Genomic DNA, 288,358 nt, shown 5'->3' with positions numbered 1-288,358 from the left:
GCACGATGACAGCAAAATGTAACATTGTGCATCGGTTGAATTTTTAATGTAAACTGCATCCAGAATAGTACACAAAATTTTGAAAAATATTTTAAATATTGAAGCGTTATAGAAAATCAGTTCACCCTGACATTTTTCTAATGAAATGTTTCATGATAATAAAATCGGGAGAAAAATGTGATAAAATCGGGGGCAGATAAAATCGGGTACAGATATAATCGGGTGATTACTGTATATATTGATTAATCGATCACGAGGCAATTTTTGGTTGAAAACAGATCGGTTTTATACGGTTACACGACCAAGCCTGTATTGGTCAGATCTGGCATACAACGCTATATAAATGGTGCAAATGCATCGTCGGAATATATATAATTTCGTAAGCTGTTAGTGGTCACACACACGCCAAACGCAAGTTACTCAAATTGCCTTTTTCCTAGCAAACTATGAGCCTGAAGTACAACAAAGTTTGTTTTTTTTTGTGTGTAGCAACGCGAACACTACTGTCGTAACTACAAGTTACCATTGATTGCATTTAGTCCTCTACACAACTCCTCTCGTCTGATACGGACCCATTGAAGCGTGAGGAAATCAGAGTGAACTGAGTCTTAACTTTATTAGGCCCACTTGTTCTTATTCGCACATGCCTAATGTTCTGATCCACTAGCATCGACAAAAACCGCCAATAATATAATGTTTCGCTAAAGACAGAGGAAGATGATTTCGGGATGTGAAAGGAACGTAGTGTCATAAATATTCAGCATGTCACAGAGATTTGAAATTAACCAAACCACTATTTGTTGATTATGAACGGCAATCTATAGTTACATATCCAATTAGTCTTGTAACATCATACAGCTTCATCAAAATTAGGTTATTAAGTGACGACACAAGACAGTACCCGACTATTGAAAAGTCAAGTACATCATGGGTTATTTAGAACAAAACCAAAATACTGTACATATTGTGCTCCAACGTAATCCTTCAACTATACTCCGACGTTTAAACTGTACGGTTAAAGTGATAATTCACTTGCCGATATATGAAAATATCACCAGTCAACAACGACATTAAATCATAAGATATTATGTCATTGCTTTAAAAATACAGATACAGAATAAGATTACACTATTTGTCATTAGGGTTTGCAAATCGATTCCCGGGAGACGGGAATGAAAAATCTCATTTCCCGGGAATTCCCGGGAATCGGGAACGGAAAAATTTTGAGGAAAAATGAGATTTTGAATAATGTTTATCAGTAAAAGGTAACAAAAAACTGTTTACAATTTCGTTTTCAATTCGCATTAAAAACAAATTATTATTATTTTCATGTTAACTTCAAAAATTCGTGATCGATTTTGTAGCAGAAGAAGAGGATCAAGGGTCTTCATGTCGTCAAACAATCGCTTCAGATGTGCTGACAGATGACCTATTCGCTTTTTGTTATTAAATACCTATATTCGCTATGCCATTACACGATGCGATTTTTTTGAATAAACCGCGTCTTGAATCTAGTTCTAATTGACATAACAACATTTCAATCCCTTTTGGAGTTTATATCACCAAGAAAAATTTTGGTTGATTAACTACCTTATTTCGTTTTTTTTGGCCATTCGGTGGTTTTTGTGCAAGACCGAGACAAACCGGAAGGAAACAATAAAATACTAATTATTCAGTTCTATATGACTTAAAATAAGTCAGTCTTAAAGCATTTGGATGCCTAGTAATTAACATGCAAAGATGATTTTTACGATGAAATACTATACTGACTTTGAGTTTTGTTAAATGATTTATTCCAGGTCGCACCAGTTTGATGACGATGGTTTCGCGTTTTGATAGGGTATTTTATTTTATTGCACTATTGCATATGAAACTATAGTAAATCTTACAAAATTTTTCGCGGAACACGGGAATCCCGGGATCCCGGGAATCGATATTCCTGTCCCCGGAATCCGGGAATCCCGGGAATAGCTATTTCACGGGAAATCGTTCCCGGGATTGCAAACCCTATTTGTCATTATTTTGAAACATGATGTCAAATTTGATAGGAATGGGTGCTGTCCTACAAATTCGCTGAATATATTCAACAGTAGGCAAACCCTTTCATTAACCATGCATTTCTTGATAGAAGAGAGAAGAACAAAACAAATTTCGAAATCGGCGTAAGAAACTGCGTAAATTCCGAAATTCGCGTTGTAAAATTAACCATTTTTACTAAAAAATTAAATCGAAAAAGAATGAACAGCGCTGTTATTTCCACCTACGAATCGAGCTGAATATCAAGGAAAAATATAAAACGATTAGCCCAAATCAGTAAATGTTCAGTAGTTAGATTAGGTAAACTTATCGGACACTCTATATAAGCGATTTGAAAATGAAAAAATATTAAAAACATACCGCGAAAAAAGACTTTTCTGAAAAATCTGCGTTTAAACCCACGTAAAATCTAAAATCCGCGTAAAAGAACGCGTAAGTTCCAAAATCTGCGTAAAAAAGTTCTTAGTGTGTTACCCGTTGACACCCTTATACACATTCAAGGCTTGCACCACACATTTCAGGTTTAACACCAGGAACAAGGTTTCTATGATGGAACGCGAGGGACAGACACTATATGCGCGAAATTGATCATATGTGAGGTTATACCGGAGTACTCTCAGAGTGATAAGAGTGATTAATAATGATTAGGAGACGTCAGTATCCAATTAATCTAGGCTTCGGTATGACTATCAAAAAGTACGGAGGCAAACTTTTGCACGTGTGAATGTTTTCTGGAGTAGTTCGGTATTTTCTCATGGGCAACTATTTTGCAAACTGTTACTTTTTTCTCAATTACATTTGTTTTTATTAGTTTTGTAAGTTTTACTTGAAACGTAACATGATACAATTAAAAAATTGTACCCCTATCATAGGTTATACAGTCTAAATGAAAAATTTATAATTTATTAGAAAACAATTTTTCGAAAATGGTTGAATAAAGGAAAAAAATGTTCTGTGCAGGGGCTCCGTATGAGAGGGAAGATGTTGATTGTTGATGATGATATACTGGAAGAAAGATGTTTCTCACAGTTAAGGTTAACAGTTGAGTTAAAATCGAAATGTCGAATTGTTATAGTTGAATCTTGATTCCAAGCTAAATTTTATGAAGAAGGTTAATCATTTTTGTATAAATTCCAGCATTTATAGTAAGTTTATTAGTCCTACATGTTTTTTAAAAGTGGCTAGACGGGCCAACTAGTTGTAAATAAATACCAATTTTTTTTCTTATTTTTAAATAGAGCACTGAATATCGATGTTTTTTTTTCGTTCTCTTAGTGTCACATTTGCAAGACTGATTCATTTACTTATCCATCCAATTATTAAGTGCTGGGTTTTCATCTCATTTTGCCACTTTTATAATCTATTCAATAAATAAAGCATAAAAAGTTCATTATTAAATGATTCTTGTGTTTGCGTTTCATGTCTTCAGAAATGTTTGCGTTTCATGTCTTCAGAAAAGTTTTTCAACCATTTTAAGCCAAATTTACTGCTATTTTCAAGCAAATTCCAGTTTAGCTTTAACTTATGCCTTTACTTACGGTCAGAAGCGTTTATCAACAATTTGAGGAATTTTAGAATTATTTATTTATTAAATGAATTTACTGACTAATAATCGTTTTTAAGCTACTTCAAATTTTTCTTGAGATTATTTTCAAGTTTATCTTTTCTGGCGTTTAGGGGGTGTTTTAATGAAATCAAGCCTAATCTCGCATCGTTTTATATATCGAGCAATTCTGTCAGTTTTTTTTTTATTCTTTTTTTTTTGGTATTTTTCGTCTTTGACTTTTAAAAGACGTTACATAGCTTTAATTTGAATCGTTTCTAAGTTGCTTTTCATTATAATTATTTCGTGCGTTTTCAGTAATTTTGAACCTTATTTAAAATCACGTCCTTGTGTATATTCTGGTCTACTTTGCATTTTTGAAGTTAATTTGGTATTATTTTAACTAATAATGGCGTTACGGATCCTTCAAAATATTTATCAGCGCTTTTGAATCTAATTAATAGGGCTTTTTTATCTTGGCCTTATGAAATTTTTTTTTATTTTCCGCGAAATTCGGTTCGATTTATTGGCTAATGTTTTTATTTCTAACCTTTTCTCTTCTCTTTAACCAATCTTTTAATAATTTTCTGGCTTACCGAAGCATTTTCTAACAACATAATGTCTAATTTGAGATCATTTGTAATTTTTGTTAATTAGATTCAAACCATATTCAGAACATTACTGAAAGTAATTTTTCTGGTAAATTTATTATAAAATGTGCTTTAATAAAACGTAAATCTGGTACTGTCATCCCAGTATTATGGGCCAATACTCTTTGTATTTGTTTTTAGCGTATGTCAATAACTTGTTATAGTCAAATTTTAGTTTGCCGAACGTTGTTCACGTTCACTAAATTTAAATTGGACTATTAAAAGTTATTGAAATATGTTAGAAACCAATACAAAGTGTACAATGACCCATAATACTGATTGGACCATAATACTGGGATGACTGTTTAACGAAACGATTTAAATAAAAGTCACGATAAAACGACGAACACTTATATCGACTTGTTTTGGCCTCTGAGAAGTGTCCTTCACGGCACGTTTCAATGATATCGAGAATGATTTAGTTTATTTTATAACAGTTGCAAGCCTGAATTAAAGGTATTTCCTCTATGCCAATTTAATCTTTTTTGCAGCCATGATCAATGTGATGTTATATCGAAAACATTTTAATCAACCATACAAATTAAAGGTGAACTTTTATCAAATTTGCTGTGAAAAGATTGTTCTAATTTTAAGTGAGATTTATTGCTATACTTGTTATTGAGTGAATCGAATCTATAAAATCGAAGTTGCGTAGTAATGACCTTGTTATTACCGAAAAAATACAAAGAAACCAGATCATTTGAAAGCCAAAATTTCGTCCTGTTTACACGACAAATGCTAGATCCTTGGAGGGTCAAGTGGAGAAGACAACACCACAAAACTGTCCGTTTGAAGATTTCGCAAAATATCCGAGAGTTCTGTACTGGTTAGCTAAAAGTTCAAGATCCCCCGGCCGATCCACAGTATAACGAACCATATCCGGGTGTCTGCATTGAAAAGCATCAGAACAACGCAACTACCCAAATTGATCAACAAGGCTTTGTTCCGACTGCATACAGCCGCATTCAAAACCCATCCTTCACAGAGAATAGAACAACAAAAAGTCTCACCCATCTCAGAGCTGGGACCCCTTCTACTTGCCTGTCTGCCTGCTTGCACATCTACCTTCCGGGATTAAATTTCGTCACACAGCGCCGGCAAAACCGGCGGCGAGGAGACTCGATTTGCATGTCGAAAAGCTGCGTCGCTCGCAACTCGGTCAATAGAGAAAGGGTTGATCCTCGCCTTTCGAGTTTCGGCTGAGGTAAATAAATAATTATTTATGCAAACGACCACCGAAACCCAGGCTGCCGGAGGTTGGTTTACGGCGCGGGACGGCGGTGGTACGAGGGAAAAAAACCGGTAACGCGTCGAGATTTCGTTGCCGGTGTGCTTTTTTTTGTTGCTCCTCTCACGGACTTTGTTCCCGGGATTCGTTCCGAGGAATATAATTTTTTGTCCCCGCGAACCCGGAGCCATATGTGAGAATCCTAATTTATATTCAAATTTCCTCGGTTTGTTTCTAGCACATAATGCTAACGGAGACGTTGTATTATTATTTTTTTCTTTGTACCTTTCGTGCGCTGGGAACTCGGTAGCCGAGAAAGGGTTGAAGAGGCAACGTCCGCCTGGTCCATGGATATCAGAGTGAGGTCTCACCGTGGTGCTGCCAAATCTCGGCCGGCAATCGACGCGGAAAAGTTGAACGAAACGGCTGCTGAAAGTGAAAGGTGCTGTTGCTGCTGCTGCTGCTGCTGCTGTCAAGGATCGAGTTGATGATCGCAGCGCTGGTTGGCGTCAGGATACGACTCTGTGTGATAAAGTTACTGGAAAGTTGAATAGTGATGATGTCTGAGCAGAAAGAAAGTTTGATGAGCATCAGAATTGTTGTGAAAGTGTTGTGTCATCATCGTGTGGCGGGTCAAATGTTTAGTTTGTTACTTTCGATCGAGTGAGAATTGATCAGCTCTCACGAAATGTGATAAAATGCTTCACCAGAAAATACCTTATATAAAGAGAAACAGATCCAACTGATTTACCCAAATATATGCATAAAAATTGTTCGCTATCATTAAGATTTGGATTGTCGGTATCCTACATCAATTACCGGAAAAAGTGTCTGCCAATTTAGCATGATGTAGATATCATCTGTCCAAAAACTAGAGGACGCATAGAAATTGGTATTGTTGGCAGATAAAAAACCAAGTTTTTTGAAAAATATTAATTTTCTTGATAAAAATCTCTTGCCAACTTCGTCAACTTTATGTAAAAATGATTTGGATGCTTTATTATGCTATCCGCGTTCAATTTTATATGCTTCTGATATTGATTTCAGTTTTCATGAATATTGTACAACTATAGTTTAGTTTGAGTCGTGAAATAAAAAATTATTATCAAACTAAGTTATCAGTTTACAAATAATCGCCGTGTATTTTGTTACCTAATATGTTATGCTTTGCTATGCTATCAGTTTTCAATTAGGTACTGATATCGAAAATGCAATTTGAAATTTTGAAGGCTCGACAAAGTTACGGTAAAAGCACATTTTAATTCTAAAATTATTCTGATTAACACTCGAGCAATATTAGAAATATTCAACTGCTTATGATTTGTCCATTATATTCTTTTTTCTTCGCAACACTAAAAAAATACCAAATTTCTCAAAAATTCGGGTTCATAAATTTTAACATTTTTTTTAATGAGGGGGATGTTTTGTAATGAATCATTTACTAATATGTATTCAGAATTTTTATTGTGTGTTCTGCCACAAACGGTGACATATCAACACTATTACATGTTTATGTCATTAAAAGATTGTAATTGCTTCCACAGCTGAGTGAATATAATTGTAGGAAAATTGTAAACCTACTTGTAATTTTAACATTTTTGTATGTTAATCAAATCAATCATTAATGAAGTTTTAAGTTGCGGCAAACATTTGCTCTGATCTAACGTATCTGACTGTTACCGTACCAATGATGTTTTAAAGTTTCTACCGAATTTAAAGTGTCCGAAATTTTTCATAGTTTGGCATTAAAAGTCCTAATAATTTCAAATAATTTATGAATTATAACTCTCGATTTTGCCACATAAGATCAAATTTGTGGTCGCAGTGGAAGATGTACCCAACAGAAAAATAAACTCTCGATTTCTTTTTTATTGTATTAAAAGCTATATTTTAAAATCTTCCTAATGCTCTGATATTTGTTTTGTATTCTAGTCGAGAAAAATCATAAAAAAATGACACCAATTGTAAGATACCAAGACAAGACAGTAACCGTCGGTGGCAAACTTTCGAGCTAGCCGTTTCGGATACCGGCGGTAAAACTACATGGCAGATAAAAATCGCTCTCACCAAATTAATTTTCTACTTGTTTGATTGTTTTCATACTGCTTCTCGACTGTAGCTTGAGAACCATTTAAAAGCTTGATCACCGCACCCAGAAGCAGTTTTGAATGTGGTTAATTGAATTCAAAGCCAACAATGCGGCTCGTAAATTACCTTTATAAATTGTTCATAAATAGAGCACTTATGCGTTTATGATAAGTTCCATGGAAGCCGTTTCGATAATGGCTCATGAAAAATTAATTTACATTCCAACGCTGTGTTCTTTTATTCTCTTCGCCGTCTAATTTATATACATATATTCATGAGCTGGCCAATTTTTTTTTTGTTCTCATCAAACGGGTTGCCTATGGCTCCGCAAAAGATGACATTAAAGCAACTGGACAGGAAAAATTATCATAAAACAACTAATGTGGGTTATTTCATCCCAGGTGACCGAGAAGAGAAGAATCCGATTTAAACCAAAACTTGTTTTGCTCTCAGGTATGCAAACCACCAAATTGCTTGTAAAATGCATCTGCGCTAAAATTTTCGATGCGTAATCGAGCTTTTTGAGGTTTTGCCATCTTGGAAAATTCCATATCACTCCCAATATTTCTAAAATACTCATAAGATTTTAGATAAAAATCCCACTTTAGGAAGAATTTTGAGAAATTCGTTATAGAACTTTTAACGATTGTGGATTTTTATGTGATTTTATAGATGAGAAAAAAATACAGCTAAGAGTTATTCTAGTTTTTTATTTCAATACCAAAATAGCACACTTACAGTGACAGAGTACTCACAAGTAGAAATACAAATAATTAATCAAAACGCTAAGAAGAAGACAATGACAAGAAAAAATGTAACATTGAAGAGTTTACAAAACTTATCATAGCAAATTTATCATGATACTTTATCACTAAACTTTTTTTTCTGAGCATTCAACGCGCTTAAGAGAATCTATGCATTTTTATTCTAGAGAAATGCGGAAACTTCAAATATACTTTAACCGTCTAGTGACCAATGCCGCCATTTGGCGGGCTTCAGTCGAAGTTCCGAAAAGCTTTAATAAATACTTAAAAAGTGTTCATAATGGTTTATAATGATTTTATCGAAGTCCGTTTAGAAATTAATTTGGGCACTAGAGGGTTAACAGTATAGGTTTTTATCAAGAAAAAAAAATTGGTGTACATAAAAATATCAATTATTAGTTAAGTTATGGCCGTTTCTCTTTTATTGTAAGAGGCCTGCGTTGGTCACGATGAATACCGGGCAGAGCAACCGAAGTCATCCAATTTCATTTTTATAAGCATTTCGTTTCAACTCATTTTTCGACAATCGTGAAGACGGCAAAGTTATTTAACGAAAACGATATTCGCCTATGAAGTTTTAAATTTAACTGACGACGACTTTTGAAATTTACGAAAATTTTGTCAAGAAGTTGTACCTAAAAAACGCCATCACTGTGCTAACCGTCCGATTTTTTTAAAATTGGGCACTGAAAATCAATTTTTATATAACAAATAAAAATATGTCTAAACTGACCATTGAAAATGATCAAATCAAATGCACTGATGAATAATTTTGTTTTATTTTGCCTTGTTTGAACAGAAATTGAGGAAATTGATCGCTCGTATACAACTGTAGTCTTAACTGAGTAACTGAGTAATCGCTTAAACTAGGAAACCATTGCAGAAAGTTTTCCCCTGACGCAGTTGCATTTTCTGTAATGGTTTTATCGAGATTTGTAAATCAATAAAATTTCTAAGAATCCTTTTGCCCAGAGCACTTTTTATCAAGACTTTCATCCATCATTACAACAAGTACAGTCAAAATGAGACAGTGAAGTCTCAGAAGTAAGCTGTTCTGATCATGATAGGGGAACTGCTTCATTATTCATCTCAGCCCGTATATTCATCTCAATCAACATGAAAACACAAATGAAAACAGGAAAAACGCATACTTTCTTCTTAAACCAATCTGCTAATCCATGGAATGAATTCTTCTTAGTTCACTCTAGATTCCTCATGAAGTATAATCCTCAAAAACTCACTTAAAAGCACTGAATTTGATATTATAGTCGGGCATCTGCACTCGAAAACTCGTTTAATTCAATCACCTACCTCACAAAATAAAATCCGCACATTGTTCTACACGGCTACAACGGGACTCGTTCAGCAGCCAACCAAAGTTTTCTTCATCACTAGCGGCCCACTTTTTATTTTTAACACTAAACAAAATCACTCACTACACTAAGAATACTTTAATCTTCGAAATGTTTACCTCAAATTTCCTAAAACAAGCTTGAATTAGCAGAAATATATGAGATGAATTTTTACAATTCCTAAATTCCAACTGTATGTATTCTCATCTGTTTTCACTGCGTTGAAGAAAGTCAATAGTTGCCAAATCAGTTTCTGTTAATATGAAAAAATCATACTGAAGATATTGAACTATTCCGACATAAGTGACATAAATCTACAGCACTGTAGTGGTTACCTAGGTTACCTATTTTGCACGCAAACAACTGCAGCGGATATCTAGGTAACTACTATGGAATACAATGCTAAACGATTCCATAAGAGTACGTAAGCATATTTAGCTTATTTGTTCAATGATTTCGTCAAAATTTGGTGTTTAATCCGTGCATTCTTCGTGAATATCGGCTTAATGAGATGAATAATGGAGCAGTTACCCTACAGAACAGGTATTCGCATACCACCAATATTTCAATTTTTTTCAGGGATAATGCGAACGTAACTGAACGTCTCTATATATAAAAATATATTTTTATTATCTTGATTAAATTCTCCCCATATTTCTTTATTGCATTACACGAAGTTCTCAAAATTTCCCAACGATTAAAAATCGAGTTAAAATTTTAACGCAAAAACGAACCATTTACTACCCTTGCAATAGTATTTGTAGTGGCTCCTCAAATTTACCAACATTTATTTTCAACCCAGGAGACGTAGAACTTCGTTTCTCAGGAAGTTCCGTTACATAGGATTGTAAAATGGAATTCTAAAACCGGAACATGGGAAAAATATGTCCAATTTAAAGTGCTTATGAGTCGGATAGTTGTCAACCAATTTCCTCCGTTACCAAACGCAGGAAGTTGTAGTTTGATTATGCCAATCAGTACAATTTTAAAATTGTCAAGCCTTTTTGTAAGAAAAATTTCAACCAATCAGGCTCAATGGCTGCATTTCTTAACACGATCGACAGAATATTATACCTAGTGAAGCAGGAATCCACTCCTTGAGCTATATAATTTCCTAATTCTGCTAAAAAAAAAACATTTTACTATTAGATGGTGAGATCGTCAGATATAATTCAGCAGCTGCAGTGCTTCCTTTGGTGCAGAAAGTTTTCCCCTGTGTGCCTTATATCCCCTCAAAGTGCCTTATATCCAATTGAAAATTGAACAACAAATTGTTCTTTTCAAGAGAAATCAAATAAATGATTAAAAATAATAAAAATCCTTTTTTGCACTAAAACAAAGGTGAAATGTTATTTGATTTGAATGCATTCTGACAAATTAAAATTCGACATCATTTAACTTTCTCGTTTACGAAAAATTTTAAAAACTTCCTCACACTTCATATGTTGTCCTCCAGCCGCATAGCTGCAATATGCAACACGCAACAGCGTAACCAACTGTTACGCAACTGAGAGTACACGGCATCTTTTACCATCTGCTTCTATCCGCCAGGAAAAGAAATCACGAGTTCGCTCTCTGTTTCGATGTTGTGAGTGGCTCCACCTATTTTTTCATGTCAGTTCATTCCAGCAAAATTCTCAAAATTCATCGTTTTTTTTAGAGCATCTTGATATAAAAGATGATGTAAAGAAAATTCGTTTTTTTTTTCGACATGAGAGCGTAACATTTTCAACGTTGTCGCAGGATGACATTCACTGATACCGGTACAACACAATCGATTGAGATACAAGGCTTCGGAGTAGAGATCACTGTGCTCCCACATACCGTTATTATAAAATAAAATGCACCAAAGAATCTGAGTACACCATTTGATTCGTTATGACGTCCAGAATCTCTGGTCGAAATTTCAAAATCATCGTACGGTACATTTTTAAGTGATGCCCTTTTGAAAGTCGTAAAGTACAAAAAAGTGATATAAAAACGACGAAATACTTATTGTAAAGCACGTTTTCAACCACCAATTCATGAAATAACATTCAAAGGGTTATATTTCAAGACATTAACAATTGGTGAAAAGATTTCTTTGAAAATCCCACAGTGCACAGTGGTCTAAACTCGGAAAATCGTGATCATCTAGATTTGACTGTGAAAAATTGATTTTATGTACTCAATGTCTTCAGCAAAATTGTTTCATAGAACAAAGCCTTACTTTTGGCGTTTTTAGTTTTTCGATCAATCCACCTAACAGTTAGATAAAAAAAAATATTTTTAATACTGAATGCTAATACTGCTTTAATACTGAATACTGCGATGTCTTATCTGTACGTTGGACACTACGAAATAGAGTTTTTTGTAGAAAACTTCTCTTTGAAATCAGTTTTTTGTCTATAACTTTTTCTATTATTGTCAAATTTTGTATTTGTATTTGTATTTGAAATTTTGGCCAGAGATTCTGGACGTCATAACGAATCGAATGGTGTACACAGATTTTTTGGTGCATTTTATTTTATAATAACGGTCTGTGGGAGCACCGTAAGAGAGCTAATATTCGAACAAATTATAGAGCACCGGATGGACGATTAATATCGCTAAAACATATTTCCAATTCTAAAAAAGTTTATCTGAGTCTCAGACCAAGGGTCATAAATCAAATTTGACGTAGAATTACGTCTTACGGCAGACATTTATAGAAGTATAAATTGAAAAGTGGGAAATAACGAAAACGGATTTCCTCGAATCAGCAATCGATGGGAAAATTAGCTATGCGTCCATGAAAATGCGAAAAATTGTGCTTTTGTGATGCTACCCATTGTACTGTTGAAAAAATGTAGAGCCTGGTCGAATGCATGTTTCGACCAATCAGAGCTGAAACAAGGACTTTTTCGCCAGCGCAGCCGACGCTGAAGTATATAAGCAATTTGACTTTATAACCAATATTTTTTTTGTTCTGCTGGCTATAGTCCACAAAGATTCACCTACCGGAAGTTTAACTCTCAGTAGTCACGTGAAAAGTCACGTATATCATGCTGATATTGAATCTTCATTGTACAACCGATTACTGCAGCAAGAAATCGGTTGACGCTTAATAAAATCAACTTGACCCTCATCCGGCAGAGCAGCAACTGATTTCAGTGCAGCAAGGTTGAACAGGCGAGTCATTCGGTCGTGACGTTCCACAGCAGCCGGACCAACCGTCGGATCGCAGCACTGCACAGCATTGCTGAACATGTCCGGACCTGTTACTTTTTTTCGTCCGGATCTGTCGTGCCGTGTACCGGTAGCGTGCGTGTATGATCATAATGTTTTATCTTGCTTGCAGTGTGTACGGAACGGAGAATAACAAGAAAACTAGAATCATCGGTGAATGGCAATCCAAATTCAACGCGTCTCTTCAAGGTTACCAATCAATTACTAAAAAAAGTTTTAAAGAATTATTAGTGAAATTTAACGCTTCACACCATTAAATTCATTAACCGCGATTGAGTATATTAACAGACCTATCGCAAAAAAATACATTGACATAAGACAGGTCGTCGGAATTCTCCGTCAACCTTGCGGTCGTGTTTTTTTTTTAAAACAACTTCTTCAACTGTTTGTTCATGTTTCGTGGTACGCATATTAGAAAATCAGTTGGGTTTTAGTCAATTAAGAACAATCACAATATTGCCGGTAGACGTTCATTCCCTAGAAAAAATTTTCAATTCAAAACAGAATCTTCTGAGTACCATGATTTGAACAATATAACAAGAGGATTGTGTGCAAAGCCACGGTAACAAAGTTGTTGAACTTGAGAGAGATGACAATTACTAAAGACTATCTTATATCAATGTAAATTACTTTTATCCAGCGCTAATAAAATAACTTTCTGGAACTAATGGGTAAGCTAGAAAAAGATTCATAAAGGTAGCTGAGATCGATTTACGGCTTTTGTGCATCATCTCGGTTCCGAAAATTACCATATTGAGCGGTATTTGGCCATCTCTGGGTATTTTACAGGAATCTGATATAAACATCGACCCCATTTGAATCTTTCCAGTGTCACCACCAGGGTATGGAAAAGTGATCGATTTTCTTTTTTTTTATTCTACTTGAAGCCTTTAGCAATCCTAAACTTACCGGTTTTGTCTCCGCTCGGCGCATTACATTTCAAATTTGTATGGAAAAACCTACTTTTTCGCATTTCCCTTTCTAAATGCTCAGTAATGCTCTATGAAATTCTAAAGAGCTCAGTAATGCTTCAATAGTAATTTAGATGCCTAACAAATTTGCCGAAGACACTGAAAAGCTAGGATGTTGCTAAAAAATGTTATGTCTGTTCAAAGTTGAGTTTGTCGAATTAAATGCAGAAAATCAATTTTTCTGCAAACACTACTAGTGTACTTGCGCTAGTAGGATTACCATCAAAAGTAGTTAGTATCCTGTTGTATTCGGTTTATATTCAGTTTATACACTCAGCTGAATCAAGTAAACAAATGTAAGTTAATATTCTAGGCGCAGATAGGATCTACAACATGTAGCAGAGGTTACCTTTTATGGAAATCTGACAGAGGCCGGTACACTGGTAGTGTTGGCAGAAAAAAATAATTTTCAACATTTAATTCGACAAACTTATCTTTGAACAGCCCCAACTTTTTTCAGGGACATCCTAGCTTTTCAATTTCTTCGGTTGTTAAGCATGGAAAGACTACATTTTAAAGTCATAAAACGTATGATTTAAACCATTCATAAGTCTCTAGAATGAAAAACACAAAAAGTAGGTTTTCCCATGCAAATTTTCATACAAATTTGAAATGAATTGCTTCAGCGGAGCCAAACAAATCGACTTCTGATAAATTTAGGATCGTTTGGGGCTCCAAATAGAACAGAAAAAACTTGTTTCTGGGTTAGTGCTATCAAGTCCCATTTTTGCCATATAACAACACCCCACTCTAGTCACCACATTCCTTCCAGAGAGGCATTTTATAAATTTTGGATGAAAGTTATTGTTATTGGTAACTATCGAATGCAACAATGGAAGTAATGTAGCGCAATCTGGCACGCTTACACTTGTTTTTTTTTTTTTTATTTTTTTCATGGTCAAAAGTAAGAAAATTCCATACAATTTATAAAATCCATTACACTTACATTTTTAGGACACTAGTAAAGCTCCGATTGGTATGTAAACATACCTTAACAGCTCTAGTAGAACTTCATGTATTTCATAATATTCAGAAGGTCTATATTTCTACATTTCTAAAAGAAATAACTTTGGCCGTGTTTTGTTTTTTACCTGATCAGTTTTACGGGCGTAATCAACCCTACTCATTCAGTCTTTTTGACAATAACCTAAGCCTTTTTACGCGGATTTCGGGATTTAAGCGAATTTCTCAGGAAAGTCGTTTTTTACGCGGCTTGTTTTCAATAATTTTACATTTTCAGAAACCTTTTTTAGAGTGCCCGATCAGTTTACTTAATTCTATTACTGAATATTCACAGATTTGGCCTAAGTTTTTCATATTTTTCCTTGATTTTCAGCTCGATCTGCAGGTGGTGATAACACTGATATTGATTCCTTTTCGAACGTATTTACCAAAAATGATTAAAACCCTTTTACAAATGAAAATTATTTTACGCAGTTTTCAGAATTTGCGCGGATTTCGGGATTTACGCGGTTAGTGTATTCAACAGACATGACTGAAAACTTCTTAGAAGTGAAGTTTTTACTTACGCGGATTTCGGAATTTTCGCATTTTCATGCGATTTTCAAAGTTTATGCAAAAACAAACGAATTTACAATTTACATGCTAACATGCCGTCGCGGCTGGATTGTTACAGAAATTACAAAATTTTTGATTATTGTATACAAGATTCTGTTCAAGTTGTTCATTGATCTTAGCTTGATTTTGACTTAGCTTAGCTTGACCAAGGATGTGTTAATTCCTTTCGAATATTTATCTATCATTTCGTGAACCATCATCGAATTTTTTGCTTTTCCTTTTGCTCTACGAGTTCAAATTAAATGTTTTTGTTATAAACTAAATCGATTCTAATCAAATAGACAACAATAAACAAATATGACACCAATAAAATGAAAAATAGATAATCATGATTGCAGACTGGCAAGCATCAGGCAAACAAAACGTCGCTCATCCGTAGTAACAGTTATTAACTATGTAAAAGCATTAAATCACTCTGATCAAACAATTCTATTAGAGAAAATAATGTAGGTACACATAGGAAATAATTGATTGTATGAACCTAGTCCGCCATTTGCCTAGCACAAACAAACAAAATTACAAAAAAACGTCCCGTCACCGATGAATGAATTATTCTATCGAATCAAGCGACAATCAATCGACAAAAGCTCATCAAACCCCATTCCCGTGTTACCAGTCGACTGATGGACAAAATCAATACAGAAAAAAATATAATCCTGACAGTCAGTCTAATTATTCCCACCCCGAACTGTGTGCGTTTCATTATTTCCGCTATCCGAACTTCTCGTGAGCTCACGACAAAACAAAACCTCCGCACCTCCGCTTCGGGCCTTCTTTGTCTGCCACCAATGTCGAGCAACTTTTCTCCAATCTGGGTCAAGTTCATCGTCGTCTAATTAACATCCTCGCAGCAGACAGTTAATTAACATAAAATTTCATTCACCCGCACACCCCCGGCCAAGGCCAGTTGAGTGAAACTTTTGCGAAAAACTGGAACAAATTTTCCCATTCATGGCTCTGTGCGCTCCTTCCGGTGGACGCTTCGCCGCTGCTGCATCCTCAGCCGGGCGGTCCACTCATTAGTTGATGAGAGCAGCCGAGAAACACAAGCGTAATTATTGTACCAACACAGCGAGACGCTGCAGGGATCGTACCGCCGAAGGAAAGTGAAAATTACTCGCTATTTGCCACCTGTCTTATAATCCCAGCTGACGTAGACAATACCGGGCTTGTTCCAGTAAATTAGAACTGAGGCGAACTATTGCTAACAAGTTTCGTTGTTAAGTCATTAGCAGGGCGACATTTTCTAAAAAACCAAACGAGCCGTGATGAAGCAGCGATCACGAGTTTTCCATCCAGCATCCATTTGCCGCCGAAAAAAAAAGAGGGAAGCCATCATCGTCGGCTACCAACACCGCGGTACAGCTTTTCTCTGCTACCACCAACACCACCACCGAAGGCACTGCGGGCCAAGATTAAGATGCGAACGGCGTCTCCAACACCACTACCACCCACTGACTACCACACCGAGGAAAATCACCACGACATCACCGTTCACCACCAACACCACAGCAGGAGGGAAAATCTACCAATACTTTCAAGGAAATTCGTTTTTCCCCGCAACCACTACCAGCTGCGCTCCTGCTGCTGCTACCCCTTCGGAAAGCAACGACGGAAACCAACACCAGCTTGCCCTTCTTGATTGAACCCCCGGAGCCGCGCGTATGCAGGATTATTGGGGTTTTCATCCTGCCTTGCGAGCATTGTTGTGGAAGATGCAATATTTTTGCGGAATTTACGCGGTCTTTCGGTCAGAGGCACGTCTTATGCTCTTATGCTCGATGCGAAAGGCCAGTAGCCAGTAACTTTCCGCTGGGGTGTTCTCCCTTGTTTACGGGCAAAATGGCAGATATGAACGGGAATCGGCGGGTTGTCGTCCGCTCGCTGGAAATTGATTACAAAAATCGTCGTTTCAATGTGTGTTCCAATCAACTTTCGAATTTAGAAGGTAGGTATCACGATTGGGTAAAGGAAAATGAATATTTGATAATTTCAATCGAATTAATTGGTTTAGCATTATTTCAAGATATGTTTCACCATTCAGATCTCAACGAGCCTTTCGCTGGCGATTATAATACCGATTGAGTTTTATTATATTTGCGATTTCGAGGGTAATTTCAAACTTTTCTGGTCCTTCACAGCTCAGCATAGGTTCTTTTCTTGTTTGGGCCATTTTCAAACCATGGAAACCTTTTTTTGTAAGTGTGTGGATTTGGTTTTATTCTTTTGAAAGGTTTGATTTGATTTCATATCGTATGCAATTTTCAAATAAAACAGAGTAAATTTGAATTATGAAGACAAGTCAAACACTTTGTGCCAGATTTGGAATTGTTATACGAATTCTGTGTATATTTCAAGACACTTTTTAATTTTCTGTTTTTTTTTTAAAGAGTTTTAGTGTGATTATAAACTTATATTGACTTAAGATATTATTCCCTATGTTAAAGTTTATTTTTTGTTCGCTTATTTGTGTAAGAGTGTTGTTTTTATGAAAAGGTTTTTGTGAAAGAGGAATTGCTTGTATTTATAATACGAGTTAATCATAATTCTACAAAATAGAGCTTGTTTATTTTTCAGGACTATCTAAAATTAATTTCATTTTAGTAAAACAGTAGTTGCAGTTAGAAGATTTTATTACTAGACTTTGAAATTTTGTTACCAAACAAACTTCAATTTAAAACTTCATTTAAATAGTTTTATCGACTAATTTATCACTTAGTAAAACCAAATTGCTTCACCCATGACACTGGAATATTCATATCAATATTATAAAAATAATGACATTGATTGAAAAGAATGTGTGATAGAATATTTGAATTTTGCCACCTTTTAAATACAATTCCTTCTCACGCTTTATTTATTTATATATTTTCCTTTTTTTTTTGCAAAATATGTTAAGCAAAAGCATTGAATAATCAGAAACTTTTTCAGCGAAGCCCTACTAATAAAAAAACACCAGTCACAACCGCGGTTTATAACTGGCAAATCACAAAATCACCATACTAAATTATATTAACTTTAAAGCCACATCACGCAACTTAATTCGGCAATGAACAAAATTTTCACTTTCTTACCATCGTCTCTCTCTACCTCTCGCTTCTGAAGCACTCATAGCAAAGATCTGTTGCAGTGAACCTCAGCCAGCCAGGACTCGACTGGTGTCCCGGTGTTATTTATTTAACCTAGTTAGTTATGAGGCTTGCCACTCAAGAAGAAGACTCCCTCAGCTTTCTTGGCTGACTATCACCGGACGGACGGAAAACCCCGAGCAGCGGCTGTTGGCTGCTTGCGGGCCCGGCATCAAGAATTCAAACGCGCGGAAGATGCCCATGATGGGCTAATTTAATTTTCTCTCACTTTTCTCCATTAACTTGGTTGAGCTTTGGTGACGACCATCAGCTTTCCGGTCGGTTGGTTTCGGTCAGCAAATGATGATGCTGATGGCGGTGACAGCGACTCCGATCTATGCGGCGCCAAGGACACTGGTTTCAATTTTCAGCACCTTCTTCTGTGTGGTTCTGGGCTGGGCTGCCGCTCGATGGTTGATGTGCAGTTTTTTTGTACGATAGACAAATTAAAACAATTTATCGTGCCTTTTCTTCATTCTCGCTCCTGTCTGGGGTATGAAAGAAGCTCAACTTATTCTTCGCTGTCCAAACGGTTCTAGTTTCTCTTGACGTCCTTGATAGCCGTGGGCCACTCGAAGCAAGGGAGCTGTAAGTGAACCAGAAACTTTACTCTTCACTGTCCGGACGTCTTTCTTCCGTCGAAGGATGCTGGTAATGATAGTAGTTTACTACTAACCCGGAAGCAACGTCACCTCTCCGGCAGCTGGGAAGCTAGCAAAGGCAATTAATTTGTTGATCCTGAAAGGCGCATCACTTTCACTGCCCGGCTATAAAGTGAAAGCAGCACACTAAGTGACAAGTGGAAAGTTGACCTATACACTAAATCCTTGAGGGAGAAAACTTTACACAGTGACCCGACTGACAGATTTTTTCTATGCTTTCTCTAGTCGTTTCGAGTGCAAAAAGTTGCAATCAGTTCTACAACTGAAAAACTGTTGAAAATGAAGGTCGAAATGGAGCGTCGTTCCATTTTGGAGGGTGGAAGTTTTTACTACTGTTTATACAGTGTTGAACAATACAGTTTATACTCTAGTATTTTATTTCATACGATTCCACAATCCAGTCAATATGAAAGATAAACATTGAATAAATACAAAATTTTATTTGAAGCACGTTTTGTACCTTGTAAACGAAGAGTCAACAAAGCAGTTGAAACTATTGATCACGATAAATTTATAGTTTATTTCGAAAGTACAACGCAGTCAGAAGTGCAGAATAAATTTTCTTGACAATTCATTTCAAGTAGTTTGGCAAGAAAATCAATAACAAAGATTTTTCCTACCACGTTTTCTTTTTTTTTTTCTTCATAAATAAACCACGTTCTCTTGCTAGCATTTATAAACACGTTTTGAGCTAGATTCGAGTTTGTTGAACCTCTAGTGCTTCTGATTACCTTTCAAAACTTTAATTCAAACTGTCCAGACAAAAGAAATAAATTATTATTGTGCATCCTGGAGGCAAATCAGGAAGATCTGAAGTAACATGTTGTACAGGACTGGAGCCAAGACTGAACTTTGAGGCACACCTGCTCTGGCAGGAAATCTATAAGATTTTGAATACAGGGCTTTTTAAATGTCATCAACATTCGTTTTCATCACTACACGCCAAACTCACGATCGATTTTCTCACGATTTCTATTTTGATTGTACCCATCACTCTCCTTCAAAAGAATTCTAAATGAGCAAGATCGCGCCAAATCACCGTAGGTCGAATATCGACCCTTTTTGATTTGAATGAAACTTTGCACACGTATTTGGCTCAGCAAACTGAGCATTTTCCACAGATGGAGCGATTTTTTACCCCCATGAGTTACATTCTAAAAGGGCGTATGCCTTTTGGCATAGGTTTTATTCGAAGCATGGTAGCCCAGAAACCGTTGGTTGTATAGAAAAACTGTCTGAGTATGAGTTGCAGGGAATTAAAACTTCATCATAAAAAAAATATACACTGTACTAAAAAAATTTTTTTTGACCAAAAAAAATTAAAAATAAACATTTAATTACAATTTAAAACAAAAGAGTTGAATTTTTTTTTAATTTTTTTTTAAAGAAACTTGACGTTAATACGCAATTTTAAAAAAAAAGTCCAGGATGGGGAAATCAAAAATAATTTTTTTATGGTAGATTAATTTTTTTATGAAAATTCTAATTCAAACATTTTTCAAAATATTTCTATTCTGATGATTTTAAAAGATGCAGAGAGTCATTTTAAATTAAAAAGCTCTTGGTAGTTAACATTCTAAAGACATTGGTTTTCGAGTTATTTCTAATTTAAGCTCGAACAATTATTAAAATTTAGTAAAATACACGTTTTTCTTAATATGTCCATGGTTCTCCAGCAAAAACCATACGTTCATTGGAGTGCTTGATCAAAAATATACAATTCATTCTTTGACAGCAAAACGATTGGGCGAACGGTTCTCAAGAAAAGAGTTAAATGTTCCAAGTGATATAAATATATGTAAGAATCAAATATTTATTTTCGAGTTTTATTATCTAAGGAATATATTTTTTATGACATAGATACATTACAGAACTAGTTTCACCTTATATTTTATATACATCATAAGTAAATGATTTGTCATCTTTGGAAAACAGCTTCGTTTGTATCTTATTTTCTGAAATCGGAACAAACGAGTGATACTTTTGTGTGCCAGCTATTATTTTAGATTTTTTGAAAATATTGCTCCATTCGACTGAACAGTCGACTTACATGAGAGAAGCAAAAAATAATTTGAAAGATGGTGAAGTTTTTATAGTGTGTGATTTCTCAGAAAACTATTCATTTGTTCTTCAAGATGCCGCTCAAAGTAGTTATTGGAATAATAGTCAAGCCCCCATTCATCCCTTCGTTGTTTACTATTCAGAATCTGGAACACTTAAGAATATCAGCTTCATCATAATATCGGAAGAACTCCATCATGATACTGTTGCGGTTCAGGTGTTCTTTGCCAAATTAATGAGTTTTTTGAAAACAAAACTACAGTTGAAAAAAGCGATATTTATGTCTGATGGAGCTGCCTCACAATACAAAAATAGAAAAAACTTTGCAAGTCTTTGCATGTCAAAACAAGATATAACGTCGATGCAGAGTGGCATTTTTTTGCGACTTCTTATGGTAAAGGCCCATGCGATGCAATTGGTGGCACATTAAAACGAACGCAAGAAATGCAAGTTTAGCTAAAGAACATGAATATCCCATTACAAGCGCAAAAGAATTGTATGATTGGGCTAGTCAGAAAAGTAATGAAAATTCATCAAAAATGTCATTTAGTTGGGTATCATATAAAGAATATGAACAAGGAGCAGAATGGAGCAATATTTTCTAAAAATCTAAAATAATAGCTGGCACACAAAAGTATCACTCGTTTGTTCCGATTTCAGAAAATAAGATACAAACGAAGCTGTTTTCAAAAGATGACGAATTATTTACTTATGATGTATATAAAATATAAGGTTCTGTGAAGTATCTATGTCATAAAAAAATATGTTCCTAAGATAATAAAACTCGAAAATAAATATTTGATTCTTATATATATTTATATCACTTAGAACATTTAACTCTTTCCTTGAGAACCGTTCGCCCAATCGTTTTGTTGTCAAAGAATGAATTGTATATTTTTGATCAAGCATTCCAATGAACGTATGTTTTTTGCTGGACATATTAAGAAAAACGTGTATTTTCCTAAATTTTAATAATTGTTTGAGCTGAAATTAGAAATAACTCGAAAACCAATGCCTTTAGAATGTTTACTACCAAGAGCTTTTTGGTTTAAAATGACTCTCTGCATCTTTTAAAATCATCAGAATAGAAATATTTTGAAAAATGTTTGAATTAGAATTTTCATAAAAAAATTAGTCTACCATAAAAAAAATATTTTTCATTTCTCCATCCTGGACTTTTTTTTTAAAGTTGCGTATTAACGTCAGGTTTCTTAAAAAAAAAAATCAAAAAAAAATTCAACTCTTTTTTTTATTTGAAATTTAATTTTTATTTTTTATTTTTTTTGGTCAAAAAATTTTTTTTGTACAGTGTATATTTTTTTTATGATGCATTTTTAATTCCCTACAACTCATACTCAGACAGTTTTTCTATACAACCAACGGTTTCTGGGCTACAATGCTTCGAATAAAACCTATGCCAATAGGCATACGCCCTTTTAGAATGTAACTCATGGGTGTAAAAAATCACTCCATCTGTGGAAAATGCTCAGTTTGCTGAGCCAAATACGTGTGCAACGTTTCATTCAAATAAAAAATGATCGATTAAATTTTCGCTTATTTCCAGGCGATTTGAAATGATTTTGCTCAAATCAAGAATAATGGAGTTTCAGTTACAGTAAGTGCATTGAAAACAGAATTCTCATATGTGCCTTTCTTGAATTCTATTTATTTTCTCATTTTTCTGGATAGGGCACTGTTACAATTTATTTGTGTCATTTTGTTGGGAAAAATGAATCTAAAAAAGCGTTTTTGATGACTTTGGAGCAAAAATTACGTATCATTCGAGCATTTGAGAGAGATCTATTCAAAGCTCAAATTGCCGAGCAGTTTGGTATTCGTAGAACGTCGATTTGAAAACAATAAAATCTAGTGGTTCCACAGTTTCACATAAACAAATATTAGTCTCCCTTAAGGGGTTATATACCTTCTTGGTCGAGAATGAAGGAAGTTTGAATTTATTTTTCAGTGCATAGCACCATTTTTATTGTATCAAAGTGGTATTTTTCTGAAAGTACAGTTTATTAACAACAACAAAATACGTTTGATTTTTAAATATACCAATTATTACTGGAGTAATGGCCGTTTCCCCGAAACACTATTCTTTTGCAGAGGCTTGCGGTGATCCTGATAGAGACTCAGCGAGTTAACCGAAATAAAAAAACTCATATTATTTCATTAGTTTAGAAGTGTGCCGGGTCCTTGAACGATCGCTTTTATGAGTATTTTGTTTTCAGTGCAAACGGGAACGTTTTTCCCAAAAAAATGCACGTTTTGAGCGCTAAAAATTGCATTAAAAATTTTTTTGCTGCAAAATGTAACTGTGTGTTTCAAAAAGCGATCGTTCAAGGACCGGCGAATTTTATAACGAAAATTAAAAAAAAAAAGATGAAGGAAATCGGTTCAGTAGTTTTCCCGCAATCAGTATCACGGCAAAGTCATTTTTCGGAAAACACTATTCCGAGATAATCGCGTGTTAAGTTTCAAGTTTAGCTATATTCAAAAACAATCCCACAAAAATAAAAAAATATATGGAAAAATTTAGGAATCGAACCGAATTGAAAAAAGTGCAAAAGACTGGGTTTGCAGCTTAAAAAAGTCATTTTTTCATAAATCACGTTTGGACAACCTGGAAACAATTTTTCAGAACGTCGAAATGTTCTTCAAAAATGCTATAAATAACATTATGTTTCAATTTAGGGCTGAGCACCTTGACTTTTTCAACATCGATTTTTTCTGGGACAATCGCCTTGAGGAAATTCGCCCAATCGGTATGGAGAAAAATAAAATAAGCTAACTTTATATCGTTTATCAATTTTGAACTCAGTTTTTTGCATTATTTTACACAAAATGTCATTAACCTAAATTATATTCAACAAAAAAATACGATTTTTACCATTTCGCCAAATTCACGGTGATTTTTTTTGACCGTGATAAAATCAAAAAATCACTGTACTTTCAGATTTTCTAGCAAATACATGAGTTCCATTGCACAATAGTTGAACTTCTTCGACATATTGGAAAAAAGTGTTTTTCTTCAAAGACTAAAAAGTAAACTCACTCTGTTCCAAACCTTGAAAAAAGCATAGCCATGGTGCTACTTCCGATTCGGAACTCGACCTTCTGTTTTTTTATACACAGACTTCGCAGCCAACTGTTTAGTGTACAGAACAATTGCGGTGCTAGCGCTACGATCCTACTGACACTAACAGTCTCTCCCGAGCCGAGACTCGAACCTACGATGACTGGCTTATTAGGCCAGCATCGTACCTCGAGACCATCTAGGAGACCTTTTTTCCCTTGTAGAAGACTGAACCACTGCGACCATTATTTGATCTATTGTGGTGTCTCTAGGAGACCTTACTCTAGTCTTTATTCAGCAAGAGGGTTTATTCGAATGTGACTAATAAATAAAATCCAATCTCTTAACTCGTCAAAGTTCAAGATAACAAAATTGATTAATTGAATAAAAGAGTCACCATAACATTCATCAGTACAATAAATAATATTTCGAATACACACAATTACAAAACATATTCAAAAAATAATAGTGAAATAATTTGAAAACAAAAAATCAATAGCATTAACAGCATCGCTGAAAATTCGAGAATAAAAGTGTTCCTACTTTCATATTATCGTTAATTTTTTAGAGCTTTTACCGCATGATTTGAACTTTGTAATGATTTGACAGTACACACAAGTCCCGGATTCAGAGGGGAGAGGGCAAAGGAAGCCAATTCCCCGGACCTTCCGACACGAGAGGTGCTCCTAGTCCTGGGCCAGACGTGAAGACAGAGTGGAGACCTTTTTTTTGCTCGTCTCCTTCCAGCGAAGCGTTAGTCATTTCAAAATTTAGAATTACATTGAGATGAGTAGAAGCATCATGCAAAAAATTAGCTAAGTAGGTTGTTCCTTACCCCTGAGATTTTATTTCAATCACTGCCGAAAATACCATCCTTTACCCAATCTATCTATACAAAAAACAATTTTTATATGTATGTTTGCATGTATGTTCCAGTATAACTCTAGAATTCTTGAAAAGATTTCCACCAAACATGTCATGCGAGTTCCTTTTACAAAGCAGGTGGTCATAAATGAATTGAAAAGGAGTAATCGTCTGCCTTAATCTATGAAAAAGTCAAGATTATTCGTGCATTATGGGAATATATTGAAAAAAATATCGTAAAATGTTATATCTCGAGATTGGCTTATATTACCTCGGGATGATAGTTGTTTTTTATGTGAAATTTTTCAAGGAACACGATGAAATTATCAAATTTAAAATAAAAATGGATGCATTTGCCGGAAAATGTAAATTTAGTTTACAAATACAAAAATAATTTATCTGGCAACACTTCCGGTCAATACTTATATTTTTTCTGGATTCCTTGGTTTATTTCCTTCAAAAATCATCTATCAGTATTTTTCGGACATCTTACGTCTATGAATTTTGAGAAAAAGAAAAAAGAGATTTTGAACGAAAAATGCGTGACTTTGCAATAAACAGGGGGGTCCCACAGAGGGGTATTCCAATCGACACCAAATTTGAGATTTTTCCAAAGTGACAGTAGATGAATAATTCTCCCAACTTTGAGCAAAATCTTTGATGGTCGTGTCCAAGTTTGTGCTTTTTCGTGGTCACTTTGTATGGAATTACCCTTATGATGATTTTTCAACTTGCACACCCGTAATTTTGTCGTAAGAAGTATTCTACGCCAAAAATTACTAAAAACATCGATCGGACAAGATAAAGCTTCTAAAATCTATCTATATAAAAGTGGAAGTGTGTTTGAGTGCTTATTCCATCGTCACTCCGCAAGTGCTAGATCTGTCACTATTAAACTTGGCACAGGTATTTCGTGACAAAAGAGAATATCAACTTTCGAGCTCTACCAATCTGATCTCAGTCACCAAAATGACAATATTGAATCCCTAGTAAGATCGGGTACTCAATTAGTTTTCAATAAAACAACAACAATGACAAAAATCGCAGTTGGATTAAAAAAAATATTTTCCTGCTTGTCTATTTTTTTGTAAGATTTGGACCACTGCGACTATTATTTTGATCTTTTGTGGTATACCTCTTTAATTTCCGACTTCCAAAACATCTAATGCTATCTCCGGAAATTCCATTACATTCCATGAATTCAACAGTTTTGCATGCATTTGACGTTCTTCTATTCATATGAGAGTAAATATTTGTGTGTATGTTCCACCATAACTCTGGAACAGGGATGTTACGGATGTGATTTTTCAGACATCTGCAGATGCGGATGCGGATGCGGATATGTGATTACGGATGCAGATGTTGATGCGGATGTCAATTTCCATGCGGATGTTCCGCATTCACGGATGCGGATGCGAATATCCGTAGCATCCCTTGTGTTTTATTTTGCTTATTTCACATAACCATGCCCCTCTCCAGTGCAAAAGTTATTTGGGCGAGCAGTAAATACACCAAGGAAAACTTTTCTGCAATATTTTATGAAGCGATATTTTTTTTCAATATCGGCATGGTATAATGCGGATGCGGATGTCAATTTTCATGCGGATGTTCCGCATTTGCGGATGCGGATGCGGATATCCGTTACATCCCTACTCTGGCATACCTGAGCTGATTCTCACCAAACTTAGCTTACGAGTTTCTCATACAAAGAAGAAACTCATAGATAAACCAGAAAAAAGAGGAGGCAGCCTATTCTGAAAGGTAAGATCTTCATTGATAAGGAAGTCACTTCTTCTGTGTATCATGGAAACTTTCTGAATGGAATCAACGAATATATTTTCAAGCGTTTGGTCATGTCCAAAGGCTGGAAACAAGGACGACATATTTAATTTGTGAAATATTAAATTAATATCTAATTTTTTATGTCAAAGGTGTCAGAAATATATGTAACGTTGAGATATTATTTTTTTAAGATTGACTTGACGTTTTATGCATTTCTAAGATAAAAATTATGAACTCTTCTTCTAAACGGAACTCTATCGTCAACTAAGTAGAAGAGAGTGAGATATTGAGAAAACAAGCGAACATAAGAGAGAAAGCAAGAAAAAAAGCAAAAAGGAAGAGAACTTAAACTGGAAAAAACACGAATTAATCCCCCTAGTGGTGATACCCAGCCTTTCTCATTCGCATTTTATTATCTGTTGGAACAAATTTGCCAAAAAGCTTTAAATTTTCGAAAAATAATTACATCTCGATAATTTCTACTGAGTTCGTAGTTTATTGTAAATAATAAAATTTGGTAGCCAACTGCACAATACATCCTAGGATTACCAAACCAACGACCTCATTTTCTGCTCGTTAAACATTGACACTTGTGCTGATGTACAATTTAATGCTGATACTTACCGCGACTATGTCAATTTTGATCCAATTTCACTGCGAGATAGTATCAATAGTGTTCCTTGGAATGTTTTCCGCGATATTGATGACGTTAATGAACTCACTGAATATTTCAATGATAAAATTATGGCTGTTCACGACTCATTTATTCCTTTACGAACTGTGAAACGTCGCCAGCACTACAACACCTTGTTCAATAGCGATATACGCAAAGCTATCATAGAGAGAGACATGGCGTTCATTGACTGGAGGAACGCTACCATAGAAAACAAGGATCAGAAGAAACAAGTTTATACGCAACTGAGAAACAGGACAAATACTCTTGTTCGACGTTTCAAGTCGGAGTACATCGAGAGAAATTTTACGGTTATTGGCTCAACTACGAATTTATGGAAGATGGTGAGAGGTCTGGGAGTTGGGAAACCTCAGCATCAAGAAGAATGCCCCTTCGATCCAAATTTAATAAATCAACATTTTGCTAGTCACTTCACTATCGACAACAATGTCAATAGTTTCGAAAACTATGGGAGACAGCATGTTGGTAGTTTCTTTTTTCGGCAAATTGATGCGTATGAGGTGATTAATCCGTTCACTGGAATCAAGTCAAATGCAATTGGTCCTGACAAGATCCCCACTAAGTTTCTTAAGATAATTTTCCCGCTCATCATCGATTATATTGTGCAACTCTTCAACAAGATTATTGTGGCATCGACTTTTCCGGAGGTCTGGAAGTGCGCGAAAATAATTCCTTTACGAAAGAAGAAACGTTTAAACTCTATAGAGAACCTTCGACCAATCAGTTTGCTCAGTGTCTTGTCTAAGGTTTTGGAAAAAGTGTTGAAGAAACAAATCAGTAGCTTTCTCTCATCGATGAGTCTACTAAATGAGAACCAAGCAGGTTTTCGACGCGGTCACAGTGTAAAAACTGCGTTGATTCGTGTCTATGACGATATTGTTGTACTGGTTGACAAAAAAGATAAGGTGGCTCTACTGTTGATTGATTTTAGCAAGGCGTTTGACACGATATCTCATCGACGTCTCTTGCATAAGCTTCGTGTACGCTTCTGCTTCTCGTCATCTGCTGTCAGTCTCATGAAGTCGTATTTTACTGGTAGAACTCAAGTGGTATACTGTAAAGATGTATCGTCAGCAGCAGTCTACGTCACCTCTGGTGTCCCGCAAGGCTCAGTACTTGGGTCCTTGCTATTCTCTACATATATCGATGACCTACCCGGAATACTAAAACATTGTAGCGTTTAAATGTTCGCAGATGACGTGCAACTCTACTGCTCTCACCCTGACGCTTCAACTGCAGTGGCACGTCTAAATGAAGATCTTCAAAGAGTAGTAGATTGGGCCTCAAGAAATGCGCTACGGATAAACCACACAAAAACCAAAGCAATTCTCTTCGGAACCAATCAGTATCTAAATCCAGCTCTCCCACCTCTTGCCGTTGAAGGAAATCACATCCAGTTCGTAGATTACGTGAACAACTTGGGCATTATCTTCCAAAATAACCTCAGCTGGGATAAAGCTATATCCACTCAATGCGGTAAAGTATATGCTGGCCTTCGCACTTTACGCGCAACTACGTCAGATCTACCTCCCCAAGCAGCAAAATTTGTTACGATTACGAACTTTGTGCATCACAGCAACAAATTCTTATGCGAAATTAAGTTGCAGTTACATCTCAGTTTCTTATACAATGACAAAAAAACGCAGGAGGTGGAGCCAATTGCAACATTTTTGTTGTTTCAACACAAGTTTCAAGAATGAAACCGCAATGTGTATGAACTAATGCTTGGAATTTGATAACAACATGGTAAATGCTGCATGGTAAAATTTCGGCTACGAAGATGCATCGTAGCAGCAACTAGGGCGCAATAGAAACTTAATGGCGTTATGTTAGGATTGTAAAACGGCAAATGGCCAGAATGGAAAGAGATTGTGTGTATAGCGATTTACCTTTGATTATTTCCAGAAATTTGAGGATTCAACTCAAGTTATCAATTTCTATTCAGTACCTGAGCGTGATAATGAAATTCAAAGCAATTTATCACATTTCGTTTTAGAGACCCACACTGTTTGGACGACTTCTTGTCCAAGTACCCAAAAGTTGCAACGCAGTAAATAACCTCATCTCAAAAACAAATATAAGGCGAACGATCTAGCAAAAGTTGCTGTTACATGGCTTCAGAACATGACAGCAACTTTCAGAAGTATTTTTGTGTGTTTGTTTTTTGTATCTCGCAAGAATCACGTTGGCAACCTATATGCTCCACCCACTAGATCTATTCAGTGAAGGTTAGATTTTCAAATGCCGTTTACACGTTTCAACAACAAATCCAACCTCGCGAATTACGATGTTGGTGTGGAGATTTTTGAAGCAGCGATGCAACTTTAGTTGTTGCTTATTTCTTACCAATTTCATCGTAGTAACAAAAAATGTTTCTTAAAACCTCGGAATTTCATTAGTGCAACAAATGATCACAATTTATTTTTTTATTATGTTTCAATTGTTGCTTGGGATCAGCACATTAAACTCCAGTTGTTCAAATCTTTGATATTGCCGCACTTCATCTTTGGTGACGTCATCCACCTTGGAATGAGCATGGCTATGATGTCAAAATGGAAGTTGCCCTAAATGATTGTTGCCGCTACGTGTATAATCTCAATCGCTTCACATCGGTCCGGTATCTTCAAAGAAATCTTCTCGGGTGTCCCTTCCGTCGTTTTTATGAGATGAGAGCATGTCTGCAGTTGTGGAGAGTTATTCATCGAATTGAACCCTTAAGTCTTGTCCGGAAGATAAGGCTGCTCCAAGGACGTCGTTCACTCAACTTTGTGGTTCCATCACATCGTTCCTGTTTGTATGGCGAATCATTTTTTGTGAGAGGAGTGGTTTATTGGAACGCGCAACCCATGGAGCTTAAACGAATACAGTCGGAAACATTGTACAAAAAGGCTGCACTAGATTACTTCATATTTAAGTTTAGAATGAGCATTGTTTGCTAGAATTTATATACCTGCATTGTAAAAATCTATAATGGCACAAAAAAAGACATTGTCTTACGTCATGTGAAATAAATGAATAATAATAATAATAATAATAAATACGATCCAATAAAGGAATTTCCACTCTTTGCGTTCCAAGAATAGCGACGTTGTATTTCAGGTAAATGAATTTCATAATGATAAAAGTAAAATGTATGATATTTGACGTAATATGTTTGAAATGAGTTATGCTAAAGAGGTAGTGAAATGAAAGAAATGATTATCAACTTCGAACAATTTAATCTAGCAACGCAACGCCGAGAACATTTAACTTAAATAAAAATAATGTTGAGGCCACATATTTTATTCTAAGCAGATGATTTTGAACAGTCTTTAGGTTACGTTTCTTTCGAAATTTTTTTAACCACATTATAAATTAATATGTAAAAATTTTTTTGTTAGAGACAACCCGTTCGTGTGACACCTGTTTTGTTCAAATAAGTTTTATAATCTTCGAGATAAGAGACTTCCGTTATTTTTGTAGATGTACTAAACTAATGGTTAAAGTAAAAATGTCTGACTGTGACAAAATAGTTTAGAATCTTTAGGACAACTAGACCTTTCATTCGACTCTTGGAAGGCCGAAGTCGATCCAGCCATCTCCAAGGAAAGTAATAGAATTTAAAAACTATTCGAAGTTAATAACTTTTCATAACTTTTGAACCACATGTACAATCATTATGAAATTAATTGGTTAAGGATTTTCAAGGTGGCCGTTCATTTTCGGTTGCTTGTGGACTGGTCTTTGACTGCCTATAGCTTCAAAGTTTGTGTTTTGTCAGTGTGTCTTTTAAAGACTACCTGAAAGTTATTTCCCATCAGTCTTTCTCAAGACTACCTACTTTTGAATTTAACATTTGTTTTAACTTTTTTCGTATCACCTGAATGGCTGGACGGAAAAAGAAACCTCGCATCGCTGCGGGGAGGAAAAGAGAGGCATCTCTTTCTGACACTTCGAGTGTCTGTAGTGACAATCCTTTTGATATTTTGCCTGAGCAAGAAGCTGGTGAAATGGAAGTTATGAGTAATGAAACTATACAAAATGTCAATTCTTTAAAAAAGAAAAAAGTTCCACCTATTGTGGTAACTATTTCCTCTGAATTCAATATTTTCAAAAAGGAACTTTCAACGTTTGTTTCTGACGTTAAAGTTACCTATCAAATTGGTCGTAGAGGCGAATGCCGCTTATTAGCCGACTCTATAAAGGGTCGTAATCGTCTTATTCAGTATCTAACTGAAAAGATGTATAATTTTTTTACATATGACACGAAGAGCGCCAAGCCGTTCAAGGTCGTATTGAAAGGTCTCACCAACGATCAAACCGTTGATGAGATCAAACTTACTTTAACAGAATTACTTGGCATAGCCCCTACCCAAGTAATTCTAATGAAACAAAAATCACGAGGTGATAACAGTCAGAGAACTGGAATTTCCCTTGTTAATTATTTAATTCATTTTAACCGCAATGAGGTTAACAACTTAAAATTTTTTGAAAAAGCACATGCTTTGTATAATGTGCGTGTAAAGTGGGAAATTTATAGGAAGTATGGCGGAGGTGAAAAGCATATCACCCAATGCCGTACTTGCCAACGTTATGGCCATGGTTCCAAATTCTGTAACATGGACCAAAAATGTCTTAATCGTGGAGACTCTTCTCACAAAAAGGAGACATGTCCTGTGAAAGAGAGTAAAAATTTTCGCTGTGCGAATTGTAACGGCAACCATATGTCAAATTTTTATCAATGCCCAGTCCGTTTAGCAATTGTTAAGGCAAGACAAGGTAAACAAAATTCAATTTCTCAATTAAAACCAACTTCAAAACAAAATTCTCCAAGCGTACCAGTGACGCATAGTTTACCTACTCCTTTGCATACCCGTTTAACTTATGCACAGGTTACAGGTAGTTCGAACATTATACCGCCTAGTGTTGGTAGTTCGAAAATGACCGTTAATATGGGTAAGCAAAACAGGCTAGAAAATAATTGTACACCTATCACTCCAGCTAATATTGCTGCCGAAAATATTTTTTTTAATGTCAACTGCCTGCGGCCTATTACGGCAGGTAAATTTTCTTTTTTGCAACAGGCAATGTTCGATCTTATGAACGCCATGTTACAGGCAAAATCAATGTTTGAAGCCATTCAAATAGGCACAAATTTTACTATTAAAATTGTTTCTAATTTAAAATTTAGCAATGATTTTAAATAAAACAATTAAAATATTAAATTGGAATGCTCGCTCATTGAAGGCCAATGAGAATGAGTTTTTTAATTTTTTTAACAGTAAATAATGTGCATATTGCAATTATTACTGAAACATTTTTTAAATCTAACATAAAATTAAAATATGATCCCAATTACGTGGTTCATAGATTTGATAGGATTCAGGGTTCCGGTGGTGGAGTTGCAATTGTTATTCATCGCCGAATCAAACATCGTGCTCTTCCCCATCTTGAGACGAAAGTTATTGAAACTTTGGGAATTGAAGTTCAAACTGAACTTGGGATTTTATTTATTGCCGCAGCATATTTACCATTTCAATGCAGACGCGAGCACAAAAATTATTTTAAAGGTGATTTACAAAAACTCACCAGAAATCGTTCGAATTTTTTTATAATCGGCGATTTTAACGCTAAACATCGTTCATGGAATAAATCTCAAAGTAATTCCAATGGCAAAATTTTATTCAATGATTGTTAAATCTAGAAAATCTATAACGAGCGTCTTAGCAGAGTGATTGAGATCAATCAAAGAAATAGTTATCGGTTTCCGTTATACTCTACTAAATTTTTTGGAAATAAATATTGAAATTCAGTCCGCAAATATATATTTCGACTGTGACGTACAGTCTTCCTCAGTGCTTATGTGGACCAGTCCACATAAGCACTGAGGAAGACTGTACGTCACAGTCGAAATATATATTTGCGGACTGAATTTCAATATTTATTTCCAAAAAATTTAGTAGAGTATAACGGAAACCGATAACTATTTCTTTGATTGATCTCAATGATTGTTCTTCAGGATATTATTCTATTTTGTCTCCGAATAGTCCTACATGCTTTTCTTCTGTAAGAAACCCTTCAACAATTGATTTGGTGCTAACAGATCAAAGTCATGTATGTAGTGATTTGATCACACATGCTGACTTTGATTCTGACCTTCTTCCAATAACTTTTTCTTTATCACATGAATCAGTTTTAAACCCTGTGAGCTCTGTTTTTAATTATAACAAGGCTAATTGGGAAAGATACAAAACTCATATTGAGAGAAATTTCAATAATGAGCTTGATTTGCAAAACGAGGTGAATATTGATTCCGCTTTGGAAGCATTAAAATGTGCAATTGTTGATGCCAGGAATTATTCTGTTTCAAAGGCTCAAGTGAAATTTGATTCGCCAATAATTGACGAAAATCTTCAACTTCTAATTCGTTTGAAAAATGTCCGCAGACGTCAATATCAACGTTCTCGTGACCCTGTTTTCAAAACTATTTGTAAAGATTTACAGAAAGAGATTAAGCATAGATTTACTCTTCTGAGAAATCAAAATTTTGAGACTAAAGTTGAAAAATTGAAACCATATTCAAAACCATTTTGGAAGCTGTCGAAGATTCTTAAGAAACCTTCAAAGCCTATTCCAGTTTTAAAAGATGGTGAACGTTTTCTTGTATCCAATGAACAAAAGGCTCAAAGACTTGCTCAGCAGTTTGAGAGTGTTCATAACTCAAATTTGAATTTTGTGAGTCCAATTGAAAATGAAGTCACACGTCAATTTGATTTAATTTCTTCCCAGAATTTTTTACCTGCAGAAATAATTGAAACTAACTTGAATGAGATTAAATCAATTATTAAAAATTTCAAAAATATGAAAGCGCCTGGTGACGATGGAATCTTTAATATACTAATCAAACATCTCCCTGAGAGCACAATGGAATTTTTAGTGAAAATTTTCAATTGCTGCTTCAAAATTGCATATTTTCCCAAATTATGGAAAAATGGAAAAATTACTCCCATTTTAAAACCGGATAAGAACCCAGCTGAAGTTTCAAGTTATCGACCAATCAGTTTGCTTTCTTCGATAAGTAAACTGTTTGAGAGAATTATTCTTAACAGAATGATGTCACACATCAACGAAAATTCAATTTTTGCAAATGAACAGTCTGGATTTCGCCATGGGCATTCCACAACTCATCAATTGCTCAGAGTTACTAATATGATACGAGCTAACAAATCTGAAGGTTATTCCACTGGAGCTGCTCTTTTAGACATAGAAAAAGCATTCGACAGTGTTTGGCATAAGGGTTTGATTGCGAAATTGCAAACTTTTAGTTTTTCAATTTTCCTAATCAAAATTTTAAAAAATTATCTTACTGATCGAACTTTGCAGGTTGTCTATCATAATTCAAAATCTGATAGATTTCCTGTCAGAGCAGGTGTGCTTCAAGGTTCAGTCTTGGGTCCAGTCCTGTACAACATATTCACTTCAGATCTTTCTGATATGCCTCCAGGATGCACAAAGTCATTGTTCTGCGATGACACAAGCATTTCCGTAAAAGGAAAAAGTCTTCGTGTCATATGCAGTCGATTGCAGAAAAGTTTAGATATTTTTTCTTCCTACTTGCCAAAGTGGAAAATCTCTCCTAATGCTTCTAAAACTTAAATGATAATTTTTCCGCATAAGCCTAGGGCTTCTTTCCTCAAGCAAAACATTAATCACGTTGTCAAGATGAATGGGGTTATTTTACGTTGGTCTGACAAGGTTAAGTACTTGGGACTAATTTATGATAAAAAACTTATTTTCAAAGAGCACATTGAGAGTATACAAGCCAAGTGCATCAAATATACGAGATGTTTATATCCTCTCATCAACAGGAATTCTAAACTTTGTTTAAAGAACAAACTTTTGATTTACAAACAAAATTTTAGACCAGCAATGCTTTATGCTGTACCGATCTGGTCAAGTTGCTGTTCAACAAGGAAGAAAACGCTCCAAAGGATTCAGAATAAAATTCTGAAAATGATTTTGAAGCGTCCTCCTTGGTTTGGTACACTCGAATTACATAGACTTACTGGTGTTGAACCATTAGAAACTATGTCAAATAAAATTATTAACAATTTTCGACAAAAATCGTTGCAATCCTCAATTGCTACGATAAGCTCTCTTTATAGCCAATAAGTAAGCAATTAAGTTAGTTGTAAGTTTACTTCCCCTTTTCTGACAAGTAGGTTTAAATCCCTACGAACAATAAGTCCTTATTGCGAAAGCAAACAAATCCTAACAATTAAAATTACAAATTTCTAACAGTTTTGAGAAGTCACCATTTGTGATTGGACACACATACTCATTATTTACTGATATTTATCATAAATACTTAAGCTACTAACGAATCCCCCCTTAAAAAAAAACAAAAAAAAAACGAACAACGTTACAGTGACTTCAGGCAGTCTTCGGAATATGTTTCTTTTCAGAACGCGATTTCACATTTTTAAACATACGGACAAAGTTACAGTCTGATTACTATAATCGGTCCAGTCGTCTCTAAAAAAAATGGGAGAGTTTTCACAGCCTCCGGAACACGTTTCTTTTAATACCATTTGAACCACATGTTCAATCATTAAAAAAATCATTAGTTAAGGATTTTCAAGAAAGTCTTTTTATTTGAAACCAGTTTTGTATAAATTGGTTGCGTAGTATAGGATATAACGAAGGTTAGTGTTTTTCTCATTTTGAAATACAGTGCCCCTTATAGAGAAATGTGTTCAAACTCGGGGAAATTTGTTTTACTTCAAAATGCATGAAAAAATAGTATATAGAACCCAGGATAGAAAAAAAGTAAATTTTTGTTGCACTCTGTAATCCAATCCATATCATACAAAAATTTTCACCCAGTTGTCATTAGATTACCAGTTTTAATTTATAAACTCTCAATAAATTTAAAACCAATAAAAAAATAAGTGAAATGTGTGATAACCAAATTATCTGAAATGTTTTATTTGGGCCACAGACTGTCACCATTCTACTTGTTTGCTTTCAGCATAGACATTTTGTTTATTATTATTATTATTATTATTATTTATTTCTACAATTTATCTGACCAATGTCTTAATAAATCGGAATATATATAGTTTGCTTGTCTTTCAGTCACGCGCACGACAAACGAAAGTTACTCAAATTGCCTTTTTCCCAAGCAAACACTGAAGCTGAGGTACACTAAAGTTTGTTATTTTTTTGTGGGTAGCAACGCAAACACTCCTGTTCTGACTACAAGTTACCTTTGCTTCTATTCCTCCACTCACCTCCTTTTGCCTGGTATGAAGCCAGTCGTAAGGAAATCAAAGCTAACTGCGTCTTAACTAATATTCGGTACACGTGTTAAATTAGCACATGGCTATACTGCCCATAACCGCATAATTGTAACATTTGCAAAATTGGTTGTTCGAGCAATTGACACTTTTATATTTTGACCTTAAATGCATTGTTCCCAATATATTTTTGCAAATAGACAGTTCAACTAAACTAAGTATCACGAAGAAAGCACTACTTTACACTATGTAAACGTTGAACACTACTTTTGAAGTCAAATTGGTTGAAATTTTTGCAATGATACTTTTATGCCGTTACTTTCAAGCTACTTTTGGAATATATTACAGTGGAAATGAAGTTTTTCTTGTATTCAACAAGCATGAGCTGAACATCAGAAACGGATCACCGGTAGTTGGCTACCGGACCAGAATAACTTCCGAGTTTCAAAGGATGCCGAAGTGGATTTGGATGGAAGCTTTTATGACAAAAAAGTTATGCAGTTATGCGATCACAGGCAGTATAGGTCTTGATGCAGGTGCATCAGCAAAAACCGCCAAAAACGTAATAAAGGGCGGAAGTTAGTTTTAAGATGTAAGAAAGACATAGTATCAAAGATATCAAGCATGTAAATGATATTTTAAGTTAGCCAAACCACTGTCAGTTGATTATGAACGTTACTTTATAGTTACATGTCCAATAAGTTCTGTAATGTCATGGCATTACCATCAAAATTAGGTTGTCAAGTGATGAAATAAGGCAGTACCTGTTGTAGTTCATTGAGGCTAGTCTATGAAAAAGTCAAGAAAATAATGGGGATTATAAACCTTTTTGCTCGAGAAAATAAGCAGTTTGGTTTTTTTTAAGTGTGTAGTAATTATTTGATGCATTGAAATTGTAATTTTTCAATAGTACACTTATTCGATAGCAAAAAGTTGTTTGTTTATTTAAAATATCAATTATGACCGAAGATTAACGAACATTTATAAAAAATTTGAAGAAAACCGGCTGTCACTCGACAAAGCCCTTTTATGCAAAATACCATATCGAGTTTACGTGAAAATTTTAGCTGTTTCAAAAAAAGAGTATAAGATAAACCCATTTCCGACGAGTGACATTAAAACTTTGATTCAAGTTCAACAATTATACTTCAACATTCTGTGCCGAACACGCATCAGTACTGGACGTGTTTGGTGATCGGTCCGATAGAGTATAAAACAAAAGACGTGTGAACAAGTGTTGGCATTGTTTGCCTGGTCGAGTGAAATAAATCCGGGTTTAAGGTCGTTCCTTTGTGCAACTGTTTCGCATCGTGACTGCCAGCTGGTGCGTAAGCCGATTTGGCTGCTGGCTGGATTGTGCTACAGCAGTGGACGAGACACAAACGAGGAAAAAGAAGAAGCCATCAGTGTCAGCGAGTCGTATCGCTGTGTGGAGTGATCTCACACCTGGCTCGCTGCTGGTGGCTGTTTGGTGCTGCTGTATTGGTGCTGCTGGCTGTAACGGCTGCTACTTCGAACGATCGGACAACCAACCTTACTGGAAGGGAGAAATAAAAAGGTACGTGTTCTTGTCAGCGCTAGTGCGCTAAACATAGCGCGATGGATGTAGATCCCTCGCCTCCCGCGCCACCATCCCCGAACCCCTCTGACCCTGACCCTTCTGTTACCCCCTCCCCTGTTCATTCTTCAGTCCCCCCTCGCCCCAGGCTTTACCCAGACGGAGCCCAGGGCAGCTATACTGTTTATTTTCGGCCAAAGGCAGGACCGAAATCGAAAAAGTTGAACCTCTTGCAGATTTCTAAAGACCTGACGAAGGAGTACAAGGGCGTGACCGAAATTTCCAAGGTCCGGCCTAACAAGCTCCGTGTCGTGGTCGGTAACCTGAAAGAGGCCAACGATATAGCTTGCTCTGAGCTCTTCACACGCGAGTATCGCGTTTACATACCCGCACGAGACGTGGAGATCGACGGTGTCATAACCGATTCGAGTCTGTCCGTCGAGTGTATACTGCAAAGTGCCAAAGGGTGCTTTAAGAACAAAACGTGTCCCGAAGTAAAGGTGCTCGACTGCAAGCAATTGCGGTCAGCATCGATCATCGGTGGCAAAACAGTATACACTCCGTCAGACTCGTTTCGAGTTACGTTCGCCGGGTCTGCACTACCAAGCCACGTCTCGATCCACCGGGTTCGTCTCCCTGTGAGGCTCTACGTGCCCCGCGTCATGAACTGCCTGAATTGCAAGCAGTTAGGCCATACAGCCGCCTACTGCTGCAATAAGGCACGTTGTGGCAAGTGTGGGGAGTCTCATGCGGAAGATTCTTGCAGTGTTAACGCTGAAAAGTGTATTCACTGCGGAGAAAATCTGCATGAGCTCTCGACATGTGCGGTGTACATGCAGCGCAGGGATAAAATAAAACGGTCTCTCAAAGAGCGTTCAAAGCGTTCCTACGCTGACATGCTGAAGAAGACCGTTACCACTTCTCCCGTTACTTCGAACCCCTTCGATCTGTTGCCCTCTGAGGAAACCGATTCTGACGATTCACCAGCGGGAGCATCTTACGCCAATCCTGGGGAGTCTAGAAAGAGGAAAAGTGTTTCCTCTCCTAAACTTCCCAGAAAAGGTCCTAAGATTTCTCAAAGTGAAATGAAGGTTACAAACAAACCAAACAGTGCTGCGGAAAAACCGAAGCAAACTCCTCCTGGGCTGGCAAATTTAAAGTCCCAGAAGGAGTTCCCAGCACTGCCAGGAACATCTAAAACCCCAGTTGCTCCTTTTACACTCCCAGTTGATGAAACAAACTCTGGATTAGTGAAATTTTCTGACATTGTGGACTGGATTTTTGAAACTTTCAATGTACCCGATCCAATTAAAATTTTTCTTACAGCATTCCTCCCAACAGTTAGATCATTTTTGAAGCAGTTGACTGCCCAATGGCCTCTCCTTGCAGCGATTGTATCCTTCGATGCCTAATTCAACTGCGTATATGAAGGATTCTATCTCTGTCTTACAGTGGAATTGTAGAAGTATTTTACCAAAAATTGATTCGTTTAAAGTTTTGATAAATAAAAACAAATGCGATGCATTTTCCCTTTGTGAAACTTGGCTTACTTCAAATATTGATCTCAACTTCCATGATTTTAATATTATTCGCCTTGATCGAGACACCCCATATGGAGGAGTACTTTTAGGGATTAAAAAGTGCTATTCTTTCTATCGTATTAACCTCCCCTCGATTCCAGGCATCGAAGTTGTCGCATGTCAAATGACAATACAAGGTAAAGAGCTTTGTATTGCCTCAATATATATTCCCCCCAGAGCACAGGTTGGGCAACGGCTGCTCTTTGATTTAATAGAACTTCTTCCCTCGCCACGTTTGATTTTGGGAGACTTCAACTCTCATGGCGTGGCTTGGGGTTCCCCATACAATGATAACCGCTCCTCTTTAATCTATAACCTTTGCGATGACTTCGACATGACTATTTTAAACAACGGTGAAATGACACGTATCCCGAAACCTCCAGCGCGCCCAAGCGCTTTGGATCTATCCTTATGTTCGACGTCGCTACGGTTGGATTGCACATGGAAGGTAATCCTCGATCCTCACGGTAGCGACCATCTGCCTATTCTTATTTCAATTACTAACGGGTCAACTCGCATGCGACCAATTGACATTCCGTATGACCTCACACGAAATGTCGATTGGAAGTTATACGAGGAAATGATTTCAAAAGCGGTCGAGTCGATTCAACATCATTCACCACTTGAAGAATACAACCTCCTCGCGGGCTTGATTCTCGACGCCGCGTTGCAAGCCCAAACGAAGAAATATCCCGGCGTAACGATCAAAGAACGGCCTCCCACTCCGTGGTGGGACCAAGAGTGCTCCGATGTCTACACGCAAAGATCCGACGCGTTTAAGGCCTACCAGACGGGAGGTATACCTGGCGACTATTTACGGTATTCGGAGCTTGATACCAAGCTTAAAAGCTTGGCTAAAGCAAAGAAACGTGGATATTGGCGTCGGTTCGTGAACGAGACGTCGAGGGAGACATCGATGAGCACTCTTTGGAACACAGCCCGAAGAATGCGGAATCGCGTAACGGTCAACGAAAGCGAGGAGTCTTCAAGTAGGTGGATATTTGATTTTGCCAGGAAAGTATGTCCGGACTCTGTTCCTGAGCAAAATATTGTTCGCGATGCGTCTCCGGGCCACGACGCGATAGAATCACCTTTTACGATGGCAGAACTTTCAGTTGCCCTCCTGTCCTGTAACAATAACGCGCCTGGATTAGATAGAATCAAATTCAACTTGTTGAAGAATCTACCCGGCAATGCCAAGAGGCGCTTGTTGAACTTGTTCAATAAGTTCCTGGAGCAAAATATTGTACCGCAGGATTGGAGGCAAGTGAAGGTGATCGCCATCCAAAAACCAGGGAAACCAGCTTCTGATCACAACTCTTATAGGCCGATTGCAATGCTATCCTGTATCCGGAAATTGATGGAAAAAATGATACTCCGTCGTTTAGACCATTGGGTCGAATCAAATGGTCTACTATCAGATACTCAATTTGGCTTCCGCCGTGCCAAAGGGACGAATGATTGTCTTGCGTTGCTTTCAACAGATATTCAGCTGGCGTATGCTCGTAAAGAACAAATGGCGTCTGCGTTCTTGGACATTAAGGGGGCTTTTGATTCCGTTTCTATTGACATTCTTTCGGGTAAACTTCACCGACAAGGATTTTCTCCAATTTTGAACAATTTTTTGCACAACTTGTTGTCCGAAAAGCACATGCATTTTACGCATGGCGATTTGGCAACTTTTCGCATTAGCTACATGGGTCTTCCCCAGGGCTCATGTTTAAGCCCCCTTCTTTACAACTTTTATGTAAATGACATCGACGAATGTCTGGCAAATTCATGCACGATAAGACAACTTGCAGACGACAGTGTAATCTCTGTTACAGGAGCCAAAGCTGCCGATTTGCAAGGACCATTGCAAGATACCTTGGACAATTTGTCTGCTTGGGCTTTACAGCTAGGTATCGAATTCTCTCCGGAGAAGACTGAGATAGTAGTTTTTTCTAGGAAGCATGAACCTGCTCAGCTTCAAACACAATTAATGGGTAAAACGATTTCTCAGGTTTTGGTACACAAATATCTTGGTGTCTGGTTCGACTCTAAAGGCACCTGGGGTTGTCACGTGAGGTATCTGATGAAAAAATGTCAACAAAGAGTGAATTTTCTTCGTACAATAACCGGACAATGGTGGGGAGCCCACCCAGGAGACCTTATAAGGCTTTACCAAAAAACGATATTGTCTGTTATTGAGTACGGGTGTTTCTGCTTCCGCTCCGCAGCAAACACACATCTGATCAAACTGGAGTGAATACAATATCGTTGTTTGCGTATCGCCTTAGGTTGCATGCAGTCGACCCAAACGATGAGTTTGGAGGTCTTAGCTGTTGTTCTACTAATGAAAAACCGCTTCTGGAGTCTGTCTTCTTATCAAATGTGAGGTCTTGAACCGTCCTGTGATTGAAAATTTTGAAAGGTTAATCGAACCTAATTCTCAAACCCGTTTCATGACATTGTATTTCAATCACATGTCCCAAAATGTTAACCCTTCTTCGAATATTCCAAATCGTGTCGACTTATTAAATACTTCTTATTCTACTGTGTTTTTCGATACATCCATGATAGAAGAAACTCGTGGAATCCCGGATCATTTACGCGTGCAGCAGATCTCCAAAATTTTTTCCAATAAATATCGAAACATCAACTGCGACAATATGTACTACACTGACGGATCACTTCTTGATGGGTCCACTGGCTTCGGTATCTTCAATAACAATTTAACCGTCTCCCATAAGCTCGATAATCCTGCTTCTGTTTACGTCGCAGAATTAGCTGCAATTGAGTACACCCTAGGGATTATCGATAAAATGCCCACGGACCATTATTTCATCCTAACGGACAGTCTCAGTTCCATTGAGGCTCTCCGATCGATGAAAGATGTTAAGCACTCTCCGTATTTCCTGGGGAAAATACGGGAACATCTGAGTGCTTTATCCGAAAAATCTACTCAGATTACCTTAGCGTGGGTCCCTTCTCACTGCTCGATACCGGGTAATGAGAAAGCGGACTCTTTGGCTAAGGTGGGCGCAACAAACGGTGATATTTATGAAAGACCAATTGCCTTTAATGAATTTTTCGCATTTGTACGTCAGAATACGATCATCAGTTGGCAAAATGCTTGGACCAGAGGGGAATTGGGAAGGTGGTTACATTCCATAATCCCCAAAGTATCGATGAACCCGTGGTTCAAGGGGTTGGATGTAGGTCGGGATTTCATTTGCGTGATGTCCCGGCTTATGTCCAATCACTATAGATTTGACGCGCTCCTCCGTCGTGTTGGGCTCGGGGAAAGTGGTATCTGTGCCTGTGGTGAAGGTTATCACGACATAGAGCATGTGGTTTGGTCATGCCCTGTACACCGTGACGCCAGGTCTAAATTAATAGCTTCCCTGCAGGCCGAGGGTAGACAGCCGGCTGTTCCTGTTCGTGATGTCTTGGCGAGCCGTGACCTATCCTACATGTCCCTTATATACGTTTTCCTGAAATCCATCCACGCCCCAGTCTAGTCCCGTTCCCCTCCGTCTACACCCAACAAAACGACAAGAACACGTTTGAACCTTAAGCACAAAACCAGCAACCAGACCCCGCACAACAGAACCAGGACCCAAGGACTACGAGCCTCTGTCCCAACCCACGACATCGTGGCTCAGCAGAACGAATCCATACATGCCATTCGACGATTATCAGACGACCATTGAACAACAAAACACTGATTGGAAATCCCATGCTAGTTTTAAGTTAGACTTAATTTCAGCTCGTAGTCGGCAGCGAGGATAAAAAATTTGCTTTAGTTTTTAAGTCATCAGATATAATTGGCGCCGTTAAACATTAAATTGTATTTGTGCCGTGTCAAATAAATGTTATGTGAAGAAAAAAAAAAAAAAAATTATACTTCAAAATTTTTACGATGAAATCTTTGATTGATCTTTAATTTGCAATACAGTTTGTGTTAATTATGTTAAAGTTGATGAGTAATAAGAGTTTGAAGTTCATTTTTTGAGGTAAAAACTGATTTCTCTGCGCCGGGATCGCCGGGCTAAGCTTTTAGCCATTATTTTTGAACATTATGTAAAATCTGATCAACAGTTTTGATTTAAGATATTTTGATATATCGACATAAAATTTTCAAAGTTTTAAAAATTAAACGTAGGTTTATCTACTATCCTGCAAATGCGTACAGTAAGCCAACTTTTATTATTTTTTATCAAATAATATTTGTTTGCTTATGTAGAAGAAAACGAAAACAAAGAAGTAGACAAAGGTGGTGGTGATGGGATGAAGATTGTTATGTTGTTACGCAACACTATAAAAGGTTTCTGTGATGGAACGCAGATGACAGATGTTTCATGCGCGTCATTTATCATGTGTGAAGTTATATCGGAGTATTAGAGAGGGATTTGAACTACCCATCAATGATTAAAAGAGGGCAGTACTTCGTTATTCCAAGCTTTGTTATTGTTAATAACAAATTTCAGAGACAAACTTTTGCATGTGTGAATATTTTTTGAGCAAACCAGTATTTTTTCATGAGCAATGGTTTTTGTAAATTGTTTTTTTTTTCAATCACATTCATTTCTAGATATTTTGTAAGTTTAGTTGAATATAACGTATGTAACATCAAACAATTGAGAAAATGAACTATTATTCAAGTTATGTAATTTAAAAAAAAATTAAATCGTTAGAAAACAATTTTTCGAAAATAATCAAATAATGGAGAAAAAGTCTTTAGATATTGAAGAAAACAGCTGTGCAGTGGATACGTATAAGAAGCGAGATGCAGATTCGTTTTCGAGTAAGCAATCAATCCACGATGTACTGAACGAAGGATTTATCGCAGTTTAGATAATTATTTAAGTTTTGAACCAGCGCTGGCCATCTGCATCGAATTATCGATAGTGTCATAGTTACATCTTGAACTTCAACTCGATATTTCACAAAAATAAAATTTATTTTAGATTAAAAACCAACTTTTATTAGTTCAAAACGCATGTGAAAGTGGCCACTACGGGCCAACTAGTATTACAATATTAGAGTTAAGTTCATAAAATGTTCAATCTTTTAATCTTCTGCACGACTTCATTCACGGATTCGTTGAAGTCAAACAAGTGCTCAACACATGCAAAAGCTTTATGATGACATCATGTTGAATAGTAACGATTTCAAGCTGCTTTCTTGCGTGGCACATCAAAATCATATGATGCTGTAGAGGATAACTGGGAATGTAATACTTTATTATCTTTAGCGAAGCAATAAATTAAAGTTTATCTCAGTTATACCTCTATATAAGGCAACTCGATATAACGTAACTTTTACCTCGATATAACGTAACTTTTTTTAATTTCCTAAAATTAAAGTACAACAGTTATCTTTGGGGTGTATAATGTTCCGAATAAATGTTTTGAGTAAGTTTTGAAACCAATAAGTACCGTAAAACGGGGTAAAGTTGGCAATTTTTTTCAATCTTTTGTGACTGGTTATGTTTGTCTACGAAAATTTTCTTAAAGGAAATAAGACAGGTTTATATATACTTTTAGGTGAAATGAAATAAGTATTTGCGCACTTTTTATTAACCAACAAGAATTTTGCATCAATGAAAAAATAATTTTTTTCGTGCTTCGCTATAACGTAACGAAAATTAAAAAAATATTGTCTTCTATCGAGGTATGACTGTATTTGTTGAAAATGTTCGAAATTATTTTACTTTTTGGGTTTTTAATTATTAATAAATTATGAGCTTTCGTAGAACCTAAAACAGTTATAAACAAGTTATAGCTGAAATGAATAAAGTTAATGGCATAAAAGAATGATTTGGTCTTTCGACCTCTCCCACGATGTCTTCCAGCGTCCAATACAATTAGTCTCGGTTTCTTTTCGGGAATTTTTGTGATTTAATTACAAAAATTGCAATGGCACCAAAGCGCAATGCACATTTGCCACTGGAGCAGCTGATTAAAATTCGTCCATCAAGCGAGGAAAATCCAAAATAACAACCAGCCGCCAGTTCGGCAATTTGTAATTTAATTCGCTTTTCGTGCTACCGGTGGCGTTGTTGCTGATGATGCCTTTCAAGTGGAGCATGCTTCCCGTCGTTCCGTCGCTCAGGTCGAAGCGACTATCTTTGCTTTTTCGTACGGGCGCCATTTATTACTTGCTAAAAGGTGACCAGCGGCAGATCATTTTTTATTTCAGCTGACAAACAGCGATCGATACACACACGCAAAAAAATGAAAAGGCCATGTCACACTGATGACCGGTTTATTTTCGGTTCTTTTTTGGTGGTTCCTTTGCTAAGTAATACACTCGTAATTGAAAGATGTCATCTGTAATTAAATTATCATAAAAAACTAATAAATCAGGAGCAAAAAAATGTGTAACACGTTCGGCTGCTTGGTTGAAAAATCACCTGTTGCACCCGCGGATATGTTAACGTTAGGGTGGTTGACATTTTTGAAAAAAAAAAATATCATTTATTTTATTCGAGTAATAGGATTTTGAAATTAAAATTAAAGTTTTTCTTTATTCACAATTTCAATCACCCTAACAAGCAACAAGATAGAAGGAGGTTTTCAATAGAGGACTATAGCCGTTTGATAAGAACTCCGAGTTCGAATAGGCCCAAACTGACGGAGATAAATGCATTCACCTGCAATCAATGTAAATTGCCTCAATTGCCCCAAACCGGGGATGGTCTCGTGTCTCAAGAAACCGGTCCGACCGGAGTCAAGGGACACGAGACACAAAACAACTACAAAATCTACTCCGCCGGGGAAAAAAGTGAAACCCATCAGACCATAGCTGGGCGCTGCGGGTCCGTTCCCGAATGCCAAATTTATTATCACCCTTGTGGAATGGAATTTATAAAATTGCTAATGCGCCAAATTATGGCTTCGCAGATGATAGTGAAATGGTTTTACAGGTGCTTTGCAGAAGTTATGGCCTCCGATTATAAATTCAACTCGGCGATAAGCGCTAGCAAGAGATTTCTCGGTTCAAAAAAATGGTGCCTCGCGTCATTCCGGAACAATTATACTTTCTACACCGATGTTGTGTTCGACGGTGTACTCAATCGCATATATAAAATCGGTTGATGATGTTGATAAAAAATATTAACTTCCAAACCTCCGGTCCTCCGGTCGTTCAACCTTTCCGGAAATTACTGTCTTGGTTGCTGCTCCGTAGTCAACAAAAGTGAGCTCATTTTTGTTTAACATTCAATGGCGCTGCAGGTGTTGATTTGGGTATTCAATCAGCAGTACAAAAATCTCAATTTGTATCTTCGCCAATTTTGTCACAATGCTTTATCTATTGCTTCACATTTCCTTCCCCACAACCGTCGGTATTTCGATCCTCTTCATTAGTCTCATCGTTTTTATCTCCCATAATTCCATATTGCAGGAAAATTACTTTCTCTAAATCATCTTAAGAGCTTTTCCGTCTTATGTCGCGCTCTGCTCGAAGGAGCTCCGTTCTGCCTCAGAATGACCACCGAGTTCTCATCGACAGACGAAGCAGTTCAGTGCTGACTTAAAGCTTTCTTTTCTTCATACACTTTCCATTCCCAATACCGGTATGGTGGGCAAATAAATTTAGAAAAATATCTACACATTTTCCAAACAATAAATATTCCTATTCCGTGGCGAGGAATTATTTTCTGTGTCTGCCTTCTTTTCTTCCGCACCAGCAATCGCTTCGGTGTACCAAGACAGAAGTTTTGTTGTACACTTATACACACGCACAGGCCAAAAGCGGAAGATTCCACCTAGCGCAACAAAGATATACTAGAGTACTACCAGCTAGTACTACGTTAGAATGGTTTGAGTTGGCGGTATGGCAGATGGAAGGCCTACACCCACCCGTCGTCGTCGTCGTCTTTGGTTGGCCCCTATTGTGCGAGAGAAAGTTCAATCCAGAACAAACAAGGATTTATGATTAAATTTCATATACACATAAATCCTCCTTATTTCTTTCAATATATAATAACACGGCTGGGCACGAGTCCTGGCGGAGGCCACGGGCCGTCCGTTCTTCGCCCGGAACCGACTACCGACTGAAACGAAACGGAATATTATCTCCTTACAAAACTTCTTGTGCAATTTTCCTGTCCACCCTCCTCGCGACTGTTGTGCGTTCGGAGGCCCATTTTAATCCAGCAAGAATCGATTCTCCAAGTCGTCCGAGGGTTCAGTCTGTGGCACTTGGCGGAACACATTCATCATCCGCAAACCCAGCCGCTGCTACGGAGCGCGTGTTTTTCCGGACATTTTCATGGTCCAGCCCAGGATTGAAGAATATTCGCACTCGTATAGGTGGGTATGCAATGCACTCTTGTGGCAATTGATTGCTATTTTCTCATTTGTTCCGCTTCCGGGCTGTTTGGGGCTTGCCCGTCAGAACCAAACGGACGACTGTTCCTTTGATGTTTTCTCCGAAAGCAATGTAAGAAAGCTAATCCCCCGAGGATGTATCTTCTCGGAGGATGAAACAGACTTTCGAATGTTTGTAAGGAAACATGCTTCCATCGAAGGAATAATCAAAAATATTTCAATTTTCATTCCGTCAGTAAGATTCCTGTTTTTTGTTTGTTTGGATGAAGTTTGAGAGGTAGATCCCAGATTGCAAAAAAAATCTCTAAAGAAACGATCCCAATGGTATTGTCACCATTCACTGTGCAAAACTTCCCCCAATAATCCTCTTCCTTCCAAACTAGTTGCGCACTTGAGGGAACGTAATTTTGGCGCACAAAACGTTTTCCTGGTTGTTGCAAAACTTCATTTCAACTCTTGCCGAACGATACTGAACGAATATAACGATTCTAGTTTTTCTTATATTTTTACTTTACCATTTCCATTCTTTTATTGACTAGTTTTCATAGACTCCGACCCCGGCGGAAAGTTCCTGTATTGGACTGCATAAACCACTTACAGTTCACCGGTTGGATCCGCAGGCAGGGCAAGCGTTTGGCATTCCAGTTTCGCGGATATTGCCTTAACAAGCAGTGTTTTTTTTTTGTTCATTGCAGATTCGGGCCGAAGCATTTAGTATTTGCTTACCGGTGAGGCATACGCTGTGGTAGAAGAAGTTTAAATTGGGAAATAAAGGAGGAAGAGGTACTCAATTTGATGATACTGAACGAACGAAAATCATAATTTTTCATCCAAAATCAATTCGATTGTTTACGATAAAAAGAATTTCCACGAAGATAGGAGTAAATCCAAGATGCTGCACTGCGATTACGGAATTTGAGCTCTTGTTTACTCGTCAGAATTCGCATTTCTGCTCATTTCAACAGCCTATTCTAACTAGCTAATACTCGACCATACAATCACTTTATTTAAATATTCCTTTAAAATGCCGTATGGTTCCTCAATTTTTCGTAATAATTATTGACGTTCATTCAAATAGTACGCAAAAAAAAACTTTGCTTAAGATGACATTACATTGGTTTTTCGATTATATCACTGGTCAGTTATTTCACAATTCGTTAAATTCTCACTAATTTTTTTTTTTTTTGACACAGTAATAAAACTATCAACATTAGGTACCTTTGATATAGGTATGTTTATACCGTATGCCATATTAGGGAATTTATAAACATTAACATTAATGTACCACAAAAAAATACTAAAACAACAAATGCATCAACATATAGCACGGAATTACATATTGCAGTAGAATCAGGAAAAGACAAACTGCGTTTTGCTTTAATGTTTTAAAGAAATTGAATAGATTATAACAAATTAGGAAAATTTTAAAGCATCACTGGTGAAAAATGAAAAAATGGCAGTTGAACAATACCTTAATTCAAAGACGAAGAATGAATGTGACAAACGAATATAAAACAATGGGAAACAGAAAATACAGAGCAGAAATAAACAAAAAATATACTTTTTGTAATGTTTATAGCAGCGAGTAACAACAACATCGCTAGAGACCATAAGCTGAGCCTCTTCCTACTTCGGGTCTGCATCGATAAGGCTAAAAAGTTAAACACCGAACTCTTGGTACGAGCGGTGGCTGCCCAAAAGAGGTGAGTGCAAAGAAGTCTCTAGTCTGCAGCGGTCTGCTCTAAGGGGCAGGCTGCTAAACGAATGAGGGAGAATCCGGGGAAAATGGCCACGAGAACACCAAAAAACGTCTGGCTTGCGCACCGACGAAATCAAGATCCATCGAGAAATCGAAAAGAAAGGCAGATACCGGTAATCCCTAGATTACTGTAGCAGACACAAGGTGCCTAATAAACGAAGCAGCCAAACGACCAAACGGCTAAGTACGCAAGTATAAGAGCGCTATCTACAAATCGATAGCTGAGAAGTTTTTGGGAAGGTTGAGCAAATTTGGGCACTCACCTCAGAAGTGACATGCCAGCGTAAAAACCAGGATTAAATCACCTATCCCTACCGCCCCGTGGTGCCGATTGTTGTACGAGTAGCATCAGAAAAAATTGGGTAACCAGGGGAGCTAATTCGAGCGTCTTTCATGTTAGGAGCGGCAGAACTACCGTCTTGTTAATGCACACAAGATTGTAAACACGGCGGAGACGGATGCAGCAAAACTCGGTGGCGAACAGGCTAACACGCCAGTTTCCACACCGGATATAACGGTGGATGGTTCCTTGCTAGTCAAGGCCATAGAAAAGAGAGGGGACAAGCGGCCTAGGGTGGCAGCGCTTTCCGAACAGCTCGATGCTATCATCGAGTTCGCGGCGAATAGGAGCAATATGTCCAGGGATCTGAAGCAGGGCCTCCTCCTGCTTCGGGCTACCATCGACGAAGCTCAAAAGGAGTACGCCGAACTTGTGGCTCGAGTTGAAGCCTCCGAAAAGGGGGCGAGGACTAGGAGGGCAACTGAATCTAAGCAGGTTAAGACTGATTCGCAGGGATCTGCTCTACGGGGCAGTCTCCCGGGAAAGCGGCCCCCGATAACGTGAAGAAGCGATTGGTGGAGCTAGCCTCGCGAGCTAGTACACCAACAGGGTCACAGGCCGGAACATCAACCGGAGCGGCGACTGCGGGAAACCCATGGATTACCGTAATAGGAAAAGGGCGCATGGAGGGTAAAAAGCGGACAAAACATCTGCCAAATGTGAAAAAGGCGAGGAGCAGGGGTGACGCCCTCGTACACAAGACTGACGGGTCCAAGTACTCAGAAGTCTTGAAGAAAATGAGAGGTGACACCCAGCTCAAGAATTTAGGGGCGGATGTGCGGAGCATCCGTCGATCTCGCACTGGCGAGATGATTCATGAGCTCCGAAAGGTTGCGAAGAACAAGGGCGCTTCCTACAAGGTGCAAGCTGAGCAGGTGTTTGGCAAAGAGGGGCAAGCTCGGGCACTCACCTCGGAGGTGACTCTCCAGCTTTAAAACCTGGATGAAATCACCGAGGGGTGCAGCGTTGGACAAGCCCTCAAAGAGAAGTGCGGGATGGAGGCTGCCACTGAGTCAATCCGCCTCCGAAAGGGTCCAGCGGAGACCTAGGTGGCTACCTTCCGATTAGCATCGGCAGGTGCGAGCCTGGCCTCAAAGGGTTGGCTGGTCAGTATTCCCCTCTGAGTATACTCCTACAACCGGACGTATGCTTTCAGTGCTTCGAGGGAGGACATAAGTCCTGGAAGTGCATGGCATGTTACGGAAAACGGGACGCCAAACACTTTATGGGAGGTCCCAGGTGCCCAGCCGGTAAGCGGGCTGTAAAACCACGGGCATAAGGGTACCGCAACTAAATCTGAACCACTGCTATGCGGCTCAGCAGCTACTATACCAAGCAGTCATTGAGTCGCTGTCGGAAATCGCCATCATATCGAACTCCTCCCGCATCCCTCCAGGCAACGGTAACTGGGTTGCCGATAAATCCAGTATGACGGCTGTATGAACGACGAGCAGGTTCCCGGTTCAGGAGGTTTTTTCAACCGAAGGGTGCGCGGTTGCCAAGGTGAACGAAGTGTTCTACTGCAATTGCTATACCCCGCCACGTTAGTCTACCGAAAGGTTCCCCCAGATGGTCGACCAGTTATCCATGGAGCTAACGGGCCTAACGCCGTTGGTGTTGGAGGGTGACTTCATCGCTAGGGCTGTTGAGTGGAAAAGTCGCTCTACAAACCAGAGGGGTCTCATCCAGTTGGAGGCTTTGGCAAAGCTCAGATCTGGTCAATTCTAATTAATAGTAAAAATACCAAGGCCCAATCGCAGAGAGCATTACGGGGCCGAAATAATTGTTGGAGTGGGGAAAAGCCTGCTTGAGTAAAATCAATTAATATTTCTCCTCAAACAGGCATAAAAATCCTCTCATCTTTTCATATATAAGAATACAATTACAAATGAATTACAAATCACAAAACTTGAAACTAGAAAATCTTGAAAAATAAATCATGCAGCCTCAAGAGTCAAAAATAATTTCTGGAGAGTCTTATTTCTAGTTGAGCACGTAAATAGAATCTGAAAAGAAAACAAAAATGAGATCTGGCCAATGTTGGTACCAAATGTACATTTAGCAGAGATGGTGCGGAGTCGATCATCGATGTGACGTTCTGCAGCCCAAGACTGATCAAGAACTGAAGGATAGACGATGCCTACATCAAAAGCGACCACCAGTCGGTTTGCTATAGTGTAGAAAACAACGCGAGGCAGCATGTGACGGGTAGAGCTCACACTCCGACCGTCCGCGGCTGGAAGACAACGCATTTCGATGCCGAGGTATTCGAAGAGGCAGTGAGAAGAGAGTGCGATGGAAGCAGTTGGCTCCGCCCGACTGCTGACCAACTAGTTGCCATACTATCGCAGGCGTGCGACGCCACCATGTGGGAAGCCACCGGCTTACTGGTGGACTGATGCGATAGCGGACCTCCGCAGTGCGTGCCTCCGTGCAAGACAGAGGATGCAGGACTAAGCGCCGCGCAGCATTCGGTACTGCAAGATCGGCGCTAAGGAGTGCGATTAAGGCAAGCAAGAGGGCCTGCTTCGATAGGCTATGCGCAAGTGCCAATACGAACCCGTGGGGTTCGTATTGGCACTGCTGGCGCCTGCAGAGCGATCACCAGGGATGCTGGAGCGTATCATCGGGGGACTTTTTCCACGCCACGAGCCTAGTCCTTGACCTCCGGCAGTCGAGTCTCACGTCCGACGTTCCAGTATCTCAGACACAGACCAGAGATGGTCGGCCAACCTGCCGAACATCCAATCTGTGAGCGACGGCAGCCGTGTCGAGATCGAGGGAGAGGTTAGGGTTACGAATGAGGAACTTATCGTGATCGCCAACTCCCTAAAGGTGAGCAAGGCACCGGGACCGGATGGAATCCCTAACCTGGCAATCAAGCTGGCGATTAAAATGGTCCCCGGCCTGTTTCGGGCAGTTATGCAGAGGTGCCTGGATGACTGCCTCTTCCCGGACAGGTGGAAGTGGCAGAGTTCGGTCTTACTGCCGAAAGTTGGCTACCGCGAGGGGAACCAGTGGCATACAGGCCTATCTGCCTGCTGGACATTGCGGGCAAGGTGCTTGAGAGGTTTATCCTCAACAGACTGGTGAGGTACACGGAGGGTGTAACCAGTTCGGTTTCCGGAAGGGCAGGTTCACGCTGTTTGCTATCCTCTCCGTCACCAAGACGGCGGAGATCGCACTCCAGCGCAAAAGAAGGGGAATACGCTATTGCGCAATCGTCACGCTTGACGTGAAGAGTGCGTTCAATAGCGCTTACCGGTGTCGCTGTACAAGATTCTGGAAAATTACTTCCAGAACCGAGTACTTGTTTACAACACGAAGGAGGGTCAGAAGTGCGTCTCAATTACCGCAGGAGTTCCGCAAGGTTCTATCCCGGGACCGATGTTGTTGTCCTGGAAACTGGAGTTGGCGCACCATAAGACGGAGGTCACGGTTGTGAATAATCGCAAATCAGAGCAACAGGCGGCGGTCAGAGCCGGAGACTGCACCATCACCTCAAATCGATCTTCAAAGCTCATGGGGGTCCTGGTTGACGATGATCTCACATTCAAGAGCCACGTCAACTATGTTTGCAAGAGGGTTTCAACGGCTATTGCAGCACTATCTCGAATGATGTCGAATAGCTCAGCGGTGAATGGCAGCAAGCGTAAACTTCTTGCCAGTGTGGTTTCGTCCTTACTCAGGTATGCACAGTGGGGCAACTCCATACAAATGCTGGCCAAGCAAAAAAATGTCTTCAAATCATGGAAAATATATAGTTTTTATGTAATTTTGGGATGCTGAGTCCGAATTTGATATCATATTTGCATGAAAATGCATATTTTTGACGCCAGGGAAATTTTTATGTTTCTTATATTTATATTATATGAGGGAAATTTTACGTCGGTTTCAATCTTTTGGAAAATAAAATGCATGATGCTTGAAAGACTTTCATATGCCATGAAAAAAACATAAAATATTGATCAGTTATTAAGAAAATGAAAAAAATATCATTAAAAAAATATGCTTTGTGTTCAAAATCACTCATGACTTGTTTTAATCAAATTGACTATTTTACATTGCTTCTATTTATCGCATTCTTCTTTTTATTCACTTCAACCTTCATCTTCATTTTTGCGTCTATTTTTAATACAGTTTTAATATCTTAAAGGAAGGTTTTCAAAAAGCAGTTTCTAACGTCAAAATAATAATTCACTATTTGCTCTGTAGAAATTAGCAGGCGATGTATTATATCATGGTTTATGCTTACACGATTGTTTTTACATGTGACTGGTATGATATAAACTTCAAACATGATTTTGGTACTCAGTGCTGGTGATCCAAAACACAAACAATGATTAGTTTTTGATACTTCGTTAATTATCGGAATATGGATGAGTTTAACTTGTAAATATGAAAATAGTCTGATTAATTATATTGAAACATGTTTGAAAACGTTGTTATTATCAAACTAATACGAGCTATTTTTTATTCTGTTGACGGTTTGCAGTGTGCAATTTAAATTTAAATTTTTAAAGTCCGATATGTGCCGAACGCTCGTTGTATCTCTTCGAAAGAAGGGTACTCTGCGCAACTCTGCGCAGGATCGGACTGTATGCATTTTAAAGCATTTTTTCCAAGCTATCTTTTAAAACTAGTGCCAATAGTGCCAAACCCTGCCGTATAAACTTTAAACGCTGTTTTATGCAAAAAATACGTAATTTTTTTATTCCGCTTAAATTTTTTGAGTATTACAATGAGATTATACATTGTCCAATGATGAGGATTTATTCTCCACTATATTATATACAACTTTTCCTTAGACGTCATCAAGATTCAAGTTACCCTTGAGTTTCAAGTTTACCCCAAGTTTCGCAAAATTGCATTTTTCCAAGAAAAACGCTAAAAAGCGCTGACTCAGTACACTTTGAAAAATCATAGAAAATTCAAATTTTGTCGTAATGCTTAAAAATTTTGGATTCTAACACTTCAATAGTAAACAACTATAGGAAAAATAAAATTTAAATTAAAATCGCATTTTCAATTTTGGGTCGATGGCCAGCGATTCCCCACTGTGGTATGGGTGGTCCCAGTGTGGTCCAAAGCGCTAAGTACTAACAGTTATCGTGGTGAACTAGAAAGTACCTATAGGCTCATGTGCTTGAAAGTTGCGAGTGCGTTTCCTACAGTGTCATACGACGCAATCTACGTCCTGTCCGGCATAATGCCTATCAGCATAGCCATCAGGGAGGACGTAGAATGAATCCGTCAACTTGGCACAAGGGCCATACGAGGTACCAGAAGATCATTATCGATGATTAGATGGCAGCAGTAATGGTCCAATTCCACGAAGGGTAGATGGACGCACCGACTTATTCCGGCGGTATCCGGATGGGTCGGGAGGCGACATGGAGAAATGAACTTCCTTTTGACACAGATCCTGTCAGGTCATGGCTGCTTCAGGCAGTACCTACACAGGTTCGGGCATGCGGGGTCCTCCATGCGCCCCTCGTGCGTGGATGCGGAAGAGACTGCTGAGCATGTCTTCTTCGTATGTCCTCGTTTGACGCGTGCGCGGAGTGACATGAAGGTAGGGAGCGGGCCACACACTACTCCGGACAACCTAGTTCAGAGGATATGTGAAGACCCGAACATCTGGAGGGCGGTTTGTGCAACCGCTCCTTAAATAGTCCTAGAGTTACAAAGCAGGCGGCAGGTTGACTACCGACCCCTTTCGAAGACCCCTCTCTAAAACTGTTAGAACACTGTTAAACAGCCATCAACAGCGAACGTTCTGGAACATGTAGGATGAAACTGACTGAATGAGTGTGAAAAGGTGTTGGACAAGAAAAACACAGCGCAAGTACTAAGGTTGCGTGGAGCAATATAGACAGAAGAAGAGACAGCAAGTCGAATTATTCCTGGAGAGGGAGCGCTGCCAGGAAGACGAGGAGTTCGAGAACAGCTGAATCACTCTTATGAGACGCGAAAGTTTTACCAGAAACTCAACCCACGCCGCACAGGCTTGTTGTTTCGAGTACCGCAATGTTTCGAGTTAAGGAAAGTAGTATGCTGGTAGAAACAGCACTTCAATGAACACTTGAATGACGTTCATCAAGAGGATCAAGACGGCGATTAAATGACAGCGTCGGTGCAGCAGAGGCCGGCGACGTACCACTCCCAAGGATAGGCGAAGTTAAGGATGCCATCGAACGGCTGAAAACAACAAATCGACCGGTAAAAATGGTGTCGGAGCGGAGCTTACCTGGGCCCGGATAAGTTGGCCGAGTGCCTGCATCGACTGATTGTTACGATTTGGGATACCGAATAGCTGTCGGAGGAGTGATGGGATGGGGTTATAATCCCTATCTACAAAAAAGGCGACAAACTGAACTGCGCTGCAAACTTTCACTGTTATGAAAAGGATTTTCAGTTGAAATTGCGTTCTTTGAATTTCAATTTCAACGGACGAGCTGAGAATGAAAGAGACCCTCAGCTCCCATCACTAGACAGTGAGAGCAGCATTTCTGTGATTTCGCACACGCTGTGTTGCTTTAGCGATGTTCAGGCTTTGTTTTGCTCATCTCCATCTTAAAGAGAAAACAGTTTTCTTCCCTCTTAACAACTGTGAGCTTACATTCAATGTGCATCACACCATCTGCTGTAGAGAGAGCGCAGAGTAATAGTTTCTCTGACAAAAAACGCTCCTAAGTTGACTTAGCAAAAATCCAGTGAAACTCTTATAAATTGCTTATCCTCGCAAGCAAGAAAAGTGAAATAAATTGCTCGGCAATCAACTGAGCATTGCGTTACCGTTCTCATCGCTCTGGGGTGCGGCAAAACAGTATAATATCGAACTTTCTGCAGAATACGCACCCATGGTGAGTTGTGAATCTTCCTATAATATTTAATTCGAAAACGGTTAAGATGTGGCTTCAATGTGAACCTAAATGTTTTGGTATTAGGCCAACTTCTCTTCTAGTAAAGGAGAAGCAAACGAAAACTACTCCATCTTAAACTGAGAGAGCAAACAAATGTTTACCCCTAACACGCGATGATTAAGAGTGAAAAGGAACTCTGCAACTGAAATACTTTACGCCCAAATGTGGATAATTACTCACTATGTGTGAGAGAAAGGGTAGTTCTTCAAGGGGTTTGGCAGGTAGAGAAGAAAATTTGACCAAAAATCAAAAGAACGGAAGAAGCCTGGCGATGTTTATGCGTTTGAGAATGTAGATGCTTATATAGTTTATCGACTTCATGCAATGAACTGGTATGTGAATTACTACAAAGTGTTTTCTCAAGTCATCATCCAACATCTGTTACCACTAGTAAACGGATTCGTGGGAAGTTATCCAACTGCTTTCATGGTAGGCTGATCAACAACGGATCAAAAATTCACTTTCCGTAGATCCTTCAAAAGTGCCGTGAGTACAAAGTCCCTACGCACCATCTATCGGTAAACCGGTGGATTACCCGACTCATTCAAAGGTGATGGTCTCGCTTGCCTACTGCTCAACACTGCGCTAGAAGGTGTTATGTGACGATCGTCGTTCAGTATGCGGGGCACGATTTTCAACCGGTCCAGCCAATTTATCTGCTTTACCGATGACGTAGACATTGTGGGCAAAGCATTTGAGACAATGACAGTACACCAGACTAAATGGTTGGGCTGAAGAACAATACGTCCAAAACGAACACGAGTACGACAGGGTCTGCTAAGGCAGTAATATGACGATTGACAGCGATGAGCTCGAAGTAGTCAACGAATTCGTCTATCTCGTTTCGCTAGTAATTTCGAACAACGATACCAGCCATGAGATCTAGAGGCGTATTATCTACGGAAGTCTGCGGTCCAACAGTTTTGTATCCTATACAAAACGCTTTCAAGACCGGTTATCCTCTACACTGCTCGAGGAGGACTTACGAGTATTCGGAGTTTTCGATAGACGGGTACTAAGAACCATCTTTTGCGGCGTGCAGGAGGACGGTGTGTGGCGGCGAAGGATGAATCACGTATCTCGGAGTCAGCTATGCAGGTGTTGTAGTGGTGCAGGCCATATAGTGCAAAAGACTACGCGGAGCCTCTTATGTACTTGGTATGTACCGGAAAACGAGACATAAAACACTTGACGATAGGCTCAAGGTGCCCAGCCGGTAAGCTATGATTTCTAAGCCAGGGTTAGAGTATTTAATCTAGCTCTAGCCAACTTTGAAACCATGAGCACCTACAGCAGAAATGGTGCAAAGTTGATCATTGACATGCAGTCCAGGCTTGATTACGAAATGGAGGGTGACGATATCACCAATAACAACCACAGGTCGGTCCGCTTTAGTGTAAGCCACGTGTGATACCACTTTACCTAGGACATCACAACTTAGCAATGAAAAATCACCAGTACACTGGTGAACGGATGCGGTACCTCAGAACCTTAGGATTTTTTTCATGCCGCAAGCCAAACCGACATTCCAGTATCTTAGACATAGAGCCGGCATTCATATCGTGAGCAACGACAGTCGTGCAGAGGCTAAGGAGGCGATGAGGATTATGAGTTATTACCTTATCGTGATCACCAACTCCCTGAAGGTGAGCAAGGCATTAAGACCGGATGAAATTCCAAACTTGGCTATCAAAATACTAAAAAAGTGACCCCCGGGCTGTTTCAGGCATATTGCAGTACCTTGATAAGAAGCATCCACGTACCACATTCTATGAAAACTTTTTCCAGAGTACGGAACCAGTTTACAACTCAGAGGAGGATTAGAAGCAAAACCTCTCTCCTCCTGCCTGCTTGAGAACGAGGCTTATGCTGCGCTTCTCAAGTCTCCTGAACACACACTTTCGAGATTCTCTTTAATTCTCTTGCACTCACTGGAGTAGCAGTAGCCATTGCACCGCAAAACGCAAAAACTACGCAAAAACTCTTTTGTCTTGCTACTAAGCGACTGTAAAAGAGTACACGAGTTCCTGATTGCAAGTAGAAGTATTCGACTAAAATTGCTCGACAAAGAGTGCTTGAAAAAATGTACTCGAACACGCAAATACTTTCTTCATCTACCTGGTTTCGCCTTGTGCACCGACAGCCGAAGCAAACCGCTGCCGAAGTGGTGCGATACCCTATTCGAAATATTACTTTTGTCCCTCCGCAACCATCTCAATGCATCTTGAAACAACTGTGCCTGGTCGTACTCGCGAGTAGGTGAGTACACCCGAGCAGGAGAGTAGACGCAAATGTGTGCATATGATTTCGGGAGCGAATGCGAACAAGGAAGAAAGCGATAAAGAACGAGGAATAGCTTGAATGGAGAATACTTCAATGTGTAACATCGGTACACCCAGCACAAACGGGGAAGATTTTGTTACTTTTGAGCAACATTTTATTACTTTTTGTGTCTTGAGACCACACCGCACAGTGGTCCAATGAGGCTAAAAGCGGAACTTAATTCCATAGCGCCTTTCACCTTCATCCTAGCTTAATAGTGTCTTGGGAACAATTATTTGTATGAATGACCCGCATAGTCGCAAATCGTCAAAAAATATGAAAAGTTCACTATACCAAAAATAAAAAAAAATTAACTTTTTTGTGTTAAGAGATAGATGAATAGTTTATTCAGTAAAGTTGTGGAAGATTCAAAAATATGAAACTTTGTTGAACAAATGAAAATCCTACCTTTTTCGGTACAAAGTTATGAAGTATATTACATGGAACTTACTTAAAAGTTAGTTTTTTATACTTAACTTTTGTTAGTTGCATTCTACACGAAAGTGTTGTTCGGGTAAATTGTTAGAGCACACAAAACACATATTTTTTGCCAAAGACCATATATCTCCAGGACTTTTCCTTACCAAGTTAAATCATATTTTAGCTTATTTTTTCGATAACTTCAAGAACGATTAGGTTTACAAGGAGCAAGTGGAATCAAGATGTCAATACTTTTCCTTGAAGTTAAGCTGAAGTACTATAAATACCTTAAGGTTACATTTGTCCTAATCCACCCATATTAGAGTACGGCGAACATATATTACAGCAGGTTTTCATATATGAAAAATACTTACTTTTTTGGGTTGAGAGATAGAGGAGCAGTTTATTTGACAAAGTTTTTTTTTTCTTCACCTATCGTTTATTTGACACTGCACAAATACAATTTAATGTTTAACGGCGCCAATTATATCTGATGACTTAAATTCTTTAAGCAAATTTTTTATCCTCGCTGCCGACTACGAGCTGAAATTAAGTCTATCTTAAAACTAGCATATATTTTTCAATCAATGTTTTGTAGTTGAATGGTCGTCTGATGATCGTCGAATGGCCATGGATATGCAGCATGTATGGATTTGTTCTGCTAAGCCACGATGTCATGAGCTGGGACAGGGGCATGTAATCCTGGGGGCCTGGAAGTATTGTGCGGGGTTCAGTTGCTGGTTATGGTTCGTTGTTGTTGTTCGCTGTTGTTCAAGGGTTCTCAGGTCCTAGCGGATTCGTGTGGGGTTCAGTTGCTGATTCCAAAATCGAGGTCTATGACGTGTTCTTGCCGTTTTGTTGAATGTGGATGGGAAGGAATGGGACTAGACTGGGGCGTGGATGGATTTCAGGAAAATGTATTTAAGGGACATGTAGGGTAGGTCACGACTCGCCAAGACATCACGAACAGGAACAGCTGGTCCTCTACCCTCGGCCCGGAGGGAAGTTATTAATTTAGACCTGGCGTCACGGTGTACAGGGCATGACCAAACAACGTGCTCTATGTCGTGATAACCTTCACCACACATCCATGATAGAAGAAACTCGTGGAATCCCGGATCATTTACGCGTGCAGCAGATCCCTAAAATTTTTTCCAATAAATATCAAAACATCAACTGCGACAATATGTTCTACACTGACGGATCACTTTTTGATGGGTCCACTGGCTTCGGTATCTTCAATAACAATTTAACCGTCTCCTATAAGCTCGATAATCCTGCTTCTGTTTACGTCGCAGAATTAGCTGCAATTCAGTACACCCTAGGGATTATCGAAAAAATGCCCACGGACCATTATTTCATCTTTACGGACAGTCTCAGTTCCATTGAGGCTCTCCGATCGATGAAAGATGTTAAGCACTCTCCGTATTTCCTGGGGAAAATACGGGAACATCTGAGTGCTTTATCCGAAAAATCTACTCAGATTACCTTAGCGTGGGTCCCTTCTCACTGCTCGATACCGGGTAATGAGAAAGCGGACTCTTTGGCTAAGGTGGGCGCAACAAACGGTGATATTTATGAAAGACCAATTGCCTTTAATGAATTTTTCGCACTTGTACGTCAGAATACGATCATCAGTTGGCAAAATGCTTGGACCAGAGGGGAATTGGGAAGGTGGTTACATTCCATAATCCCCAAAGTATCGACGAACCCGTGGTTCAAGGGGTTGGATGTAGGTCGGGATTTCATTTGCGTGATGTCCCGGCTTATGTCCAATCACTATAGATTTGACGCGCATCTCCGTCGTGTTGGGCTCGGGGAAAGTGGTATCTGTGCCTGTGGTGAAGGTTATCACGACATAGAGCATGTGGTTTGGTCATGCCCTGTACACCGTGACGCCAGGTCTAAATTAATAGCTTCCCTGCAGGCCGAGGGTAGACAGCCGGCTGTTCCTGTTCGTGATGTCTTGGCGAGCCGTGACCTATCCTACATGTCCCTTATATACGTTTTCCTGAAATCCATCCACGCCCCAGTCTAGTCCCGTTCCCCTCCGTCTACACCCAACAAAACGACAAGAACACGTTTGAACCTTAAGCACAAAACCAGCAACCAGACCCCGCACAATAGAACCAGGACCCAAGGACTACGAGCCTCTGTCCCAACTCACGACATCGTGGCTCAGCAGAACGAATCCATACATGCCATTCGACGATTATCAGACGACCATTGAACAACAAAACACTGATTGGAAATCCCATGCTAGTTTTAAGTTAGACTTAATTTCAGCTCGTAGTCGGCAGCGAGGATAAAAAATTTGCTTTAGTTTTTAAGTCATCAGATATAATTGGCGCCGTTAAACATTAAATTGTATTTGTGCCGTGTCAAATAAATGTTATGTGAAGAAAAAAAAAAAAAAAAAACCTTCACCACAGGCACAGATACCACTTTCCCCGAGCCCAATACGAAGGAGATGCGTATCAAATCTATAGTGATTGGACATAAGCCGCGACATCACGCAAATGAAATCTCGACCTATATCCAACCCCTTGAACCACGGGCTCGTCGATACCTTGGGGATAATGGAATGTAAACACTAGAGTGGCCATATTTTATATGGCCGTTTTTTAAACTATCGATCTTAATGAGCGCCGGGCTGAAAAAGTTTCCTTTTGACCTCTACAATAAGCCACGAAAATTTGAAGTTGATCGGAGTATATTTAATGGACCCACAAAGCGCTTATATTTTAGAAATCGATTTACATGAAAATTGTACGGAGTTTTTTCTTTTTTTAACATATATCTCTTGATAAACGTATTCAAATACACTTGTATTTTTTATAAAACCGTTTTATTATTGTCCTAATTTATGTTTAAAATATTTTAAAACTTTTGATGTTTGTTAAAAAGATCGGATTTTGAATGAGGTGGGTATTTTTACGGTATGAACCAACTACATGCAATATAAACTGAAGTTCGTCTTAATTATGTGTTGGAACACAGTTAGAATTTTTCATGAATTTAACACCATGTTCTCTGGCGTCGTTTAAAGCGAATGATTTTTGAATAAAGTGTGCTATTCCTCACTATTTTTCTATTCGGCTGGGTCACGGTCGAAAAAATCAATATTAAGTTCAAAATTCGAAAAGAAAGCATTGGTTTTGTATAAAACGAGATGGGATTAATAACATACATTCGACATCAGCTATTTAAGGCCAAACGGTATTCAAACCAAAAATGGCCGCCTTCGAGCCACCACTTTGAATTTTCAAAGGCACAAGACTCGGTAAAAAGTAATGCGTCATCTGTGAAAAGGCTGTTTTATCTAGAAAATCTATAACGAGCGTCTTAGCAGAGTGATTGAGATCAATCAAAGAAATAGTTATCGGTTTCCGTTATACTCTACTAAATTTTTTGGAAATAAATATTGAAATTCAGTCCGCAAATATATATTTCGACTGTGACGTACAGTCTTCCTCAGTGCTTATGTGGACTGGTAAAGAGCAAAGCGTAAATCCTGTTTTTTTATTTGTAGTAGGTAGAAATGAAAATTTAGCACCCTTAATTGGAGTTAGGTAGGGAATTATGCGGTCGATTGTTTACCGTACCATGTCTGGGGTTTTTGGGAAGCAGATTGAATAGCCATGAGGGGTGATTACCTGCGTCTTTATTGAGAAGCGTGCATGAGTGTTGTTTATAAATTTCTAAACTTTCAGCTACGTCTAATTTCCATAAATTATTAACGGGGCGGAGGAGGTGAATGTTATCCGAAGTTAGTGGATGTTCCTCGTTAAAAATATGTTCAGCCACTTTTGATTTGAAATGGTGTGGTGGGGCATTTGTTGAAACTTTACTTGCTTTGGTCACTTCTGCGAAATGTTCTTTGAAACGTATCAATAGGTTACGTTTAGTTTGTCCGATGTAAACCATGTCACAGTGACTGCATGCAATTTTATAAATTCCAGCTTTGTTCAGGGTATCAATAGGGTCTTTGGTAGACCCTAATTTTGTTTTGAGTTGGGTATTTCTACTAGTGTAGACAATATCCATCCCAAATTTTCTAAATTTTGAACGAAGTGGGCGTGTCAAGTTAACGTCATATTCAACGGCTACCCTTTTCAGATCTTCTGTTATTGGGGTGAGTGTTGTAAAAGATTTCCGAATTTGAGCACGCTTCTTTTTATCAACAATGGCTTGAATGATACTTTATCAATTTTTTGGGTTATTTGTTCGCCTTTGCATGAAAGAAAACTACTTCACATTTCGTGGTAAATTTTACAAACAGACTAAAGGGGCACCAATGGGGAATCCTCTTTCTCCCTTTCTATGTGAGCTCTTCATGGCAAATATAGAAAGTACATTAGAGAAGAGGAACATCTTACCGATTCGATGGTGGAGGTATGTGGATGATATTTTTTGTATTTTGAAAAGGGCGGATCTTGAAACTTTTTTCATATCCCTTAATAATACCCATAAAAATATAAACTTCACAATTGAAAAAGAACTTAACAACAGACTCCCTTTCTTGGACGTCGTTGTAGTCAGAAAGTCTACGGACTTGGAATTTGAAATTTATCGGAAACCCACGAATACAAAACGGGTAATACCTAACACTTCAAACCATCCCTTCCAGCATAAAATGGCATCCTTCCATCACATGATCCACCGCATGGAAACTTTACCTCTAAGTGAAGTAGCCAAGCAAAAGGAACTGGAATATATTTTCGAAATTGCTAAACTTAATGGCTACAATGAAAGTATCATTCAAGCCATTGTTGATAAAAAGAAGCGTGCTCAAATTCGGAAATCTTTTACAACACTCACCCCAATAACAGAAGATCTGAAAAGGGTAGCCGTTGAATATGACGTTAACTTGACACGCCCACTTCGTTCAAAATTTAGAAAATTTGGGATGGATATTGTCTACACTAGTAGAAATACCCAACTCAAAACAAAATTAGGGTCTACCAAAGACCCTATTGATACCCTGAACAAAGCTGGAATTTATAAAATTGCATGCAGTCACTGTGACATGGTTTACATCGGACAAACTAAACGTAACCTATTGATACGTTTCAAAGAACATTTCGCAGAAGTGACCAAAGCAAGTAAAGTTTCAACAAATGCCCCACCACACCATTTCAAATCAAAAGTGGCTGAACATATTTTTAACGAGGAACATCCACTAACTTCGGATAACATTCACCTCCTCCGCCCCGTTAATAATTTATGGAAATTAGACGTAGCTGAAAGTTTAGAAATTTATAAACAACACTCATGCACGCTTCTCAATAAAGACGCAGGTAATCACCCCTCATGGCTATTCAATCTGCTTCCCAAAAACCCCAGACATGGTACGGTAAACAATCGACCGCATAATTCCCTACCTAACTCCAATTAAGGGTGCTAAATTTTCATTTTTACCTACTACAAATAAAAAAACAGGATTTACGCTTTGCTCTTTACCAGTCCACATAAGCACTGAGGAAGACTGTACGTCACAGTCGAAATATATATTTGCGGACTGAATTTCAATATTTATTTCCAAAAAATTTAGTAGAGTATAACGGAAACCGATAACTATTTCTTTGATTGAGGCTGTTTTATGTTTGCTGTGGTGAAGCAAACATAAAATAGCGTTTTCACAGGGAGTGCATTATTTATTTCCGAGTCCTGTGCTTCTAAAAATACGAAGTGGTGGCTCAAAATTGGCTGTTATTGGCTTCAACACCGTTTCACCTTAAGGACCATTCGCTTTTATTTGCCTGATCATTTTTTGTTTATATTCAAGCTTAAATACCACAAGCGATTCTTCATCTTTTCAGTTACAGCGTCTGAGACGACTATCAATTTCGGCATAAGCGAAAGAATCACGTAGAAAATTCATAACTTGATAAATACATTATCCAGCACTCGTACATCCGAAAAACACTTGAATGTGAAGTTTGACTACCAACAGGGACATGTCTTGAATGCTATTTATGGTCAATGATCAGAACTTTTGGATCATTGAAGCTGTGAGTGACTTGATTGGCTGTGAATGAGTTGATTTCGTTTGATGCTCTTGTAAAACGGTTAAAGACAAGTGTTTGAAGTCCGATGCTCTTGCCATGTAATATATTTTGCATAAAAGTTCATAGAAATGAAGAGGACAAGTAATATTTTTTAATTTTCGAAACTTTTCCGAAATATTTCGATCCACTAGCGTATTATGAACTTCTTAGGCGATATTTTTGCCGTAGCTTGAATCTATTTTGAGCGCACCCAAGAACTTTGCACTTTCATCAAAACTCTGAGAATTGCTATTCGATCAACAGGAGATCTACCGACCGTATTTGATAAAATTCGCCATCGTAGTGCATTCAGATCACTAGTGCTGAACTGTTTCATAGAAAATAATAATAATAATAATATTCAAAATAACATTAAATCCATACAAAAAGTTCTTAATAATTTTAATAATTTTGCTTCACCAATCCGATTGTGGCGGTTCACTTCACGCAGTTGCAGCAATGAAGTACGATTGAGGATATAATCACTGAATGGCAGTTTCAAAACCTCTAACGAATATGAGAGGTCATTCATTCATTACGTACTAAGTAGAAGGGGATATTCAACGAAGAGTTCCATTGCGCGAGGCCCCCATGCAAAATTGCGTTATTTATGGGTGGGAGGTGTTCAGAATTGCTATAATTTAGCGTTACGAAATATGTGAATGTCCCTAACGATATGATTTTATAATTGAAGAGTATTTCGTCGCAAAATATACAACTATTTTAAGAAACTAAGGCGAAAATTCCAAAAAGAGTTAAAAACAACAGTTCTTATGAGAATCTATTATTTTTTAAATATAAGCGTTTTGTGGGTCCATTTAATGAACTCGGATCAACTTCAAATTTTCATGGCTTATTTTTGGAGTAAAAAGGAAACGTTTTCCGCCCGGCGCTCATCGAATTCGCATGATGTTACAAAAATGGCCACTCTAGTAAACACCTTCCCAGTTCCCCTCTAGTCCAAGAATTTTGCCAACTGATGATCGTATTCTGACGTACAAGTGCGAAAAACTCATTAAAAGCAATTGGTCTTTCATAAATTTCACCGTTTGTTGCGCCCACCTTAGCCAAAGAGTCCGCTTTCTCATTACCCGGTATCGAGCAGTGAGAAGGGATCCACGCTAAGGTAATCTGATGCGATTTTTCGGATAAAGCACTCAGATGTTCCCGTATTTTCCCCAGGAAATACGGAGAGTGCTTAACATCTTTCATCGATCGGAGAGCCTCAATGGAGCTGAGACTGTCCGTAAAGATGAAATAATGGTCCGTGGGCATTTTTTCGATAATCCCTAGGGTGTACTGAATTGCAGCTAACTCTGCGACGTAAACAGAAGCAGGATTATCGAGTTTATGGGAAACGGTTAAATTGTTATTGAAGATACCGAAGCCAGTGGACCCATCGAGAAGTGATCCGTCAGTGTAGAACATATTGTCGCAGTTGATGTTTCGATATTTATTGGAAAATATTTTGGGGATCTGCTGCACGCTTAAATGATCCGGGATTCCACGAGTTTCTTCTATCATGGATGTAACGAAAAACACAGTAGAATCAGAAGTATTTGATAAGTCGACACGATTTGGAATATTCGAAGAAGGGTTAATATTTTGGGACATGTGATTGAAATACAATGTCATAAAACGGGTTTGAGAATTAAGTTCGATTAACCTCTCAAAATTTTCAATCACAGGACGGTTCAAGACCTCACATTTGATAAGACTACGAGAAGACAGGCTCCAGAAGCGGTTTTTCAATGGTAGAACTCCAGCTAAGACCTCCAAACTCATCGTATGGGTCGATTGCATGCAACCCAAGGCGATACGCAAACAACGATATTGTATTCGCTCCAGTTTGATCAGATGTGTGTTTGCTGCGGAGCGGAAGCAGAAACACCCGTATTCAATAACAGACAATATCGTTGTTTGGTAACGCCTTATAAGGTCTCCTGGATGGGCTCCCCACCATTGTCCGGTTATTGTACGAAGAAAATTCACTCTTTGTTGACATTTTTTCATCAGATACCTCACGTGACAACCCCAGGTGCCTTTAGAGTCGAACCAGATACCAAGTTATTTGTTTACCAAAACCTGAGAAATCGTTTTACCCATTAATTGTGTTTGAAGCTGAGCAGGTTCATGCTTCCTAGAAAAAACTACTATCTCAGTATTCTCCGGAGAGAATTCGATACCTAGCTGTAAAGCCCAAGCAGACAAATTGTCCAAGGTATCTTGCAATGGTCCTTGTAAATCGGCAGCTTTGGCTCCTGTAACAGAGATTACACTGTCGTCTGCAAGTTGTCTTTTCGTGCATGAATTTGCCAGACATTCGTCGATGTCATTTACATAAAAATTGTAAAGAAGGGGGCTTAAACATGAGCCCTGGGGAAGACCCATGTAGCTAATTCGAAAAGTTGCCAAATCGCCGTGCGTAAAATGCACGTGCTTTTCGGACAACAAATTGTGCAAAAAATTGTTTAAAATTGGCGAAAATCCTTGTCGGTGAAGTTTACCCGAAAGAATGTCAATAGAAACGGAATCAAAAGCCCCCTTAATGTCCTAGAACGCAGACGCCATTTGTTCTTTGCGAGCATACGCCAGCTGAATATCTGTAGAAAGCAACGCAAGACAATCATTCGTCCCTTTGGCACGGCGGAAGCCAAATTGAGTATCCGATAGTAGGCCATTCGATTCGACCCAATGGTCTAAACGACGGAGTATCATTTTTTCCATCAATTTCCGGATACAGGATAGCATTGCAATCGGCCTATAAGAGTTGTGATCAGAAGCTGGTTTCCCTGGTTTTTGGATGGCGATCACCTTCACTTGCCTCCAATCCTGCGGTACAATGTTTTTCTCCAGGAACTTATTGAACAAGTTCAACAAGCGCCTCTTGGCATTGCCGGGTAGATTCTTCAACAAGTTGAATTTGATTCTATCTAACCCAGGCGCGTTATTGTTACAGGACAGGAGGGCAACTGAAAATTCTGCCATCGTAAAAGGTGATTCTATCGCGTCGTGGCCCGGAGACGCATCACGAACAATATTTTGCTCGGGAACGGAGTCCGGACATACTTTCCTGGCAAAATCAAATATCCACCTACTTGTAGACTCCTCGCTTTCGTTGACCGTTACGCGATTCCGCATTTTTCGGGCTGTGTTCCAAAGAGTGCTCATCGATGTATCCCTCGACGACTCGTTCACGAACCGACGCCAATATCTGCGTTTCTTTGCTTTAGCCAAGCTTTTAAGCTTGGTATCAAGCTCCGAATACCGTAAATAGTCGCCAGGTATACCTCCCTTCTGGTAGGCCAAAAACGCGTCGGATCTTTGCGTGTAGACATCGGAGCACTCTTGGTCCCACCACGGAGTGGGAGGCCGTCACTAAAACTTTGAAAGTATATTCAATGACGAATCAAAAACAATAACAATTTCGCACGCTAGCCTGGGGGCTAATGCGGTCTCGATCAACTAGATTAATTGAGAGAATTCGTTATCGATATTGTTTTCGGCACATTTTGCATGTTGTAGGATAAGTACAACGATACACCGTGCCCCAGTGCTGATTCGAGAAAATTTCCAGCTCGAAAAGTTCCTCGACCTGATCGGAAATCGAACCCGATATCACAACCGTGTGGGAGAGCTAGCCGACCGACATCGCTAACCACAGAACCACGGGGACCAAATCGGGGACGAATAAAAAAACAGGTTGCAAATTTCAAGTTAAGTTGAAAAATTACGTGAAAAAGTCTAAAAGTTCAGATTTAAACTCAAATGACTCAACATTTTTTAGTGATATTGGTACAAATCTGTATATGTTTAAGAAAATCTGTTTATTCCCTTTCCAAAACTGCCAAAATATTGAAATTTGTCAAGAAATGACTGAGTTAAAAAAAATTGTATGCGCTTAGGTACAAAAACTTAAAATTTTTGAGGTGTTTGGAAAATTTCTAGTATGAGCGAATGTTACACTCAACAAGACCTACAACCTTTACTAGGTCACTTAAGAAGTTCTTGCTTTTTTTCTCCATTTGTAGCACCGTGAAATAATTGTGCGATAGAAGCCAAAAATCCTGGTTTTCATAAAAAAATACATAACTCAGCTAAATATTCACGGATTTTCACAAAACCACTTTTGGTTGATTCGTCATTGAATATATTTTCAAAATTTTAGTATATTTGTAGTATCTTTCTCACAAAAACAGGTGGGGAATTTCAAGCTAAGTTGGAAAATTGCGTGAAAAGGTCTAAAAATGAGATTTTAACTCAAATAACTCAACATGTTTCAGTGATATTAGTACTACCCTGTATATGCTCTGTTTATCTTATTTCCAAAACTGCTAAAATATAGAAAATCGGGTATAAAATGAGGTCCAAAAAAATCGTATTTTGACCATAACTTCAGATTTTAAGGGTGTTTGGAAAATTTCTAGTATGAGCGAATGTTATACTCAACAAGACCGACAACTTACAGTAGGTCACTTCAGAAGTTCTTGCATATTTTTTTTTTTTTTTTCATTTGTAGCACAGTGTAATTTAATATATAATTCAATAAATTTGAATTCAGTAGGTTGCAGTTAACACATCATAAGACGGAGGTCACGGTTGTAAACAACCGTAAATGAGAGTAAAAGGCGGTTATCATAGTTGAAGATAGTCCAATTACCTCAAAATGATCTTTGGAGTTATGGTCAACGACAAACGTTCGAGAGCCATGTCGAATTAACCTGTAGGAAGGCTATCAGTTCCCTTATAGATTTACGATAAATTCGCCTTGTGTCGGGTACGATCATTTTGATACTTTAAACAAATATATGCAAGGCATGGAAAAAACTTGAAACTTTCAAATTTAGAAACAAATTTTCCCATTCATTTCACTTTTTTATGCCTTATCGTCCAGTTTGATTCTTATACAGATAAAGATGGCAAATATTGTTACACAAAACAAACCAAAAATATCTTATATTATGCGCAACAAAACAGCCAAAGGTTCACAACCAATGGCAAGCTATCAGGAAGCTATACATCGTAAAAATCTGTCCAACGCTCGCTGATAACAGAGACTTAGGAAAACATAACATGAACCAATTTGCAATCGGTACGTCATTCGACGCGTGTCGGTGCTGTATCTGGTCTGCGCCCTATCGGTGCCTCTTGTTAACAGAATCCTATACATTTTAAATTACACTTTAATATTTTATCATAAAGAAAAACACAACGCTTTCAGTGCGCTCTATCTTCTTCGACGGATTCGGGCTTCACTTCAACTTGACTCACGTCCAACATCCGGACCCTGGATGCTTGTCGGTCTGAAGTTCCATTACAAAAAGACAGAGAGAGAGAAAGGTGGAGAAAACCCGACCACATAAGCCAGATGTCGTTATTGATGGTTATGATGATGGTTCAAACCTTTGGTGAAAACACTAAAAAATAAAGTCAGTTTGCACAGGCAGCCATTTTAGTCCGAAATCCCTCCATCCATGGAACTGCCTGCGGGCATTTCTTTCCCATGTATCTCTCGGCCTACGATATATATGTGAGCAAACGTATTTCCACCCACAAGGTATTCCAATTTTCCGTACCTCAGTTTGCCAGCGGAAAGCTACCGCCCTGCTTGGTGAAGTTGGGTGGTTCGGTCGGGCAATATGTGTCTTCATTCGCATCGTCACGTTTCTTTATCGCATTCACGGCGAAGAAATAAGTGCTGCTGCTGCCGGGTCCTTTGGCGATACCGTGTTGTTGCTGCTACGCTGGAAAAAGCAATTTCATAATGTATGAAAAATAAATCCATTATTGCTCCGTGCATGTATTTTATGTACTATACGGAAAACAGTGCTTCTGCTGGCACCCGGCTTCGATGTTGGATTTTCGCCGAATGTGAAACTTTGGCAAAATAGTAACGCTGAAGAAAATTACTCCCCGGTTGAAAAAAAATACACTGACATAATTTTGCTGGCAATTTTCAATAGAGATAATGATTCCAGTGCATATTTTTTCACAAAAAAAAGTTTCTAGATATTTATATTCTAATAGGGTATTTTCAACTAAATATGTCCTCGTTTTTTCCAGTTGCAGGCTTAGGAAGATCGGTTATGACAATGGCTTCATCGAGCAACGTAAAGCGGCACCGTAGAAGGACACGAACAAAAACGCGAATGCACGGTTATAAGATTGCTTTCCACGCAAAGTAATATCTCTTAAACGGGCGAACGACGATAATAACAATAAAAAAAGGAACGCAACTTCATCTTCTCCAGTGGCTTGTGGTTGGTTCCTGCGCGACGTATTGTCAGCAGTAAGCTATTACGGGACAGCAAAGTGGAGCTGACGATAAAATTGAAGCTCTGCTAGTTTAGAAACAAAAAATTGATCGATTTTTCAGTCCGAACTAGCTGCAGGAAAAAACTTTGTCACAAGAACGCTGACCTGACAAATATTAGTAATCAAAAATCTGCAACACAGCATGCAGAAGAGACACGTTCAATTTGCTGATGAATTATAATAACGCCGTACACACATTTTTGGGGCAAATTACAACCGTTTTCTCCAACGATAGCGACGATGTCATTACGATCGTTCTCCGCGCGGTCCTCGATATTCACCTTCACCTCGCAACGAGGCCCACAGCGGAAAAGAATCGAATCGTCAGCGAAGCACGAAATACGAAAAAAAGTTGTTATATAAATTCAAATTCAAAAACATTATTATCATGGAGACTAAATTTGCTTCCTTTTTTCCGCTAGAGGCGGCTTTCACCTGTCGTTCTCCTACGCGGTACCCCGCGGTATCCCTTGCACGATGATCCAGCTCCAGGGCAGCTGGAAAAAAAATTAAGGAAGTTCGTACGACCCGGTCGGAATCTGTACGAATTTCCTCGCTCGAAAAAGTTGATGATTCCCTTTTCATGAGACATCGCGAAATTTCCGAACGGAAGCAAATCGGAAGGAGCACCGCTGCTACCAACACTAGTCTGGTTGGAATAAAAACCGAAAGTCCCCGTCAGGTAGTAGAAACCGGGATATTTCTTCGTCGAGCGAAGCAAGGCTGAAATCCGTCCGCGGTGAACATGAAGGACAGGGCGAACGGTGCTTAAATTGTTGCCGATAATGATGGCAGTATTGTTCGATTCGAGGGAAGAAACTTTTTTTGCGTTTTTTTTTCACAAAATGATCCATGACGGAAACAAGTTTTGGAAAGAAACTGGATGTAAATCCAATAATTGTATGGAACAACAATCGGTCGCAGAATGTCAAATGTAGGTACTATCAATTGCTATTCGAAGCAGTTTCCTTTGATTAGTTGTCAGATGGAAACATTTTGTATTATTTCATCAATAATGATATCATCAACAACATCACCAACAAAAATATTTCTAGATAGTAGCAAAACAAAACAAAAATATAACTATGTACAAAGAGCACATTGAGAGTATACAATCCAAGTGCATCAAATATACGAAATGTTTACATCCTCTCACAAACAGGAATTCTAAACTTTGTTCAAAGAACAAACTTTTGATTTACGAACAAATTTTTAGACCAGCAATGCTTCATGCTGTACCGATCTGGTCAAGTTGTTGTTCAACAAGGAAGAAAACGCTTCAAAGGATTCAGAATAAAATTCTGAAAATGATTTTGAAGCGTCTTCCTTGGTTTGGTACACACGAATTACATAGACTTACTGGTGTTGAACCATTAGAAGCTATGTCAAATAAAATTATTAACAATTTTCGACGAAAATCGTTGCAATCCTCAATTGCTACGATAAGCTCTCTTTATAGCCAATAAGTTAGCAATTAAGTTAGTTGTAAGTTTACTTCCCTTTTTCTGACAAGTAGGTTTAAATCCCTACGAATGATAAGTCCTAATTGCGAAAGCAAACAAATCCTAACAATTAAACTTACAAATTACTAACAGTGTTGAGAAGTCACCATTTGTGATTGAACACACATACTCATTATTTACTAATATTTATCATGAATACTTAAGCTACTAACAAATCTCCCTTAAAAAAAATGTTTCCTCTCTCAGTTTAAGGGGGAGCAATTTTTGTTAGTTTCTTAGTTACTTAAAGAGAAGTTGGCCAAAGAACAAAACATTTAGGTTCATATTGATGCCACATCCTAGCGGATTTCAAATTTAATATTTTAGGAAGATTCAAAACTCACCATGGGTGCGTATTTTTGCAGCAACGGGTTGCCTCTATATTTTCTGCAGTCGAGTCGATGGCACTTCTTCTAGATATGGCAAATGAGGTCTAATCAGTTGTTGGACAGTCGGCATACACAAAAAAAAAAACAGTAGAAAACATCATTCAGAAAAAAAAATCGTTAAGAAAAAAATATTTCCTCAACAGAAATTATCATTAAAACATATCGTTAGCAAGTTATGCCATCTATGAAAAATATTATCAATAGAAATTATCATCGAATAAAGCAAACCAAAGCCTTGCTGCTATATTCAGTATCTGAACTCGACCTTCTGTTTATTATACACAGACTTCGCAGCCAACTGTTAAGTTAACAGGACAATTGCGGGGCTAACACTACGATCCTACTGACCATAACAGTCTCTCCCGAGCCAAGACTCGAACCTATGACAACTGGCTTGTTAGGCCAGCATCGTACCTCTGGGAGAGTATTTATCATCGATAAAATTCAATATTAAGGATGCCATTAGCAGAAAATACAGTGATGGACAAAACAATTAGACCACTTTAAATACTAAATTCAAATACCTCCCTTTAACTGCCATTTCAAAAAGCAGCAAAGCGCCACTACATGTCAAACACTGATACTAGTTTGACGTTTTTATATACCACTTCATCGAAACAAGAGATTGTGTTATAGACACCAGTAATAAACAAAAGTCAAGCATGTTAAAAACCCGTTGGACATAAAAATAGGACCACAATTTCAGATTTCAGTTGATAAAATAAATTTTCAGAGTTTCGTTGCGTAATTCTATTTATTCTCATGGGTAAGTAGCTAAGATATATTAAAGAGGCTTTAGTAATCTTTTTTTTTATTTTTACCTAGAGTCCGATAGAAAATAACCGAGAAATATGGGTCGAGCAGCACATTGTACGGAAGCTGAAAGAAACGTAATCGTAAGACTAAGCAAACAAGACTATTCGCAGCGAGACATTGCTAATGCCATTGGAAAATCGAAAACTATGGTTTTCAATGCTTTAAAAACGCCAAAGCAGCGATTGCCGACCGGAAGACGACGAAAAACAACTAGCAGTGAGGATAGCCAAATCAAGCGGCTTTCGAATGTCGATCCATTCAAATCAGCAGTAAGCATAAAACAGGAGTTGGGTTTGTCAGTCTGCTCGAGAACCGTTCGCCGAAGACTTGTTGAGCGAGATCTTATCGGACGAAGCCCCCGAGAAGTACCATTGCTTAACAAAAGACATCTTCAAAACCGGCTGAAGTTTGCTAGGGACCATTTGGATTTGGTCGGACCCGAAAATGGCAAAAAGTGGAGAAACATACTCTGGTCCGACGAATCCAAGATAAATTTGGTCGGATCTGATGGAAAGAGATGGGTCAGACGTCCAACCGATGCTGCATACAAGCCTCAGTACACATAATGGTTTGGGGATGCTTCTCGTGGTATGGGGTTGATCCTATATTTTAGATTAAGCAAAAAATGGACCAATATCTGTACGCAGAGATATTAGAGACTATCATGCTCCCCTATGCAGAGTGGGACATGCCACTTAAATTAACTTTTATGCAAGACAACGATCCGAAACACACTGCACGCTCAGTGGTTTTGTGATAGGAAAATCGACGTGCTGGAATGGCCCGCTCAATCCCCGGATTTAAAACCAATCGAAAACTTGTGGTCGATTGTTAAAAAGTCGATTGGCCCGTCAAAATCACGAAACAAAGAAGAACTGTGGTCAAAAGTGCAAAAGGCTTGGTATGCCATACCCATTGGTACATGTCGAGCATTGGTCGATTCTATGCCGAAGAGAGTTCGGGAGGTTATCAGAAATAAGGGATATACACAAAATATTAACATTCTATCAAGAACTTTGACCTGAATCATTCCAGAACTTATATTTTGCCAAATGGTCCTATTATTTTGTCACATAAATTGAACCAATAAAAGTTGTTTTTGTTTTTGTTAAACTGAAATAGTAACACTTTTACTTATTTAATAGCACCGATTTGTAGTGCTATTATCCATCAATTAATAACACATACTGTACTGGTTACGAGATTCTTTAGCCGAGTTATTTGATTGATGCAAGAAAACATGTCCAAGTGGTCCTATTGTTTTGTCCGTCACTGTATGATCAAAATAACGTTTGCGATAAAAAATGGATGGAGGTAAAGAAATAACTAAGACAGAGGATTGAGTTTGATAACCTTCCCAATGGAAGGTAATTATGTAAGCTTACTTGCAAAAAAATCTACGCCCTTACGAGCGGCCTTCCGGCAGTTAACCAGAACATTCGCAAAGGTGGACGAAAACATGCGTTAAGGCACGTTTTCGAGTTCTTTCTTCGTTTCATTTTTCAATTCCTCCTCAGTTTTCGCGACAAAACTGTTGGAGTAGGTCTTACGCTTCGGGTTTGCCCAGAAATTCTCGGTGGGAGGCAGCTTGTGGTCGTTGGGGGTTGGGGGTTGTGGGTTCGCCAACTTGGGTATCACATCGATGTGCAGCTGCTCCATCTCCTCCAACGATCGCTTCGGCTAACCAGATCCGGCTAAAACACCGCGTCGTCGGCATTACGGTATTTCTTGATGAACGACGCAACTTCCGACGTAAATTTCCCCGTTCACGGCCAGTCCGGAGTGAAAGAAGAGCTGCTGTGACATCTCCTTCTCACTGATTCTCAGCTACTTCCCTCGTGTGGGAAGTAAAACACGAAGTGCCCTGCCAGTCGTTGCCACCGCCACGTCACGATTCACCGGGAAAATCGACTTGACCATTTTATTCGTTCGTTGCCGCTGCATCATTGCCTGCAACTCCGAGACCAGTGGACGGGACTGCCGCTTACTGATATGTATGTCCATGTTTGCCAGGTACTTTTTCACTGTTTGGCTGGTTGCACTGAGCTCCCGGCCAAGCGCACGCAGCGATGTGGCCGCTTTTCCCTCGGTCTTCCTCTTCAGCATCCTTTGCAGCTTCTTGATCTTACTTTCGGTGCTCTGATTGTTGTCCAATTGTGCCAAGATGTTGTAGATGTCGAAACGGTCGTATCCGGTATCCACGAACTGCCGCACGATGTCCGTTTTCGATGTGACAGGGTACCGTTCTTTGAACGCGCATCGACATCACGGTTAGAGTACAATTGATAGAGCTGATTTTTTGCTGACTCATGTGTTACTATGATTGATGCTACATGAGTAGTTTCGTGTTTCGTCAGTCGGCCATTTTTGACCATTTTTTACCGCAAACGTTATAAACATATTTGGCCATCAGTTTGATTAGATTTGAGTTAAAATAGTTATTTTTGCAAAAATACTGGAAGCGGCAAATTTTTTGTCAGCTATTGTGCAAAGTTATGTTTGTTTGTGTTGACCTGACGAAAGGTCAATAATTTCCGGAAATCTACTATAGTTTCAGATTTACATTCAAACGCCATCTTTTGAAAAGAAATTAAATTTAGTTAGTAATTTAGTAAAATCCATTGTTATATCGTTGTTGGGGGCTACACTTCAGTTTGACTCTTCAGTTTTATCATTTAATTAGCAGTTCACCATTTTGTGGAAACCGATTTCCAAAATCATTCGAAAAATCGAGTTTGTCAGGACACGATTTAACAGATCAGATTCGAGCTCAAATACAGTCGGTGGACTATCTACAACAAGTTTTTCGATTCGCACCAAAGAAAAACAAATAACTCATTTTAAGTAAGTAACTTTTGAAAAGAAATATAATTTAGCTCAAAGGATGTATTTTGTATAGAATCCTATCGATTTCTTAAAATATCCAAGGTAACCTACACCCGGAATCAACAAACACCTTTGAAATAGCTTTAAAAATATTACTTTTATTTCTCAACGACTGTATTCTAAAACATTCATCCAATCATTAAAAAAAGCTCAATTTTAATTTTAAAATGCTCTAAAACGGATGCATTCAGAACGATAGTAAAATTTTACAATTTGCATCATTGAATTTAATAACACTGGTCAACACAGGTGTGGCTCTGAAGCTCAAACTGAAAAAAAGCAAAAATTATAGCTTTTCAACCATTCCTGTGAATTTTGGTGCCACTGACCACCAACATTTTTTCATAGATTTAAATAGGGTTCTCCGCAAACACAACATTGAACCGAAGAACCCGGCGAGCAAGTACTATCAGACACTGAGGCATCATGTTTCACAGAAATGGTTAAAGAGCTGAAAAAATTAAAAAAAATCTCAGAAATGGTTAAAAAGCTATAGGTATTCTTTCGAGGGCTGCATTGTTTTTTTTTTATCTTTTCGACTGGTGTAATTCTTTAAAAAAATATTGAAATGGTCAAAATGCTTGAAAACATAAACAATTGAAATTTTGTTTCTGAATAACGCCAGGCAAACTAATCAAGGAGAGTGACACATATTTTTCTGTTTGGAATGAGGCAGAAAAGTTCAATCTTAGCATAAGTTTATCCAGCAAGCTTAAGAACAAGAAGTAAACCATAATATTGAACAGAATATGATTACCAAGATAGCAAGAAAAAAACATTAAAAGCCCTTTTATGGTTAACCAACGAATAAATTAATAGAAGTTTTACTCACAACCAATTGCACGGTGGCCCAGAAATCCCCCCTCTATTTGTTTTCCTCGCATAATTACCATCAGCAATAATAAACATCCCATTAAAAGCGAATTATCAAATAAACTGCCAAACTTGGCTCAGCTGTTTCCCAAAATTATACGCCAACCATCGAACAGCCGTTTAATTTCAGCCTCACCCAGACGAACACTCGATGTAACCTTCCGTTCCATTTGCGGTTTCCATCGTTCTAAATTACAGCATTTACTCCATCGAACATCAAACAAAAGTCGTCCTCATTTACCCGCGCTTCTCAATTACGGATCTCGTTCCCCTCGACCCTCCGCCCGCCCTCGGGGGCATCCGCTGGAAAAGTCCTTGCGGTAGATCAGTTCAGTTGATGCTGTCGTCATCCGCACTTGCTCGGGGAATCGCGTCCAAGGTCCTGTAATTATACAATCAGGAGGAAAAGTTTTCCACCCCGCCCGATGCCCCCTACCCTACCCTCCTTGGTTCAAACTCAGATTTTACAAAATTACACGACTCCATCGCGTGTCTGGTTTCTAGGTCCTTGCTGGTGTTGGTCTGTTTGAACCGTGCAAATTACGGTAAGGAAAAGCAAAACAAAAAGTATGTAAATGAGCCAGAGTAAAAACCCTTCCCGTTCCGTTCCTGTCTGCCCCGTATCGGGCAACCGGCGGATGTGGCTGATGAAAGGAAAACTCTGACGCTCATTTCCACTTATTAGCGCAACTGCTTGCTCGGTTCTCAGCTGTTTTAATTTTCATTGAGGAAAATTAAAACGGGCGACGAAATGAAATGTCTTCGTTGGTCCAGATCGAATGAAGCGAGAACGGGCAACTACATTCGGCTTAGGTTGTCCCGTTTCCGCCACCGGACTTTTGTAATAGCCAACGAAGATGTTGGAGTGATACGCGGAAAGGTTTCTGGTAGTGTGTGTGAGTGTTCTGGTTCGGATGCTGCGTCTTTGTCTTGCGTCGAGAGTGGGTGGTTTCTTGCTGACTTTGTATTAGTGTCACTACTACTCGAAAAAGGATCCGAAAAATTTTCAACAACCTTGCCTGTACTGGTAGTGGAAATTTCTTATCACCACCACCGACAAAGCGGAAAAACAGCACTTCTTGGAAAACTAATTAAAGCAAGATGCCCGTCTAGTTCAGTGTGCAACTTTAATGAACGGAAGCCCAACTGCAGTCACGGGGTACAATGCACACTCTACGTTGGGAATAAGAAGGAATTGAAAATTAAACACTTTATTCGTCCGACTCAGCCGTACCGTTTTCCCATCACCACCCCCTCCCGCCGAAGGTGACCGGTTGTGAATGAGAGTGAAATTGTTTTTCCCTCCTAGACCGTTTCCCAACGCGAAAGCAGTTTTAATTCTGTACCAACGGCGATGACGACGACGACGACGACAACGGAATGCAGAGAAAGTTTCCTCCCACTTTAGCGAGGACGGGCAGTCGGAAAGTTAGAGGTGACACCACTCTAGACAAGACCGTTCTCCGTTTGCTCTTGGTCCAGTGCTGCTGTTAAATGGCAGACAGAAACGCGGTAGAAGGTGGCAAAAATATAACTTAAAACAAGGTCAATGTTAAAATTTAAATTAGTCTAACCAAGTTTGGGAAAGTTTGACTTTTTGCTGTGCTCGGATTCGAGGCGATGGCTCTGGGTGGAAACCGGGTGAACTATCACTGCGCGTAACAGGGGTTGCAGTTAAAGCATATGTTGCGAAGATTTAATTCCAGCTTCGAAATTATGCAAATTCCGTCGTTGGTTTTTTTTTATTTCCCGTCGGTTCCCACAACCTCTCGAGTGAAGCCCAACCGAATAGACAAAAATAACATAATCACCATTCACACATCATAAATAAGTCCCATAAATAAACAACGCACGAATAATTCGAGCCAACCGAGAAAACATGCAAATTCCCAAATGCACCAATGTATACAAAACGTTAATCGCAGAGTCATTCCGCATGCTTAACCATCTTTGACACAGAAAAAAAACCTTTATGCAGAATTAGAAATTATGCAAATTCCGAACCGTGCAAAACTAATAGAACATCGAAAACAACCCTTGGAAGAACCGTATGGAACCTATCGGTCCCTATTGTAGGAAACCGATTGATTGGCGTCAATATTTGGCACCTTACCTGGCCGTTTGCAATACACGACCGCACCCTCTGCTGCCAGGACAAGCGAGAGAGAGAGAGCGCGCAAAAAAGTGAACAAACGGAAGGGATCACCTCGGAGCTCCTGGTAGCAATCGTCGAGGCGGAACGAATCGAGTGTTTTGCAATAAAATAAAATAAAATACAGACAACGAGAAGAGAACATAACACCGTCGGAGCTACCTTTTCGCGGTGCAGCTTTGCATGACAAAAGAAATCAATAAATTGATCATCTCCTCCTGCATTCCCATGGGGTTTAGACGGTGCGGCAGTTTTCGGAGAGACCTGCAGCAGGAAGCCAGGAACCGTGACAAAGAGCCAGGTACAAACTGTTCAAATTGAAGCTTATTATATTTTCTCGTTTTAGGAAGTTTGCATATTTTTAATAAGGCTTTGGTGAAATGAATGTTGTTTACTTTGGAACATATAAGGCTACTTTCTAGGGAGTTTTCAAGAATTTTAGACCGAAGCCGAAATGGGATTGTGTTTTTAAATGAAATTTTTGTATGAGAGTTATAGAAAGCTTCATTACATAAGATTCGTCTTTTAAAGTTTAAATTTTAGATTATATTCCAACGCAATTGCTATTTTGTAATTAAACCACTTAAAAGCAAGGAACGAATTTCTTTTTTCTCGGGTTTGCAAAATCCACTCAGTTAAATTTTAGAAGAAACAATTTTGTCGAAGACACCGTACTTCTATCTGCCTATTTAAATATGCTTTTGTGAAGTTTTCCATAGAATGCCCCTAAAATAAATTGTTACAATAATGGTTTTCTAGTGCTTTTCTACAACTTTTCAATGTTCTACAATATTGTTTGCTATAACAAAACACACAATTTTACCAGAGAGATTTTACTCTCATCTCTTTTTTTTTTAGTTATTGAAGATTTTTATTAAGTATGGTGTCTTCGATAAAGTTGTTTCTTATAAAATGTGCCACAACTTTTCTGAATAAAATGGAGAAGAGAAATTCATTTGTCACTTTTAGCTGGATTAGTTACCAAAAGACAAATGCGATAAAATGAATAATAATTAATGGAACAACTTTACTGAAAACTATTGTGATGCTCTAAAATTTATTTTTTTAATCAAAATAATTTCGATCATGATTTTGCCGGTTTGGAAAAAGCTACCAGTGTGTGATCAATTGACATCATTAGGTTGTTGAGTCCGTGATAACAACAATAGCTGCCACTGCAAATCAGTATGAAATATTGTGTCTTGAACATAAAAGTACCAGCAAACCATTACTAAATTGAAATCCACTTTACCTCGCTCACTCCACAGAAAGCAACATTCAAACTAAACTAAAACCGCAGACAGACGTCCAAGCTGAGTTCCAAACTTGTGTAAAGTTTTTTGTAGTAGCAATCCGTAACCAGATAGCGCTACCAGTACCGCCAGCCTCGTGCACCAGCGAAAAAAAATGTATTGTAGCGATAAGGTCACCAGGCGGCGCTAGTGTACAAGTGATTTATAACGCAATTTACTTTGAAAATTTACACGGAAATTTTGATCAATGTTGTTCTTGCTTGGACGTCTGTCTGTGCTAAAATCTATAAACCATACAAATAACATACCCGAGCCAATTGGGAGAGTTGAGCCAGTTATAAATATTTTTTTCCTTAGACCATTTTGTGGAAGTTTTCCAGAAGGTAACCCAGTAATATTGCGTAAATCATTTATGGATTATTTTTAAATTTATCAACGAAGCATTACCATAACAGATCCACTACAAATGGTCGCAGTGGTTCTGTCTCCTACAGGAAAAAAAACTTACTCAGAGGTGCAGAATGTTCTCAGGAATCGAGCTCCGTACTTGAGTTTGATGGATAATTCTTCCTCGTAATCTAGCAGGGCACCGTAGCAGTGCTATCAAGACAGCGGAGTGGATTATTTTATTAAAGAGATAAGACCATCCAACCATTTTCAATTCGACCCCATTGAGAAATATTAGGCAATTGTTAAACAGAAGTTAAAGAAGAGTGAAAAGGTGACTCGAGATGCGGCAAAGATGGAGGTATTGAGTGTCTAAGATATGATGAGTGGTATTCAGAGGAAAGTTCGAGTTTTTACCAAAAACGAACCGAAATATTTTCTACGTTATTTCTCCTGGAATGTGCAATGTTATCGAACCAAAATTAAAGTAGAGTATGTACAGAAGAATTTGAAGAATGTTTTCTTGCAAGATTTTAAACGGCAGGTTTCAAAATTTAGGCGGTTTTTACGTTGATATCACAATTCACATGGTTTTCTACACGAACTCGACATTCAGAGTGCCGAGTTATTTTTCCAAAATTAAATTTTTATTCATGATTCTTCGGATTTGTAATTTGTTTTTCCTGATTTTTATGTTGATTCACAGGTTGAAAATGCTTTATTATTTTATTATACTAGATTAAATGTTTTCAGTCTAAGAATGTTTAGCAGCCATCACGAACATCCTTTTGCAAGACCAGGTAAAAGCCTACGAGAATGATATTAATTTGGTCTCCCTACCTCTACTTTGATGGAAGATTCGATGCAAAAGTTTTGTTTTTTATTACTGAGTCATTCCATGCTACTTCGACAATCGATCCTAATGAGCATTTCCGATTTCGCTGAAACTTTTCGCAGTTGTTTTTTTTTTCTGATAAAAAGAACATTTTATGATATCCGCTGTTCATGTTGATTCGCGACTGCTGTTCCAAAAGGGCCTAACCAAAATGGTGACTGATGTATAAAAATTTCCATATCAGAAAACGGCTTGTTTGATTGAAATGGTGTCTTCAGAAAAGTAGTAGGTAATAAAATTGCGGTTCTAGAAAAAATTATACACTGTAAATTTTTTGTTTTACGTATTGTAACATTTTCTCAATAGTCACAAAACACTAAATATCTCAAAAGGTACCTTTTTTTAAATATTTTTAAATTTTTTTACACATTGAAGATGACAATATGTACTACTGTCTGTCAAAATTTGGTGATGGTAAAATGAAAAATAAAAAAGTTATGATCGTTCGAGTTTTTTGATATTTTCACTCTGAACTTTTTTCGAGTGTTTTTTTTTTTTCTAGCTACACATTACAATGTTAAAATTTATTAATGAGAGCATGACTCCAATCCAATGCACTGTTTTTGTACCATAATCGATCGTTTTTACACTGGCCCTGTTGGAATTGAATATGCGTAACTCACCTGTGAACCATGTTACCAGAAGGTTGTAAAAATAAGACGAACACACAAGGTAACCAATTTAGACAGTACGTGCAGGGCCGGCGTCACACTATTTTCCCGGGTGGGTAGTAAGCAATAGGGAAGGTTCCTGGGTGACAAAGGCATGGTCGAAAATCATGGGGAGGAGGGGGGTGTCCTTTGATACCTGAATATAATTTTTCGAAAAATCAACAGAGTATCAACAATAGTGTGGCAATAGAGTGTATGAGATCAATGAGATTTTCGAATTTCATTCAGCAGTAATGTTTGCATTCAAAAATTGCTTTTTTTTCGGATGGTGATAGAAAAAAAATTAAGACAGATAGTTGGGTTTGAAAAATTTTCCATCCATATTCGACGCCCTTACGAGCTGTCTTTCGGCAGTGACCCGGAACATTCGCCATGGCGGGCGAAAACATCTTTCTTCGTCTCATTTATCAATTCCTCCTCAGTTTACGTGACGAAGTTGATGAACGGTGCAAATTCCGGCAGGCACTTCTACACCATGAAATTCCCCGATCACGGCCAGAGCGAAAGAAGAGCGGCTTTGAATCCCTTTTTCACTGATTGTTAGCTACAGCACCACCTTTTCAGGGAAACCTGGTGTGTGAAATTAACTTCACCTCGGTGCTCACTTTCTTCGTGGGGGGAGTAGAATACGAAGTGCCCTGCCAGTCGTTGCCATCCAGGATGAGATAAGGCTCGACGTCCGACACCACCAACAAATCGTGATTGCCAGGCAAATCGATTTATCCATTTTATTCAGCCGCTGCCGCTGCGTCATTGGCTGCATCTGGCTGGACGGAACTGCCGCTTCCTGACATTTATATCCATGTTCGCGAGATAATTTTCACAGTTTGGCCGGTGGCACTGACCTAATTGATGCTGCATGGGTAGTTTCGTCAGTGCGTCTAAATGTATACCCATGAAAAATCGGCAATTTTTGTGCATTTTTTTCTTTAATGGAAACGTGCTTCTAGTAAGGCTTTACTTACAGTAGAGAAAGTCTCACTGTTTTGAAGAAAACTTAAAAAATAACCTCTCACTCAACGATATACATAAAAAAATCGCACATAAGCGCGGCAATTCAAGTTCCGAACATAGGAAAACCTTACATATTTTTGGTTTTGGCCGTTTTTGCATTGGATTGGAACCATGCTCACAGAAATAAATTTTAACATTGTAATGTGTAGCTAGAAAAAAAAAACACTTAAAAAAAGCTCAGAGTGAAAATGTCAAAATACTCAAACGTTCATAACTTCTTTATTTTTCATTTCAATATCACCAAATTTTGGCATATAGTAGTACATATTGTCATCTTCAATATGTAGAAAATGGTCTAAAAAAGGTACTTTTTGTGATATTTCATATTTTGTGACTATTTGGAAAATTTGACACAGAAAAAAATAATTTTTACAGTGTAGGGGAACTGCTCCATTATTCATCTCAGCCCATATATTCATCTCATACAATATGAAAACAGGAAAAAACGCACATTTTCTTCTTGAACCAATTTGATAATCCATGGAATGGATTCTTATTAGTTAACTTTAGATTCCTCATAAAGTATAATCCTCAAAAACTCACTTAAAAGCACTAAATTTGGTTTTATAGTCGGGCATCTGCACTCGAAAACTCATTTAATTAAATCACCTACCTCAGAAAACAAAATGCGCACATTGTTCTATACGACTACAATGGGACTCGTTCAGCAGGCAACCAAAGATTTTTTTATCACTAGAGGACCACTTTTTATTTTAAACACTAAACAAAATCACTCACTACACTAAGAATACATTAATCTTCGGAATGTTCACCTCAAATTCCAAGCATGAATTAGCAGAAATATAAGAGATGAATTTCTACAATTCCTAAATTTCAACTAATTTTTTTTTTTTTTTTTTTTTTTTAAAGGTGGCGGGGAAATCTGCAAACAGACACCTGAGAAGAGAACTCAGGGTGTGGGGATGAGACTAGGGGAGAGATGCTGGGGTAGTTACACTCGCCCAGACACCTACTGATCCCTGTCCCGACCCACTAAAACCCCTCCAGTCTCCAGCCCTGGTCTTCCCGGAACGACGGTTAAGTATTACGTCGGGGAGTGGCTTTTGTGCGTGATGCACCCTCTTTACTCTTATAACCTCCTAGCTAACTACCTTGAGACTGGTAATTAGCTACCACTGGCGTGTTGGTGGTTGACCCGCCACACACGTTGCAGCTCCAGAACAATCTGAGAGGCGGCCGCACAGACCGCGTTCCAGATGTCCGGGTCGTCGCACATCCTCCGGACTAGATTGTCCGGAGTAGTGCCAGGCCCGCTCACAGCCATCATGTTGCTCCTCGCTCTTGCGAAACGGGGGCATACGAAGAAGACATGCTCAGCAGTCTCCTCCTCCTCCACGCACTCGGGACACATGGGGGACACCGCGTGTCCAAACCTGTGCAGATATTGCCTGAAACAACCATGGCCTGACAGGATTTGTGTCAGGTGGAAGTTCACTTCACCATGTCGTCTCCCGACCCAGCCGGATATCTCCGGTATGAGTCGGTGCGTCCATCTGCCCTTTGTGGAGTTGGACCATTCCCGCTGCCAGCGGAGCATCGAGAATGACCTTCTGGTACCTCGTATGCCCCTTGTGTCACGTTGATCGAAACACTCTCTGTCCTCTTTGATGGCGATGCTGATAGGCATCATGCCGGACAAGACACAGATTGCATCGTATGACACCGTACGATACGCACTCGCAACTCTCAGGCACATGAGCCTGTAGGTACTTTCCAGTTTACAACGGTAACTGTTAGTACCTAGCGCTCTGGACCACACTGGCCCACCATACCTAAGTATGGACGAAACCACGCTGGCAAGAAGTCTCCGCTTGCTGCCATAAACCGCTGAGCAATTGGACATCATACGAGATAGTGCTGCAATAGCCGATGAGGCCCTCTTACAGGAATAGTCGACGTGACTCCCGAACGTGAGCTTGTCGTCCACCATAACCCCCAAGAGCTTCAGGGATCGCTTCGAGGTGATGGTGCAGTCTCCGACTCTGACCACCGCCTGTTGCTCCGATTTACGGTTGTTCACAACCGTGACCTCCGTCTTATGATGCGCGAGCTCCAGTTTCCTGGAGCGCATCCAGTCCTCGACCTTGCGTATACAGTGCGCGGCCGTCCACTCGACCTCCTCGATAGACTCGCCGTAAACCTCCAGCGTTATGTCGTCTGCAAAGCCGACGACCACAACCCCTACAGGGATCAGGGAAATTTCAACTGTATATATTTTCATCTGTTTTCACTGCGTTGAAAAAATCAAAAGTTGCCAAATCAGTTTCTGTTAATACGAAAAAATCATACTGAAAATGTTCAATTATTCCGACATAATTGACATAAATCTACAGCACTGCAGTGGTTACCTAGGTAACCAATTTTGCACGTAAACAACTGCAGCGGATATCTAGGTAACTTACTACGACGGGCTGCGGCTACGTTAATTCATTATAATGTGATTCATTCATGATGGATGGAGCAGTTCCCCTATATTTTTTTTCTAAAACCGCAACTTTGCTGAAGACACCATTTCAATCAGACAAGCCGTTTTCCTGATATTGGAATTTTTATGCATCAGTCACCATTTTGGTAAGGCCCTTTCACAACAGCAGTCGCGAATCAACAAAAACAGCGGATATCATAAAATGCCCTTTTTATTAAAAAGGAACAACTGAGAAAAATACACTAATATGAGTTTTCCCGGAATCTAGTTCAATATGGTGACTGTTGGTTCTCACATAAGCAGCATGAGATGACTACCACCTAATATAGGTTTTCAAAGTGCTGTTCAGAGTCCGAAAATAACTTCCGGTTTCTGGAAATCAGCCTAAATTGGCCGATCGCCACCTAAAATGAGAATTTCTGGAGCCGGGTCGATTTTCAGATGCCAAAATCGGCCCAGATGTCGTTTCGAATCTTTTTATGACCACATCATTAAGAAAAGGTCAGTGATTTGTTACGAGATTCACCTCATAGTGACAACAAGGAAAATCTCACGGTAAAAAAATAACGCGTGAACATCTCCACACACACACACACACACACACACACACACACACACACACACACTCACTCACTCACACACACACTCACACACACACTCACACATACACTCACACACACATACATTCACACACACATACACTCACACACACATATATTCACACACACATACACTCACACACACATACACTCACACACACACACACACACACACACACACACACACACACACACACACACACACACACACATACACTCACACACATACACATACAGAAAATGCTCAGCCTGTCGAACTGAGTCGAGTGATATATGCCATTCGGCCCTTTGGAGCTCTTTTCATCTCAAATCTTAATTGGTTTAGAATTATACAAGCGCATTTCGCTTGTATAATTCCACACTAATTTTGTGTTTACTGTGTTTAAATTATATCCACTCAAACTAGACCAAGTATTTTATTCGTGAATTTGTATCAATCCTGCTTTATATTCAATTGATTATAGAGAAATTAATAATATTATTTATTATTTTTGTCTCAATACTACAATTAAATTATCTATAATGACGTATAATACGATCTGTCTCATGTAAATGTATTCCTTGCAAATAAGGGTAAATTTGTTAATTTATAAGCACTAGATTTCAGTAATAATTCTCTTTAAATTCTTTTTATTTTTTGAATGATTAGTAACCCAGAAGAGGAGCGTTGGTTCATTAGCTTGAAGTCTTTCGAAAATATTGTTGAAGGTTTCTGCAGCACAGTTATTGGCAGAGCACCCCTTCACTGTTAATAAAATTGCATGGGTGGAATAAGGTTCTGTCGATGAAAGTATTATGTAAAATTTTGTATGGTAGATCAGCCTCTTGAAAACGGAAGGGTACAGAACATTCACAAACAAACACAGATATAAATGAAAAGCTCCAATTGGCCAATAACATGACATGTGGAGTACAGAAAACCCAACATATCAAATGTCTCTGATCGCAGTGATGAGTCCATACAGAGAAAAGAAACTGTGATAGGTGTTCGCGCCAAAACTCCCGCCTCAGATGGGCATTACTGTCATCCGTGAGTGACCAGCTGAGGCCCAAGCGACGCTGGTTTGCGCGCGATTATTTTAATCTTTGTTCTGGCTCGACAATGCTGCCGTCCGAGAGGCAGCCTATAAAAGCGCTCTTCAGAGCAGCGCCAGTGTTACTCGTTAGTGGTTAGTCGATAATCGTACGGTGGCAGCGCCGTCACGCTGCCCCGTTGTAAATATTGTACGGTATAGAAAAAATGTAGTTAAGTAAAGACTTGCGTTTGCGTTCGCCGGGAAAATAAAACTTGTCCCTGGGCCTTAATTGCCCATCGTGATGCCAGAGGGCGAAAATAACCCACAACGTAGGGCCCTGCGCGATCAATAGGTGTTGCGGCACCACTGGGCGCACTGCCGGATGCCCTAAGCGCTCCCCAGCTGTGATCGAGAGAATCATCCCGACGAATTGGGGTGCTTCGAGCGCTCCCCGGCAGCAATCGACAGTACCAGCACGGTGAGCTGTCATCGACAGATAGACAGATACGGGAGATGGAATTAAGGCAAATCATTTGGACAAAGTGTTATGAACAGTTCAGTGGCCACGTGGCTATTTATCAAAAGGTCATTTAAATAGTTAAAAATCCGGAAATTTATTGTAAAATAATTCAAAGTTAATGCGAGGTTTAGCCGGTCTATTGTTTGAAAAGAGCAAGTTGTGTATGAGAAGAAGTTCGGAAAAAACCATAAAAATGTGAACTACTAATGTGAGTAATTAGAATCTAATATTTTTGCTTAAAATGCCACTAAGGTTTAAATAAAATTAATAGTTTTTAGCTGCTTCTAAACGATACTTGAGCTGCTTAAATATTTGGTTCCGTAAAACGTCCGAACATTCTAAAAAATGAGTATGGAAAACCCGCAACATAACCTCAATGAAGACGCGGATAAGACCAAGTACCATTGTGCGCACTGTGACCAGCCGGAGAATGACGAGTTGCAAATGGCTTTCTGCGATCATTGCCAGAACGGCTACCACTACAGCTGCGTTGACGGTCCCACGACGGAAAATGACGATGAAGAGTGGATGTGCCCCCTGTGTCGAAAATCTGATACCGACAATCCTGATCCGGAAGATGAAGAGATTGCGGCAGCAATAAAAGCAGTAGAGCTGGAGAGGGAACGTCAGAAGAACCGTCAGGCCCAGAAATTGAAACTGGCTCAGATGCAGATGGAACTCGAAAAAGAGAAGCTGGAAATGCAATGGGACACTGAGAAGAAGATTCTTGAGATGAAGATCAAGGCGGAAACTGACTTCAATCAGAATCACAATGCCGAACGTAAGGAGTTACAAAAGGAATTGAAAAAGTTGACCAAACAACGACTGCGGAAGGAGAAAAGTGCGAATAAATCCGGTACCGTCGGGAAGAAAGAGGAAACGTCAAACCCTACAGAGTTCCGCGACGGGAACGTTAGTAATTCAACTCCAATTCTGCAAGCTGGTGCTTCAGAAACGCTGATCAGGAAAAAGAAATTTAAGCAGGGATCGGTAGTCTTCGGGGAAAAAAGTAAAACCTCAGTGGTGGAAAATAGCAGCTTCGAGGCCGAATCTGAAGACGGCAGTAGCGCCGAATTATTAGATAATAGCAACAGTACCGAATCGTCTGAGAACAGCAGTAGCACCGAACCTGAGTCCGAAGAAAAGGGGTCCAAAAAGAAGAAGAGTGTTAGAGTAGGCCCAACAAAGGCGCAGATGACCGCTCGTCAATTCTTGTCTCGAAAGCTTCCCACGTTCACCGGCCGCCCGGAGGAATGGCCCATATTTTTCAGCAGTTATCAAGCATCGACAAAAGCGTGTGGATTTTCGAACTTGGAAAATCTTGCCCGTCTTCAGGAGTGCTTGAAGGGTGCTGCCAAAGATGCGGTCAGCAGTCGCCTCCTGTTGCCGGATGCCGTGCCTCAAGTAATGGAGACGCTGCGTATGTTGTACGGACGTCCCGAGCAGCTTTTAAATACGCTTTTAACGAAAGTGCGGAAGGCTGATCCACCGAAATCGGACAAGCTGTCGACGTTCATCACCTACGGTGTTCTCGTCCAACAGCTCTGCGACCATCTCGTAGCTTCGAAATTTATGGACCACTTAGTGAACCCGATGCTCATTCGGGAATAAGTGGATAAGCTGCCAGCGAACACGAAAATTGACTGGGTACGGTATAAACGGCAAGTGACATCGGTGACGCTGAGGACATTGACAGATTTTCTGTCCGATTTAGTTTCCGCTGCAAGCGAAGTGGTTAACTACTCGGAAACGTCACCACAGGCCAGTGGTGGTAAAACGTGAAAGCACCACAACAAGGGCAAAGAGCAAGAGAGTTACGTTTACACGCATAGTGGGTCTGAAGTTGCTGCTCAAAACAAAAAGCCGGAACGTACACCGTGTGCGATGTGTGGAGAAACCAATCATCGATTGCGGAATTGTGATAACTTTCGCAAACTCAGCGTACCACAACGGTGGGAGGCGGTTATTTTTTTTTTTTTTTGTATGCCTGAAGGGCATTGGGTAGAAAGCGCCACTGCGACAGGAATGTTTGTCTTTTGTGGCTGGTCCCGATTACTTTACACAGATTACAAGATGCTCGAACTCATTGATGGAGTTGAGCTAGTTGGTTGTAAGCCTGTGCCCCAATCCGGAACTACATGGTTGATGAAACCTGTGACCGTTTTGGGATTGGTGCTCCATACCTGGTATGGAGTTGAGAGGTAACTTCCAAAGAAGTTAAACCTCGATGAAGCAAGAGCCCCGCAAAAGCAAAGCAAATGCACTGAGCTCTCAGGTTCAGCGTTGCAAAAGCGACAATAGTCGGTTAGGACTTTGCCGATTTTCTTTAAATGATAAAGAGCAGGACAGTGTCCAGTGAGAAGTCCCGTGATGATGCGTAGTTCACTACGAGTTAAACTAAGTAGCCGTTTGGTAACCGTAGGGTTAGGGTAGATAAACTGTTTAGCTTGCCTGCAACCCTGCGCATGTTGCCATTGAGATGCTATCTTTAGCTTTTCCCATGTACTTAGTTCGCCTTTAATGGCGGATGTGGAAGTACCCAAAAACGGTTCCGGTCCAATGAATTGCTGAGCAGATCCTTGTCTTGCGAGGCTGTCGGCATGTTCATTTCCCTCGATTCCGCAGTGACCGGGTACCCAAAGTACCATAACTTTGTTGAGGCGGGAGAGTTCCCTGAGTGTTGCGATGCACTCCCAGACTAGTCTGGAGACACATGTAGCAGACTTTAATGCCTTTAGTGCCGCCTGACTGTCCGAAAAGATTCCGATTTTCGCATGTCTATATTTGCGATGTAGACATGTTATAGCACAGATATATATTGCGTATACCTCCGCCTGAAAGACGGTTGGCCACTTACCCATTGAGATAGTGGCCTCTATACATGGTCCGTAGATCCCTGAACCAGTCTGGGGTCCGATTTTTGAGCCATCCGTGTAGAAGCGGATTGTGCCCGATGGAAGACTCGGCCCTCCATTGTTCCACATGGAGCGATCTGTGTCGATCACTATATATGGAACGTCCATGTTTGGCTTCGCTTCCATCCAGTCCGAGACTGTTGTTACTAAAGGTGTCAGCTTAAACTCCTTTAGGATGCTTAGGTGACCCGTTAGGTCACCTTCGAGCATCGTTGTATTTCTTTGCAGCCTTAGTGCGCCAAGCTCTGCTTCCTTCTTCACATGGAGATGTAGAGGAAGTAAGCAAAGCAAGGCCTCCAAGGCTGCTGTCAGTGTTGTGCGCAGGGCACTGGTAACTGAGAGACAGGCCAATCGTTGGACTTTGGTAAGTTTCGCCTGAGCTGTCTTTTCATTTACTTTAGGCCACCATGCGAGGGCTGCGTAGGTTATACGTGGCCGAGCAATGGTGATGTAAGACCAGAGCGCTAATTGTGGTTTTAGCCCCCAGGTCTTGCCAAACAGTGTACTGCAAGCCCAGATAGCTGAAGTTGCCTTCTTGATAGCGTAGTCTAGGTGAGCAGTCCAGTTCAGCTTCTTATCCAGAATGATTCCAAGATATTTGGTCTCATTGCTGAAACATAGTCTTACCCCATTCAGTAGCGGAGGAGGGAGGCGGTTAACAAATGGGAGCTGTGTCCAATATGCCTCAATGCTCACGGAAAAACGAAGTGTAAGCTGAATATTCGCTGTACCGCAGAAGGTTGCTCGGAACGCCACAATAGACTACTGCATCCTGCCGAGTTTCAGTCAAGCTGTAACACCCACAGCGCCTTATCCAAGGATTCGATCCTGCTCAGAATGGTGCCGGTTAAGATATTCAACGGGAATAAGAGTGTTTCGACAGTGGCGTTTCTAGACGAGGGGTCTTCGTATTCGTTAGTGGACAGTTATTTGACCAGAAAACTGCAGTGCAACGGTATCACCCAACCGCTCCGTATAACGTGGACCGCAGGAGTTTCTAGACCAGGCGCTTTTTAATTTGCCAGGCGAACCGATTGCCGTGCGCTCTAAACTTGGTTGGACGATCTACGGACCGCAAGACTCAACGCAAGGTGAGGGGTTTCTAGCACAACACTCGTGTGCTGTATTATCGAATGCAGAGCTACACGATCTTCTCAAGTCACAGTACACTGTCGAAGAAAAGGACTTCTCGGCGGATTTGATGCCGGAATCAGACGATGATCGAAAAGCTCGGGAAATGCTGGAGTAGAAAACTGTTCGCGTCGGCGATAGGTTCATGACTGGACTGCTGTTCAAGGAAGACAACCCAACGTTTCCGGACAGCCTACCGATGGCGCTGCGGCGCATGGAGAGCCTAGAGAAGAAAATGTCGAAAAACCCTAAGTTGGAAGCTGCAGTGAAACAACAAATAATCCAGTATCTGGAAAAAGGCTACTGTCATGAAGCAACGGAGGAGGAACTGGCATCTGTAATCCCTGGCAAGGTTTGGTACTTGCCGTTAAACGTTGTTGTCAATCCGAAAAAAAGACAAGATTCGCTTGGTATTGGACGCGGCGGCCGAAGTGAATGGCGTGTCGCTCAACTCCAAGCTCCTGAAAGGGCCGGACTACTTGGCCTCTCTACCATCCGTGATCGCCAAATCTCGGGAGTTTCCCCATCGGATTTGGAAGTGACATCCGTGAGATGTTTCACCAGCTCAAAGTTCGACCGGAGGACAGACTGGCGCAACTGTTTGTATTTGGAAACGAAATCTACGAGATGGATTGTGTCATTTTTGGAGCCACCTGCTCTCCTAGTATGGCAATGTTCGTGAAAGACAAGAATGCTCGGGACTAAGCTGAACAGTTCCCAGAAGCTTATGATGCAATCGTCCACAAGCACTATGTGGACGATTACTCCGACAGCACGGACACTGTCGAAAAGGCTGTCCAGCGGGCAAGCGAGGTAAGATTCGTTCACTCTAAAGGCGGTTTCGAAATCAGAGGCTGGGTGTCAAATTCTCTGGAATTCCTGGAACGCATGGGTGAAACGGAGAAGAAACAAGTAATTCATCTCGACTCGGCTAACCCGGAACGCGTTTTGGGGATAGTGTGGAATGCAAAGGACGACGTCTTCGCATTTACAACCAAGATGCGCGACTCGTTAATGCCATACCTGTACGATGGAAAGGTCCCTTCGAAACGCGTAGTGCTTAGTTGCGTCATGAGTCTTTTTGACCCGCTAGGACTATTGGCGCCGTTCACATTTTTTGCGAAAGTGCTGATCCAGATCCTCTGGAGAAAAGGCTGCGAATGGGACCAAGTCATCGACGGAGAAGGGTTGGAAACGGTGGACGAGCTATTTGGGAGCTGTAGAAGCGGTAAAGATACCGCGGTACTACATCGGCGACGGTCTTGCTCTCGACTACTCAACGCTGCAGCTGCACATTTTCGCAGATGCAAGCGAGAATGCATACGGCTGCGTAGGCTACTTCCGCATCTTAGCTGGGGAGGTCCCTCGATGTGCGTTGGTGCAATCAAAATCAAAAGTCGCACCGATCAAGCAAGCGTCGATCCCGCGGCTGGAATTGATGGCGGCCGTACAAGGAGTTGGTCTTGCGGGAAACATCAAAGACAATCACAGTCTGAATATAGAACAAGTGTTCTACTGGACAGACTCACGCACCGTTCACTCATGGGTTGTTTCCGATCAAAGAAAATATAAGGCTTTCGTTGCATTTCGGATTGGAGAGATTATCAGCCGGTCGCGGCCATCAGAGTGGCGGTGGGTGCCCACTAAACTGAATGTTGCGGACCAACTAACGAAATGGAGCAATGGTCCGCAGCTTGATTCAAACAGTTCTTGGTTGCGAGGTCCGCAGTTTTTGTACAAACCAGAAGCTGAGTGGCCATTACAGCAATTCAAAAAACCGAATGTCGAAGATGAGATGCGAGCAACATTCCTGCTACACGACGTCGAAGTACAAGGTAAGTTGGTGGACATATCCAGATTTTCTAAGTGGAATGTGCTTATCAGAACGCTGGCATGTGTAAATAGGTTCATCAACAATCTGCGAGCGAAGCGACAAGGGAAGGTGATAGAAGTTGTTCCAGCACCGCCGAAAATTAAAACATTAGTACTAAGGAAGCTATCGGCTATCGAGAAGCCGATCGACCGCGAAGAACATCAAGTAGCAGAAAGAGCGTTGTTGAAGTTGGCACAGGTGGAGGCATATCCGGACGAAGTGAGAACTTTGTTGAAGAGTCGTCAAGCAAAATGTTCAACCGGAGTGAATCTGGAAAAAAGCAGTCTTCTCTACAAGCTGTCACCGATACTGGATGAGTTTGATGTAATACGAATGGAAGGACGGTTGGCCACGGCGGACTTCTCACCCTTCGAACTGCGTTACCCGATAGTGTTGCCAAGGGGTCATCAGATCACACGTAAACTTCTGGACCATTATCATCAAAAGTTCGGCCATGCAGGACGGGAGACGGTCACCAACGAAGTGCGACAGAGGTTCTGCATTCCGCATCTTCGAGCCGAAATAAAGAAGGTGATGGACAGTTGCATGTGGTGCAAAATTAAGAAATGCAAACCTGACACACCGAGAATGGCACCGTTACTAATACAGCGTATAACTCCCAATCGTCGTCCGTTCAGTTTTAGTGGAGTCGACTTCTTCGGTCCTCTGGAGGTAACCGTCGGTCGGCATGTGGAGAAACGATGGGTGGCGTTGTTCACATGTCTCGTTACCAGAGCAATCCACCTAGAAGTGGCCCATAGTTTGTCGAGCCAGTCCTGCTTGATGGCCATAAGACGGTTTGCATGTCGACGGGGAATGCCGGGGGTGGAGTTCTTCTCAGACAACGCGACCAATTTCGTAGCAGCGAGTAAAAAGGTGATGAGGAACATCGTGATGAGCTGTAGTGAAGCGTTCACGGACGCATGAACTAAATGGAATTTCATTCCACCAGCGGCCCCCCATATGGGCGGGGCCTGGGAGAGAATGGTTCGATCTGCGAAGGGGGCTTCAGCGGCATTGGACGACGGAAGAAAACTTACCGACGAAGTATTGCTGACGGTTCTGGCTGAGGCGGAAGATGCGATCAACTTAAGACCGCTAACATATATGCCGCAGGCGCCGGATACGGTGGAGGCTTTGTCACCGAATCATTTTCTGCGAGGTTATCCATCAGGAGGAACAGAGTCGTACGTTATCCCCGCAAACAAAGCAGAAGCATTACGGGATGGTTACAAGCGGTCCCAGTGGTTGGCGGACAAACTATGGCAGAGATGGTTGCTGGAGTATTTGCCGCTAGTCAACAAGCGTACGAAGTGGTACATAGATCATGAACCGATCAAAGTCGGCATTGTGGTCTATCTGGCGAACAACGAAAATAGGAAGACGTGGGTCCGGGGAATCGTCGAGAAAGTCATAAAAGGCATCGACGGGCGCGTCAGACAGGCGATTGTACGAACAACCAACGGAGTCTTCAAACGTCCAGTGGCTAAGATACCGGTGCCTGAAATTGAAAGCTGTAAGTCTGGCTCCAATCCGGAATCTACACCAGAATTACGGGGCGGGGCTGTTACGGCACCACTGGGCGCACTGCCGGACGCCCTAAGCGCTCCCCAGCTGTGATCGAGAGAATCATCCCGACGAATTGGGGTGCTTCGAGCGCTCCCCGGCAGCAATCGACAGAACCAGCACGGTGAGCTGTCATCGACAGATAGACAGATACGGGAGATGGAATTAAGGCAAATCATTTGGACAAAGTGTTATGAACAGTTCAGTGGCCACGTGGCAATTTATCAAAAGGTCATTTAAATAGTTAAAAATCCGGAAATTTATTGTAAAATAATTCAAAGTTAATGCGAGGTTAGACCGGCTATTGTTTGGAAAGAGCAAGTTGTGTATGAGAATAAGTTCGGAAAAAAACCATAAAAACGTGAACTACTGTGAGTAATTAGAATTTAATATTTTTGCTCAAAATGCCACTAAGGTTCAAATAAAATTAAAAGTTTTTACTACTACATATAAAATAAATAAACGTCATTTTAAAACACATTGGAACAGAATTGAAACAAGAGTTATCAATAACAGCTTTTTATTGTTTCTAATATTGATAGGTATAGCGAAACATCGCACAGATATTTTTTAGGGCCAGCTTCGAATGTTTCAAGAAGACTTCGTTGTCCTTTTATAGTATTTCTACTATTAACGAGAGACCAAACTTGTGATAAATCACAAAAGCGATCAGAATAGTTTGTTATTCTCAACCTTTTCTGGTACTTCAATCTGGTAGGGTGTATAATATTCGACGTCTTTGACGGTACAACAAACAGCTAGGTTGTTACCGCTTACAAAACGGCATTGCCACGCATCAGTTCAAAATTGCAACCTCCGATCCGGATGTAAAAAAGATTCTCAAGAGGGTACCTCCCGGAATGCATCCTGTCACTGCGAAGGGTTGCACACTTTCTTCCCAACTTGAGCAATCGTGGTGTGCTTCTTAAAAAAAAGACTAAGGTCACTCTTTAACAGAGAGAATCACCCGATCTCAATACAACCTTCTGTTCCTATCAGAGGCATCGAAAAATCCTGATGTGCTTGCACACGGAACTAATTTGCATACTGTTTATGCAAATTAAAAAGCGATATTCGATTGTTACCAAACACCTTTTCGATTATTTATCGACCTTCCTAATCCCCGGCATCGGAAGCGCAAGTTGCATAACAACAACCGGCTGCAGCTTTCTAGGGTCTAGCAGACAGAGACTCGGGCCAGGCCAGGGGTGATCGTGCATGGGAATTTTTCGTTTCCACTCGAGACGCTTCCGTAGAAAGGAATCGGTGTTCACCTTTTTTTCGGGCCATTTTCCGCTCGTGAGAAGCACAGAAGACTAATTTGCATGTAAAGATAGGAATATTTATGGCCTTTGCCGAGGGTCCGTCCCAAGCAGGGTTTCGGAAGCTTCGGCAATCAACATCAGAATCCTAATAAGATAGTGTTCCGTTTCGTTTTGTCGAGTTATCTCCGAAGGAAGAAGGAAGTTTCTCCGGCGGTGATGGTGAGTTTGATAAATAAGCGAGTGAGTTATTCGTCGTTGTCGATTTGAATATTAATTTGATTTCTTCCTGTGTGCAGTCCCGCACATGATTCCAACGACCTCTCGGCAGGCTTGCGGATGGATTTTTCAGTGCGACGCGCGGGAAATAAAAGGAAGCAAGGTGTTGTTGCCGGTGCTGCTGCTGGCTGCTAACGAACGGTGTATGGGTCCTCGTCGCTCGCGTCCGTCAACTCGCAACAGTTTCGAATTTGAATATCAATGGCTGTCAAGGGAGCAGAGTAAGAAAGGATACAATTTGAAGAGTTGGTTGGTGAGAAAATAAAATGCAGAAAAGAAGTTTGATTGAGTATTGTTCCGATTCGGTGCTGGTGATGCGGAGAAATGGTCTTTTTACAGTGACGCACTGCTAGGTTTTTAGTTTGAGTTTACTATTTCTGGAAGCTGACAGAAAGTTCGTAATGCTATTTTTGTGTGATGGTAGTCACAATACTCTACTTTATTTGAGTTATGCCCATTTTTCACTGTTTTTAAAATCTCTTTTTCACCTGGTCCTCAAAATCAAACGAAATTAATTTTTATAAACGAAAAAAAAATTTAGAAAATCACATTTCCCTTTTTCTACGACAGTGTGGTGAACAAACAAGTCAGTCGATTTTCTTTGTTTTTCCCTCGATCACTGAACCATGTGCTACATTTCCCATTTCCTCTCTGTTTTCTCTCTCTCTCTGTCTTTCCGCAATCGCAAATGTTTGCACTCAATTCTCGGCGACTTCAGCAACCGTTCCCGTGCGCGGTGCGGCAGCATGGATCCGTTGAAGGATCCGCCAAGAGCCACATCATTCGTGATATCCTGGCCGCCTCCGAATCGAGCCGCGGGTGTGCCGGGTTTACTTAACCATCGCCACCAGGCGCGGGAGGATTCGGCAATGATGGCAAGATTGTAAATCATTCTTTATCCGGTCCAGAAGCTCATCCTTTCGTGAAAAGTTCCATTTTTCAAAGAGTTTCCATTTCGTCGAGGCTCGTACCACCCTTCGCCCGCCTCGGTTTGCTGCCTGTGTTTGCGGATTCCACGGCTTCCTGGAACGGTATCAAAATATGTATTTTTTATGCTTCGATAGCACTCAAGATGGGGCGTTTCGCACACAAAACGGCAGCAGGATGAGGCAGGATTTCGGTCGCAAACAAAGAAGCGCACTGCGCTCTCTGCGAAAGATGTACACAGTCAAGCGTGCAGGAGAAAGTCATTAATAACTGTCGAAAAATGAAAACCCCGAATGGATACATGAGATTACAAAGTTTTTTTTTTTGCGTTCCGTGTTTTTTTCTCCTCTCCAACTGTTTGTTTGGCCCTCGTTGAAGGTGTGTTTTGGCTGTGGTTTGTAACGCACGTGGAGTAAAGTTTCTGAAGAGTTTGTTGAAAATCTTCTGCAAAACCGCTCGAAAGAAGATGCCAAGTCTCAGGAAACTAATTGCTCTGAAGCTGAAATAATTTTTAAAACTAATGTTCTTGGCGCGGAAATATTGCAACATTTCAATTGCCATATATGAATGATACTTAAATGAGATAAGGTTTGACTAACAATTCTGTTGTTCAACAATTTGAGTAAATTTAATTCCTTTCCATGCTGCAGTTATGACTCGTCTTCGAAGCTTCACCCAGAAGGCTTCTCACGGGAACAATTGGCTGTCAATCAAAGCTTTTTTGAAATGGTAAATGAATTCAACATTTTGTAAGTGTGTATAATATAGCCGTATTTCGGTCCCAAATTTGGAGCTGATTTTATTTGAACTATTTTTTCAGCGTTTGTGGCATATACCAAACCGGAAAAAACGGTACAAATCAAATAAACTAAATATGCTGGTTGTTTCCAGCTCTTATTTGTGCAAATCTGTGTTCAAAACAAGGCTCTACATTTTCAATAGTACAATAGTTCAGTTCTAGATCAAAAATTTTTTTTGTTTGTGTTTTGAAGGGTTTTATCTAAAAATAATGGGAAAATATTTTTTCCTGTAATGTTTAATGGGCTCTGTGAGTCAGATAACTGAACGCAATACTGAACCAAATCATGCAAAATATTCAAAAACAACCCCACAAAATAAAAAATCATATGTAAAAATGTGGGAATCGAACAGATTTGAAAAAAGTGCAAAAGAGTGGTTTAATAGCTTGAAAAAGTCATTTTTCCATAAATCACGTTTGGGCAACCTGGGAAATTTTTTTTAGAAAGTCAAAATGTTCAACAAAAATGCTATAAATAACATTATCTTTCATTTTAGGGTTGAGCACCTTGATTTTATCAACATCGATTTTTTGGGACACCCTAGTTCAATCATTCCTATCAATTTTGGTACCTCTAGCCCAATTACCCAAGCAACTTACGTAAGACTTCGCACAATAATTGCTCGCCGGATTCGTCGCTTCAACGTTATGTTCACGAGAAAACTCATTTAAGTCTCTGAAAAAAACAGTTAGTAGCTAAGGGCACCAAAATTCACAGAAATAGTTGAAAAGCTATAATCTTTACCCTTCTTTCCAGTTTGAACTTTTGGAGTGCACCTTTGTTGACCAGTGTTATCTTCGTTGTGATAGTATTTAAATTTTTAGTACGTCGACTAATTTATTGATCCAGCTTGCTTTCGATTTGTCTCTCTCGCAATTTTGTTTGACTGCAGGTCATTTTAAATGTTTGTATATTCTATTTCAGTTTGAGTCTGAGATTGAATTTTTTTCTTAACGTGGATGAAACAAAGTTTTGAGGGGAAAAACAATCCTAAATTTATCGGAAGTCGATTCGTTTTGTCTCCGCTTGGCGCATTGCTTTTCGAATTTGCATGGAAATTTGTATGGGAAAATCCATTTTTATTTGCATTTTGCTCTCTAGAGAGCTCAGAAAGGCTTAAACCATACGTTTCACATCTTCAAAATGTAGGTTTTTTATGCTCAACAACTTTGCGAAAAACACTAAAAACCTAGGATGTTCCTAAAAAGTGATATAGCCGTTCGAAGTTGAGTATGTCGAATCAAATGCTGAAAATCATTTTTTTTTGTCAACACTGTCAATGCACCGGCGATAGACAGATTTCCTTTAGAAGTAATCTCTGAAACACGTTGTAGATCCCACCTACGTTTAGAAAACTGACCTAAATTTGTTTGCTTGATCCAGCTGAGTGTATAAACTCTATACGACAGATTACTTCTGATGGGAATCTTGCTGATGTACCGAACATTGGTAGTGTTGGCAGAAAACAAGATTTTCAGCATTTAATTTGATGTACTCAACTTTGAACGGCTTTAGAATTTTAAGGACATCCTAGCTCTTAAGTGGCTTCGGCAAAGTTGTAAGGCATCTAAAATACTATACTTTTACGTAGTGGAGTGCATTAATAAAACATTGCTGAGCTCTCCCGAAAGGGAAATGCAAAAAAAATGTTTTTTTTCCATACCCAATCGAACTCCGGTAAGTGTTGAATTGTTTGGGGCCCCAAATAGAACCAAAAAAACTGGTTCTGGAAAATCGATCACTTTTCCCCACCCTAGTATACATTTTTTTTTCAAAGAGACTTTTTGGAAAATTACCTTTTCTATAATTAGAAACAAAACTTTCAAAACCCTTATTGAAGCTATTTTTTTTGTTCTCGCTTATTTTCCGTCGGTCAGTGGCGGAACTACTGTTGTTGTGCCAATCACCGACGCCCGGGGAGGCGACTCCACCCAGGACCCTAACTCACGACCCGTTTATTAACGGACCGGCGCCAACGGCTTTACTTCCTCATGCGATGGAAGGCGTGATCCCAGAGATTTTTCGCCTCAGAAAATCTCCCGGTGTCGGCTAGGATTGAATCTAGACCAGTTGGGTTGGTTGTGAGTGGATCACGCCACCTCACAACCATCGACACCTATGTCGGCGGTGGGATTCGAACCCAGGCGTCGAGCGTGGTTGGCGGAGACGATACCAACCACGCTAGGCCCCCGCTCTTATTGAAGCTGTCATAATTTAAGAATTTTAACAAAACTTTATCACATAGTTATCATAGTGTTATCAAAAATTCTGAACAGTATTTCAAAGACAATAACTCCCAAATACTCATATACCAATATTTAATCAAAAGCTAGGCAAATCATAAAATGAGTGCGCTTGAATTCATCTAAAAATATTCCATTATAACAAACTACCATGTAATAATCCTATGTTGAAGCCTTTTACGCGCGAAAAAATGTTATTCCGCTCAGAAAGATCCACACGCAAAACTTTTCCTTATTACTTTAGAAGCAATAGCGCAAAATTGCCTTTTGGGTAACAAACCTATTACTAGAAAGGCAATAAAATTCTTCCCCAGTCAAGTAACAACACATACTGCCATATATTTAGCACGTGTTACGGGAGTACGACTATCTAATAATGGTCGTTTCAACCACATGCAAGATTTTTTCTGTCTAAAACTGCTCCCTTTACATCTCAAGCAAAAAAAAATCGCACACCGTCGCATATGTTGCACATGTTACAAGTTTCTTCAATCTCCAATTCATCCGGTGTCGTCTGGTTTTTGTTTGTGTTTTGAAGGGTTTTATCTAAAAATAATGGGAAAATATTTTTTCCTGTAATGTTTAATGGGCTCTGTGAGTCAGATAACTGAACGCAATACTGAACCAAATCATGCAAAATATTCAAAAACAACCCCACAAAATAAAAAATCATATGTTAAAATGTGGGAATCGAACAGATTTGAAAAAAGTGCAAAAGAGTGGTTTAATAGCTTGAAAAAGTCATTTTTCCATAAATCACGTTTGGGCAACCTGGGAACATTTTTTAGAAAGTCAAAATGTTCAACAAAAATGCTATAAATAACATTATCTTTCATTTTAGGGTTGAGCACCTTGATTTTATCAACATCGATTTTTTGGGACACTCTAGTTCAATCATTCCTATCAATTTTGGTACCTCTAGCCCAATTACCCAAGCAACTTACGTAAGACTTCGCACAATAATTGCTCGCCGGATTCGTCGCTTCAACGTTATGTTCACGAGAAAACTCATTTAAGTCTCTGAAAAAAACAGTTAGTAGCTAAGGGCACCAAAATTCACAGGAATAGTTGAAAAGCTATAATCTTTACCCTTTTTTCCAGTTTGAACTTTTGGAGTGCACCTTTGTTGACCAGTGTTATCTTCGTTGTGATAGTATTTAAATTTTTAGTACGTCGACTAATTTATTGATCCAGCTTGCTTTCGATTTGTCTCTCTCGCAATTTTGTTTGACTGCAGGTCATTTTAAATGTTTGTATATTCTATTTCAGTTTGAGTCTGAGATTGAATTTTTTTCTTAACGTGGATGAAACAAAGTTTTGAGGGGAAAAACAATCCTAAATTTATCGGATGTCGATTCGTTTTGTCTCCGCTTGGCGCATTGCTTTTCGAATTTGCATGGAAATTTGTATGGGAAAATCCTTTTTTATTTGCATTTTGCTCTCTAGAGAGCTCAGAAAGGCTTAAACCATACGTTTCACATCTTCAAAATGTAGGTTTTTTATGCTTAACAACTTTGCGAAAAACACTAAAAACCTAGGATGTTCCTAAAAAGTGATATAGCCGTTCGAAGTTGAGTATGTCGAATCAAATGCTGAAAATCATTTTTTTTTTGTCAACACTGTCAATGCACCGGCGATAGACAGATTTCCTTTAGAAGTAATCTCTGAAACACGTTGTAGATCCCACCTACGTTTAGAAAACTGACCTAAATTTGTTTGCTTGATCCAGCTGAGTGTATAAACTCTATACGACAGATTACTTCTGATGGGAATCTTGCTGATGTACCGAACATTGGTAGTGTTGGCAGAAAACAAGATTTTCAGCATTTAATTTGATGTACTCAACTTTGAACGGCTATAGAATTTTAAGGACATCCTAGCTCTTAAGTGGCTTCGGCAAAGTTGTAAGGCATCTAAAATACTATACTTTTACGTAGTGGAGTGCATTAATAAAACATTGCTGAGCTCTCCCGAAAGGGAAATGCAAAAAAAAGTGTTTTTTTCCATACCCAATCGAACTCCGGTAAGTGTTGAATTGTTTGGGGCCCCAAATAGAACCAAAAAAACTGGTTCTGGAAAATCGATCACTTTTCCCCACCCTAGTATACATTTTTTTTTCAAAGAGACTTTTTGGAAAATTACCTTTTCTATAATTAGAAACAAAACTTTTCAAAAACCCTATTGAAGCTATTTTTTTTATTCTCGCTTATTTTCCGTCGGTCTAGTTCCGCCACTGTTGTTGTGCCAATCACCGACGCCCGGGGAGGCGACTCCACCCAGGACCCTAACTCACGACCCGTTTATTAACGGACCGGCGCCAACGGCTTTACTTCCTCATGCGATGGAAGGCGTGATCCCAGAGATTTTTCGCCTCAGAGAATCTCCCGGTGTCGGCTAGGATTGAATCTAGACCAGTTGGGTTGGTTGTGAGTGGATCACGCCACCTCACAACCATCGACACCTATGTCGGCGGTGGGATTCGAACCCAGGCGTCGAGCGTGGTTGGCGGAGACGATACCAACCACGCTAGGTCCCCGCTCTTATTGAAGCTGTCATAATTTAAGAATTTTAACAAAACTTTATCACATAGTTATCATAGTGTTATCAAAAATTCTGAACAGTATTTCAAAGACAATAACTCCCAAATACTCATATACCAATATTTAATCAAAAGCTAGGCAAATCATAAAATGAGTGCGCTTGAATTCATCTAAAAATATTCCATTATAACAAACTACCATGTAATAATCCTATGTTGAAGCCTTTTACGCGCGAAAAAATGTTATTCCGCTCAGAAAGATCCACACGCAAAACTTTTCCTTATTACTTTAGAAGCAATAGCGCAAAATTGCCTTTCGGGTAACAAACCTATTACTTAAAAGGCAATAAAATTCTTCCCCAGTCAAGTAACAACACATACTGCCATATATTTAGCACGTGTTACGGGAGTACGACTATCTAATAATGGTCGTTTCAACCACATGCAAGATTTTTTCTGTCTAAAACTGCTCCCTTTACATCTCAAGCAAAAAAAAATCGCACACCGTCGCATATGTTGCACATGTTACAAGTTTCTTCAATCTCCAATTCATCCGGTGTCCGTGTATTAGTTCGCTTACGAAGTAGAGAAAAAATATGATAAGAGCTGCCAAGCAGCATTTTCCCCGTCATAGAGTATGCAAACGTTGATGATTTCAAAAACTTGAAATGCGTCTTGAAATGACATCACGATCTGTAAACTGCATTAGAGAAAAACAAAAACATTCGCTTTCCTGCAAGATATCTAAAACACATACTCATTGGTTCATGGAAACTCATTTGCACCTGTTTGAAAATACAATACTCGTGCCTATCTAGACAATATTCGCAACTTCGGCAACTCTGGTCAGACAGTATTACCGTTATTTCCATTTCAAGTAAACACTGGGGGACGAAACGAAAGTGTTTCTAATTAGACATTTGAGGTTGACGGTTGAGATTCTGATTATGTGTGGATTAAGGGGACAAAAATGAACCTGATCGTTGCATCAATACAAAAGCAGCGAGTGAAGTCTTGCTAACACATGCATTGCGGTGCTTGGCTGTATGTTCTCCTCCAGAAACACATACAAGCGTGTGGCCGTCATAATTTTTATTACTTTTTGTTTGTTACTCTTTGTGTATAATGCGCAGTCATAAGACACAATAAGTAATAAAAAATTGCCCTAAAGTAATAAAATGTTCCCCGTTTGCGTTGGGTGCACTGAACGTCTATAGTCTTTTAGAGGGAAAACAAAATTAAATCGCTGTCTTATCCGCACTTTGAGGTAATTGTATCGCGGTGGTTCGGTGAGTTTTGTTTCTTATTAAATAAATGAAAAAAATCAATCCTGAATGGATTGTTTCAAACTGAAGCCTAAAAATAATACTAAACATGAGAAGTATTCACAAACACCTGATGGAAAAAAAACTAAAGGGTGTTCCACAACAAATTTCATCACGAGAAAAACGTTGTAGAAAATTACTCATTGAATATTTTGAAACTTGTATTTTTTCCATTTTCGTTTCAACTAAGGGTGCTTTTATTTTAAAACGCAAAATAAGACATTAATTTAGTTTGAACCTTTTCAAATTCGAATGAAACTTTGATGACGCCGTTTTTTTTTCAATCATGTTTTTGTTACTCAGTGTAATTAATAAAAGTTACATAAAATTAAGGACGCTGGCGTAACATTGTTACGCAGGTGAAATTCTGAGGGATGTTTCACCAGGAAAGTAAGTAAGTAACATGAAGTTAAAAATTGGTTCTAATCTGCTAAAGATAAAGGGCAGCTAAACGTGCAAAAAAGTAAGCCAAACCGTTGTGCCCAATTAAAGTATTGAAGTATCAACAATTTTGAACCAAACCGATAAATTCATCTATTTTTAACCAAGAGGTTATCAAAAATGCGCGAATCATCCAATTAGGTTATTAACATGAAGATTAAAACTTGAGTCTAACGAAATAGTAATAATTTTGCCAGGTTTTAGACGAACATGAAGCTAAGCAAACTGAAAATTCAATTAATTGCAGCTTTCAATGAAATTTAATAACGTATTCATTTCAAAAATAAAAGAATGAATTCGTTAGAGTGGTAAAAAAAACTGTTTCGCCACACGGAATACAGGAGCGTTATGTTATAAATTTAACCCCATCAAAAATATCCAAAATACAAAATAAAAATTCCTTATGAACGAATTTTTGACATTGTGGTTGTAGTAAAATGGACTTCACCGTTTGTCAGTACAATAATTTATACGATGCAACAAAATATATTGTGATGAATATTTCATTTCGTAAATGCAGCTTGTAAACGAAAAAACGAGCTAAATTACTACACACTTAAAATTTATTGCCAGGTCTCGGTAATTTTTGCCGAGAACGGAACCACTGAGTGCTCGGTTAAAAAATATTATGACAGCTGTCACATTTTTTCGTAAATCTCGGTTCAACCTAACTGAAATTTCGGCGTAAAATATTACCGAGCTATCACTACCGAGATTACGGATATTTCGTGCCGAAATTCCAGTTAGGTGAACCGGAATTTACGAACAAATGTGACAGCTGTCATTATTTTTTTATCCAGAGCACGAAAATTACCGCAACCTGGCAATAAATTTTAAGTGTGTATATCTGATGTAAAATATTCAGTAAGGCAACCCTTTGAAAGAAAACCCAACTCCTTGTTCACACTGTTGGCCCATTCAACTCCGATCCAGATGAAAGCATTTTAATGCAGACTCATTAGTAAAATAAGTTCCATACATTATAGATAATAGATACCAAACCAATAATGGAAACTATAACCGCAAAACGCGTGAATGGAAACCCGGTCCGCCGAGGCACGAGAATTTAAACCAATCCAATCCTGCACACGGAACCAAAGCCACACAAACGGGGCTCACATTCTCTCGTGAATCGAGTTATCGATCGACGTGTTTTTTTTTATGTTTCACCCATCCTATGCTTCTCGGTCGGAAATTCTTGTTAGAATTTTTTCTCCCCCTACCCTAATTGGAAGCATTATGCTTATGCCATACACGTCGCCGCCGTATGAAATCGCCAGGAACGGTTCCACCCCAGGCAGGGCGGTGGTACCGCAAAGTTGGGCGGGGATGCGATTTTTTTTTCGTCTTAAGCGAACACAACCGCAATTTATCGTTAACATAGTTACACGCACACACACAGGCACGGTGGTAACGCGAACCGAAGCCTACCCTATTCGAAAAACATTCCATATAGGTACTTGTTGGGTTTTGAAGCGAGTTTACTTTTTCCTGCAAAGAAAGATCCTTCTTTCGGTCGGTCGACGGCGACGGCAACGACGGAAAATCACTCATGCATATATGTGAGTCTTCCAACTGAGAACGGTTCATCAAAACACACACGTGGATTTTTTTCCCTTTTGCCTGGGCCACCACTGTTGTTTGTGTTGGTTGGGCTCGAAAAAAATAAGGAGGGTGCTTTTTCGGTTCTCCTTTCGAGCTTCCGTACCTTACATTACTCACTCCATTCCATCAATTGAATTTTTTTTCGGTGTCTTTTTTTTCCCTCGCATAATTCTGCCAGTAGAACTTTTGCTTGTAGTTTTACAGTCTTTTTTTTTCAAACACGTATGTGTGAACGAGAGTTCACTTATATGACGTGAAACCTCTCTTATAGGGCTCCAGGAAAGTGAAAAACCAGCAAAAAACAGACTCCCACAAGCAGACTCGAGGGGTGAGACACACTTAGAAGTGCACACTCGTTTGCCCTTGATGATGACGAATTCTCTACATCCGAACCCCTGTTTTGCTCAAATGAGATGCCTAGCTATGGAGGGAACTTCCCTCATCGCTAACTTATTTTTCGACTGGGTTGGAAAAGTTACACTAAGGACGTAGTATGTACGTTATTTTAGTTTCATTTCCGAATAATAATTTCTATGAATTGCAAACGATAAAAGTTTTTTAATGAATTTGCCTACAGCTCAACGTCACCGGTTGGGGTTTCCTGATGGGATAGGTTATGTTTCGCTATTTATGCCAACCATCAAGGACGTAACCGTCTAATTACTATGTACGTATATTCAAGCGGACGGAAATGAAAGCGTCTGCCTTTTTGCGACCTTGTCCTGTTGGCGTTGGCTGCTGGTGCACACGCGTTGAATTGAAAATTGTTGAATGTTTTTTCTTCTCTTTCCGAATGATATCTCATCAGAGCAAATTAAAATTGCGAGGTATTTTTCCACGTTAGTATAATTATCGGTATCGTATGATAAATTTTTTGAATTAAATTGATCTGATTCATTGGGAAATCATTATTCCAGTATCATACTATTCAGTAACACACGTTGCATCATTTAATAGCACATTACTTCTCCACTTGTTTGTGAGACTGGTACTTTAGATTGGTTGTACAATGATAAAATTTTTGTCTTAACCCTCTAGTACCCAAGTTAATTTTTAGACGGGCTTCGGTAAATCACTATGAATCTTTGTAAACATTTTAACAACATAAAGTATTTATTGATGCCTTTTAGAGGTTTGACTGTCTAAAGGAGGCACTGGGCATAATGGGGTTAATTGTTCTAATTAGTGATGAAATTTTCTAAGTGTTTTTTTTTTACTGAAAGTGTGTTTTATAATGATTCAAATAATGGAACCCGCAGCGAATAAATGGAAATGCAAATAAATTTAGTAACTCAATACACATGTATATTTAAATTTCATGCGCGCAAAGTTGAGAAAAAATTAGGTGGATTTTTCAAAGCAGTTCGCATTTCAGTGGTTTTTGAGAAGTTATGCAAAGTAGAATATTATAAATTATTTTCATGCAGATATGAATAAAGAATTATCATGGACGGGAAAAAAATCATGAAAACAGGTAACAGAAACGATCTGGGAAGGAAAAGAAGCAAATTAAAAAGAAAAGAGAGAGCGACAGGAAATGACCAACGAGAAGTGAGTGGCAACAATTGAACAACAGACTAATATTCACTACACAAACACACACACTCACACACACACAAAAACACACACAAAAAAAACACACACACATACACACACACACAAGAATTGCTCAAAAAACAACTTTTGTTTAACCCGTTTTACCCTTTACCCTTGCACAATTTATTCAGACTAAACAAATTGAATTTCTCATCTTTTCACTTCTTTCAATTATTCAGACACATATACATATAACCTAGGGTATCGAGCGTCTTCGTCAGTAGTTTTCTTCGGCATGTTTTTGCATAAGAAAAGCTGCCTAAGAAAACCACTGACGAAAACGTTCGATGGAAGACCTTGTGTTACCAATGACATAGTTCCAGCGAGAAAAATCAAATGATAAAAAAAAATGCGTGTAGAATATAGAATAGAATAAAAAAAAACTGTTGGAAATTTAAAAATGAAGACAATTTAAAACTTGGCTTCAATTCGAAAAGAAGTGAAAAAAAAAACAAGTAAAAATTTGAAAAGTAATTAACTTGACAGAACACAACAAATCGAAAAAATGAGAATATGCCATAAAAGAAAAGCGAAAACTGAAAGCAGAGTAAAACTGTTGAATAAAACAATCAAGAAAAAAATAATGAGAAAAAGAATGTGGTGAGGAAAAAAAGATGCTAACTCTTTTATTTAAAAGGAGATAAAAAACAAAGAGAAACACAAATAATAGCAAAAAATTAGGAAAAGCGCAATAATTGAAGGAACTGATAGCAAACAAAAATGTTTAAAGTGCAGAAAAAAGGATTTGCAAATAGGAAAGAAAAATAAAGAACATAAAAGTTTAAATGGAAACAAAACAATTTCACAAAACAGAAGTTACGAAAAAATGAATATTATCGTAAAATGGAATTAATATTTAAAATGAAAAAGAGTATAATTCTAAGATAACATAATTCGAGGAAGAATTGAAAAATTGCCAAAATGGAATAAACGAATAAAGAACATGCCGAAATAAAACTCAAAAGCATTCAAAAAAAAAAGGTAAAAGCAACAAGACAAAAACTCTAAACTTTAAAATTCAAAGGAAAACGAAAAAGAAACGGAAGCATGGATTATAGGAGAGTGAAGAACAAGAAAATTGAGAGCAAAAAAAGTACAAAACTAATGTGAACAAAATTAGAAAACAATGCAAAAAGAAAGGGAGACGTAAAAGGCAAGATGAGGAAAAAAACTGAACGGAAAAATAAAATAGAAAATAGATGCAACAAAAAGAAAGAGAAACGAAAGAAGAACAACAAACAGAAAGAGTGAAAAGCATGACAAAAAGACTCTGGGATGAAAGAAAAAATAGAGTCAAGAAAAAAGATTGAGCCACGCAAAAAAAGAAAATAAGTTGCATGAAGAAGCAAACTATGAAAGAAAAATGGCACAGTAAAAAGGGAAATAGTGAAAATAACGAAACGAAAGATATAACATAACACAATAGTAACCGAGTACAGGATGAAAAATAATTTGGGAAACAAAAATGTTACAACTATGGACATTGTTTTGATCGGAAGAAAAGTGAACAAACATAAAGCAAAGCAAAAAGTTGAAAGGTAATCGAGTGGGGAGAACACAACAAACCAAGAAGAATAAGAATCAACAATAGAAGAAAAATACAAACTAGAAGCGGAGCAAAATTAAAAACATCCAGCAAAAGAAGAAGACACGTTAAATTTAACAATTATAAAAAAAAACAATGAAAAGAAAAATACGAAAAATGAGGAAAAAATTAAGTTAACTTTTACATTTCTAAAAGCAGATAAAAACAAAAAAAAACAGAAGAAATTGAAAATAAATCGAGAAAAGGCAATAACTGAAAAAACAGATGGGAAACAATTGGAAACAAGAAGCTTACGCGAATAGAAAAGACGAATAAAGAACAAAAACAAAAAAATAAACAAAACAAGAGAAGCGAAAAAAATTGATATATCAACGTAAAACAGAACATGTATTAAAAATGAAAGGGAGTGAATTCAGAGGCCCATGTGAGGAAACCGATTATTTAAAAAAAAAATCGTATGTTTGAATCGGGAAACAGTACAGAACGACAAGGTAAAATGTCCACGAAAATTCAAGCGATGCAAAACAAAAGCGAAATGAAACAGATGAAAAATTAAGCACAAGGCAAAGTACTGCAAAACGAGTGGTAAAAAATATGGATCGTATGAGGAAAAGGACATGCGGAGAGATACATAATAAAACAAGGAAAAAAAAAAACAATGAATAAAGAATAAGAGAAAAAACAATTTTTATTTCTCTAAGCTGCAGTTGAAGAAGAAATTATTTAAAAATTCTAGACAATAATTCTAAAAAAACAGAGGCAGAAAAACAGAAAAAAAAGAAAACTGGAAAAATGTGAAAATAAAATCTCTCAATTATTTAAAAAAGTTAAAAACACAAAAACTGGAAAGTGTAAAATTCAAACAAAAATGAAAAAAATTAAAACGTGGATGAAAAAGTGGAGAAAAAACGTTTAACGTAAGAAAAAATACTAAACTATTTTTCAAAATGTACACAATAAAAGAAAAAAAGAAAAATAAAAGAGAAAAAGAAACGAATGAAGGTAAGAAGATAAAAAATACTAAATGATAGAATGAAATAGAAAACAGATACGACAAAGAAGTAGAAAAAGCGGAAAAGTAGTAGAAACACTTAACATGAATGAGTGAAAATATGAAAAAAAAGAAACACTTGAAATTTAGAGGCAAGAAAAAGGAAAATAAATTGCCTTGAGAAGCAACCTTTGAATTAAAAATTGGCACAAAAAAGGTAAAATAAAATTTGTTGAAAATAAAAAAAAACTAAACTTCAGTTTGATCGGAAACAAAGCAAACAGCTAAAAAGTAATCAAGTAAGAACACACCGAATCTAGAAGAATATGACAAACAATAAAAGAAAGGTGAAAACAATTATTTTTAGAAAATGTGGTCAAATGAAATTTTGTAATAGAAAAAGAAAACATGAAAAATTGAACAGCGACAAGAAACAAAAAAACTAGAGGAATGAGACAAAAATGAGCATTTTTTATGAAAGAAGTTTATTACAATGCATAACAGGAATTTATTTGGAATGATCAAAAAATGGAACGCGCTGATGAAGCTGAAAACAAACGAGATGGTTAAAGTGAACAATAAAAGTGAATTAGATGAAATAAATAGCACTGATTGAAAATAGAAAATAAAGACAAAATTACATTTCGATGAAAACAAAACGTACGTGAAATATTGGGTTTCGAAAATAGGAAGAAAAAATGGAGAAAGAGGCAAAAACTAAAAAACTATACAGAAAAACGCACATGAAAACAGAAACGATGAGAAAAGAAAGCGAAACGAAGAAGGCTAGGAGTTGAAATTGTTGGAGAAAGGAGGACAAGACAAGAAAAAAGCTGAAGGAAAGGAAAACATTTTGCATAAAGAAATAATGTCACCAAAATGAGGGAAGAGGAAATATATACAATTTTTTAGAGAACAAAGTGAATGAAGGGATACAGCAGAACGAGAAGAATAAAACTACACGCAAAAGTTGAAGTCTTGTACAATCATTGTGTCTTCCCGATTCGCACAAATGTTGCACAGAAATCGCACAATAAATGAGCCGTTGCGGAACAGAGTGGTCTAAAGACCATTTTTTTCGTAAATGAGTTTTTTGCATAAACCGCATCTACTCGAAAAGCTGAAGTTGGGAGATTAAGAAAATTTCGGAAAATCGAAATTTAAAGCTGATTTATTCCGTGTTGAAAATTCGTCCGAAACAGAATGGCCGTTTTGTTTAGGAACACGGTGGTCTATGTACATGAATCGATGTAATACTATCATGTAACACGTAACATGTAGCATATTACATGTGATAAGGAACATGCCACTTGTTTTGTACATGTCACACGTGATATGTAACATGTTACACGTAATGTAACACGAAAAATGTAACATGTAAAATATTATGTAATATGTAATATCTTGTGTTACATGTAATGTAACACGTGACATCTTACCTGTGACATGCTATATGTATCATATAACATGTGACACTAGCCATTTTATACGATTTACCGTCATTTTCTTTGTCATTTACCGGGTTTGTGTTCATAGACCACTCTGTTCCGAAACGATTTGAGGATTCCAGTGAATATATATATGAAGTCAGAGTGGTCTATGTACATTGGTGAGATAAAATCACCGATTTCGCAAAGAAACTGTTAATTTTATGTATCCCAATGTTAAACCACTTCATAACCTTTATATTAGAACATTTTGTTTGAAAGAATCCGTTGAACAGAATTTTATTCAGAGATTTTTCGAAAATTACTTCTCCTGAGCAATTTGCTCGATGGCACATAGACCACTCTGGTTCGCAACGGCTCAAATGTGTGAAACGCATAACGCAACAGTTGTACTGCGAATACATTGACATAGAATGAAATCAGAATATGTATCATATACCGACACTTTATTTCTCACGTCGAGTGTATTAGTGACTGCTACTCATGGAGCAGTGCAAGCAGTGAACAACAACGTGTGAACTCACTAGATTTATAATACTCGATCGATTTATCTCGATAGATTTGGTCATTAAAAAGTACCATTGAATGATTTGCAGAAAAAACGAAACAAAATTCTGTTCACAACATTTTGTAATCAACGCTAGCTTCACCGCAAAACTAGCAAAACCCTCCATTCCCCAAAGCCACAAAAGCGTTGCCGATTTTTTATGGCAACACTTGTAAATTGTGAATAATTATTATTTGTCATCCTATGCACGCGCTTTTTTTTCAAGCGACGGAGAAATTTCTCTCTCGCTCGTATGATTGAGTATGAGACTAGACACATCACATACAATTTGCAGGTTGCTCTTTCGCTTCTCTTTCGGTTCGGATTGCGACGCGCAAGGCGATGTCACGTCGCTTTACGAAATGAGCGAGACACCAGTGCAGTACATACTTGATACCAGTGTTGTTAGTCTCACTCAAGCTGTCGGTGCGTGCTTGCTGCTACTCAGGGTAATGCATGAAGAAGAAAGAGTACCTTGAAAGCGTGTGTGCAGAAGATTGCAGAAATGTAGCATATGTCTCGTTCTCTAGCAGAAAGAAGGAGGAAGGTTTTGTTTTTCGCTCGCTTTGCAATGCTGCTTGATACCAGTTGAAATTGTTTAAGTGTAGTAGTTTGGGGCTGCCAAATACATTGAAAAAATGCTAGAGCATTAATTGCGTTATGCCCAACACGCAATCACTGTACTGGTTTTAAATCACATCAACAATTGCGCTAAAAACGAACAATTTTGTACTGGTTTTACACCATCCAACTTTTGCGTGTAAGCACGAATCTGTTATCAATTAAGACTATTTACATAGATTCAAACATGTTTTGTTTATTCAATTAACGAGAATCCAGAACTCGGCTTTGATTCAAATTTCGAACATTTCAATGTAATCACTAAAAGATACATAGGCATACCGTCTCAACACTGACTGCCACTTTTTTCAACTCCTGCTGATTTCCTGGAAGTGGTACTACAGTGGAGCTATACATCTCTGAGTAAAGGACATTCCGCGGAACGAAATAGAATATAATATTCATGCTTTTGATTAATATAATTATAGTAATGTGGATTTTATTCCAAAATGTTCGAAGTTTGAGACAGTTCTAAGTTTGAGTTAAAACGGTACTATTATTGATAAAAATTTAAGAAAAAAGTGAAAACTGAGAATAGAGTAGAACTAAAATGTTCAACAGGAAAAGGAAAAAATTGGTAAATTGAACAGGCACAGGAGCAAGAACAGGAACAACAAACATAAGCGAAATAAAAAAAAGGTAACATGAAAAAAAATAATATAAATCCAAAAGAAATTTCGAGAAAGTTAAAATAAATGAGAAAACTTAGCACCGAACAGAGAAAAATTGTGGAGAATATGACAAAGACATAAAAAAGCAACAAGAAAGCGGTAAAAAGGAAAGTAAACCAGGAGTTATAGAGATAAAAAGTTGATAGTCCAAGAAATAGAATTTTCAAGTTAAACGATAAATGATCCTTCTATTATCTCTTTGTTTATGTTTAGAAAAAAGGTTATTGATTCAGAAACTGGAAATGAGCATAAAATGAACGAGAAGTTTACTGGTAGAAAGAAAAAAAAACACAGGAGGGTTGTGTGCAAAGCCACGACCGCAAGGTTGAAGTAGAATACTTTTACGAGAAAGATAACCCGGCTGCTTGCGTGTCAGTAATTTTATCTAATTATTAAACGTTGACTAATCAGATCAATCGAATTTTGCGCTTCAACAAGGATTGATCATTTTCAATGATATAGTAAGTTGCTTGTCATGATTGGGGCTTGACAATTTTTAAATTATGGTTATGCGAAAAAATAATTTTTATACAGATAATGGAAATTTTTCGGATATCGTGCTGGAAAAGATAATTCAGTACGTTCTGAGACACGGAGATAAAGAAAAATTTATAACTTTTAAATTTATAAATGTAAATTAACTCAAGAGAAAATATCATTTCAATATCGGATAAGATACCTATCGCATCTTGGCGTTATCACTGACAGTGCGAATAAAGTATTCCTTGTGATAAAATAAACAATTAAAAACTGATTTAACGCTCAAAACTAGACGGCTTACGTGTTGTCAAAATGAGTCAACTTTTCATTGAATGCATTTACTGTTGCAAGGTATATGAGTCTGTCGATCGTGCTTGGGAAGTAAACATATAACAACCAATCAGAGGTCGAATTTTTCGTTTTGACAAGGTTTGACTATTTTCAATAGTACAATAGTTTAAATAATAAAATGACAGTCATCTTAATTTGGGAAGAATCTTAGAAGATTTACCAATCTATTGCTGCAAGAACGAAGGAAATCCATCAAATACTAACCGATTTATTAGCATTTGAAATTGGACATATTTTTCACCTTTTTCGGTTTTAGATTTTCATTTCACATCCCTATGTAGCCGAACTTCCTGAGAGAAGTATTCTACTTCAAAAAGGAAACATTGAAAGTTAAAATATATGGATGTAAGGAGAGTGAAGAAATATTGAAAAGCAACTACATTCACTGATTTAAAAATAAACAATTCGTTAAAATATAATGGAAAAAAGAGAATCGAAAAAACATATAGGAATAAGCATCGAAAACGGATTACAGAGCAAAAAAATTAGCAAATGGTAAGCGAAAAGTCGAAGAAAAAAAATTGCAAATGTGAATCAAAATTGATCAAAAAGTTTGTAGGAAAACTTAAAAAAAAATATGAAAATCGGTAAATAAATTAAAATCAGAAAGCTTAAAAAAATGAGTTAGATCAGAAAATAAAAAAGAAGTTCAAGCGTCAGTGGAAAAAGGAAAGAAAATTATTCTGATAATTAACGCCAACTTCAACATTATATGGATAGTAGAGGGCGACATTCGAACTAAACCAGATTGTTTTCTGGAAAGCCTTTTATAGAAAATTATTAACCAATAATAACTACTTACTGGATGCAGTCAATAACCACACTCTTTCCGCTAATGAATTGACACTGAGGCGATACAAAGTATCTTTTTCAATGATAACGTTCTATCGAATATGGAGAGCATAAACAAGCTAAGAAGATAATTTTACTAACCTCAGATCTAGTTAAATATATCAATTGTAATCACCAGTTACGCGGACTGTAACTGTGTAATAAATAGCACCTACCGCTAGAACACCCCAACCAGTAGCACATTGATTGCACACTCTATCCACCAAGATAGGTTTCCTGCTTCGTTCTCGATCCGAGCAGAACGGCGGGTGCTGATTTGTTGCAATGTGTGTCGAACGAGAATGCCCAGAAATGTGCGGTAGCCAATTAAGAAACACAAATTACGCTCATTGCGATCTCTAAACGGATACCGCAAGAACAGGAAAGGGCAGTAAAAAGTTTATGCAAAGTGCACTTAACTCTTTCGTCTCATTGCAGTATCAACAGCAAACTGGCAGCTGCCGTAACCTCGCTCGACTCTCGACTGTGGCATCTAGCGGCAGCAGTTTCCAACGCGAACATCGTCGAACCTGCAGCCCATTTGTCCTTTAACGTGCCCGTCACGGACTCTCGGTTGACGGCGTAGACGCAAGCGGACAGTACCAATTTGAGTGCAAGCTTTCAAAGATCGGATCGTAAAAGCTATACGATCGTTTCATCAACTCACATTATTTGGCCAATGCACTTCTGCTGCTTCGGCAAGGAACCGCACACGAGAGAGGCGACTTGCAGCCATTACCTGTGCGCAAATGGTTTATTTGCAAATAAATTAAGACATAAAATTCTTCACAATATGACTATTGTTTTTAATTTCTATTTAACGACTCAAGCTTTTTGTTGGCTGTCGCGGTGGGTAAGAAATGATGGCTCTCCACATACGGCAAAAGGTTTCGAGAAGAGAGAAAAAAAGTGTTTTTGCTTATGCTAATATATGCCACATTTTAATGACAATTATTGTAAGCTGACATTCCAGCCGATAGCCAGGCTTGCAAGCACACATACGATCTGATCTGCGGGCTGAGAGTAATCGGCAGACTGGAAGCGCGGCAGGATGCACTGGTGCGAAAACGAATGGTGCAAGGTGTGGTTATTTGACATAGAAATGGCAATTAAATCTTACGGCTCTGCGCCGGGCCCAGCGACGTTTACCCGATGGATGCATGCATGGTTTAAAACTGAAAACTCGTTATAAAGAATAACACAAAGTCGTTAACAGGTTTACGACTGCGATGATTGAATCATTTTATGTAATTGAATAAGTGATTTTCTTTGGTGGATCGTAAAAATAAGTGATTAATTGTGGAGATATCAATGGATTTTTACAGGTTAGTTTTCTCTTACAGTTCAACATTTTTTTACTGGTCTCAAATCCTTTTGTAATATTTTTTGAGTCGTTCACTTTTAACATTTTATACTTTTTTTTTTAGTTTTTGAAGCTAGTCTAGCATTTGCGTTTTGTAAATTTTTTCTTACTTTTTCTAACTACAACTAACAACTTTCAAAATATACACTGCAATTTCGCAACCGAATCACATCGAGTGACGAAAATCGCCATCCAGGGAAAAATCCCATAAAGCATTTTATTGCACTTTAATGATTTGTATAATCCTGCCATTTCGCGGCCCGTCAATTTTACGAGGAGAATTATCGGCGGAACGAAAATTACGTTTGCGAGCGTACCCCCCGTCACCGTCGAAAACCATTGGAACTATCCGAGTTGATACAATATGTACATAAACCTTTGAGTACTAAACACGATCGTACCCTGGCACTGTCCCGGACAGTCATCATTTCTCGAGCCTAAACAGCGCCCGCAACGCGGTCTCACATTTCATGAATTGCCTCCGGGGGTCAGTCATCATCATTCCGACGTTATTTCTCAATCCCACACCTTCTTGAGTTATGTGCCCGGATCAAATTGAAACAACGTTTCAATTTACTCAACGATGCATCAAACGACGCTCGTCTGCGAAGCGCTGCACCGAACGATTACCTTCCCTCCAGATCACTTCACGGCTCGGGAAAATGCTAAAGACCCAACCACGCGGAGATTGTGCAGATTTTCAAATGGGACCCCAGCAGGTAACAACGTCATCTCACCTTTCGTTCGCCAACAGGGGGGAAATCAGCATCAGTTCGAGCCGATGCGAGAGATCTAAGAGTTCAGCCGACTTAACGATTATCGCGAATTTGCCCCCCGAGGTGGCTCTTTTCGTTTGTGGCTGAGTTTACGAGCAAGCGTGATTGTGCTAATCTAGTTTTAATGATGGCTTTATTATAGCAATACTCCTCCGTCGGGTCCTCCGCCGCGCCCTCCGAAAGGAAATCAACCGCGCGCAGCTTCGACGGCAGTTCGTTCACAAGTCATTTATTCAAATACGCCCGGTTTGGAAAGGTCAGCATAAATATTTAATCAGCTGATGTTGAAAGAATCTGGTTAATCGTGTGAGCAACATGTTCTGAGAGATGTTATAAGGGCGCTAATGTGGTCGCAGGGGTAAAAATGCAACCAACGGGGCACTTGAATTTGGTAGAATTCTTTCAAAGTCCTTATGGATTCTTCAAAAATTCACACGGTTGTAGCTTTCATCAAGTGTGGTGTCGATTGCCACTTAATTAGAGAAACGTAGCGTTGATTGTCTTTAACTGTGTGTTAAACTTAAACTGTGTGACACGTGCAATAAGGACACAAGGCATGAAAAAGGATTATGTTTTCAATGCACTTTCTACAGATGAAGCTTCATTATTTTTTATTTATATTTATTTTGAAGAAGCTTGATAAAGTTGGAATAGAAAACGTGAGCAAACAGAGCGTGAATTTGGCGAGAAGATATGAAAACAAGTGTTGAAAATATTTTAGAACTATTGCTGAATTTCATGTTTTTGCTTAAAAATTAAAATTTTTAGTTTAGGGAGCAAACGTAGTAATGAAGATAGAAAATTGAATGAACAGAAAATACGATGATAGAAACTACGAAAAACATAGTTTAGCAGGTGGGACTAGAACCCACAACTTCCAATCTCCGGTCAGATGTGTTTACGTTACACCATCTCAGAACGTTGAAGACGTAGTTCTAGAATCGAGTTTTTGTATCGCTTATCCAATTCTCGCACTTCGTACATTTACTAAGTAGATGCTATTATTTTTAGCTGGCTAAAAAAAATATATACAGGATAACTTATTACATCCGGTCCATAGCATTTCTTCTATTGACACATTCTCTGCGAAGCTACACCAACAAACCAATTTTGAAATGCATATCTCAGCAATGTAAATATTTTTCCTAGATTCTATAGTGTTTGAACCTTCCAAAAACGTAAATGTCAAATTTATAGTGTTTAAGAAACTGTAGTAAACTAATTGCAAAGTTCAAGTAAAATTAACAAAAAACAAGCGTTTTTGGTTACACATTTTTGAAATGGTTACAAATGATCAGGAGTATGTATTTATAATACATATTTTATGTTATATGACTGTGAAATAAGGGCTTTATTCGATGCCTAAAGGGTTTTGAAGTGAAATTTCAAATATGTTGATTATAGGCCAATATGAAAACAGGGGTAATTTAGCGTTGAAACTTCACGAAAAAAAGTACAGTTTTTTACTTCATGGGAACTCCTTACATTTATTCAAAGTAATATTTTGTTTTCTCTTAATACTCAAAAATACCTTTAATTTGATACTAAAAGATCGCAGCTAGGTTAAATACAACTTGAGTTACAACCGGGTTTAGTTTGCGTTGTAACGTCACGAAATTTTTTTTCTCCCCTTATATAATATTCGTCTATGTTTAAAAACATACTTGATGCGTCTAAATTAGTTCACGTTACATCTGTCATATAACAGAAAAATAAATTTTGTAAAATGGATTAATGTTTTTAATTATTAAACGGTGGGTCATCCATGAGTAACGTTACATTCTAAAAAATTCTAATGTTTTTCTATTATATTATATTACAATGCATTGCGTGAGGGGGGATTGAAAATTGTCAACTTCCGCGTTACGTAACATGCGAATGTTCCCTAAGAGAAAAACTATTGACGCAAGGTAACCGTATTAATGAAATGAATTCTTCGTCCGCATCGCTCAAGCCAATCGCAATTACGCGACGTGACATCACCACATTTAACGATGAGAAGAACATTTTTGAACGACTAACACCATATCGTGGAATAAGCCAGCTGTTTATTTTTGGGGCAAGTCTATACGAAAAAATTTTCAGCGGCAAAAATGCCCTTGAATTTTCTTGAATAAGTAGTGTGAGTTTTAAAAAATCAAGGAAATATTACAGAAGCGAAAAAAATATTATAATTTTTAAAGGTTTCTTGTATTTATTGGAATTAAGGACACATTTGTAAACTTGTTTTTAATATAAATGCTGAATAAATTGCTAACGTACTCAGACATTTTGAAAAAACTACAATAAAAATAAATTTAATATGTTTTACACATAATGTCATATAAGACACTTTTGAGAATATTAATGATACATATGTCACTTATGAAAAGAATTGATTTGATCATAACTCACATTCCTACCCTGAAAATCTCCAAGTTTAAGTTTGGTTCTGTGACCCGAACATTAAACGACAATTTATTTCAAAGTAAATTTGATACGTAGTTTATGGATGACCCCACAAACCAAGTGCATAAAGTAGAAGTAGAAATATATAAAATCAGATATTGAACTATTTCTTATGAAAATGTCTGAGAAATATGTGATAAATAATGGATATCGACTGATTCATATTTTCGTGACGTTACAACGGAGTGAGAATACACCTTGCTGAAAAATGAGCGTTGTAACGTCCCGAATTATAAAAGCTTCTCAAATATAGATGCTACCTGTTATAGGCACTCTAAACATGGCAAAATGTTCGATTATTATTTGTTATCAAATCGTGGAAGAAGAAATTGTTATAAAATTCCAAACAGAGCAGAGTTTTTGACTTTTGTAAGAAAAGTCCCGACACCTCAATTTCTCGCGCGTTGTAACGTCACGCCACATTTTCATTCTCCAAGGTAATATAAACAAAGTAAACAAATAACTTATACATCATTCTTATAGGAAATTTGGTCTATTTTCCGAATCTGTAATAATATCAAAGGGTTTCATGGAAGAAAAAAACAAGTTAGAATTAAAATGATGCCAACAGAATAATCAAAACGTTGTAACGTCACGGTAGAATGTGTCTATTAATATTTATTTGTTGAATCCTTTATTATTACAAATGTGTGCGCACACCTAATAATAATTAAATAATCTTTGCATTCACAAATCACAAGTATACACATTTGAGTTTTCCTTTCCTTTAATATGATCCCGAAACTCAATCAACTAGCCCAGGCTATGAATTTTTGAAAATAAAATATACCGCAAAAAAGCCGTTTTTTATGGCCACCCTATTTCGAAACTGGTTACCCTAACGACTTAACAGAAACACGAATTTGATTCAAAATGGAGATCCATCCCTGCAATTTAGAGTAAAATTGAAGAGCTTTTGGTTACCAGTTCCGAAATAGGGTGGCCAGAAAAAAATCATTTTCTACATATTTTATATTTAAAAAATCATAATGTTTGAACCAGTTGATCGATATGCGATGTTTTCGGATCAAACCAAAGGTAAGTTTGTAAGTAAACATTGTATCAAAATATTAGAATATTGTCTATTGTCTACTTCTGATTGACGAAATGAATAAATTAATTAATTTTCATCCAAGAAAAAATATCTAAAAAGCAAATATATGCCTACCTCAGAATGCAAAAATTATGAAATTATTTCAATTTTGTCATTTTGTCATTTTTTTCTTTAGGCCGTTACAAATTTTATTTTCATTTTTTGTCAAGCCCCCCCCCCTCCCCTTCAAAAATCTTGAATATTGTAAGGGGAAGAAAAAAAAAAGCTTAAACCTATTTGTTCATTTCATTGCTTTTCCGACAGCAAAAATGCTCAATTTAGCAACAAACAAGTCAGAAGACAGCGAGAGTGTCGTCGAAAGGCAAGCGAAATAAATAATAATAATAAAGTGTTACATAAGTCAACATTTATGCGAGTGCTAGTTACAAACGTCATAACTTGCACACAAACTTTGATCAAAAATATTTCTTTTTTTTTCGTCTCGGTGTTATTTATTTTTTGCCACCCCCTCTGCTAACTTTGATAACCTTGGACATAAAAAGAATTCGAAATTTGTATGAGCCTTGATTTATTCTAGTACAAAAATAACATATTTTTTGACATAGAATTACGTCTAACGGCAACGTATGAGCCGTTGAGAGCAAAAGTGGTACATGTACCATTCAGTAAATTTTTCAGGAAACGCGATAAACGAAAACACTCAAATAGTAAATTATTTTCAACAATTTTTCCCAACATAACTGCACTAAATCATTGCTGGAAAGGTTTCAAGAGACGGTACATGAAAGCATAACGAGTTCTGGTTGAGAAACTTACACAAACTTCAATGGAAAAACATGTACCACTTTTGTTCTATGGGAAAAATAATGACAACCAGAAAACGTTGAGAGCAAAAGTGGTACATGTCCAGTCTAAGCATGAAGGATGCATTATAGCTCGCTAATCTTAAAACATAGAACATTCATGTCTTCAGCAGAGTTGTTCAAGTAATTGAGTACTATATAATGATGATCTGTTTGTTAAGGAATTCTGTCACTTTGTGGCGCTAGTGTATATGTAACAGAAGACATTTTAAATAATCTAGATCGACTGGGGCCAATTCAAAGGAAAACACCCTGGTATCTTTAGAATTGCTATTTGGTCGATAATAACTTCACGATGGACCCAGGTTCAACTTTCGGTAGACTACTGGTTGCCCTTCAAATCCAGAAATACCGTAGAAGAGGAAAACTGAAAATTATTTTGGCTATAACTCTGGTATAAGTTATCAGTGTGTAAATATATATATATATATATATATATATATATATATATATATATATATATATATATATATATATATATATATATATATATATATATATATATATATATATATATATATATATATATATATATATATATATATATATATATATTATATATATATATATATATATATATATATATATATATATATATATATATATATATATCAAAGACCTCAGACAGTTATCTTTCAAATTGGCTACAGCATACAAGTTGATACTGACTAGATGAAACTCTTTCATTATTGGTTGGGTTGATCACCGTGAGTATTTACTTATCCTTTTTTTATTGGCTTCTTTCGGTGAGAAATTTAAAAAAATTAATTTTCTCACCGAAAAAAGCCAATAAAAAAAAGAAAAGTGAAACTCTTTCTGTTACAAAATAGTCACGGGTACACTAGCGCCACGTAGTGAGAAAATTCCAAAACAGACAGATCTTCATCTGAAAGTACTCAATCACTTGACCAACTTTGCTGAAGACATGATTGTTCTATATCCTAAGATCTTCGACTTACAATTCATCTAATATGCACAGACTGGACATGTACCACTTTTGCTCTCAACGAAATGGTGATTATGTTAATTACCAAAAATTGCTCTGGCTATAACTTTAGTTTAGGTTATCAGATCTCGGTTTTTCTTGGATATTCTAGTACGTTATTACGTTCTGCATCAATTTATGCAAAAAACCCAAAAAGTGTAAAAATGGCACATGTATCACTTTTGCTCTCAACGGCTTGTATACAGGGGACCAATTTCAATACAGGGATCCAATTTCAAAAACCCAAAACATCGAGAGCGTCACGAAAATTGTCCAATTTCAAACGTTTTAAACTCAGTCAATTTCCAACCGATTTCCGTCATTTTTGCAGCAATCGATTGAAAAATCTTCTAAGCACCCGTCCAAAAGTTGTAATCTGATTGTTCGAATCATTGTATTTTGTGATTGTGAATCATTGTGAAAAAAAATACCGTTTCACACCATTAAATTGATTAACCGTAATCGAGTGTATTTCCTAACCAATTGCAAAAAATTTATTGACATAAGATAGACTGTCTTAATTCTACGTTTACCTTGCGTTTGTATCTTATAAACAACCTCTTAAATTTTTTTTAAATTTTCTGCATATGTAGAGTCAAATGTGGCCTCCAAAAGGAAACCAAATAAACAAAAAGGGCGTATGTTTCTTGAAAAACTTAAAATTAACGGGGCTAAAACATTATAAATTGTCTCCAAGGTAAAAAAGTTAGACATCAGAGTTCATCGAAAATATTGGTCAGCCTAATTTTTAATGACATGAAAATAAGAGCTTCTGCATTTGTCCAAAACTCCCCCTCCCCTCTCATCAGTCGGTTTTTGGTTCAGTGTGCATTGTAGGCGAACAACTTCAAACTTTTCAATTTTGGTAAAATTTCCTAGTTGATTTTTTGGGTTGTATTTCCAAAACGACCTAATAATTAAATGAATTGAAGTATACTTCCAAAGATTCATTTATGAATTTCAGATATTATTTTTTGAAGCAGCAGTGTGGTCAATTACAGTTTCATGCTGGATGAATGATACTTTGAGTTTCTTCACAACGTTAAAATTAGAACTCAAAAATTCCAAATCAATGAAAAACTATTTTTTATGAATATCCAAGCAACTGGCAACACTTGGTTAATTTATTTCAAATTTAGCACCAGAGCAAACATGGCTTTATTTCTAAAAAGTGCAGTTACGCAAGCTACGCTCAGAATACTGATCGACGAGAACTAAAAAAGTGTTACCCTGAAGCTCAAAATAGTTGCCCTAAACCAATTACAGCTTTTTTATCATTCCTGTGATTTTGGAGCTCATAGTGTATGTACGTTAAATGCTGCACAACAAGGGTTGTTCGATTGTACGATGGCTTACGGGCTCATTTAAGTCTCTAAAAAAGGTATCTCTGCTTGGGTGACCAAAATTCACAGGAATGGTTGAAAAGCTATTGTCTTCAAATCATTTTTCCAGTGTGAGCTCTAGAGTAAATCCTGTGTTTACCAGTGTAATGTTTCTGGATGATAAGCGTTTTTCGTGCAATATTTTCTCAGCAACACGATAAAATTGTCATATTTGAAATCAGAATATATTCATTTGGAAAAAAACGCAATCTTTTTTTCCAAACGCAAACATAACATATTTGACAACACTACCGCTAACAACTGATATCTAGTGTGGATTTTTTGACAGATTCTCTCTAAAAAACTCTTTAAGATAAGAGATTTTGACGAAAAATAGCGCTTTTTTCAAAAACCCTTGGAGCGAGGAGAATAGAAATGGGGTTGAGACAAGAATTGGATTTACATGGTGCTTGGGATTGAAAATAAGGATTAAGATTGCATTTGATATGGGACTTTTTATAGGGATTCAAATTGGAATTATCGTTGGGATTGGGATTGGGTTTGGGATTGGAATTGGGATTGGGATTGGGATTGGGATTCGGATTGGGATTGGGATTGGGATTGGGACTGGGATTGGGATTGGGACTGGAATTGGAATTGGAATTGGGATTGGTATTGAAATTGGGATTGGGATTGGAATTGGAATTTGAATTGGAATTGGAATTGGAATTGGAATTGGAATTAGTATTGGGATTGAGATTCTGATTGGGATTGGGATTGGCATTGGGATTGGGATTGGGATTGGGATTGGGATTGGGATTGGGATTGAGATTGGGATTGGGATTGGGGACTGGAATTGGAATTGGAATTGGAATTGGAATTGGAATTGGTATTGAAATTGGGATTGGGATTGGAACTGGAATTTGAATTGGAATTGGAATTTGAATTGGAATTGGAATTGGAATTAGGATTGGGATTGGGATTGAGATTCTGATTGGGATTGGGATTGGGATTGGGATTGGGATTGGGATTGGGATTGGGATTGGGATTGGGATTGGGATTGGGATTGGGATTGGGATTGGGATTGGGATTAGGATTGGGATTGGGATTGGGATTGGGATTGGGATTGGGATTAGGATTGGGATTGGGATTGGTATTATAATTGAGATTGGGATTGGGATTGGAATTTGAATTGGAATTGGAATTTGAATTGGAATTGGAATTGAAATTGGAATTGGAATTGGAATTGGAATTAGGATTGGGATTGGGATTGAGATTCTGATTGGGATTGGAATTTGAATTGGAATTGGAATTGGAATTGGAATTGGAATTAGGATTGGGATTGGGATTGAGATTCTGATTGGGATTGGGATTGGGATTGGGATTGGGATGGGGATTGGGATTGGGATTGGGATTGGGATTGGGATTGGGATTGGGATTGGGATTGGGATTGGGATTGGTATTGGGATTGGGATTGGGATTGGGATTGGGATTGGGATTGGGATTGGGATTGGGATTGGGATTGGGATTGGGATTGGGATTGGGATTGGGATTGGGATTGGGATTGGGATTGGGATTGGGATTGGGATTGGGATTGGGATTGGGATTGGGATTGGGATTGGGATTGGGATTGGGATTGAGATTGAGATTGGGATTGGGATTGGGGATGGGATTGGGTTTGGAATTGGGATTGGGAGTGGGATTGGGATTGAGATTGAGATTGGGATTGGGATTGGGGATGGGATTGGGTTTGGAATTGGGATTGGGAGTGGGATTGGGGTTGGGATACGAATTGTGATTAGAATGGACTGTTTTGGGCCAGAGAGAGTTTGAAAGAAATAAAAACTTATAACAAAAGCGAATAAGGAACATTTAAAAACAGAATACGCTTCTTTTTTGCGCGTATTTCAAAATTTTCGCAGTTTTTTTTTTCAAGCGGTAAATCGTTTTTTGCACGACATGTTTATGATGGTTTTTTATTTATTTAGTGTTTTTTGTTTATTTGGAGTGTCCGATGAGTTTACCTAATTCAATTGCCGAATATTCACTTATTTGGCCTAACCTTTGAATATATATACATTTTTTTTTTCAGCTCGATTCGCAGTTGGAAATAACACTGCTATTGATTCTTATACGGAAGTATTTTGCAGAAATGATTAATAACCATAACAAAACTGATTTCGGATTTTTCACGCAGATTTCGAAATTTACGCGTTTTTAAGCGGATTTTTTCACGCGCTACGTACCCCCCGAGTAAAAAAGACAATACATTGAGAACTAAATGGAAGCGAACAAATATTTACAAATTGAAACAAATAAGGTTCAAAGTAGCGAAGCAAAAGTAGAAGAGAAACAGTGAAAAAAAAAGGAAAATGAGAATAAACCAAATATAAAAAACCAGGGAAAACTAGGCCAAAGCAAGCAAAATAGATGAAAAAAATGCTTTTTTTTCATCTAGTTTGTTGAAGCATGAATGAAGCATAGAGGAAAAGGAAAATTAGAAATTAGGCAGAAAACCATTTTATCTAATTATGGAAACAAAGAAAAAAGAAAACAGTGATGAAAATTTGTAGAAAAGAATATCAAACTAGAAGATGGATAATAAAAATGGAAGATTGATAATCCAAAACTCGAAGTGAAGATTAAAATGATCAAAAGAAATAAGGTATTGAACGAAAAAACGGAAATGAAGAAGAAAAAATTGAAGTAAGTGAAGAGAAGAGAAAAGAATTCGGGCAAAGAAAAAAATAGAGAGCAAAATCCACACGGTGCAATTGGAATTGGGTTTGAAAGGGGTGGAAACTGGCCAGAATCAGGCCATTTTGATTGTCAAAAGAGGTTCCCCACCACATACTTTTCCTTTAAACTGGATTCTGCAGTAACCCTGTTGATTTTTCTCCTAACATAAATAAGCCCCTCTTATGATAAAACCGGTCTGCGTAACGAATAATAGATTTTCTTCAGGGAATTGTACTTATGGCGCAATATTGGCTGGAGGAATGCGGTTCCAATAAGACTATCTACCTTTCGAAAAATTGTTATTATAATGCTCTCTCTCCAGGGAATTGTACTTTGGCGAAATTGATACACTAGAGCAGTAATAAGCTTGACACGGAAAGGCAAAATCTCATATACAAGCACGAACAAAAATGATAAGTTCTTCAATGGTGATTACTACCACTAATATGAATTGGAGTACAGAATAAAATGTCTATGATCGCATAGAGAAAAAATTACATAAACAGAAACAAAAAAAATGAATTACATCAAAAACAAAAGCAGATTCTGATTGGGATTGGGATTGGGATTAAGATTGAGATTGGGATTGGGGACTGGAATTGGAATTGGAATTGGAATTGGAATTGGTATTGAAATTGGGATTGGGATTGGAACTGGAATTTGAATTGAAATTGGAATTTGAATTGGAATTGGAATTGGAATTGGAATTAGGATTGGGATTGGGATTGAGATTCTGATTGGGATTGGGATTGGGATTGGGATTGGGATTGGGATTGGGATTGGGATTGGGATTGGGATTGGGATTGGGATTGGGATTGGGATTGGGATTGGGATTGGGATTAGGATTGGGATTGGGATTGGGATTGGGATTGGGATTGGGATTAGGATTGGGATTGGGATTGGTATTATAATTGGGATTGGGATTGGGATTGGGATTGGAATTGGAATTGGAATTTGAATTGGAATTGGAATTGGAATTGGAATTGGAATTGGAATTGGAATTAGGATTGGGATTGGGATTGAGATTCTGATTGGGATTGGAATTTGAATTGGAATTGGAATTGGAATTGGAATTGGAATTGGAATTAGGATTGGGATTGGGATTGAGATTCTGATTGGGATTGGGATTGGGATTGGGATTGGGATGGGGATTGGGATTGGGATTGGGATTGGGATTGGGATTGGGATTGGGATTGGGATTGGGATTGGGATTGGGATTGGTATTGGGATTGGGATTGGGATTGGGATTGGGATTGGGATTGGGATTGGGATTGGGATTGGGATTGGGATTGGGATTGGGATTGGGATTGGGATTGGGATTGGGATTGGGATTGGGATTGGGATTGGGATTGGGATTGGGATTGGGATTGGGATTGGGATTGGGATTGGGATTGGGATTGGGATTGGGATTGGGATTGGGATTGGGATTGGGATTGGGATTGGGATTGGGATTGGGATTGGGATTGGGATTGGGATTGGGATTGGGATTGGGATTGGGATTGGGATTGGGATTGGGATTGGGATTGGGATTGGGATTGGGATTGGGATTGGGATTGGGATTGGGATTGGGATTGGGATTGGGATTGGGATTGGGATTGGGATTGGGATTGGGATTGGGATTGGGATTGGGATTGGGATTGGGATTGGGATTGGGATTGGGATTGGGATTGGGATTGGGATTGGGATTGGGATTGGGATTGGGATTGGGATTGGGATTGGGATTGAGATTGGGATTGGGATTGGGGATGGGATTGGGTTTGGAATTGGGATTGGGAGTGGGATTGGGGTTGGGATACGAATTGTGATTAGAATGGACTGTTTTGGGCCAGAGAGAGTTTGAAAGAAATAAAAACTTATAACAAAAGCGAATAAGGAACATTTAAAAACAGAATACGCTTCTTTTTTGCGCGTATTTCAAAATTTTCGCAGTTTTTTTTTTCAAGCGGTAAATCGTTTTTTGCACGACATGTTTATGATGGTTTTTTATTTATTTAGTGTTTTTTGTTTATTTGGAGTGTCCGATGAGTTTACCTAATTCAATTGCCGAATATTCACTTATTTGGCCTAACCTTTGAATATATATACATTTTTTTTTTTCAGCTCGATTCGCAGTTGGAAATAACACTGCTATTGATTCTTATACGGAAGTATTTTGCAGAAATGATTAATAACCATAACAAAACTGATTTCGGATTTTTCACGCAGATTTCGAAATTTACGCGTTTTTAAGCGGATTTTTTCACGCGCTACGTACCCCCCGAGTAAAAAAGACAATATATTGAGAACTAAATGGAAGCGAACAAATATTTACAAATTGAAACAAATAAGGTTCAAAGTAGCGAAGCAAAAGTAGAAGAGAAACAGTGAAAAAAAAAGGAAAATGAGAATAAACCAAATATAAAAAACCAGGGAAAACTAGGCCAAAGCAAGCAAAATAGATGAAAAAAATGCTTTTTTTTCATCTAGTTTGTTGAAGCATGAATGAAGCATAGAGGAAAAGGAAAATTAGAAATTAGGCAGAAAACCATTTTATCTAATTATGGAAACAAAGAAAAAAGAAAACAGTGATGAAAATTTGTAGAAAAGAATATCAAACTAGAAGATGGATAATAAAAATGGAAGATTGATAATCCAAAACTCGAAGTGAAGATTAAAATGATCAAAAGAAATAAGGTATTGAACGAAAAAACGGAAATGAAGAAGAAAAAATTGAAGTTAAGTGAAGAGAAGAGAAAAGAATTCGGGCAAAGAAAAAAATAGAGAGCAAAATCCACACGGTGCAATTGGAATTGGGTTTGAAAGGGGTGGAAACTGGCCAGAATCAGGCCATTTTGATTGTCAAAAGAGGTTCCCCACCACATACTTTTCCTTTAAACTGGATTCTGCAGTAACCCTGTTGATTTTTCTCCTAACATAAATAAGCCCCTCTTATGATAAAACCGGTCTGCGTAACGAATAATAGATTTTCTTCAGGGAATTGTACTTATGGCGCAATATTGGCTGGAGGAATGCGGTTCCAATAAGACTATCTACCTTTCGAAAAATTGTTATTATAATGCTCTCTCTCCAGGGAATTGTACTTTGGCGAAATTGATACACTAGAGCAGTAATAAGCTTGACACGGAAAGGCAAAATCTCATATACAAGCACGAACAAAAATGATAAGTTCTTCAATGGTGATTACTACCACTAATATGAATTGGAGTACAGAATAAAATGTCTATGATCGCATAGAGAAAAAATTACATAAACAGAAACAAAAAAAATGAATTACATCAAAAACAAAAGCAGATAAACAAAAAAGCAAATATGAGCAAAAAGGACGTGAGAAAAAACAAGACAGCAGCGAATGGCAAAAACCGCAGCAAAGTTTGATTTTGATTGGAATCAAGTTTGGATTGGCAATTGATCTTGAGTTTGACATTAAAAGGAATGAAATTAGAATTTGTAACAATAACGTTAGGTTTCGATTTTTGAATTAGATTTCAATTTAAGTTTAAAGCGAATCTGGGAGTTTATTTAGGTTTAAAAAAAGAATACAATTGAGATTCGTATAGTATTTATCATTGGTATTTAAATCGAAAAGAATGAAATGTGGATAGGTATTTTAACTGCTATAGTAATTCTGGTTAAAATACATTTGGATTAGAATTAAAGCCAATGTATTGAGTCTGGTCTGTGCTGGATTGGTTTTGCGAAACAATTATTTCCATTATAATAATTAAAGATTTACTGAAAAAATTGACATGATAATACTGTGTGAAAATTAGGTGCCTAAAATGTTACCTTTTTTCGACGAGTATGTTAAAAATAGATAACATTTTAAATCTTTAATAATTATAATATAAATCATGTTGATAAACTCAGTGGCTCACAAATTGAAATACATATTTGTATTGTTGCTTTCCTACTTTGCTTCTAATTTTCTTAGCTTTTTTACCGTGAATAGGTTTAGAAATTGCTATACTTTGATTTTCATACTCTTCGGTAGAAAATTTTATTTAATAATTTTTTATTACACCTCCTTCAACAAAATATTTTCTGGTTGTAATGAGCTTTTCCACTCTGAAAAGTGTTCAGTTAAAAACATTATGTGAACCAATCAGGAATATAATCTGTTCTTCGATTTTGATTCAACTTTTTTTTCTGTTACCACGACTTAGTGTTGTATTGTTCAAATTTAATAAAAATTCCAAGATTTAGTCTCAGTGTGAATTCAACGTTGTTGTTGTTTAAACAGTTATTGACTATTTTCTTCTTTTTTTCTCAAAAAGTTTCACATTCAATAATAATTCACGTTCAATAGAAATTGAATAATGCGAAAAATGCACGAAACTTGATGATTGAGTGTTTGCATTCACGAATCAATTTCGTTGCCAAAGTCTCTTAATTTGTAGATGTTGCTATCATTTAAGAGGAATTCGATGTTTTAATGAAACATGAATATAAAAAATAAATGTTTTCGTGAAACGTGAAAATTAAATAAGTTCTATAAATTTTTTAAATGAAACTTGTTTGCAATCAATTTGGTTTCATATCGAGAGGACAAAATTAAATCTTATTGTTCGTCTAGCTGAAATGTGCCGACTGCAGTTTTAGCAAATTTCTATGATACTACTCTCCTAAAACTTTCGTTTGTTCCTTTCTTTTTACTATTTTTTCGCAAATCTAACAAGCTCAGATAGTCAGACTTGAACCTTTATTCGCCTCAGAATTTTGTTCGGGTAGAACCCCACATAATGAAAATAATTACTACATTTTTGCACTGTTCTAACAACTTTTATAGAAAAATATACTAATAACAGTAGACACATCTAGTCTTTAGAATACACATGTCATGCAAATATCCAATAGCTCTCTTTACGCAGGCCATTTCATGTCCTCAGTCTCTCTAGTAAGAACATTGTGGAAGGATTTGAGAACGAATCGAGCACCTGGTGTACGGTTTTGTAACCGCTGCAGTTCCTAGCATGTTCCAAAAACATGCTGATGGTCAAATAACTCTGGTGCCAACTAGCCGAAGCTTATTTCTAATAATTTCATCCTATGCACAAACCACTGACGTTCCAATTTCTCACTTCCCCTCACATGTTTCGTTAAGCTAGCAATCGCAGGGTTGCAGTTCATTTTCCCCTTCACGCGATAAGCACACGCACACACATCACCTGGTCGCAAACCCCTTCGCCAAACACAACCCAGCGATTTTCCCCGCCATACCAACACTCGCTCACATCGGGTGTCTTAAAGAACCGACACTCCATCTCTCATGGGCAAACGTGTCAATTACTTACTAAACTTGCCATGCTTACTAACCAATGGCAAAAAATCACAAGTTTCCACGTAAACCCAACCTGCTAGCTGCTAACTGCGTCCTGCGCCTGCAACCAACCGCGTCTCTCTATTGCCCACGAGGCAGCTTAGAATAGGAACCGAACAACTTGATGAAGGAAACACAAAAAACTCCAGCAGATATATGTTCGCCTCAAGACTCTACACATCATGCTTCGCTGCATGCTTCAAGAAGTTTGGCTTTGAGCGGGTTAGCGGGTACGTCGTTGATTGCTCGCACATATGCTGCCAACATCACCAGCATGATTATAATCATCGGCCAGCACAAGTGTGTGCCAGAGCCAGAGCAATCGCGAAAGGTCACAGGCCTTTCGAAGCGCGACGCACGGGCGCAGAGACGGGGAAAAAAGGATCATGAAAATTATTACTTCTAATCTGAAATCGTTCAAAATTTCCGCTGCGGGATTCATTTTTTTTTTGTTTATTTCGAACGATTCGTCAAAGCTGATTACCAGCGGAACTTCGTTCTCGGTTCGGTATGTTGTTTACCGCTTGGTAACCTGTAATCAGTACAGTTTCATTAAAACTAGTCAATTGTGTCTTAACGACTTTTTAATGGGGAGTTGTGACCTAGCTGGAAGAGGCAACGGGTCGGTATGGAATGTCTGTTTTTGGTAATTGCGTGTTTATTCGGAATATAACCCATTATTTCGTTCTTTTTTCTTTTGGTTTTGTTTTTTCTCTTCTTACGGAAGTTGTACTCAGCTGAATTTATAGATAAACTTAGTGTCCAATTTGATATTACATGGATAAACATGATAGACCCGGCCAAGTATTATTTGCTGGTACAGCTAAATCACTAGTCAAAAGATTTTAATTTGTTGACTCTACCAAAGTTGAGGATATTGAAGTAGTAAAAAACTGAGCGCAGGATGATATTTTTGACATATTAGGAACAGTTTTTAGTTGTTTTTTAATACTTAATACTTGACGGTTTGACAATTACCTCTGAAGTGTGGATGAGTAGATAAGAATTCATTTGTTTACTAGTTGTGAAAGTTGCACTTCAACCTACGTGACATTTGTACAAGTGTCTTCCGTGAATGTCAGGAAGATCGATTACTCTAAGAGCGGACAAGAAAGAACAAGTGCCTTCAATGGAAGGTTGCGCAAAGTTATTTTAATAAATGAGGCAACTGATTTGGATTAAATCGATACGATACATGTGAGTCAACGAAATGGAAGGTAAATTATTGCATTTATAGAAAAATTCTCAAAAATTTCTTAAATACATACCCGGAATGCGAGAAATACCCTTCAAGTGCATTTTAATAAATTTTACAATGAATCGAGAGCTTATGAGGATCAGTAAAACACAATAATAATTCTTAAATTTAATAGAATTGCTGATTTCAGTTTGCTGTTAAAACTCAGAGAAAGTTCAGTAAATTAAAATTAAAATAATGATTAAAACTAAATACTTCTGCGAGCCACATTTTTATGGGGAAAAGTGGCTGAGGAAAGCTTCTACTTAAATGTCATTTTATGCAGAAAAAGTGGCATACGCAACGATCCCGATTTCACGTTGCTTCTCATGTTTTACTTATTATTGTTTGTTTCGCATGACTACACGCATGCTAAACCACGGGATCATAAAGCAAAGCAAAGCCTTGGTGCTACATTCCGATTCAGAGCTTGACCTTCTGTTTTTTATACACAGACTTCGCAGCCGACTGTTCAGTGTTCAGGACAATTGCGGAGCTAGCCAACGACGGCCGGTTTGTTAGGCCAGCATCCATCTGGGAGACCACGGGATCATATTTTGATCAATAACTATACCCCATAAAAATGCACTTTTTTTTATAAAAAAGGTACAGAAAACATTTTATTATTAAATATTAGGTGTATTCGGCATTTCGATGAAAATAAGTAGGTTTAGAGTTGCCATTGTAATTTCTGATTGAACATAATAGATGTGTACATGTGGATAACGATTGATTAGTTGATTGAATTGGACGGATTTTATATTATTCCTGATTTATTCAATATTTTATGCCTTAAACGTATATCAAATGAGTCGATCAAAAAGCACTATTGTATTGTTGAACAAATTTTTATTGAACTTTCTTTTAAGAAAATGCATACCAAAATATTAAAAAAAATCCTTCAAACAGTAAATCTTACTCTTTCTTATTTTATTTAAAGAATTTCTAACTTAATTTTACAAAGATTACCTACTTTACTTTACTTTTATGGCGACAGATCGTTGAAATCCTATGCCGAATTTAAATTACGTCTCCACACAACTCGGTCTTGGGCTGCTTTTCTCCAGTCTCCCCTTACACCCGCTGCTCTGGCATCCTCGTCGACAGCACACATCCAGTGCGTGTGAGGTCTGCCTCGAAGTCGTCGGCCTCTATCTGGCTCTCTGCTAAATATTATCTTTGCCTGTCGCTCATCCGTCATCCGTGCTACGTGGCCACTGTAACCTGCCGTGTTTCATCAGCTTGACAATATCTTGTATACTTCGTGCAGCTCGTGATTCATGCAGGATTCTACGCCAGAAGGCCCCAAGCGCTCGTCGATCGGCCTCCTTCCACGTCCACGATTCATGTCCGTAGAGTGCCACCGGGGGATCAGAGTCCTATAGAGCGCAAATTTCGTACGGATCTGTAGACTACGGGACCTAAGCTGGCTACGCAATCCGTAATAAGCCCTATTCGCCGCCGCAATCCGCCTTTTCACCTCGCGACTCACTTCGTTGTCACATGTCACGAGAGTACCAAGATAAAGAAATTCGTCGACCACTTCGAAAGTATCCCCATCCATCTCCACCGCAGCACCAACACCCGTAGAACTACCACGCTCTCTGCCAGCCACCATGTACTACGTTTTGGCAGTGTTTATGCTGAGTCTAATTCTCGCAGCTTCCCTTTTGAGAGCCGTAAAGGCCTCCTCAACTGCTCTACGGTTAACACCAATTATATCAATGTCGTCCGCGAATCCCAGAAGCATGTGAGACTTAGTGATGATGGTGCCGCTCCTCTGCACACCTGCCCTTCGTATTGCACCCAAAGCTATGTTGAACAGCTATGTTGAACAGCAAGTTCGAGAGCCCGTCACCTTGCTGCAGACCATCCAACGTCACAAACGCGCGTGAAAATTCGCCCGCTGTCCTGACGCATGATGTAAAACCGTCAAGCGTCGCACGTAACTGTTCAATTAGTTCTGTTGGGAAAACCATGTTCTAGCATTATTTGCCAAAGCTCGTTGCGTTTCACTGTGTCGAACGCCGCCTTAAAGTCAATAAACAGATGATGCGTCGGCGCCCCACTCGAAAACCGCATTGGTATTTTCCTACAAAGGCTTTTTGCAACGGTCTCAGTCACTGGAACAGGATACGGGAGAGAATTTTGTAAGCGGAATTGAGAAAGGTTATGCCTCGATAATCACTACAGTCGAGCCTATGTCCCTTCTTGTAGATAGGACATATGAGTCCTTCCAACCAGTCCGTAGGTAGTTGTTCCTTAGACCATACCCTTAGGATAACCTGGTGAATTGCACTACACAGCCGCTCGCTCCCAACTTCGAAAAGTTCGGCCAGTAAGCCGTCCTTCCCAGCGGCTTTGTGGTTCTTTAGCTCTTTGCAAGCATTCTTCACTTCATCCAATGTTGGTGGGTCCACAGCTTGTCCGTCCTTCCCAATTTCTATCCTGTTCCCCTCGACGACTCTCCTACCTTCATCACCGTTCAACACCACTTCAAAATCTTGCTTCCAAGGCCTGGCCACCTGCAATTTATCGGTAATCAGGTTCCCCTCCCTGTCATTGCACATGGCAGGTACTAGCACGGTCCGGTTCCTGATAGTGCTCACGTTTCTTACGGCGCACAGTGGGGCAAATCCCAAGTAACAAAACGGGTTTTATCAAAGTTTTATAGCGCTGTTTTGGCTTTATTGAGCGCTATAAATCTTTGATAAAACCCATATTGTTACAAGGGATTGGTCCGTTGGTGCGACAAAACCTCATAACACCTTAACAGTTGTTTCTACAGTGTTCATGTCTTCGGCAATGTTGTTCACCATAAAAACATCTTCTTGAAAAATGTATTCATGCAGCTTTAATTTTTTTCCACAGATGGCGCTGACATCTATCTCCTAAATAAATGGTGCTAGCCATTTTGTTTCTTCGGGAAAGTTATTTTTATCATCAATTGACATAAAGTTGTCGAACATATTATAACTGTAGGACTGACCGTTAACGAGATAAAATTATTTTCATTATTCATAAGCCCGAAATTTCAGTAATGTATTATAACTGGGACTTAAATACATATGTTTCAATTTCAGATATATTCGAACTTTCGAGTCATCATGAAATGAATTATTGACAGTTTGTAGTTGACTTTGCATAGTTTTTTGTCAACCTATAATGTGTCTTCATTGTTGAGAAAGAATAAAAAATATAATTTCAATGTTATTGTTTATGACAAAATGTTTCAAATAGGAACATTGTTCAATTGAAGATTAGTTGGACATGTTCCCTTTCTAAGAGCTCCTCTTGTTTAATTTTATTCCATTTAACATGGATACTAAACGCCTACTTTTGTTTAAAACACTGTTCACCCAATAACAAACTGTTTCCTAGTACTTATAATTATTTCCGAGGAATCTTCATACTACTGGACGTCAGTTTTGAAAGGCCCTCGAACACAGTTATGGTCATGTTGCATACACCGGCATTCAGCAAAGCCTATTCTAGAAAAAACATCGATACGGACACTGCTGATTAACGGTTTTTAACATGAAATAACATGAAAACAATCGTTGCGAAACCTCGAATTTTAGTTCGATAATAGTGTCACAGCAGAACAACGTAGAACTTTTTGTTTTTCATATTGCCGAAAATGAGGAAAAATTACAGAAAAACTTATTTTACACACTATGCCTCCTACGAACCAGTTTTCAACAAAACTGTCTTAATATCACATTACCTCTTAGTTAATACTCTATTTTATGAGGATCGTATGAGTTAGCCCTACTGTAAAATATCCGTGAAAATTTTTTCTTCCATTTTACAAGCTTTGTAAATTCTCACTTTCACAATATTATAGCATACAACATACATGTCTACTGCAAGTAGAAAATAAAATGAGGCATGAAAACTGAATTTTGTTTTTTTTTTTTAATTTTGTCGCGACTTTTCTGGGTTCTGCCACAGAACCCGCGATTAAGCTTCTTTTCGGCAGCTCTTGCCTCCCGGTATTTCTCCCGCATGTGACGCGTGACACGATTAGCTGCTACTAACGTGTTGGCGTAGGCTCGGTTTTTCTCCTCCGTCACCTCTAGACACTCAGCATCGAACCACCCACTACGCGTGGTTCCAGTTGTCATGCCTATCACTTCTCGCGCTGTTTCGCTGACCGCATCATGGATATGCTTCCACTGCTTGTTCAGGTCCACTCCAGCTGGTTAACAGAGTATACTCTGCAGCAATTCCTTCTGCTGATAACCAGACGCTGTTATACGCCGCCCTCAATATAGGGATACGGCCGCGTACGACCCCCTTCCCAGTCAGCATACGACCATAGTTTCCACCGGGGGTTGGTTACCCGATCTCCGCTAAGGTAACTCGTATTCCGGTCGGCACCACGTGGAGGTTTTGATAGGAGTCGCTAGACAAAGGTGAATGGCCACATTAGGGTCTCAAGTTACACGTGTCCAACCATTTGCCATGTGAAACATTCTTGCCTTTCTCCTAGAAAGGTATAGCAATCACTGCAAAAACTAAAGGTATAAAAGTGCTCAAAAGGGCCGAATGTCGTATATCACTCGACTCAGTTCGACGAGCTGAGCATTTTCTGTATGTGTGTGTATGTGTGTGTATGTAACGCTCTCCCAATCTCACTCGATTTTCTCAGAGATGGCTGGACCGATTTCAATAAAATTAATTGCAAATGAAAGGTCTAGTAGCCCCATAAGACCCTATTGAATTTTATTGTAATCGGATTTTTAGTTTCGAGGTTATGTATCAAAATGTGAAAATCAAGAAACATCAATATCTCATAAACTACACAGCCGATTTGAACAAAATAAATTTCAAAAGAACGGGCTACCTAAAAAACCCTCAACTTTTGAATTGTATGAAGATTGAACCTGTGGTTCAGAATTTATGGAAATAAACGTGTTCTGGAGACTATTTAATCTCACTCATGTTTCTCAGAGATGGCTGGACTGAATTTCATAAAATCAGTGTCATATGGAAGGTCTTGCTGCCCCATAAGACCCAATTGATTTTTTTTGTAATCGGACTATTACTTTGCCTGTTATGTTTAAAAATGTGAAATCCAGGTATGAAAAGAAACATATTCCAAAGACTACATAAACTCACTTACTTTTCTCAGAGATGGTTTAACCGATTTCCACAAAATTAATAACAAATGAAAGGTCTAGCTGTCTCATAACACCCTAATAATTTTGCTGTAATCGGACTGTAACTTCGTCTGTAATGCATCGAATTGTGAAAAACACGAAACTTCATTATCTTAGAAACTGCACAACCGATTTGAACAATATTGATAAAAGATGAACGGGCTAGTTTAGAGTTAACTGATGAATTATGATTGAACACGTGGTTTCAAATGTTGGCTGCCCTATACATTCTCTTTTCATTTGATTATAATTGAACTTAAGCAACCGTTATTTATTAGATTGTTAAAACAACGAAAGTCTATTTTTTCAAAGATTACACGACTCATTTGAACATAACTAGTGTCATACAAACGAGTCATCTCTCAAACTTACAAATAACAAACTTCATAACAATTTGATATGTCGTTCAAAAGTTTTGGAATGAAAAGAAATTCAAAGGCTATTCGAAACTATACCTGCTTTGATCAATATATATGGCCTCAACATGATTTAAATGTGGTATCGCACTATTCGAACGTTCCCGGTATCGCTCGTGATTAAATTGTTCGAAATCAAGAGTCATTTCTTTTATTTCGCTATTTCTTAAGCACTAACATTACGTCAAATGTCATATTTTATACTTCAATTACAATAACAATATTTTAGAAGTTATTGGACTAAATAGAAATTTAGTTCGAAAAATTTAGCCGCACGGAGCACCTTCCGTAGTTGTGTCGCACTTGCAAGCACGACGCAGACTGACTTTGGTCTCGATCACACAGGTCTATAAGAGTTATCAGCATCAGCTGACTCTTCTGTGTGTGATGAGACATTCCTTTCAGCCTATAAATAACGCTTGCACAGCAGTGTGTGTAGTTAGGGATGAGCAATAGAATAAGTCGGCAGTAGAATGTGATACGATATAGATTGTGGAACAGTACCCCCGTCCCCCGCAGTTTAATTGGTCAAAACACCATGCCGGAGACAGGGATATTGCGGGTTCAAGTCCCGTCGGGATGCGGTATATTTTTCCAAATCTGTATCATATTTCCAGTTCGCTTATTTTCGCTCTCTTTACTTCACATACTGTCTGCTTAATGAACCTGGATATAAGCATTCATGTAAATCTATTTTTACAAATAATAAGTTTGAATGAGAAAGGCTGAGTCTGAAAGGGTGAGTCCTAGCGGTGCATTAATTTAGGTTTTTCAAAAAGAGTCAACCTAGTCTCATTTATAGTGAAGCTGCGTAGCCGCAAAATAACAAAGTCCGCATTGTTAAACGGATAGTCGTGGGTGCAAATCTTAATAGAATCATGCCATTCCATGTCAATAAGAACTTGGGCATCCTTTACACTGAATTCATTAATCCCTTGATGTGAATTCCTCTTAACAAGATAAGTCCCTCTTATAATAAAACTGACCAGACGGACGTTCAATGAAACTTCTTCAATGAATTATAACTGCGATATTTGATAGGAAGAACGGGGCTCGGTATAGTAAAGCAGATAGCGTGTAGAGGGAGGGTAAAATCATATTACACACAAGCACGGATAAATAGTAAACATGCCACTTCTGAATAGCGGTATAGCTGAAAATAGAAGTGCGCAATATATAGCAGACATCTCACAATAGATCAACGATTCTGATCGCGATGAGCAAAGAAAAAAGTGAATTCAAATAATGTTTATATCAAGATTCAACCAAAATCTAGGGACATCATGAAATGAAACTCAAAGCCGAAGGAAAATGATCGCAACGTTGAGAGTTACAAACTATTTCAAACTATAAAGTAAATACAGTCATACCTCGATATAAGCGACTTTATTTTTATTTTCGTTACGTTATATCGAGTTACGTTATATCGAAGCAAAACCAACGAGTGCGGGGTCTACCCCGAAGTCGACGACCTCTATCGGGATTCCTGCTAAATATAGCCTTCGCTTGACGCTCATCCGGCATTCTCGCTACACGCCCACCTGACTGAAGCCTGCCGTGTTTTATCCGCTTAACCATATCCGCCGATTTGTATGCCTGGTACGCTTCATGGTTCTTGCGTCTGCGCCGAACACCATTTTCTAGTTTGCCGCCAAGGATTGAACGCAAAATCCTACGCTCAAAAACACCAAGAGCTCGTCGATCAGCCTCTTTCAGCGTCCATGATTCATGGCCGTAGAGAGCCACCGGAAGAATCAGTGTTTTATAGAGTGCAAGTTTAGTACGGATTCGCAGACTGCGGGACCTTAGCTGGTTACGTAATCCGTAAAAGGCCCTGTTTGCGGCTGCTGTCTGCCTCTTTATCTCACGGCTAACCTCGTTGTCACATGTCACTAATGTTCCCAGGTAAATAAATTCGTCGACTACTTCAAATGTCCAACGGACTACCACGCACTCTGCCAGCGACCATGTATTTCGTTTTGGCAGAGTTTATGACAAGCCCTAATCTCGCAGCTTCCCTCCTGAGAGGTCCGAAGGTCTCTTCCACTGTTCTACGATTAATACCAATAATGTCGATATCATCCGCAAAACCTAGAAGCATGTGCGACTTCGTAATGATGGTGCCGCTTCTCTGCACACCAGCCCTCCCTATAGCACCTTCCAATGCGATATTGAACAATAAGTTCGACAGCCCGTCACCCTGCTTCAAACCATCTAACGTCACGAAAGAGTCCGATATCTCTCTGGCTATCCTGACGCTTGATGTAGAACCTTCAAGGGTGGCACGTATCAGCCTATTAAGATTTAGTCTATGAACAGATGGTGCGTCTTCTGCAAGTTGAATTCTCGAAATTTATCGGCTCAAGCATCTCGATATCTACCCACGCTCTGACGACTCACAGCCGTGGCCAACATGTGACCCCTGGCGCGGTTCTTCTCCTCCGTCACTCACTGGCACTCAGCGTCAAACCACTCATTGGACGCAGCTGCCGCAGTTGTACCCAACACTTCTCGCGCTGTAGTGCTGATCGAACTGTGGATGTGTTTCCACTGTTCATTCAGGTTCCCTTCAACTCTTTCCTCAATCCGTTCATCTACCTTCTGAGAGTATTCTGCAGCCATTCCTTCAGTTGATAGCCGCTGGATGTTCAACTGCATCCTCTTCGTTGCCTTGAATTTCAACACGTTGGACAGCCGGGCGCGGATTTTGGCTACTACGAGATAGTGATCCGAGTCAACGTTCGGTCCTCTGAACGACCTCACGTCTGTAACGTCTGAAAAGTGCCGTCCATCAATCACAACGTGGTCAATTTGAGAGCAAAGCTCTCCATTCGAGTGCATCCAGGTGTGCTTACGTATGTTCCGGCGTGCAAAATAAGTGCTACAGATTGCCATCCCCCTAGCTGCAGCGAAATTAACAAGCCTCAGGCCATTGTCGTTCGTAATAGAGTGGAAGCTTTCCCTACCAGTTACGGGGCGGAAGAAGTCTTCCTGCCCGACCTGTGCATTTGCATCTCCGATGACAATCTTTATATCGTGTCCTGGGCACTCATTGTATGTCTTCTCCAGGAGCTCATAGAACTCCTCCTTTTCGTCATCGGGTTTCTCGTTGGTCGGTGCGTACACATTTATTAGGCTGTAGTTGAAGAATTTGCCCTTAATTCTCAACACGCATATACGGTCACTGATCGGCCTCCATCTAATGACACGCTTCATATGTTTATGAATTAGCACGAATCCGACTCCTCTTTCTGTTTCACGCCGCCGCTATAGTAGATATGGTTCTTAAATGAAGTGTCCACAATAGGATCTACTGCCCGGAATTCGCTTTCTATTTTCCATCACCTATCAGTATTTTTAAACCATTCTTATGCCCGTTTAGGACAATTTTCAACGAGCAAATCATAATCATCATATCTTGCAACAAATGCATCTTTTGAATATAAACCGAAGCTTAATTACAAGCATTAGGAAAACTATTATACACATGGTCCGAAGTAAATCAAAATAATTATAGTTTTCATTTAAAATTCATATACCGTAAACAAAACAGAAAACTAACGTAATTTGAAATTTTCTGTTACGTTAATTCTGGATAATCCAACCCACATGAGACATTCATCCGAGTAAGGTTTCTGTGAATTGGAATAAGAAATAAACAATTTAAATGAAATACTACTATCGGGGGCCTTGTGTGGTTGGTAACGTCTCCGCCAACCACGCTCGACGCCTGGGTTCGAATCCCACCGCCGACATAGGTGTCGATGGTTGTGAGGTGGCGTGATCCACTCACAACCAACCCAACTGGTCTAGATTCAATCCTAGCCGACACCGGGAGATTTTCTGAGGCGAAAAATCTCTGGGATCACGCCTTCCATCGCATGAGGAAGTAAAGCCGTTGGCGCCGGTCCGTCAATAAACGGGTCGTGAGTTAGGGTCCTGGGTGTGGAGTCGCCTCCCTGGGCGTCGGTGATTGGCCACAACAGTGGCGGAACTAGACCGACGGAAAATAAGCGAGAATAAAAAAAAAATGAAATACTAAGCCTATCGGCATCAGATTTTGTCAAAACTCTTAGGCTTACACAGAGTAGAATGTTGCAGTAGTGGAACACCAAGTGTAGTTATTTTAAATTATTTTAAATTTACTTGGAATACTACTTGGGCTTGGCCATCACAAGTTCAATGCGAAATCATTCATAGCATTTGCATTTAGAAAAGAAGCACTGCCTACCGTGCTGGATCGAAATCCGTACACCTAAGCACATGATAATCTTCGACGGTCAATATAAAATCAAGAAATCACATATTGCTTCAAACTGACATATTTACTTATAGGTCTACTTATATTTTATCATTTTTTTTTCAGCAAAATGATTGAAATCACTCCGAAACTTGAAAAAATCATGTTTAAATAGAACATGTTTTGAAACGAAATCCGTACACAGTTTTTTGTCTGAATCAAAACCCGTACACTTTTGAATCGAAATCCGCACACACGCGATATATACTGGATCAAAGTCCATACAACAATAAATCAAACTCCGTATAGATGAAGAAGTACAAAAATGAACATCTTTTATTTATAATTTATCTTTAAATTACCGAATAAGTATATTTTGAGGATCAACTGGCTTCTAAAGTTTCACACGGTTTTCTAATTTTTGATATCAGCTGAAATAGTGCAATTTTCGTAGCGTTTCGTAGTAACCGGAACGCCGGAACCTCTCGAAGCTTCCCGGTACGACTGTCCCTCGCGCACCTCAGTCACAGCTCGTTTAAAATTGTTTGCCGTATATTTATACTTGTTTTCTTCCATTATATGCTGAAAACAAGAAGAAAGTTCAACAATATATGCATGATACACACGCTGTACGGATTTCGATTCAAGCAAATAAAAAGAATCAAAATCCGTACGGCAGAGTTTTTGTTGAATAAATACAACTTACACTATTTATTTGACAATATACAGCTCGAAAATGACAAAGACTTACCTTTCCTATCAATTTTAAAAAGATTCACAGAGTAAAACACTTATATCCCACTTGAAAATCGTTTTTATCTGAAGAACGTTTCCTTAGTAAATTCTCTTACGATACAACGAAATGACAACTGAAACCGATACACGATTGATTTTTTATTTTTAATATTTTTATTTCATGGCCTTCTGGCGCATAGTTTAATTTAACAGAAGGCCAACAACTCAACGGATATGTACATGTAACTATCATATAAATTTTCACTTTTATAATGCTTAAAACTGAAGAAAAACATCAAGGTGTACGGATTTCGATACTGTACGGGTTTCGATCCAGCACGGTAACTTCCGTTGGTATTTTGTGAAAAATATTCGACTCCTGATGTTTGCAATATCTAAGCTATTCCTCCAGTTCTGTATCGACCGTTATTCGTAAGAAAAGATAGAGTTATCCAAATCGAGATAAGATCATCAAAATCAAATTTCGAACACTTAAGCTATGACTTGTTGCACTAAAAAAATTAACAAAAAATGAACTTTCTCAAACCGTCTGAATATTGACTGTCACTTTTTTCAACGCCTGCTGATTCCCCGGAATTGGTCCTACAGTAAAGAACCATACATCACTGGGTGAAGGACATTCCAAGGAACGAAATGGTGTATAATAATCATGCTATTTATTAAACTAGCTCTAATAATTCGATTTTTATTGTGAAGTGTTCGAAGTTTGAGACTGTTCGCAGCTTGAATCAAAACGGTACTTTCGTACCTGATTTCCAAACTGCAACTCAACATCATCCACAGAAGACCTTTCACCAAATCCCGCTCGGAAAGCATAAAAAAAACGAACAGAACACTTTTGGTGAATGCAACCTTTCTCCAGTGAACTTCCCGATTCTCATCCAGAAACATGTTTTGAAATTAATTTTCACTGACCGGGAAGATCGTCTTTTGGGCGTTGTTTGTCATACAGTAAAAAACTGCAGCCTGAACTGGATCACTTAGGACGGAAGTGGCCAGAATGAACAAGTGCCGCGTTGATAGTTCCAACATTAGAAGTGTCAAATGGTTGTGTTTTGCAGTGGCTATACTTTGCGTTGTCAAACCGTCTCATCAGTGGGGTTTATGGTTTGGCGGAGGAGCCTCCGGTGAGTTGAGCTACTTTGCCGGATCGATCGGTCCAGGAGATATTCTCTGCGCTAAGATGCTGGTTGGTCGGGGGACTAAACTTCCGGTGGATATCCCGTTTTCGATCTCGGTAAGTTTTGACAACTGGTGACTAAGGAGTGATTGAAAAGAGTGTGTTGATATATGTGACATTTTTGGTGACAGATTCCGATTCGTGCCTACAATGCGGAAGCAGTCGAGTACAGCAGGTACGGCTTTCAGCTGGGTGTCAGATCTGGAGCTCTCAACAGTAATTCAATAACGTTGTTCATAGCTGGACCGAGAACATTGCCGTACTACGTTATGGTAGATTTCTACTGTACACCCTAATTATACTGTAAAAAACTGACCTGATATGAATAAAGTTATTAATAGTGACCAAAAAAGAGGGATTGAATGTCCAGTTTTTATTTCTCCCTGCTTCCCGGTTATCGAAAGTAGGTCATCGAAGAGAAAGGAAGCTTCTGCACACGTCATGTAATTGAATCACGCTGACCCCTTTTCGAGCACACGAATGCGTTAAAATGCCTTCTACCTCGGAGCGCAACAGCAGTTACCCCCTTTTTCTGATTGGAATGAATGATGAAAGGGGATCTGTCCGAGGTTTTTGCATACATGTATACACAAGGATGCGACGACACGTAGCTCGTACCGGTGCATGATGCGTTTCATTATGACACACACAACGTGAATAGCACCGAATTCCACAAGAGACAGGAGAAAAATAAAGTGCCAGATAAGGTATTTGCTCCAGATATGGTTGTCTTATTGAGTATCAGCAAAGAAAGTTGCAGCAGTCAACAAAAAAATTAAGCAGGATGTTGTTTTTCGCTTCGAAGCTATAAACACCGGTTTCTTGCCTCGTTGCTCATTAAATCTTGTAAGACGGGTATGAAAGAATTTTACATGTTCGTTCTGGTGGTATACAAAATTTCTACGAAACGTGTTGTAATATTCCCACGGATACCCAAAAAATGTTACAAATGAATAGAAATAATAATTTTTCTAAGGTAGCTAAATTAAAGTTGCTGGCAAATGGTAGGAACGGCTACAAGTGTTAATCAAATCATCAAAAATATCATGGAAAAAGAAACATTTCTTGATATAAATTTGTTTGTTGTGTATTTTTTACACATAAATACATAATTGTATTACTAATAACTCCCATGTTTTTTTTTGCATTAGGGGCCATCCACATACCACGTGGACAGATTTTTAACAATTTTGATCCCCCCCCTCCCCCTCCGTAGACAACTGCCCATATAAATTCTAAAAAAATGTATGGACCGTGGACATTAGCCAAACCTCCCCCCCCCCCCCCCCCTAAAGCTGTCCACGTGGTATGTGGATGGCCCCTCATTTACTGTCGCGTTATTTACTCATCATTCACACATCACATTACTTTGCGTTCTCTCTCTTCCTGTTAGTTAGTCTATAAGTTAGTTAAATTTTAACTTATGGTTTAATTGAAGCAAACTATCAAAAATTCCATAAATTAAAATACAATTTTCTGAAAAATTCAAATGAATATATAACCAACCCACTTAATCAGAGTCTCGTGCTTAATCTCGAAGGGCTAACACGAACACACGGTACTACAGCTATCTATTGGTCCACAAGATCACATGCTGACGGTTCCATCCCTTAGTCTCAATTAGCTAATAATAGTGCATCCTTTTACGTGTAATTGAGTTATAATTGAACTCTCACGCATAAGCGCAGCCAGCAGCAGCAGCAGCAGCAGCAGCGGGTCCGCGTATGTTGTGTTGCGTGGTGTGTTTGACCAGGATGAAGGAACGCCTCCATCACGTTATCGGCGCAGTCAGGCTTGATCGCCTTACCAGAGTGGGCCGTACATAATCAGATAGATAATGCGTAATGCATCGCCAGCCACCCGATGTCGGTGTAAGTAGCGAAGGAATTTTTAATTAAATTAGCTATTTTCTTCCTGCCGTCTTCTACACGGTTGACGGCATCAAGTGCACTGTAATTAAATTACTTGACCCCATCGGAAGAGCACAAACACAAGGTATTGGAGGGAACCCTCAGCTGCAACTTTAATGCATCGCGATTGGATCGTAGTTAAGTTAGAGCCATTGTCGATTTGCTTACGCGTCTATGGGCGTGGGTGTGTGTGTGAAACACAAAGAAGAAAATTCGCTAATGGCATTGTTTTACAGGTATTAACATAAGGATGATGGTCACTGTTGGATGAATCAGAAATAAGATTATCTAACTGTAAGGCGATGGTCTGAGCCGGAGTTAAGTGGTTGTTAAATAGCTACGGGCCGGTCGGCCGGAGCCACTCCGTGATGGTATGCTAATTGGGTTGTGGCTGATCGTGTGCCGATGCTCGTTCGATGTTGACGATGACAGAAACCGACCGAGAAGCGATATCCCGAGCCGGCACCACAACACGCCGGTGACTCTGACATTTGACGATGATAGATGAAATATCGCAGCTGTCGCCTGTCATGATTGTCACTTTTCGTTAAGCAGCACTGACTTTGATGAAGTTGTTAATAAAGTGTATCGGGAAGGCCTGGACAACAATCGCACGTAACTCAACAGGTTGCGCTGAGCGGAACTCACGAAGTGGCTTTTGTGTAGTATATAGGTTTGCTAGTCACAACAGTGCTTTTTCTTGTGCTGAATTTTTAAAAAATGTGTTTATCTTTGTTCCTTTCAAGTTATAATAATATGAGAATTTGGTTCTAACTATTGAAAATTAATAAAGGTTTTATTGCAACAATAACACCGGTCAACAAAAGCTCAAATAGAAAAAAAGAAAGATTATAGCTATTCAACCATTCCCATGAATTTTGGTGTCCCTGGACATTACCAAAACGCGAACAGCTTACGGGAGAGTTCACATAGTAACTGCTCGCCGAGTTCGTCGCTTCAACGTTATGTTTACGAAAAAACTCATTGAGGTCTCTGAAAAAAAGTTAGTGGCTAGGGAAACCCAAAATTCACAGGAATGGTTGAATAGCTCAATCTTTAATTTTCTCCGGTTTGAGCTTTTGGAGTGCACCTGTGTTGACCAGTGATAATCGTTATCTATAATTTCATTACAGTTATAGGTAACTGAAAGGAGCATTCGGAAATACTTAAGAGTTAAATAAACATTAGCCGGTTAAAAAGATTTGATTATAATCATCGATAGTTGTCCATGTAGCGCACAGAGGAGTACCTAGAACAAAAAGCTGGCCAAAATAAGAAAAAAGTTTTTTGTCGCTTTTTGGTGCCGCTATATTTTTTTCTGCAGCTTAAATAATGCTTAACAAAACACCATCACTCGATTAACGTTAAACGGTATTATCATATGCTGAGAGCGCTGTAAACATTGACAAATTTTCAAGCATTTCTTTTTGGGAATCGAACCATTTATAGTTACTAGTAGGGCCGGGCATAAAAAAAATGACAATTGATCAATATTTTGCAGCAAATGAGTTCATTATGTTCAATGCTCTTAAACCGGTTGATAGAATTCCCGAAATTAAAAATTATAGCTACTCTTGGGAAGTTTTCGAAATAAGTGATTTTTTTCGTATTTTCGAGCGTTTTCATATTAAAAAAGTTATCAAATCTCGCGGAATCCGATCATATAATCATTGGGGGAATGGAAGGTCATAACAACACGAACACATCCTTGTAAATATCTCATCCAGTAACGTCCGGATTGGCATTTGCGACCCGTTTGAAAAATGTTGTTTATGACGAATTTTAACGTTAAGTGTTCACGCGTACACGGGAAATTAAAAAAAAAAATACAAGCTTAAAACAGTGTTTCGGCTGGACAAAAATGAAATGAGATTAGTTTAGTGAATGAATTTCAAATAATTTAAGTTAACTTAAAAATAACTTGATGCACAGAATCAATAATCTACTCCATACAACAACACTCCATACAAAAGGCTTTTTCCAACCTATGTAGGTTCCAGGAGGCATCATACAATCTGTGAGCATCAAATTGATAATTCTAAATGAAGATATTTTGCTACATCATTTTTCTGGTAAATTCTTCGATTTGTTTCGCTGCCCGCTTTTCGAAAACAAATCATACGAGCGTATTTCTTCATCTGCTCAGACACATAGGCTATGTAAATGTAAACATTAAGTTGTGTGTGTGTGATATTTAGAGTTACTCTTTTAAACAATACTCGAACCAGCCACTTCCACTTCTTACTTACATATTTCTCAAAATATTGCTAAATAGCAATGAAAATAATTTTGGCCAGATTTTCACTAGAGCTACTCCTCTGTGTAGCGGTAGAAACAGAATGTAGTGGTTTATTTTATATTTTTCCTTTTTCGCAGTGTCAACGGTCCATGACCAGTTAGCTTTTTGCTTTTCTCCTAGAAAGGTATAGCAATCACTTGCAAAACCGAAAGTATAAAAGTGCTCCAAAGGGCCAAATGGCATATATCACTAGACTCAGCTAGACGAGCTGAGCATTTTCTGTATGTGCGTGTGTGTGTATGTGTGTGTGTGTGTATGTGTGTGTGTGTATGTGTGTGTATGTGCAGATTTTTATTTTCACTCACTTTTCTCAGAGATGGCTGAACCGATTTTCATGAAATAATTGCAAATGAAAGGTCTTGTTGTTCTATAAGACCCTATTAAATTTTATTGTAATCGGATCTTTAGTTCAGAGATTATGTAACAAAATGTAAAAATCATGAAACATCATGATCTCGAAAACCACACAACCGATTTGAACAAAATTGATTTTGAATGAACGGGCTAGCTGAAATACCCTTATTTTTTGAGTTTTATAAAGATTGAACCTGTGGTTCAAAAGTTATGAAAAGAAACGTGTTTTGAAGACTGTTTGATCTCACTCATGTTTCTCAGAGATGGCTGTACCGATTTTCATAAAATCAGTGTCAAATGGAAGGTCTAGCTACCCCATAAGACCCTATTGATTTGTTTTGCAATCGAACTATTAATTTGCCTGTTATGTTTAAAAATGTGAAATCCAGCATATTCCGAAGACTACTTGGACTCACTCATTTTTCTCAGAGATGGCTGACCCGATTTCCACAAAATTAGTGTCAAATGAAAAGTATAGCTGTCTCGTAACACCCTATTGAATTTAATTGTAATCGAACTGTAACTTCGTCTGTAATGTACCGAAATGTGAAAATCACGAAACTTCATTCTCTCAAAAACTACACAACCGATTTGATCAATATTATTATCAGATGAGCGGACTAGTTAAGCGTTAACTGATGAATTATGATTGAACATGTGGTTTCAAAATTTGGCTGCCTTATACTTTCCCATTTTATTTATTATAATCGAACTTAAGCAACCGTTATGTATTAAATTGTTAATAAAACAACGATAGTCTATTATCTCAAAGATTACATGACTTATTTGAACATAACTAGTGTCATACGAAAGAGTCATTTCTCAAACTTACAAATAACAAACTTCATAACAATTTGATATGTGGCTCAAATGTTATGGAAAGAAAAGAAATTTAAAGACTATTTGAAACTATACTCGCTTTGCTCGATATTTGTGGCCTCAACATAATTTATATGTAGTGTTGTACTACTTGAACGTTCCAAATTCATTGATTCCTTGCGATGTGTTTAAAGTCTCAAATGCACGCCGAATCTACCATAGGATATGATCAAATAACAAATCGTTTGAAATGATTGGTTTTATCGAAATGACAACATTCTCGGCTTTTGGCTTCTGTACATCGCCTTAATTCTGAATATATTCATATTGGGCGGTATTCGGTCATTTTCAGCAGATTTGGCATCAATATGACACCGGAAATACCCATTTTGGGAGGTATTTAGTTCGCGAGATGGGCAGAAATTTGTACAGAAACATGTGCTTCCAGAAGAGAGAGGGGCGGCGAACCATTATGGACATATCTGTTACCTCTAAAAACATTCTAATACCAAATTTGGTTGTATTTTCTTGATTGGTTCTTGAGCTGTGCGAAAATTGTGTTTCATTTGCATGGGACCCCTCCCTCATAGAAAAGGGAGGGGTGTTAAACCATTATGCACATATTTGTTACCTCTAAAAATATTCACCTGCCAAATTTGGTTCCATTCAGTTGGTTAGCTCTCAGGATATGCAGAAATTTGTGTTTCATTTGTATGGCACCCCTCCCTTCCAAAAAAAGAGGGGTGTCAAAACATTATGGACATATTTTTACCACTAAAAACATTTACCTGCCAAATTTGGTTCCATTTAGTTGATTAGTTCTCGAGATGTGCAGAAATTTGTGTTTCATTTATATGGGACCCCTCCCTTCCAGAAGAAGGAGGGGTCTCAAACTATCATAGGAACCTTTATCGGCACCAAAAACCCCTACATACAAATTTTCACGTCGATCGGTTCTGTATTTTTCGAGCCTATATGAATCAGACAGCCAGACAGACAGACAGACCGGACTGCATTTTTATATGTATAGATTACAACATCAGTTTTTTAGAACCTTAAGAGTGAATATACATTTATTGGATTGAAGCGTTCATGTAAATCTATTTTTACAAATAATAAGTTTGAATGAGAAAGGCTGGGTCTGACCGCCAGGTGGATTAATTTAGGTTTTTGCTTTTCAAGAGACTAAGTTCATAAAACACTGAAGAAGAAAATGCTATGTGAATGGAAACATTTCATCAATAAGAATAAGTAAGATCGTTTGTTGGATTGGCAAAAAATGCTAACTTAAACTTTAAATTTGAATGTTTCAAGAGAGATTAAGCGTCGTACACAAATTACGTAATTTTGATTTCAGGCACTATACCTACCCCTCACTTCCCTCCGTGCTGGATTACAAAAAAAAATACAAAAGTTATTCATACAAAACGATGCTAGAGATCAAAAGTTTAATCATTTGTTCTATTTTACTACTCACTTAAGGCCCAAATACACACACGGCGTAATTACGCCTTCTTGATCGCTATCCCGCCTTCCATTTTGTATGGAGAAGGTGTCATTGCGCCGTGTGTGTATTTGGGCCTTTAGAAATCTCAAATTGCTGAGGTCGATTTTTGTCTCTGTGCATCATCCCGGTAAAGAAATTTCCATATTGGATGGCATTTGACCTTTTTAAGCCGTTAAGCCATTCGAAAAATGCTAGAAACATCGACAAGGTGACGGGCTTTCCTGCCTCCTGTTTAATATTGCTAAAATTGTTTAACAAAATGCAACATGGACAGCAGCCGAGTGCAAATAATTTGGTTATTTATTAAAAATTTAAATCTAAAAACAATTCAATCCAATAAAAAATCTTTCTCTCTCTCTCATTCTTTCTCTTTTTATCTCTTTCCCTCTGTCTCCCTCTCTCTTCCACTTCCTCTCTCACTGTTTTTCGATCTCTATGTCTTTTTCTTTTTCTCTCTTCCTATTTCTCTCTCACTATCTCTCTGTTCCCCTGTCTTTCTGTTTTCTTGTTTTACTCTTTCTCTCTTCCTTTCTCTCTCTCCCTTTATCTTTCTCTCCCTTTATCTTTCTCATCCTTTATCTCTCTCTCTCTCTCTCTTCTCGCTCTCCCTCTCTTTCTTCTTCTCTCTCTACCACTCTTATTCTCTCTTTCTCTCCCTATGTTTCTCTCTTCCTCTATGTCTTTCTCTCTCCCTCTCTTACACCTTCTTCCTTTCTCTCCGATATCTATTGCCTTGCTGCGAATCTTTTGCAAACCTTTTAGTCACAAACCCAGGAGTGCAAAGGTGTAACCACAGACAAACAGACGTGCCAATCGACGACGATTTCATCAACCAGCGAAATAACGATTATTTTGAAATTTTGTTCTGTGGGCAGCAATGCCGCTAGTGTCGCTATAAGCAAGCGTGCACATTCATTATCAAAGACAAAAACCGCCAGTAATGTCACTGGTGTTGATTTAGGCAAGTGTGTACACTAGGGTAGGGCAAAGTGATCGATTTTCCAGAACCAAGTTTTTTTGGTTCTTTTTGGGGCCCCAAACAACCCTAAACTTACCGGAAGTCGATCGGTTTTGTCTCCGCTTGGCGCATTGCATTTCAAATTTGTATGAAAATTTATATGGAAAAACCTACTTTTTTGCATTTACCTTTCGAGAAAAAATAAAAAATTGATACCTTTGTATGGAAAAACATGGAAAAAATACCAAGTTGTTTTTGTCCCATATTGAATGTACCCGCATTACAGGCATATTGGTACAAGCTGAAAACATATAATTTTGCTCCGGATTAGTGTATATCGGATTATTTTAGGCATATAGAAGTATGTCATTTAATTAACTAGACTAATGTTGCTTTTCTGTAGAACAATCTACGTTGCCAATGATACTACCGGTTGCTGGTTGAATTTATATGTGATGGGACAAAATATGCGAGTACTTTTGAAATGTACCCGCATATTTTGTCCCATTTTGTCTTTTTTTTTCAAGTTATATAACGTAAAACCAATTCCATCCATGTTTTTTTTGTTCTCAACGATAAACTTGTGCTGCCATGAAACTGTTATGGTCATTGGTTCTGGATGTAATTGCTGGAAATCCGAAAATTCACGGATAATATTAAATCGCCGTTTTCTCAACATGTTGTTTTTCATTATGGGACAGTTATCCGGATACCGGCAGTAAAGAGCTTATACAATCAGTTGGATCAAGCAAACAAATTTAGGTCAATGTTCTAGGCGTAAGTAGAATCTACAACGTGTTTCAGAGGTTACTTCTGATGAAAATCTGACTGACGCCGGTACACTGGCAGTGTTGGCAGAAGAAATGGTTTGCAACATAAATTTCGACATAATCAATTTTGAACAGCTGTAGTATTTTTTTGGGACACCCTAGCTCTTTAGTATCTTCGGCCAAAATTGTTAGGCATCAAAAAAACTACCATTTGAAGTCATGAAACCTATGGTTTGAGCCATTTTGAGCTCTTTAGAATGGAAAATGCAAAAAAAGTTGGTTTTTCTATACAAATCTCCATATGAATTCCAAATGCAATGCGTCAAGCGGAGAGAAAACCAATCGATTTCCGATAAATTAAGGATTGTTTGGGGCCCTAAATAGAACAAAAAAACTTGGTTCTGGCTTTCTGCTATCAAGTTTCGTTGTTTCCATATAACGATTCCCTACCCTAGTGCACACCCATTAGCAAAAACAAAAACCGCTTTACGAAAATAAGATAGTAGGCAATAAGCTCACATGGTGACGCATGGGTGCGTTTTGAATAGGGACGGGGATTTTCAGGATTTGGCACGTCTGTTTGTCTGTGGTGTAACCTTAAACTGTTAATACTGGTATACCTCGATTTTACGTGCTTCAATTTTACGCACTCTTTATCTCGATTCTGTACACTTTTTTCAAACGCATTTCTATTTCAAAAGTTCTATTGGAATCGTGTATACTCAGGATTATATATGTAAGATCACTCGGGAACTTATATGGACGTTTGTCCACAGAGAAGAAAGGGGCTATCTTAAAATCACTCAAAATATGTCCACGTAATATATGGATAACCTTTAATGGAAACTAGAAATTATTTGATGTTGATTCGTTCAAAACCTGAGAACCATTGAGTGGTGCGTAAAAATGGAAAGCACCATAGGGAAAAATGAACTGTTTAACACTGAACCAGGCAGAGCACTTTGGAGAAGTTTGTAAAGATTACGATGAATTCGGCAAGTAATGTATTGAATAAATAATTAAATAAACGAATACATAAACAAATAATCCACCACATATATTGCTAAAAAAATTAGCCTCAGGGTATGACAGTGTATATTTACATTTTCAAGTTCCAGCATTTGTGAGAGAAACAGAATGGAAAGCTTTTGTGTACTATTGGTGTTACATAATTTCTTCATGTTCCCTTAAAACTAACTTCACGTTCGTTAGTATGCACACATTGGACAAGGGATAATACAATCGTTGATAAAATACAACGGGTAGCGTTTTTCAATGGACAAAAAAATCGATGTTGAAAAAGTCAAGGTGCTCAGCCCTAAATTGAAAGATAATGTTATTTATAGGATTTCTGTAGAACATTTCGACTTTCTAAAAAATCATTTTCAGGTTGCCCAAACGTGATTAATAAAAAAATGACTTTTTCAAGCTACAAAACCACTCTTCTACACTTTTTTCAAATCTGTCCGATTTCTTAATTTTTCTATATAATTTTTTATTTTTGTGGGTTTGTTTTTGGATATTTCACATGATTTGGATAAAACCCTTCAAAACACCTTAAAAAAAATTTTTTTTGATCAAGAACTGAAATTTTTACTGTAAAGCGGGATTCAAGACGAAAATTTACATGAAAAAAGATCTGTGATATCTTATCGGGGGGCTGAGATATTGGCGTTTTTACATGTGATGGAAAACTATGCATTTTCTCAAAAATGCCACTAAAGCTGAATATCTCCATTGCACAGTGTTTTATCTTGCCGAATGTGCGAATAATTTTCTAAATAGTGATTCAAATATTGATTATAGCCATAATGTATGTTCAGAGAAGTTCCAGGATAATCAAAAATGCATCTTTCAATGTAGAAAGATGGGTGATCAATCCACCAATGAGTGAGATAAAAAAATTACTTTTCAATTAAAATAAAACAGACGCCCGGTGTCTTCGGCAAAGTTTAAGGTTATCTTGAAACAAGAATTTTACCGAAGACATCATGTTTCTATCTCTTGCACATTACAGGCAACATTGAGTTTTCTATTAAAGGGCACTGAAGATCACAATTTTCCTTCTAACTTTTTTTCGCAGATTTTTCCGAATTTTTAAACCTTCTACTAAGTTATCAGCCATCCAAAAATGCATTTGTTTTCTGAACATTGTTTTTTATCTCTTAAAATAAAACAGTTATTTTACATATTTGTTAAATTGAATAGTTTTCTATCACATATAAAAATTCCAATATCTCAGCTCCCCGATAAGATATCGAGTATCTTTTTTCATGTAAATTTTCGTCATAAATCCCGCTTTGGAATGAAAATTCCAGTTCTTTATCAAATTTTTTCTTTTATGTTTTGAAGGGTTTACACTTGTAATTATTGCGGTAGTGCTAACATATGAGCTTCAGAATACAATACTGATAGAACGGACACGTAAACGTAAACGGGACCAGACAACAACACTTATTGCTCTTACTTAATAAAATTAAATTCTGAAATTTACCTTTTAGCGTCGACCGGTTTCGAGCATTACCATGCTCATCTACAGGACGAGGCCCGATGTCCACTGATAACAAGATGTGCTGCTGCAGCTTCAAAGACTCAGAGAGATGCGGGGCTCTGGGCTCTCTTCCTAGCTAGGCTAAAGAGAGACGATATGATTGGTGACTAATCTTCGAAAAAGTGGAAAAATACGCTTACGTAATTATTGAACGGCCCCTACCATGCTCCGCAGTGCCTGGAAGTTGACTCGTATGCAGCTCTCGTTTCTCAATGTCGCGTACCTTTAACAGCTGCACTGCACTCGCTATTTTGTAACAAACTAAACTGAAGCTGAATTTTCTACACGCAGTCTTTCGTATCGAGTTCAGAGTAGATTTTTGCCATTTTTGGCGTGGCCACGCAGCTTAGAGAAAGACAAACAAACCAAAACACTTTGTTGAGTCAAAATATGTAGGCGGTGGAATTTATTTCGTCCATGTTATTGTTATCTGTGCTCGGGAAGCAAGCCAATAACGAGGGAAATGTATGGGAAAGCTTGACCTTGGAACTTTTCACCTTTTTTCACCATTAAGCAGTAAAGCAACAATGTTGAACATTATATCGAACAATTGTTTATCTATCCACCGTCATATAAATGACTATGATGTATTAAGTCGTTCGCTTGCTATAATCGTTTAAAATCTGACGCAACATTTGCCAGTTTCATTTTCAATTTCACAAAGTGTAATCTAGTATAGAAAACAAAGACGTAGTCTTAGGTCAAAAATTTAGGAATAGAACTGAATTGAAAAAAGCGCGAAGCGGGTTTGTAGCTTAACCCTCTAGTGCCCAAGTTAATTTTCAGACGGACTTCGAAAAAATCACTATGAATCTTTATTAACATTTTTTAAGCATTGATTGAAGCTTTTTAGAGGTGTAACTGAAGACCGTCTAGAGGCGTCACTGAGCACTAGAGGGTTAAAAAAGTCATTTTTTCATAAATCACGTTTGGGCAACCTGAAAACATTTTTTTAGAAAGTCGAAATATTCTACAAAAATGTTATAAATAACGTTGTCTTTTAATTTAGGGCTGAGCACTTTTTCAGCATCGATTTGCTTTTTGGGATACCCTAGTGGACATCTAAACTCGTAGAAAAATTTGACTAATTTTAAACCACATAATTACAGTTTGATTTTGTGATCTGTAAATATTCCAAATAATAATTTGTTTACGACTAGTTGAACATTCCAGGCGATGCTCGGGATCAAAGGTTTTGAATTTAAGAATCTTTTTTTATAATTCATTGCTGCATTAGCACAACTTATTTCAAAAATATTTCATATCTTATAAGTCCATCATCACTTTAAATACTTCAATATTTTGAGAACGCACAGAACGGGAATACCCATGTTGGATTGTATTTTGTGATTTTTGGACTGTTTAACAGAAACTGGAAGTCGCCATTTTGGATTTCCAAACGACGTATGGAGTTCCACTTTCGGAATTATTGAAATGGTTGGCCAAATACCACTTTAGGTTGTTTTTATGAAGCCGGAAGTCGCCGTTTCGGAAAATGTTGTGTGGGGTCATCCCAGTATCGAATATACCTATATTGGGTGATATTCGGGCTATTTGACAATCGTTTAGAGTAAAACTTCTTATTATGTAACTACTGGAAGAAGGAAATTAAAGTAAGAAGAATTGAGCCATTCATATTTAGTTCTCCTCTATAATAAAATCTTAAAATCTTATCTATGTTCAAACCAATGAAATGGGACCTTTCCTCCAGCTAAATGTTCCAAGATCTAGTTTGGGTATAGGTAAAAAGTAAATCGAATCCCGTAATGTGGTGCTGTTCACAAAACTACGAAAACATCAGAAATGTTAATTTTTCATGCTCGACTCGCACTGATTCCAAACATGGATTCTTCTGCGAGAAAATAATTGCAAATGCTGAAGAAACAACGAATATTGTATTGAAAGAAAAATCACATGTCATCGCTTTGAATTTTGATTTAGATGCGAATTGAGCTTGTGCTCAAAAAGTCAAAGTTTTGCATGTATTGTATGTTTTTCAAAAAAAAGGCAATAAGGTTCGTGTTATTTTTCCTCAAATGTCTTTCCTAAACATTAGCTAACATTTTATCTGAAAACCTATAATCAGATACCTATCATTTCTTTTCAAAAGTCATTTCTGAACATGAACGAACATTTCATTGAAAAAAATCACATGTCATCGCTGTGAATTCTAAATTAGAGACAAATTAAGCCTAAAAATCTTAGTTTTGCATTTTTTACGTAGTTTTATTCAAATTATTTAAATTTCAAATAATCAGGTACCTATTATTTTTCCTGAAATATCCTTCCTAAACATCAACGAACATTTCATCTTAAAAAGTCACAGATCATAGATTCGAATTTCGATTTAGAGGCAAATTCAGTATGAAAAGTCATGATTTCGCATTTTTCACGTAGTTTTGTGAATATTATCTCGAGTTTCAGTTATCAGATACCTGTTATTTTTACTCGAATGTCTTTCTTGAACATCAACGAACTTTTTAATGAAAAAAGAATCACATGTCATCTCTTTGAATTTTGATTTGGAATTGAGTATGAAAAGTCATAATTTTGTATATCTTACGTAGTTTTGTAAATCATATTTCAAGTTTTAGTAATTAGCTACTAATTATGTTTCCTCGAATGTCTTTCCTGAACAAAAACGAACATTTTAATGAATAAAGAATCACATGTCATCGCTTTGATTTTTGATTTAGAGGCAAATTCAGCTCGAAAAGTCATAATTTTGCATGTTTTACGTAGTTTTGTGAATAATATCTCAAGTTTTAATAATTAGATACTATTTTTTCTCGAATGTCTTTCCTAAACATTACAAACATTTTAATGGATAAAGAATCACATGTCATCGCTTTGATTTTTGATTTAGAGGCAAATTCAGCTCGAAAAGTCATAATTTTGCATGTTTTACGTAGTTTTGTGAAAAATATCTCAAGTTTTAGTGATCAGATACTAATTATTTTTCCCCATATGTCTTTCCTGATAACCAACAAACATTTTAATGGAAAAAGAATCATATGTCATCGCTTTGAATTTTGATTTAGAGGCAAATTCAGCAAAATAGTCATAAGTTTTCATGTTTTTTCATAGTTTTGTGAATAATATCTCATGTTTTAGTTATCAGATAACTATTATTTTTCTCAGATGACTTTCCTGAACATCAGCGAGCATTTTCATGTTAAAAAACCTACATGTCACCGCTTATTGTTTCGATTTAAAACGATTCAAAATGATGATCATTACCTCAGAGACGGAAGGAATAATAACAATAAGATCAAGCGTTACGGAATTCCATTTTTAAATAGTAGATAGTGATGTATTCAAAGCTGCGAGTAGAGTTTTGGACGTAGTTTTGATTTTAAGTACCCAGCTTAGCATTTGACTTGAAGATTTTTTTCGTACTTTTGGTGGATTTTTGTACAGGCAGGCTGCTTCATTTCAATTTTTCTGCAATGAATTTTTGTAATGTCTATTCAGTTTTTAACTAAGTTACAATTTTCGTTTAAATTATATGTGAAACTAGTGCAATTTGATATCTGTGGATATATTAGTTCAAGGCACCATTTTTTTATTTGAACTAATATACCATAAACTGAATCAAAATTCTTTTGCAGTAAAGAACATTGGCAATAGAAGCATAATAAAATCGTTACAATGTATTTTTTTTCCAAAACAAAATCTAAATATGCTATACTAAGAAAAAATATTGCATCGTGTTTTTGACTTGAATAAACCTGATCTTTGTGTTTTTTGATGATTAAAAAAAATAAAAACTACATAAAAAATTAGTTATGCTACAGAAACACTTATAAAAGGTAGTAGCGATCGTAATTAAATTGTTATACAATAAAATAAACACATATTCTGAACTAAAATTCCAAATTGGCAAATATTTCTTGAAAAACAAGAAACATCCTTAATTTGTCACATTTCAACTAGAAATAGTTGTTCTTAGGTGCGATAACTTATAAAAAATAAAAAAGTTGTACGATACCACTTTTGAAACTATCCAGAGAGCAGTATGCGATTATATGTACTCCTAGCAATATACATATTTAAAAGAGTCGTTCACCTTTAATTTTTCATAATTTCTACCCGTATCCATAATTCTTTTGTTTACGTACAATTTGTTATTAAATTATGCAAATTTGTATCTTTGGTAGGTATTACAAAATTCACATTGATTATTTGTTTGTGCTAAAATTCAACTTGAATAATGTCATGGTCGTAGGGATACATTCCTATTTAAATTGGCTGAAAATAAACAACATAAAATTTATTCAAAACAATTCAGTGAAACTTTGGGGATGAAATTGAGAGACTTCACATCCTTTTGTTTACTTTTTGATAAATGTGTTATCATAATTGGTGGTACTCATTTAACGAGTCCTAATTGAATAACTTGCTCGCACTGATGTAATTTTTAACTCCTTACTGTAATACTGAACATTCCGACAAAACAATTTCAAAGTGATCATTGAAAAGCAAATAAAAAGGTTTCTTTCATCGCAACCGTAAGCTCGAAATGTGATTCTTGCCACGTAGACCATTTGTGATAAGCAGATCGAGCATAATTCTTCACTTCCCATGGCTAAAATTATACAGGAAAGAAACACCTTTGGTTTCCCAACACCTTAAACTATCCATTTAGCCAGTGTTGTTGATCTTTCCTGTCGTCTTAACCCTTCTGCTTCCCGTGCCGTGGCTTTCATTCAACCTATTATTTTAGTTTATTCAGCCTTCATCTTTGGCCTTTGGAGTTACATTGTACGAAATAAACCGGTTTTGTATCTTTCATTCAATTTTTTACGGCCAGAACCAACCTTGTCTAGTGTGATCCCAATTAAAATACAACAACAAGAATCGGAACGCTATTCCGCGGAAGGAAAGAAAGGATATCCCGTCGCCGTCGTGAACTGTCACGGCGTCAGTGGAGGGGCAGGTAAAGACCTACCTGTCCAAAAAATAATATTCACTCAGCCGTGTTAAAAGAAATCCAACCACCTTCGGATTCAGCGACTTCACACTGATATGCGACACGGCGGCGCTGTGTGAGATGGTGACCCCACGGAAGGTTTCCTGGCGTATGCTTTCGCCGGTGGTATTCTGGAGGAAGGGGTGAAAATCCTTGAGATGTTCAAAAACATTCGATGCTTTTTAATCAGTGCCATACAGTCACGCATCGGGATGGAATCGGAACACCTCGCCGTATGGGTTTCAAACAAATTATGTTCACAGCTCACAAGACAATTCGTCGCGGCACCTAAGTGAGCTCTCGGGTCGCGACCTCCACCCGGCTATTAGAGAGATGCTGTCACCATGCCGGAAGGATTTCTTCTCCGTCCCTTGCTATTCGTAGCTATCACAGCTAGTCTTCACAACCCTTCTATTCCATTCCGACAGTGAAACCTCATTTGCATAAGGATCTTTGTTTTTTTATGTAATCGGTGGCAAAGCTTTCTTTTCCTTGCGTGGAAGAATTTCTAGATGGTCTTTGAAGTAAAACCCGTTTAAGTGCCACGGATTATTTTTTGTTTTACCTCAGCGCTGTGATTTCGCGATGATTTCGGTACGCTGTATTCTCACGGCACGGATCAACCGTGAATAGGAAACACTTTCTAGAGTGAGAATAATAATTGAAATAATAATGGAAACGTGGACTGGCTTTGTGCGCGAAGCAGCAGTTACTTCCGTTTTTTTTCTGTTGGACCTCATGCTCACCATTTAGAAGGATGTACGCGGAACCGGTTTTCCGATTTGTTACAGTTTTTATTGTTTAGAATCACTAGCAGGGGTATTTTTCTGGGAAAATCTCGCTGTAAAATACCGTTTCAAGTCTCCGTCGAGCGCTATTTGTAGCTTCTTGCCGCCCCACCACTAGAGCGAATTCCGATAATCCAGCGAAGAAGTCTGCTAATGAGCAAAATTGAAAAATTATTAATGGAAAATATTTAGACAAAATGACTTCTCATCATTTTCCAATTACACCGAAATCCATTTCCCGTCCGCCACCGTTCGGGAGGGTTTCATCGTCCCACGAGCAGCTCGTCGTCGTCTTCTGCACGTGCAGTTCCATTACTTTTGCGCCTGTGATGGCATGAAGGAGGCAGACCAGCGATGCGAACAAGATAAGAGCTCGTTGCATAAATTTTCCTCCTTGTTAATTTTGTGCTGTCCGGAAATGACTCTGGTAGAATGCGGGTGTGGCTGGATACAGCCACCGCCCCGCGCGGTTGCTGGGCAGATTGTTGATCCGCTTTCATTTACGTCAATTGCTTTTAACTAGATTTCCCAGCTGGTCTCGCGGTACGATGCTGGCCTAACAAGCCAGTCGTCGTATGTTCGAGTCTCGGCTCGGGAGAGACTGTTAGTGTCAGTAGGATCGTAGCGCCTAGCCCCGCAATTCTCCTGTACACTTAACAGTCGGCGGTCCAGGGATAAGTTATCTTTTAGAGGCTTTAAGTGAAAGATTTTTTGTTGGTCGTCGTGAAGCACAGATAGAAATGACAACATTACGGGCATTTGAATTTGCAGCTTTTGCCGAAACGTGTTAAGCTGTATAAGAAATAATGCAAATTCTTAATATTTTAAACAAGAAAAACAAAAATCTTCTATATGTCGGTCGGTCGAGACCTCAACAGCGGATAAATTCAGCAAAATGTTCTACTAGTTTTCGGCAGAATTTTCAAGAACTTTGGCAAACAAAATCTCAATACATGCAGGTTTACGGTAGATCGATAGTTTTGCTGAATGTTCGTCGAAATGAATTGCTTACATTTTTCAAAAACTTCGCCGAGCTCGAGTCGAGCTTTTGGGTATTTTATCTTAATAAATTGAGTGTGTATATTCAAATCGCATATGATTGAATCTTTTTTGTGGTCTTGACATTGAAAACATTTTAACATAGCCTTACCAACTGTTAATCAAACACTAACACTGAGTGGTGGTAGCAAAACACATCGTATCGTGTTGTTATACAAAAACCAGTACGAGAAGATTCTTCGTTCACTCCAGAATCAGAACGACCATCTCTCTACCAAAATGTAGCGAGTCTGTAATCGCAAATTGGTAAAGAGCTCGGTCGAGCTGGTTCTGGATGTTGACGAAGAATCGGCCAAACTCATTGTGAGTGGAAACCATGAACTGCACTACGGTTTCGGCAAAGCACGCATCCGAAAGGTAAGCGGAAGGCCGAACATCACAGACAGGAAAGACTCCGTCGCAACGTCAGGGAAGGCACATGCGGGCAACTTCTCCGGGAGTGCCCTGCCACCACCCACACAAAGCGATTCTGCGAATGAGCTAAAGGTACGTGTGGGAGTGCCCTACAACCACTCAACCGCAACACTGCGGCTGGGAAGGTACACGCAAGATGCTCCCCCGAGAATGCCCTGTCACCACCCAAACAACGCAACCCCGCGGCTGCTCGGACGGTTCCGCCAAAGACTCGCAAGAGTGCGAAACATGAACCACCGAACAGTCGCACCCCCCGGAGTCAAAAACCGCCACAGAGTGCGGGTCGACCTTCGGTTGCCACTCGACTGCTGCAACCGAAGCCAAACAGTGAGGAAGGACAACTTCCATCAACCAGCCTAACCGCGCGCTGTTGGTAGCCGTCAGCCAATACCTGGATCATCTTCCGATCCGGAAAAAGACGGCAACTTCACTGCAAAGTGAGCAGCCTTCACTGCGTGCAAGCGAATCTTCATCACGCAAAAGGCGCCTCAGGTGTTCTTTGCAGGAGATTCGCCAAAGAGAGCTAGCGGCTGCACTCATACAGGAGCCGTGGATCAACGAATCTCAAATCTTCGGACTTAACACTCCAAATAGTAGGTTAAACCAAGGACTGTAATTCTGCTAAATAGAGAACTAAAATTTTTACCTATTACAGAATTTGTTCAACGTCATGTCGTTACCGTCACGGTTGAAGTACCGACAACCAGAGGAAAGCAGGAGATGATTGTCGCGTCGGCCTACTTTCCGGGCGACCAAGGCGATATAACGCCACCCGAAGTTGCTGCGCTCGTTGTAGAAAGATGGGTAGTATGCCGTCTGGACCTGGAGACTTCATAGGGTCGAATGAGATTAGAGCTTGAAGCTTCGGATTGAAGCTTCCGTGAACAGTCGACGGGCCAGCAGAATGGACTCCCGAGATGTCAAATCGAGTCTTGAATTGTCTTGCCGCGACCCATCACTATTCAGTTCGTCAGTTTCCTTGGTAGTGACAGTGACTTGTCCTAAACCGTTAGTATGATCTTTGGACATCGCCTTTTGGAGCCGCGTAGCTTCCGGCAGAGTTTGGATTCTTTCACAGAAACTAACTCTGGATTTCCGTTCCGTTGGATTTCCGGATTTCCGGTATTGCAAGGCCATCAACGAGCCGTTTCTAATCGGCTGCGATGCCAACGCCCACCCCACGATCTGGGGCACCTCGGACACCAACAGGGGTGAGTACCTACTTGAATACCTTACTTCGAACGATGTCAATGTATCGAATGTAGGGAATAACCCCACTTTTATCAAGGCTATCAGACAGGAGGTCCTTGATTTAACTCTGTGTCGCGCCTCTATTTCTGAAAGGATTAAAAGTTGGCATGTCCTAGCCTGTCGGATCACAGACACATTGTTTTTAACATAGAGGCTAACCCTTTTAAAAGAGAGCTGTTCAGGTATACTAAGAATACAGATTGGGAATCCTTTAAGGAACATCTGATCGATTCACGAACTTTTAGTTACAGCACCATTCTAAATTCAGTTGACCTGAATTCGGCAGCAAATGATCTACGAAACAGAATCATGGATGCTTTCAACGCAAACTATCCACTAACACAGCGATCAGTATGCCATGACGTACCCTGGTGGAATGATCAACTCAGTGACCTTCGTCGGGTAACTAGGCGGTTATTCAACAGGGCAAAAGTCACATCTAGCTGGGACGACTACAAAGCATCCCTCACTAAGTACAACGCCGAGCTACGCAAGGCTAAACGGAAATCCAGAGTTAGTTTCTGTGAAAGAATCCAAACTCTGCCGGAAGCTACGCGGCTCCAAAAGGCGATGTCCAAAGATCATACTAACGGTTTAGGACAAGTCACTGTCACTACCAAGGAAACTGACGAACTGAATAGTGATGGGTCGCGGCGGGACAATTCGAGACTCGATTTGACATCTCGGGAGTCCATTCTGCTGGCCCGTCGACTGTTCACGGAAACTTCAATCCGAAGCTTCAAGCTCTAATCTCATTCGACCCTATGAAGTCTCCAGGTCCAGACGACATACTACCCATCTTTCTACAAAAACCAGACGCAGCTATTGTATCCGAACTCATCAACCTCCTCAGAGCCAACTTTATCCGGGGCCATATTCTGGATAACTGGCTGAAGGTGAAAGTTGTGTTTATCCCCAAAGCTGGAAGAAAGGACAAAACCTTACCTAAGACTTTCAGACCCATAAGTCTGACTTCATCATTTCTCAAGTTGATGAAAAAAATAATGGATAAATATATCCGTGATGAGTTTCTTAAAGACTCCCCGCTGCATAGAAACCAACATACCTGTCGAAGCGGTAAGTCTAGTCTAGTCTAGTCTAGTCTAGTCTAGTCTACACTAATACTGCCAGTACTTGAAAGGATCCTGGAAAATGATGTCCACCATTTAAAAAAAAATGATTTCCATACATTTTTCTTGCCAACGGCCAGGCCTACTGTGTAGCGCAATATAATACAATATAATCCAAGAACGGGGACAATCCGTACCAACCGCTCCGTATGTAAAAAGTAATATAGCTCGTTGGGAGTGACAAAGCTAAGAAAGTACACTCCTTTGTTGACTAATTTCCTGGGATGGAACATAGGTATTTCCTCCTTATGATCGGGTTTCGAAACCAAGGATGTAGCGCCTTTACTCGCTTCAACTGTTACGGTTGGAACTAGAGTACTAACTCTAGTCCTAGCATTGAAAGCTTATGGTTATAGCGCCATTGCTCGCTCTCTCAAAGGAATATGGATTATTATTATTATGTATTTATAAAATAAACGACAGCTACCGTTCGTCAATTGCCAATTGTGCATTCTGCAGATAAATTAAATAGTGATAAATAACAAAAACCTAAATTAATCCACCTAGCGGTCAGACCCAACCTTTCTCATTCAAACTTATTATTTGTAGAAATAGATTTACATGAACGCTTCAATCCAATAAATGTGTATTCACTTTTTGGGTTGTAAAATAATGATGTTGTAATAGAAGCTCAAGAAATAGCGAAATGAAATTAATGACTTTTATTTTGGAACAATACAATCACGAGCGATACCGGGAACATTCAAATGGTACGATACCACATTTAAATTATATTGTGGCCACATATATTGATCAAAGCAAGTATAGTTTTAAATAGCCTTTAAATTTCTTTTCTTTCCATAACTTTTGAACCATATATCAAATTGTTATGAAGTTTGTTATTTGTAAGTTTGAGAGATGACTCGTTCGTATGACACTAGTTATGTTCAAATATGTTGTGTAATCTTTGAGATAATAGAATTTCGTTGTTTTATTAACAATTTAATAAATAACGGTTGCTTAGTTCGATTATAATCAAATGAAATGGGAACGTATAGGGCAGCCAAACTTTGAAACTACGTGTTCAATCATAATTCATCAGTTAACCCTTAACTATCCCGTTCAAAAGATAAAACTATTGATCAAATCTGTTGTGTACTTTCTGAGATAATGAAATTTCGTGATTTTCACAATTCGGTACATTACAGACGAAGTTACAGTTCGATTACAGTAAAATTCAATAGAGTGTTATGAGACAGCTAGACTTATCATTTGACACTAATTTCGTGAAAATCGGCTCAGCCATCTCTGAGAGAAGTGAGTGAGTTTATATATTCTTCGGAATATGTTTCTTAGATTTCACATTTTTAAACATAACAGGCAAAGTAATATTCCGATTGCAAAAAAATCAATAGGGTCTTATGGAGTAACTAGAACTTTCATATGACACTGATTTTGTGGAAAAAGGTCCAGCCATCTTTGAGAAACATGAGTGAAATTAAACAGCATTCAGAAGACGTTACTCTTCATAACTTTTGAACCACATGTTCAATCTATATAAAATTCAAAAGTTGAGGGTTTTTTAGATAGCCCGTTCATTTGATACCAATTTTATTGAAATCGGTTGTGTGGTTTCTGAGATATTGATGATTTTCGTGATTTTTACATTTTTAAACATAACCTCTAAAATAAAAATCCAATTACAATGAAATTCAATAGGGTTTTATGGGGCAACAAGTCCTCTCATTTGCAATTAATTTCATGAAGATCGGTCCAGCCATCTCTGAAAAAATCGAGTGAGATTGGGAGAGCGTTACATACACACACACATACACACACACACACTTACAGAAAATGCTCAGCTCGTCAAACTAAGTCGATTGATATACGAGATTCGACCCTTTGGAGCACTTTTATACCTTTGGTTTTTCCAGTCATTGCTATACTCTAGTCTAGTTGCGCCATAGGTTGCTATTGTATTTCATTGTAATCGGATTTTTAGTTTAGAGGTTATGTATCAAAATGTAAAAATCACGAAACATCAATATCTCAGAAACCACATAACCGATTTCAATAAAACTGATTTCAAATGATTGGGCTGTCCCCAGAACCCTTAACTTTTGAATTTCGTCATGATTGAACATATGGTTCAAAAGTTATGTAAAGAAAAGTTATCCTGAGGTTGTTCAAACTCACTCATTTTTCTCAGTGATGGCTGAACCGATTTTCACAAAATTAGTGTCAAATGAAAGGTCTATTTGCCCCATAGGTTGCTATTGAATTTCATTGTAATCGGATTGTAACTGTGTCCGTTGTTCATAAAAATGTGAAATCACATAATGAAAGTAAACATATTGACTTTCTCCTAACGATCACTGGCTAATAAAAAGGTACAAAAATGATTGAAATGGCCGAATGTCATATACTACTCAACTCAGTTCGACTAATCGAGAATTTTCTGCATATATGCATGTATAGGTGTATATGTTTGTGTGTGGGTGTGTACGTGTGTATGTGCACCTTTCTTTCGCTTTCACTTTTCTCAGAGATGGTCTGACCGATTCTTTCTATCTTGGTGTCAAATGAAGGGTCTATTTGCCGCTTAGGTTGCAATTGAATTTCAAACTTTTAGTTTTAACGCTGCGTCAGAATGTGAAAAACGCTCTTATATCTCAGAAGCTATGAACATAGTTGAATTCAAATAAATGGGCTTTCAAACCCTTAAACAATGAATTTCATAATGTTTAAACATGTGGTTTGAAAATTATAGAAAGAAACGAAACCCGCAGACTGTTTAAAAATATACACACTTAAATTTTTTTTGCCGGCTCTCGGTTATTTTTGCCGAGAACGGCACCACTGAGTGCTCGGTTAGAAAAAAAATGACAGCTGTCACATTTTTTCGAAAATCTCGATTCAACCCAACTGAAGTTTCGGCACAAAATATTAACGAGCCGAAATATCAGTTAGGTGAACCGAGATTCACGAAAAAATGTGACAGCTGTCATTATTTTTTTAACCGAGCACTCAGTGGTGCCGTTCTCGGCAATAAATTACCGAGACCCGGCAAAAAATTTTAAGTGTGTAGCCTCGATCAAAATATGTGGCCTCAACATCATTTAAATTTGATATTGTACTATTTTAATGCTTGCGGCCTTGCTCGGGATTGAAGTTGAAATTTAAAGTCATTTCCATCATTTCACTTTTTGCCTTTCTCCTAGAAAGGTATAGCAATCACTGCAAAAAGTAAAGGTATAAAAGTGCTCAAAAGGGCCGAATGTCGTATACCACTCGACTCAGTTCGACGAGCTTAGCATTTTCTGCATGTGTGTGTGTGTAACGCTCTCCCAATCTCACTCGATTTTCTCAGAGATAGCTGAATCGATTTCAATAAAATCAATTGCAAATGAAAGGTCTAGTTGCCCTATAAGACCCTATTGAATTTTATTGTAAACTGATTTATAGTTTAGAGGTTATGTATCAAAATGTAAAAATCACGAAATATCTCAGAAACTACACAACGGATTTGAACAAAATTGGTTTCAAATGAACGGGCTACCTAAAAAACCCTTAACTTTTAAACTTATGAAGATTGAACATGTGGTTCAGAAGTTATGGAAAGAAACGTGTTCTGGAGACTATTTAATCTCACTCATGTTTCTCAGAGATGGCTGGACCGATTTTCATAAAATCAGTGTCATATGGAAGGTCTTGTTGCCTCATAAGACCTTAATGATTTGTTTTGCAAACGGATTATTACTTTGCCTGTTATGTTTAAAAATGTGAAATCCAGCTATGATAAGAAACATATTCCGAAGACTACTTGGACTCACTCACTTTTCTCAGAGATGGTTGAATCGATTTCCACAAAATTAGTGTCAAATGAAAGGTCTAGCTGCCTCATAACACCCTATTGAATTTTGCCGTAATCGGAATGTAACTTCGTCTGTAATGTATCGAAATGTGAAAATCACTAAACTTCATTATCTTAGAAACTACACAACAGATTTGAACAGTATTGATATCGAATGAACGGGATAGTTAAGGGTTAACTGATGAATTATGATTGAACACGTGGTTTCAAAGTTTGGCTCCCCCATACGTTCCCTTTTCATTTGATTGTAATCAAACTTAAGCAACCGTTATGTTTTTATTTGTAAAACAACGAAAGTCTATTATCTCAAGTATTACACGACTTATTTGAACATAACTAGTGTCATACAAACGAGTCATCTCTCAAACTTACAAATAACAAACTTCATAAAAATTTGATATACTAGTTTTGCAAAGAAAAGAAATTCAAAGACTATTCAACACTATACCTGCTTTGATCAATATATATGGCCTCAACATGAGGCAGAAACATTAAATTTTAACATAAGTAACAACTTGACTAACACTTCTTCGCATCCTCGACCAGGCCCGGATTTGAGGGTGGGCAAAGGCGGCAAATGCCCCGGGCCTCCCGATTCAAGGGGCCCCCCTAATCCTGGGGCGACCTTTTTTTTTGCTCGTCACCTTCCAGAACGTTACCTCTAAATATTTTAAGAAAAGAGGGCCTCACAGACAAATTTGCCCCGGGCCTCCCAGCGTCTAAATCCGGCCCTGTCCTCGACAGAATGCTACTGAAATTCTTATCTACTGTCAGAATTTCAATCGCATGAAAAGCCCAAGCAAAATGAAAGAAATTCAGCAAAATTTATTGTCGTTATCTTTTAAAATAGTTTTAGAAACTGAAAGTAGCTGGGACGAAAGCGTAAGAAGCGAAGAAGTATTTAGAAACAATTATAATGTATTCCGGCACGATCGGAATGTGTCTACCAGTCGAAAAAAGTCAGGCCGTGGAGTCCTCATTGCCATTAATGCAGTCTTTACTTCTGAAGAAATAATATCCGACAAATATATAGAATTTTAACACGTGTGGGCCAAAGCATTTATTACTGGCGAAGAACATATCTTCTGTTCCGTGTACTTCCCACCGGAACATGCTCATAAACATTCGTATGAATTATTTTTCAAAACTCTAGAATCTATTATGTCTAACCAGAAACCAGAAGTAAAACTGCATGTCTATGGCGACTTAAACCAACGTAATGCAGACTTTATTGTAGACATTGAAAATGAATCTATCTTAATCCCAGTCGTAGGCGAAAACGAAACACTGCAGTAACTTTTTGGCAAATCCTCAGAACTCGGTCTATATCAAATCAATCATGTCAAAAACAAACAAAATGCATATTTAGACCTATTGTTCACAAACTGCACTGAAGACTTCTGTGTAGATGCATCATTGATTCCCATCTGGAAAAATGAAGCATTTTACACAGCAATTGAACATTCAATAGTAATGAATAACACTTCGTACCCTAGCGACCGCGAGTACGAGGATGTACCGGAATACCACAAAACTTACTTCGAACAAGTCAAACGTAGACTACGCATAATATATTGGCGTAGTATAATTTGTAGAGAAAGAAGTGTCAACGAAGAAGTACCAAAATTTTATGAAATAATCAATCAAATTATATCAGAAAATGTACCACTAAAAAAAAGAAGACGAACGAACACCAACAAATATCCAGTGTGGTTTAATCCACAATTGAAGAACCTAAAAAATAGAAAACAAAAAGCACATAAAATATACGAAAAAGACAACAATAGCGAAAATTTTCAAAAATACCAAGAAATTTGCTGTCAACTTGACGCAGCCATTAAAATTGCTCATGAAGAACATAACATCAAGAAATATACACCATATTTGAAGAAACAGATCGCGACCGCGAATATTTCTCGTATTTTTCTGAATTTTCGAATTCCTTATCTGTCAATCAAATATCCGAATTCAAAATTTAGAACGCACTTAAAAATTTAGACGCTCTGCAAGGTGCTGGACCTGACAGAATAGCTCCAATTTTTCTCAAAAACTTGGCAGAAGAACTATCTACACCTTTACTACAACTCTTTAATATGTCTCTGAAGAATGGAATTTTCCTAGAACTCTGAAAAACTTCATATTTAATACCAATTTTCAAATCTGGGGCTAAATCTGACATTCGTAATTATCGTGGCATTACCATTATTTCATGCATTCCAAAATTATTTGAATCAATAATAAATGAAAAAATCATTCAGCAAGTAAAGAACCAAATTACAACTCAACAGCACGGCTTTTATAAAGGCCGACCAACTACCACATTTTTTTGGAATTCATAACTTTCACTTTGACTGTAATGGACAACGGCAACCACGTAGAAGCTCTCTGTACGGACTTAAGCAAGGTATTTGACAGAATCGACATACCTTTATCGCTCTTTAAGCTCGAAAAATACGAAATGGAAACAAAATTTTTGGAATGGCTTCAGTCATCCTCAACAAAACGAACACAAATAGTTCGCGTTCAGCATTCCTTTTCAAACCCAATAGAAGTAACTTCTGGGGTTCCTCAAAGTTCTCACCTGGGCCCTCTTTTTTATATTATACGTGAATTACATTTCCTTTCTTCTTAAATCAATACATGTGCTTGTATATGCTGACGACATGAAGCTCTATAGAAATAACCAATGCAGAAGACTTCGAAATATTCCAGAATTAAATTAATGGTGCAACAAAAGTCTATTACAACTCAACATTAAAAAATGTAATTCAATAGCCTTAAGCAGAGAATTAGTAACACCACCGACAGATAGTTTCTTAGGAAATCAACCAGTAGAAAAATTCAAAACGGTAAGGGACCTAGGCGTAGTTTTAGACTCCAAACTTACATTCATAGAACATTATAACACCATAATCAACAGAACAAATAGTATGCTGGGCTTTATAAAACGCTTCGGCCATAATTTTCAAGACCCATATACAATCAAACTATTATATATTACATACGTCTGACCAATTCTGGAATACTGTAGCATTGTATGGAATCCCTATATTGTAACACATGGAGAACGCATTGAATCTGTCTAAAAACAATTTCTTTTGTACGCGCTTCGTAAGCTTAATTGGACAGCATTTCCCTTACCATCATATGAAGCACGCTGCATGCTTATAGACATACAAGCACTTAAGGTGAAACCTCATTGAATCCAAAAATGGCCGACTTCGAGTCAACACTTCGAATTTTCAAAAGCACTTGGAAATACTCATTGCGTTCCCTAAGAAAATTCTATTTTATGTTTGCTTCACCACAGCAAACATAAAATAGCATTTTCACAGGGAACGCATTAACTATTTCTGAGTCTTGTGCTTTCGAAAATTCGAAGTGGTGACTCGAAGTCGGTCATTTTTGGATTCAGTGAGGTTTCATTTTAAAGAACGCCGCGAACTTTCAATACTTTATTTTATCAATGACATTATTTCTCAACGCGTGCAATCTTCTAAATTATTATCGCAATTGAATTTTTATGCACCCAGTTGTCAGTTAAGAAATTATAAAATATTTTCGGAAAACTCCTACAGAACTAACTATTCAAAAAATGGCCCAATAAATTGCATGATGCGTCACTATAATCAGCACTGCGAAAATATCGACATCATTATGGGCAGAAATCAAATCAAAAAACGACTAGCTACTGGAAATAATGAATAGAATATAAGAAAACATTTTATTGTTATAATTGTAGTCTACATTTGCTTGACGAAATAAATAAATTTTATAAATATCGATTTTTGAAATAATTCAAAATTTTTGGTGTAAATACTGAAAATTTATTATATTGTATTTTGGCCTTTAGAATGCCCTTCATCATATCCAGTCAAAATTCAAACGTTTTCGAAAGATTTTCTACGTATTTTTTCAACTTGAATTAGTATTTCGCACGCGGTTTCATACAAATTTGGAACGTATCCGCCGCGTAAAAAACCCTGACTGTATAAACTTCATATGGCGCTCCTTCTAGGACTCCCTATTACATACCTAATTAAATTGTTTCAAGAATTCATAAAAACTTTAATCTATACACAAATACAAATTACAACACATCCAACAAACCAACCATCATTATGTACAGTGAACCTAATAATCTTTTAACAACAACGAAATGTACAATCTCTTCATCCGCTTTCGGGAAGCGCGACACAGTCGCGAAACTTTCCGATCAATAGAAATCCATTCCTTGGTAATGTGCTTTATCCATTCTGTCACGAAACCATGACCGGTGGCGTGCAACCCTCCGCAGTGTAGCAGCGAAACATCAAACGTGCTCCCAGCACCACCCACTAAGTCCAAGCGGGAGGGTGAAAGAAGAAAAAAACACGAAATAGAAGGAAAACCGACAAGTGGAAGTCAACCATCTTACAGCGATTTCTGTTTTTCCTGGCAGCGATCGGTAGGCGGGGGGACGAACGGACGGTTCGCACACACATACACGCAAATACGTTTTTCTTTTCTCCATCCAACCGCGGCGGGTGCGTCGCATTTCCATCTTGTTAGCTAAGTATAATTATGGCCGCCAACGATGAGGCAGATGGTGGAATCGACGGCGCAGCGGGTGGAGGTGACGATAGCAGCCGCGCGTCGGTCGTCACCGATGTCGACGGGTGTGTATAGAGCAAATACGCGCACGACTGCGATTTTTTTTCTTCATTTGTCGGGTGCTTTCGGTTTTTCTTTCGGTCTTGTGTATGGCATCTATCTCGCAACAGAGTGTCGCACTCCCACCCCACACCCTAGCTAGACGACGGTCGTGTTTTTCCTAGCACGGGTCGAATCACCATCCCACTACCCTAAGCTAAACCATGAGATAGGGTGGAAGCGGTGGCGATGGTGGGTTAGGGGTCGGGCTTCGAAGAAGTTTTTTCCTATCGTGCGTTGTTCGATAGGCGCATCCCAACCGCCACCGTTGAGGACCTCATTTGCCATCGGGGAGGGTGGGAAATCGGCCATTTACGACCGACCGACGTCCTTCGTGCGCGTCGTTTGCTTGTGATGTATTGTAATGTGATTGAGCAGAGAGAGAGAGAGAAAGAGCTCAGAAAAAAACGCTTTACAACGACGACGACGACGATGATGGTAATGATGATGATGATAATGATTACAGGGAACATAAAACATTTTGGGCGGGTGATTCTGGAAGGTGTTTTAACAAGAAAAAAGTTACGAGCGGGAAGCTAAACGAAATTGATTATTTCGGACAGCGAGGGTGCGACGCTGAAAATATAAATCAATATGGCTGTTTGGTGCGACGTTGCGTGACGAGATCGGCGTTCTTGTCGCTATTTAGGGATTTGTTTTAAATTTGGCTGCAATAAAAAAACAATTTGGTCTCAATTTAACACCATTTGTAAACTGAGAGTTTATACTAACATAAAACACCGCTATGCCAAAAAATGTATTTAAACATCCAATATCCGTCAGGCAGGTGTGGATCCATTTGAGCATTAATTTATGGTCCGATTATCGCTAATAAAACTCTCGCCAAGAAAAAAACGGCGAGAAAACGTAAAGGCACGCATAAAACACACATACATTGTAGGTAAGAACCTATATACCGGACCCGCAGCACCGGGGACCATAACCGGCAGCGACACCCAGGGCGTAGCGTCGTTCGTCCGTTCGTCGTTGACGTCGTCGGGAAGAGCTTTGTTTAAACATCAGTAACACGATCGGTTTTTGCGAAACAACACGCCTGATTGAAACTAATCCATCCATCTAATTGGCAAATCGCCATAACGTATAATTTTCAACAAATTAGAACCTCTCGTCATAATAGCCCGAGTTTAATGATGTGTGCCGTATTTCCTTCGGTGCCGCTTCCAAGTGGCACGAGCTTCGCTTCGCTACACGACAACACAACACACCGTCACCGTCATCGTCGGGGCCATACGGTGTTTCCTTGCCCAAATAGTGGAATGACATACCGCTGAAACGTTCCTGTCATCCATCTTCTAGGCACGAAGGGCTCGACTCGAGAGCTGCATCCTTTGAGTGATGCCTGGCTGCTCGTTCGATGCAATGGAGGTACCAGCATCGTTTACGTTTGCCTGTTTTTCTGCATCAGGTATCTGTTTGCTGCACAGTAATTCCGAAACTTGATAGGTTCAAGGTAGGAGTCCGCAATGATCTATCTATCCCGACAGGACAGGAACGGGTACCATGTGGACTACATGCCGCCTCATACATACAATGTTACCGTCTGGAACGAGCACAAGATGTCCGAACGATTTGGTCCGATGGTGGCCCATCGGAGTGGACAGTCTTGTCCCCGATGTTATGTCCAATTGGCTGAATGTGATGTGATTAAACGTTTCTCAATAAATATAATGTTTAAGTTTATAGCTGTATGACGATTGATGACCATGATGTCAATATTTTTCCTACCGTTATAGGCACTAGATTGAATGGTTTAAGGTTGCTTGATTAATACAATGTTTATTAGTTTAAAAGTTTATGATTATCGGTTATCTTGATAGTTGAGCATGAGCATCAGCATAAACGACCGCACAAATCGTAGTTGCACCTTCAGTTTTGACCTGAGATACAAAAGTTTAATAGAAAGTCACGTAGATATATTTTTGTAATATTACACTATCTACAGTTTGCAACAGATCAGTGAGCCCCACATTATAAAGATCAATGAAGGTGCCTGTCATGTCCTTACGAAAGCTAATTTACTCTGCATGCTCATAAATATTAGTAGAAACCATATTTCATGAATATTCCATGAAAAGTATTTGTTTGCCTTACTGTGTTAAGGTAAAACATGATTAGGATTCGTAACGTTTTAAACTGTCGTCTAGATATACAAGCAAATCGGAATAATAATTTATGGTCTTAGAATAAAAACGGAGGTAATGCAGCATGAAACTTTTGTATCAGGATTTTAAGAGGAACTTCTAGTGGAGGAGAAGTTTGGCAGACTGAGCAGTACTAGGAACTAGTATGTAATAGGAAAAATGTACGCTAAGATGTAAAGCGAGACTTCAATTGTACACTTATTGCCTGCTTTTGTCGAGTAACAGAAAGTTATCAACTGCTTCGATTATATAATTCTAGGGCGCTGAATAGTAGGATTGGTGTTTCATAATTGTGACACCGGCAAGTTTTCTTAATTAACCGTCATTCGCGGTTGCCATTCTCCTATAACCCGAGATGATCCTAGTTCTCTTGTTATTGTGAAGAACACACCATGTAAGCAAGCAAACAACACATATTACAAATAAACACACGCTGCCAGCACACGCAGAGGCCAAACGACTGTAAGCGAACGCGCCAGATCGGGACAGAGGTAGGGTAGATCTGCCTAATATAGACCACTTCCTTTAGTGGACCACCTAAACTTCTTACATTAAATGACACATTATAAATATACTTATTTTGATTTGTGCTTTGACAACTTCAATAATGTTCTTCATAAGAAATGTTGTAACAGACGTTTACTATAATATTCTTTATTAAAGCTGCAAAAACAGCTACCTGTTTTGCCATGGTTTGTTAACGTTTTCATAGGAAAGGGCTTTACCAAAAACTGTACTGGCATCACACTTTCCGAGCGAAACTAATCAGATTTTCGATGAACGGGTAGGATAATGGGGTAAACTAACCTATAGTGGACCCCTTTACTTTTGTACCCTGTAGTGGACCACCCGTCAGATTACCCCAATCTCTCTTAACATAAATCGGAATTTATAAATGGTTGTGATGCAGACTGGTTGGATAAGATGTTTTCCGATGGAAGTTTTTTGAAAATCCCTCGAGTCTTTGCATAAAATGAGTTAATCAGGCGGGTGGTCCACTGTAGGAGAGAGGTCCACTATAGGTTAATTTACCCTAGTGGTCTTAAAAGATAAGCAATAAATTTTACTAGAAAAACCCTTAAAATATTGAAAAAAATAGTGGCCTAATAAGGGTGGAAATAATATTGTTTTCCTTATTCCGACATGCTTTATTTCGAACAAGAGCTATCATCGGAATAACGCCGCGAATCATAGTTACCATAGTAACCATAAATTTGGTCTGATCGTGTTATCGTGCAAAATTGCTGCTAAAAGGCGAAAAACGCCGAATATTGGTAAAAAATATACTGAAGCAGCTGTTATTGAGTGTCATCAAGCAATAAAAAGTGGTGTTTCGACTAAAAAAGCTTACAGGCGCTACAATTTTCCACGATCCACCGTAATGTTCCGTGCAAGCAGCAACTGGTCAGGAAAACCACGAAGAGGTAAACCAACTGCATTGACTGTCGCGGAATTAGGATTCAATTGTTGGCTGGATAACTCTGATATCACATAAAGTATTCCCTATTACGAAAGAACGGCTGCAGTCTACAGTTGCAAGATTCATTTCAGAAAACCCTCGTCATTCGGACTGCAAGATGAAAGCCGGTATGTTGATACAATAGTAAACTTCTATGTTATTCAATGCTATTGCAATATTGTCTGTGTTAGATTCAAAATGGTACTGTGGATTCATGAACCGCCATCCAGAACTCTCAGTGTGTAAGCCACAGTTGGAGGAAACTGAAGCGAAGATTTATTTCTTTTATTATAAGAAAATAGAGGTGTTGTCTGTTAAAATATTGAAAATCGGTAAGGAAATGACTGAGTTGAAAAAAGTTGTATGCACTGAGGTCCAAAAAACCGTATTTTGACCATAATATAACTGCACTGTAGTGACACACAACGTAGCGACAACTGACTGACTTGACTTTTCAGACTTTTGGTATAAATGGTATGCGAGTAAATAGATCAAATAACTTGATATCGGTGCCGTAGATTGTTAAACCGGTTGTCCACTAAAATTTCTGTTTATTAAGTTGATTATTGAATACGCACTTAACCCACAACTTATTAATGTTTATTTAGGCTAAATTGAGCATAACAATTTTGCCTGTGACTTTCGTTTCGTCAAAAAAAAAAGAATTTTAGTAATTTTTTTCGAATTTTTAAAGTAAAGTCCTTTGAGTACTGTAACACCCATTGGTCAAACCATATTTCTAAAGCCTACAAATGAAAAAGAGGTTACTTCTCTTATAAAGGAGCTTAATGCTAAAAAAAGTTGTGGGCCCGATAATCTTCCAACAACTATCATAAAAGAAATTTTCATGTATTGTCAAAAATTTTCACAGAGATTTTCAATAAAATGCTGAGGAATGGGGAATATCCCGATTGTCTGAAAGTAGCAAGAGTCGTTCCAGTATTTAAATCAGGCGATGCGTCTGACCCATGTAACTACCGATCTGTTTCCACATTGTCAGTACTGAACAAAATATTTGAAAGAATATTTGTTAACAGATTAGTATTTTTTCAAATAAATTCAATGTCCTGTATAAGTTTATAAGCTCAAATATGGATTCAGAAAAAGATAGATAATAAATGTATAGTTGGTGACCTTTTTATAGATCTAAAGAAGGCTTTTGACACTTTGAACTATAATATTCTGTTGAAAAAATTAGAATGCTATGCAATACGTGGATTGGCAAACACTATAATAAGCAGCTATTTGAGTGGAAGACATCAGTTTGTGGCGATAAAAGAGGAACATGTAGGGGTTCCCAAAGGGAGCAATATTGGACCTCTTCTATTCCTCCTCTATATAAATGACATTGGTAATCTGGCCCTCAAAGGAACGCCGAGATTATTTGCAGATGATACAGCACTTTTTTATTCTAATCAAGATGTGTCATCTGTGATCTCAAGCATGACAAGTGATTTGAAAATCCTAGCAAAATATTTTATTACAAACTTGCTTTCACTGAACTTATGAAAGACCGAATATATGGTGTTTCATTCGCCAAGGAAAAAAATCCCGAGCATATTGGTCCGTCATTGGAGTCTGAGTCCATTGAACATGTATCCAAATTTAAGTATTTGGGACTAGTGTTGGATTCCACTTTATTTTTGGGAGAGCATATTGGATATGTCCAAGGTAAAGTAAGTTTATCCCCAGAAATGCCCTTCTAACCTTCTAACATGGTTGTATACATTCCCTTTTTCAGTATTTTGATATTGTTGGGGGCCATGCTTGCAAGACCAAACTCAGAAAACTTCAAGTTTTACAAAATAAGTGCCTGAAACTAATCTTTAACCTGCCGCTGCTGTATCCCACCCTACATCTTTACACGAATGCGTCACACAACATTCTACCTATACGAGGCTTATGTACTTTTCAGTCTTGCTTACATGATGTGATTAAAAACCAGAATATGCATCGTAACCTAATTCTGGCGATCACAAACCATCAACATAACACTCGGTTTGCGAGCAATCTCATTCTATGGTCCATCTATGTACAACATTCTCCCGAAATATTTGAAAAATATCAATAATCGACTATTGCTTAAAACCAAATTAAAACTGCATTACAAATCAAAAATCATTGAATTCTTCAGCTCAATCGGACTGTGGAAACACGTGCCTCAAAGCGGACTAAGTTTCACGAAAAATATCGAAATTGTCGATACCGAAAAAAAGTATTTTGACGCCAAATGTCTTAGCATGAAAGCATGAAACATCGAGATTTGGTGTTATATCGAGAAAGAAATTTCGAAGAATTCGACTTTCTGGGACTTGAATTTTTGAGTATGGCGCCAATAGAGTATATCAGAAAAATTTTACCTTAGAATATGGCTTAGAAATAGTGCTCAAAAGTTTTGTCTTCTCTAAAAAAGCCTACATGCAAAATTTCAGCTTAATTGGACTATGGGAACACATACCTCCAAGCGGTCAAAGTTTCACGAAAAATACCGATGAAGAAAAGCACGCGTAGTAGAACATGAAATTTTCGATACCGAAAAATAATTGATGCCAAATGTCTTAGAAATGCATAAAGCAGCGATTCTTCCTTATCTCAAAACTTCCTAAATCCCAGAGAGTCGATTTTTTCTTCGATTTAACACTAGATCTCGACGATTTATGCATTTTTAAGACATTTGGCATCAACATTTTTTTTTTTCGATATCGAAAATTTCATGAACTATCTGTGCTTTAACATAACTTTTGATTTGACAAGTAAATGTAGGATTAACGATAGAAAATTGAACTAACTTGATAAGGATATTATAAGTTTCGAAAAATATAGTCCAGCAGGTGGGACTCGACGTATAACTCGGCCTTTCTAATAAGCTATTTTGTCATGCATTTACTCAGCAGAGAGTATTGTTTGGTGGCCAGTTAAATGTTTCATCACTCTCACATCACAGTGGGGTTTACTATGTAGGCAGGAGATTGAAACGCACCAATCTGCTGCCATATCTACCAACGGCACCATCTTTCAGTGTGGATCCGTCGTGAAACTATTTATCTTTCTTATTATAATGACTATAGAAACATCTAAAAATATAGTCCAGCTCGAAATTCCTAATATCCCTTTTATCTAGTTAGTTCATTTTCTTGTCGTTAACCCTACATTTACTGCTTAAATTAAAAATAAAAAAAATGCCTTATAAACAAACAGAAAATTTAGTTTATAACTACGCGGTATACCTTCATTAGGCGACCGCGACTATCTCTTCCAAATTCAGCTCACTATTTGTTCAAACCTTAAGAATACAAGTACAATTATAAAACAAAAGAATAGGAGATAGAATTTATTAATCTGAGCATGTAGGTACAGCAAAACATTTGATCAAAAAGAAAAACTTTGCTCTTAATTCAAGGATAGTCAAATGAGAATATTGTTTCCTTGTGCAAATACTATCTGATTATGGTTACGATTTCCAGGGCGTTTCGTTGCTTAAGACTAGATTAGTGGTTATTTTAATCTTAAGATATTTTTTTTTTGATTTTTCAACATTTCAACACTCGAATGAGTCATAATTTTCATTTTATTCCAATAATAAATTAACATTAACAATCTAAACATTTTGATATTTTGATGGACCTTCTACCCTTCTTGTTCCTTGATTGCAGCAAATCTCCTACAGTTTGTGCTCTAAGAAACAAAAAGTAGAGCGAAGAATTCAAATTACAATGGTAGCGCCATGAGACCAAAGCTCCAGCGCTGCTATTGACTGTTATTATTTTTACTTTTCGCCCAAACATTAACGAGACGAATTTGTTATATTCGTATATATTTCTTCTCTTCCTCCTGGTATCGCATCTCATTTCCCAACAACTCAAAATTCATCCAGTGGAAACGTGTTCGGTTTCACTAACGCTTTTCCGCGTCGCCTTCAATCGCAATACAATGCCAGCTGAAAAATCCGCCCTCGCCGGGAAGTGAAAGTAGCATACAAACACAAACTCAACAATAAAAAACTTTCATTAAAAATCGTTTACATTTTCGCCTCCCACACGAAGCCAGGGAGCAAATTTTTATGAACTTGTTTGCAACTTAGCACGGATTATGATTTAATTAAAAAGAATGCTTCGGCTTTTTATCGCTTTCGACGCTGGATTTCGGAATGCCACTACCAGTGTAACAAAAAACCGACCAATTTGCAAGCTGTATGAAGCGCGCTATTTTTTTTTTTTTTGTCATCTAGCGAGAGAAAAAATATCGAATTTTTTCTATCAAATGACACAGAACGTAGAGTCCTTTAGGTTGCTGTCATCCGAATGCGGAAAAGAAAACCCGCTTTCGGTTCAGCACGACCAGAACTTCTCCCTACGACACAGGCTATCCGCTTTAAATTTTTAATTAACAGCTTCAATTAAAAATTGTCCATCCGCTGCTCTTAAAAGGGAAACAAAAGGGACGCGAAAAAATCGATTTTTCCAGCGACAGCAACTGCCGCAGCAATCCTTCCGCCTAGCTTTGTACAGCTGGGTACATTGCACTGCGACTACGGCTGGTGGTAAGTATTTTTATTCCCATCATCAGCTGCAACCCTTTTCTCTGTGTGCCGGTTAGGCTCAGAGAAAACGGAGAAAAACTTTTGTCCCAACTCGGAGCGGTAGTTTGATGTTATTTTTTTTTCTTCATACTGCTAACAGTCAGTTATCGAAACTCTTCTGTGTACTTTCTCGTTCTTCCGAGGTTGGAACTTTGAAATTTTGGTTTTATATCTAGGTACTGCCGGTTCTCGAAAGTAACTTGAAAAATCAATAACTTCGACAAGATAAAGTGGTACCTTATATATTTAATGTGCGGCCGGTTTGTCCAGGAAACAGCTCAAAGCGCCGAGCTTCACTAGCCACAGTTTGGGACTTTCTTGTCGAGAAATGCATTACTCTAATTAGTTTTCATGTAAGTTTGCGCAGATTCAACTCTAGTTCGCAAGTTTTATGTCCACGTTTAGTTACAAACAAGATAGAGATATCGATTCTCGAAGGAAAAACTTACAGAGTTGGTTTTTTTTTATTTGTAGTTCTGGTCCGTCCTTACCTACATCTGCGGTAGTAACGAGATTATTTGTGGATTTTTTGGGGTAGCCGTCATCCATTCGAACAAGAGTGATTAGATTTTCCGATGAAACTACAAAAAATATATTCTCATTTTAATTCTTTGAGATCAAAGATATTAGGATTTACTTGTTTTATTTTGAGAGTTTTGTCAAAAAATGAAATAAAAAGGTCATTTTTAAAAATAAAACTTAAAAAAAAATCATGAAGTTAAGTATAGGCATCAAAAATTAAGATACCTTAGCGTTAGAGATAAAAGATATAGTAGGTGGAATGGAGATGCCAGAACCGAAAACACTACGCACTGAGAAAATGCATTTAAATTTTTTTTTGAATTTCCTTCCAACTTTTCTTCATCGTTAAATTTTTTAATTTTAGATTATATGTTTTTTATCGAATTGTAGAAAATCTTAAATATAAAATCACTTTCGAACATTGATTCTATGTACAATTTAGGAGTTATAAATTTCAGTATGTAATACGGATGACGTATAACAAATCTCATTACATGCTGGCTGTCAGTGAAACCGTACCGATGGAGCTCTCAGCCATGCAATAATATAGCACGTTGTATCGTTTTTGCGATTTTAAGGAAGGCATTCAAATCTTCTCGTGTCAGATGAAAGCAGATAGCACAAGTGCCACATAACAAAATATCATGCTGTTTTGTGTTGCATCCTATGACCTTCGGCCGGGGGGTAACGCTGCTGGGAAGTCGAACTATAACCGAATTTCTTTGAAACGAATCAACATTTTAGAGATTTCATAACTGATTAATTTTTTTCCAATTTTGTTTACTGTTTGAAAATGCATATTGACCTAGCGTCCCGTCTAGAGCCACTCTTCTACTTCGAACTGAAAAATTAGAAAGAAAAATTCTACAGAATGACTGTTAGCACAATTCCAATTCATTGATTTCATAGTATACATTCTTTTCAATTCTTCTGCATTTTGATTGTATTCTCTTTTTGACATATATGAAAATGAAATTTTTCTAAGGTATTTGTTTTGTTCAACACTAGAAATTTTTTACTACTAAACGAATTTTGGTCATTGATGTCTCGTTGTATAGAGAACAAATTATTGTAGCTCATGAAATCATGTTTTGAATTATCTTTTCTTAGTAAAGTGGTTATAATTCATAGCCAATTGGATTATAATTCAACCAATCGCGTGCTCACAATGATGCATTCCTAACACAGACGACGCTAGACGATGAAATGTTATATAAGCGAACTGTCATTTGGAAAGGAGTCTCGTAGACAACAGATTGGAAGAGAAAACTAAACATTTCTTTGCCGTTTTTATCTGCAATAATGGTTTGGAAAATGATAACATTAACTATTTCAAATGAATGATTTCAGAGCGCTAAGAAGCGCCGTTGTTATTGTCACAATTGTAAAACCTGGCAAGTATCTTATTTTTCTTGCTACTGCCAATTATTAATATTTAATTGCCAATTAAATATGATGCGGGAAGATTCTCGTTTTCTTACAAGGACTTTAAGCCCCACTGTTTTTATCGCTTGGAACAAATGTGGAACTGCGGTCACTCATTTCAAAGCTTGCAAGGTAAGAAAATTCAGCTTGCTTCAAGAACGTGTCTGTAGCCCTGAGAAGAGCCGATTGTAATTTGCATTTCGCAGGAGGATTACCACAATCATCTTCGAGCTAGGGAATGTCGTAACCCCTCCCTTAGCTCCCTCGGACACAGCGTGCTGGTGCTAGGATAGCTCTCCAGGTAACAGCAAACGCACGAAAGTCTTAACTTCACTGGCAAAGCTCTCTTTACGATGAGACTTCTTCTTCTTCTACTTCTTTTCACTATTAGTAACCTTTTTCAGTGCTTCCAACGGTATGCGCGGTATTCAGTTGACAAAAAACTAATGTACTTTCACGCACAACGTAAGTCTCTTTTTTAGAATTCCCTCATTCTATCACCTACGCCGCGCCGCTTCTCCTGTAGGAGCTTGAGACCACTGCTACCATTAGTTCAATAGATTATGGTATACTCCGCGTTCCTTTTTATGCACTGCAAGTTCGTTCCATCACTAAGGGTATCAGTGATAGTCGCCTTGATACTTTGCTGTTCACCCCAAGAAGGTATGACTAATTTGATAAAGTTACATACCTTCATTAGTACGGCCGCGCCGCGTGCTTGATGGATTTGTCCTATCCGTAAGGATTTAGGACAAATACACAGATTTTTTCATCAAGGTAAAGAAGACAAAGGTACTTATTACGGATGTCACTTTGAGGAAATCAGAGTTAAGTGAATAAAACTCTATTACGGGACTCACCTAAGTGAGAGAAATTTCGCAAAGTGACATTAGCCGTGAAATCTGGGTTATGAGTGTCATATCACTGAAGTGAAAACAAAATAAGTGACGTTTTTCACGACCATTTTTAACGGTGAAATAATTCCACGAAGTTGGAATAAGTCTCAAAAATTGATTGATTTGTGATCTAATGATGAATATAGAATTTACTTTTCAGTAACGGAATGAATTAGAATTCGATCCGTGCCTCAAAGCGGTCAAAGTTTCAACTTTTTGACCGATGAAAAAATTCCCAGTAGTCCATAATTTGTCGACACCGAAAAAAAAAATTTTTAATGCCAAAAGCCTAGAAATGCCGAAAACGTCAATAAACGGAAAAAATCGACTTTCTGGGACTTAGAAATTTTTAAGCTGGGAAACATTCTCATTTCACTTGTCCTATTCTCAATTTTACTTCACTGTCAATCTCACTTCACGGAGGTAATTTTTGTAATCTTACTTGATGGGAAATCGGAAATAGGTCTCAAAAAGTGAAGTGAGCGTGAGAGTGTAGTGACTCCCGTGATAAGCACCAAAGTCAAGAAAAGGGTGAAATCCCGTTCATCTCGAGCTACGCCTTAATTCGCGGTAGGGCGAATTCATCGTCTGCTGTGTAATGGAAATTATGCCCATTGGTGCTGTATTTGCTCTGTTTTTAATATACACTTCATTTGTAACTGAATGAAACGAGATAAACGAATTCCTGGCGGGTGATGTCATATGGCATCACTTGACATTTAAACTTCGATTTAAGTTCAACAAAAATGAAAAAAATTTGCATGATGAAATAGTTTCAGTATGGTTAGAAAACAGATTGATCTTAAATCTGCAATATAGTTCGTGTCAACCATGCATATAGTTGATGAGTAATAAGAGTTTGAAACTCATTTTTAGAGGTAAAAACTGATTTCTCTCCGCCGGGAATGGGTTAGTTAAATATAAGCACACGATAAGAAAATTACATCAATACTTCAGCGTAATTGATTGGTGACCCTGCTAGAAGCCGTTTTAACGTAGAATTACATCTTATGGTAACATTTGACAAAGGGTGTGAATTTAAAATCTGAACGTTAAGAGCTTGACTAAGATTGTCCAGTTTCAAATGCTTCAGCTCATTCAGTTCCAAATCCGGAAAACCGCGAATTTGTGATACTAACTATTGTACTAGGTTAAAAGCACTGGTTTTGGCCATAGTATTTTATGTATGAGGGATATTCGTCCTTTTTCCCTTCGAAAAATATGTAATTGAATTAGTTCAACGGGAAAATCGGATGAATTCGCTTATATTCTGCACTAACATTGAGTTTAAATAATTAAATGATGTTATTTTGTTTACATTCTTTCCAACCAAAACACTTCTCTAGGCTCTCATTTTGGCCATAGCATTTCTAAATTGGCCACTTGGGGCTCCTATTTTGGCTAATTCGCGAAAAAGTTGGAGTCCAACGAATTTTTTTTTTATAATGTGACTTGACCATCTAAATATATTTATCAGCAGAAAATTCCCGTTATTGAACTAACTAGAAGGCCATTATATCTATTAATCAAACTAAATAATATTATTATATTCACACGCAGCTAGCAGTGCAAAGTACTTCGATTTAGAATTCTATTTAAATTGAGCGGGATGTTTAATAACATTGACATCACATCATTGCTCTATATTATTTTCGTCTGTCTTTGATCTATATACCTAAGCTTCCGCGCTTTGCTTTTTTCCACATAGAAACTTATTCGTATTATTTGCTTACCTTGGTAACCAGATCATCAGGTTAAGAGTCCGAAGCGTTAGTTTTGATAAATACAACTGAAGTTACAGTTTTGGAAATAAACTGCGCTTAATAAATGGTGCTTGGTTCGGTCTGGTCGCACGCCGACCAAATGAAGAGCGGATGTTTTTGGAAAACAGTGAGACAGAATATCGCCTTATATCAAAAAGCGGTGCTGTAGTAGTACATCCTTTCTTATCCAAAACCAGTTTTGTGTTTTCACATATCTCATACGATATCTAATAACAGCCCGAAAAACTCCGTACTTTTCAAGTTTTGCATCAACGTTAATACGTTACCATGGTGCTGTTTACAAATGGCCAATATCAGGATTATGAATTGTGGAAATGTTTTGATATATGGCCAAGAATGGATCAGTGAACGTTTTTGGAAGCTGTAGATAATTTCGAAATTGCAGAGAAAAATCATAGCAAAATATCTATTTTTTTATCCATGTGCTGTAGTAAGTTGTTCCTGATGCTGGTAACAAAATTTGTTATAGAAATGGACAAACTTAAACAAAATTATGCTCTATGAAAAATAGCTTGAAAATTACCTAATCCTTAAACTGTATAGTAAACTGGGAAAAGTATACTTAGTTCTTTTATCAAAAGTAAAATACGCGTATTTATTTGTCACAGTTTGTAATAATTTTGTCGAAAAATACCAGCAGTTTCAATAGGAGACTTCGAAAAAGAAATAATTTAAGCTACTTTTTCACAATTATCAATTTTATTCTATCACTAGCTGACCCCGCAAACTTCGTCCCGCCTATTTAAGTGTATAATTTAATAATTTTAATCATTTTAAATTCATTGATTCTTTGCGATTTGTTTATATCGCTTGAAACGATTGGTTTTATCGGAATGACAACATCCTCGACTTTTGGCTTTTGTACATCTCCTCTATTCTGGAAATATAGGGTAAATGTGCCAGTAATAGTGGGTGTACTAGTAGTGGTGGTATAACAGAATTTAGCGTTATTAAGACATTTTCCGGGATAATTTTATATTATCCGATAATTTGTATTGATTCTGTGGAAATATGTCTACGATTTGGTTAACTATATTGGCTTGAAATCTTATTCAAACACTTTGTATTTATTAATTCATTCGAGAGCTTAAAAAACAGCAAGATTCTTGCGAAATTTGTAACGCAACAGCGAAATTTCGTAGCTTGAAATATCAATGTAGACACGATTTCTGTGATAACAGTCTTTGTAGAACTGTTCTTAACTATTTTTCTTACCATAATCAATCGAAAAAATCACAAATAATCATCAAAATACTAAATATATTGAAACTCCACTATAGGAACAATTTTAGTACCCCTGTTCCAGTAATAGTGGTGGTGCTTCAGCCAACATTTGAGGTTAGGTTTGTAACTGAGCAGATGTAAACAAACTGTGGTGCACGAGCTACTCTCGTGTGTAAATTTGATTCTGGTTCATTCAATACAATCCACATACCGTTATTCTTACATTTTAATATCATAGGTAAGCTTCTATTTTACTTTGCACCAGTGGTTGTTACCAGTCATGCTTTTTTCAGAATGCAACAGCAAAAGAAAAAACGTCACCAGGTATCTCGTTCGTACACCGAAGAAACCATCTGCGAGTGCCTAGAAAGCATCAAAAGCGGTGAAAGAACGATTTACGGTGCTTCTAGGCACTACGGGATATCTGAGTCAACGATCCGTTTTCGTCTGAGTGGAAAATGGAGGATTCATTTTTCATTTTTCAAAACTTTTTTAAACTCAAAGCGAATAATTATCACGGCTTATGCTATCTCTCAGCTGGTCTTGAGGTACGATGCTGGCCTAGCGAGCCAGTTGTCGTAGATTCGATTCTCGGCTCGTGAGAAGACTGTTAGTGTCAGTAGAATCGTAGCGCTAGCCTGTGTATAAAAACAGAAGGTCAAGTTCCAAATCGGAATGTAGCACCAAGGCTTTGCTTGTTTCATGCTAGACGTTTAACCACGGTGAAGAAAGAGGTCTATGATGCTATCTTAGCGCATCAAAAAAACTAAATCGCGACTACCACCATTACTGGCACATTTTCCACTTTTATTGGAACATTGCCTCACCACTGGTACATAAGATTGGTTCACAATTATTCATTTTTCATACATATTTTGTTTATAACATATACAAACTGCAATTGTGCATGACAATTTATGATATTTCCAATTACACCAAAGTAACATGTGTTGGATATTTGCGATATGAATATTGATATTCTTGTTTTTAAAAACCACTGGTGCTTAGACCCTCCATTACTGGAACACCTACCCTATTGGCAAAGCCGGATTTAAGGGGGGGCCCAGGGGGCCCAGGCCCCGGGCCCCCACATTTTTGGGGCCCCCACAAAACGAGAAAAAGTTCTTTTCTCTATCAAAAATGAGATTCAATCAAAAGTTCAATTTACAGTAAGAAAATTTGAACAGACCATTTCAATCTGAAACTTTCCTTCAGTGTTATTTTTTCGCGAGCGCCAATATCACAACCACATCCATAAGATTTCACCTTCGATTCTCTTGGAATGACACACATTAACACACCATTTGAATCAAACCAGCGCGCATGGGAAATCAACCAGGAAAGAAGATAATCCACAAGTTTTTTTAATACATTGCTGTTGATTCCGAAAATAAGTTTACCTGTCCGAATCAGGGATACTAGATTTGCGTTGCAAAATGCAGATTTTCAGAGTCCGTGTGCAGATTTTATTGACCTGCAGAAGTGTGTAGGGGTGAACAGGGTAAGACCGTCCACTGTAGTTTTACTACCAAGTTATAAAATAATTGAAAAATTTCTTTAACGTGTCTATCACAGTATAATTACATAACATTTTGCACGTTTTTCTGTTTTGATAGTGCGCGAACGGTCGCAGAAATAATCAAAAACAACCTTTCAGCTGGCAACCAGTCAATGCGCTATTGTTTTGCGGCAACGGGACTTAAGGTTTTTCAGTCTAAAAATCTATTGTTTTGTTTGTGATTATACGTTTATTCGCTTGCCTGAATCTATCTTCTTTCGGGAATATCGAAGGCCGTGAGTAATCTTGTGATTTTGACTACTTTTTCGGTCAAATATGAAAATGTTCCACTGGGGGTAAAGTCGCCCACTATACAAGGGGTAAAACCGCCACGTATCCAACTGCTTGTTGTTTCACTTCAAGACCCAAATGCCTCGACACTACAAAGTGAATATTTACAGGATCAGTGAAGCAACTTCAAGCCACATAAGACATCGATGTTAATCGACCATTTTCGATTTGGTTGAAGCTTTTTTAATAATATATTTTAACAAGACTTATTTTTGAAAAAGTAAACCTGTGTGAAAATGTTGTTAATGAACCAAAATAATTTTAGAGCCATGACGGTTTGTTTGATTGGTATGACGTCACCGGCAGAATTGAAAATAGTAGTTTTTTACTTCCGAAAAAAATACACACTCTAAAAAAATTTAAAGAAAAGATATAAAAATAGAATTAAAAATATTTTTTTTTTCAAATTTATTTGAAAAAATATGTTTTTGCCTGTGAAATCTACAAAAGGTAAGCTAAAACTTTATGGTTGTTGGATCATGGAGTAATAGAAATATTAATAGCTTAATTTTTGTGAAGAATTTTTTTTTTTGGACGGTTTGTTTGGTGTATAGAGTCGTTGATAATTTTGTTCTTCAAAAAAAAAAACATAGAAAATTGAAAATATAAATGAACGAAAGAATAATTATTAGTATTTTTCTATACATAATAAGTCTTCAAAAGAATCATACAGACAGGTTTAATGAGTTTTAATTTTTAGCTTAAAGATAGGTATATTATGAATTCAATATCTTGAAAACCCCCAATTCTGAAAAATCTATTTATTTTAAAAACCAAAAAAGTTACCTAAACATTGATTTGAACTTGAATAATCAGAAAACAAAATAAGTTAAAACTTAGAAAAAAACTTTTTTTTCAGATTTTTCACAGTGTGTATTTTATTTAAAAAGAAAAAAAGTACCATCTACAACTTTGTCAGAGACATTATACCGATAGAATAAACCGTTTCGGCCCTAAAAATATTGTTTATCCTCAAAAAATGGTGGGCGATCTTACCCCGCTGGTGGGCGGGCTTACCCCGCATGAAAAAAGATCTGCACATTTTCAATGAATTTTAAAAAATTGAAAAAAAAACTGGAAAATAAACAAAAATATTTCAGTTCTTATTTTTTAAATGCCGGTATTGAATAGAAGAACCTCTTAGCGAAAAAAAAATGAAATTGCAGCCGCAACTTTTTTTTCTATAAACAGAATTGCTGGCTGGCAAATGGCTGGACACGTGTAACTTGAGACCCTAATGTGGCCATTCACCTCTGTCCAGCAACTCCTATCCCAACCTCCACGTGGTGCCGACCGGAATACGAGTAACCTTAGCGGAGATCGGGTAACCAACCCCGGTGGAAACTATGGTCGTATGCTGACTGGGAAGGGGGTCGTACGCGGCTGTATCCCCATAGGGGCGGCGTACAACAGCGTCTGACCCGGAGCGGGCGGCTGAATTATGGAATGCTGTATCCCGCCAGCTACACCTAAGATGGCAGCCCCATCAGCAGGATGTAGGTATCGCGACCCTGGTAAGGTAGCATACCGAAACCTTTCATCAACCACGAACAACGATTTTAGAAATACGGAACGGATCAATCGGCAAAGACCTAGGCTACGAACACGGAAAAAGAATAAGGTAAACGATTGGAAATTGGGTACTTGGAACGTCCGATCTCTCAATGAACCGGCGCGGACTGGCTTGCTTGCTCGAGAACTACAGCGGCAGGGAGTCGAAATCGCAGCGATTCAGGAGGTTCGGTGGCCAAATTCCGGAGAAAGGGAATTCCGTGCAGTAGACCCTATTGCACGCACTTCTTTCAAGTACCACATCTACTACAGTGGCGGCAAAGCAGCGGAACGGGGCGTCGGTTTCGTAGTGCTGGGAAATCAGAAAATAAGAGTCATCCGGTGGAGGCCCAGAGATGACCGTATATGCGTGTTGAGGATAAAGGGCAAATTCTTCAACTACAGTTTAATCAACACCTACGCACCGACAAACGACAAATCCGATGAAGTCAAAGATGAGTTCTATGACAAGCTTGAGCGAATCTATGACGAGTGCCCAAAACACGACGTAAAAGTCGTCATCGGAGACCCAAACGCACAGGTTGGGAGGGAGGAATTCTTCCGTCCGGTCATTGGAAGACATAGCCTCCACTCGTCAACCAATGAAAACTGCCTGAGGCTAATAAACTTTGCCGCGGCCAGAGGAATGGCCATATGTAGCTCCTATTTTCCACGTTTGAATATTCGGAAACACACCTGGAGGCATCCAAATAGAGAAGCCTGCTCCCAGATCGATCACGTACTGATTGACGGTCGGCACTTTTCGGATGTTACTGATGTTAGGTCTTTTCGGGGACCAAACATTGACTCTGACCATTATCTCGTCGTTTGTAAGATCCGCGCACGGTTGTCGAACGTGCTGAAATCTCGCACAGAGAGGACGATGGTTTCAACATTCAGCGGTTGAAAGCTGATGGCGTGGCAGCAGAATACGCCAGAGAGCTGGATCAACGGATCGCAGAACAGCAGGAGGAAGGAGTGGAAGACATAAATGGGCTGTGGAGCAGTATTCACGGCGCCATCGAAACGACTGCGAGAGAGGTGGTAGGTACGACGCGTGGAAGGCAGCCTAACGGCTGGTTCGATGCCGAGTGCCAGAGAGCGACAGATGAGAAGAACCGTGCCAGGAGCCGCATGCTCACTGCGGCTACGCGTCACAACAGAGAGAGGTACAGGGGGGCAAGAGCTGCTGAAAATAGAACCCACCGTCGGAAGAAGCGCGAGTACGAGGAGCAGGTGCTCGCCAGCGCAGAGGACAGCTATGCTCAAAACGACGTGCGGAGATTCTATAGAACTGTCAACAGAGTCAGAAGCAGGAATTTCCCGGTGCCGGTCATGTGTAATGACAAGGACGGCAACCTGCTTACTGATAAACCGACGGTTGCAGCTAGGTGGAAGGAGCATTTTCAGGCAGCCAGGTGGAAGGAGCATTTTCAGGCTTTTTGAACGGTGAGGTACCGGATGAGCAGAGCAGGAACAGGATGACGATTATGAGTGACGAACAAGCTGTGGAGCCACCAACACAGGAGAAGGTGAAAAAGGCGATTAATGAGCTGAAAAACAGCAAGGCCGCTGGGAAGGACGGTATCCCGGCCGAATTTCTAAAAGCGGGAAGCGAGCGGCTGTACTATGCGATCCACTAGATAATACTAAAAATCTGGGCGGACGAACAAATGCCGAACGACTAGTTGGAAGGCCTTATATGCCCTATCTATAAGAAGGGCCATCGATTGGATTGTGGCAACTATCGAGGGATAACGTTGCTCAACTCCGCATATAAAGTGCTCTCCCGTATCCTGTTCTTCAGATTGAGACCGCTAGCGGAATCTTTTGTTGGCGAATACCAGGCTGGTTTCCGACAAGGGCGTTCCACGACGGATCAAATTTTCACCCTGCGACAGATCCTCGATAAGTTCCGGGAGTACAACTTATCGACTCACCATCTGTTTGTGGACTTCAGGGCGGCATACGACTCAGTGAAAAGAAACGAGCTGTGGCAGATCATGCTGGAACACGGTTTCCCTGCGAAACTAATAAAGCTGAGTCGTATGACACTGGAGGGATCAAAATCGTGCGTGCGGATAGCTGGCGAGACATCAGCCCCGTTCGTAACGTTGGATGGACTGAAGCAGGGGGATGCGCTCTCCAACCTACTGTTTAACATCGCTCTTGAGGGTGCAGTACGAAGAGCAAACGTCGAAAGAAACGGTACGATCATCACAAAATCTCACATGCTTCTTGGCTTTGCGGACGACGTCGATATCATCGGTATCAACCGTAAGGCCGTGGAGGAGGCCTTCGTACCTTTTAAGAGAGAAGCAGCGAGATTGGGACTTGTCATTAACTCTGCCAAAACGAAGTACATGGTAGCTGGCAGAGAGCGTGGGAGTCCCCGTGGTGTTGGTGCTGAGGTGGAGATAGATGGGGAACGATTTGAAGTGGTTGACGAATTCGTTTATCTTGGTACGCTTGTGACATGTGACAACGATATGAGCCGTGAAGTGAAACAACGAGTTGCAGCTGCGAACAGGGCTTTCTACGGACTGCGTAACCAGCTAAGGTCCCGTAGTTTGCAAACTCGCACAAAACTAGCGCTGTATAGGACGCTGATACTCCCGGTGGCCCTTCACGGACATGAAGCATGGACGCTGAAGGAAGCTGATCGACGAGTGCTCGGAGTTTTTGAGCGTAAAATTCTGCGATCGATACTTGGCGGTAAACTGGAAGACGGAGTGTGGCGCAGACGCATGAATCACGAGTTGTACGAGGTATACAAACATGCTGATATAGTGAAGGTAATACAGTGGGGCAGGCTGCAGTGGGCTGGACATGTAGCCAGGATGCCTGACGAGAGAGCCGCCAAAACTATCTTTAGTAGAGAACCAGGAAGAGGCCGTCGACACCGTGGTAGGCCTCGCACGCGGTGGATGTGCGCGGTGGAAGAAGATGCACGATCTGCTGGTGTACGGGGAGACTGGAGAACGGCTGCTCAAGACAGAAGAAGATGGACATCTCTAATTCGTTCGGCCCTGGACCGGTGAACGGTCCGTTAGCCAAGAAAGTAAAGTAAGTAAAGTAAGTAAGTAAACAGAATTGCTTAAGGGGGCGGTCTTACCCCGCTTACCCCTAGTTTTTTCCTAGGTTCTGTAGATTATTGCCAGCGTAGCCTTATATTTGCGTAGCCTTATATTAGAGTGTGTATTTGCGCAGTCTTTCTCAAATTGTGTGCAAATTTTTGCTTGCGGTTCGCATTTTTTTCGAATTGCGGTAGGTTTTTATTTTTCAGATATCAAGAAAAAAATTCCGGATTTCGAGCAAGTTGCATACATTTATTTATTTGAGCCTAATGATCTCGAACGCAACTGGAGAAAGGTCTTTATCGAAGATGAAACTGATTAAAAATAGGTTGCGTACGACTATGAAGAGTGAAAGGCTGTCAGACTTAGCATTGTTAAGTTGAGAGTACAATATTCTGAAGGAGCTGAATGTTGATTATTCAATCAATAAGTTCTCTGCAAAAAAAACTCGTAAGAAAAAATTCTAGCAAATTTTTGGTAACTTTTCAATGAGAAATAAGTGTTTTTAACTCGTACGATAAAAAAACGGGTTTGTTTAATTCTGGGGCCCCCACTGTAAACTGGGCCCCGGGCCCCCACAATCGTAAATTCGGCTCTGCCTATTGGGTGCATTTCAGTTATTTTCGTTGTTTTCCAGAAACCGAAAGTGGTCATCTCCGAATTCAAAATGGTGTCCAGGGTCAATGGTTGGCTTCTTTACATCATTTCGATTACGGACATAGCCGTATTTAGTATTGTTCGGTTATTTTCGACTTTTTCCCAGAAGTTGCTATTTTACAATTCAAAATGGTGTCTGAGGTTAACTTTTAACTCCTTGCATCATTCTGGTTCCGGTGATATACATATTGGGTGGTATTTGGTCACTTTAGGCTATTTTTCAGAAACCGTAAGTCGCCATCTTGGATTTTAAAATGGCATTTGGAGACAATTTGTGGCCCCTGAGCGTCATTCTGGTTTAAAAAAAGACCCATATTGGGTGGTATTTAGTCATTTGCCGCTGTTTTCCAGAAACCGGAACTCGCCATCCTGGATTTCAAAATGGTATTTGGAGACATGCCAGGAAAGGAAGGGTGTCGAAACATTAAGGACATGTTTGTTACACCTAAAAACATTCACCTGCCAAATTTGGTTCCATTTACTTGATTAGTTCCCAAGATGTACAGAAATTAGTGTTTCATTTGTATAAAACCCCTCGCTTTCAGAAAAGGGAAGGGTGTCAAACCAATATGGGGATGTTTGATACTCCTTAAAACATCCACATGCCAAAGTTGGTTCCATTTGCTTGGTTTGTTTTCGAGATGTGCATAAAATTGTGTTTCATTTGTATGGGATTCCTCCCTTTCAGAAGAAGGAGGGGTCCCGAACTATCTTAGTCACCTTTCTCGGCCCTTAAAACCTCCATATACAAAATTTCACGCCGATCGGTTCTGTAGTTTCCAAGCCTATATGGATCAGACAGACAGAGAGACAGAGCTGCATTTTTATATGTTTAGATGGCCAAAACCGGTGCTTCTTACTACTTACTACTTTTTTGAAAAATATTTTGTTTTCTATTGAGTCTTATTTCGACCGATCAGAGTTGAATACATGGCTGAATACCATTCTACATGGGTATTTCCGGAATCAATATGATACCCTGAGATCAGAAACCAACTCCAAATTTTAAAGCTCAAAAAGGCGACTCCTGGTTTTGGAAAACAACCTTCACCGCTTGAGTCCGTCGAATTGGGTTTTATCGTAATATGCCTTTTCAAATGTGTAGTGTTTCAGAAGGATGAAAAATCAATAAACAATTATTTTCTGCCAACAGCTGAGTGTGTATTTATATTGATTCTAGCGATGTTCCGAAAGCTCGAGATAACGAGAATATGGGGAAATTAGTGAACACTACTGCAGTGAATCGCCAACAAACAAGGCTGATTTTCTATCACGGAATTAGAGATTTCACCGCATTATGCTCCTATATGTGCTTTCGAAGCACTGTTTTGACTTGACTTAGTTTTGGTAATTTTTCAACACTTCGGATAATCAAAGATTAAATAAGCCAATCAGATTTTAAAAAATCTCATTTTCTTTTTTTATTACATTTTAAAAGTTTAGTTGAATAGAATTTGATTTATTTTTATAGAAAAACTCGTTCAAAATCTAAGCCAATTCCATAAATTAAGCCATTCTACACCAAAATTCTAAACTGACAGCGAATCCGTTTGTTGACATACGATTCTACTGGACTGAATTTCGAATTCATGGTAATCAAACAAGGAACATAGAAAACAACAAAAAGTTGAACGGTAAACAATGAACAAATCCTCCTCGAAACTGTACAGACCGGCGCCTGCGAAAACAAACACGAAGGATTTATTGATTTTTATTCCGCTCCGGTATTTATTCCGTTTTCTACGTTTTCTATTGCAGTCGGGCGGTGAATCGTGCACTCTGATATTTACTGACGCGGCCAGAAGGTACACTTCAACCCTTTCAGTTTTGTGTATGTTTTGGTGTCGTCGTTTTTTTTTTTGCTGTCTCGACATCCTATAACCTAAAAGTCCGCAACAGCGGCAACGACGACGGTGAGTGACTTCGGCATCTCCCGGAGGGACACACAGGCCACACTGTGTACGAAAGGGAGTAACCCAATCGAGCTTAGGCGGTGGATAGTGAGACCATGTGGTTTATGGTCGGTTTACCACGACGCAGGTCGATTACATTATGTTACGATTCAGTGAAACCGGTGATCCGATCGGGATCTGGATTGCGTTGCAAAGAAGAACTGCAGTGTTCATGATATGGTTTTGTCCCGGATCAAAAAAAAATAGATGCGAACATGTTACAAAAAATAGGAGATATGATTTTAAATAATCAAAAAAACAAAAAAAAAGTAGGAATTTTAGATAAAATTTTCCATTCTGCAAAGGGACAAACTTTAAAATGAAAATCTTACTTTTAAGACTGGAAGCAAGATTCAAAATATGACATTCGTGCCGCAGCTCATTCATAACGGTCCGCGTCCTCCTGTGCCCCCATTGCCTAAGCACAGGCGCATCAAGAGGGTGCGAAAGAAGCAGGTTATGAAGGGTTGCTGTGCTGGCTTGATAGATGGTGAGCATACAAAAAGCATCATTCAGCAACCCTTTCTTGCTTTATCCTTTCCGTTTGGTTTGAACTTCTTTTTTTCTTCGCCGCTGGTCCATCGCAACCCTTTCCCGTTGTAATTGACCAGCCTCGGCAGCGACTATCATTCTGATGCCAAGAAAAGTTTCGTTGTTAGGGTGGTGAATTAGCGTTTCACAGCAATAAAATGAAGCATTGCCGGAGATGCCCCAGCCTATAGCGATTATTGCCATTCGAGAATAAAATAAAAGTTTCTGTTTTTTTTTTCGTCACCCTTTCCTTGATCTCATCGTCGATGATGGTGGGATGACCAACTTGACACAAAGAAAATTGATCCAAATCTTAGATCTCAGCAGCCTACGGCGACCAGAAGGGGTTGATTTTTCATTTCAGATCCCTGCCAGCCTTCAAGAATCGAGATAAATTAATGTAATTCTTCGAGCCTTTTCATATTGAATAACTTTTCAGGATTACCATTAAAAAGAAAGAAAAGACGCTCGCCAAGCCATCATTCCATCATTTGTCACAGCAAAAAAAGGGTTTTGCTTTTCATCCTTGAACTGACCGTTAACGGAGACCGTACGATAAAGATTAAGTTGCGACTCCCTAGTTTGACACGGCTGGTCCTCCCTAATACTGTAACAACGCAGGAGAAAGGTTTCGTTCAGGAAATCCGATCCTTTACTCGCGGTACTGCTGATTATTCTTTGTTGCACGCAAGCAAAAGTACCAACTTTCACCTTAAACGGTTCATTGCAAACCGGCGGGTGTGCGTGCCCACATACACACGGCAATTGGCTCAGTATTATCAGGTTTCGTTCTCAGAAGAAGTCTAACCAACGCACGCTGATCCGAATTGTTGCAATTTCGTTCTGTGAACTCGACAGAATACCGGAGAAATTGGGATCAACCGGGTCGAATTTCTTGGCCGACGCCAAGCGGCTCGAGTGTTCAATCGAAATAATATGCTGCCCCTTGGAAGGGAGTGATTAACTATCTCTTCTGGTGGTCAAACACTTGCCATACTTTCTTTCACCATCAAATGGGTAATTCAGCCTAAATCGCCTAAACGTAATTATTCCACTTGCGTGTTGCAGTTGATCCGCAACTAAATGCACAAAACCGCTTATGCAGAACAAATTTAATTACTCTCATATTTCATGTCAGCGCCAAATGTCAATCCATAAAACGTGCAGCAATTTTATTGCAGGAAATGCCATCGAAGAGCGGTATAACGTGTTTGTTTTTTTATTATTTTTTCAACATCACGCTGTAACGCCATCATTCTAGTTTGAAAAAAAATAGGTTCACTTTTCCACGGACTTTTGCTTCGCTTCGTGTGGCGCACGCTAACAAGAAATGGCAGAAAAAAAAACCTTAATTGTAATAAATTTTAATGAATAGGAAGTGTGCGGCAATGTGCTCTAAATTTTTTCTGTTCGCAACCCATTTAACTAAATCGAACAGTTCGGTCCCGCTCCGTTGCTGGTCGGAAAACTAAATCCCGGTTTGCCAGTTTTATCAATTTTGTAAAATCGTGAAATAGAATACCGCACGCCGGCGGGTTGCGCGATAGTTAGGCGAGGAAAAAAATAGATTTTTTTTTCTGCACACCCAACCAAATGCAGCAAAAAGTTTCCAACGGCGACCCCACGGAAGAACGGGTGCATTTTTTTCTGTTCTGTGCTGTTCAGTGTAACTGTGAATTATTTTAACTTTATAACGACATTGGCGGCAGATGGAATGGAAACAATGTTGAATAATACTTGAGCTCGCTGGCGAACGAGAAAAAAATATCTCTCCGATGCTGACGAGCGGCCAACCGGTGCTGGACTGAATTATGATTTTAATTAAGATGTTAATCAGAAAGTGTTTATCTTGTTGCTGAAGGGGGTATTAGTATGGATAGCTGCCACAGCAAACGACCTCTTCAATTTCATGCTTCGAGGTTTAAATATAGATGACGGTAAACTTCAGCTAGTATTTTTTTAATTCATGACGAAACTTAGATTTACTGACAGCAAGAAACTCATTTTTTTCTTCAAAATTTCAAAATTCCGTGAACAATAGCACAGACGGCATGGGCAGACACCTTGTCTATATCAGTGTCATAAAGAAATTGACAAAGTTTCCCCGTCCTAATTGGTAAATTTTTGTTTGCTTCCATGATTCTCGACTAATTTGCTGTCTTGAAGGTGAAAATTTTCCTCCTAAAAAACTTCTTTTGAAAAAAAACTTAGATGACAGATTTTTTTAAATCACCTTTTGTTTTTGAAGTGGTATTTTTCTCAGTGTACGATCTCAAATTCCATTTTGTCAATATTTTTCTATAACAATACAGACATTTTTCCAAAATTCATCCTTTGACAATTTTTCTCGGATACATCGATTTATGTAAAAAGCTTTAGCCCTTTTCAAATGTTAGTGCAAAAAAATTTTCGAAGAAAAATGCAAAGTTGCTTAGGGTAGTAAGGCTTACACACTCACAAAGTTTCATTGAATTCTGAGAAGGAGTTGCCAACATCTGGTCGAGTTGGCGCGCAATTCTTCTTTCTGATTGGGAAAATTTTGACCTTCGAACTTCGTTTAGAAGTAGGTAGGGCTCGAACGTTTTGTCCGCTCGAGAAACGACTTCGGGAACACGTGCCTGAAAACGGTCAGAGTTTCAATTTTTTGACCGATGGAAAAAAATGCGCAAGTAGTAGTTAGTTTATGTTATTGTCGATATCGACTTTTTAATGCCAAATGTTTCAGAAATATATAACGATCGGAAACATTAACATATTGGTCAAATTTAGAAAATCTATAACGAGCGTCTTAGCAGAGTGATTGAGATCAATCAAAGAAATAGTTATCGGTTTCCGTTATACTCTACTAAATTTTTTGGGAATAAATATTGAAATTCAGTCCGCAAATATATATTTCGTCTGTGACATACAGTCTTCCTCAGTGCTTATGTGGACCAGTCCATTTGTTATCTTTGTTATTGCTGACTTTCCGCAAAAAGACTGTATTTTGTAAACAATCAACATGGGATTCGGAAGGAGGGAAAAAAGTAGAAGGTTATATCTGACACACAACCGCATTATTGACGTAGGACTACTCCGAGTAATCGTTCATTGACACACAACACAGTGAGCAAGAGGAAAGAAAACTAGAATTACCACATCTTTGATTTTTACATGCTCAAATCATTGATTTTAATTTCTTCACAGCTTTATTTTCATTAGGTTTCATTGCAACGACATATCCAGCACAAAGCTTCTCCCTACCCTCACCCAGCGAATGACAATACTGGCTCGTTCTTGTCTTGTTAAAAAAAACCGGGCGGAGCTTATCAGTTGCCAGTGTGCGAGTATAAAAGAAAAAGAACCGTCCGCGCGTTCAGTCATTTCGCATTTTGAGCTAGACCTGTGCGCGTCGCGGTCGCAGCATTTCTGTTTGCAGTTAGCGGACTCCCGATGTTCCTGTTTGCACAACTTTAACACGCAGTTCGCAAACAGTCTTTTTCAAGACTTTTATTAAATTTATAAAAAAAGTTAATTCAATTTTACTCAACGATGGGAATTTCGAGCCCAGTGAATGGACAGTGAATAATAACAGGTTCGTTTTGCTTCAGAAACGGTGCGCTAGCTTGTTTCAACCGGCAGCAATACTGTTGTAATGTAAGATCAAAATCGAATTTCATGGCTATTAGTGTTTTAAAATCGTTTCTGGGGGTTCTGACGAGCAGTGGCAAGCCGTCGTAAATCAAAACTTAAATTGAATTCATTTGTCCTGCCGCAGATTGCTTGAGATAATTTCTCATTGCGTGTGATTGCGGGAACATATGCAGCTAAGGAAATGAAAGAAAAATTAAACCGGGCGGAGCTTATCAGTTGCCAGTGTGCGAGTATAAAAGGAAAAGAACCGTCCGCGCGTTCAGTCATTTCGCATTTTGAGCTAGACCTGTGCGCGTCGCGGTCGCAGCATTTCTGTTTGCAGTTAGCGGACTCCCGATGTTCCTGTTTGGACAACTTTAACACGCAGTTCGCAAACAGTCTTTTTCAAGACTTTTATTAAATTTATAAAGAAAGTTAATTCAATTTTACTCAACGATGGGAATTTCGAGCCCAGTGAATGGACAGTGAACAATAACAGGTTCGTTTTGCTTCAGAAACGGTGCGCCAGCTTGTTTTAACGGGCAGCATTACTGTTGTAATGTAAGACCAAAATCGAATTCCATGGCGGTCGCAGCATTTCTGTTTCCAGTTAGCGGACTCCCGATGTTCCTGTTTGCACAACTTTGACACGCAGCTCACAAACAGTCTTTTTCAAGACTTTTATTAAATTTATAAAGAAAGTTAATTCAATTTTATTTCAAGACTTTTATTAAATTTATAAAGAAAGTTAATTTAATTTTACTCAACGATGGGAATTTCGAGCCCAGTGAATGGACAGTGAATAATAACAGGTTCGTTTTGCTTCAGAAACGGTGCGCTAGCTTGTTTCAACCGGCAGCAATACTGTTGTAATGTAAGATCAAAATCGAATTTCATGGCTATTAGTGTTTTAAAATCGTTTCTGGGGGTTCTGACGAGCAGTGGCAAGCCGTCATAAAGCAAAACTTAAATTGAATTCATTTGTCCTGCCGCAGATTGCTTGAGATAATTTCTCATTGCGTGTGATTGCGGGAACATATGCAGCTAAGGAAATGAAAGAAAAATTAAACCGGGCGAAGCTTATCAGTTGCCAGTGTGTGAGTATAAAAGGAAAAGAACCGTCCGCGCGTTCAGTCATTTCGCGTTTTGAGCTAGACCTGTGCGCGTCGCGGTCGCAGCATTTCTGTTTGGAGCTAGTGGAACGCTGGATGTTCCTGTTCGGATTAGACAACGAACTCTAATCATTTGACTGATTCTAGCGCTAACACTGGAGACGGAGAAAAATAGTTGTGATGAAAGTGATGGGCTGTCGAAAGGCTACTCTGCCGTTCCAATCATAGTAGTCCCATGTTCTACACAAAACTTATGCACGCTGGGACAACTATGCTTGGAAGGGCAGTACTTGTAGTAAACAAATTTGCTGCAGCGAAAGAATCTGCCGAAGCCCAGCACACAACTTTATCTAGCAGTTCAGAAACAGTCTTTTTCAAGACTTTTGAAAAATGTATAAGAATAGTTAATTCAATTTCATCCAACCAAGGATATTCATACTTTTTCGAAGCTGTATTTTAAATGGAATAGTTGTTTAAAATGTCCGAAAGCGTAACAAAAAATCAATCACGACGTGGCATTTCAAGAATCAATTTTACGTTTACATGCGCCATGGTTTGTGTCTACTCATGAAGTCTGTGCCAGGCATGCGCGCACGTGATTGGTTCATTGTAGGGGAAATTCGATCTTGAAAGTTTTCACTAATTTTCACTGTTGAACAATTAAGTAATAATGATCACTGAAGTATCACAAAAATGTCCATCATTTTATCAATCCAACGACATATTGATCATTGTAATCCATCATGTGGTTACACAAGTATTACCGTTTGAAATCTTTCATTCCGGCGTTACACCTTGGTTTTTAGTTTTCTCAGAATGTATCTCAATATAGTGCGGTTAGACGTAGTCCTACGTCAAAAGTTTTTTGGAAAATCAATGGTCTGCATCTAGGTTAGACAAACAGCTGAACTGCCGTTCCACGCATAATTGTCCCATGTTACATTTTGGTCATGTTTACTCTTATCACCAAACGTTGGTTTTTGACGTAAATTTCCAGGAAAATACCTCAACAATAATTTTTTGTTATTGTTTTTTGGACTATTTGGCATAGAGCATATTGTTTGGTCATGTCCTATACATCGTGAAGCCAGGTCTAAATTGATAGATTCCCTTCGGGCTGGAGGTAGGCTACCAGCTGTTCCTGTTCGTGATGTCTTGGCGAGCCGTGACCTACCCTACATGTCCCTCATATCCATTTTCCTGAAATCCATCCATGCTCCAGTCTAGTCCCACTCCTTTCCGTCTACATTCAACAAAACGACAAGAACACGTTTCGATTTCGACCTCGATTTTGGAACCAGCATCGGAACACCACACGAATCCGTCAGGACCGGGAACCTAAGGCCTTCCGTGATATCGTGGCTCAGTGGCACACACCATATGGCTACTTGAACACCAGCGATCAGAAACACCATGTTAGTTTTAATTAGATTTAATTTAGCTCGGTATCGGCAGCGAGGATAAAAAAATTGCTCTTAGTTTATAAGATTCTTTATAAAGTAATACACTAGAAATAATTGGCTCCGTAAAACAAAAATATGTTTTGTGCCGTGTCAAATAAATGCTATTTGAGTAAAAAAAAATAATTTTTTGTTCTAAAAATGTTTCAAAAAATACCAAGTCTGTTTGTCCCATTGTTGAGTCTCCACTAGGGTTTGCAATCCCGGGAACGATTTCCCGGGAATTACCTATACCCGGGATTCCCGGATCCCGGGAATAGAAATATTGATTCCAAAATATATGCTGTCTTATGCAGTAAACGATAAATTAAGAAATATTTTCTTCGTCTCATGTCTTTTTTTTTCTACTGAGTTTACTACTATGCGGATAGTTGCTTGATTTTTCCTTTGTTCATTGACAAAAAAATTTGAAACCTGTAAATTCATATAAAATAAAAATCCAGTGTAACTTGGGTCGTGGCCGTGATTTCCCATTAATTACGTAGGCATTCTAATGCTCTAAAATCTGGCTGCCAAACACTCAGCTTTATCTCCAACAAACTAAAAGTATTGGACTCTTCAGTTTCTAATGACATGTAGCAAGAGCAGGAATTGGTGGTTGAGAAGTATTCTAGAAATTCAGCAAAGTTTTACAGAAGAGAACTACATTATTTGGGCCTAACGAAAAATTGTCAGCGGATCTGAGGCGCTTGTTTATTAATTTCTGGAGTGAACTTGTATAAGTTGTGTTCTTCAATCCATTTTGATATTTAAATTGCAAACGATCGTTTGACACTTTTTATTAATAAACTTTATTCGAAATCTCATTTTTGCTAAGGATTTTTTCCATTCCCGGTTTCCGGGAATTCCCGGGAAATGAGATTTTTCATTCCCGTTTCCCGGGAAATCTATTCTCGGGAATATTGCAAACCCTAGTCTCCACACATAACTGTCCCGCTAGAGTAATCTACACAATAAGTTAAATATATATCATTATTACGAAGCGTAGGGCTCAGAAATACTTCAAACTAGACGTTGGGAACTTCTAAAGATGGCGGAGGGAAGGAGGGAGGTCTTCTCTCTGAAACGAAGAGGCATTATTTTAAAATACAATAGGTATCTCTCGAACAAACTACACATTTTAATGAAGTTCAACCATAAAAATGGAATCAAATCTTAAACGAAAACATACCGTAAGCCCAAGAAACCAAGACAACTGCTTCTATTGTCGTAGGTACTTCATTTTTTTGTAGGCAAACTTTCGTAGAAACTCAATTTATTTGCTGGAACAACTGTATGAAGCATCGACAGCAAATCTGCGATAATCACTCGAGGAGACTTTTGAAGCACAAGGTTTTGGTGTAGTGTAAAATTGTTATCAGTGAATTTTTTTTTTGTTTCTTGGTAGGGTTGCCATTGATTAGGTTTCTGCCGTCCACGAAATCTGATGCGTTGATGAGACATAATCCGTTAAGGCTGTATCGCACTCTTTGACCAAGCGTCAAATATTCGTCACTTTTTGACAGATTTGGTCAACGATAATTGTTTGTCACTCTCCAATTTTTTAATGTGGCAAACACAGGTGAACAACAATCATGATGTCAAAAAAATTGACCATTATTTTAAAATGTCAAATATTTGACCATTGAGTGTAATACAGACTTTAAATTAATCATCACTGTCATCACTTCTGTATACTTCCAACATGGCCAACGCATTCATTTTCGGGTTTGAGCGAAACTTCCGGCAAATGAAACAAGTCGACGCAGATTATTTTCATTGGATATGTTGGTCTTTGGGCCAATTACAATCACAAAATTGTTTTTGATATGCCATTTCGCATCAGATGGCAAATACTTTTCAAATATTTAATCGCATTTTTCTCAGCTGTCCGTATTGGAGCATGAGACAGTTATGCGTGGAACGACAGTGAAATTGTCCAGAAATACCGTATGACGCGAACTCGGAAACAGCCAAACCGAACCATAAAACAGAATAGTGTGGTCCGTGCTGGTTTTTGGCCAATCTCGAGTCAAAAATTTTACTCAACAACGACTCGGGTGGATGTTTCAGCCAAATTTAAATTTGTTTTTGCCAACAAATTTTCACGAAAAGGGCATTTGCAGCTTTGGCAGAAGTACGAAAGTTTTCGTTACAGATAAGACAATGACGTCGGAACTGTACCAAAAAGAGTGTTTTTTTTGTCCATTAACGAATTATGCCGTTATTTCGATCCCACGACCATTCCGTATTGTTTTGGCCAGATTTGGCGAGCGGTCATTGCAGCAAAGTCGTTCAAGAATGGTATGCAATGAAAGGAGTCCAGTTTGTTTCGGAAAAACCTTAACCCATCCAATTGGGTCCTAAGGTTTACACGGTTTTCTGATTTTTAGGTATCAGCATACAGCAAATGCTCAGCTCGTCGAACTGAGTCGAGTGATATATGCCATTCGGCCCTTCGGAGCACTTTTATACCTCCGGTTTTGCCAGTGATTGCTATACCTTTCTAGGAGAAAGGCAAAAAAAGAGAGCTCGGGAGAGCAATTGGCTCCAAGAATTGCATATATCGAATTTTGGGGTGTCAATTCCATTTGATTAGCCGTGTGCCGATAGTTCGTACAAGGAAAATTTCGAAACTAGATGTAAAACGAACTTGCAATTTTTAAGTTATGCTACAAGTTTGTCGAAGAAAGCAGTGCTCTAACTCTTATGCCTAAAGTGTGAGAGCCCATATTAAGTGAGATATTCAGTTTATTCGCAGTGAATATCATAATATCCCCCACGAATATTGGCAGAATATTGCACTGATTATGGGCTCTTACACTTTAGGTATAAGAGTTAGAGCAGTGCAAGGACTACAAGTTTGTCATACATCGTTTCTCAAAATTGTACTTTTGGAGCGAGCTATCAGTGCGCTGCGAAAATGCACCCTAAAATTGAATATGCAATTTTGATTGGCTACACCCAAGTGCTGACCAATTTGTTGTCACACTATCGCGGGCGTGTAACGCTACCATGCCTAGAACCCACAATCTAGTAATGAAGAGCCACCGGTTTACCGATGAACGAACGGAATATCAGCTTTCCGCAGTGCGTGCCTCCGTTCAAAACGGAGGATGCAACGCGCGTGAACCAAGAAACTTAGAGTAGAGCATTCGGGTCTGCGAAATCGGCGCTAAAGAGCGCGATTAGGGCGAGTAAGAGAGCTTATTTATAGGCTATGCGCGAGTGCCAATACGAATCCATAGGGAGCCTTTATACCAGAGAAACGCAGAAACACTCACCGTTAAGACAGCTGTCAACATCAAATCCATAACGATGAGCGTCTTGTCATTTCTCTAATATACAGGTTCACTACGAATCCATGGGGTATCGCCTACAGGATCGTAACGGTAAAGGCGTGTTGGAGCCCGAGAGCGATCACCAGCGATGCTGGAGCGTATCATCCAGGAACTTTTTCCACGCCGTGAGCCGAGCCCTAGGCCTCCGGCGGTCCAGTCACACGTCCGTAATTCCAGTATTTCAAACACAGACCAGGGATGGTCAGCTAACCTGCTGGACATCCAATCCGTGAGCGACGATAGCCGTATCGAGGTTGAGAAGGAGGTGAAGGTTACGAATGATGACCAACTCCCTAAAAGTGAGCTAGGCACCGTAATTCTGTAGAAAATGAACATTAAATTAAAATTTTATTCCCCTGCACGAAGGTGTTGATTAGATAAATGCAATGATTTGTTAAATTTTGGTAAACGTATAGTTTGATCCATCATTCGAATTTCAAAACTATCCTGTGGTATCGGTAGTCTTTGACGACATGTCGAACGCATCCAAAATCCTTAATCAAAACTGATTTTCCTAATTTGATCAGAACATAGCATATCTTAAACCAAACAAGCCTATCATGGTATTCATCTGCCTAAGTTACGATCATTAGGTTTTATTTCAGTCACCATTATAGTCTGCAGGCTTTATTTTTATTTTGTCATCAAAAGGACTATCATACAGCTTCATGCATATGACGGCTGGCTTAGTATGGCTGTGAAGAATACTTGCGGATTATACTTCATGGCTATTATATAAAACCAAAATATAATCATAGACTTCAATGTAAGTTAACATAAAACGAAAACAAAACAATCCTAAGCCTTTGAAGCATTTTGATTGTTACTTGTGGTGTACCGCAAGGTTCCATCCTGGAACTGGTGTTGTTGAATGTCATGTACGCTGGAGTGTTGAGTGTTGAAGCTGGAGTCCACGGCAAGTCGATAGAAGAGGTCGAGCTGACGGCCGCGCACTGCATACGCAAAGTCAAGGACTGGATACACTCCAGCAAACTGGAGTTAGCACACCATAAAATACGGTTATGACTACCCATAAATCAGAGCAACAAGCGGTGGTTAGAGTCGGAGAATGCACTATGACCTCAAAGCGATCTTTGAAACTCGTTCAAGAGCGACGCCAACTTTGTCTGTAAGAGGGCCGCAACGTCTATTCTCACGCACCGACTTATCCCGGAGATATCCGGATGGCTCGGGAGGCGCCATGAAGAAGTGAACTTCTACCAGACACAAATTCTGTCAGGTTATGGCTGCTTCAGGTCCCCCATATTTCCCGAGTGCTTGAATGTAGAGGGAACCGCTGAGCATGTCTTCTACATATGTCCTCGTTTTGCGCGCTCGAGGAGCGGACATCATGGTAGTGAGCGGGCCAAACCCTACTCCGTACAACTTAGTTCGGAAAATATGTAAGGACCCGGACATCTGAAGTGCGGTTTGTTCATCCACCTTTCAGATAGTCCTGGAGCTACAAAGTATGTGGCAGGTCAAGTGGTAGCAACCTGCCAGTCTCCAGATGGTTAGCTCTCAGGTATAAGAGTAAAAGGGTGAATGAAGCACAGAAAGCCACTTTCCGACGTAATACTTACCGTCGTGCCGGGAAGATAAGGACTGGAGACTGGAGGAGTTTTAGTGGGTTCGGTTGAGTTCAACCTCACTCCCTGAGGTATGTTCTCAGATTAAAAAAGAACAAGAAGTTGAAAAACATAGATTTGCATGTTAGTATTCTCTAGCCAGACAAACATTCGCCCATTCAAAGATTGCAAAAATCTTTGACCAATGTCTTATAACCACTTAAATATAAGTTCCAGGGCCGAAGATTCCTGCACCAGTTTTTGTACCTATTTTTGAACCATTTTTGAAAAATATGAATGAACCTGGACGAACGTCTGGAACTTCGACTTTCCAGCCTGTACGCGACGTTGTACGTTCTTGTAGGGAATATCATAGTTATCCTGAGCCACCCAGTCTCCATTCATACTCATCACTGGCCCTCCTTTGAAAAAGTTTTGTGTAGTCAGGTGACCCACAAGATCACCTGACTAGACAGTATTTGTTCTTTTGAGCCTCAGAGAACTCTTCTCTGCTTCTGCTTGCGCACAACGGCAGCAGATGAAGAATTGCATCGCGAGCTTTTTATGGGGTGCTCCTCATTGCTCCTTTTACAGCAATGAACGCAAGTCGTTGAACTTTATCTGGCTTTGTTTTAGCGGTGGACTCTATGGTTTTCGGCCACTATACTAACGAAGCGTGAGTCAGTTTTGGACGAAAAATCGATGTGAATATCCACATCACCATGTTTGGTCTCAAACCCCACTTTCTTCCAACGGCCCTGGAGCACAACCATAATGCACTGACCGCCGTGTTAATTGCATAGTCAAAATATTCATTCCAGTTCAGCTCGGCATCAAGAATTACTTCTAAGTATTTAACCTGTTCACTAAATGAACTTCTACTACTCCAAGGGGTTTTTTATATTGAATATCTTCATTCTAGTGAAAAGTACGATTACAGCTTTTGTCGGAATAATGCTGAGACCCTCCTGAATACAACAAAACTGTGTATATTTTAGAGCCTCTTGCATTTTTTCCGAAACTATGTTGCCAAACTTTCCTCTTCCCACACCTCGAAACCTTATATCAATTCTCAATATCCAAGAAAGAGCACAGAGCAATTTCTTAAGCTAAAAGTGACTTCTCAGTTTTCACGCATCTCAATTTTAGGTATAAAGAGTACTCTCACTACCCTCCAATTCGATGGAATAAGATTCAACCTTAAACTAGCCTTAAAAATCTCAATAAGAGAAGGAATAAGTATTGCTTCACCTTTTTGAAGCAATAATGGAATCATTCCATCTACACTTGCAGATGTAAAAGGCTCAAAGGATCTCATAGTGCTTTCCACCCTGGTTCTCGTAAAAATTTTATCCGCCACATCTGATACAGTACTTTTCGTTCTCCTAGTCCCAAGCAAGTCTGCATAGAACAATTTTTACCTAAATCAGAAACGGCTGAATCCGTCTTTCCGAAAAAACCTGGGAAATGCGTTCTCATCATCACACACATAAAATTCATTGCCAGGTCTTGGTAATTTTTGCACCACTGAGTGCTCGGTTAAAAAACTAATGACAGTTGTCACATTTTTTCGAAAAAGTATTACGAAAACAACTAGTATAGATTTTGTCGTGACGCTTGAGATTGCCAAGCTCAACGGTATAATCTTTGGCAAGAGTCTTTTGTAATCTGCAAACAACTGGAGCCCTTTCTATAGATTCACACATTTAAATTTAGAGCTTATGAAGAGCAAAAGAGCTGCTTTGAAGAAAATGCGTCGTGCGAGATCAAACGAAAATGTAACTCACTATAAACAACTGCTGCGTATGTTCAAAGCTGCACACAAGGAGGAATATCAGGTCTACTTGAATAAAATACAGCGTGATTTGAAAAATAATCCTAAAACCTTCTGGAACTTCGTAAATAATCGAAGGAAACATTCTGGGATCCCAAAAACTATGAGGTACAGAGGCGCAACCGCTACAGATACTCAATCGTCGACTGGCCTTTTCGCCGAACATTTCCGTAGTGTCTTTGCAGAGCAGCCTTCAACTGTGCGTATACCTTCTTTCGAAAGTGGCTTGGAAGTATTTCAAGTATCTGAAACTGATGTCAAAAATGGAATCCACAAACTTGACACAAACTCGTCGCCTGGCCCTGACACTCTCTCTAACAGCCTCCTCAAACAGTTCCAAGGTAAGCTTTTAGTCCCTCTTACCAGTTTGTTCAACGCGTCACTGGCTTCCGGTTACTTTCCTTTAATTTGGAAAATTTTTCACATCACACCTGTTCATAAAAAAGGATCTCGCTCGGATGTAGAGAATTATCGTGGTATAACAATCCAATCTGCTACTCCTAAGCTTTTCGAATATTGACACAGTACATTGCCGACATAGGATTGCTGACATAGTATTTTTCACCAATGTATTAGCAGGAAGGACTGATAGTCGAACCCTTTCAGCCCGAATACATCGTAATAGCAATACGGTTACGCTAAGGAATCCAAGAGTGTTAAACCCTCCGCAACGAGCTCGGAATTATTCACAACATGAGCCTACATGCCGTTTCATGAGATCATTTAATGAACTACAGCATATTGTTTCTATCGACATGTCGCCTGCAATCTTAAAAAGCAGACTAAGTTTATATTTAAGAGGACAACTTCATGAGTGTTTTTTGATTGTATTTTTGTCTTTAATTTATTGTATTTTAATATTAAGTGTGGATAACGGGCCTAAAGCCTATATGTATTCCATAAGAAATAAATAAATATAAATCCAAGATCTCCTCTTAAATTTCCTGATTGCATTGCTATATTCAGTTCAGTGAAGGCTCTTCTATATGGAGCCCAGTCTGAAGTATTTTTAAAGTGTTCGTTCATCGTGTCTTTAGTTTACTGAAGACGTGTTTTATTCGAAAACACGTCCCAATAAGCTAATTTCCTTCAATTTTCCGGTTTGTTCTCCTGAAAATCTTTTAGTTAAACGCAGAAAGTACTGTGAACAAATTATAGACCAATAAAAAACAACATTGTTCGGATTTCATGCGAAATAACTTTTGGAAGATTTCATGATATAATTGATATTACGAATCGTACTAACAGGATGAAAAGTGAAGTTGATAACATAATTACATTCAATCGTAGAAAACCAGTAGACATGCCACCCACTCATAAATGTTTCGTACTGGAAAGACGAAGGAACTGAACGACTTTCAGTGTTCTGCAGCTTCACAAAATTCTTCATCGCCAATGGTTTGCAATCTTTTATGCCTACTTTGGCTCGCAGCTATTGCGAAGGGGAGCCGGACCCGGGAAAAGGTCCATCTAGACATCTGCATCCAGGGGGTGGAAAGGAATTATTTAAATTCACTCTGTCGACTATTTACATTTTTCTTTCCCCTGGGTGGAAACCGTTGTCCACTTACGTCAACTACTATCTTCTTGTTGGTAACAAGCAGTTGTACACTGAAACAGACGAGGGAATCTTGTTGTGAATAAAGAATTTTTAATGAAATTTTTTTATTGTTTGTCTTTAATGGGGTGGCAAGAGTTTTTTCATGGTCCCTATCATATAATCTTTTAATCTTTGCTGTCCCACCAATGGTTGAGATCGCCATGCTTCTCAAGACTGTGCTTAAGATCTGTCTCCAAAAGAGTCCATTTATCAATAAGAATGTTGTGCTGTAATTTAGGAGCTGATGCAGATTCGATCCGTATTCAGATGCTACAGATGCTATACAAGTCACCCATTCACCCTTCCCTTCTAATTAAACGGTGCTTACAACACAAGACATTCGAAGAACATTTGTGTCATTTTTTCTCGGCAACAGTACTCGTAGTATAAAAAAGTCCATTCAAATGAACATCACTGACACGAACGAGCGAAAGTGAATCAGCCGAAGGGTTGCTCGAGTTTGTTTCCCCAAATCCTGCCAGCGACGGCTTTTGACTTGAAACAATATCAACTAGTTTTTTCCGGACAGATGAACACAATTCAATTTGCTACCGGGCTGTGAAAAAATAACTGTCCATTTTTTGTATTCCAACAGGATAACAATCGCCGGCAATGTTACGATTTGAGCAGCGCGGAAGTGTTCCGTGCATTGTTGCATCAGAAAGTTACAGTCTATGAATAGGTTGAAAAAAAAATTTATTCCTGAAACTAGATCACTATTCGCTTAGACATGAATAAAAAACAAGCGCGCTGTGTAGGGTTATTGCAGGAGCATAATTTTAGGGTGTCGAATTTTTTTTTTGCTTCCGATTGGGTTAAGTCAAAATGTGCTTATTATGTTGTAGCGTGGAAATCGAGCGCGGAAAACGTGATATACACATCAGTGGAACTGTTGCAAAGGAAAATTTAAAACATAGATTACAGGTGTTGATAAAAATGAAATATCAAAAAAAAATTTCCCATATCTATAGCAAACAGTTCAAAATGAAGAAACTTTTACAAAAAAAAACGTTTATTGAAATTTAAAAAAGGCAAAACCGTGTCATTTTTATCAATTAAGCAAATAAATAAAACTGAAAATTTTCAATTTATACATAACAAATTTCTTAAGGAAAATTTAACTAGGAAGAAGTTCTGATGAATTACAAAAAATAAAATCAGTAACTTTTTGATCTCAACTTGGAATCCAGTATGCCCTTTTCTGACTTCCAGGAAGCTTAATATGGACCCGAAACATTGAAAGCGTCACGTCATTGTCCACTTTCAATTATGTTTAAAACTGAAACTCTCAGGGAACTAAATACAGATCACATTCCACAGCACTAGTTTTTGGAGAAATTAAGTGGATATTTTTGCTATTATTTTAACGACTGGTAATAGTTATGCGGATATTTTTTTTTTATTTTTTGGTTTTTTCAGTCTTTATAAAAAGAAGTACACGACTTGCTAAAAATACTGTTCTGTACATAATTTCAGGAGTAAGAGCCGCAAATTTTCAAACTATGTTTTGCAGGTCCGGTTTTTTCAATCTTAGAAAGTATAATCAGTAACGCAATGTATATGTTTTGTATATGTTTCTGCACAACGTCTTTCGCTTTTGTTACGAAAGTAAAATAGATAAAATTTGTTATAATAAAACTACAAAAACATCAAAATTGTAGCGATCATTCAACTTCTGCCATGGCGACTCTTGTTCTTGCAATCCTGGACGAACCAGGCCCGGATTTGAGGGGGGGGCAAAGGGGGCAGATGCCCCGGGCCTCCCGATTCAAGGGGCCCCCCTAGTCCTGAGGCGACCTTTTTTTTTTGCTCGTCACCTTCCAGAACGATACCTCTAAATGTTTTAAGGAAAGAGGGCCTCATAAACAAATTTGCCCCGGGCCCCCCGCCGTCTTAATCCGGCCCTGGGACGAACACATGAGATTCTCATGGATTCCCTAGGATTCCTCACATTGGAATCGTGAAGCGTCCTCGATAAGGAATCCTGAAAAAAGAATCCTCGAGAATGCCCAGTCTATAAGGCTAGGATTCCTGAATTAGAATCGTGTAATGAGAATTCTTCAGATTCCCTAGGATTCCTCATATTGGAATCGTGAATCGTCCTCGATAAGGAATCCTGAAAAGGAATTCTCAAGACTGCCCTGTCTATGGGGTTAGGATTCTTGAATGATAATCGTGTAATGAGAATCTTTCGGATTCCCTAGGATTCCTCACAGTAGAATCGTGAAGCATCCTTGATGAGGGATTCTGAAAAAGGAATCCTCAGGAATGCCCAGTCTATGGTGCTAGGATTCTTGAATGAGAATCGTGTAATGAGAATTCTCCAGATTCCCTAGGGTTCCTCACACTGGAATCGTGAATCGTCCTTGATAAGGAATCCTGAAAAAAAATCGTCAAGACTGCCCTGTCTATGGGGTTAGGATTCTTGAATGATAATCGTGAAATGAGAATCTTTCGGATTCCCTAGGATTCCTCACATAGCAATCGTGAAGCATTCTTGATGAGGAATTCTGAAACAGGAATCCTCAGGAATGCCCTGTCTATGGGGCTAGGATTCTTGAAGAAAAATCGTGTTAGGAGAATTCTTAGGATACGAAACCTTTCACTTCAACCGTTATGTGCTCGGCGAGGCCTGGGTACCCCAAATTAAAGTACTTGTAACTTTTGAAATTTTCATTTGATACTTGATACTTGATTTGCCACTTGTAGCACCAAAAGATTCAGTAACTTATCTACTTTCAAATCAGCGTTCTCTCATAGCCGGATATCCGGTTAGTCAGGGATATATTTCGAAACTGGGGAATTCTATGTATACTAAAACAGAATCTTACAATTAATGGTTCAAAGTTCTTAAAATTACTTCCACAGGTCATTTGCTAGCTTTTGAGTGTTTAAGTAATATGGCTTTGAAATGGTCCTTTCGGAATAAATTCCAGGGGGGCTTCTATTGCCGATAGAAACCATTAAATAAAACAAGGTTAAATACCATCCAAGATGAGTATTTTCAGGACCGGGATGATGCGCCGAGACCAGAAAACGACCTCAGACGCCATTTTGATTTCCTTAATGGTGACTTCCGGTGTCTGAAAAATAACAAAATCTGGCCGAATACCTCCCGAAATGAGAATTTCCGGATGCGTAATGATGCCCAGAGACCGCAAATCAACTCCAGGCGCCATTTTGAGTTCAATATAGTGACTTCCGGTTTCTGGAAAAAGGCCTTAAACGGCAGAATATCACCCGGTATGGGTATTTCCGGAATCGGGATGATACCCAGAGACCGGAAAACAACCCAGACGCCATTTCTAATTCCAAAAAGTCGTCAGGAATCTATTTCCGGTCTCTGGGCCAGATATTTGTATTTCCCAGAGTCTAGAAGTCACCTTTTCAGAATTCAAAATGGCGTCTGAGGTCGTTTACCTATCTAGGGGCACCATCCCGGTTCCGAATATACCAATATTGGATGGTATTTGACCTTATTCTATTTAATTGTTTTTATGGTCACTAGAAGCGTCAGTGGAATCTATTCCGGAAGGACCAAAATACCCAAAACCATACAAATGGCCTGTTAAAGTAATTTTATGTATCTTGAACCAACATTTGTTAGATTTTGTCCAAATATTCATGAAATTCCTCAGTTTTCGGAATAACGGATTACCAGGAATGCAAGAATTCTTGAGCACCGCTGACGCTAATTTGAAAGTAGATAGGTTACTGGATCTTTTTGTGCCATCGAAATCAAATGAAAATCACAACAAATATAAGAATTTCGAGCACAAAACGGTTAAAGTCAAAGGTTTCGTATCCGAAGAATTCTCATAACGCGATTTTTACTCAAGAATCCCAGTCCCATATACAAGGCATTCTTGAGAATTCTGTCGTCAGGATTCCTTATTGCGGACGCTTTACGATTCCAATGTGAGGAATCCTAGAGAATCTATGCGAAACCTATGGGTGCGACTGACGTATGTATGAGTTTATTCTAACCGGGACGTCAGTCATGTCGAACAGTCTGTCCTCGTTAGAGTCAGTTGTTCAAAATTGTAATTCTGTTCGCATGTTAAAGAAGCTTGTTCGCATTCTAATAGGTTGAAACAATTTCGGCTTGATGCTAGAAGGACGCAAGGTCCATGTTCAGTTTACTTTGATGATACCTATATATATTTGATTTCTAGTCTTTCTGAATCATATCATTTGAGGTTCAGATCAGAGAAAGCCAAAAAAAGGGTAAATATAATAAATTTTACATTGAGCGTCTTAGTAGAATAAAATTAGATATTGAGAATATGCAATGTTTCCATTTAATTCTACTAGTACTAAAAAAAATCAAATACCGCTAAAATCGTCCGCAGATACATATTTCGGTTATTACTCATAACCATCATCAGTGCCCATGTGGACTGCTGAAAAAGAATCTTTTTAAGAGAGAAAATTTCATTTTTTAACCATCAGTTACCTGATTGTTTGGTCAATATCAATTCCAGACATAGGTTTTGTATACTTCTAAAGTAGAATTAACAAGTTACAGGGTTGAATTAGGAAGTAGAATACTCTGAGAAAGAAATAACTTCTCAGAAACGCAATTTCATCCAAAACATGAGCAAGTTTACCGTCTCTCGTGATGAGTATAATATTCTTTATGATGTTGGTTAGATTCTTCTATTTCATCTGGAGAAGAGATAGACACATTACGACACGTTTTCCTCAGTCTTATGCTATACACTCAGTTTTTTACGCTGGGAATACGTACCTCGTAAAAAACACGTTAAATACGCGGAAATCAAATTTGCATTGAAAAACCGCGGTAATTCGAAATCCCGCATAAGAAACATGGTTGATTCGAAAATGTGCCTTAAAATACGCGCTCATTCAAAATACCGCGTAAAAAATATTCTCGTAAAAAACCGCGTAAAAATATTCTGTCCGGATCGCAAAGACGATTCCTCTCACGATTCATTTGGATTCTGTAGGATTCTTGAGCAGGTTTTCCATATGCGATTCGTATATATTCTGTCCCAGGGCTGCAAGTTGGTCACTTTTTAGTGATATGGTCACTTTTTTTAAGCTGGTCACTCAAAAGTCACTTTTTTCATCAAAAAGTCACTAAAGTTACTTTTTTCCGAAAAATAGTCACTAAAGTCCATTTTTTCCAACTTGACCAGCCCTCATCAGCCCTGCTTTTTGAATGAAATTTTTGATGCCAAATATCTCAAATATGCATGATACGTCGAGATCTGTTCTCTCAAAAAAAATTTTTTCAGGAATAACCGACTTTCTGGCACTAAGAGAAAATTTTCGAAACGGGAAAGATTTGAATGCAATTCCTTAAACAGCCAAATACCGATCGCCAATAGTGTTGCTTTGCAAAAACTTAAAGTTTGATAAGTCGCAAGCAAGGTTTCGCTACCATTTTTATTCTAGCCTGTGTCTCTGGAAGGGTACTTACCCCACGGTTCCCCTCGATAAATCCGGAACAACGGAAAATTTCAAATTGTCTTCTACTGTCCAAAAAACTACGATAGATTTGTGATCTTTTGAAAAAGGTTCGATCAAAATCGGTTCAAATCTCGTGGAATGGCAGGTAAAAGAATTTTCATGTTTTCGGATGCGGAGGGGTCGGGTACGCAAGTGTTAAAGAGCCTGGTCCTCGTGGTTCTGTGGTTAGCGATGTCGGTCGGCTAGCTCTCGCACACGGTTGTGATGTCGGGTTCGATCCCGATCAGGTTGAGGATCTTTTCGAGCTGGAAATTTTCTCAACTCAGCACTGGGGCACGGTGTATCGTTGTACTTATCCTACAACATGCAAAATGTGCCAAAAAACAATATCAATAACGAATTCTCTCAACTAATAATCTAGTTGATCGAGACCGCTAGCGTGCAATATTGTTTATTGTTCTGTTGCGGTCCGTTTAGGGTGCAGTTCGTTTGGTTTCGTTCCGGTTCGGCTCCAAGTCCGGTACGGTCTGTAATTTGGGAACGAATATTGCCAATAATTTCAATAAAACGTTATTTTAGTGAAAGAATCAATCATAAATTCAAAAAGAACAATTCAAAACAAGTTTTACTATTTATTTTACTATTTATAACTAGTTTTAATTTGATGTATTTTTTGATTAAACAAATTGAGGACTAAATAGTGACACACAAGGCTGACTTTACAGTTTTCCTAACGAATAAATTATTTGTCGAATTCTAGCTCTGCTTCAAAGGTTGCGATGTTTAGTGTTGAGAAATCACCATTTGTGATTGGACACACTTACTGATTATACTAATATTTATCATAAATACCCTTGAATACCCCCTTATTAAAAAATAAAATAAAAGCTTGACGAAATTTGGACTTGATAAGCGACTGGAACTGACTTTGCGTTCAACTATGCAATCCAGGACTTTTTTGTACAGTTCTTGTCGTGTCAACTAAATTTGTTCTCTGTTCGAGTATGCAGGGTGGCCACTCAATCGGGAAACGGGAAATGCGGGAAAAAGTCGGGAATTGAATTAAATCGGGAAAAATGCGGGAGAAAGTCGGGAATTTTTTTATTTAATCGGGATTTTGTTACCAAGATTTTTTCAAAGTTTTGTGTATGATGCAATTACAAATGATGAAGAAGTTGAAAGTGCAAGTTGATCCCATTCTTCTTCAGTAGTCAATTTTTTAACCAAAAAGTCACTAAGCTTACTTTTTTTGACCCGCTGACCAGCTGACTACTTTTATCGGTCCTGCTTTTCAAATGAAATAAATTTTGACACCAAATGTTTTAGAATAGCATAAAACGTCGAAATCTGGTGTTATCTACAAAAATTCAATGAACTCTGTAGTCTAGTGAGAGAATCAATCATAAATTCTCATATGTACAATAGAAACTGTTTCATTTTCTAAGAGCAATGCAAAATAAGTTCCACTGTACAATCTTACTAACATTACTAGTTATTAGTAGTTATTTGAATAAACAAATTGAGGATAAAATAAGTGGCACACAGTTCTGATTCTCAAGTTTTTCAAATAGATTTTTATTTTAGCTAGTCTTTTTGAAGAAATATTTGGTGAACTCTAACGAAACTAGCTACCATTTCCGCTTAGAAACTCAATGCTGGTGAAATTTTGGGTTTGGGACGAACTTTCTATGTAAAATGTCAGCAGATAAACCTATTTTAGTATTGCAGGGGAATTGGGGCAAAATCGACATTTTGCTGACATTTTACGTTGATCAGACACCTACCATTCGATTTCTGAGACTTTTTTACTCAAAATAAGATATAATTTGACTACCAATTTAAGATATTAGCGAATTACCATTAATACTCAGAAATAATCGATATTATTTTGCTTTGTGAAATATACTAAAACTATGCCAAAACCGGTTTCGTAGATCACCGTTTTGAGCTCAGTTTTTGTCCGATTTAAGATCTGTTTTTTTTTATCAAAAGATGGGTAAATAGATGCTAATATGTGGACAAACTCTTAGAATTTTGATATTTGGCCTCAAAACAAAATGGCGTCGAAAATTACTGGTTTCTCAAAAATTCAAAATGGCGCCATTGTTGCCCCTTAAGTTGAAATATGTTCAAACTCAGGGAAATTTATTATCGCATCAAACTTCAAAAATTGTTGCACTGTGTAATTAGCTTGATTGGTGTGATGTTTCCGGCAAAGCTGTAGATGGTAGTTCTATTTAAAAAATTGATTGAATATCTCAAAAAGCTTATTTTTTGAATTCTAAGTTGCCAAATGTTTCAACGTTGATTATTTGAACACGGAAGAAGTTAAAATTTCTAAAGATTTTTTTTTTCGAAACCAGAACGATTTGTTTGATTGGTGCGATGTTTTCGGCAAAGTTGTTGGCAGTTGTTGAGCATTAAAAATATTCTAAATTAAACGTTTCAAGGTGCTGATTTTTGAAAAATATTATTATATTTTTTTAAAAACCGCATAATGTAAACTGAATAAATTTGTTTCTTTTTCAACGGTTTCTGCAAGACATATTCGTGCAGTAAAAGACTTTCAATTTGAAAAATAATAATTTTAGATCTTTTTTTCTGATTTCCAGGTTATTTTTTTAGGTTTTGAAATCACTTATTCCGAAATGTTAGTCCCCAATACCATTTTTTTATCAGCTTGACCATTTTGAGCGCTGGATGCAAACAAGTTGAAGATGTTGGCAGATGACCAGAGAGATACAGTTAAATCGCAGTATTTTTCCTGAACGTAAAATAACATTATCTTTAATTCGAGAAAAAAAAACGCAAATCCATGTCACAAGTTTTGTTCCCTAAATAATCAATTCAATCGAAATATTTTTTACTCTTAGGTTAAGTAGTTTTATGTTCACCCTTAACTTCCCATGACTTTTTCCGACGATTTTAACAACGGAAAAAAAAATTTGTACACAAAGTGCTGTTTTGTTTGTTGTTGTTCCCCTAATAGGTTGTTATGCGTTGAATAAAAACGGTGCTTATATCATATTTTAAGAAGACAGATAGACAAACATAATGAATGCACAAAATAGCTAACACGATTATTGACTGCTTAATGAATATTTGCAAATTTGAGAAAATCGCAAAAATTATATTTAACCTGTTTACCATGGAGAGGCCAAAGTTACATTTTATGTAACTAATCAACTGTTTGTGTAGAATGTCCCGAGCGAATTCGGTAGAAGTGATATACGCTACTACTTCCAATTTAAGGTTCAAAAATTGACGTTCAATCGTCGATAGAACATACCCTAGTTACCGTTTTTGACAATCGGGAATTTCTTGCAATCATGCGGGAAAAATGCGGGAACTCGAAAATGTAAAATGAGTGGCCACCCTGAGTATGGAGCGTGTTGCTGTGACATTGACTTTGCTGCATTCCAGAGGCGTGGTTAAGGAAAGCGGTCGCAAACTTTATTTGTTTTCAAACTGCTGAATCAATCACCACCGAGTCTTGTACATTAGAGCTCTATAGTAGCTTGTGCTGAATGATTTCAATTTTCATCCATCTCATTAGAGTGCGCAATGATCATTGACTTTGTTCTTTTTAAATATCCAGTTGGGATCCGTGCCGATTCGTTTACAAGGATACTCATACAAGAGGTATATTTCTGTGATATTGATGTTGCTGTTGAGCTGCTGTTGCTGTTGATATTTTTTCAATTCTCATTTTTGATCTGGCTGGAACTTTGCACAAGTGTTCCTATAGGCTAAACATATTATTACGACTAACTTTTGAATTTTTTTTTGTAAAATTGTTAAATGGTAATGGATGATAAAAATATTTTAAAAGCCAGAACGGTTTTGGCTAAGTTGTAGATAAGATTTATTTCTTTAAAAAACAAAAAAAAAATGACTGCAAATACGCCTCAGTTGAAGTCGTGTCGCATTCCAAACGTGATGTTCAAGCTGTACGGAAAATGTTGACTGTTGACACTTGCTAAAAACATATTTTTGTTATTTTCAACCTAAAGGACCACCTCGGAGAAAAATGAGAGAATCGTTTCAAAGAAATATCACACATTAATAACGTCCTACGACGATATAGGCAATGATTTTATGCTATTGACTTCAATATCTCGATCGAATTTAATAATGGTTCATTATGTACAATAAGTTAGCCATCATGATAAAATTTTAAATGTCTACAATTTTTTAATTTTTATTCTTTTTCGACTAAAATTTGCCTTGCCCATTTCTCAATTTTTGAAAAAAGAAGGTCAATTGCGTGAAATCAATGAGAATATTTTTCATGAGTGTCATCTTCATGGGTGCCATCAGAGAGAATAATTAAACTGGTAAACACAGGTTTTGTTCAAAATTGGAAAAAATGAATGATTCTAGCTTTTCAACCATTCCTTTGAATTTGGATGCTCCTAGCAAAGATAACTTTTTCAGAGATCTAAATAAGTTAAGCAACGAACGTAGAAGCGACGAACCCAGCTCGCAATTATTCTGCGGCGTTTTGACGCACATTTACTAGGGGCCTCAAAACTTTTAGGAACGACCAGAGGAGTGCCTAGAACAAAAAGCTTGCCAAAATAAGAAAAAAAGTTTTTCTAGGCTTTTTGGTGCCGCTATATTTTTTCTGCAGCTTGAATAAATGCTTTGCGAAATGGAATCACTCGATTAAGTTTTAACTGCATTTTCATATGCTGAGAGTGCTGTAAACATTGACAAATTTTCAAGCTTCTTTTTTGGGAATCGAATCATTTGTACTAACAACTTGTGCCAGGCGTCAAAAAATGACATTTGATCAATGTTTTTCAGTAAATGAGTTCTCTATGTTCAATTCCAGTAAACCGATTGATAGAAATTCCGGCACTAAAATATTATAACTACTCTAAGAAACTTTTCGAAATAAGTGATTTTTCTGTATTTTCAAGCTTTTTCAATATCAAAAAAAGGTAAAAATTCCGTGGAATCCTATCATAAAATCTTCAGGGGAATGAAAGTTCATATCATCACGAGCATTTTCTTGTTAATATCTCATCCGGAAACGTCCGGATTGACATTTGCGACCTGTTTAAAAAAGGCTATTTTTAACAAATTTTGACGTTAAGAACTTACGCGTACATGGGAAATGGAAAAACAAAATAAAATACCTGATGGGTCTCTGCCTCATGCTCCAAACAGAGTTTCAGCTCAACAGTGATCAAATAAAATCAAACTCATTTTCGCTTCAAATATTACCAGTATTTCCAGTTGAAGTTTAGAGAAATTTTTCTTCGCTTTTGGCGACCAGTGCAGTGCTATCAATTACCAATTGTCAATTGAAAACGACCGTGCTTTCTCTACTGATTTTGATGATGTTAACGGACAATCTGCTGTTGCTATACCAAGACGTGTTAAAATCGGCTAACACATGAATTTGTATTAAGATGCTAAATGATGTTATTCTCTTCCATCTGTTTTTGAGATACGATGGTGGCCTAGCAAGCCAGTCGTCGCAGGTTCGAATCCCGGTTCGGGTGAGAATATTAGTGTCAGTAGGATCGTAGCGCTAGGCCCGCTCTCGTCCTGTACACTAAACCAGTTGGCTGCGATGTCTATGTAAAATAAACAGCAGGTCGAGTTCCGATACGGAATGTAGCACCAAGGCTTTGCTTTGCTTTAAATTCTGTTATTATTTCATTTGAAAATATAATAAATTACAATTACTGATCACAAGATGATTTTACTGCAACCAGGAGGGAGGGTGTTGACTTGCAAATTTTCCGCCCGGGTGTTACCCAGCGTTTTGCCACTGATTGTCATGAATATCTCAGCAATTTTAGATGAAGTCAATTTATTTCAAAACCAAACATTAGAGAAGAAAATCGACTTTCCAAAGTAAAAAATTTGCATGAATGTGTCGATATATTTTTTATGCTAAATGTCTTGCATTAAAATAATAAAATTATTAAAATGTCTATGAGTTTTGAGTTTTTTTTTTTTTTGGAAAAAAAAAGATTTTCTGGGAACTTTTTAGCTGAGGCCAATGGAATGTCTGAAAAAAATATAGTCCTTCGAGTTTTGTTTAGCGGTTGAGCAAAAAGTTTCGTGTTTTCACCTTTGGATGCAAAATTTCAGCTCAATTGGATTTTTTCACGCTCGTAGTGATCAAAGGTTTATTTTTTTGACCGATGAAAAAATTCGAAGCTCAATTTGTTCCTATACATTCCATTGGCACCGTAATCGATCGGCTGCATCATGAAGAGTTAGTTGTATGTGCAAGTTCATGCAAGTGTTAGCTTTGCAAATTCCCTATTCAATGTTTTACAGGGTTAGGGTCCTTAGAAACATTAGAAAATCTGGAAGGTATTCATTAGTTAAGAAAAAAATATTTTTTTCTCATGAAACAATAAGTAACTCATCGGAAAACAGTATAAAACTACGCTTTAGCGGATATTTTTTAAATTTTTAATTGGCAGAGCAAAAACAGCTTTTCCCTTTGTGTTGGATTCGATTCTCTTTGCTTTAAATTGGAAATGCTCTATAGTGTCTTTTATCTCTGCTTTTTTATACTGAGAGGCCTCCTGAATTGTTGAATTGTCATCACCGCTCTTAGCTTAATCGGTTTATCGACGTTTTTCATATTTTAGCGTAATGTTCTGTTATGCAAATATTTATTTTAATTTCTTGAAAAATTCCACATTATTTTTGGAAAAAAACTGTTCCCTTTTGAACGATTTATGCAGACAATCAGAAAAAACTTTTTCACTTTTTTTTCAAGTTCTTAAGTTACTTTTTGGTCACTTTTTTCAAGCTTTGAAGTCACTTTTTGGTCGCTTTTTTCGAAATTTTTGTCACTAAAGTCACTTTTTCTTACCAGTTTAACCACTTTCAGCCCTGTGTCCGCATCGCAGAAACGATTCCTCCCACGATTCGTTTGGATTTTTAAGGATTCTTGAAAAGGTTTCCCGTATGCGATTCGAACAGATTCTGTACGTATCGCAGAAACGATTCCTCTCACGATTCCGTCACCGAGTTATAGGAATCCTGGGAATTCTTACTCAGGATTCTCAGCGTGTTAGTTAGGGATAATCGGAGACTCAAACCTGAAAGCAAAGCCTTGGTGCTACATTCCTATTTGGAAATCGACCTTATTATATACAGACGTCGCAGCCAAAAGTTTAGTGTAGAGGACAATTGTGGGATTAGCGCTATGATCCTACTGTCACTAGCAGTCTCTCTCGAACCGAGACTCGAACCTACGACGACTGGCTTATAAGGTCAGCATCCTATCTCAAAACCAGCTGGGAGGGTTACCTATCCCCGTCAATTTGCGTCAGCTGAATGACACAAACCCCACCGGCTCGCGTTGGTGAAGCTAATCGCAAACCCTATTCGTGCTTTAATTTAACGCTTACTGTCCATACAGAGACCTGTCAGTTAACTTTTTCATATGAAAGCTGATGAATCCTTTCTATCCCACCGGACGATGTCCAGTTCCATTTTGAGCAGACATTACGAATCAACGATATTGACAGTTTACTTCCTGATTTGGAAATAAGACTAACATTGTGACCCCGGATAAATTGGAAACTGTCAGATAAACTCGAGATTAATGTTTATTTTTACTGTACAAAAATCATTGACATCAAACTCCGTTCAAATTTATTTCATAATCAAATTTTAAAAGCTAAATCTGAAGTTAAAATCCTATTTTCCCCCATACAAGTTTCAGATCATCTGTCACACCGAATTTCCCCTCATGATGTCTCAATACAGTCATTATTGTGATCTGATTAATTAACACCACATTAGTCAAACTGCAAAGCCATCGAATCCCGCTCTGTCGCAGTGGCTTTCTACTACATCAATCAATGCGGTCCTTCTGTTACCGAACTGCACACCGCAAGCTGTATAAAGATGTTTTAACTGCAGCAGGAAAAAGTTGATTAATTGCTGGCGGCCTTCGCTTGTTTTTTTCTTCATTTTACTCGCTCATTAACTATGTTTGCGAAAGGTTGATTCGGTTTCGCGCGTTGCCGGCCAAGCAATTACTTCAATTACCTCTCGCGGTTTGGCTGAAGGGTACAAAAAATAGCTTCCCTTTTTCGGTAGACTACCAGTTTAGCCTTTTTCCAGTCGAATCCAGCGCAGAGGCTCGTGCACATTTATCAATCCATTAAATGGCGCTATTCATCAAAAAGGTAATTTCATGTGCAATTTAGCACAATTGATTTATTATATACGAGCGTTCCACACAATTATTCGGGACTGAATTGAGTAGACTGGAAATGACCTGCTAGCGGAGAGGCTGGCTGCTCCTAGCTTCTAGCTAGAAGCGATTGCTGCCTGCCAATTTTCTCCTGTACGGAATCTTAGGTCTTAGTCGCAGCTTAATTAATATTTTAGAAGAAAATTTCCTTACTGGTGCTATCATCGCCCTGCCCCGGAAATTAATTTTCTAGCAAAAGGATTTGCAGCTCGTGGCGTGATAATCTAATTTAAGGTCTACCGAAAATCATCAATTTCTTTGCAGTGGAAAACCGCCACGTGTGTGTGTGTTTGCGTTTTCCATACTGATGTACCGTGCGTTATTTTTAACGACTTGATAAAACTCGTCACGCTTGTTCTAATTCGGGGCGATAATATGATTTTCATATTTTCCATCATTTTTAATGAATTTCCTCACCGACGCTGTCAGTCTTACCACACATGCTTGGGAGAAAAGAGTTTTTGGGTGTGTTTACTTAATAATACATTCTACCATTTTAGATTTAGTATGGGAGCAGGAAAGTCAGTTGCAAAACCAGCAAAAATAACGAAACCTAAAAAAATACATGAAAATGCAAACTTTAAAAAAAAACTCATAAATGTCATCCTTTGTTCTTCCACTTTAAAAGCAGCTTTTTTCTATATTCGCACTTACTAATAAGTGGCAAAACATGTCTCAAGAACAGTTTCGCTCAATAGGTTTTATCGCGTCCCGACAAACAAGCTGCCAGGCTATACTTTGCCAGGACCGATCCATTATCGGTCGAGTTTTCCTGCGTAAAAAGATGCTTTTTATTTCCTTTCTGGTATTTTGCACTTGCTCTCACGCTCAATCGCTCTGCGTCGTTTAATTTCCCAACTAGTGTGTAATTGTTCTAATTTATGCACGCCTAAATATGCAAGCAAAAAGCTTTTTTCTTCCACATGCCCTCATCGAGCAGCCGGCAGAAGCTCGAACTTATAGCTTGGCGCTTTGTCTTACGGCAGCACGGACAGCAGTTTGGTAATGAGACATATTCCGACGGGAAGTTTTTTTTAATTTTTTTGTCGACAATTATACGATGAAAAACAGTCTCCTTTCGGAGTTAGCGACCGTGTATAAGAAGAAAATAGCAGCAATTTACTTGCCTACGCTTCGCCGTATTTCGCCAGGCTGCGCCGAGAAAGGGGCTTGAAAGTTTCCTTCCCGCCACGCAAAGAGTGGTGCAATTTTACGCGCCAGCAGAGCTCTCGAGTAACCGAGACCGACCGGAAAATCCGGCGCACAACCGTTTACGGTCACTTTACCTGGACAGATTCTGAGTCTGCTCTGAACAAGATGGTTAATGTTCACCATCAGAACCCGAGCGGACATGTTCCTCAAGTGCATAATCCTTGTCAGCATAAGTTATTGTTGGGTGAAGCCATCAAAAGAGAGAAGACGGAAAAAACCATAAGCAATACAATTTTCCATCCGCATATTTTCATTTCCCAATTACCAAACTTGCCTCCACCCTCTTGTCTAATCGTACAAAAATGGCAAATAGAAAAAAAAATCACCCCCTAAGCGTAGCATTTTGTCCGTCGTCATCGTCGCTTCCCTCATTCGCTAGCGGTCGCTTTTTGGAACGAAACGCCACCTCCTCGGGCCCAGCGGGTGGTGGTGGTTCATGAACAAATGTGCTAGTGTGTGTGTGTATGTATGTGTATTGAGACAAAATCGTATGACAAAAAAAACGGGGATACAGTAAGAACATTTTTTTCGATGAAGCGAGGTATCGTGTTCCTTTTCGGTTAGGTTTCTATCTTCGAACATGATTACGAAGAATGCCAGTAAGCTGGGGTGGTATGCAGTTCGTTCGAATTTTCAGAATCAAATGCAGTTACCTATTGATTTTGTTTTTGGATTACTCTTTTTATTGAATTGTTTCGAAGAAAATTAAAACATATTTGAATTTAAGAAATGCCAAATGATACACATTCAAATATGAACATAAGAACACTTAAAACTTATGCTCATAACACCATCGAAAATAGTTTTGGACATTTTCGTGAGAAACAGATTCACTGATTTCGAATCAATCATCCGATTTTATTCGGAAAGAAGTGCCCGCAAACAAGTTTACGAACCAAACTTCGGGATATGGTAACTTTTTTAATGTCATCCCTTTTGGCCTTATATTTAATTTATCGGATTTTTAATAGAGGTTTTCCGTCAGGCTATACTGTTTATTTTTCTATTTTTTCTCCTAAGTATGTTGAATGTTTTTCTACTGTTTCATTTTGTTGTTTGATGAAACTTACGTTCTAGCAGCACTGCAAAAAATTATTCATCACAGATTTTCAGCAACAACTCCACATCAATATTTTTAAAGCCACTGATGAGGAGACTCCCTTAATTCTGTTTGATTTGTTGCTATCTTTACAAACACTATTCTCGCACTATGACATCACCTATATTTAGCACACTGAGCTAAATATACCAGCGGCAGTTTTTAAAATAGTAAAAATTTGAAAGAAAGGAAAATAAACGCACTGATTTCTTTTGATGCGACTAGGTAAAATATTCATTTTTCAGTTTTTCATTTTTTCCAAAAGTTACAACCTCAATAGAAAGTGATTGGTCTTGCCAGTAAAGTATTTGCACTAAACTTTTCGATCCAATTAAATATTATTTTGTAGAATTTGAATTTCTTCGTTTTCTCACAACAGTAACTATACTCTTATGCAATAGACTGTAAATGTCAAAAAAATCTTAGTTCGAGGAGTACAGAAATTCATATTTTAAGGTGTTATGTCAAAAGTCTAGTTTCAAAATGATTACAGTGCTGTTTTGATTTTATCCCGGTTAAAAAAAAACATCTTCCCGCGAATCCAACAAAACTGTGGACTAAGTGAAATGATGAAAATCAGTATTTTTGCTAGATTTCAATGCTATTCAACAAAAAACTCTAACCTCCATCATCAACCTCCATCCACATCCTAGTTAAGTTTGCCAGAAAGTGTTTTTTTGACCGTGATAAAATCGAGACGGCACTGTAATCCCAAAAAGCAAATACAGCCCTTAGCCCTTCGTAAATCACTACTGAATCTGCATATTTTTCATATTCTCTTCCTGACCTACTCACTAGTATTAGTGCTGTGACTCGTGCTGTATATATGTTGTTAAAGTTATCGAAAAATATGCTGAAATGTGCTATAACTTTATAAAGAAAAGTCCTGGAGATGTGTGGTCCTCAACAAAAACGTGTGTTTTGTATGTCCAAATGCTTCTTTAGAACAACGATTTTTTGTAAAATGTAACTTACAAAAGTTAAGTACAAAAAACTAACTTTTAAGTAACTTTCACGTAAAATACTCTGTAACTCTGTTCCCAATGAAGATAGGAATTTTGTTTGTTCAGCAAAGTGTTAAAACTTTGCCCAATAAACTATTTCTCTATCTCTCAACACGAAAAAGTTAGTATTATTGATATATGAAAACCTACTTTAATATATGCTCGCCGTACTCTAATATGGGTGGTTTGAGACAAATGGAACCTAAAGGAGTTTATAGTACTTCAGCTTAACTTCAAGGAAAAGTATTGACATCATGATTCCACTTGCCCCTTTTTAACCTATACGTTCTTGAAGTTATCGGAAAAATAAGCTAAAATATGATATAACTTTGTGAGGAAAAGTCCTGGAGATTTATGATCTTTGGCAAAAAAATGTGTTTTGTATGATCCAACAATTCCTCCGAACTACACTTTCATATAAAATGTAACTAACAACAGTTAAGTACAAAAAACTAACTTTTAAACAAGTTCCATGTAATATACTTTATAACTTTGTACCGAAAAAAGAAAGGATTTTAATTTGTTAACAAAGTTTCATATTTTCATATTTTCATATTTTTGAATTTTCTACAACTTTGCCGAATAAACTATTCTTCTATCTCTTAACACAAAAAAGTTATTTTTTTTATTTTTAGTATAGTAAACTATTCATATCTTTTGACAATCTGCGATTGCGTGGGTCATTCATACAAACACTTGCTCCGAAGACACTATTAAGCTAGGTGAAAGGCGCTATGGAATTAAGTTCCACTTTTTGCCTTATTGTATCAGTGTGCACTGGTCGATAAAAGAAAAAATGTGCATCACAGAAGCCCAAACCAAAACAAATTTAAAATTATAGATATTCAACAATTCCTATGAATTTTGGTACCCCAAGCCATAACCAAAACGCGTCAGCGTACTCGAGGCGAATGACTAACACATGGTTAAAACCTCGTTGATATAATAAATAAATAAATAAATAACGCGTCAACGTCGGCTCGTCGCTTCAACGTTATGCTTAAAAGAAAACTCATTTAAGTTTCTGAAATAAAATTAGTGGCTAGGGACACCAAAATTCACAGGAATGGTTGAAGACTGTAATCTTTCATTTTCTCCGGTTGGAGCTTATGGAGTGCACTTGTGTTGACCGGCGCAATCATCACAAAATTCTAATTTTCGCATTCGACGCGTAACTAAATTTTCAATCGATCGCTGACGATTGACTGAGTTTAAACCAACTGAATTTAGAAAGTTTGCGTAACGCTGTCTAAATGATTTTGAATTTACACCTTCTGTCAAACTTTCGCCGTAAGACGTAATTCTGCGTCAAAACATACTTCTCGCAGCCAGAGATTACTTGCCAAATGAGAACATTTTAAACATAAACTCCTTTAATAAGATACGTTATTAAATCTAAAATAACGTCAAATGTTTTGTTAATTTATTATTCTTCAGTCAAATAGTATGAAAATGTATGTGAGACAAGACTGCATTATTGACGTAGAATTACGCAAATTGAATCTATATAATAGCACTTAATTGCAACAAAATTAAAATAATCAACATGTTAGACCTTTATGATCGATGAGAAAACTTATTTTCCCTTGGTTTTTAAGTGCAAGAAGTTATATCATAGCTTGAATGTTCGAAATTTGATGCAGTGCGGTAATTTTATTTGTACATAATGTTTCTCTTATGCTTTTGGCCGTTCAATAATTACGTTAGCAAACAGGGGGGAGGAAGGGTTATTTAAAGATTTATTATAGATTTATCTACAAATAACGCCTGCACAGCAATGTGTGTAGTTAGGGATGAGCAATAGAATAAGTCGGCAGTGGAATGTGATACGATATAGATTGTGGAACAGTACAGTGCTGATAAAAGTCATTTTCCCCAGCAAAATTCTTTGAAAATTACAGCCAATCATTTTCAATTCTTACTTCCAATGATCGCAGCATTCTTTCAGATACACTAGATTTTCGTCCTAGTAACGTGCTGTTATACTCAGATGAAATAGATCGCGCGCATCGTTCACGGTTACGGAATAAAATTTGACGACAAATCCAGCCAAATGATCTTCACTTCAAAGCGAAAAAGAAAAACAAACAGTCCACTCAACCAAAATGAACCTCACCGAAACATTTTTTCACTGGCACTTAGCAAAGTCTTGACAATCTTCGTTAACTGATAAACTGATTTTGTTGTCTTGCTTTCATCGCATGAAATATAATGAGGTGTTTTGACAGTTCACTTCCATGCAAAAAGCGGGAAGGGAGAATTCTGAAAGGATTGTAAAAAAATAACGTTTATGGATGCTTTTTTTCACTTTCACTCAAGAGTGTCAACAAATATCAACCCTGGAACAGTACCACCGTCCCCCGTAGGTTAATTGGTCATGCCGGAGACAGGGAGATTGCGGGCTCAAGTCCCGTCGTGATGCGTTATATTTTTCCAAAACTATATTATATTTCCAGTCCGCTTATTTTTCGCTCTCTCTACTGCTCATGCTGTCTGCTTAATGAATATATGTCGGAATAATGCAACATTTTCAGTATGATTTTTTTGTATTATTAAAAACTGATTTGGAAACTTTTAATTTTCTTCAAGGCAGTGAAAACAGATGAAAATACATACAGTTGAAATTTAGGAATTGTGAAAATTCATCTCATACATTTCCGCTAATTCAAGCTTGTTTTAGGAAATTTGAGGTGAACATTTCAAAGATTTTAGTATTCTCAGTGTAGTGAGTGATTTTGTTTAGTAATTAAAACAAAAAGTGGTCCGCTAGTAATGAAAAAAACTTTGGCTGGCTGCTGAACGATTCCCGTTGTAGCCGTATAGAACGATGCACGGATTTTATTTTGTGAGGTAGATGATTGAATTAAATGAGTTTTCGAGTGCAAATTTAGTGCTTTTAAGTAAGTTTTTGAGGAATATACTTTATGAGGAATCTAAAGTAAACTAAGAAGAATTGATTCCATGGATTAGCAGATTGGTTTAAGAAGAAAATATACGTTTTTTCCTGTTTTCAATTGTGTTTTCATATTGTATGGGATGAATATATGGGCTGAGATTAATAATGCTGCAGTTCCCCTATGTATTAAATTATTTCGCCACCAGTATACATTTATCTATTTCTTAAAATATTACATGTAACTTACGTTGATATCACTTAAAGCGGCAATCGATGCGTGACGATTGTCGTTCTTAGTGTTGAAATGCCTTAGAAATTTGAGAAGCGAGTTAAAAACCAAATGTTTACCTATTTCCGTAACCAACTTTTTCTCTTTTTCTTTCTTATTCCTATTGTTGAATTATAGCAACTACTCTGTTTTTCGGAAAATTTGACACCATCCTATGAATAGCACAGACGACTTCTGTGTGGACACATTATTAATACATCTATGTAAGAATGAAGTTTTACATACAGTTTGAAAATCAGTTTTTGCCTCCTTGTGACAGAGGCAATACGAGAGTGCAACTTTTTCGCTTTAATTTCTATTACGCACCAAGTAGTCACTATATTTAATAGCTGATCTACTTTTTTTCCTAATGTGACGCAGAAAACAACATTTGTTTGCCAATATACCTCTAAACAGGTAATTTAAATTAATTCTCAATGGCTCTAATAAAAACTCAAGGAACTAAACAGACTTTCAGGTATTTTGCAACTCATAGGACCACCCCAAGCACTTAGCCCTACACACAACAGCAAATTCGAGGAGGGAAAATTTTAACCTCCCAACCAGCGCAGTGTGGGACGAAGTTGGATGGATTTCCACAAGCGAGTGATTTATGAGAGTGTTTGCGTGGAACTTGAATATTTTTTCTCTGCCATTCTTCGGAGTTTTTAGCATTTCTTGATGTGATTTCCTTCCTGTATGGAGGAAAAAATAATGGAGGGCTATGAGCTGCTCTCTAGTCGGCTATTGTAAATACACAGACGCTTTTTTTTGCGCAGTTCATCAAGTTTCGACAGGAGAAAAAATCTGCCTCGAGCACGATATCCTGCTTCCCCTCCACACTCCGCCTTTTCCCATTTTAGTGGCGTGGAGTGCCTAATGAAGATGATGATGATGATGAAGAAGAAGAAGAAGATGATGATGATGATGACGACGATTGGACTAAGGGCTGCCAGGCCAATAGCATAAGAGTAGCAGAGAGCAAAAAAAATCCGCATCCTAATAAGGGAACAAAAATTAAAAAGATTTTCAATCGCCGCACCCTTGTTTGAAGAATCACCTTCCACTGCTATATTAGTGCCGGCAAGCAAAGCCAGTGTCGCCCACGCTCCTCAACAAAGTAAGTAGAGGACGGGATGTTTACCATTCAATATTCACTCTATTTTTTTCCTCCCGAAGCCTAGCAGAAACTGCTAACAAAGCCGTCGGTAGCGTTGACTCGCAAAACAGAACCCAAGTGCTTGATGAGCGAATATTCCACCAAAGAGTGAGTGTACGTACATATATGCTAATTGCTACCCCTGCTCTAGGGTGAACCGGTAACCGAAACACGAAAGACCTTGTAGGCCGTTGTTGTTTCCGCACTTGTGCGAAAATTCAGGCAAACACCTCAAGTGTTTGTCGGGGCCTTATTGTAGAGTAATTTTGTACTCTTCATATGCATGTCATAATTAGGGGAGACCGGTTCAAGTGGATGCGTATGCACTTGGCGGTGGTAAACGGGTAGATGATGGTAGAAGTGTGTTTTTTGTGCTTACGGCTGGGCTTAATCAGAAAATGTGTTTACTCGTATAGAACCCTCTTTGAGGCGAATCCAGCCAGAAACTTACACCGACCAGAATGAGTGTGCGGGGCTTTTCAAATTTTTGATGAACAAATTTTTTTCTTTTGTGATTTTGTTGTTCTATCATATATTTTTTCCATTCTCAAAAGGTGTTAATTTTCATGAGTGACTTATTCAATTCTGATTGAAAAGAATCGCTATTGTTTGAGAACTGCGAATAGATGGTGGAAATGTTTGCATTTTTTTTCCGGAAGCAATGCAAAGGCTGTGGGGGATGCTATTAGGAAAATTGCATTTTACTGAAAATCTCTAACGGCGGCTGGGATGTTATTCTATACTCACTCTATTATAACAATCTTTTAACATTATAAACTAACGTTGATTTTAATGAATGAGAAACAGGTATGAAGGCCGGTTGCTTGTACGCGTTTCTATCTGCATATAAATGTTTGAATTTTTAGCGTGTTTTGCAGCGAAAATAAGTGGAGAAGTAATTTAAGAAATCAGATTTGGTATTCCATTTGCGAGTACGTTGTAAGGTCGGTAATAATTCTCTGGATATATTTGACCTTTGTTTAGCAACATATGATTTAATTCCAAGTTAAATGCAATGCAAAATATTCAGAGACCAAAAATGAAAAAACACCATTTTGAATTACAGTAAAGTAAGATTTTTTAGGTAGTGAACATTGTACGCAGACGATTCCAAAAAGCTTATCCCGTCTTCGACTTCTATGTATCTAGCGGCAGTTCGCTTGCGCTCTGTATTTTTAGTTATGGACTTTTTTCCAAAATATTTCATTAAGACAACGACGTCAGATGAGATTTATATATTAATGTTAAGTCTATACATATAAAAATGCAGTCCGGTCTGTCTGTCTGTCTGTCTGATCCACATAGACTTGAAAATTACTGAACTCATCAACATGAAAATTTATTTGTAGGAATTTCTGGGGCCGAGAAAGGTTCTTACGTTGGTGGGGGACCCCTCCCTTTTCTGGAAGGGAGGGGTTCCATACAAATGGAACACAAATTTTTGCACATCTCGAAAACTGACTAACTAATTGGAACAAAATTTGGCAGGTGAATGTTTTTAGGGGTAACAAACATGTCCATAATGGTTCGACACCCCTCCCTCTTCTATAAGGCTCTATAAAGCTCGAGAGCCAATCACGCAAATACAACCAAATTCGGCATGTGAATGTTTTTAAGGGTAATAAATATGTCCATTATGGTTCAACACCCCTCCTTCTTAGCAGAAACACAAATTTCTGCACATCTCGGAAACTAACCAAGTAAATAGAACCAAATTTGGCAGGCGAACACTTTTAGGGGTATCAAACATGTCCTTAATAGTTTGACACCCCTTTCTCTTCTGGAAGTGTGGGGTTCCCTACACATGAAACACAAATTTCTGTATATCTTGGGAAAAATCGAGAAATGGAACCAAATTTGATATGTTGAGGATTTTGAGAGCAAGAAAAATTTGCATGGTGGTTCCACACCCCTATCTCTTCTGAAAGAGCGGTTTCATGCAAATGTAACTCAAATTTCTTCACAGCTCAAGAACTAATTAAATAAATGGAGCCAAATTTTGTATGTTGAGGTTTTTGGTAGCAAAAAATATTTTCATGGTGGTTCGACACCCCTTTCACTTTTGGATGCTAGAAGGCTCTTACACAAATCAAACACAAATTTCTATAGTGGATTAACACTACTCCGTACTTTGGAAGGGGAGGGAGGGCTTCCATACAAATTAAACAGGTATTTCAATCAGGTTTTCCGGAAAACAGCCTAAAATTCGACTTCCGGTTTCTGTAAAACAGCCGAAAATGACCAAGTAACACCCAATATGGGTGTTTCTTAAACCAGAATGACGCTCAAGGACCAGCAATTGTCTTCAAATGCCATTTCGAAATCAAAGATCGTGACTTCCGGTTTCTGAAAAACAGCCTAAGGTGACCAAGTACCTCCCAATGAAAGTATCTCGGGAGCCAGGATGATGTAAGGAGCTAAAAGTCGATCTCAAACACCATTTTGGATTGTGAGATGACATCTTTTGGGAAACAGCCCAAAATGACCGAATACAGCCATACCTCGATATAGGCAACTTTATTTTTATTTTCGTTACGTTATATCGAGTTACGTTATACCGAAGCACGAAAAAAATATTTTTTATTGATGCAAAATTCTTCATGGTTACTCAAAAGTGCGCAAAAGCTTATTTCCCTCACCTAAAAGTATATATAAACCTGTCTTATGTCCCTTCACGATAATTTTCGTAGACAAACATAACCAGTCACAAAACATTGAAAAAATAAATGTCAATTTTACCCCATTTTACGGTACTTGTTAGTTTCAAAACTTACTTGAAACATTTATTCGGAACATTATACACCCCAAAAATAATTGTTGTACTTTCCTTTTGGGAAATTAAAAAAAGTTACGTTATATCGAGGTAAAAATTACGTTATATCGAGTTACTTTATATCGAGGTTGCCTTATATCGAGGTATAACTGTACTACTAATTATTGTTATTTCCGTAGTTTATAGAAGCTAGGCATTGATCCTGAACACCATTTGGAATTCAAAGATAACCACTTTCATTTTCTGGAAAACAACCAAAATAACTGAATACCACCGTGGGTCTTTTCGGAATCAGATTGATGCCAGAAAAACAGCTGGAAATGACCGAATACCATCCAATGTGGATATTGACGTAGGACTACGTCTTTGTTTTCTATACTAGATTACACTTTGTGGAAATGACAATGAAACTGGCAAATGTTGCGTCAGATTTCAAACGGTTATAGCAAGCGAACGACTTAATGCATCTTAGTCATTTATATTTCGGTGGATAGATAAAATGTGTAACAATTTTTTGATATTATGTTCAACATTGTTGCTTAACTGCTTAATGGTGGAAAAAGATGAAAAGTTCCAAGGTCAAGCTTTCCCATACATTTCCCTTGTTCTTGGCTTGCTTCCCAAGCACAGATAACAATAACATGGACGAAATAAATTCCACTGCCTACATATTTTGACTCAACAAAGTGTTTTGGTTTGTTTGTCTTTGTCTAAGCTGCGTGGCCACGCCTTAATGGTAAAAATCTACGCTGAACTCGATACAAAAGACTGCGTGTGGAAAATTCAGCTTCAGTTTAGTTTGTTCCACAATAGCGAGTGCGGTGCAGCCGTTAAAGCTTTGCGACATTGAGAAACGAGAGCTGCATACGAGTCAACTTCCAGGCACCGCGGAGCATGTTACCTGTATTCTGCACACGGCAGCAATAATAACCATTGTACGCTGCAGGATATTTTGCTGGCACAGCTGCTGGAGGGCACAACGGAGAGCAAATTTTATATTTTATCGATGCTACCGGTGGTGGTGTGATTATCAGCATTCTGTAGCATACATTTCGAGCTGAAGGTTATCGAATCGGTTCTTTTTAGAACTATAAATGCTTGAAGATAAGAGTTACGAGAATTTTCACAACTACTCCTAGTGTGAAATGTCCATCTATTTCTCAATAATCATTTTTACAATAACGACCAGGGCGCACCAAAGATAAACGGTAGTGTTGCCTATGAATAGTTTATCACAACAAAACATAACCCTCATTTCAAGAATTTTCACTGCTAAATTGAGTGATTTTCGGTTTAATTGTTTGTTTGTGTTCACTCGAACACCGTTATCAGTCAAACATAAGAAACGAAAATTAGTTAATCTAAGAACCAGAGTGATTTTCGCAGCGGGAAAGCAAAAACTTTCTTTTGATGCTTATGAAAATCACTCAGTAGTATTGAAGATGTATTGGTTTGTTTCTCTTTCTTTCTATAAGCTACGTGGCCACGCCTTAATGGTAAAAATCTACGCTGAACTCGATACAAAAGATTGCGTGTGGAAAATTCAGCTTCAGTTTAGTTTGTTCCACAATAGCGAGTGCGGTGCAGCTGTTAAAGCTTTGCGACATTGAGGAACGAGAGCTGCATACGAGTCAACTTCCAGGCACCGCGGAGCATGTTACCTGTATTCTGCACACGGCAGCAACAATAACCATCGTACGCTGCAGGATATTTTGCTGGCACAGCTGCTGGAGGGCACAGCGGAGAGCAAATTTTATACGCGGCCAACAAAATAATCGATGCTACCGGTGGTGGTGTGATTATCAGCATTCTGTAGCTACATTTCGAGCTGAAGATTATGAAATCGGTTCTTTTCAGAACTATAAGATGATGAATATAAGAGTTATGAGAATTTTCACAACTACTACTAGTGTGAAATTTTTATCTATTTCTAAATAATCATTTTTACAATAACGACTAGGACGCACCAAATATAAACGGTAGTGTTACCTATGAATAGTTTATCACAACAAGATATAACCCTCATTTCAAGATTTTGCACTGCTAAATTGAGTGATTTTCCGGTTTAATTGTTTGTTTGTGTTCACTCGAACACCGTTATCGGTCAAATGTTAAAAACGAAAATTAGTTAATCTAAGAACCAGAGTGATTTGCGCATCGGGAAAGCAAAACCTTTCTTTTGATGCTTATGAAAATCACTCAGTAGTATTGAAGGTGTTTTGGTTTGTTCCTCTTTCTCGAAGCTACGTAGCCACGCCTTAATTGCAAAAATCTGCTCTGAACTCGATACAAAAGACTGCGTGTAGAAAATTCAGCTTCAGTTTAGTTTGTTACACATAAGCGAGAGCAGTGCAGCTGTTAAAGGTACGCGACATTGAGAAACGAGAGCTGCATACGAGTCAACTCAAAATATTCATGGTGCGATTATCAACGTTCTGTAGCACGAATTTTTAACTGAATATTATGAAATCGGTTCTTTTCAGAACTATAGATGCTTGAAGATAAGAGTTATGAGAATTTTCGCAACTACTACTAGTGTAAAATTTTCATGTATTCATGCATCGTTAGTTTTAAAATAACGACTATCAAAAATAAACGGTAGTGTTACCTATGAACAGTTGAGCGCAGCATATAATAATATTTAGTTTAGCATATATTAAATATTTAGTCCTACGTCACCATTTCATACAACCCCTAGGGCTGTAAACCTTGTAGTATTTTCACAATAGAGGTGATATACAGAAGCCACAAGTCAAGGGTGTTTTCATTCCGATAAAACCAATCATATCAAACGATTTGTCTTTTGACCTCGATTATATCCTATGGCCGATTTGTCGTGCATTTGCAGACTATAAACAAATCGCGAGGAATCAACGAATTTGGAAAGTTCAAAATTATTTAATTAAATACAAAAGTGGGCGGAACGAAGTTTGCCGGGTCAGCTAGTAATAAATAAATATTAAATATTAAATGTCGCAACACAAGAGTTTCGACGAAACGGCCATTACTTTGCTAATAATTAATATTTTTTGTGAACAAATCCTTTTTTGTTGTTGAAAAACTGAACTATAACATAACTATAACATTGATATAATAAACCTGAATTAATCCACCTAGTGGTGCGGAAACTTTTGTTATACTGAGGCCAATAAATCACAAATCGTATACCGACGTTAGTCCAATTTCAATAATGAATGAAATGAATTTAAAAGATAGTTTCCAGAGAGTTTACCAAAGACGATCATTGAATTAAAGCTTGACGGGGTTTTCGCAAATATTATGGATGTTATCTTTGGAGTATACTGCCGTTTTACGCATATTTGTCCCATGTTCCGAATTATGCAAACGAGAAAAACGATGTTAAAGTTTTACAATACTTTTACGCATTGCGCCAATGTGACAAATTAAGTCATGGGTTTCTAACCAGTTTTACCTTGCAATAAACTGTTTTCAATAAATCTAGTTGAATGTTTTGCGGATTAACACTCTTTTCCATAAAAATACCCACTGGGACAATAATGCCGAGAAATTTGCCTTCCAATAGGTAGTTTCTACGCATATCAGTCCCACCACGTGCATTCGATGTTTCCCAATACAAAGTTCGTTTTGGGGATACAAGACTGTTCAATTTTTCACGAAAATGATCACGCTAATCGTGTTGTCTTTATAATCAGGTGATGATAGCCGAGATGACAGTTTAGTTAATTGAATAAGTATCAGATGACTTACAATTACAAAGGGGAATTGTTTTTTAAGATTGCCCATATTTGAACGTTGTTAGGCTTTCACCATTTTGGCTACACACAAAAGACAGTTTTTATAACTTTCAATTAGTATGAATCTCATGCGTATATCTTCTTATGCTCGAAAAGGAAAGGCATTCAGATTAAAAACCAGCACACACCGAGCATTTAAATAATCAAGCAAAGTGATTTTCGGTACCGAATTTCTGACACCCGTAATGTAGCCAAACGTTGTAAGAAGAAGTTTTTATTGCTCTGTAGCACTTCCCAAGTTGCAAATATGGGAATTAGTGATTAGTGGGATCGATTAGAATGGAAAAATCTAGTGGGACAAATATGTGTAGAAAATCATCGGTGGGACAAACAGATTTGGTATGGTTTTTCAAGACTTTCGGAACAAACAATGTTATTTTAGAAAGTTTTTAAAAAATATACATAAAAATAGATTCATTGGTGATAAAAAACGAAAATCGACCAAAAGTAACATGGGTCAACTATGCGTAGAACGGCAGTATATGAGTCTTATTTTTTCGATCACACACCGATTTTTAAATGCTGGCTAGAAGCAATTCAATTTTTTTTTAATAATCGAACGTGGGGAAATAATAATGTATGTTAGTTCAATGCAGTTCCTATTTTTTATTTCCCCATAATCCAGGTTTGAATACCACATTCGCTTTACTTTCAAAAATCGCAGGACCTAGAATTATGAATCAGCATCAAATATTTTTTACGAATTGAAGTAAACTTCTACAAACCTGCTCTCGAAAAATTATAGTTCAGAATTATACTGGAAAAAATATAACTATTGAAGAAATTTGTCAATTTAATTCAATCTCAAATGCATTGTTTGAAAATGAAAGTTTTCCACGACATTTGAGAATTTTGGATTTTCAGAGTGTAGTCGAGAACATTATTCTTTTTGACGACCTGAGCTATATGATAAAATCCGAAATAAAGACTTTATAAAATTTTCTGCGATAACGAGAAGTAGCATTTCATAAAGAAGTAACATATCATAGAGTGATATTTCACCTGCGCACACTATTAAACGTGTATAGCCATGTAAAGTTGCTTTAGTTTCATCCAAACTGAAAATCATCGCATCTCGATGTTCACAATTTTTGACGTACGACAACGTCTAACCGCACTATATCGAGATACATTCTGCGGAAACTAAAACCAACGTGTAACGTTGGAATGAAAGATTTTAAACGGTAATACTGATGTAACCACAATATGGATTACAATAATCAATATGTCGTTGGATTGATAAAATGATAGACAATTTTGTGACACCTCAGTTATCATTATCATTTCATTGCTAAACGGTGAAAATTTCATAAAAGTTTCAAGGTCGAGTTTTCACGAACAATGTACCAATCACATGCGAGCACGCCTGGCACAGACTTCATGAGTAGACACCAACTGCCTGCTGTGATATCCTTTATAGCAGTGACAAAAAAATTTGACAGAATCTCCCCGTCCCAATAGGTCAACTAATGTTCGCTTCCATGAGCCTAAACTATTTTGATGTCTTGAAGGTGAAGCTTTTTCGGAAAGTTCGTAACCACCTCCTGTATCAAACAGTTTTACGTTCTGCTGTAAGAGTGTCATTAAAACTGATGTCTTGGAAGAAAACATGCTGGCACAGGCAACAATACTGCACCGAGCAATGTTTGAATAGAGCGCTGGTCAGTTGTCGTCTATCAGTGCAGTAAAACTCGATATTTATTTGTGTGCAGCCAAACCAAGTGAAGACTACATTGCCGCTGTCAACGCACATTGGGGCGTGTTGGGTTAACGCGATTGTTTTGCGATCTGGAACACAATCGAATTGCCGTTTGAATTGTCTTCTTCTTCTTCTTCTTGTTTCATATACAGTCAAACCTCCATGAGTCGATGTTCTATAAGTCGATATTTTCTTATACTCGATGATATTTTCAGTCCCTTCCAGTGCTGAGAAAAATCACCACCTAGAAACTCAAACAGACTGATATCAAGCCAACCTTAGCGTCAAATATCTTTTCTACGCACAAACATAAACTGTAGCTAGGCAACGGTCGCTAGACAGATCGAAATGTTGATTTTCGATGAACACATTTGTTGGCATTCATTCCTCCGTTAAAGTTTACATTCGTTTATATATTGTCAAAGTTGAAATTCATTATCATCGTCACGGAAATAAAAACGAATATCAGTGTCAGTAACTTGTACTGGATATTTGTATTACGTTGAGCTCAGATGCAATATTCGATATTGAATTTCTGGGGTTCGACAAGCAACCGACTGACCTAGACCAGTTCATACGTAATCACAGCAGCCATCATAGTATATAATTCATATAATTTATTTAAGTTATAACGTTTAATACGTTTATTCTAATAAATGATATTTCTCATAAATAAGTTCAATTATAATCACAAACTTATTATTTGAAGTCATGAACAATTGATCAGCTAGAGCGAACTGTCTATCGGTGATAATTCTTGGTTTCTTCTGTGTAATTTCATCATCTTTGAATAAACCATGCTCATACGTTTCAAAAGAATGACTAGTACGGAAATGCCGGATGATATTCCCGACGTCCAAAACGACTTAGGAATGTTTGCATTCGCTCCCAACATCAATTCGACATCGCCCACGTGCAATCAGCGGTAAAGCCACTTCTTGTAGCGTACGCTTCCCTAAAAGAAGGTTTTTAATGTTGAAACTCTTTTTACAACGTTGAAAACACATGGACATGGTAATCGCCTGCACAAAGCTTTCTAGTTTTGATAATATCGTTATCACGAGAAGAGCTTCCAGTTGGTATTACTATCCATTTCAGATTATTTTCGAAGTAAAAAAATGTAACTGCACTTCAAAAAATATCAGTACCTCAAATCGAAATTGATTTTTTTGCCTTTGAGTTTCATTTTCACGATTGTTGTTTCTGAATTGATAGATGAACCAATCCGAATATCTTCTGTTTCGTTCTTGCTGGGTATTATATTCATTTTGAGACGTCAAGTAACGATGAACACTCTTGTTTACATCGCATATCGGATAGTGAAACTGATTGTCATGGTAACATGTGTCACCTACACGACGAAAAAGCTAAGTTTCAATGTCGTGAATCTCATTTAATAATTTTAACCACTGGTCCCTTCGATTTCCCATACAAACTCAATCCCAGTAGTCGATATTTCTATTACCCGATGCCTCTTTCGCTCGATGGTCCCGCATGGTAACTTTGCTAGTTGTTTGGTTTCTATGAGCCGATGTTGTTTTCAAATTCCAAGTTCTACTGACGTGAAAGAGTAAATGACATCTCAATTCGCCCTGAGGATGAAGAAAACTAAGAAATGAAGTAAAATGTGCTGACTGTTGTCCAAATATGATAGGCTTTACCGGATTTTTAATAAATTTAGTTAGCGAAACTAGACGAAACAACAAACTCTAGCGCAATAATAGCATCCGGACTAGAAATCATTTAAAAGCAGAGGCGAACCAGCTAAAAGCCTTTCAAATAAAGCCATTTGATAAGATGCTCACAACCCATTTTAACATCTGCAATTTTTGCCACATGATATCAAGAGCTGCTAGATTTATAGTGTAAAAAATCAACGGATATATAAAAATGTCCTCATTGCTTATAGTTATTTTCAACTCTTGTTATCAAAGGAAAAGTTACTTTTACAGGGTAAATTTTTTCTCCAGAACTGCAGTTTAACTATCTATAACATTGCCGAATACAGTATTTCAATAAAACATTTCTTTATTTAATACATATTTAACACATTATTGCCATTTTTTAATTATTTTTCCAGAATTGTGGATTTGAATGATCAACTAATATCATAAAATAAAATCTTTATCAATATCAAACAAATTCGCAGCTATATCGGAAACAAGCAGTCTGGATCGATTCGCGAAGAAATATGTGTTGACTCTAGACTCTTGTGGATAATAAAATTGATTGATATCTTGAGTTTCAAATAACAAAAAATAGTGTACACAACTCTATGCAATCTATTGTATGCATAATTGACGTCTTTAAAAATTTATTCTATGAGTCGATATTTCCTTGAGTCGTTGGTCCCTTCGATATCGACTCCTGGAGGTTTCACTGTAGTAGCAAATATCAGAATTCAATATGATTATTCGGGTGCCGCAAAATACATTGTGCCACCGGAAACAACAAAATTCTGTACGTGTTGGTAAAGGCAGATAGCAGGGTATATAAATTAGGTTCATTGTACAGATTAAATGCGTTGTTTATTTTTGAACTCTACACTCTGTATTTCTCATGTCCATTTTTAATTTTCTGTAAATATACATTTTTGTTTAAAAACTGACAAATAAACATTGTTTAATTTCTACTAAATCGTACTCAATTTAGGGCTGTATAGAAAGAAGCTTGCGTTTTCACGTATTGAAGAAAATTGACCGTATTAGAATGGAGGGTATTCATCAATATTAAAGAGAATATTTTTTCTTCTGAAATAGAGTGCTGCAAATAAATAATCAAAATACAGACCCCGTTCGATTTTGCCAAACACGACACGACAGAGTTTTTCTGTTGCCAAGATTTAACCATGCCAAAATGAACGGTTCTCTTTTCGTGACTTTTTTTTTATAGATATTTCCACCAATGAACTTGTTTTAGTTCCAAGTCGTTTGAGGTGTCGCTCGATGAATTGAGGCTGACGAACTAGATACTTGATATTACTTCCCTAGTAATTAGAGGCTTAATACTGCTTTTATCATGATCATGTTCCGGTCATATTCCAGGAACCGTTTTACCGATTCCGGTCATACGCTACAGCAACAGAAAGAACCAAAATAACCTTCTTTTGGAGGATGTTGAGCTTAAATTGGTTTAAATAATCAAGAAAACTAAGAAATGTGATTAGACATAATCACTCGTTTTCGGCACATGTGTGCTACAATCGAACCGTGCCAGAAGTGAAACGAGCTCAAATCAAACAGAGCCTCAAAGAGAAATATAAAACTATTGGAGTCCTACGTCAACTATGCGGTCGTGTCTTGGATACCACCCTCCTACTATTTTTAACACTTTTTCCTTATTTAGCCGATTACGTTCACCAGCTACTTTAGATTCCTGGTCACGACTGAAAAGTATATTCAGAACCGAATTTCAAACATAAAATAAGTGTTCAACTTAAAAATTTTCCATCTGTTCGAAACAGCATTGCAAACAAAACAGCAATTTGTTTATGTTTTCCTCAACGAGTGCCACTAAAACATTTAAAGTTTGACGTAAATAGATCCATGAATCTTTGGTAAATATTTTAAAATATCTGCATCGCTAATTGTGTTACATTTGCACACTGTGGGGTCAGATTTTGCTATAATACTTGGCTCCCGAAAGCTGTAAAAGTTTCTTATTCTTCACAAATCTGGATTTAACGTACAATTTAATACATACATGTTTTAAATGAAGTGATGACGGAAGCTTCGCAAGCAAGAAAAGGAGCTAAGAAAGCATTGCAGTTTCCTCTGAAATCAATTTCAATTTTTTAAGAAAAAGATAAAGGGTAATTTATTTACACCAGTTAAGATGCACGCAACATCCCATGTCTGAAATATACCTTGTTCAAAATTTTACAGTTCAAGCAACCAATAAAAATTCGCCCTAAGTATGATTTTTAAAGAGCTCTAGGGGAAGCGAATATCCAATTCGGAATATGCGTTCTGTAAAATGAGCGTTTTTTTGGTTCGATTCTGATATACTACGACTATAAACAACATATTCACACATACAAACATGGGACCATCTACATTCTTCGTGGACAGATTGTTTACGATTTTGACCCCCCCTCCCTCTCTCCCCCTCCGGATGTCCATATAAATTCTAAAATTTTTCTATGGACCGTGGACATTACACTTAACATCGAACAACAAACATCGAAAATTTCCGGTTTCTCAAAAATTCAAAATGGCGCCATTGTAGCCCCTTAAGTTGAAATATGTTTAAACCCCGGGAAATTTATTTTCGCATCAAACTTCATCGAAAAATCATGCATAGAAGCCAAGGCAGAAAAATTGTTGCACTGTGGTATTTAGGATAAATATTAGTAAATAATGAGTTTGTGTGTCCAATCACAAATGGTGACTTCTCAACACTGTTAGAAAAATTGTAATTTTAATTGTTTGGATTTGTTTACTTTCGCAATTAGGATTTATCATTCGTATGGATTTAAACCTACTTGTCAAGAAAGGGAAGTAAACTTACAACTAACCTAATTGCTAACTTATTGGCTATAAAGAAAGCTTATCGTAGCAATTAAGGATTGCAACGATTTTTATCAAAAATTGTCAATAATTTTATTTGACATAGCTTCTAATGTTGCTACACCAGTTAGTCTATGTAATTCGAGTGTACCAAACCAAGAAGGACGCTTCAAAATCATTTTCAGAATTTTATTCTGAATCCTTTGGATCGTTTTCTTCCTTGTTGAACAGCAATTTGACCAGATCGGTACAGCATAAAGCATTGCTGGTTTAAAAATTTGTTTGTAAATCAAAAGTTTATTCTTTAAACAAAGTTTGGAATTTATATTAATGAGAGGATATGAATATCTCGTATATTTGATACACTTTGCTTGTATACTTTCAATGTGCTTTTTGAGAAACAGTGGCGTAAAAATTAGCATTGAGTACAGTTGTCAAGGATTTGAGGTAGATTAAAAACTTTAATTTAATAATTCAATATGCTCTGATACTGTAGTAGCAGTTTGGTAATATATAATTGCAAGTAAGTGAAATAATTAACGATATTTCGTGAACCATTCAAGAAATTTGTTGGTATGCGTGAGTCAGCCGATCATGCAAGGATTCCGACCATTAGATAAAGTTATTTCATAATAAACATGTAAAAAATTAACATACGTGTCCTGTAGATGGTGTCGAAGTTGATGTTTTTAAAATGTCGAGTCAAATGGCGTTGCGTGAGTTCACCTTGTACTAGATCAAAAATTTTGTTGCTGTTGTTTTCTACAGTACTGTCTTTCGACATAGATTGTCAACCGTTATGTCTGAGTGGTTTATTGTTGGTTAAAATGGTTAATTATGCCTTCTGATAAAATTATAAAATTCTTTACTGCTACTCCCTTGATAATTGATGGCATATATTATGCTAAATGGGTTTGGTTCATGATTACTGGTCATTATTCGAATTATAATAATTATAACAAACAATAAATAATCCGTCGGAATCATTCCGCGTCGAACACTCGACAGAAACGGACGTGCAAAATGGTCGTTCTATTACAATCCGGTCCGTGTGTACGAATAGCCAAACAAAAGAGTGTATTGTTCGCGCTAAAGTTCAACTAGATTGTGAGTTGTGTCGCTACGTTCTGTACCCGGCTCGCAACTTTGGCTGTATTGGTGCAAAATACCAGCTGCAGTTTTGATCTGTGCACAGTGAATAGATCTTTCTAAGTCAAGGCCATCATTTGACAGTCGAGTCGTGTCGCTGTGCTGAGTGATCTCACACCCGGCTCACTGCTGGTGGCTGTATTGGTGCTGCTGTACTGGTGCTGCTGGCTGCTTTGGGTGCAGCTTCGAACGATCGGACAACCACTGCTGGAAGGAAGAAGTAAATAGGTACGTGTTCTTGTCGGCGCTAGTGCGCTAGTGCGCTATATTTAGCGCGATGGATATAGATCCCTCGCCTCCCGTGCCACCATCCCCGAGCCCCCCTGACCCTGACCCTTCTGTTACTCCCTCCCCTGTTCATTCTCCAGTCCCCACTCGCCACAGGCTTTACCCGGACGGATCTCAACAGGGCAGCTATACTGTTTATTTTCGTCCAAAGGCAGGAGTGAATTCAAAGCGTTTAAACATACTGCAAATTTCTAAAGACCTGACGAAGGGGTACAAGGCCGTGACCGAAATTTCCAAGGTCCGACCTAACAAGCTCCGTGTCGTGGTCAGTGATCTGACACAGGCCAATGCTATCGCTTGCTCTGAGCTCTTCACACGCGAGTATCGCGTTTACATACCCGCACGAGACGTGGAGATCGACGGTGTCATAACCGATTCGAGTCTGTCTGTCGAGTGTATCCTAAAAAGCGAAACCGGTTGCTTCAAAAATACCGAAACACAGGCGAAGATTTTGGATTGTAAGCAATTGCGGTCCATGTCTCTCGTCGGCGGTAAAAAAGTTTACACTCCGTCAGACTCGTTTCGCGTTACGTTTGCCGGATCTGCACTCCCTAGCCACGTCTCGATCGACCGGGTTCGTCTGCCTGTGCGATTGTATGTACCCCGTGTTATGAATTGCACCAATTGCAAGCAGTTAGGCCACACAGCCGCCTACTGCTGCAATAAGGCACGATGTAGCAAGTGTGGGGAGACTCATGCGGAAGATTCTTGCAGTGTTAATGCTGAAAAATGTATTCACTGTGGGGAAAACCAGCATGAGCTTTCCACATGCCCGGTGTACATGCAGCGCAGGGATAAAATCAAGCGGTCACTTAAGGAGCGTTCAAAGCGTTCTTATGCTGAGATGCTGAAGAAGACCGTGACCACTTCTACCATAACATCGAACCACTTTGATCTGTTGTCCTCTGATGAAACCGATTCTGACGATTCATCAGCGGAAACTTCTTATGCCAATCCTGGGGAGTCTAGGAAGAGGAAAAATGTTTCTTCTCCTAAACTTCCCCGTAAAGGTCCTAAGATTTCCCAAAGTGTAATGAAAAGTACGAACAAACCAAACAGTGCTGCGAAAAAACCGAAGCAAACTCCTCCTGGGCTTGCAAATTTAAAGTCCCAGAAGGAGTTCCCAGCACTACCAGGAACATCTAAAACCCCAGTTGTTCCTTTTGCACATCCAGTTGATGAAACTCTGGATTAGTGAAATTTTCTGACATTGTGGACTGGATTTTTGAAAATTTCAATGTACCCGATCCAATTAAAATTTTTCTTACAGCATTCCTCCCAACAGTTAGATCATTTTTGAAGCAGTTGACTGCCCAATGGCCCCTCCTTGCAGCGATTGTATCCTTCGATGCCTAATTCAACTGCGTATATGAAGGATTCTATCTCTGTCTTACAGTGGAATTGTAGAAGTATTTTACCAAAAATTGATTCGTTTAAAGTTTTGATAAATAAAAACAAATGCGATGCATTTTCCCTTTCTGAAACTTGGCTTACTTCAAATATTGATCTCAACTTCCATGATTTTAATATTATTCGCCTTGATCGAGACACCCCATATGGAGGAGTACTTTTAGGGATTAAAAAGTGCTATTCTTTCTATCGTATTAACCTCCCCTCGATTCCAGGCATCGAAGTTGTCGCATGTCAAATGACAATACAAGGTAAAGAGCTTTGTATTGCCTCAATATATATTCCTCCCAGAGCACAGGTTGGGCAACGGCTGCTCTTTGATTTAATAGAACTTCTTCCCTCGCCACGTTTGATTTTGGGAGACTTCAACTCTCATAGTGTGGCTTGGGGTTCCCCTTACAATGATAACCGCTCCTCTTTAATCTATAACCTTTGCGATGACTTCGACATGACTATTTTAAACAATGGTGAAATGACACGTATCCCGAAACCTCCAGCGCGCCCAAGCGCTTTGGATCTATCCTTGTGTTCGACGTCGCTACGGTTGGATTGCACATGGAAGGTAATCCTCGATCCTCACGGTAGCGACCATCTGCCTATTCTTATTTCAATTACAAACGGGTCAACTCGCATGCGACCAATTGACATTCCGTATGACCTCACACGGAATGTCGATTGGAAGTTATACGAGGAAATGATTTCAAAAGCGGTCGAGTCGATTCACCATCATCCACCACTTGAAGAATACAACCTCCTCGCGGGCTTGATTCTCGACGCCGCGTTGCAAGCCCAAACGAAGAAATATCCCGGCGTAACGATCAAAGAACGGCCTCCCACTCCGTGGTGGGACCAAGAGTGCTCCGATGTCTACACGCAAAGATCCGACGCGTTTTTGGCCTATAAGAAGAAAGGTATACCTGGCGACTATATACGGTATTCGGAGCTTAATACCAAGCTTAAAAGCTTGGCTAAAGCAAAGAAACGCGGATATTGGCGTCGGTTCGTTAACAAGACGTCGAGGGAGACATCGATGAGCACTCTTTGGAACACAGCCCGAAGAATGCGGAATCGCGTAACGGTCAACGAAAGCGAGGAGTCTTTAAGTCGGTGGATATTTGATTTTGCCAGGAAAGTATGTCCGGACTCTGTTCCTGCGCAAAACATTGTTCGCGATACGTCTCCGGGTCACGACGCGATAGAATCACCTTTTACGATGGCAGAATTTTCAGTTGCCCTCCTGTCCTGTAACAATAACGCACCTGGGTTAGATAGAATCAAATTCAACTTGTTGAAGAATCTACCCGGCAATGCCAAGAGGCGCTTGTTGAACTTGTTCAATAAGTTCCTGGAGCAAAACATTGTACCGCAGGATAGGAGGCAAGTGAAGGTGATCGCCATCCAAAAACCAGGGAAACCAGCTTCTGATCACAACTCTTATAGGCCGATTGCAATGCTATCCTGTATCCGGAAATTGATGGAAAAAATGATACTCCGTCGTTTAGACCATTGGGTCGAATCAAATGGTCTGCTTTCAGATACTTAATTTGGCTTCCGCCGTGCCAAAGGGACGAATGATTGTCTTGCGCTGCTTTCAACAGATAATCAGCTGGCGTATGCTCGCAAAGAACAAATGGCGTCTGCGTTCTTGGACATTAAGGGGGCTTTTGATTCCGTTTCTATTGACATTCTTTCGGGTAAACTTCACCGACAAGGATTTTCTCCAATTTTGAACAATTTTTTGCACAATTTGTTGTCCGAAAAGCACATGCATTTTACGCACGGCGATTTGGCAACTTTTCGCATTAGCTACATGGGTCTTCCCCAGTGCTCATGTTTAAGCCCCCTTCTTTACAACTTTTATGTAAATGACATCGACGAATGTCTGGCAAATTCATGCACTATAAGACAACTTGCAGACGACAGTGTTATCTCTGTTACAGGAGCCAAAGCTGCCGATTTGCAAGGACCATTGCAAGATACCTTGGACAATTTGTCTGCTTGGGCTTTACAGCTAGGTATCGAATTCTCTCCGGAGAAGACTGAGATAGTAGTTTTTTCTAGGAAGCATGAACCTGCTCAGCTTCAAACACAATTAATGGGTAAAACGATTTCTCGGGTTTTGGTACACAAATATCTTGGTGTCTGGTTCGACTCTAAAGGCACCTGGGGTTGTCACGTGAGGTATCTGATGGAAAAATGTCAACAAATAGTGAATTTTCTTCGTACAATAACCGGACAATGGTGGGGAGCCCACCCAGGAGACCTTATAAGGCTTTACCAAACAACAATAAATAATCCGTCGGAAGCAAATTAAATATATAAGTAGCTATTGAAATGCCAATCAACATTTTAATATTGGGTGGTGATCTAATATTCTGGAGGGTCTATTCTTCAATAAGCATAGGCATTAGGCATTTCTGGGAGAAAATCTAGCAAAACCTAACTAAATTTACCACGAAGAAAAAAAAAATGTCAACCGTTTGATGTGATGTTATCACAGTTTTGTTGTAACGACTGAAAAGTCAGAAGCCAGGCATAAAAAAAACATGCACAAGAAATCGTTCGTTTTTTTATTTTCTTTTGGTTAGAAACTTATTGTGGTGAAATACGTTGATTTCAGTAACTTGGTAATTCCTGCTGCTTGTCAGCGCTCGCGCAGTCAATGGTTGAGTGATGCAACAATTTTAATAATTCCTCACAACTCATAAAAACTCATACAAATGTATAGAGACAGCTGGAAAAATTATTATTTATGATTGCCAGAATCCACCATTCAAAGCCAGTCTGCTAATTCTACATCGTTCAAATAAGCATTTCAAGTTGAAATTATAGCGGGGGCCTAGTGTGGTTGGTAACGTCTGGTAACCACGCTCGACGCCTGGGTTCGAATCCCACCGCCGACATAGGTGTCGATGGTTGTGAGGTGGCGTGTTCCACTCACAACCAACCCAACTGGTCTAGATTCAATCCTAGCCGACACCGGGAGATTTTCTGAGGCGAAAAATCTCTGGGATCACGCCTTCCATCGCATGAGGAAGTAAAGCCGTTGGCGCCGGTCCGTTAATAAACGGGTCGTGAGTTAGGGTCCTGGGTGTGGAGTCGCCTCCCTGGGCGTCGGTGATTGGCCACAACAGTGGCGGAACTAGACCGACGGAAAATAAACGAGAATAAAAAAAAAAAAAAAAGCCAGTCTGATAAAGCCAATGGAAAATGGCTAACGATGGCTGCATACAGAAATTGTTTTGTAAGGTGAACTTCGAGATGAAAACCGCCATTGCAAATATATTTTTTTTTCTGCATCGCTCTTCCAGATTCGCTATTTTCGCCTTTCAAACAAATAATAATGAACCGACTGCACTTTCTCATTTCTCGCAAATTATTTACCATTCATTCTGTGTGGCGGAAGCTCTTCTTCTCCGTAGATTAAGGTGCATATGGACGCAGGTACCTAGTAGCAGACAGAGAAATGAAACACGCGCTAGACTGCAAAAATCCAGACCGCAAAAAAATCCCCATTTTCTGGTGAAAATCCTGCACCCCGGGCTCGATGCGAACGGTAGCAGGAAGGTAATGCAGCAAATATTCTGTTGGTTTGCATTTGAACCAACACATCAGAACACGGTAGAATCAACGGAAAGAATAGAGTCGGCTGCGGGAGAGACAGAGAGAAACAGAGTGAAAAGTGGAAAAAAAATGTGCGAAACGGAAGAAACCAAGAGGGTAGGTAGTCAGTGTTGGAAAAAAAATTAAAATGGCAGCAAAAACCAACTCAAGTGTGACGATTTTTTTTGCTGTTTCGGTTCAACCCTCCACCTTCGGGTATGTGTAAGGGATAGGGTAGGGGTGTCAACAAATATTTCAATGGCTTGCGTTCGCTAGAAAATGTATAGTTATTAGTTGGTATCACTTATGTACACTGAGTTTGAGATTTTTTAAATTCTAGAATTATGCTCTGATCACGATAGACGATAGTGACATCCCGAAGAAAAAGTATGACGAACGAAAGCGAGGATGTGCGAATCCGAAAAACGGTCCGGGTAACGAGATTCCGACCGGAGCGTGTTAATGCTAATGCCGGCACGTTGGGTGTTGTGGAAATATGCCGTAGAGGAAAATGTAGACCTATCGCACTTGAGTTGTCCCGCAAACTGCAACGACGCAAGTAACACTTTGGGAAGGTAACTCGAGTGGAAAGTGCATGACGAGCATTGGTCTAAAAGCCATCATCAGCCATCAACCGATGCAAAAAGAGGACGGTAGATAAAGAAATGGGAGACAGAAAGGCCGGGAAAAAAATGCGCCCAGACGTGGAACATAAAGAACCTGACACACGAAATAAAGAAGACAACTCAAAGTCAAAGAAAGTTTGAAAAAAAAACGCCACCCTCGCCAGAGCATAATTAGATGTGCCAACTCCTCCTCCTGTATGGCACTGCAGGGGCTTCAACCGATGCTAACGAGATGCGCTTCACTGAATGCGGTCGTTCTGTGCAGTAGCAATAGGGGACTCGTTTCGGTAGGCTCCTGGCGAATGGTGAAAACCTAAGGTGGAGGTCCACAGCAGAAAAAAAGAAAATGATTCCACTTGTCAGTCGCAACCGGAAGACTCTATATTTCTAAATCCATATAAATTTCTTTCCACCTCGCTTATTTCTCGTAGATACACGAAATTAGATTTCCACTCACTAATTGAATGAAAATAAATTGCTTTTCTTTCGCTTCGCCTGGACCGGTCCTGAAAGGCCGTCGATTTCTTTTTTATGTAAATGCTTCCGCTCTATTCCAATGGCCAATATTTCGAGGAAATTTAGGCAAGCGGAAGTTAGAACACAGAGGCTCAAAATTCATACGTGATAAGAATTGCTCGCCATTTTGTGGGCATCTTTGGACTGCTATACCGGACGATCGACTGGCGAAGCGGGGAAAACAATTTCTGGCCCAACTTGGGCTCAGAAGATTAGGAGAAAAATTTTTTACGTGGACTGCGGCTTCGGAGAAGATTACGAATAAATTTTAATGACTTTTTGTCTTTGCCATAAAGAAGGCTAATGGGATTGTGTTTGCATTTAGATAATTTTTAATGAGAAAACATCAGAGTTATTTTCGATTTAGATACATGCTTTAATTACTGTTGAATATGATCATACATTTTATTCCAGAAACTCATATTCAATGTATCGAAAGGTCAAATTACATTACAACAACATTTAAATAATTCATATTTTTCAAAAATTTGATTACTGTAACATGCTAATAGCTTCAATCGGTCATAGAGAAATTTTCCGGGATGAACTACAGTCGTGAAGTTTAGTTCTTCTACCTCTTATTCCATTGTAAGCTTTATGACAAAAATTATTTTTTCTTTGATTGATGTTTGTTTTATTTTGCAAAAGAATAATATCATTGAGCATAAATCATTTCAACGTTGTGCTTTTCAACTTTTCTCGTGACATGCGTCAAAATTAACGTTTCTATTACCATTATTACCGTGGAGAATTATATTAACTATGAATTATGTATGAAGTATGCGAAAATAGGATGAACTGCGCCATATTGTTTCATAATATCATCGCTTAAAAGACAATGATAGATTATTTAAAGACAAAAGTTGGAAATAAAAACAAATGTATCAAATTTACAAATAAAATCAGATTTCAGCTCCAAAGATCTGGTATTTTTATATCATTTTACGCTCTTTCAAGACTATTCTGCAAGACTGAATATCAAAAAAATGTAAGGCAACACTTGCTCCTTAAAATGTGAGTAAAGTTCCACGACAAAGATAGCAATTCTTTATTTTTCAATTGTTGGCAGTTCTTCGGAATAATCTTTTTGTACTTTGAGAATTCATGACCGTATTTCATTTAGCAATTCTACTGCGAACGCTGAGATCCGAAAGGAATATTTTTGATTTTGATTAAATTTTGGAAAATTTGGCAAAGAAAATTTTTTTTTACAGTGTAAATTTTTTTTTTTGAAACGCGATTTTATTACCTACAACTTTGATGAAGACACCATTTTAATCAAACAAACCGTTTTCCCCGTATAAAAATTTGTATCCATCAGTCATTATTTTTGTTAGGCCCTTTGGGAACAGCAGTCATAAAATGACCTTATTTTCAAAAAGGAACAACTGTGAAAAGTTTCAACGAAATCGCAAATGGTCGATCAGGATCGATTTGCGAAGTAGCATGGAATGGCTCAATCATAACAGTTCCAGAGATATTAGTAAATGAAAATAGACATTATAAGCAAATTAGAGAAAATCTGACTTTATTCCTTAATAATAATGCTGGACCATTTTCTCGAATATGGGTTTTTCATGCCAATTCGTTCATTATTCGAAGACCTATCTTTTGGTGCCTCCCGATTCGTACTAAAAACTGATCACTTGGATCTACGTCACAATGTCATATCACGGCAGTTCTATGAACAATTCCCGAAACATTAAACTGAGCATGTTTGTCCTTGATCATGTTTTAGCGATCAACATTCGTTCTTTTTCAGTGTGCGAGTCAACTTAGTCTCTCAGACGAATGTTAACAAAGTTGCCAATGAATTTTGTAACTGAACTGGAAGAATGCTGAATAGAAAATTTAAAAAATAAACTGGATTCCGAATAAGTTTAGAAAATTACAAAAATTTGAATTGTATAAATTACACAGTGCAACAATTTTTTTGCCTTGGCTTCTATGTATGATTCTTTGATGAAGTTTGATGCGAAAATAAACTCCCCCGAGTTTGAACATATTTCAACTTAAGGGGCAACAATGGCGCCATTTTGAATTTTTAGGAAATCGGAAATTTTCGATGTTTTTTCAACGCAATTTTGTTACAAGATCAAATATCAAAATTCTATGAGTTTGTCCACATATTAGCATCTTCTTACCCATCTTTTAAAAAACAGATCTTAAATCGGACAAAAACTGAGCTCAAGACAGTGATTCTACGAAAACGGTTTTGGCATGGTTTTAGTATATTTCACAAAGCAAAATAATATCGAGTATGTGTGAGCATTAATGGTAATGCGCTAATATCTGAAAGTGGTAGTCAAATTATATCTTATAGTGAGTAAAAAAGTCTCAGAAATCGATTGGCAGGTGATCTACGTAAAATGTCAGCAACATGTCGATTTTGCCCCAATTCCCCAACAATACTAAAATAGGTTTATCTCGACGTAAATTACCTTATTTGAAATCTGTTTAATGTAATATCAAGATAAGAGCGATACTCAAAGATACAATAACAATTGTTTTTACATAATATTCTCTTTTTGTAGGGAGGTGGCCGATTGAATCCAGAAATGTAGGGATGGCAAATGACAACTTCCATTTATGAATGACATAACCTACGCGTTCTCTTTGAGGTGTCTATGATCTTAACTAACTCGCTCAATTTCACTGATTCACGATAATTTATCACGATTTAATGATTTTTTCCTGAATATTTCCAGTGTGAGCTCTAGAGGTTCTAGAGGTGCAGTCACGAAGAAACTGAGTAAACCAATGTAAAGTATTGTCGAATTCGATGGACCAGATGTTCTGAAATTCATTTTGTTCCATGATGACTAAAATAATAGAAGTTGCGTCACTTCGAGAACAATAACTTGAGAATGACTTTATAACATGTTATGAAATATTGACAGCGTTCTAGTAAAAGCTGGTATCATGTTGGGTAGAAATAAATATTGCTACACCAATGTGTCAGAAAGCAAAATCAGTCTTATTGACAACAATATTCCTACCATAATATATATTTTACTAGCTGAATATACCCGGCCTTGCTCGTGTAAAAATTTCTGCTTTTTCTATAATTTTCTATATTTCCATATATTTTTTACAACCCATTATTTCAAATAATATTTCTATTTTAGTTATAAACTTGCTTATATACAGCCTTTTACGTTGATTAACAATCGATGCGGAGGCATTCCAGCTGGGCCGAATGAGCTCAAAAATTCCGTTGAAAATGGATTGCCTCATCAGCATCGATTAGCTTACAATAAACTCAAATTACACTGAAATTACATAATCAATAGCCTAAGCTCACCTCTGATAGTTAAAATTATTGCTTGCTATGTTTTCTCGTTTTACTTTTTTGTGTAAACAATATCAATATCATCCTTATTGTTGAACATCAGCCTTCATGAGTTAATAAACAATTTGGAGAAACGGGGACTATCTCCACATTTTTCTCAAGCTTTGAATAACGTCCAATGCAGAAAAACAACTATACCAAACGTTCGGACACCAATTTTCGGTTTTGGGGAGTCAGCTCTGACCTATGAACATAATATCAGGAAGTATTTGAATATTTTGAAGTAGAATACTTCTCTCAGGAAGTTCGGCTACATAGGGATGTAAAATGAAAATCTAAAACCGAAAAAAGTGTAAAATATGTCCAATTTCAAATGGTAATATATCGGTTAGTATTCGATGGATTTCCTCCGTTTTTGCAGCAATAGATAGGAAAATCTTCTAAGATTCTTCCCAAATGCAGATAATTGTAACTTTATTATTCAAGCTATTGTACTATTGAAAATAGTCAAGCCTTGTCAAAACGAAAAATTCGACCTCTGATTGGTCGTTATATGATTGCTTCCCAAGCACGGTCGACAGAATCATAGACCTTGCCATTTGAAATGTGCAATTTGGCCTATATAAGAGCCTTTTTCACCCGAAGCCGCTCATTATAATTCTAGACCGCAACAGAAGTCCTCCCTTAGCAGCAGCAGTGGATACAGCAGCAGTAGCAGTGCAGCGGATAACGGCCAAAGCTGTGGTATGGCAACGGATAACGGAGCGCGTCTCAGCATCGATAGCAGGACCAGGTGATGCAGGGCAGCGGATACCAATGGCAACGGAAGCGTCCACTACTGTGGCAACGGGGATAGCGCAGCGGTTGACGTTGGTCTCAGCATCTATATAAGCAGGGCCAGCTGATGCAGTGTGGCATTTTAGTGAAATGCTGTCTCTGAGCGATAGCAGGCACACTAGCAAATGCATTCAACGAAAAGAACGTTCTGGAAAGCTTTTCAGTGTTTATTTACCCCCAAGGACTACTTTATTCGCACTGCCAGTGATAACGCAAAGATGTGATCGGCATCTTATCAGACATTGAATTAAACAACAAAATGTCCCTTTCAGGATGAAATAAAAACCTAATTGAAGAGTTAATATTTTCTCTTAAATCAATTTACACTTTCAAGAAATTTGGAACAGATATATATTTGGCTTCATCTCCATGTCTCAGAACGTACTGAATTACCTTTTCCTTCAGTCATGAGCACAACATCCGAAAAGCTTTCATTATCGAGTCCAAATCATGACAAGCAACTATATTATTGAGAATGGTCAATCTCGTTGAAGCGCGAATTTTGACTGATCTGATTAGTCGTTAATGAGATTGCTTCCCAAGCACGGTCGACGGAATCATAGACCTTGCCATTTTGAATTTGCTATTTGTCTGTATAAGGATGAGAATTATCTACTGAAATGGCTATCGATAGTTATCGATGATTTCCTACTACTATCGATACGTTTTTCATATCTATATAATAGCTTGTTTCAGTCGAAGCCGCTCATAGGGACGAATGACCGTTTGGGGTCATCGACGCCGCTCAATATAGTTCTAGACAGCGACAACAGCAGTCTTCCCTTAGCAGCAGCAGTAGCAGTGCAGTACCAGGCGGATAGCGGCCACAGCTGTGGCATAGCAATGGATAGTGCACTAGTTGCAGCGGATCTCAGCATTGATAGCAGCTGGGCCAGCTGATGCAGCGTATAGCGGCCAAAACATTGGCATGGCTACGGATAGCGTAGCAGTTGCAGCGGGTTTAGCATCGATAGCAGCTGATGCAGTGAGGCACTTTAGTGAAATGCAGTCTCTGTGCGATAGCGGGCACTAGTAAATGCATTCAATGAAAAGTTGACTAATTTTGACAACACATGACCCGTCTAGTTTTGAGTGTTAAATCAGCTTTTCACTGTTTATTTTATCACAAGGAATACTTTTTTCGCACTGTCAGTGATAACGCCAAGATGTGATCCGATATTGGATTGAACAACAAATTAAATAATGACTGACACGCAAGCAGCCGGGTTTTTTTTCTTGTAAAAGTATTCTACTTCATCCTTGCGGTCGTTGGCTTTGCGGACGCCTATTGTCATTTTCTGATCATAGTTCTATTTCTAGAAATACTGACATTATTCAACCATTTTACTCAGTTTTACACAGCTTGACAGAAAGCAAAAATCGCGGAATTGATTTCAAAACAACTTTTCAATATTACGTCCAAGCCTTCTTCTGTATTCTAGTAACCTTTTCAGAAAATGTAATCCGCCATGTATGATTTAAAAATTAGCGCCGAACATGAATATTTGGATTCTGGACGTCATCTTGATATCGAAAATATACATATTGCAGAGCATATATTCGTTTTTCACGGGAGTTGCCATTATGAATTTAAAAAATGTCGTTTAACTTCTATTTCTGGTTTCTAAAGATTATCCTGGTTCCGGAAATACCAATGTTTGGATGTTTGTAAACGTTTTCTACAGTTGTATACACCTTCCCAGGAACCAAAAGTCGCCATCTTTGTTTTAGAAAAACATCGTACATCATATTCCGGTCCCTAGACATCAACTTCTGGCCACGACCGACCGAGGGCATGAAAGTTATCGTACCTTTTCAAAAAGTTCCCATAGGGTACTAAAAGACCTGACATTCTTATGAATTAAGACCCCCTCTCTCTTTGATAACTGCCCCTGTTTCTTTTCGACAACATGTTCCGGTCTCTGGAAATCAATTTCCGGTCTCCAGACATGACCAAAGGCCAAAAAACTATCGTATTCATTCAGAAAGCTCCCATAATGCATGAAAAAACTTGATTTTCTGACCAATTAAGACCCCCTCCTCTTTTGGGGGTTGCTTCTTCCTCTTCCCAATATTTCTATGACCACTTCCCTTGAACAAAGAATCGTTCCAAAAACGGATCAAAGCAGGTTGGATGTTTTGAAATATCTGTCTAGAATCATTTGCGCGAAAACCGATTTTCGGCTGCAAACAGACGTCACTACGATTCAAAAAAGGCTAATATTTGGAAATGTAAGGTCGATTTTCGTATGACGACGTCATTCAGATTCCGTAAATACCCATATTACCAAGTATATAATTTAATTATTAATTTTCGCAGATTTACAGAAACCGGAAGTCGGCAACCCAAGTTTCAAAGTATCGTCAGACACCGATAACCGGGTCTTAAGAGTCATTTTTGCTCCGAAAATACCAACATTGAGGGGTTTGTGAGCGTTTTCCACAGTTTTAAATGGCTTCCCAGAAACCGGAAGTCACCATCATAGATTGTAAATGTCATCGAACATCATGTTTCGGTCTCTGAACATCAACTTCCGGCCTCCAAATATGACCAAGAACCCAAAAATCATCAAATTTCAATGAAAGGTTTCCATTATGTATGAAAGTTTATTACTTTTGACCCCCTCCTTCTCTAAGGGTTACCCCTCCCCCTATCCAATATTTCTATGACCACTTCCTTTGTACAAAGAACTGTGGTTGAAATCGGTTTAGGCCTTCGAGAGTTATGCTGGAACATACATACATACATACATACATACAAAACTTCTCTTTTATATAAATAGATGAAGATAGATAGATATAGATTATAAATTTGTAAAAATCAAACTCAACCTTCAATCAAAATTTGTCTTTCATTCCTCCATCTTGGATTTTTTGTCAATATACAGTAACGTTATTTTTGAAATAAAATTAGCAAGTTTTATATTATCACATTTGGTTTACATCAGAAATTGAACTTCGCGATCCTGCTGATAATATGTAAAACAATACAAAAGATATATAGAACATCAAATTTCGAGTTCAGCCTCAGTAACTTCTGAGCTGAGAAATAATATAATTAAATTGAATGCAGATATTATAGAGAGCTTGAATAGTCAGTATTTAATTAATTCTATGTAAATCGTTATATGCCTTTATCAGCTTATTCAGACAAGCTGAAAATTCATCTAGGTAAAACCCTGCACACGGTTGTGTATTAGAGATAGATATTTACCCACTTTATTATGACATAAAACCACTCCAGAAATACAAGATGAAAAAAAACATTATCCAAGCGGATTATTTCGAAACTAGTATAGCAAAATTAATACAAACATGATTAGCATACCGAGATTGATTATCGGCTACTTGCATGAAAACAGGAAAATCAATTAAGAGTTGTTAACGACCGAAGCAAGACAACCAAGAATTTAATAGACCAGATTCCACAAACGCCTTTGGGTAGAATGTTTGACTGCAATACGCCTTTTAAAAGGACCCGCCATACTTTTTTTTAATTAATGCTGTCAATTCAAAATAAATTATTATTGAAATGTAGAGTGTTTAATAGCAAATTTATAGCAACAACTAAGCGAGTATGCTGAGGATTTACAACCAACGTGATTACAAACATAAATTTCCATCCACTTTGCGCAACCTCCGCGCCCAACAGTCTCTCGTCAACCCCTAGCCAACCCCCGTCATTCAGGCAGCCCGAGGCGTACATCAACTGCATAATAAAATAATTAAAAAAATGAACTCATCGATCGGATCATCAATGGCGCATAATGAGACGCCCCCTTCGGTCTTTGCGGCGAGATTCGTCCCGACTCATAATGTTCTCCCGCTGCGCTGGGCTGTTGCGAAGCGTAAGTTTCTTCCATTCACTAAGCCTGCGCCTATAGCTTATGCATCATTCATATGCACTGACTGGCTTGCTATTAAATAAAGCTAATCAAATAAAGGGGTGCCGATATCCGACACGCGAGCATTAGCAATCGGAAAAGTAGGCTATAAGGAATGGTGTTCAATCAGCATCTCGGGCCGTATTTGAGCTTGCCGCCAACACGACGAAATCGATTCACTCGCAGATCATTCCCACGCATGTTGTGTTGAGGTTTCGAAGCAGGAATTTTTGTCTCGAATTTACAAGCTACACTGTTTCCCAAAATAAAATGTTCCATTCAATATCTAACACACATTGTATGCACCATCTTAGGTTAATATTTCCAATCAATTGATCACTAACTATAAACCAGTCACAGCGCCAGCACCCCAGCCGTACGTGCTATTATTGGGCCGTCGGAGTGAAGCAATATATTGCTTTTTTTGCACCATATGTACTAATTGGCTTCCCAACTCAGTAAGTGCAGTTGAAGGCGTGTGCGCGCGGGTGCTTGATTATGCTAAACGGCTTTACCATACCCACGGACGGTGAGTGCATCCACCACCAGCATCCAGCATCCAGCGCACAACGCAACGCGACAAAATCACGCTCGCGGAAGGTGCGCGCGTGGCTTATGGCACCCGCTTGGGGCTTTGAGTTATGGAATTGTTACTTTTTGACATATGCTCAGGTTCACCCGCACATAGCCGCCAAGACACCGGCGCGAATTGGAACCGTGCGCCGCCATTGTGATGCAATTCGAATCGATTCAACGGGCGCTCCCCCGTTGCGAGGCGGGCGGTTACAGCACTCGTATGGGCATAAATAAGGTGCAAATCCTGCTTAAGCCCTGCGAGAAAAACAATAGCCCAGCCACACACATCTGGGAGAGTCATAAAATCGACGATAGATTTAACCAGATGACAGTGCGCTTTGTACGCGTAGGCACCATAATGGATTTGGCCAGCGTTTCTCTGCGAGGGGCACGTGCTGGCAGATATAATTTTGCTTGCCAGGTCTTCTGAGATAGGTACGTGTTGTAGTCGATAATTGCCACCAGGGAAGTATATCATTCAGCGGGAAGAAAATAGAGCCAGCTAATTCGATCGGGCGGAATACAACAATGTAGAGAACACATCTGGAATTGGAGATATTGAAGCGAACGTGTAACAAGTTATGGAGAAGAAATGAATTTTAATACAACGGGGTAGAACTTTCCGGTTCCATTTCGAAAGAAAAAAACACCGAATAAGCCTCAAATTTGGCTGAAAATTGGGGATGGTCGACAACATATGTATCAACTTTTCCACTGTTGGAACTGCATATGACATTGCTAATCTTAATATTTGTAAAGTTTCTAAAGTTTCTAAGCTACAATACTTTGAATAAAACCTATGCCCAAAAGTGTACGTCCTTCTGGAAAATTACTCTTGAGTCGGAAAAGTTTGTCCACCCCCAAAATACTCAGTTTGGTTATTAAAATGCTTATCCATTTTAAATAGAATTTGTTTCAGTTCACTACTTGTCTGTAGCAGCCCTAATATTCTCTGAAACATCATGGGAGAGACCCTGCTGCTGCTTACAAAAATACCGATCTATGAGAGTTTTTGGCTTTCCAGAACCTGAATTCGTCAGCTCGAGGTTACAAATGACGTCGGACACTAATTTTCGCATCTTTCCACATTCCAAATCTGAAGTCGCCATATTAGAATTCAAAATGTCATCCAATATCAATTTTCAATCTCTGGGCATAGACCCGCTTCTACACATTCTATATTTGAAAGAATCTTATCATTTTACATAACTTGCATAGCTTCGCAGATATTGGTTTGTTGGTTTCATGTCGCTCTGGCAAGTGCCAATTTCAGGGAGCTGCTGGCTTCCCAGAAAACGGATGTTGCCATCTTATATTCAAAAATTGTATCTACTCTAGATAATTAAGCGTCTTTTGAATTCCAAAATGACCCATATTTTAGAATATACATTATCGATTTACGCAGTTTATAAGTAACCTGATGGCGCCTTCTTGACCGAATTCCGTTTTCTAAGTACTACCCTAAACTCACGAAAAACCAATATTGTATTTTTATTAACTTTTTTAAGCGTATCAGAAGTCATCGTCTGGAATTTAAAAATAGTATCAAACACCATGCTTTGGTCTTTGAATTTCAAATATAACCGAGGGCCTGATTATATCCATAGGGTAGAAGCACCGGTTTTGGCCATAGCACCAGTTTTGGCCATGATAGAATAAAATTGATAATTGTGAAAAAGTATTTTGGATTACTCAAAATTCGAAGTCTCCTATTGAACCTGCTGATACTATTCAACAAAACTATTACAAACTTAAGCAAATAAATGCGTATTTCAGTTTTATTAAAAGAACTACCTATGCTTTCTCCAGTTCACTATACAGCCTAACGTTTAGGTAGTTTGGAAGCTATTTTTTCATAGAGCATAAATTTGTTTGAATTTGCCCATTTCTATAACAAATCTTGTTTGCAGCATCAGGCACAACTTACTACAGCACATGAATAAAAAAAGTAGACATTTTGGTGTGATTTTTCTCTGCAATATCAAAATTACCTACAGCTTCCAAAAACGTGCATTGATCCACTCTTGGCGACATATTAATGCAATTCCATGATTCATAATCCTGATATTGGCCATATGTAAACAAAACCATGGTAACGTATTGATGTTTATGCAAAACATGAAATGTATCGAGTTTTTCGGGCTGGTATTTTAATCGCATGAGATATGTGAAACTACAAAACTGGTTTGGGATTAGAAAGTCTCCGTTTGTTCAAATTATTTACAAATCTGTAACTTATAGCTTCGCTTCAGGCTGAAGGTAGGCAGACGGCTGTTCCTGTTCGTGATATCTTGGCGAGTCGTGACCTACCCTACATGCCCCTTATATACGTTTTCTTGAAATCCATCCATGCCCCAGTCTAGTCCCATTCCCTTCCACCTACATCCAACCAAACGACAAGATCACGATAAGACCCCGGATCCGGAACCAACAACCAGACCCGCACGATACTCTCAGGGCCCGAGGGAGACAACTCTATATGCCAGTCCGTAATATCTCGGCCCAGCAGCGGACCATATTGCATATGCTGCTTACCTACGGCAATGGAAAACCATCAAATAACAAACCATTCTTCTCAGTGCGTCTTGAACTGTCCTACAGGTCAGACGTTTTTTCGGTTGCTTGGGGACTGGTCTTTGACTGCCTATAGCTTCAAAGTTTGTGTTTTGTCAGTGTGTCTTTTAAAGACTACCTGAAAGTTATTTCCCATCAGTCTTTCTCAAGACTACCTACTTTTGAATTTAACATTTGTTTTAACTTTTTTCGTACCACCTGAAATGGCTGGACGGAATAAGAAACCTCGCATCGCTGCGGGGAGGAAAAGAGAGGCATCTCTTTCTGACACTTCGAGTGTCTGTAGTGACAATCCTTTTGATATTTTGCCTGAGCAAGAAGCTGGTGAAATGGAAGTTGTTAATAATGAAACTATACAAAATATAAAATCTTTAAAAAAGGAGAAAGTTCCACCTATTGTGGTAACTATTTCTTCTGAATTTAATATATTCAAAAAGGAACTTTCAACGTTTGTTTCTGACGTTAAAGTTACCTATCAAATTGGCCGTAGAGGTGAATGCCGCTTATTAGCCGACTCAGTAAAGGGTCGTGATCGTCTTGTCCAGTATTTAACTGACAAGATGTACAAATTTTTTACATATGACACCAAGAACGCCAAGCCGTTCAAGGTTGTCTTGAAAGGTCTCACCAACGATCAAACCGTTGATGAGATCAAACTTACTTTAACAGAATTACTTGGCATAGCCCCTACCCAAGTAATTCTAATGAAACAAAAATCACGAGGCGAAAACAGTCAGAGAACTGGAATTTCCCTTGTTAATTATTTAATTCATTTTAACCGCAATGAGGTTAACAACTTAAAATTTTTTGAAAAAGCACATGCTTTGTATAATGTGCGTGTAAAGTGGGAAATTTATAGGAAGTATGGCGGAGGTGAAAGGCATATCACCCAATGCCGTACTTGCCAACGTTATGGCCATGGTTCCAAATTCTGTAACATGGACCAAAAATGTCTTAATTGTGGAGACTCTTCTCACAAAAAGGACACATGTCCTGTGAAAGAGAGTAAAAATTTTCGCTGTGCGAATTGTAACGGCAACCATATGTCAAATTTTTATCAATGCCCAGTCCGGTTAGCAATTGTTAAGGCAAGGCAAGGTAAACAAAATTCAATTTCTCAATTAAAACCAACTTCAAAACAAAATTCTCCAAGCGTACCAGTGACGCATAGTTTACCTACTCCTTTGCATACCCGTTTAACTTATGCACAGGTTACAGGTAGTTCGAACATTATACCGCCTAGTGTTGGTAGTTCGAAAATGACCGTTAATATGGGTAAGCAAAACACGCTAGAAAATAATTGTACACCTATCACTCCAGCTAATATTGCTACCGAAAATATTTTTCCTAATGTCAACTGCCTGGGGCCTATTACGGCAGGTAAACTTTCTTTTTTGCAACAGGCAATGTTCGATCTTATGAACGCCATGTTGCAGGCAAAATCAATGTTTGAAGCCATTCAAATAGGCACAAATTTTACTATTAAAATTGTTTCTAATTTAAAATTTAGCAATGATTTTAAATAAAACAATTAAAATATTAAATTGGAATGCTCGCTCATTGAAGGCCAATGAGAATGAGCTTTTTAATTTTTTAACAGTAAATAATGTGCATATTGCAATTATTACTGAAACATTTTTGAAACCTAACATAAAATTAAAATATGATCCCAATTACGTGGTTCATAGATATGATAGGATTCAGGGTTCCGGCGGTGGAGTTGCAATTGTTATTCATCGCCGAATCAAACATCGTGCTCTTCCCCATCTTGAGACGAAAGTTATTGAAACTTTGGGAATTGAAGTTCAAACTGAACTTGGGATTTTATTTATTGCCGCAGCATATTTACCATTTCAATGCACACGCGAGCTCAAAAATTATTTTAAAGGTGATTTACAAAAACTCACCAGAAATCGTTCGAAATTTTTCATAATCGGCGATTTTAACGCTAAACATCGTTCATGGAATAATTCTCAAAGTAATTCCAATGGAAAAATTTTATTCAATGATTGTTCTTCAGGATACTATTCTATTTTGTCTCCGAATAGTCCTACATGCTTTTCTTCTGTAAGAAACCCTTCAACAATTGATTTGGTGCTAACAGATCAAAGTCATGTGTGTAGTGATTTGATCACACATGCTGACTTTGATTCTGACCATCTTCCAATAACTTTTTCTTTATCACATGAATCAGTTTTAAACCCTATGAGCTCTGTTTTTAATTATAACAAGGCTAATTGGGAAAGATACAAAACTCATATTGAGAGAAATTTCAATAATGAGCTTGATTTGCAAAACGAAGTGAATATTGATTCCGCTTTGGAAGCATTAAAATGTGCAATTGTTGATGCCAGGAATTATTCTGTTCCAAAGGCTCAAGTGAAATTTGATTCATCAATAATTGACGAAAATCTTCAACTTCTAATTCGTTTGAAAAATGTCCGCAGACGTCAATATCAACGTTCTCGTGACCCTGTTTTTAAAACTATTTATAAAGATTTACAGAAAGAGATTAAACATAGATTTACTCTTCTGAGAAATCAAAATTTTGAGACTAAAGTTGAAAAATTGAAACCATATTCAAAACCATTTTGGAAGCTGTCGAAGATTCTTAAGAAACCTTCAAAGCCTATTCCAGTTTTAAAAGATGGTGAACGTTTTCTTGTATCCAATGAACAAAAGGCTCAAAGACTTGCTCAGCAGTTTGAGAGTGTTCATAACTCAAATTTGAATTTTGTGAGTCCAATTGAAAATGAAGTCACACGTCAATTTGGTTTAATTTCTTCCCAGAATTTTTTACCTGCAGAAATAATTGAAACTAACTTGAATGAGATTAAATCAATTATTAAAAATTTCAAAAATATGAAAGCACCTGGTGACGATGGAATCTTTAATATACTAATCAAACATCTCCCTGAGAGCACAATGGAATTTTTAGTGAAAATTTTCAATTGCTGCTTCAAAATTGCATATTTTCCCAAATTATGGAAAAATGCAAAAATTACTCCAATTTTAAAGCCGGATAAGAATCCAGCTGAAGTTTCAAGTTACCGACCAATCAGTTTGCTTTCTTCAATAAGTAAACTGTTTGAGAGAATTATTCTTAACAGAATGATGTCACACATCAACGAAAATTCAATTTTTGCAAATGAACAGTTTGGATTTCGCCATGGGCATTCCACTACTCATCAATTGCTCAGAGTTACTAATATGATACGAGCTAACAAATCTGAAGGTTATTCCACTGGAGCTGCTCTTTTAGACATAGAAAAAGCATTCGACAGTGTTTGGCATAAAGGTTTGATTGCGAAATTGCAAACTTTTAATTTTCCGATTTTCCTTATCAAAATTTTAAAAAATTATCTTACTGATCGAACTCTGCAGGTTGTCTATCAGAATTCAAAATCTGATAGATTTCCTGTCAGAGCAGGTGTACCTCAAGGTTCAGTCTTGGGGCCAGTCCTGTACAACATATTCACTTCAGATCTTCCTGATTTGCCTCCAGGATGCACAAAGTCATTGTTCTGCGATGACACAAGCATTTCCGTAAAAGGAAAAAGCCTTCGTGTCATATGCAGTCGATTGCAGAAAAGTTTAGATATTTTTTCTTCCTACTTGCAAAAGTGGAAAATCTCTCCCAATGCTTCTAAAACTCAAATGATAATTTTTCCGCATAAGCCTAGGGCGTCTTTCCTCAAGCCAAACAATAATCACGTTGTCAAGATGAATGGGGTTATTTTAAGTTGGTCCGACAAGGTTAAGTACTTGGGACTAATTTATGATAAAAAACTTATTTTCAAAGAGCACATTGAGAGTATACAAGCCAAGTGCATCAAGTATACGAGATGTTTATATCCTCTCATTAACAGGAATTCTAAACTTTGTTTAAAGAACAAACTTTTGATTTACAAACAAATTTTTAGACCAGCAATGCTTTATGCTGTACCGATCTGGTCAAGTTGCTGTTCAACAAGGAAGAAAACGCTCCAAAGGATTCAGAATAAAATTCTGAAAATGATTTTGAAGCGTCCTCCTTGGTTTGGTACACTCGAATTACATAGACTTACTGGTGTTGAACCATTAGAAGCTATGTCAAATAAAATTATTAACAATTTTCGACAAAAATCGTTGCAATCCTCAATTGCTACGATAAGCTCTCTTTATAGCCAATAAGTTAGCAATTAAGTTAGTTGTAAGTTAACTTCCCCTTTTCTGACAAGTAGGTTTAAATCCCTACGAATGATAAGTCCTTATTGCGAAAGCAAACAAATCCTAACAATTAAAAATTTCAAATTTCTAACAGTGCTGAGAAGTCACCATTTGTGATTGGACACACATACTCATTATTTACTAATATTTATCATAAATACTTAAGCTACTAACAAATCCCCCCTTAAAAAAAAAAAAAAAAAAAAAAAAAACAAACCATTCTAGCTTTAGTTAGATTTGATTTCAGCTCGTAGTCGGCAGCGAGGATAAAAAATTTTTTTTGAGTTATTAAGATTCTTTAAAGAGTAAGAAATCAGATATAATTGATGCCGTTGAACATTAATTTTTATTTGTGCCGTGTCAAATAAATATTAGATGAAGAAAAAAAAATCTGTAACTTCATTTGTATGCACCAAAACAAACGGTTCGGATCCTCAACCTTAACCTGACTATAATAAATGGCACTTGAGTTAGCGAAGTTGATGTTAGCAAATAATACGAAAAGGTTTCTATGTGAAAAAGGAAAGAGCGGATGCTTTTTAATGTAGATCAATGACAGACGAAAAATTAATATAGGTCAATGATGTGATGTCAGTGGTATTAAACATCCTACTAAGTTTAAACAAATTCTAATTTGAAGTACTTTGCCCTGCTAGCTATGTGTGAATATAACATCATTATTTAGTTTGATTATTATATATACTGGCCCTTTGGTTAGTTAAAAAACGAGGATTTTCTGCTGTTAGAATATATCTATATGATAAAGTCAAAATATGAAATTAATTCGTGTGACTTCAACTTTTTCGCGAATTGGTCACAATAGGAGACCCAAGTGGCCAATTTAGAAATGCTATGGCCAAAACAGGAGCCTAGACAAGTTTTTTGATTGCAAATATGTAAACAATACAACATAATTTTATTATTTAAACTCATCGTTAGTGCAGAATATGGGCGATTTCATCCGATTTCCCCGTTGGAATTATTCAATTACATATTTTTCGAAGGAAGAAGGACAAATATCTCTCATACATAACATACTATGGCCAAAACCGGTACTCTTATCCTACTCATCGATTCCATTTGGAAAGTCATCATAATGCATGAAAAATCTGGACTTCCTCAAAATCACGATTTCAAGGTTTTCCTCTCCCCACTTTCAAAACGACTAAGCCTATCTTTCTTGTATAAAGACATGATATTTTGTATAAGGACATGATTATAGTTATTAGATTTTTTTTTCTCTTACAGTGATTCTATGGAATCTATAATTTTTTGACTACGATATTCCTAACTACTATCAAGCATTTTAAGTGTTTAGCTCTGAATAACTTGCACTATCTAAGTGACGAATAACTAAAATTTGAAGTCACTATAAATAAATAAATAAATAAAATAAACTTGCACTGTTAGTGAGCACGTGAAAATCGTCTGTTTAGTAAAAGTGTTTTTTCACCAGTTTTTTGTTGAAACTAGTGTGTTTGATGTGAGTGGTTGCTGCAGGCTTCAGAGGCGCAAGTTCAATGAATTCAGTAATATAAGTACAAATTATTATTTCGATTTTGTTATGTGTTGATATTCGAGCTCATGCTCAGTGAAAAATATTTGGCGCCCTATCTAACGCCGTGCTGAAAGTGCAGGAAAATTTTTTTCTGCTGCTTTTTTTCGATCTTCATCATATATTCTTTATGCGTTTGCTTATGAAGGTAAGTGACATTTCCCGTCCATACAGTAGCAAACGCGTATAGACCATTTTACGAACTGGTAGGATACACGGTATTTGCTGATGTTGATGTTGCTTTTACGTGCGTTAAAATTTTATTCATAAATTAGGTTCTTAAACTTCTTGTAAAATGGTCTATAGTCGTGTAGTGTCGTTTCTGTATCGCTCGACCTGTGAATCATCGTATCTCGGTGCTCACAAGCATGGAAATTTTCACTCACTAGCAATATTTCATGCAAATGTGTTCTTCGTTTCATCAGGTATCGTTCAATTGTTTCCACTCGCGTACAAGTTTTTCATAGAAACGCTGCTGATTGTTTTTCGCTTCTAAGAGTTCCGAATACTATAGAAGAAGACTAAATGATTCCAACACGATAGTATTTATTGTATCCAAGTTCATGTACGGTATCGCGAGAATCTTTGAGATATTATCGCCAGTGATACAAAATTATGAATTCAAATGAACGTTAGATTGCGTTTAACTGTTTGCTTACCGGAGCAAATAGGTATCATCAATGCTTACGGAAATGGTAGCATGGTGCATGAGCATGTGATATTTGAAATCACTAAGAATCATCGCGGTATATCACGGTGAAAGCACGACCTGAAGTAACCGAATTACGCCTGCAAGCAACCAACATTTGAAAGAATCGCTGCGATCGCTCGAGTGCAATCGTATAGGGGCCGTTCAATAATTACGTAAGCAAATTTTTCCACTTTTTCAAACCCCCCTCCCCTCCTTGTAAGACATCGTAAGATTTTTTTAAATCCCCCCTCTACCCTAGTAAGATCTTACTGTATCTACTATATGTACATTTTTATTATAGTTGTATCATCCTGTAGCAAGCACAATACTTCGTTTCCTCTTCCGTCCTTAATTCGAGTTAATCGTCCTTCCATAATTTTCTTTTTATGAATTTTACCGTCCGCACTTTCATAAACATGGTTATTTGAACAGCTGCATCAACAATGTTTTTCTTACGTAAGATAATCAATTCACCCCCCTCTCTCCCCTGTAAGACTGCGTAAAAAAATTGCACACCCCCCCCACTCCCCCCCACTTTGCTTACGTAATTATTGGACGGCCCCATACGATTCTTTCGTGAAACACTCGCTATATGTTGCTCGCTCCCCCTAAAGCAGGCAATACTGAAACAAAATCATCAAAGAAAGCTACCATATATTTCTTTGCTAGGGTGACTGCTCCTATATTCATCTCAGTACCTATATTCATCTCATCACGCCTTTTTGATCAATTTATCGTTAAATTTTACCATATTTTCAACGTAAAACTTTTAGCCACTTGAGAAAATCGAGAAGCAAATAAATTTACTTTCAAGAATTTGTAGAAATTTGACGGTAAATTAGACAAATGAGACAAATAAGATGAATATAGGTGCATCAAGCTGTTGAGATAAATAATGGAGCGATTACCCTATAAGTTGTCTCTTGCATGCGTGAGAATGTGTAACTTATAATAGCGATGGTTCGCTGGGATTAAAAGTTTATGAATAGCAAGTTCAGAAATGATACCCGAATGATTGTTATGCGATACGATTTTTTCCATCCTTGGGTACTCCGTTTCTTCAGTTTTCGTCGATAACGTTCCTGGTTGTGGTAGATGCGTAAACGTGTGGATGACTTTATGCGGTGAATGGTTGTAGAAAGGACATCTGTGCAAGCGCTGCAATGCTGTTGCAATAACTTATTTCAATTCATGTTTCCAGCCGCAGAAAGGAGCACGACAACAACTATTGATAGTCATAGATTAGTCTCATAAAGGATTATCACTTATTTTTGGGATATTTTTTTTTTTTTTGAGTTCTCCACATTCCTTCCTTATTTCGAACAATTTACCTCTCACTGGTTAATATATACTCATTGTTACGATACGCAATATTATTCGTAACGTAAAAATATTGACAGATTGCTTTAGCTCACGGCTCGAGGCTCAGGGCACCGCTTACTTCGAACTTTGGGTTTTACATGAGGATGGATGAAAGCTTTTTTAGAGGTGGAGGGATTAGCTCAGGGGGCTATCACCGATTGATGTTTTGGATACATTCATGTTGATGTAATATCTAAGTAACAGCATGAGTTTTGCATTGAATTTTTATCTAAACTGTATAAAACATCTTAAGTTGATCAGAAGTGGTTAAGATATCATTTAAGTGAAAAAACTTGTTTTAGGCAGTATACTGAGGTCGTTTTTTACGCGAGGGGTGCGTTTCAAATTTGTATGGACCTGCGTAAAAAGACCTGTTTGGAGTTGAAACATAACGAAGAAAATCATTCTAAAATGCCTGAACCTCGTTTGAATATGATAGTGGTCAATCTAGAGAGTAAAATGCAATATTTTAAATTTTGAGTATTTACACCGAAGATTTGTGAAATTTGATCTCTCGTGGCCTAAAACGGAAAATGTGACTGAAATGAGGTCGATATCTTGTACCATTTTTGAGTAATGGAATAATGCAATCCGCGTAAAAAACCGCGTAAAAAAAGACCTTACTGTATTTAGGAGAACAAATTAGTTAAAAAACGATATTTTAAAACTTTAAAAATACGAAGTTCCCGAAGGGTCCCGATTCTGAAAATATGTTTACTTTTACCTCAAAACATGCCCAAACAAATAGAGCGGGGGCCTAGCGTGGTTGGTAACATCTCCACCACGCTCGACGCCTGGGTTCGAATCCCACCGCCGACATAGGTGTCGATGGTTGTGAGGTGGCGTGATCCACTCATAACCAACCCAACTGGTCTAGATTCAATCCTAGCCGACACCGGGAGATTTTCTGAGGCGAAAAATCTCTGGGATCACGCCTTCCATCGCATGAGGAAGTAAAGCCGTTGGCGCCGGTCCGTTAATCAACGGGTCGTAAGTTAGGGTCCTGGGTGGAGTCGCCTGCCTGGGCGTCGGTGATTGGCACAACATCAGTGACGGAACTAGACCGACGGAAAATAAGCAAGAATAAAAAAAAATGGCCAAAAAAATAAGTAATACTTCACAAACATTCACAATTTTAAATAATTTGATTTCAAAAATTGACATAATTTGACCTAAAAATCACTCTATCTCGGAGTTGGTTCAACAGAATTCCTGTTTAGAAAAAAAAAATTTGTTATTATATAAAACTTTCTAGAACATCTGAAGTTGATCAGAAGTAGTTGAAATATATTTTAAGTGAAAAAACTAGTTTTAAGGTAGTCTTTTAAAAAAGACAGTTATATCCCTTCAGAGATTAGACCTAGGAATGTCATGTCTTCAGCAAAGTTTCATGAAATTGATAGCTCTACAACAAAGTTAATTTTTCTAATTGTAATACTAGCTTAATAAGCAATTTATGAAAATGCCAGATAATTTTGATCAGTATTCTGAATGTTTCTTCTGAAGACACCAAACCCCTCTAAAATGTAAGGAAAAGTAGGAAGAGACTCTTGACCGTCTCTTTTCAAAAAGCCCCACTGTGCGTTGGCGTTCCGCCAGACAAAATATTTATTTAGGGCATTTTTAAGGCCTGTTTTTTTATAATCCTCCGTATAATTTGAGCGACGTATCTGTGCAATTATCTTCCGCCGTGAAATTTATTGTTGAGACCTTTTACAATTTATTTTTCTTGACTTACTTTTAACAACATTTATTTGACACGGCACAATACAACAAAAAAAAATCTTTAACGGCGCCAGTTTAATCTAGTGTCTTAATTTTTAAGGTATCCTAAAAACTAAAAGCAAAGTTTTCATCCTCGATGCCGACTACGAGCTAAATTTATTTCTAGAATTGAATAAAAAGAACATTTTTTTTTTCAAATCGCTGATTTTTTTTTTTTTTTGTAAAAAAGTATTGTTTACTGTTTCAAAAAAAATTATTTACATATTATTCAGATGAACATCTTATGTAAAACTCAAGCTCGCCAACATCGATCCTACCGTTAACTTCATTAACGTAGGTGATGTATATTATGAAGAGTTTCAATAAAATTAGGCGTATATTTACCAAGGCAGGCCGCATTAGATCGTCGAATGCGAGTCGCCGCCACCCACCAAGTATAGAGGATATCTGTTGTTGCACCCACGCCCATGCGTGTGCTACACGAGCGCAGCCACTGAATTTATGCTCCAGCGATTCAACCGTCGCATTACAGTGAAGACAGTTCTCACCGTCAGCTCGTTGGATGATTCGCATCAACCGTCTGTGCTCCGTCTTCTTGTTTACGAACAGGTAGAGGTTGCTACGCAGGTTTGACGACATCTGTTTGTTCGCTATGTTGGTCCATATTCGTCTCCAATTTTCACCTGGATATTTTCGCTCAACACAGGGCGTTTCAGTCCGTTCGAGGAACAGACGGTGTATCTGGTCACTCGAGGGATTTGCTCGAACAAGTGGGGGAAGAAGGGGAATTTGCTGTGAAATAAACTTGAGGCATGGGAGGTCTGTGGGGGGAGGGGTATTCTGGTTCAGTAGGGATTGATAGAAGGGAAGGGAGCCACTCGCCTGCATGTGCCGATTCAACAGCAGCGCTTTGACTTTATAGAAGGTAGTTGGAGCTTCAACCCTCCGGATTCTATGTCACGCGCAAGCTGCTCCATTGGAACGCGCGCCGGTAGTCCACGCCACAAAAGGACCCCATGGATGCAATAATTCTTGACGTGTAAACGCAGTGGAAGAATTGATGCCACATACCAAATCTTGGACGTCGCAAAAGTATTCAGCAGTATTACTTTCTGCTGAAGGTTTAGGCTCCTCAGCGAAAGCAGCCACAAATGCTGGGCAAATTTTGACACGAGCACGTCCCAGTTTATTTTAACCATTGCCCGAATCGAATTGGTGAAAAATACGCCGAGTATTTTGATCGTCTCAGCGGTTTGAAGCCATTGAGCATTCAGTGGATTTCCATCAACCAGCCCGACGTCTATTGCGACAGTTTTTTGTTTGTTGAGTTTTGCTCCGGCTGCTCGCTCGAAGCGGTCGAAGAGTTCATTGATGGTTTCAATCGCACACATGCTGGTGACTACCACAGATATATCGTCTGCATAGGCTACCACGAGATCGGGGGCGACCTGTTGCTCAAGCCGCTTGAAGAAAGGATGTATGTATATGACAAATAGTAGCATGGACATCGGGTCTCCCTGCCGAACCGAACGTTCGATGGGGAAACGTTGCGAAAGATGCCCGTTCACTAGCAGCCGAGAGAAAGATTGTTCGGCAAGACGTTCTAGTAGGCCGACGAAGGCTGGGTTTATTCCCAGCTGCAGCATGGTTTCGTAGAGGAAAGGATGAGACACCCGATCAAAGGCATGATCGAGATCATAGCTTATCAGCTTCCCTTTTCGCTTCGTCGCTTTTAGCTCTGCAATGCGGTCTTTCAGAGAAAGAGTGGCTTCGAAGATTGAGTGCCAGTCGTTTTCACACTTCTGTATGTCACTCAACACACGGTGAGTTTTTACCACGAGCTCGAGACGTGCTTTCAATATTCTCCCGAGAATTTTAAAGTCGGCGTTCAGGAGACTGATTGGACGATATCCTCGTGCAGTGTTCGCCGTTCCTCTCTTTCAGACTAGCACGATAACCCCGTCAGCAAAATCGGCTGGTATTTCCGAAGTTAGGGCCTCGTTCAAAACGAGGCTGATTCGTTGATTACTGGGTATCTTGATCCACTGGGCCAGGAAATCATGGAAGGCTTGTGTTCCTCGGGCCCTGTAGAATTCGTGTGGGGTCTAGTCGCTGGTTCCGATTCCGGGGTCTAAGTGTGTTCTTGCCGTTTTGTAGGATGTAGGCGGAAAGGATTGGGACTAGAGTGGGGTATGAATGGATTTCAGGAAAATGTATTTGAGGGACATGTAGGTTAGGTCCAGGCTCGCCAAGACATCACGAACAGGGACAGCCGACTGCCTACCTCTGGCCTGCAGGGAAGTTATTAATTTAGACTTGGCGTGTACGGTGTACACTGTGACCGTGTACGGTGTACACTGTGACCAAACAACGTGCTTGATAACCTTCACCAAAGCCACAGATACCACTTTCCCCGAGCCAGGGGGTAGGGAGTACGCAAATGTCCACGCTTGTCCACGGTAGGGGAGGGTAGAAGTAATGATAATGTCCCATAGTAGATAAAGTCCCATAGTGATAAAGTCCCATAGTGAAAATAATGAGCGTTGCCCCCCCCCCCCCCCCACTCCCCCTCTAGTTGTTGACATTGGTGCAGAATTTTGTTTTCAAAAACTCTAATAGCACAAAACGACATCTTTCGCCCATAGAAACATCTGTGTACAGTATGAGCCAGATCAAAAATAATTGATTGAAATGCTTGCCCTATAACGCGTGGAATTGCACAGGTTTTTCAGTTGATCCACCAAGGACATTGCAGCTGCAAAAGTACCGGGCAAATCCGCCTGCATCAACTAGCTTAGAGTATCGGAACCGAGCTGTGACAATTCCTTACCTTGATTCTCTTGTAACCTCACTGGGAACACGGTTCGGTGAAGATAGTAATTTGTCCAGTTTTATTGTAAGAGGAAGAGTCAAGAGGTGTTTGTCGCGGTTTTATAGAGTTCAACGTGAAGGAAAGTTTATTGGGGATCCTGAGAATAACCCCATGCTTATGTCCGTTTACATGGGATGGCCCTAATTCTACTAAGATTCGAATCCACCACCCCCAGCTCCCGTGGGGCATACGTTAATTCCAGTTTTACCTTAAAATAGTGAAAATAGTGCAATGATCTAAAGTTATTGTCTAGTCTCATGACAATGGCATGTACATTTGATTAGCTACCATGTACTTAGGATTTTCGCAATACTTTCATCGAACCTTTTTTTTTCGCCTCTAGGTGGGATTTGAAAACCTTCCTCGTGCGAACGGCTTGCTCACAAGTTAAATCACAATCCAAATCGGTTGAACATCCAAAACAAGCTAAGAGCTCCGAACTACTAGTTTGCCTTTGCACCCCATACTGGCGGCACATCCTGTCACGCATCAACAAATCAATTCGAACGAAACTAAACAGCTACAATTCATATTTCGAAACAAAAAGCGGTTTTTTTTAATATACGAGCGCACCTAGAGAGAAAAAAATCCAATTCCTACCATTCTCACAGTCATTCAAAACTATAACAGATTCATTTCAACTATTAGAAACTTCAGCAAGAAAAAAAACCTCCACGTGAAAGCGAAACAAATCGCAACGAGACAGGGCGCCCGAGCATTCCAGGAAGCAGGAAAAGCGCACAGCATCACGTCACGAAACGGGTTTGCTATCCATTTTTTTTTTATTTTCTTCCCAAAGGACGGTCGTTTACCGGGGGCCTACGGGATACACAGCAGCAGCATCGTCGGTTGTGTCGTCCTCGTCACTGTTATCGCGTTAAAGGGTCATACCTATTTGAAATAAAATTTGAATAAATGAAATCACGTTTTGCTCTAGATTTGTTCTCGTTCGTCCTTCATCTGGTCGGCTGCTGTTGTTATGAATGTATTCCAGCACGCATCAGCCCGGCAGAACAGTCATAATGGAACAGTCTGGAGTAACCAAGAGAAGAAAAAAATTATATAATTGAAAAATGAATTATACAAATCTGACCCTTCCGTGAACGGAGTGCGTGTTTGTCTTTGCCTGTGCCGTTCCGTCGGTATCTCTCAGCTGCTGCCGGTTGCACAAGCGGGCACAATACGGAAAGGATAAGGCAGGCATCAGTCCAAATCCGTGCATATGTTGGAAAAGTGGCCCAAATTCGGTCGGGCTGTAACAGCGAATAAAAAAAAACACAAAACAATTTGTGATATGCATTCGTTCGGTTTGCAGGATTCTGTGGGAAAAGGGTTAAGGATCGCGTTAAAAACTTGGCTGTTCAGGGTAATAACGTTGTTGAAACAGGGATTTAGTGCTAGTGAAATGGGGAGAGGCGACCGGATCGGACGAGTTCAACAAATGAAAATTAAAGTACAACAAAAACGATATGTAAACAAAGCCATCTTTTTTTTTTGTTACACAAAAAGATAAAACTCTCGCCACGAAGGACCAGCAAAAATATTGTTAGTTTTTTTGCGATTAACACCATGTTTAATGATAGAAAAAACTTAGAGTATCTGTTTTCAATGTACGGTTTAATGAACGTTTGATGGGATTTTCTAAATTAATACAAAATTGTTCCGTGCCATTTGACAAACGCGTTGAGACTTTCCCGGTATAAGAATGGACCAAAAACATTTCTCCAAAATTATTAAGAAACAATTTGCACACATATTTAACATAGGTCTTTAAATTCATCAATCCATTTGTTGTAAGACTTACCACAAGCACGAAGGCCTAAACACGAAAAAAACCTTTTTTAATGGCATCAGCTAGAAAAAAATGCGAGGTTTTTACCACAAATCGTCTCCATTATCACATCATATCGTTGCATTAGCTAACTCCTTGTTCCCCGCGAGGGCAAAGTCAATTTGAACAATAGACACAAAATCTGCATCGTAAGCACCCCATATAACGGGCACGGGAATACCTGCGAAGGAATGCCAGCAAAACTCCTGCATCCACAAAGTTTATGACCTCACAACGGCAACAACATACAAGCATCTTTCTCTCTCTCTCCCAAAGTATCACGTCGTCATCGACATCATCGTCGTCGGTCGTCGCCGTCGCCGCGGGCTAGTCGTTTAGGTTTCAATAAAAATCATTAGCTCCCCTCCACCCACCGAAAGCGAATGGTAAACTATCTAAATTGTGTTCAACCTGCTTCGAACCAGCCGGCCGGGAAGTTGACCCTAACGAATTGACCCCACGTTCGCCAATTCGCCTCAGCAGAGGCGAGGATGACCAACGCGAAAGCTTGTTGCGCTAAACCCTAAGAAGCGAAAATATGTTTCTCTTTTAGCATACTCATGCTAATATCAATTGACACCATTCAATGGGCGCAATCTTCAGTACCGCGTGGTAACTATCAGTTGCTCCATGGGAAAAACGAATTGCGCATTTTTCGCTTCCTCACAGGAATGATATTTGATTGGGAAATAAACCGGCTTATTGTTCGGCGCCTACACGGTACATGTGCGGTCTTCTCTGAAAGGCACTCAAAAATTGATTGCAAATGTTTGATATACAATTTCACAACGTAAAAACGAAAAATAAACAGATACTTAATATATTGAAAACTGCAATTATGTGCACTCTGTAAAAACTTTATTGATGAAACTTGTAAACTTATTATATCCTATCCTTTTGAAAACTTTACCTGCTTCGTACCTACTTCTTTTGCTCTATTGAAAAGCAATAATTTAGTATTAACGCTTTATGAGAAGCAAAAGCCATGGGTTCGTACCTATTTTCGAGTGTCGGAGTTTGGAGCGGATAATCGAAAGTTTTTGCGTTCTTAACCATTTATTATCAATACATATTTATTGCAACAGCACAACCCTAGGAAATTTTTTATACTGACTGCTTACGAAAATGCCGATAGTTGGACGTTATTAACTTTTTAGACCATCTTGGGGTTTAAATGGTGCTGGGCACTGAATTTTGTATTCAGGGTGCCATTCCAGCTCTGGAATACTAGCATAGGGAAGTATTTTTCTTTAGTTTTATACATGTTTTTGAGAATCAGAATCACCATTTTAGGTATCAAAATAGCATTCAGCACCGATTTTCTGTCTTCAGTTCTGGTGATACAGTAGTCCCGGTTCTGGAAAAATCAATATTGAGGAATATTTTAACATGTTTCTCAGTTGAAAACAGCTTAGCAGAAAGTAGAACTGACCAAAAGGCTTTATTATGGTGCATATGGAATTTATGGGAAAAATTTTAACTGCCAAATTTCGTTGAGCGAAAGTTTTAAAAAGTTTTGCTATCTCGGAATTAGTCCCTATGCATTTTTTTCGATTTCGAATGATTCATGAACCTGTGCTCTTTTTCATTGGTCCAAAAAGTTAAACTTTGCACACTTCGAGGCACCACTTCTCGAAGTCCGATTGAGCTCGAGAACGTTTTTCGAGCACCATGCCAATTCCAAAAATAGCTGCATCAGAGGATATTTCATCTTTGACTTTCTGAAAACGGTAGCCGTTATCATTAATTTAAAATTGTCGTCGGACAAAAATTTTTCGTTCGAGAAATGACGCATAATCGAGAGTAAGACACTACGCCGCCGTAGTTTCTGCAGTCCGAGCCGGCCGCCGACCCGCCGTCGAAAGCGGCAGCCTCTCGCACACAAACGATTGATCTACTGGTTCACTAGGTCTACTCAAACTGAGTTTCTTCCCGAACGAGCGGTAGCGAGTAAGGACACCATTCGCTCGAACAGCGAGTTGGCCAGAGGCCTCGAGTGTATTACTTTCCACTTGATACTCTGATGCGAAAAATATGTGAAGATGATGACGATAACACTGTATTCCGCCTCACTTCCACTCGACCTTGCGTCTATTTGGCCTCGCGTTCATTCGGCCTCGCGTCCATTCGGCCTCGTGTTTATTCGGCCTTGCGTCCATTCGGCCTCGTGTTTATTCGGCCTTGCGTACATTCGGCCTCGCATCCATTCTGCCTCGCGTCCATATGTCTCGTGTCCGTATGCCTGCCGTCCGTTATGCCTAGCGTTCTTAACCTCGTGTCGTTGTATGCCTCGCTTCTGTATGCTTAACGGGGTGTCATCTTTTAGAATAGTCATGTTTATTGATTGTAATCAGAAAGTTACTATAATGCACAAAGAATTGACTTTCTTATCAGTTAAGACCCTCTTTTCTATTCAGTGGTAGCCCCTCCCTCCATCCTGAGTATGTATGACAACATTTTCTATAATAAAAACGCGTATGCCAAATTTAGTGTGAATCGGTTTCAGCATTCCAGTATTAAGGTGAAACATACATGGGTCATTCCATACGAAGAGTACATGCTACTTGGACACGACCATCACAGATTTTGCTGAAAGTTGGGGGAATTATTTAGCTAGTTTATTTTGGAAATATCCCAATTCTGGTGTCGATGCGAATACCCCCCGCTTTATGGGGCCACCGTTTTCGTTGCGAGGCATCGCATTTTTTTTTGTCAAAACCACTTTTTTTCTGTTTTTCTCAAATTTATAAACGTAAGACGCCCGAAAAATACTGATAGGTAATTCTGGAGGAAAACAAAGCAAGGAATCCATAAAAAATATTATTTTTGACAGGAATTGTTAAATTTGCATTTTTCGGCAAATTCGACTTATTTTATTTTAAATTTGATAGTTTCATCGTATTTCTCGGAAAATTTTACGTAAAAAACGCTTATCATCTCGTTGTAATATGACCCAATCTCGAGATTCAACATTTTTACGAAAATTTAATAGCAAGACTTAAAACTATTTTCGTAAAAATGTAGTATCTCGAGATTGGTTCATATTACCTCGGGGTGATAAGTGTTTTTTACGTAAAATCGAGTGGAAACTCGACGAAATTGTCAAATTTAAAATAAAATTGGCAATATTGCCGAAAAGTGCAAATTATGTTTTTAAACACAGAAATAATCTATCCGGCAATATTTCCTGTCAAAAATAAATTTTTTTCTGGATTTCATGCTTTGTTTTCTTCAAAAATCACCTATCAGTATTTTTCGGACGTCTAACGTCTATAAATTGTAGAAAATAGAGAAAAGTGGTTTTAACAAAAAAATGCGTTATCTTACAAAAAAAAGGAAGGACCTACAGATCGGGGGGTATTGCAATCGACACCAAAGTGATACTTGATGAATAATTCCCCCAACTTTGAGCAAAATCTGTGATGGTCGCTTTTTCGTGAACACTCGTATAGAATGGCCCACATTCAAACAAACATAGAACCAGGCATGTCGTTTCTCCTCAGAGAATTTCCAGCGTGTAGGAGCATAACTTTCACTAAGAAATCAACTGTCATTTTCTCACATTGAGCGTTCCGTCTTTTGAAGCTTTGAAGACATTTATGTTGAAAAAAACAATTACTAAAACATCCTCACTAATTAGATACACTTTTCTACGTCAGTCGGTTGAAAACACATACATAGAAATGTTCTATTAACAAATTTACATGAAAATAGCTGATCTACAAGTTTACCGAAAAATAAGTACAGAAATTTCAGAAATAGTAAAATAAAGCCATTGAATTATTTTTGAGCATAGTTTTATCGAAAATTGAACAATGAAAAACGAACAATTTTAAATTTGTTTTATAGTGTTTCAAAAAATAATATATCTCCAGATTTTTTTCACAATAAAGTACAATAAGTATTTGTTCTTTCTAATGATGTTTTATGTTCCACCCAAACGGAGATATCAATATTTAAAAAGTACCTATTTTCAAAATAAAAACGTTAATAATTCTTCACCTGTACAACATATCGACAATGTTCTTGCGTCAAAAAGCTTTGAAGTCATCCGAATATACCTTTGTTATTTAATTTGAATCAAAAAATAGAGCAAAACAAACTAGTAACGTTAAGTTGCTCTAAATAATTTAATAGCTACTAAAAGAATTGTACAAAGTTGCTTGAAATTAGTTGGTCTACAACTTTGCCGAAGAATGTATACAATTATTTGTGCAAAATAAAAAGTTAGTTTTTTTATTCCACTGATTTTAGGATCACTCTAATTTTCATTTGCATTTAAATAAAGGACTAACTATGATAAACAACTTCTCAAAAGAAACTATGGCTCTAAAACCAAAAATTCGCTTCGAAAAGCTCATGTCCGCCTAAATTGCCTTACTGTACCGCTGTGCATTGGTAAGCAAATCGACGCACTTGGAAAGAGCAATAAATCGTGTGCAACTGAGAAGCTTGCAAAAAATACAATGATGGAATCCGAAATATATCTCCTAAGAATAAATTGAGGTAAGCTTTCTCACACGAAAGGACAATACACACAATAACTGCACAACAGAGCTCACTGCAGTGCTTTTACAGTTTCCGAAATAATTTTCTTGTTCCTGGAAATCCGGTTTTCCGTGGATATGTTTTGGAACTAAAAAATTTTATGAATATTTGAACAGAATCGAAATTCATAAAATTACTTCCACTGGTCCTTTTTTATGGTTTTGGGTTATTTAGTGATATGTCTCGATAATGGACCACCCGGAGTATATTCAAAAGGTGCTTCTGGCGTCTAGATATCATCCCGGTTTTAAAAATATTGGTATTGGATAGATTATATTTTTTTATTGTTTCTATGGCCACCTCTATGGGGATTCCCCGGTGGAATCTGAAGCACCATTTTGGGGGCACACCCAAAACCACGGTACGGTAGTAATTTTATAAACTTCAAGCCAATAATTGTAAGATTCTGTTCAAATATAATTTCTTAAAATTCCTCAATTTCGTAACGTACTCCCGAAAACCCGGATTTCCGGTAATTGCCGGTTGTTGCAACATGTTCACTGACGCTGGTGCCAGTGACGTGGAACCGAATGAATATGAATAAAATAAGAGTCATCGTAAAATGCAAAATACTTTAAACAAACTCAATGTCTTTTCAACTGTTATTGATTCGATAATGTTTCCAAATAACCGGATTTATGAAAAAGAATCGATCAGTTTATATTCGTACTAATCTAGTCAGCATCAGAATCATCAGTATTGATTGCTGGTTGCACTGCTTTAGCAGCCTTCTGGAAAATATTATAGGTCTTCACGTCGAGCTCGTATACAAATACCCAGCTGTAAGAATACTCATCTCCATTGACGAGTGATGGAAGATACACAGTTTACGGCTGGATATTTGTATTCGAGCTCGATGTGAAGACCCCTATTATCAATACCAGTAAAAATCATCGTAAAGATGCTAGCACTGGTTAATCTTTCATAAGGATAATAATTTGGAGCCATCTAATGCATTGAAAACACGCTAGAGCATCAAATGCGTTATGAACAACAAAAATTCGTAGTGCTGGTTCCAAACTTACACAAGAGATGTGCTAATTCTACACTCTATTGATGTGGTTCCGCACCATCCAACTTCTCAAGTAACACGGGTTGTTATAGAATAGTTGACGTTACCTATATATGACATCACCAGAAAAGCGCAAAAATTGAAGGCTTGTATAGATCATTGCACGATGGCGTCACAAAACAAGAAGAAGAAAGAGATTTGACAGTTGTCGCGGGTCTGTTTTCATAGTATAATTTTCGGCTCGAATGCAAATGCGGAAGTGTCTTGTTGAAAATTGCGTTTCTCAGAATAAACCAAAAGATAACAGTAACGATTTCGCCTAGGCGGAGAGTTTTCCATCTTTTTTGTACTCGTATCATTCATTTTCACTCCTGTCACATTAAAAGAGAATGGAACACATTGTAAACAAACCCGTGGGAAGTGTCAGAAAAGTGAG

General features: G+C 38.3%; 2 protein-coding genes across 2 annotated transcripts; both read left to right on the top strand.

The window, feature by feature from the left end:
- Positions 1 to 94,167: 94,167 nt before the first annotated feature.
- Positions 94,168 to 96,822, top strand: LOC129719604 (uncharacterized). Its single transcript, XM_055670995.1, has 3 exons — positions 94,168 to 94,569; positions 94,770 to 95,047; positions 95,160 to 96,822. Exons 1-3 carry the CDS (start codon positions 94,168 to 94,170, stop codon positions 96,820 to 96,822), a joined length of 2,343 nt encoding a protein of 780 aa, XP_055526970.1.
- Positions 96,823 to 147,520: 50,698 nt separating this feature from the next.
- On the top strand, positions 147,521 to 148,171 carry LOC129725603 (uncharacterized). The gene is made up of 2 exons (XM_055681614.1): positions 147,521 to 147,882; positions 147,957 to 148,171. Exons 1-2 carry the CDS (start codon positions 147,646 to 147,648, stop codon positions 148,119 to 148,121), a joined length of 402 nt encoding a protein of 133 aa, XP_055537589.1. The 5' UTR covers positions 147,521 to 147,645; the 3' UTR covers positions 148,122 to 148,171.
- The last annotated feature ends 140,187 nt before the right edge of the window (positions 148,172 to 288,358 follow it).

The sequence above is a fragment of the Wyeomyia smithii genome, chromosome 2 (assembly GCF_029784165.1).
Source record: "Wyeomyia smithii strain HCP4-BCI-WySm-NY-G18 chromosome 2, ASM2978416v1, whole genome shotgun sequence".
Classification (NCBI taxonomy): domain Eukaryota; kingdom Metazoa; phylum Arthropoda; class Insecta; order Diptera; family Culicidae; genus Wyeomyia; species Wyeomyia smithii.
The sequence above is the reverse complement of the archived record's forward strand: the minus strand, read 5'-3'. Positions and strand labels throughout refer to the sequence as shown.

Excerpts from the sequence above, each read along its gene's own strand:
- LOC129719604 (XM_055670995.1), top strand. The coding sequence starts at position 94,168 with ATGACTGGACTGCTGTTCAAGGAAGACAACCCAACGTTTCCGGACAGC. Across the intron at positions 94,570-94,769 it reads CGGATTTGGAAGTGACATCC|CACTATGTGGACGATTACTC; the intron begins GTGAGATGTTTC and ends ATCGTCCACAAG. Across the intron at positions 95,048-95,159 it reads GACTCGTTAATGCCATACCT|ATCCTCTGGAGAAAAGGCTG; the intron begins GTACGATGGAAA and ends GTGCTGATCCAG.
- LOC129725603 (XM_055681614.1), top strand. The coding sequence starts at position 147,646 with ATGAACAAGTGCCGCGTTGATAGTTCCAACATTAGAAGTGTCAAATGG. Across the intron at positions 147,883-147,956 it reads ATATCCCGTTTTCGATCTCG|ATTCCGATTCGTGCCTACAA; the intron begins GTAAGTTTTGAC and ends TTTTGGTGACAG.